The sequence below is a fragment of the Paroedura picta genome, chromosome 1 (assembly GCF_049243985.1).
Source record: "Paroedura picta isolate Pp20150507F chromosome 1, Ppicta_v3.0, whole genome shotgun sequence".
NCBI classification, from domain to species: domain Eukaryota; kingdom Metazoa; phylum Chordata; class Lepidosauria; order Squamata; family Gekkonidae; genus Paroedura; species Paroedura picta.
The window spans coordinates 4,390,974-4,665,272 of NC_135369.1; the positions used below are offsets into that span (position 1 = coordinate 4,390,974).

General features: G+C 48.3%; 8 protein-coding genes and 1 pseudogene across 10 annotated transcripts; 7 read left to right on the forward strand and 2 right to left on the reverse strand.

The window, feature by feature from the left end:
* Positions 1-20,214: 20,214 nt before the first annotated feature.
* Positions 20,215-46,997, reverse strand: LOC143829516 (methanethiol oxidase-like). Its single transcript, XM_077320613.1, has 12 exons — positions 46,799-46,997; positions 44,273-44,335; positions 42,457-42,569; positions 41,731-41,916; positions 41,339-41,459; positions 38,783-38,965; positions 35,211-35,395; positions 32,961-33,039; positions 31,086-31,207; positions 23,375-23,467; positions 21,183-21,301; positions 20,215-21,090 (listed from the first exon to the last, which is right to left on the reverse strand). Exons 1-12 carry the CDS (start codon positions 46,851-46,853, stop codon positions 20,928-20,930), a joined length of 1,482 nt encoding a protein of 493 aa, XP_077176728.1. The 5' UTR covers positions 46,854-46,997; the 3' UTR covers positions 20,215-20,927.
* Positions 46,998-58,702: 11,705 nt separating this feature from the next.
* On the forward strand, positions 58,703-88,285 carry LOC143829396 (methanethiol oxidase-like). 3 transcript variants are annotated; one of them, XM_077320218.1, is made up of 13 exons: positions 58,703-58,857; positions 64,351-64,401; positions 65,544-65,662; positions 67,085-67,270; positions 68,146-68,263; positions 70,570-70,752; positions 71,799-71,977; positions 72,669-72,747; positions 73,825-73,946; positions 75,506-75,592; positions 76,778-76,896; positions 77,280-77,435; positions 88,174-88,285. In XM_077320218.1, the coding sequence occupies exons 1-12, from the start codon at positions 58,845-58,847 to the stop codon at positions 77,431-77,433; spliced, it is 1,410 nt and encodes a 469-aa protein (XP_077176333.1). In that variant the 5' UTR covers positions 58,703-58,844; the 3' UTR covers positions 77,434-77,435; positions 88,174-88,285. The 3 variants fall into 3 exon arrangements, with proteins under 3 accessions (XP_077176333.1, XP_077176323.1, XP_077176314.1); XM_077320208.1 differs by lacking the exon at positions 88,174-88,285 and adding an exon at positions 84,753-85,072; XM_077320199.1 differs by lacking the exon at positions 88,174-88,285 and having other exon boundaries at positions 58,704-58,857; positions 77,280-78,067.
* On the forward strand, positions 77,316-122,322 carry LOC143829388 (methanethiol oxidase-like). The gene is made up of 15 exons (XM_077320187.1): positions 77,316-77,435; positions 88,174-88,359; positions 89,442-89,613; positions 101,689-101,839; positions 102,685-102,741; positions 103,672-103,790; positions 106,299-106,484; positions 107,266-107,386; positions 109,745-109,927; positions 111,834-112,012; positions 115,000-115,078; positions 116,171-116,292; positions 119,672-119,764; positions 121,174-121,292; positions 121,397-122,322. Exons 2-15 carry the CDS (start codon positions 88,208-88,210, stop codon positions 121,557-121,559), a joined length of 1,896 nt encoding a protein of 631 aa, XP_077176302.1. The 5' UTR covers positions 77,316-77,435; positions 88,174-88,207; the 3' UTR covers positions 121,560-122,322.
* On the forward strand, positions 114,199-114,302 carry LOC143827986 (U2 spliceosomal RNA; annotated as a pseudogene).
* A 3,986-nt stretch (positions 122,323-126,308) lies between the features above and the next one.
* Positions 126,309-158,650, forward strand: LOC143829567 (methanethiol oxidase-like). The gene is made up of 13 exons (XM_077320750.1): positions 126,309-126,416; positions 129,486-129,671; positions 133,954-134,074; positions 137,533-137,725; positions 139,939-139,981; positions 140,453-140,578; positions 143,982-144,060; positions 145,189-145,310; positions 145,991-146,087; positions 148,097-148,211; positions 154,092-154,203; positions 156,756-156,812; positions 158,527-158,650. The coding sequence occupies exons 1-11, from the start codon at positions 126,321-126,323 to the stop codon at positions 154,177-154,179; spliced, it is 1,266 nt and encodes a 421-aa protein (XP_077176865.1). The 5' UTR covers positions 126,309-126,320; the 3' UTR covers positions 154,180-154,203; positions 156,756-156,812; positions 158,527-158,650.
* A 4,786-nt stretch (positions 158,651-163,436) lies between these two features.
* On the forward strand, positions 163,437-183,460 carry LOC143829631 (methanethiol oxidase-like). The gene is made up of 9 exons (XM_077320873.1): positions 163,437-163,604; positions 169,665-169,785; positions 171,034-171,216; positions 171,940-172,118; positions 172,653-172,731; positions 177,648-177,769; positions 179,642-179,734; positions 181,411-181,529; positions 183,298-183,460. Exons 1-9 carry the CDS (start codon positions 163,437-163,439, stop codon positions 183,458-183,460), a joined length of 1,227 nt encoding a protein of 408 aa, XP_077176988.1.
* Positions 183,461-193,783: 10,323 nt separating this feature from the next.
* LOC143829690 (methanethiol oxidase-like) lies at positions 193,784-208,341 on the forward strand. Its single transcript, XM_077321007.1, has 11 exons — positions 193,784-193,829; positions 195,899-196,017; positions 196,972-197,157; positions 198,103-198,223; positions 200,127-200,309; positions 201,306-201,484; positions 204,010-204,092; positions 204,957-205,071; positions 205,764-205,856; positions 207,248-207,366; positions 208,179-208,341. Exons 1-11 carry the CDS (start codon positions 193,823-193,825, stop codon positions 208,339-208,341), a joined length of 1,368 nt encoding a protein of 455 aa, XP_077177122.1. The 5' UTR covers positions 193,784-193,822.
* Positions 208,342-222,146: 13,805 nt separating this feature from the next.
* LOC143829741 (methanethiol oxidase-like) lies at positions 222,147-243,872 on the forward strand. The gene is made up of 11 exons (XM_077321137.1): positions 222,147-222,192; positions 224,682-224,806; positions 226,246-226,431; positions 228,005-228,125; positions 233,508-233,690; positions 235,519-235,697; positions 237,201-237,279; positions 238,570-238,691; positions 238,993-239,085; positions 243,030-243,148; positions 243,251-243,872. Exons 1-11 carry the CDS (start codon positions 222,186-222,188, stop codon positions 243,411-243,413), a joined length of 1,377 nt encoding a protein of 458 aa, XP_077177252.1. The 5' UTR covers positions 222,147-222,185; the 3' UTR covers positions 243,414-243,872.
* A 3,676-nt stretch (positions 243,873-247,548) lies between these two features.
* Positions 247,549-264,187, reverse strand: RFX5 (regulatory factor X5). The gene is made up of 10 exons (XM_077320286.1): positions 263,910-264,187; positions 260,343-260,483; positions 260,105-260,138; positions 259,396-259,478; positions 258,808-258,927; positions 258,252-258,368; positions 254,305-254,386; positions 253,237-253,435; positions 251,429-251,523; positions 247,549-249,555 (listed from the first exon to the last, which is right to left on the reverse strand). The coding sequence occupies exons 2-10, from the start codon at positions 260,465-260,467 to the stop codon at positions 248,335-248,337; spliced, it is 2,076 nt and encodes a 691-aa protein (XP_077176401.1). The 5' UTR covers positions 260,468-260,483; positions 263,910-264,187; the 3' UTR covers positions 247,549-248,334.
* Between the last annotated feature and the right edge of the window lie 10,112 nt (positions 264,188-274,299).

The window sequence follows — 274,299 nt, forward strand, 5'->3', positions numbered from 1 at the left end:
CCACAACGATAAGTCTCACATCCGCTCTTGTTCGGTGTATAAATCGTATAATTTCTGGGCAATCAGAATGGGCTCCTAGGTACACTTTTCCCGTTTTCAAATACTTCTTAATTGATTGCCACTGCAGAGTCTGTAATCCATTTAACAGTAATATATCAATTAAGGCATATCTCTTGGCTTTGACCTCTCTGTCTTGAGGCAATTTTCATCCTACGGGCCCACTTGAGCTGGCAGGGGCTCATGGGAATTGTAGTCCATGGCCATCTGGAGGGCCACAGTTTGCCCACCCCTGATCTAAGGGATTGTATTTCCCAATATTTTTGCGAAAGTCATTTTCTGGAATTTCTACCAGGTGTCTCTGCATACCTAACTCTGTTAACACCTAAATCAGAGTCCAGGGGCATCGTTAAGACCAGGGCCCATTCCGCACACACAGGATAATGCACTTTCAATGTGCTTTGGCAGCTGGATTTTCCTGTGCGGAACAGGGAAATCTACTTCAAAAGTGCATTATCTATTGTGTGCAGACTAGGTCCAACAAAGATTTATTCAAGAGGTGAGCTTTCGGGTACCAGCACTCTTTCTCAGATGAAGCTTAGTCTGATGAAGAGTGCTTGCACTCGAAAGCTCACACCTTGAACAAATCGTTGTTGGTCTTAGTGCTACTGGACTCTGATGTTGTTGTGCTACTTCAGACCAACACAGGCGCTGTAGCAGGTAGCCTTCTTAGCAGACTCTGTGGCAAATACATGCAGTGGATCTTCTCCTTCTCCACTGTCTACCTTTTGGCCGTTCTCAAAGACTTTTCCGGTTCTGCCTTGTGCATACAGGATAGAGCAAATGATGCCTGCCACACACCCCTCCCATCCCACCCATGTTTTGTTTTTCCCTTGGCAGGCTGGCAGGCAGGTATTTTATTACTGTAATTGATGATTTCTTACGATATTGTGTTGACTGTTAAAGCACAAGTGAGGAGGGTAGAGAGAAAAAGGGGTAGCTTCCAGAAGTTGTTTCTTTGAGTGGTGGAGTGTAGAGGGTCTCAAGAGGTGGTTGTGAAGGACAGGATGAGTGTCGTCCAACGCACCTCCCCAACACACCACCCTCAAAGTTTTTTGGGGGGGCAAGAAAGGCATTAGGGACTGAGGCATCAGGTTCTCTGGCTTCAGAGGTGGCTGTCTTCTCACCCCCCCCCCTTCACCCATTTATAAACTTTGGGGTAGGCAGGTAGGATGCAGGGTCCATGGGGCAGCCAGCTTTGGGAGACTGTGTCTCTCACACCCACAGACACAATCACACACACACACACACACACACCATACCTGTTTTTAATGTGAGAGTGAAATTACTAAGTACAAAAGAGGGCTATTCGAATGAAAATATCCAAAATGGAAGTCAGTCAGCTATCAAAAAAGAATTCTGATTTATGATTGTACCAATTTGTTGGGAAAAAATGAATACATTCAATTGTCAATATTCCATAGATATTATCTTCATGTCTGAGATGCTACAGTTATAGGCATGAAAACACAAATAAAAACATTGTTGAAAATAAATGACTCAATTCAATGGTTAATATTCAGTACATATTATTTTCATGTCTGTGATGCCACTGTTATGGGCATGAAAATGTAACATGGGACACTGGATTATTTTAAAAATGTGATTTTAGTATTTTTACCGTATACCACCGAGAGTGGCGGTATGTAAATCTATAAATAAATCAACACCAAAGAGGGTTTGGATAAGCAAAATTTCTCAATTGCCTGTTCTCAATGTGTCCTTCCTCAGTGCTTTTATCTGTAAACAAATTATTACAACATATGAGTGAGTATTAGCATGTACGATATTTCCTTAAGTAAAACCAACAAATTTCCAATGTTGAAATGAGTCGTGTCTCAGTATCATCAAGTATTTCAGAGAGAAAATAAACAAATCCGGAATCATTCTATGTAAATACATAGCAAAATACATCAACAAAGACACTCGATCCATATCAGTCAGGCTTCCGTCCTGGCCACGGGGCGGAGACGGTGTAGGTCGCCCTGCTGGATGACCTCTGTCACCAGCTGGATAGAGGCGGGGTCAGCCATGTTGGTCCTTATAGACCTAGGCTAGATATCAGGGAAAAAAATTTCACAGTCAGAGTAGTTCAGCAGTGGAATAGGCTGCCTAAGGAGGTGGTGAGCTCCCCCTCATTGGCAGTCTTCAAGCAAAGGTTGGATACACACTTTTCTTGGATGCTTTAGGATGCTTAGGGCTGATCCTGCGTTGAGCAGGGGGTTGGACTAGATGACCTGTATGGCCCCTTCCAACTCTATGAGTCTAGGATTCTATGACCTGTTGGCATCCTTTGACATCATGGATCATGAGATCCTGGTCCACTGCCTCGCCAGCACGGGGATAGAAGGCACAGCCTTGCACTGGATACGCTCCTTTCTCCAGAACCAGACCCAGAGGGTTGCTGTGGGGGATGAGTTCTTACGTCTGTATGGACTACCTTGTGGGGTCCCTCAGGGTGCGGTTCTGTCCCCCACTTTGTTCAGCATCTTCATGCGCCCTCTGGCCCAGCTGGTGCGGAGCTTTGGGCTAGGCTGCAATCAGTACGCTGATGACACCCAGCTCTATCTCCTAACGGATGGCCACCCGAACTCCCCTCCGGAACCATTCGCCAGATGTTTGGAAGCAGGGACAGAATGGTTCGAGCAGAGTCGCCTGAAACTCAACTCCTCCAAGATGGCTGTCCTGTAGCTGGGAGGCAAGGGGCGTGATCAGGAAGCGCGTCTGCCCACCCTGGCAGGGGCGCAACTCAACATCACATCCCAAGTCAGGAATTTGGGTGTGATCACTGACGCCTCTCTGACTAGGGAGGCACAGGTCAAGAAAGTAGCGGGCCAGGCATTTTTCCATCTTCGCCAGGCCTGGCTACTAGCACCCTACCTTTCCCCTGACCACTTAGCCACAGAGATCCATGCGATGGTCACCTCCGCACTAGATTTCTGTAATTCGCTCTACGCGGGCCTGCCCTTGTCCTTGATCCGGAAACTACAGCTAGTGAAAATGCAGCTGCACTGGTTGCCAATTGCTGCCCGGATCCGGTTCACGGTTTTGGTTCTAACCTTTAAGGCTTTACGCGAGTTGGGACCCACATACTTGAGGGACCGTCTATCACCCTATGTCCCTCGCAGGGCCTTGCGCTCTCTGGAGGGAAATCTACTGGTCATTCCCGGCCCTAGAGAAGTGCCCCTAGCCTCAACCGGAGCCAGGGCCTTTTCTGTCCTGGCCCCTACCTGGTGGAATGAGCTCCCGGAAGAGCCAAGGGCCCTGCGGGAGCTTTCAACATTCCGCAGGGCTTGCAAAATGAAGCTCTTCCGCCAGGTCTATGGTCGAGGCTGGGGTCACAAGGTAGAACATTGCCCCCCCCCCGGGGTGGTCCGAAGCAGACATCACCTCTCCCCTTCTCTATCGCCTGGGTAGGTGGGCTTGGAATGGGATTGTGGCCACCATGTTGGGAATTTTTAATGTCTTTAATGGGGTTTTAACTGGGGATTTAAGACTGCTGTTACCTGCCGCGAGGCTAGTCAGGGAGTGGCGGGAAATAAATCAGATGATGATGATGATGATGATAGATCAAGGTCCTGCCAGTTACATAGCATTTTCCTAACATATAAAAAGTTCCTCAGGATGATTGTTTCATAGAGGTCTTCTAAGCACTGCGTAGTTATGGAAACCCCATGCCTCCCCCCTACATAATGACTTTTAAACCATCTGTTAATTGCCAGGGTTTGTTCTCTACCCAAAGGAATCCCAAAATGGCTTCTGGTCACCGTCCCTTTCCTCTCCCCACAACAGACACCCTGTGAGGGAGGTGAGGCTGAGAGAGCCCTGAGATTACTGAAGAAGAAGAAGAGTTGGTTCTTATATGCTGCTTTTCTCTACCCAAAGGAGGCTCAAAGCGGCTTACAGTCACCTTCCCTTTCCTCTCCCCACAACAGACACCCTGTGAGGGAGGGGAGGCTGAGAGAGCCCTGAGATTACTGAAGAAGAAGAAGAGTTGGTTCTTATATGCCGCTTTTCTCTACCCAAAGGAGTCTCAAAGTGGCTTACATTCACCTTCCCTTCCTCTCCCCACAACAGACACCCTGTGAGGGAGGGGAGGCTGAGAGAGCCCTGAGATTACTGAAGAAGAAGAATTGGTTCTTATATGCTGCTTTTCTCTACCCGAAGGAGTCTCAAAGGGGCTTCCAATCGCCTTCCCTTTCCTCTCCCCACAACAGACACCCTGTGAGGGAGGGGAGGCTGAGAGAGCCCTGAGATTACTGAAGAAGAAGAAGAGTTGGTTCTTATATGCCGCTTTTCTCTACCCGAAGGAGGCTCAAAGCGGCTTACAGTCACCTTCCATTCCTCTCCCCACAACAGACACCCTGTGAGGGATGGGAGGCTGAGAGAGGCCTGATATTATTGAAGAAGAAGAGTTGGTTCTTATATGCCGCTTTTCTCTACCCGAAGGAGTCTCAAGGACGCTTACATTTACCTTCCCTTTCCTTATCAGGGCTGTAGGGGGCCCAAGATCACCCAGCATGTGGAGGAGGATAGGGTATTTCAGGTGGGCATGTCAGGTGGATTCATTAAGTGGGAGAAACTTAATTTCATCATTTTTCTGGCTTTGCTACAGCAGTGGGAAAAACCACCGATACCATCTGGGACCTTAGGTGTCAGCTGAACACCAAAGACGCAACCTTAATAAAAACAAGCCCCTGAGGAAGAAGCAATGAATTGCATGTGAACTTTTGACTGGAGAGCAAGGCCATCTTTTGGAAAACAGAGCAGTTCCCATAAGAAACAATGAAAGAAAGACAGCATGAATGAGAGAGAGAAAGACAGAGAAAGAAAGAGGGGGTGAGGGAAGATAGGAGGGAAGGAAGGCTTCACATTTTCCTGGAGAAAACAGCTGCTTGGGAGGGGCACTGGCCCTCCTACCCCCACCCCCCATACAACAGTATCTACACAGGTCACCACTGTCGCCACCTTTCCATACAACTCCACATCTTCCCAAGGCCAGGCTAAGCAGAATGTAGGGGGGTGAGCTGGCCAGGTGCTTGAGGAAGGCCATAGGGGATAGCTGCCTCCTTCCCACCCACTCCACCTCCCAAGGGGCAGGGCAGGCAGGGAAGGCTTTGTTTGTTTGTGTGTGTGTGGGGGGGGTGGCCTGCCTCCTTCCCACCCCGCCTCAACACCTACCAAAGGCTAGGCTGCTTAGGGAAGGCCATAGGAAATGGACTGCCTCTTTCCCACCAACCCCCACATCTTTCAATGTCTAGGCCAGGCAGGGAAGCTGATGTGGGGGCTGCCTCTTTCTGACCCGCTCTCACATCTCCCAAAGGCCAGACTGAGTGCAGAAGGCTGCTGAATCTCCCCCCCCCCCTCAGACCCTCTGAGGAGTGGGAGAATGGGGGAAAGCAAAGAGAACTCTGATAGCCAAGTGCAGGGCCATGGGGAGGTGTTTTGAACCCAGTTCCTGTTATTGAAGACTCCTCAGAGGAAAATCCTTGCCAGGAGCTCCCATCTTCACCTGAGCCTCAGCTAAGTGAGAGCTTAGCCTAGCCAGATGTTCAATAGGAAGGGAGCTGTGACCATCAGGAGGGAATTGAGCTGCAGACAAACCAGGGCTTAGATACCAATGTTGTTGCAGGAGCTCCTCATTCCTTTGCCCATCCTCCAGCTGCAGCTCCCTGACTTGAGCTCCAGGCTAAAAGGCAGCACACCATGTTAGCAAGACTGCAGAAGACTGGAAGTCATTACAGAATGAGGACTGAGATGCTGCTGGCAGCCTGCATTAACTTGAGGCTGGGTGTTATGCCCCCACTGATGCCTCCTCTGCCCTCTGAGGCATTGCCACAGCAACCAGAGCCAGCTGTTCCACATCCATCATCTGGGCAGCCAGTGTTGGCTGAAGATTCCTTCACACACGATGCAGAGCCAGCAGGGAGTGAAAGGAAGGAGCTGGTCATGTGCCCAGACTCAGCCCCAGCACAGCCAGAGTCAGACAACAGCCCAGAGGAGTTGGTTGGGCTCTTGAGGCAGAAGGGATGAGCAGTGGCCATGGAAAGGCAAAGAAGTGCAAGGCTGCTGGCTCTATGCCAGCATAGACCAGACACAGCTGATGCAGCTTGGGAGGAGAGCGATTGATGGTCCAGCTGGAATCACTCAGCTCATTAGCAGGGATGCTTTTAGGCAGGGCTGCAGCAGCATGTTTTGGCATGGGTGCAATCTGTGCAGAAACTCTTGCATCCAGCTTGGATTCCCTTGGCTCTGCAAACTCCTGTGACTCCCTATCGACTTCCCTGACTTCTGGCATACGGCTCTTGACTACGCTCCTGGTAATTGGACTGGCTTTGACAAATATATGCTTATTTGGATCCTGACCTTGGCTATCCCTCGACTACTCTTCCCCTCGCTCCTGAATCTGTTTGCTTTGGTACGTAATGACCCAGACTGGACATTGACCTTGCTCTAGTCCACATTCAGGCTTGGCTTTGTAGCCCAGGCACCTTCTGACCAGCTGCCTCTGGGTACAGCAAAATAGGGCAGCACACTGGGAGACCTGGGCTGTGGACCTTCTCCTGATGTCCTTGGACTGCCTGAAGGATCCCTTGACTCACTGGACTGAGTTAAGACATTCATTGCATTCTGTCTGTCCATTGGCATTCTGTTTTTGAAATACTGATTCACTCTGCCTCTGTCGTAGTTTGTCTGCTTCCTTCCAGCAGAAAGCTGAATCCTGAGACCAACGCAGAAACAGTTGGCTTCCCTCCCTTGCCTGGAGGAGATGAAAGGTAGGAAGAGGGTGAAGTAACTTACCAGCAGCAGGGCTTGTCAGAGAGGCAAGTCCCTCTTCCACCCAGCAGGAAGAAGACATATAAGCCTCATGATTGGCCCTAATTGTACGAGTGCTTTTTCCCTATTTGCAGCACACCCCCAGAGAGGGCCAATCAGGTAGAGAGTGAGTTGTCTGCATGCAATTTAAATTGATTAGCCCTCATTGGGACAGCGATCTCTCTCTATTGGCAACACCCCCCAGGGAGGACCAATCAGTGCTCTCTCTCTCTATCTGCATGCAATTTGAACTGATTAGACCTTTATTGGGACAGTGCTCTCTGCCAATTGGCAACACATCCCCAGGGAGGGCCAATCAGTGCTCTCTATCTGCATGGAATTTGAAGTCATTGGCACTCATTGAGACATTGTTCTCTCTCTATCTGCATGCAATTTGAACTGATTGGCCCTCATTGGGACAGTGCTCTTTCCCTACTGGCTGCACACCCTCAGGGAGGGGCAATCAGGTAGGAAGTGAGTTATCAACTTGAGCTTTATTATGTTTAGTGATAACAGCAACAGCAACACCGATAATATATTAAAAATAATTAACTTCCACACATTCAAGAAACCTTTCCAGGGTTGTCAAGAAACCCCAGGATTTGCATGAAATCCTGGTTGAGAAAGCCTGGCCTAGTCCCTTATGAACCCACACAACTCTTCTGGTCATCTTTGGAGGGCCTGCTTCAGTTTCCACCACCTTCTAAAATTAGGCAGGTAACAAATCCTGAAGACAGCTTTCTTAGCTGTGGCACCAAATTTCTGAATCTCCCTAAAGAGACTCAACTGTTGCCTATTGCAGTCCTCTGTTAATGCGTGTAGACTTTTATGTTTTCTTTAGCATACCCTCACTGTCAGAGCCAGCTGGGTGTAATCGTTAAGAGCATAGACTAATTAGCATAGCTAATCTGGTTAGCCTGGTGGGTGATCTTGAGCTCTCACCACAATACAGCTAAAGCTGTTCGGATTGAGCAGTAATCTCAGGGCTCTCTCAGCCTCCCCTCCCTCACAGGGTGTCTGCTGTGGGGAGAGGAAAGGGAAGGCGAATTGAAGCCACTTGGAGACTCCTTCAGGTAGAGAAAAGCGGCATATAAGAACCAACTCTTCTTCTTCTTCTCCAGTAATCTCAGGGCTCTCTCAGCCTCCCCTCCCTCACACGGTGTCTGTTGTGGGGAGAGGAAAGGGAAGGCGACTGGAAGCCGCTCTGAGACTCCTTCAGGTAGAGAAAAGCAGCGTATAAGAACCAACTCTTCTTCTTCTTCTTCAGTAATCTCAGGGCTCTCTCAGCCTCACCCCCTCACAGGGTGTCTGTTGTGGGGAGAGGAAAGGGAAGGTGACTGGAAGCCATTTTGAGACCCCGGGAAGAGAAAAGCAGCATATACTTCTTCACTGATCACTCCATCCTGCACAATTAGTTGTTTTGTTTAATACGTATGTCAGCTCTCCTTTTAATTGTTTTAAGGACTTTTACAATACTGAATGATGCTCTTTCAATGCATCTTCTTGATGTTTGTAAGTGGAACAACATAAGGTTGTTATGGGGAAGACAACGCGTTGACTAGCCGGTCCTTTGCATTAAGGCCGATTTCCTTCCTCTTCCGTATTCGGTTCATGCCTAACATTGCGTTCAAGCCCACTGTTATTCGCTGTTTGATTTCACGGCTGCATCCACGACTTTGAGTGATCACAGAGCCAAGAAAGATGAAATCATCAATACATTCGATGTTCTCGTTGTCAATCGTGACTTTGGTGCTCCTGCCAGTAGTTGTCACGATCTTGGTCTTTTTGATATTCAGGTATAGTCCCATCTTTTCACTTTCTTCTTTTAGTCTCTATATCAGGATCTTCAGCTCACCCTCTGATTCTGCAAGGAGTGTTGGATCGTCTGCACAGTGGAGATTTATGTCCGGTTTTGACTCAGATTGTCGATTCTTCCAGATTAAGCTTCCGCATAATTATTCCAGATTAAGCTTCCACATACTAAATGTGCTGCTAAAGGTGGTGTCTTTTCCAGGTTCAAGAAGGATTCTTATAGCCGGAAATGTATGAGCATTACTGGAATGCTTTTGTGGGGTCCAACCCATCATTTCAGTTTTATGAAGAGAGACTTTTGCAGATGGGTTGATGTCAGAATGCTAAAAAAACAAACATGCAGCAGATATACAGGGACCGCTCTGGCTGTTTAATTTACGTTTTCGTCAAAGGAATGAGGAAATGGGCGTAAGGCACATTAACGAACTTCAGGTATGCAGATGAGACCACATTACCAGCCAAAAACAAGTTTACCACTGATTAAGGTAAATCAGAACCAGCCAAAGCAGGATTACTGCTTACCCCATGATGTTCTGATGGATAAGTTGAAGGACTGCAATCTGGATTTTCAGATAGTTAGGTGGATAGGGAATTGGTTAGAGAACCGCACTCAAAGAGTTGTTGTCAATGGTGTTTCATCAGACTGGAGAGAGGTGAGTAGCGGGGTACCTCAGGGCTCGGTGCTCGGCCCGGTACTTTTTAACATATTTATTAATGATCTAGATGAGGGGTGGAGGGACTACTCATCAAGTTTGCAGATGACACCAAATTGGGAGGACTGGCAAATACTCCGGAAGATAGAGACAGAGTTCAACGAGATCTGAACACAATGGAAAAATGGGCAAATGAGAACAAGATGCAATTTAATAAAGATAAGTGTAAAGTTCTGCATCTGGGTCAGAAAAATGAAAAGCATGCCTACTGGATGGGGGATACGTTTCTAGGTAGCACTGTGTGTGAACGAGACCTTGGGGTACTTGTGGATTGTAAACTAAACATGAGCAGGCAGTGTGATGCAGCGGTAAGAAAGGCAAATGCCATTTTGGGCTGTATCAACAGAGGCATCACATCAAAATCACAAGATGTCATAGTCCCATTGTATACGGCACTGGTCAGACCACACCTGGAGTACTGTGTGCAGTTCTGGAGGCCTCACTTCAAGAAGGACGTAGATAAAATTGAAAGGGTACAGAGGAGAGCGACGAAGATGATCTGGGGCCAAGGGACCAAGCCCTATGAAGATAGGTTGAGGGACTTCGGAATGTTCAGCCTGGAGAAAAGGAGGTTGAGAGGGGACATGATAGCCCTCTTTAAGTATTTGAAAGGTTGTCACTTGGAGGAGGGCAGGATGCTGTTTCTGCTGGCTGCAGAGGAGAGGACACGCAGTAATGGGTTTAAACTTCAAGTACAACGATATAGGCTAGATATCAGGAAAAAGTTTTTCACAGTCAGAGTAGTTCAGCAGTGGAATAGACTGCCTAAGGAGGTGGTGAGCTCCCTCTCACTGGAAGTCTTCAAGCAAAGGTTGGATACACACTTTTCTTGGATGCTTTAGGATGCTTAGGGCTAATCCTGCGTTGAGCAGGGGGTTGGACTAGATGGCCTGTATGGCCCCTTCCAACTCTATGATTCTGTGATTCTATACTGCTGAACATCAAGAATACCAAAGTAATGATACACGCTTTGGATACACACTTTTCCTGGATGCTTTATGATGCTTAGGGCTGATCCTGTGTTGAGCAGGGGGTTGGACTAGATGGCCTGTATGGCCCCTTCCAACTCTAGGATTCTGTGATTCTATTATTCTAATGACTATAGGGTAGCGATCCCCAACCTGTGGGCCACGGACCACATGTGGTCCTTCGACTAATTAGAGGTGGGCCCCGAAGGACGCCTTCTCCCCCTCCCCGGCCCTTTACTTCATCCCCCCCAGCCCTTTACAACACACTTCATTGTTGGGGCGTGTCTGTATCTTATTTTGAAGGGATGTTTAAACATTACCATAGCGATCAGAGAGCGTTAGGGCAGTGGTTGAGAGTAGAGGAGTAAACTACCCCCCCCCCACGGGCCTCAGTAAAAGGCGTTGAGTGGTCCCCGGTGAGTGGTCCCCGGCGTTGAGTGGTCCCCGGTGATAAAAAGTTTGGGGACCACTGCTATAGGGGATTTACAACCCTTGAAGGCTGACAGTGAAGAAACTGAAATAGTTGGCAATTCTTTGGCTCCATCATCAACCGAGATGGAGATGTCAGCTCAGAAATCAAGAGATTGTGACTGAGAAGGGGGACCAAGATCAAGTATTCCCCATCCGTAAAAGTTGGAACATGAAGAAAGCTGTGAGGAAGAGCATGGATTCCTTTGAAATGTGTGGTGGTTGGAGGATTTTACAGATATTGTTAACAGACCTCCCAAAAGACAAGTCAGGGTGTTCTCCATCAACGCAAGCCTGAACTCCGTCTAGAAGCTAAATAAGCAAACGATCCAAACCAGTGGATGGCTGAAAGAACTCTTTTGAAATTGCTGGGAAGATCGGATGGAGGATTGACTCCAAATGTCACAGAAGACTTCTTGGGAAGTAACTGGAATTCCAGGAATCGTGACCACAGGATCTTCTGTCATGAGGCAGCAGAGGAGATTCAGCATTTGATCCCAGATCTCTTTGATGTTCGCTCAAACCCCAGGGAGGTGACAACTTAAAGTTGCCAGGGGAGCTGATGCAAGAGAAATAGTTCCAGAACAGGTGCATTGTGGGAAGGAGGGCACTTTCTAGAACAGGGGTCCATAATGTGGTGCCATGACACACACCGATGCCCTTCCTTGTGTATATAAAGCATTTCTAGTGAGTGAGGCCAGGTAAGGCTTTTGCTCAGTGAGATTTCGGACTGGCTGTGCAGATTTTTTTTTTAAGTGGCTTTCACAGCAGCTGCCAACACAGCAAAGAATCTTGACTGTGTGATGAAAGTAAACTTCGGCAGCCATTTTGTGGCTAACTCCACCCCCTTAGGAAGCCATTTTGCAGCTAGGCACACTGTGTCAGATTTCCAAGGATGCCACAGGCTCAAAAAGTGTGAGGCTCCCCTTCTCCAATGAGTGGTTCAAGAATTCGCAGGGCCCGAAGCATCAGAGCCAGTTAAAAGATTTAGGGAGCCCTAGCAAACTACAATTTCAGTGGGAACAGCCAGACTGGGGGCAGAAGTCCCCCCAGTGGAAAGGGGTGTCACTCTGAATGTTCTTAAAGAGAGACAAGGGGGGAAGAGAGAGGCTATGCCCTGATCCATGGGGGGAAGCACTGCGCAGGGCCCATGGAAGTGTGGGGTGTGTGGCACATGGAAAAATCAGCCTTGCCCTTCTCTAGAAATCACCCTTTGGAGGAGGCTGAAGTGAAACTGGTGGTCCTGCAGTTCCCAGGGGGTCTTTCTTTCTGAGGTAGAGTCAAAGGCATTTACCTTTCATGGCATCCAGAGGGGTTGCATACCCAGGCCCGGATCCACATCCACAGTCCCCTGTGCCATTTAAGGAGCGGAAGGAAAGAGAGAGAGAGAATTTCTATTACTTCCAAAAGAATATAAGAATGGCTCCCAGACCACCTGAGCAGCGGCATATAAATGTAATTGTAAATTAAAAAATAAAATATTTCTTTACAACTTGTTACATTTTGCCTAAATCTACATCTAAGTATTTTTTTTTAATGAAAACTCCCTGAAACTTTGAACGTAAAATTATCTGCCTTAAATCTTTGGGAATCTAGCCAAGTGCAAACTGGCTGCCAAAACTGAAAGGGAGTGAACTGCAGATTGAATAACTTATGATATGACTAACTTTGACTTGGATTTTATAGAGCCAAGATAACTGTGGTAAATCTTTGAACTTTAGCCTAGGTCTAATTAGCCGGAGTTGTAATACATGCTTGCAAGCACAGATTAAACTCTTTGAAAATGGCTGAGCAATTTGGATATATATTCTTGTACATTATTTTTGGGAAATAACTAACTTTAAAAATATATCTTTTCGAGTCGGATCACAAACATAAGTTAGGACGCCATTAAAGGACTGATGTAGTCCGGAATTTGTTTGTTCTTCAAACACCGAAACCGATGAATAAGAAATATTTGTTTGTTTGTTTGTTTACATGGATTTATATCCCACCTCTCGCAGCTTTTGTCGCTTTGAGGCACCTCACAATTAAAACCATAAACAAATACCCCATAAAAACCCCATTAAAACATTAAACAATACATCTAGTAACCCACAAGATGGCGGAAACAACCTATCCCAATATCAGCACTAGTTATTATAATATTACAGGGATTCTCATGATATCTATTGTCCCGGAATAAATCAACCCCTGTACAAAAATGATATGAATGTAAATGAGACATACTTTTTAACATACTTTTTAAAGTTATAAAAGCACAATTTGATACCCTTGCAGCTGCATAATCGGGGCAAGCTGCATAATCGGGCTTTGCACTAAGGCTGAACCTGACTGAGTTAAAATGTCAATGAAAGTGCCTTATATTATTGCTACCCCATTTTGAATTTTAAACAATTCTGGAAATATGAATAAGTCATGAGATTGTTAGATTGTTGTTGTTAGGTGCGAAGCCCTCTTTAAGTATCTGAAAGGCTGTCATTTGGAGGAGGGCAGGATGCTGTTTCCGTTGGCTGCAGAGGAGAGGACACGCAGTAATGGGTTTAAACTTCAAGTACAACGATATAGGCTAGATATCGGGAAAATAATTTTCACAGTCAGAGTAGTTCAGCAGTGGAATAGGCTGCCTAAGGAGGTGGTGAGCTCCCCCTCACTGGCAGTCTTCAAGCAAAGGTTGGATACACACTTTTCTTGGATGCTTTAGGATGCTTAGGGCTGATCCTGCGTTGAGCAGGGGGTTGGACTTGATGGCCCCTTCCAACTCTATGATTCTGTGATTCTATGACATCTCTGTGGCCGATCCCTTCTCTGTCCGGGAACCCTTCACTGTCTGCTGATAAACAGACATCTCTGCAGTCGGGGCTTGTACGTTTGGCAGTAGAGCGATGCTTGTGGTCATCTACACATACCCAAAGGGCTCTTAAAAGCATTATGATGTGGGAGGGAGCCAGAGAGAAGGTGTGGTTCCTATTTATAAAAAGCTACTCAGGCTCTGAAGGAAAGAGCTGACAACACAATCCATGGAGGGATGATCTGGTTCTCTACTTTCCATCCACGCCCATCTAGCAGAGGTTGGTGCTCATACTTCTTCCTGAAACAGAAGACCTTGAGAAGACAAAGGGATATAGAATCCTAGAGTTGGAAGGGACCTCCAGGGTCATCTAGTCCAACCCCCTGCACAATGCAGGAACTCAAAACTACCTGCCCACCCACAGTAACCCCAATTTCATGCCCAAGTGATCCTGCCACCAAAAATATCCAGAAACTACCCTGGTATGGAGGAAATTCATCTACCATCCCAAAGCTGCAGATAGCAATTCCTTGGGCATGCAAGGAAGGGCCACAAGAGACAAGCACTGGCACAGTCCCCCCTGCCCACCCACTCACCATCTGCCTAAGTTCACAGAATCAGCTTTTCTGTCAGATAACTATCTAGCCTCTGGTTCAAAAATTCCAAAGAAGGAGGACCCACCACCACCTGAAGAAGCCTGTTCCACTGAGGAACTGCTCTAACTGTCAGGAACATTTACGGATGTTTATTATTATTATTGTTGTTGTTGTTGTTGTTAATATTATTATCATCATTTGATTAATTTTTAGACAAATGTATGTGTTTTTAAGCAAATTTTATGTTTAGCCGAAAATTCATTTGAATTAATTTCATCCTATTGATTCTGGTCTGACCCTCATGGGAAAGAGAGAACAACTCTGCTCCATCCTCTACATGGCAGCCCTTCAAGTAGTTGAAGATGGTTCTCAGATCCCCTCTCAGCCGCCTCCTCTCCAGGCTAAACAGACCAAGCTCCCCCAACCTTTCCTCCTACGTCTTGGTCTCCAAACCCCTCACCATCTTTGTTGCCCTCCTCTGGCCATGCTCCTGTTTCTCTACATCTTCGCATGCAATGCCCAAAACTGAACACAAGACTCCAAGTGAGATCTTACCAGAGCAGAGTGGTACAAAAGTGGTATCATCACCACGCGTGACCTGAACGTTATACTTTTTAAAATACAGCCCAAAATCCCATTTGCCTTCTTAGCCACTGAGTCCCACTGCTGACTCATGTTCAGTGTCTGGCCTACTAAGACCCTCAGATCCTTTTCACACGTACTACTGCCAAGACAGTCTCACCCATCCTATAGTAATGCATTTGATATTTCCTACCTAAATGCAGAACTTTACATTTTTCACTTTTGAAACTCATTTTATTCCTTTTAGCCCAGTTTTTCAGCAGAATCCTGAGCAGGAGTGGCCATTGGCCCTGGGAGAGGGGAGATTGCACCAGCAGGAGTCTTCGGAAACTTCAGCATGTCAGAAGTACGAATCACTCCTTATGTGTATATATCTTGTTTTAATCTTGACTGAAATTGTCATGCATGGTATGTTTTCTCAATGAAATCCTGTTTTGTTTAGCCTTTTATAGAAGGTTATTGATTCTACCTCTAAATGTAATATCAAAATGTAATTTGCGTGTTTTTTTCCCTTTGGAATTTTGTATACATTTGACATATTCTACATGTTATAAATTAAACACAATTATTGTGCGCTGCCCATCCAGGCGGCATCTACTTGGCCGCGTGGTCAAAGCTAAGTCAGGAGGTAACACAGAATCCAGGGTCCAGTCCAGGGGTTCAGGGAGTCAGTTCAGAGAGTGGAGTGGAGTAAAAGCTGAGTCAGGGTCAAGAGCCGGAGAGAAAATCATAAGCCAAACATGAGTCAAGAACCAGGAACAGAGTTGGAAGCCAAAGCAAAGGGTCAGGAGCCGGTCACAAAGTCAGAAGTCAAGCCAATATGAGTCAGGAGTCAGTCAGGCAGAGCTTTGCCATAGCAGACTGGGAGATGGAGCATCCGGGAAGACAGGTGGGGAAACACATGTGTTGCAGCCATGGGGGGCCTTGCCTCAAGGTCCTCTGAAAACACACCAAGGCTGGGTGAAGAAGGCTTCAGGCAGAGGACTACAGCTGAGACTAATCCTTACCAGAAGAAGGGGCTGCAGCTGGACTACATGTAGATTGACAGTGAGCTGACAGCCATTCCAATCTCCTGCCAGCTGTCAGATTCTCACACTATTGCCTTCATTGCCAAGTTCTCTTGGCTCTACGGTGACTTGTTCCAGGGTTTGACACACCCTGGCAAATACGGCTTGGGATCAGCCTGGCACCAGCTTATCATCCAGGGGATCATGCAGCCCCCAGTCCTCAATGGCAAGGTTTCCAGGCAGCGCCAGTGGAGTGCTTGGCCTCGCCAGTGCACCTAGGTAGGCTACAGCTTCTGAAGGGCCCTCTGGCACCTGAGCCAGAGGTGCAGCCAGTGTGGGCACAGTATTGGCTGCTGAAGAAGTCCCTTGAAAAACCAGTTCAACTGGCGTAGTTTTCAGCCGTTGTTTCGAATAAGCATTTATTTATTTATTTATTATATTTATACTAGATTTAAAGCCCATTGTAGAAAGGGAAGATTAGAGAGTGCCCAAGGTGGCAGGGTGTTAGTGGTGTTTGGGCAGAATGGATGGGAGAGTTTAAGAAAGTAAGTTTAAGAAAGCTGTTGTCCTTGTTCTCTCTCTCTTGTATGTCTCCGGCTGTGCCTCTGTGCCTTTATCTCTCCCTCGCTCTCTGTGTGTCCTTGTGTCCTCCCTCCTTCTATCCGTGCACCCATCTATCCAGGCTCCCCTGATCTCCTGTCTGTTTCCCAGCCAGCCCTGTCGCTGGTAACTGTCTGGTTTTCTGTCCTGCCTTCCGCACCTCGTTCCTGTGTATGTCTCTGGTCTTTCTTTTTCTCTCTGACTGGATCGCTCCATCTGTGTTTCTGTCTCTGCCTTTCTGCCCCCCGTGTGTCGATCTCTCCAGCCAGCCTTCCAGATAGGTCTTTATGTTCTGACTGTCTGCCAGCCAGAACGGTGTCCTCGAGCTGTCTCACTCTCGGTATATCGGGGGGGGGGAGGGAGGGGTGGAAGGGGCGAGGCATGGAGTTCTGGGGGCGAGGGCTCGTTTCCTGGAGGCGCGTGGTCTCGGCATTGTTTTTGCACGGCAAGTGGAGGCGGGCATTTTGCGAGCGGCTTGGGAAGGGGGCGGGGAAGGGTCAGAGCTGTCTGCTGGTCAGCGGCTCCTGATTGGGCCATGCGGTCCACTGAGTGAAAGGTAAAGTTATGAGGCGGGGCAAAGCTGCTCCCGACCCCACCACCCTCAGCCGTCGCCTCCGCTGCCGGCAGTCTCAAGGCAAAAGGGCAGAAGCAGAATGGTTAGGCACACAAAGAAATGAGATGTGTTTTTGTTCTCACAATAGTGACGGAGACTGCCTCAAAATGCAGTCAGTGGGCGCCGTGGACTGACACTCGGAGGGGCCAATCGGGAGCTGCTGCACAGCTCCCGATTGGCTCCCCTCGAGTTTTTATCATGGACAGGCCCCGCCCTTTCTCCGCCCACAATGGCCTCAGGGCTTTATTCCTACCGCTCCCGAAGCGGTTACAGATACCGCCCTCCCGAGAGGCCCAGGGCGGTTTACATAAGAACAGTCCATGAAACAGTCCATAACATGTGAATAACCATACAATAATAATAACTAATAGTTGTAGCCATATAACAATATAACAGTATAAACAATATAAGCAATGCAACAGTGCAAACAGGTCCAGAGTATACTGGTGGAGTTCTGGGGGGGGGGGTGAGGGGGGAGCAGGGGCCCTTGGTCGCTGCAGATTACGTCTGGTCTCAGCCAAATGCCTGGCGGAAGAGCTCCTTTTTGCAGGCCCTGCGGAACTGTTTAAGCTCCGTCAGGGCTCTGATCTCCTCCGGGAGCTCGTTCCACCAGGTGGGGGCCAGAACAGAGAATGCTCTGGCCCTGGTCGAGACCAGACGGACTTCTTTAGGGCCAGGGATCCTTAGCTAGTTAGTGGCAGTGGAGCGCAGAGCTCTTTTGGGGGCATAGGCGGGGATTATAATTATTAAATTTACAGCCCGCCTTCCTCTTGGGACACAAAGCGAGTTACAGAAAAGTTAAAATCCTCATAAAACCTCCAACTTAGTTTTGTTATTCCCACAAACACCTGGAGTCACCTCCAGAATAGATTTATGTAACTCTCTCTACACGGTCCTACCCTTGGGCCTGATCCGTAAACTGCAGCTGGTGCAAAATGCAGCTATTAGGGTCCTCACAGGCTCATTTTGGAGAGCCCACATCCAGCCTGTGCTGAGGCATTGGTTGCCAATTGCTGCCCGGATCCGGTTCAAGGTTTTGGTTTTGACCTTTAAGGCCCTTTGCAGTCTTGGTCCAGCATACATGAGGTACCACTTGTTGCCCTATGCCTCCCGTAGGGCCTTTTGCTCTGCAGGTATAAATTTGTTGGTTGTTCCCAGCCCCAAAGAAGGCTGTCTGGCCTAGACCAGGACCAGGGCCTTTTCAGTCCTGGCCCCGACCTGGTGGAATGAGCTCCCTGAGGAGCTGCAGGCCCTACAGGAGCTTTCAACATTCCACAGGGCCTGTAACACCTGCACCCTCCTCTTCCCCACTCCTCCTTAGGATGCTGGGATAACTGAGATTTGAGATATTGTTTTTTTTCCCACCGTGTATCTTTTTGTGGTTGATGAATTCTGTGTGTTTTATTCTGGGATTTTAATTGGGTTTTTAAGGGATTTTTACCCAGTTGTTGCAACCTGCAATGAGCCGTCAGGGAGTGGAGAGGAATAAATCAAATAAATAATAAGTAAAAACTAAGATGGCAAGACCTCTCCTACCTCCCACAGTCATCTGACAAGGGGGTGCACTAGGTGTCATAGTGAAGCCTGAGAGGGGGGCCCATTGCTCAGGTACCCAGCCTCAACCATAGACCTGACAGAAAAGCTCTTGATTTACAGGCCCTGTGGATCTTTGCCAGGGCCCTCCGGGAGCTCCTGGGAGCTCATTCAACCAGGTCGGGGCCAGGACCGAAAAGGCCATGGCCCAGGCCCAGGCATATCCCTCTGTGGCCAGGGACCACCTGCAGAGAAGAACATCCCAGTATGGGGGGCATAAGCAGACAACCGGTCCCTAAGATAGACTGGGCTCAAGCTACGGATGGCTTTAAAGGTGAAAACCAAAACCTTGAATCTGATCCGAGTCATTACTGGAATAGTTCATGGACATCTGGAGAGCTACAGTTTAGCCACTCCTGGGATTTGAAAGTATCCATGATATTTATTGGCCCAGCTGCAACTTGCAATAGGTCTACAACATTCCTTTTTTCTCACTTAAAGCAGCTTTCAGTCAAAAACGGTGTTCTGCACTTGAATCATTCCAATTGTCAGTCTCTTCTCTCCTTCCTGCTTGATCAAGCAGGTTCTTTTTAGCTTGTGAGTGTGTGTGTGTGTGTGGATAAGCAGGGGTTGTTTGGAGTCAGGTGCAGATGGCACTGTTTAACAGAGCCCAATGAGCTTTTAAAATCCCAGTGCAGATAAGCTCCTGATTTCACTTGCATCAGACCTGTGACTCAAACCTTTTTTTTTCTTGTTCCACGGAAGTCATATTTGAAGAGCTTTAACTGTAGCATGTAGAAAGCCAGGAACCCTGGATAGAGCTATAAACTAAGATTTCCCCACTCAGGGGATGCTTTTTGGATGCTTTAGGATGCTTTGGGCTGATCCTGCGTTGAACAGGGGGTTGGACTAGATGGCCTGTATGGCCCCTTCCAACTCGATGATTCTCTGATTCTAGGGTTTCAGCTGTACGGGGCCAGGAAATCTCTGAAGATTACAAGGAATCTCCGCACTAAAAAGTGTGAAAAGTGGGGTATAAAAAAACCAGCACTTCTCTTCTTCAGTTCCCCAAGAGGAAATGGCAGTATTGGTGGATAGACTCTATGGTATACCATTAAGTCTAGGAGGAATAATAATCCTAGAGTGACATCTCATCCCCATTGAGCTTCTTCCTCTCCCCAATCTCCATTCTCCCCAGACTCAACCCCCAAATCTCTAGGAATGTGACAGTCCACTATTAGAAGCCCAAGAAAGCTTCCATGCCACCAAGCAGCACAATGTGGATTTTAGAAAACAAAGTAATGGGTGGAGAAGAAGACCAGTTCTCTTTGTTGTCAATGGTGTTTCATCAGACTGGAGAGAGGTGAGTAGCGGGGTACCTCAGGGCTCGGTGCTCGGTCCGGTACTTTTTAACATATTTATTAATGATCTAGATGAGGGGGTGGAGGGACTACTCATCAAGTTTGCAGATGACACCAAATTGGGAGGACTGGCAAATACTCCGGAAGATAGAGACAGAGTTCAACGAGATCTGAACACAATTTAATAAAGATAAGTGTAAAGTTCTGCATCTGGGTCAGAAAAATGAAAAGCATGCCTACTGGATGGGGGATACGCTTCTAGGTAGCACTGTGTGTGAACGAGACCTTGGGGTACTTGTGGATTGTAAACTAAACATGAGCAGGCAGTGTGATGCAGCGGTAAAAAAGGCAAATGCCATTTTGGGCTGTATCAACAGAGGCATCACATCAAAATCACAAGATGTCATAGTCCCGTTGTATACAGCACTGGTCAGACCACACCTGGAGTACTGTGTGCAGTTCTGGAGGCCTCACTTCAAGAAGGACATCGATAAAATTGAAAGGGTACAGAGGAGAGTGATGAAGATGATCTGGGGCCAAGGGACCAAGCCCTATGAAGATAGGTTGAGGGACTTGGGAATGTTCAGCCTGGAGAAAAGGAGGTTGAGAGGGGACATGAGAGCCCTCTTTAAGTATTTGAAAGGTTGTCACTTGGAGGAGGGCAGGATGCTGTTTCTGTTGGCTGCAGAGGAGAGGACACACAGTAATGGGTTTAAACTACAAGTACAACGATATAGGCTAGATATCAGGGGAAAAAATTTCACAGTCAGAGTAGTTCAGCAGTGGAATAGGCTGCCTAAGGAGGTGGTGAGCTCCCCCTCACTGGCAGTCTTCAAGCAAAGGTTGGATACACACTTTTCTTGGATGCTTTAGGATGCTTAGGGCTGATCCTGCATTGAGCAGGGGGTTGGACTAGATGGCCTGTATGGCCCCTTCCAACTCTATGATTCTATGATTCTCCACAGCCTTCCATCAAAGCTAGCATTGGAACAGGGCTGCATGCTCCCCACCTAGGCCCAGATATCCGAGGTGCAGTCTCCCCCAGGGTAATGCATATCATGAGCCCGGGCAGGCCCATATGGTCCCTTCCCAAAATCAACCAGGAAATCTTTGTTCACGGATAGACCTCCATGTTCGGTGTCCACATCAATCTGCAGCATGACGGAGCCTTCCCTGAAGAAGGAAAGAAACTGAGTTCAGGGGAAGAAGCAATGAAAGAGGCAGGCAGAAGGCCAGTCACAGGATCAGGGGGAAAGGTTACTTACCTGACCAACTCAGGGTAAAACTGCTTGTCCCAAGGAGTGAATAGACCATTGGTGACGTAAAGTCTCTTGCCGTCCAAGCTGAGCTGAATCATGACAGGTCCCCCATGGACTCTCCTTCCCTAAAATGTGGAGGAAACAGGAAGCAGGTTGAAGGGATCCAGAAGGCAAAAGGAGGAAAGACTGTATGGTGCATATTCAGCTCTGAGAACCTGTGAGATTTGCCAGCACCCTGAGATTCAGTTTTGGATCAACAAACTGCCTTTCAAGGAGGAACCCTGACCTGGATAGCCCAAAAATCCAGTTCTTGGAAGCTTAAAAGGGTCAGTTCCAGCAAGTACATGGATGGGAGACCTCCAAGGACAACCAGGGTCATGATGGAGAGGCAGGCAACCCATCTGTGACTTTCTCTTACCTTCAAAACCCTATGAGGGCTCCATAAATAAGCTTTGACTTGGGGACCCCCCCTCAAAAAAAAATCAAGGAAGATGTATGAATGACACCTGAGACAAGAGGTCTAAGATAACTGATAGAGGCCCTCCAGACTATGCCAGGGGCAAAGGAGATTAACTGGTAAAGAGACAAGAGAGGGCCTTTTGAGTGGCAGCCCTATGATTGTTGAACTATTCACCTAGAGAGGTGTACCTGGTTACTTTACTTTTGACCTTTAGGTGGCAGAGGGACACAGTTTGATTGTTCATTTGTTTGTTTATGCTCAATCGGCCGCCCTTTCCTAAGGGCTCAGGGCAGCTCACAACAGAGTATCATTTACAGTAGGTTATTTATATATAAATATTTATTTATTATGAGCCTCTTGTGGCGCAGAGTGTTAAGGCAGCCGTCTGAAAGCTCTGCCCATGAGGCTGGGAGTTCGATCCCAGCAGCCGGCTCAAGGTTGACTCAGCCTTCCATCCTTCCGAGGTTGGTAAAATGAGTACCCAGCTTGCTGGGGGGTAAACGGTAATGACTGGGGAAGGCACTGGCAAACCACCCCGTATTGAGTCTGCCATGAAAACGCTGGAGGGCGTCACCCCAAGGGTCAGACATGACCCGGTGCTTGCACAGGGGATACCTTTACCTTTCTTTCTTTCTTTCTTTCTCTTTCTTTCTTTCTTTCTTTCTTTCTTTCTTTCTTTCTTTCTTTCTTTCTTTCTTTCTTTCTTTCTTTCTTTCTTTCTTTCTTTCTTTCTTTCTTTCTTTCTTTCTTTCTTTCTTTCTTTCTTTCTTTCTTTCTCTCTCTCTTTCTTTCTTTCTCTTTCTTTCTTTCTTTCTTTCTTTCTTTCTTTCTTTCTTTCTTTCTTTCTTTCTTTCTTTCTTTCTTTCTTTGATATTTTTATACCGCCCTTCTCTACGGCTCTGGGCGGTTTACATAAAACATTTTGGAACGTTCACTTAGAAGACTCTCAAAATCAATATAACAGTATAACAATAACAACAACACATCGACTGGAACAATTGGAACGGCACCTCAACAATAACTTGACAATCCCTCAGTAGGTTCGGTCCCTCGGTCTGGGGGGCACCTGTAGATGTTATGGGGTCAGTCGGCCCCACCAAATGCCTGGTGGAAGAGCTCCTTTTTGCGGAATTGTGGAAGCTCCTGCAGGGCCCTGATCTCTCCGGGGAGCTCATTCCACCAGGTGGGGGCCAGGACTGAAAAGGCCCTGGCCCTTGTTGAGGTCCGACGTGCCTCTTTAGGGAGCGTAGAGCTCTTCTGGGGGTAGAGGCAGGGAAGTGGTCTCCCAGATACACTGGGCCCAGACTGCATTCTGACAGTTAAAACTAATAATTTGGAGGGGGGGGGGCATTTTTGTGTTAGCAATTGATTTGTTTCAGTTCAGCAGCCTGTGGGCTGTTTTAGATATTTTTTTGTTTTATTGGAGGAGGGGTTGTAGTGGAAGCCCCCTTGAGTCCCTGTAATGTACAGAATTGGCTTACAAGCATCTTTGCTAAATATGGAGCCTTCAAGGACCCGTGACCCATCCTCTTCTTCATTTGAGGCAGCTCCTTAGGATCGATGATGGCGGGGGGTGGGGAGTGTTGTCCCCCTACTGGGGTGGTGCTTTGGAGGCTGAGGTGCCTCCTCTCCCCAAATCCCCACCCTCCACCCCAAAATCTTCAGAAACTTTTAAATTCGGAGTTAGTAACCTTCCCACCCAGCTCACACTTTCTCCTTCCCTTTGTGATTGACTCACCTGGATGATTAAAGGATCAGGTTGATAGTTCAGCTCTTGATCTTCCAGGACGGTGACCACCCCACCTTTTGGGATGCTGCCCCCCACAAAGACCTGTGGGCACACAAGGATCTCTTCACATAAAGTGCCACATCACCTCATTTCTGATCTTTTCTGTTTTTTGTTTAAACAATTCATATCCATCCAATCCTGCATTCCAGTCTTGGGACTCATTCCACCAAGTCTGTGATGCCTCCTAAATCATATCTCTCTGTCTGCCTGAGAAGCTCAACGTCCTCCTTTTTATGGCCCATGCATTCGGGCATTGGCATATAGGCACCTGTAGCCTCTTACCCTTGGTTCTGTTTGTCCTTCCCCACGTGGGCCGCTGGCATTTCCCACATAAGATTCCCATGTTGGGCATCTCCCTCCCCTTGTGGCTTCAGCTGAAAGCTCCCCTGAAGAATCTCCCCAGGTTCCTGCCAAACACATTCTTCCCCAATTTGGATAAGTGAAGCCCATCCTGGGCTAGGAGGCCTTCTTCTAGGAAACCTGTCCCATGGTCCCAGGATCCAAATCCCACCTGGTGGCACCACCAATTCAGCTAGAGGCTCAACTCCATTATCTCCAGCTCCTGACTCAATCCTCTTCCACTGACAGGCAGGATTGGTGTCGGGAACCCGCTTGCTAACTGAAAAACAGGGTGCCCCTTTGAAGAAAACGTCACGCCAGGCCTGGTGAACGATACAACAGGAACAAGCTTTATTTCAGCAACGTGGAGTCCGCTGGTATGGAGTAAGAGCTTCCACCGAACTCCAGGTGGAAGCTCCCTTTTATACAAAACCCACCTCCTTAGGCTGAATTGCCCCACCCAGTACTTGCGGAGGGAACATGCTGATACAATCATGACTCATGCACATATGCGAGGTTTTCCGGGGTTCCTGATGGCCCATTTTCCTGGAACAAAAGGCCATCTCCGGGCCCTTGTCAAAAGGTGGAGGGGGACATTGAGGTTCTTTAGCGGCCATTGCCACCTCAACGATCGGGTGGGGCGCCCAGCTGCCGGCTTGCCTATGATCACCATGCCCTACCTCCGTGATCGCGGGCGCCTCTGATGGCGGGGTTCGGTCCCGTTCCCAAGCCACCAAGGACCGAACCACGACATTCTGCCCCCCCAAAGGTCCATTCTCCAACCCCCCGGGGCGGCCAGGATACCGCTTGTGGAAACGTTCAGTGAGTCGGGGCGCAAGGACGTCCGCTGCCCAGACCCATTCCCGGTCCCCCAAAGCGAAGTCCTTCCATTCCACGAGGTACTGCAACTTCCCCCTGTGGAGTCTAGAGTCCAGGATATCCGCCACCTCGTGGTGCTCCCCCCCCGGCAGGACCTCGGGCGCTGGCGGGGAAAACACGGGGTGCCAAACGTCACCGTCCGGAGTTTTTTTTAGAAGGCTCACGTGAAAGACGGGATGGATGTGCCGGAGGTTCTTGGGGAGCTTGAGCTTGACCGAAACTTCGTTGATCGGGGCCAAGACCTCGAAAGGCCCCAAAAACCGAGGGCCTAGCTTCTTGCTGGGCAAATTCAACCGTAGGTTCCGGGTGGAAAGGTAAACTCGATCCCCCGGTCGGATCTCCTCAGCTGGTCGTCTCTTCCGGTCGGCGTCCTCTTTCTGCGCTGCCTTGACTTTGTGGAGCTGCTCCTGCAGCGACTTCCAGCAGCTCCCGGCACGCTTCCCCCACTCGCGAAGGTCGGCCGATTCCCGGGCGGGGACCTCTCCAAGCTCCGGGAAGTGTCTCAGGTCTGTCCCGTAGACGACGGCAAAAGGCGACATCTCCGTGCTGCTGTGGTCTGCGTTGTTGTACGCGAACTCGGCCAGGGGGAGCAGGGGCACCCAGGTGTCTTGATGATAGGAACCGAAACACCGCAAGTACTGCTCCAGTACTTGATTAACCCGCTCGGTCTGCCCGTCCGTCTGGGGGTGGTAAGCGGAGCTCAGCCCTTGCTCGATGTCTAACAGGCGCAGGAAAGCTTGCCAAAACCGGGACACGAATTGTGAGCCCCGATCGGAAATCACCTTGTCCGGCAGCCCGTGCAGTCGGAACACGTGATCCAGGAACATCCGAGCCAACTGTGAAGCACTGGGGACACTGGCGCAAGGAATGAAATGGGCCTGTTTGGAAAATAGATCTACCACCACCCAGATCACCGTTTTCCCCTTGCTGGGAGGCAAGTCTGTTATAAAGTCCATGGAGATCACTGACCACGGCCGGGTCGGGACCTCGAGCGGGTGCAGCAGACCTTTCGGCTTGCCAACCCCCGGCTTGCAGGTCAGGCAGACAGGACAACCACTGACGTAAGCTTTTGTGTCCCGCCGCAGACTGGGCCACCAAAACCGCCGCCGGGCCAACTTCCAGGATTTTACGAAACCGAAGTGCCCGGCGGTCTTAGCATCGTGGCAGAGGCTGAGGGCTTCCCGTCGTAGCCCTTCCGGGACGTAGACAGCCTCCCCCCTCCGCCAGAGACCGGAGTCCAAAATCAAAGAGTCCCGGAGCTCAGCCAGCTCCTCGTCTGCCCCATAGGCTGCCACTAGGCGGTCTCGGAGCGGGGCGGTCGCCGGGTCGGGCTCCCATTCCTCCCTGGCCCGCCGCCTAGTGACGACCCCCCGTCCCAGCTGCTCCTCGCCAAACACGGACCTGGTGCAGGGAGCGTACCCCTCCCCATAATGCGGCAGACGGGAGAGGGCGTCCGCGAGGAAATTCTCTTTGCCGGGGATGTGACCAAGCTTGAAATTGTACCGCGAAAAGAACTCCGCCCACCTCATCTGCTTGGCGTTCAGGGATCGCGGTTGCCGGAGCGCCTCCAGATTCTTGTGATCTGTCCAGACCTCGAACGGCTCCTCTGTTTCCTCTAGCCAATGCCGCCATTCGGTGAGGGCGAACTTAATCGCAAACGCCTCCTTCTCCCAGGTAGACCAGTTCCGCTCCGTTTCGGCGAATTTTCGTGAGAGGTAGGCCGCCGGCCTCAGCTGTCCCGCCTTGTCTCGCTGCAGGAGAACCGCCCCGGCTGCTGCGTCGCTGGCGTCGACTTGTACCACCATCGGCTGGGTTGGGTCGACGTGCAGTAGCGTGGGCTCAGACGCGAAAGCTTGCTTGAGGGCCAGGAACGCTGCCTCCGATTTCTCATTCCAGCCGAGCGCTGCGCTGGGCCGCGTGGCGCGAGGACCTCTCCCCTTGGTACCTAGCAAGTCCGTGAGGGGAGCCACTACGGAGGAGTATCTGGGGATGAAGCCTCTAAAAAAGTTAGCAAACCCCAGGAAGCTTTGTAGCTGTTTCCGGGTGCGGGGCCTTTCCCAGGCCAGCACCGCCTGCACCTTCTCGGGGTCCATAGCTATGCCCTGGGCTGAGATGCGGTAGCCCAAATAGTCCAGGGAGGGACGGTGGAATTCGCACTTAGCCAGCTTCACGTATAGGTGGTTTGCCAGCAGGCGCTTTAACACCTCCCTCACCAGGGTCACGTGCTCTTGGGGATCTTGGCTGTAGATCAGGACGTCATCCAAATAAACCACCACCCCCTGAAACAGAAGGTCCTGCAACACCTCATTAATTAGACTCATGAAAACCCCAGGTGCCCCGCTTAAGCCGAACGGCATCACTTTAAATTCGAATTGTCCCAATTGACAGTTAAACGCTGTTTTCCACTCATCCCCCTCCCGGATGCGTACCCGGTAGTACGCCTCCCTTAGGTCCAGTTTAGTGAACAGAGTCCCTTTGCCCAGCCGGGCCAGCAAATCCGGGATCAGCGGGAGGGGGTAAGCGTTCCCCGCTGCAATGGCGTTGAGGCCCCGGTAGTCCTGGCACAGCCGTCGGGACCCATCCTTTTTCCGGACGAACAAGACTGGAGCTCCCATGGGACTGGAAGCGGGCCGGATGAAACCTCGGGCCAGATTTTTATCCAAAAACTCCCGGAGGTCCTTGAGCTCACCCTCACTCATCTTGTAGATGCGCCCTTTGGGTAGTACCGCCCCCTCTGGGATGTTGATAGCGCAGTCCGTGCGGCGGTGTGGGGGTAGCTCGTCCGCTTCCCGCTCGCTGAAAACGGCTGCGAGGTCTCGGTACTCTGGCGGGACCTCGGGCTCTGGTTTCTCCTGCTGCGCCGCCGCCGCTCCCCTGGGACGCGCCGCCGTCCTCTTGTGGCTGGAATTCTCGTGGGGGACCCGATGCCGTGCACCCACCGTCAAGTCGAACTTCAGGGTCCCCGCCCGCCAGTCCACCACGGGGTTGTGTTCCTTCAGCCAATCCAGGCCCAACACCGCCCGATATCCCGCTACGGGGACCTGGATCAGCCACCGCAGCTCTTGGTGGTCCCCTATGTGGATGGCGATAGGACCCACCTCTTCCCCGAAAGGTCCCCCCTGAATCGGGCTGCCGTCCATCTGGACGAAGACCAGGGGAACCTTCCGAATGCGCTTCGGTAGCCCCAAAGCCCGGGCTATCTGGGGGTGGACCATGCTGTGGTCGCATCCAGAGTCCAAAAGAGCCTCCCCCACCCAACTTAGTCCGTTCTCCGGGTTCCGGAGCTCTAAAATTACCACGTTCGGAGGTCGCGCCTCATGCTGCAGGGGTTTTCCCTCGCACCGCGGGACCTGCTGCCCGGCGCCGTCTACAGCAGGTCCTGGCCGTTTTCCCGTCGCCTGGGCGCTTCCCGGTTCGTTGCGGAGGTCCTCCGCCCGGCGTGCCTGCTGGGGGCGTGTCGCACCTCCCCCCTGGGAGAGCCCGCGGTCCTCCCCCCCTTGCCGTTGGCACGCTGCTGCGAAATGTCCTGACCCCCCGCATTTCAGGCACAGACCTTCCCGGCGTCTCCTTTCCCGCTCGGGGTTCGGGGGTCGTTTGGGGCGAGAGTTGTCGGGGCCCGGTCTCGGCGCCTCGGCTGACCCGCCTTTGGCCTCCCGGGGGGGTGCGGCGGCCCAACCCAGGCTGGCTTCCAGCTTGGCGACCACAAAACACCACCCCTCCAGTGTAGACAGATCTTCTTCCGTCCCCTTGATCACGGCCCATTCCCTGAGCTTCGGGTTAAGGCCCTCCCGGAAGTACTCGATTTGGGTCTCCTCGTTCCAGGAGAACACCTTGCCTGCTTCCCTCCGGAAAATGTCTATATAGTCCATAACCCCCCTAGTACCCTGTCGAAGTCCCTTGATCCGACTCTTTGCCTTGTCCTCAGCCTGGGGGTCCTGGAATCGTCGGCGGAGCGCGACCACGAAGTCCTGCAGGTCCCGAGTTGCCGGGTCGCCGCGCTCGGCCAACCCTAGGTACCACTGACCCGCCTTGCCCTGGAGACACGATGCCACCCCCCAGACCAAGTCCTCGGAGTCCTCATACCGGTCTCCATACCTCCGGGCATGCGTCAGCGCGTGGAGGAGGAACTGCGGGAGGTCGTCCGGCGTCCCGTCGAAACGCGCCTTAAGCTCTGGGGGGGAACGTTTTGGAGAGTAGTCCGACCCCCTCCGGATCCGGGATTCTCGGCGTCCGCCGTCTCGTCCTGCTCCGCTCCACCGGCTACCAACTTGCCCAACGACGCCGTGCCGCTCCCTGCCTTGCACGTCGCTCCTGCGTTGGTCCGGCTCTCGCCGCCCCGTCGGCTCACCCGCTCCCCCGAGATCCTCTGCTATCTCGCCTCTCCGCTGGCCGTCTCGCCTACTCGGGACTGAAAACTGCTCCGGGTCGGGGTCCGGGGCCCGCTCACCAGTACCGGGCTCGTCCTCGTCGCTGGAGACGTCCTCACTCGACGCGATCCCCTCCGCCGTTGTATTACCAGTCCCCCCGGGCCCGGCCCGAGCTTGCTCACGGGCTTCAGCTGCCTGCAAGCGCCTGGCCAAGTCCGCCATGGCCCGCCGCAGGTCCTCTAGGGATTCCTCAGGTCCTACCGGGCGAAGCGCCTGCCTCAGCTGGGTGTCCCAGGTTGGGGCCAACCCCCCAGACCTCGGCGCGCTCCCCGCCGTGCTTGGGAAACCCATGGCCCGGCGCCTTCCCTTGGCCGCCGCTGCCGAGGGTCTCGGGGTCCCGGACAGCTGCTCCTGGCCCCCCGATTTTCGGAGGAAATCTCCCGGGGACATTAAACTCATGTTCCCGGGGTTCGTGGGGGTCGAGACCGCCCCGTTGCTTGAAAACGCCATCTCTGGATCCGTCCCGATAAGCGCTCGGATGCGATGCCGACCCTGGAGTTCGGTGGGAAGCTCTTACGATGTCGGGAACCCGCTTGCTAACTGAAAAACAGGGTGCCCCTTTGAAGAAAACGTCACGCCAGGCCTGGTGAACGATACAACAGGAACAAGCTTTATTTCAGCAACGTGGAGTCCGCTGGTATGGAGTAAGAGCTTCCACCGAACTCCAGGTGGAAGCTCCCTTTTATACAAAACCCACCTCCTTAGGCTGAATTGCCCCACCCAGTACTTGCGGAGGGAACATGCTGATACAATCATGACTCATGCACATATGCGAGGTTTTCCGGGGTTCCTGATGGCCCATTTTCCTGGAACAAAAGGCCATCTCCGGGCCCTTGTCAAAAGGTGGAGGGGGACATTGAGGTTCTTTAGCGGCCATTGCCACCTCAACGATCGGGTGGGGCGCCCAGCTGCCGGCTTGCCTATGATCACCATGCCCTACCTCCGTGATCGCGGGCGCCTCTGATGGCGGGGTTCGGTCCCGTTCCCAAGCCACCAAGGACCGAACCACGACATTTGGAGAGAAAACCACCTTGCCCATGCCTCTCACCTGCCTCCCAAGATCTTCATAGGCCAACTTAATGCATGCCGTTGTAGTGATGGCCATGTCATTCATTCCCAGGTGGACCATCACAAATGGATAAGAGTAGTAAAAGGGATCCATAGGTTTTATCACCTTTGGCATCCTGTCTGTGATAGTGGTACTCTTTGCACCTGGAAGGCAACATGGTTCTCGAACTAGAGGGGCAGGCCTAGCCACATGCCATTCCATAGGGACCAAGCCCTATGAAGATAGGTTGAGGGACTTGGGAATGTTCAGCCTGGAGAAAAGGAGGTTGAGAGGGGACATGATAGCCCTCTTTAAGTATTTGAAAGGTTGTCAATTGGAGGAGGGCAGGATGCTGTTTCTGTTGGCTGCAGAGGAGAGGACACGCAGTAATGGGTTTAAACTTCAAGTACAACGATATAGGCTAGATATCAGGAAAAAAAATTTCACAGGCAGAGTAGTTCAGCAGTGGAATAGGCTGCCTAAGGAGGTGATGAGCTCCCCCTCACTGGCAGTCTTCAAGCAAAGGTTGGAGACACACTTTTTTTGGATGCTTTGGGCTGATCCTGCGTTGAGCAGGGGGTTGGACTAGATGGCCTGCATGGCCCCTTCTAACTCTATGATTCTGTGATTCCATGCCTCTCAACAGAGAGTCACCAAAGACCACCATTTTCCTTTCCCTTGGGAGGCCGTTTCCTCCTGTCCCCATGCCCTCTTCACTCCAGCTTTGCATTTGTTTGGGTTCCTCCTCTGTCTTTGATGCTGCGTCCATCTCCTCCCCAAGGGCTGGAAATCTATTCTTGAGCTCCAATGGCATCTTCTACATGATTCTACAGGCCAAGTGGAAGCGTTACAACTGAGTCATGGGATGTCATCTTGTCCCAGAGAATTTTAATTCCGATGTGAAACCTCTGATATTTGCCTGCGTCTCCCACCAGAGAGAGAAGGACCCTTGAATGAAGAAGCTTACCTGGCCAACCATCTTGGGGTTGTTAAGGTCAGTGATGTCGTATTGACGAATATCGCCATGTACGAAGTTGCAGAGGTAAAGGAACCGGTCGTCCAAAGAGATGACAATCATGTTGACCAAGGCTGGGGCAGAAAAAGTGGGAACATTGATATTTCTTTTATTCTAACTGCTAGAAGGTTTTTATTTCAAGATCAGATAAGGAAACCTCACCTCATTATGTGTTTTGTGGTGAATTAGAGGGAAGGGGGGTACTCAGCAGAGCTTCTATTTTAAAATTAAATGCTTGATTTTTTAAATTAAAAAATAAATACGAACTAGCCGAATTGAGTCTATGTTCTGAACACAATGCTGTGTTGAAAAGTTGCCATCTATGGGTTGAGGAAGTCTTGAAGATTTGGGTGTGGGCAAGGCCTGGTTTATGTAAGGGATAATGCAAAAATGAGGTAAGGTAAGACACAAGGGAATGCTGATCTCCACCCTAGCAGCCAGTGCCTCTGCATCTCTGTAGTCTTGACTTCAGTGATAATTGCAAATTTCCAGGCCCTAGTGGTGGGTTGGCAGCCCTAGAATTAAGAGAGATAGCCAGTAGCAATGGTGGATCCTGAGAAGGGTTTCTTACACTTTCTTTGTTGCAACTGTTCCTCCGTCTTGCCACTAGAGCACTGCATTCTTTGTTTAAAACAAAATGGGAGCTACTGTATCGCCTGAGCATTGTAACTCTAGAGCATTGTAACGCTATAGCAATTGGAAAGCCGTTCCAAAGCCCTGTAGTGACACAAGAGGGAGGGAGGATGCCTGCAGGGAGATAGTGCCAACGTGGGTAGGGGGGTTGAAAGGCATCAAGTTCATGCCAGATGAAGCCTATCTAAGCAGGTAAGGAACAACCAGAGCAGATTGGGGGACTGGCTACAAATCGGGCAATGGGAGGGCAATAATAAACCCACTTGAGTTGGGAAGCTGAAGACAAGGGAGAGAAATATGGCAAGCTGCAGATGCAACCATAAGAACAACCATTAGATGGACTCCAGGGTATCTGAGAGACCGCCTCCCTGCCTATACCCCTAGAAGACCGCTATGCTCTGCCACTTCCAACAGGCTGTGGATCCATGACCCTAAAGAGGCACGTCGGACCTCAAAAATGGCCAGGGCCTTTTCAGTCCTGCCCCCACCTGGTGAAACGAGCTCCCCGAAAATATCAGGGCCCTGCCAGAACTTCCACAATTCCGCAGGGCCTGCAAAAAGGAGCTCTTCCACCAGGCATATGGTGAGGCCGACTGACCCATCTACAGCCCCCCCCCCCAGACTGAGGGATTGAACCTACCAAGGGAATGTCAATGTTGTTGTTGTTGTTGTTGTTGTTGTTGTTATTATTATTATTAAATTTATATTCCACCTCCCCCCCGGAGGCTCAAGTTATTGTTGAAATACTGTTCTAGTTGGTATGTTATTGTTATTGCTATATTGCTATATTGATTTTGATAGTCTTCTATGTAACTGTTCCAAAATGTTTTATGTAAACCGCCCAGAGCTGTAGGGAAGGGTGGTATAAAAATCTAAATAAATAAAATAAGAATAAACATCTGCAGGGCCCCTGCTCCCTCCCTCCCAGAAATCCATCAATGTGTCCTTGACCTTTTTGTACTGTTATACTCTTTGTAATGCTGTACTGTTAGTACTGTTACAATGATCAGCTAGTAGCATTAATGGGCACGAAGGTACACAAGAAAGAGTCTCTGCCCCTCCAGTAGGGGTCGCAGTTGCCGGTCTCCTCTACTAACTTAACAAAAGGCTTTGCTAAACCCAGGTGCAATTAGTGAAGAGTATTGGTAGAGGGAAGTACACAGAACAGCCCCAAACTCCCTCCTTGTGACCCACCTGGCATTTCAGATAATAGCCATCCTGACACTTTCTTGGGTGGAATCTGGATCACCTTCTTTGCTGTCCAACTTTCATCCTGCGGAAGAAATATCGATCATTTATTGATTCAATTTATGCTGATCGACCTTTCAGACAGGTATTCAAGTTGGGTTACGCAGAGTGAGCCAGTACAAGTGACCAAATGGGACCATCAGTAACCAAAGCAGTGGGATTTAGGATGCTTTAGGATGCTTAGGGCTAATCCTGCGTTGAGCAGGGGGTTGGACTAGATGGCCTGTATGGCCCCTTCCAACTCTATGATTCTATGATTCTATAGGTCTGGACCCACCAGAAAGCGGGGAAGCATAAATACTCACACTGCACATTAAGATCACTGTCCACTATTACAGATCCCGCTGCAGTGGGAGATAAGGCCAGAAGGATCTAACAAAGTGAGTTCGAAACCTCATGCCCTGCCAAAAGAAGTGGGAACAAAAGCTACTCCCCTTCCCCACATTTGGTAGCTCTTGAAGGTGCTTTAGGGCTCTTGCTATTTCCTCCTGCGTCAGACAGACTAACATGGCTACTCATCTTGACCATACTTACAATATGATCAAAACAGCAGCAGTAGGTTCCTTGACAGCCCTGGAAGGGTTAAGCAAATGGGTGGGAATTGTCCACAGCTATGCTTCTAACTGTGTTCTGCACAATCATGCCATTTCTGGGGTTTCTCAAAGCCAGAAGTCTTCAAGAATGTCTTATAAGAAGCTTATCGATGCTTATGACGTAGCAGTGAAGGTAGTTAAGAAGGACTCCTGTGTGGCCGCCATTGGCTCCGCAAGCACACGCCCAGTGCAGTTGTTCAAAACCATCAGAGTCCCTGCAGGAATTTAGTGGAGGGCTTGTCCAGCTGTTTGCCCAGTTCCATTGACTCCAGATTGAATACCGAAACAGGTTCAAGTGTTAGAGGAGTTAATCTTTAAGCTCCTAAGCGGTCTGGGCCCAGTGTATCTTTGGCACCTTCTTTCCCTTTATATTCCTTTAAGAGCACTATGATCTGTAGAACAACAGTTGAGGCATATAATAGCAACAACCAATGAAGGTTGTTCTGACTGGTGGGAAGACTAAAGATCAACGCCTGACACTCAATCATTCCTCCTAGGCTGGGATATTACTTGGGAGCATTTAGATGTCAGGTTTTAGATGAATCTATGCTATAGATTTTATGAAATGTCATTCTCCACCCTCAGCACACTGGGATGATTATCATTACGGTTATTCAATTTCTGGACTTTGTTATTAAAATACGTGACCTAAATGACATGTGGAAGGCCGGATTTCTGGAGTGCAGACATAGGGGAGCGTAGATTGCATTCCGAAGCACAAGGGGAAAGTTTTCTCCTAAAACTGCCGTTTGTTTCAAAAGGTCTGCCTTGGAAGAGTGAGTCTAGAAGTGAGGAATGTATCTGAGACCAACCAGATTTGGGGAATGAACTTTGGAGAGACAGGGCTCCTTTTTGAAGAGACTCCCAAGAGCTCATGTAATGTGCTGATCCCTAAGATTGCAGGGGCTCCTGTAGCCTCCCTAACCCTGTTAAAACTCTCAGTGGATGCCAGGAAAGGTGCTGGTAGTTACCATGGTGTCCACAAGCAGCACATTGGGAACCCCAGTTCTATTGGATTGATTACTTCTTTTATAGAGCCTCTTGTGGCGCAGAGTGGTAAGAAGAAGAAGAAGAAGAAGAGTTGGTTCTTATATGCCGCTTTTTCCTACCCGAAGGAGGCTCAAAGCGGCTTACAGTCGCCTTCCCATTCCTCTCCCCACAACAGACACCCAGCGGCAGAAATGCTGTGTGAAGCTCTGCACATGAGGCTGGGAGTTTGATCCCAGCAGCCGGCTCAAGGTCAACTCAGCCTTCCATCCTTCCGAGGTCGGTAAAATGAATACCGAGCTTGCTGGGGGGTAAACGGTAATGACTGGGGAAGGCACTGGCAAACCACCCCGTATTGAGTCTGCCATGAAAACGCTAGAGGGCGTCACCCCAAGGGTCAGACATGACCCAGTGCTTGCACAGGGGATACCTTTATCTTTAACTTTACTTCTTCTATGGGCTCAAGGTCATGTCAAGGTCAGCAGAGAAATCCTCTGTGCTGGTGAATTTGGGTGACTGGGACTGCCCCCCTCTCCCCGCCATTGTCCCCACTTCAAGCAGGAAGATTCATGCGGGCCCATTTTATAATCCTGGAAAAACAGTTGGTGACACTCACCTGTGTCTTGTAAAAGTGCCAGATGGAGCTCTGGATTTCACAGGCAACCAGTCCATGCGCAGAGTCAGGGTTGTGCAGGAACCGGATTTCACCGGTAATAGAATCCTCACCTAAATCGATCGACTGGACAATGCGATGGGTGGTCCAGTCCCAGACATGCAGGTAACGTCCGTAGCGCCTTGGAACTGGACAGAGAAGGAAACCAGAGCCAGAGAGCTGGTGAGTGACTGTAAATCTACCAGAGGTCACAGGCTGCTGGTCACTGAGAAATAAGCCAAGCCCCGGTACAGGCACCATAATCCAGGATCCTCCTGGTCCTAAGAGACAGCTGACCCTGAGCAGCCAATCCTTTGCCACGGCTCTATAAGCCATAGCGGACCAGAGAGGCATGCAGAAACCAAATATTAATCGGGATAAAATGGAAGTAAGACAGAGACGGAGAGGGATAAAAAGATCTTGGGGTCATTGTTGACAACGCAATGAAAATGCCAGCCCAGTGCAATGCGGCGGTTGTATGATACTGAAGGGCCAGCAAGCCCCAGGGGTACCCATTTTAGGGTACAAGTTTTCAAAAATCCATGCTGGTTGCAAGGCAATTTATTAATAAAATTCCACATTCCTGTTGTGCAGTTCAGGCCAAATCAGCTCCGAAGCGGATCCGGTTCGGCAAAGCATCAATTTGGAGCAGTCCGAATTGGTCCCCTAGCAGCTTTGACAGCTTTGAAAGCTTTGAAGCGGCCTGCTTCGGATGCTTCGGGCCACTTCGGCACTTCAGAGGTGACAGTCGGAAGCTTGCCTTGTTTCCAGCCTGATCCAGCTCTTTCCTGCCCTTTGCTAGGCCTGTGCAGGGCAAAGGGGAGGGGGGGAGTGTAGACCAATCATTGCAATGCATTTGCTTTACACAGTGGCCTGTGAAAGACAGGTTTAATTTCCCACCAGTGCTCAATGCATGTGGACATCTGGGGGGATTTGTCTGATTCCTGCCAGAGCTTTTCTCCAAGAGCAGATTTGTCAGAGCTCTCTCAGGTTGTCTTGCCTGAGGAGAGGAATTGAAGTTGTCGTTGAACTGGCCTGTGAAAGCCACGCTTGATTCCCAACCAGTGGCCTGAGGAGAGGAAGGAAAAGGGGATTGTAAGCTGCTTTGACACTCCTTCGGGCAGTGAAAAGCAGGTCTTCCTCTTGAATTTCTGTATTTGTCATGGGGGGAGGCTGGATGGGAGAGCCAGTGATGATTAGAGCATGGATGAAGCACCCTGAGCTCCTCCATTTGCTCTTTGAGGCTTTCCCAGGGCTAACGGGATTGTTTGGGTAGGCATGGGCTCCCTCCCTTCTGTTGTGTTGTTTAGGGATGGGTGGTTCGGCTTAGGAAATGGCGGAATCACCCAAATCGCCCTTGTTTCGGACATTTCCGAAGCGGAAACAGTCTGAATTGGGCTCCGTTTAAAGTTTAAATGGCCGAATCGCCATGATTCGGCGATTTGGCAGCCAAATCAATTTGATTCGGCTGAATCAGAGCCATCTGTTAGCTGACCCAGACTCCTGTCTGCCCTTGTTTTTTGGTTTTTTTCCCCTGCTGAAAATGGTGGAGGGAGAGGGGGGAGGGGAGGGGGGAGTGAGTGGCCAATCACAATGCCTGTAGCTTTTCAGCTCAGGCATTTTGGCCACTCATAGAAGCTGTTTCTTTTTAAAAGCCCTGCTTTATTGTAGCCTGGGCATGAAGCTACTTAAAGCTAGGGTCTGTCTCCTGCAGCTCACTTCCGCTGCCTCTACCACTGCAGCCACAGACCCATAGCCAGCCAGGAGCAGAAGTGAGCTGCAGGAGGAAGACCCTGGCTTTAAGTAGCCTCATGGCCAGGCTACAATAAAGCAGGGCTTTACTGGACCCGCTGCTTTTCTGGACCTTGGCTGAGCCTGTCTGCTGCCTGAGGAAGAGGAATCATCGCTGAAGACAGCTAAGGGTTTGATTTAAGGTTCCCCCCCCCTATATTCTATTCTATTTTTTTTTTTTTGCCTCCCTCTTCTCCTTCTCCCTCCCTCCTCTTTTTCGAAGTTTAGTTGGGTGCCTTTGGGTTTCTGTGGGTGGGGGCCTGTTTTCTGTTTTAAATTTACTGTTTTTGGTTTTAAAGTTGTTGATTTTAAAGTTTTTGGCTTGTTAATATGTATTGTTGCTGGTTGTTGGTGTTTTTTTTGGGGGGGCATTTGATTGTTTTGTTTTTTTCTTCCTGCCAGGGCTGCTTTCCCAGAGCAGCTCTGTCAGGGCTCTCTCAGGATGTGGCCTGAGTAGAGCAGTTGAAGTTGTGCTGGTTGAAGGCGGTGGCCTGAAGGGAAAGGTGACTGGAAGCTGCTTTGACACACCTTTGGGTTGTGAAAAGCGAGTCTTCCTCTGGTTCTGTATTTGTTAGAGGGGGGAGGCTGGATGGGAGAGCCAGTGATGAGTCCACAGCATGGATGGAGCATCCAGATTATCCTGACTGCCTCCATTTGCTCTCTGAGGCTCTCCCGGGGTTGGCGCCATGAAGTTTCCCAACTTCTGAGGGGTTTGGGGGGGATCTCCCGGTCTCCCCTAGAGATTGGCATCCCTGAACCACTAGTGTTCTTAATGGTGCAGGGATATTCCCCCACAGACCAGTGCAGGGCCCACCTCTTCTTCCCAGGGGAACCCAGGTGAGCTCTGAGTGGACCTCAGTGGTTCTCCAGTCCTCACCTGGAGGCTGACACCAAGCACTGTTTAAGCTGCCAGCCACAGCTTTTCCCTGCAGCTCTGGCATGCAGTGTCCTTTTCCCCCCAGGGGAGGTGATGGGAATGGGAGCTCTCGCCGCATTTCCCATCATCTCCTGCCTGGAGGGTGGCACCTGCATGCCAGACCTGGGAGAGAGAGTCCCTTCCTGGCCTGCTCTGTTTGGAGCCAATGCAAGTCAATGGCACCATTGACTGGTATCAAAAATCTTCTCCCGCCTTTCCAGGGGGCTGGGGGTGTAAGTTTCACCCCTCAAACCTCTTGGGGACCTCAGGGAGGGTCTTCCTTGAGTCCCCTGCAGGTTTCAGGAAGATTTCACCAGGCTTCACCAGGGGGTCCTGCTGCCAAAGAGGGCGCCACCATTCCCATCCAAACCCGAATCAAACCGAATCGCCCCCACCTTTCACAACCCTAGTGTTGTTGTTTTTTGGCCTCCAGGCCCCCCCTGGAGGCTGGCATCCCTGCCCCACTAGTGGTCCTAGTGGTGCAGGGAGATTTCCCCACGCACATACACCTTTGCAGAGCCCCCTTCTTCTCTCCAGGGGAAGCCAGGTGAGCTCTGAGTGTACCTCAATGGGTCTCTAGTTCTCACCTGGAGGCCGACACCCAAGCCTTGCTTTGGCAGCCACCCACAGCTGCTCCCTGAATCTCTGGCATCCCCTTTACCCCAGGGGAGACGGTGGGAATGGGGACTGTTCTCTGAGTGAAGATGAGCAGCAATTACTGTTTATTCCCATCTTCTCCTGCCTGGAGATTGGCATTAGCATGTTAGACCTGGGACAGAGATTCCATCACCGGTGGAAACGAAGGATTTTCACATAGTGAGGTCCTTACCTTTACCAAGGTCATTTGTATTGAATCCGTTGAGGAAGAATTTTGGCACCCCCGATTCAGTGCTTATCATGACATTTTGCCTTGGATGATACCAGAAATCATACCCCATCAAGGCCTCATCACCAGGTTTCTCCCAGGTCCCCTTCAATTCACAGGTCTCTGCATCCAGAAGGACAAACCCCCCTGGAAGAAAGACAAGATCCCTGCTCAAAAACCTGCACCCCCATCTTGAACTCCTTGCCAAGGGGTGGGGTGAAAAGGCTATCAAAGGAATCCGAAGCAAATTAGTCCTCTGTGTAGGGGCAGATGCCCAGATACCAGGAACGAGAGAGGGTCTATTGAGATTGCCCATAGAATCATAGAATCATAGAATCATAGAGTTGGAAGGGGCCATACAGGCCATCTAGTCCAACCCCCTGCTCAACGCAGGATCAGCCCAGAGCATCCTAAAGCATCCAAGAAAAGTGTGTATCCAACCTTTGCTTGAAGACTGCCAGTGAGGGGGAGCTCACCACCTCCTTAGGCAGCCTATTCCACTGCTGAACTACTCTGACTGTGAACTTATTTTTCCTGATATCTAGCCTATATCGTTGTACTTGAAGTTTAAACCTATTACTGCGTATCCTTTCCTCTGCAGCCAACAGGAACAGCATCCTGCCCTCCTCCAAGTGACAACCTTTCAAATACTTAGAGGGCTATCATGTCCCCTCTCAACCTCCTTTTCCCCAGGCTGAACATTCCCAAGTCCCTCAACCTATCTTCATAGGGCTTGGTCTTCATAGGGCTTCATAGGGCTTTATATATTATCTTAACACAGCCCGCGGTGCCATGGGCGCCGCAGACTAAATAAAGCCGTAAGGGCTTAGGGGGAGGAGTTAGGGCGGGCTCTGTCCGGGATGTGGAAGGGTGCCGAGTCGGAAGGAACCTCAACGGTCCTTCTGCATGTCAATCCAGGTCCTTGCTGGGGAAGGGGAAACCTCTCCCCTGGGCCCCTCCCCTTCAATGCCAGTCAGCTGGCCAGCAAGGGGCTACCCATCAGAGGAGCCCAGCAGACCCCAGCCCCAACCAGCTCCTCTGCTGTTTCATTGTTTGTCGGGCGGTTGGGGGAGGGGTTCGAACTGGCCCTCCTCCCCCAGCCTCATCAATGGCTGGATGATGCCATGTGGCTGAATGTGGTCCCTTCCTCTGGGTGAAGACCTCCTCGGCGTCTTTGGTAAGAGGGAGATTTCTTGCACCAGAGAAAGGCTCAGCACGTAACTGGGCAGAGTGGGAGGATCCAGCCCACAGAATGCTTTTGGCTTCAGAAATATGCCCCCCCACATAGACACACAAGCTAATGGAGACTGAATGGACTAATTCCTGTAGTTCTTAACTCTCCAGATATTGGGCCATGTCAGGTGGGGAGCCTTCTTGATCTGAAGCTACAGAAGGAAGTTTGAATCCAGGGGCTAATGTATGGCTCTCCATGGCAGGTGCCTGGGGTGTACAGCAGATCTGCCCCAGTAACATTTAGCCTGAGAGCTGCTTCAGGGAAGGTGGGATTTTTTAGATCAGTTTACCTGCAGCAATACTGGGGATTAAATTTGTACGGGGATGGGTATTGTATGATATTAGCTTCAAAGCCCATTCCTAAGAACGGACTTCAAAGGGTCCCCTCCCCTGGATCCTGGCCAGGCACCTTAAGGTGGGGCAGGTGGTGGCCGGGCAGCTCGTTAGCAGGCCCGGGACAGAGCTCTATGGCAGTCAGCATCAGCTCCTTAGCAGTCCTTAACAAGCAGTCAGCAGGCCAGGAGGCCCTCATTAGCGGGTCCAGCCTAGCAGGCCGGGAGGCCCTCGTTAGCAAGGCCTCCACCACGACTCTTTGCCCAGGGCTCTCTCCCCTCACCTGCTGCTGGCTCCAGTCACTGAGGCATCTGAGAGCATGAGAGCAGAGAGGCTAGAGTCCAGGGATGGAGAGTGGGAGCTGCAGAGGAATGGCCAATCAAGGCAAAGCTGGCTGCACCCTGATTGGCCCTATTCCAACTTGGACAGCTGGACAAGTCCCACTCCCTAGGCTGTTTAAAAAAATATAGAGAGGAACAACAATGGATAAGCCCCAGGAGGTGGAGCCAGCCACAAAATGGCCACAAGGGAGTCACAGCCCCAGGAGGTGGAGCCAGCCACAAAATGGCCGCAAGGGAGTCACAGCCCCAGGAGGTGGAGCCAGCCACAAAATGGCCGCAAGGGAGTCCCAGCCCCAGGAGGTGGAGCCAGCCACAAAATGGCCGCAAGGGAGTCACAGCCCCAGGAGGTGGAGCCAGCCACAAAATGGCTGCCACAGCTTTGCTTCAGTCCCACAGTGCAGATCCTTGTTCTGAGGCTACAGCTGATGACAGTCCATCAAATCTCCAATAGTCTTTCCAAAGCTTGACTGAACAAGAAACCCACCTGTCCCCTCTTACTTCTGAAAAGCACTTGAACATTTCCAGGAAAGGTGTCAGTGGGTGGCACATTGGGGACCCCTGGTCTAGACCGCCCTCAGCTAAGTTTCCCATGGGAATCCAATTCATGAACTACCTTTTCCATTGCCACGAAGGTCCCCTGTAGAGCAGATCATGACTTCCCCATTGCCCAGGCAGTGAGGGGTGTGCATGAGGGCCACGTTGCATTTCTTGAAAACATCTCTTGACTCAATCACCTGTGGAAGCAAAGGAAGGGAAATGTTCCATTAAGTTACATTTGCCTCATGCCTGGTGTTCTTCCCCTCATAATCTAGGAGTCTGAAATCATGAAGGTAGTTTCAAGAGGATGATTGTGGGGGTCTGCAGAAGAAGGCCGGGATTCAATTGAAGTAGAGCCTACAGAAAGAACCATCTTCTGCCATATCTTTCTGGTGCCCCATAACCCACTCCACAAGCCTCTAGTCCAACTCACCCCAGGGCTAGTTTGCACTCCTCCCAAAAAAGTACCTTGTAAAGGCTGGGTTTTTTTGGGTCAGTCCCGGTGTCCACCACATAGATGCGAGAGGAGCCCAAGCAAGGGAGGATCAGCCTGTTCCGCTTCTTGGAGGTATCCCCGAAACAGCTGCTGCAGGCGTTCCACCCAAAGCGGTGGAGTTCATCATTGATGTACGGCATGGGCAGGTGGTGGATAACCTGTGGAGGAAGGTGGAAAGTGAGGTTCTCTAAGACCTCTCCAAGCCTCAACTACTTCACAGGGTATGTCTTGTGGGGAAATCTGTCACCCCTTTGCCTTAACAGAATCAGCCTCTCCGTCAGATGGCTCTCCAGCCTCTGTTTATAAATATCCAAAGATGGAGAACCCACCACCTCCCGAGGAAGCCTGTTCCACTGAGGAACTGCTCTAACTATCAGGAACTTCTTCCGGAGGTTTGGATGGAATTTCTTAGGTCCTTGCTAAGAATAGACCAGATGCCTGCTCCAGCAAGGGACATTCTTGTGTTTGTTTCTGGTGGGGGAAATGGTGTCCAGGGTGACCTCTCCAGGGGGTTTCCCTTGGAGGTTTCCATCCAAATTTTAGCCAGGGACAGCCGGGAGATAAAGTGAGATCAGACTATCCTGGGCCATCCAGGTCAAAGCATGTTCATTGCTACCCTCTGTTCATCCATCCCAGGAATTTGAGGGGAGGAATCTCAAAGCAAAATATCCCCAAAAGAAAAGAGCTCTGGACAGAACCTGTTTATAAGTTGGGGATTCCGGATCTACATCCACCGTCGCCAGGTAGTCGGGCGCTTGGGTGCCGGAGCCGGTTAAAATGCAAGAAACGTACATGAGTTTCTCTCTGGGACCTGGGAAAGCAAAGAGGACTTTTAGCAAGGAAGCCCTGGGAGCAAAGGAAAAGCAGCAACAGCTTTCTTGATTCAGAGGCCTCTCTCTCCTAAGAGCAGGTTTTTGCTGTCAATCAAAGATGGGGTTCATCTAAAAAATGCAACACCTTGTGGTCTGCATCAGCTCGGCAAGGCTGCCAGTTGCTGACAATAAAATCAGAGTCCAAGAGCACCTTTAAGGCCAACAAAGATTTATTCAAGGCGTGAGCTTCCGGGTGCAAGCAGGAATCTCTGAAAGGTGAGAACCGCAGTCAGCCCTGCGTGTAAATAACAGAGGGCTAAACGGTTATCACTGTGGAAAGCAAGGACACATTCAGCAGGAATGCAAACTGACAAAGCAAAGGCAGGGTGCCACTGTCAAACCCAGAGGGTCCCAAGACCACGAGGGGCCTAAAGGGTCAAAAACAAATCCGTGAACCGCATTTGGGCCACGTCTGACAACCACTGCAGCTGCCTCAGCACAGGCTGGATGTGGGCCCTTCAAGGTGTCCCAGTGAGGAGCCTAGCAGCTGCATTCTGCACCAGCTGCAATGTCTGGGTCAGGGACAAGGGCAGGCCCACGTAGAGCGAGTCAACTAATGGAGCATTAGGATGTTGGATGTCCACTCACATCTTTCCTTGTGCACATCAAGGGCTTTTAGAAAGTGGGTGGTCCCATGTGGGGCTTCTGCCCAGCAAGGCTTCTGATTGGCTGAGCAGATGTTTAAAAACGTGGCTTGGGAGGAGCTGCCGGCACAACAGAAGCATCTTAACAGTGTGATTGAAAGTCAACTGCAGCAGCCGTTTTGTGGCTGGCTCCACCTCCTGTGGCAGCCATCTTGTGGCTACACCCACCATGCTCTATTAGACTTTTGAACAACACCACAGGCTATAGGACTGGTAACACCTTCTCTAAATAGTAACCTTCGACTGAGACTCAAGCAAACGATCGTATATACTCGCATATAAGCCCGTTTTTAAAGCTGAAAAAGTCGCCCTAGGCTTATATGCGGGTATTTTTAAAAAGCTGCCAGACAAGACAGGAAGGTGGGGTGGGAGACAAGTATACTTAACTGAAGAAGCAGAACGCAGGAAGCCTGGGGGTGGGGGGGGAGGTCAGTCTCTGCCTCCCCCCTCCCTGCCTTAACAAGGCTAGCACAAGGCTAGCATGGAAAGCAGAGCTAAGAATAAGGGAATTGGATAAGAAGAAGGATTGGATATAAAAAGGCAAGAGGGGTCAGAGGGAAAGAGGGAGGAGGAGGGTGGGAAGAAAAGGGGGAAAAAGATCCTGCTCGGAAGGGAAGGGAAGGGAAGGGAAGGGAAGGGAAGGGAAGGGAAGGGAAGGGAAGGGAAGGGAAGGGAAGGGAAGGGGGAAGACACTATCGAAACACCAGCCTCGGCTTATATGTGAGTCAATACGGTTTTCCATCATTTTGTGGTGAAATTAGGTACCTCAGCTTTTATGCGGGTCGGCTTATATATCCTTCCAAGGTCGGTAAAATGAGTACCCAGCTTGCTGCTGGGGGGTAAACGGTAATGACTGGGGAAGGCACTGGCAAACCACCCCGTATTGAGTCTGCCATGAAAACGCTGGAGGGCGTCACCCCAAGGATCAGACCTGACTCGGTGCTTGCACAGGGGATACCTTGACCTTTACCTTCCAGTAAGTGGTCAAAAGGGCTTACCTTTCATGGCATCCTGAGGAGTTGCATACCCAGGCCCGGTTCCACATCTGGCTCCACAGACCCCTGTGCCATTTAAAGGGGAGAGGAGAGGGGAAAAAAAATGGAGACTCATTTCCAAAACAGCATAAGAACACAGAAGAGCTTTGCGGGATCCTGCTGTGTGCTTCACAGGTTTAGTGCTTTGCAATGTGGGGGCTCCCCTTAGCCATCATGGCTAGCAGCTATTGATAGGCATATCCTCCATGAATTTATCAAATCTCCTTCTCCAGCTGTTTATTCCTGTGGCCATCAAAACATCCTCTGGCGACAAGTTCTGCATGTTCAATATTCCCAGTGCCAAGGAATAACAAGGGCTCACAGAGCACCTGGCACCAGTTTCTGATCTCTGAAATTACAACCTACCCTCCCGCTGTCAAATGGGGTGCAATGAAATCATGCACACACACACACACACACACACAATTAGTAGCTTTTCAAAGGGATAGTTCCAGCAGAATAAATACAAGGATGTCTTTGAGGAAGGAACACAGCTGCCAACTTTGGGCTGAGAAATTCCTGGAGATTTATGAACCAAGGCTGGAGAGCGGCATATGAGCGCCCACTGAGTCCAAAATAATATTACCAGGATTGTTACCAGGATTGCGTTGTAATGCATAACCACTGCAAATACACACGAGGGGATTAGAAATTGGCTGTTTTATTGTGCCATTTCCCCCTACACACAAGTAGACTGTCCCCAATCTCAGTAAAACCGAGATAGCCAAACGTTTGTGTGTGTGTGTGTGTGTGTGTGTGTGTGTGTGTGTCTGTCTGTTTGCTATTTTGTTACTTTGGAATCGCGTTGTAATGCTTTTTTTTAAGGTTGTGAAGGTAGATGACAGAGTGATGCTCAGGGGGAGGAGAGGAGCAATGCCTTGACTGGGGATGGCCTGAATTTTCTGCAGACACATGACCCAGCCTGACAAATGCCCCATTGAAGCCCGGGGTAAAAAAGGGGGACATGGATTTATCTGCATTCCCTTGCCACGGGGCAGCTGAGAGCCTGAGTCACGTCAGGTATGAGACTGTCTCAGACCAGCCTCAATGTTGCCAGGAAGAAGGAATTTGGGCCACAACAAAATGATTGGTGGGCCAAATTCTATATGTGGAAGCGGCCAGAGGAAGGTGAAGGATCCCTCTTTACCCAACCCCCCTCGGAATGGCACTAGAGACCTTATAAGAGTCAAGCAAAACAAAAGGTTTTACTTGACCACAGGAAAATAAATTGAGTGAAATGAGAAACTGAAAACTCAGGTAAAACTCATGGTTAGTGTGGCGGAACCTGCTGCCTGCTTGACCGATACCAAGCCTGTGGGCATTTCAACGGTTGGCCTTGGGAAGGGGTAGTCAAATTGCGGCCCTCCAGATGTCCATGGACTACAATTCCCATGAGCCCCTGCCAGCATTCGCTGGCAGGGGCTCATGGGAATTGTAGTCCATGGACATCTGAAGGGCCGCAGTTTGACTACCCCTGGCCAAGGGTCTGAGAGATACAGGGTTGAATCCCCAGCCCCATTCCCAGAGAGGCTTGATGCGTGACCTTGGGCCAATCACATCCTCTCCGCCTAGCCTACCTCACAGGGTTGTACAGTGGCTGGAATGGAGAATAGAGTACTATGAAAGATTCTTAGGAATAAAGGAGGGATATGAATGAAATAATTTAACAAGCCAGCTTGGTGTGGAGTGCAGACTTCTAATTGGGTGAGCCGGGTTTGATTCCCCACTTCTCCACCTGCCACCAGCTAGGTGACCTTGGGCTCACCACAGCACTGAGAAAACTTCTCTGAATGAACAGGAAGACTAGGGCTCTCTCAGCCTCACCTCCCGCACAGGGTGTGTGTTGTGGGGAGAGGAAAGGGAAGGTGACTGTAAGCCACTTTGAGACTCCTTCGGGTTGAGAAAAGCGGCATATAAGAATCAACTCTTCTTCTTCTTCAGTAATCTCAGGGCTCTCCCAGCCTCCCCTCCCTCACAGGGTGTCTGTTCTGGGGAGAGGAAAGGGAAGGCGAATGAAAGCCCCTTTGGGACTCCTTCGGGTTGAGAAAAGTGGTCACTGGATCTTGGGCCTCTTTCTAAGGAGAGCAGAAGAGAAGAGGCCAAGGACCTCAGTTGGACGGCCTGTCTGTGCCAACAGCAGCCAGGGCCAGCCTCCAAGAAGCTCTCCAGCCCTGTGGGGTAGTGGGGAAGAGCAGTGGACTCTCATCTGTAAAACCAGGTTTGATTCTCGCCTCCTCCAACACCTGAAACCAGCTGGGAGAGCTGGGACCAGTCTCCGCTCCCTCAGAGCTCTCTCAGCCCCACTTGCCTCAGAAGATGCCTATTGTGGGGGGAGGAAAGGAAGTTTACACAGTTGTGAGATCCCTTAAAGGTAGAGAAAGGCTGGTAGAGAAACCCAACTCTTCTTCTTCTCCTGCAGAGTGTGAAGGTTCAGTCCAGCCTCGGTCACTGGATCTGTTCCACCACCGTGGAAGAGGGACCCTTTCTTACCTTGTCTTGAGATCTGTGGGTCTGATCTTTTCGCTATCTGCTGGTTTCCAGACATGTCTGCCACCTGGGTTTGTACTGCCGGTAGTCAAAAAAAAAATGCTTGTTTTCACTTACGGAAACCCAAAAGGGTCCTATATACAGACTGACGTGGGAGGGAATAAGGGAGAAGGCAGGGTGGAGGGTGGATCTGTTTTGCCATCTTCTGTCTACCCACAAAGAGCAGATGTTGTCCCAAACCCTCCTGAGATAAGTAGCCACTTCCCTTTTTTGGAGAAGACAGAAACAAGGTTCATATTCTGGCCAATGAAGTTTTCCCCTTTTTGATAGACCAAAGAAGGGCGCTATAATTTGATGTTGCAGAGAGGAGAAATGGTGACGGCTGACTTAAAATCATGGAATCATAGAGTTGAAGGGACCTCCAGAATAATCTAGCCCAGCCCCCAGCTGAATGCAGGAAACTCACATCTACCTGCCCACCCAGAGTGACCTCAATCCCATGCTCAAATTATGCCCTTGAATCCCAGGCCAGTATGGCCTGGAGGAAATACTCTGCCTGACCCCCAAATTAGTGTCAGCATAAACTTGGGCATGCAAGAAAAGGCCACAAGAGGCAAACTCAGTATCTATCCCTTCTGTTCCACCCACTCACTGTCTGCCTTTGTTCACAGGCTTGAGAACTGGTCTAAACTGAATAGAAAAACCAGTTACACCAGTATAGGGTGGGGGAGACTTGTCTTGGCAGTAGCATGTGCGAAAAGGATCTCGGAGTCTTAGTAGACCATACATTGAACACGAGTCAGCAGTGTGACTCGGTGGCTAAAAAGGCCAATGGGATTTTGGGCTTTATCAAACGGAGTATCGTGTCCAGATCACGGGAGGTGATGGTACCGCTTTACTCTGCTCTGGTTCGGCTTCACTTGGAGTCCTGTGTTCAGTTTTGGACATCCCAATTGAAGAGGGATGTAGACAAACTGGAACATGTCCAGAGGAGGGCAACAAAGATGGTGAGGGGTTTGGAGACCAAGACGTAGGAGGAAAGGTTGGGGGAGCTTGGTCTGTTTAGCCTGGAGAGGAGACCACTGAGAGGGGATCTGATAACCATCTTCAAGTATTTAAAAGGCTGCCATGGAGAGGACGGAGCAGAGTTGTTCTCTCTTGCCCCAGAGGGACGGACCAGAACCCATGGGATGAAATTAATTCAAAAGAAATTCCGTCTAAACATCCGGAAGAAGTTCCTGACAGTCAGAGTGGTGCCTCAGTGGAACAGGCTTCCTCGGGAGGTGGTGGGTTCTCCATCTTTGGAGATTTTTAAGCAGAGGCTGGAGAGCCATCTGACAGAGAGGCTGATTCAGTGAAGGCTCAAGGGGGTGGCAGGTGACAGTAGATGATCGAGAGGGATGTGAGTGTCCTGCACGGTGCATGGGGTTGGACCATGAGGTCCCCTCCAACTCTATGATTCTATTATTCTATGATACATCTCCAAATCCCATTAGTATTTTTAAACATGTAATTCCAAAAACTGTAATTCACAAGGCACACCATTGCAAGCCCCCACAGTTTTCGGGACGCTAACTTCCAGATGAGGGGAAACCCAGAAGCAAGCCACAGAAGTTGGAGGAATAAACTGTCTGGGCGAGAGGGGCAGGGCCGTAGGGGGAAGCCAGGCACAGCCGCAGGTCAACCCCATGGAGGTCGGGCAGCTGTCTCCCAGGGGGGGGAGCAGAAAGGGGAACGAGAAGCAAGAGGCCGAAGGCGGTGGACGACAACCCCTCCCAAAGAGAGACATGGCGGGGCCAGGCGGTGGACGATGGAATCGCCACCAGCCAGGAGGGAGAGCCTAACAAACAAGCACCCGAGCGGCGAGCCTCACCACCGGAACCCGTGACCCACAGCGAGACCCAGACATGGGAAGGGGAACCAAACGAACCCCCTGTCACCTGGACTTAGAGGAATGCCAGGGGAACTGGAGCGAGGGAATCAGGACTGGCATGGGAAGGGGGCAGGGAAGGATGCTCAGGAAAAGGGGAAGGCTGGAGGAGGGAAAGACCGTGACGAGACGTACCTGCAAAAAGATACTCACAGAATGTCCTTTTTGAATGTATGGAAGAAAGTGGGAAATGCTGGGCAGAAATGGAATATCAGGACTGGGAGACGGTCATTTCTGGAGTAGAACCACGGAACCTAGACCAAGGGAAAACAAGGCCTGTACAAGACAAAGGAAGAGAAAAGAACAGCACCTTGCTAAAATCAGTTCTTCTGAGGGATCATGAGAAAAGGGCACAACAAGTTAGAGTAGGCCTACAGACTAGAGAGAGGAGTCTGCTGTGGTCCACTGCACGGATCATAAACCTGGTGGTAGTGTCACACCTTATGCTTCATAAAGGTAAAGGAAAAGGTATCACCCTTGGGGTGACGCCCTCCAGCATTTTCATGGCAGACTCAATACGGGGTGGTTTGCCAGTGCCTTCCCCAGTCATTACCGTTTACCCCCCAGCAAGCTGGGTACTCATTTTACCGACCTCGGAAGGATGGAAGGCTGAGTCGACCTTGAGCTGGCTGCTGGGATCGAACTCTCCCAGCCTCATGGGCAGAGCTTTCAGACTGCATGTCTGCTGCCTTACCACTCTGCGCCACAAGAGGCTCTTTACGCTTCTTAGGTTTCAACAAATGAAAGGCATGAAAACAGGAACAGTAGGCAGGACAGTGGAGAGCATAAGGCACTGGTTAAAAAGCATGTCTGCATGTCTTGCTTTAGGATGCTTAGGGCTGATCCTGCGTAGAGCAGGGGGTTGGACTAGATGGCCTGTATGGCCCCTTCCAACTCTATGATTCTATGATTCTATGACTTCGGAATGTTCAGCCTGGAAAAAAGGAGGTTGAGAGGGGACATGATAGCCCTCTAAGTATTTGAAAGGTTGTCACTTGGAGGAGGGCAGGATGCTGTTTCTGTTGGCTGCAGAGGAAAGGGAGCAGAGGAAAGAGAGCAAATGTTATTCCGATCTTCAAAAAAGGGAGGAAGGATGACGCGAGAAACTACAGACCAGTGAGTCTGACCTCTGTTGTGGGGAAGATAATGGAGCAGATATTAAAGGGAGCGATCTGCAAACATCTGGAGGACAATTTGGTGATCCAAGGAAGTCAGCATGGATTTGTCTCCAACAGGTCCTGCCAGACCAACCTGGTTTCCTTTTTTGATCAAGTAACAGGTTTGCTGGATCGGGGAAATTCGGTTGATGTCATTTACTTGGATTTTAGCAAAGCTTTTGACAAGGTTCCCCATGATGTTCTGATGGATAAGTTGAAGGACTGCAATCTGGATTTTCAGATAGTTAGGTGGATAGGGAATTGGTTAGAGAACCGCACTCAAAGAGTTGTTGTCAATGGTGTTTCATCAGACTGGAGAGAGGTGAGTAGCGGGGTACCTCAGGGCTCGGTGCTTGGCCCGGTACTTTTTAACATATTTATTAAAGATCTAGATGAGGGGGTGGAGGGACTACTCATCAAGTTTGCAGATGACACCAAATTGGGAGGACTGGCAAATACTCCGGAAGATAGAGACAGAGTTCAACAAGATCTGAACACAATGGAAAAATAGGCAAATGAGAACAAGATGCAATTTAATAAAGATAAGTGTAAAGTTCTGCATCTGGGTCAGAAAAATGAAAAGCATGCCTACTGGATGGGGGATACGCTTCTAGGTAGCACTGTGTGTGAACGAGAACTTGGGGTACTTGTGGACTGTAAACTAAACATGAGCAGGCAGTGTGATGCAGCGGTAAAAAAGGCAAATGCCATTTTGGGCTGTATCAACAGGGGCATCACATCAAAATCACAAGATGTCATAGTCCCATTGTATACGGCACTGGTCAGACCACACCTGGAGTACTGTGTGCAGTTCTGGAGGCCTCACTTCAAGAAGGACGTCGATAAAATTGAAAGGGTACAGAGGAGAGCGACGAAGATGATCTGGGGCCAAGGGACCAAGCCCTATGAAGATAGGTTGAGGGACTTGGGAATGTTCAGCCTGGAGAAAAGGAGGTTGAGAGGGGACATGATAGCCCTCTTTAAGTATTTGAAAGGTTGTCACTTGGAGGAGGGCAGGATGCTGTTTCTGCTGGCTGCAGAGGAGAGGACACGCAGTAATGGGTTTAAACTTCAAGTACAACGATATAGGCTAGATATCAGGAAAAAGTTTTTCACAGTCAGAGTAGTTCAGCAGTGGAATAGGCTGCCTAAGGAGGTGGTGAGCTCCCCCTCACTGGAAGTCTTCAAGCAAAGGTTGGATACACACTTTTCTTGGATGCTTTAGGATGCTTAGGGCTAGTCCTGCGTTGAGCAGGGGGTTGGACTTGATGGCCTGTATGGCCCCTTCCAACTCTATGATTCTGATTCTGAGCAGGGGGTTGGACTAAATGGCCTGTATGGCCCCTTCCAACTCTAGGATTCTATGATTCTGGTTCTGAGCAGGGGGTTGGACTAGATGGCCTGTATGGCCCCTTCCAACTCTAGGATTCTATGATTCTGATTCTGAGCAGGGCGTTGGACTAGATGGCCTGTATGGCCCCTTCCAACTCTAGGATTCTATGATTCTGATTCTGAGCAGGGCGTTGGACTAGATGGCCTGTATGGCCCCTTCCAACTCTAGGATTCTATGATTCTGATTCTGAGCAGGGCGTTGGACTAGATGGCCTGTATGGCCCCTTCCAACTCTAGGATTCTATGATTCTGATTCTGAGCAGGGGTTTGGACTAGATGGCCTGTATGGCCCCTTCCAACTCTAGGATTCTATGATTCTGGTTCTGAGCAGGGGGTTGGACTAGATGGTCTGTATGGCCCCTTCCAACTCTATGATTCTATGATTCTGATTCTGAGCAGGGGGTTGGACTAGATGGCCTGTATGGCCCCTTCCAACTCTAGGATTCTATGATTCTGATTCTGAGCAGGGCGTTGGACTAGAAGGCCTGTATGGCCCTTTCGAACTATAGGATTCTATGATTCTGATTCTGAGCAGGGGGTTGGACTAGACGGCCTGTATGGCCCTTTCCAACTCTAGGATTCTATGATTCTGATTCTGAGCAGGGGGTTGGACTAGATGGCCTGTATGGCCCCTTCCAACTCTAGGATTCTATGATTCTGATTCTGAGCAGGGGGTTGGACTAGATGGGCTGTGTGGCCCCTTCCAACTCTAGGATTCTATGATTCTGATTCTGAGCAGGGGGTTGGACTAGATGGCCTGTATGGCCCCTTCCAACTCTATGATTCTATGATTCTGATTCTGAGCAGGGGGTTGGACTAGATGGCCTGTATGGCCCCTTCCAACTCTATGATTCTATGATTCTGATTCTGAGCAGGGGGTTGGACTAGATGGTCTGTATGGCCCCTTCCAACTCTATGATTCTATGATTCTGATTCTGAGCAGGGGGTTGGACTAGATGGCCTGTATGGCCCCTTCCAACTCTAGGATTCTATGATTCTGATTCTGAGCAGGGCGTTGGACTAGAAGGCCTGTATGGCCCTTTCGAACTATAGGATTCTATGATTCTGATTCTGAGCAGGGGGTTGGACTAGACGGCCTGTATGGCCCTTTCAAACTCTAGGATTCTATGATTCTGATTCTGAGCAGGGGGTTGGACTAGATGGCCTGTATGGCCCCTTCCAACTCTAGGATTCTATGATTCTGATTCTGAGCAGGGGGTTGGACTAGATGGGCTGTGTGGCCCCTTCCAACTCTAGGATTCTATGATTCTGATTCTGAGCAGGGGGTTGGACTAGATGGCCTGTATGGCCCCTTCCAACTCTAGGATTCTTTGATTCTATAACAAAGAACGGAAACCGGTACAAGTTCGGACCAGATGGTGGCTGTGGCTGGAGGGTTGCGAAATGCCGATCACAGTATCTATAAATTACTGCTGGAAAAAAAAAAAGCTTTAACTGTTGCAATGTTGTTTTGTGGTTGGAGCAACTTTGAATCGTGTGATTTATAATTTCCGAGGTTGCTAATGCTGAATTGTGTAATTTGGAAGCTGGTCCTAGTTACTTGAAAGATTTGTACATAAAATATATATTTTGAAAAATCAGCTTTATATATGGTGCTTTGTAGAAGGGAGATAATTTAATAAAAATATTTTAACCTCCAAAATTTTTTACCCTTTTAAATACGAAGATGGCTATCGGATCCCCTCTCAGTCGGCTCCTCTCCAAGCTAAGCCGACCAAACAGACCCCTTTACTGAGCCAGGAGCTTGCATTTTCTACCTAATCTTAGGTGGTAAGCAGGGCTGAGTGACTACACCTGACTCCCAGTTCCTCCTTCCAAGAATGCCTAACACCTGGGTCATGTGCCATTAGCAAAGAGGACAGCAGGTGAATGTAAATCCAACTTGGGACCCTCCTTAATGTTCCACATGAGGGTTTCTCAACCAGGGTTTTGTGAAACCCTGGAGTTTCTTGCTGGCCCTGGAAGAGTTTCATGAACGGGTGGGAGTTGATTGATATTTTTTTAAAAAAAGGTTAAACATGATGATGATGATGATGAAGAAGAAGAAGAAGAAGAAGAAGAAGAAGAAGAAGAAGAAGAAGAAGAAGAGTTGGTTCTTATATGCCACTTTTTCCCATACCTGCCACTTTTCCATACCTGTTCTTCTTCTTGTTGCCATACTGAAGAAGCAGAAGAAGGAGTGTTGGCTAATACATGCCGTTTTTCTCAACCTGAAGGAGTCTCAATGCAGCTTACAGTCGCCTTCCCTTTCCTCTCCCCAAAACAGACACCCTGTAAGGGAGGGGAGGCTAAGAGAGCCCTGAGATTACTGAAGAAGAAGAAGAGTTGGTTCTTATGTGCTGCTTTTCTCTACCCGAAGGAGGCTCAAAGCGGCTTACAGTCGCCTTCCCTTTCCTCTCCCCACAACAGACACCCTGTGAGGTGGGTGAGCCTGAGAGAGCCCTGAGATTACTGAAGAAGAAGAAGAGTTGGTTCTTATATGCCGCTTTTCCCTGCCCGAAGGCGGCTCAAAGGGGCTTCCATTCGCCTTCCCTTTCCTCTCCCCACAACAGACACCCTGTGAGGTGGGTGAGGCTGGGAGAGCCCTGATATTACTGAAGAAGAAGAAGAGTTGGTTCTTAGATGCCGCTTTTCCCTACCCAAAGGAGTCTCAAAGCGGCTTACAGTCGCCTTCCCTTTCCTCTCCCCACAACAGACCCCCTGTGAGGTGGGTGAAGCTGAGAGAGCCCTGATTTCACTGCTTGTTCAGAAGTGGCGAACCCAAGGTCACCCAGCTGGCTGCATGTGGAGGCCAATATGTTGCAGAAACTGAAATGTTTACATTAAAAAAATTTAAAAACCTTTATCAACCCACAACATTCCCTAATCAATTCATTCACCACTAACTGATTGCTCCCTTACCCTTTTTGATCTGACCCCCTAATCAATTCAAATACCTACCCAATTACACCCTCATTAATTTAAATACTTACCTAACAAATTCCAAATGGATTATGCCCCTATCCAACCTGTCCTACTCATAATTTATTAAGGATGATTCCAGAATTCCAGGCTGCGGCTGGAGATTGGCAACCACCTGGTGTCTCCAAGCTGTGCAGGCCTTAGGTGGTTCTGGACCTCCAGGCCAAAACTGGAGGTTGGCCACCCCTGTCAGTGGACCTCCAGGCCAAAACTGGAAGTTGGCAAAAAAAAACCCGTCAGTGGTGTTCCTCTTTGCCAATCTTGAGATCTGGTCACTTTATCACAGCCCCACCCCAGTTACACTTTTTAGATGAAGTTTGGGGGCGCTCCCAGGAGTATCCCATTTGCGAATGGCCCCCACACATCAGGACGTGGTAGTGGTTCCCCAGGGCCTCAAGCTGAGGTCTTTCTTGTCACCTCCCCACTGGTCCTTTCAGCAGGAGACCCCGGGGATTGAACCGGGGACCTTGTGCATGCCAAGCAGTTGCTCTGTCATTGGGCAACAGCCCTTCTCTGTTGTACTACATTGTACTCCCACCTTGAAGCAGGGGGAGCCTTGGCTAAAAGCAGCCCAGTTCTGCAGGATCCATCGCTCTGCCTAAGGCCTAAAAGTCCTCCAAAAAGATACCCAACTGCCAAATCCTTAGCATCTTTTAGAAATTTAGCTGGGTTTGTTGACAGTCGGGGTTAAGTGAGGACTTAGGGATTTATCTACCAACTTCCACTTCGCTTTTGTGGCTGTGGTTTGTGGTCACTTTGTCACATTGTTTTCTCTTTATTTCCAACTTGTGCTTGCAGAAAATCCCACAGCCCCTCATTTCCTCAAATCAATTGAACTTCTTGTTCAAGCTGTGTCACAACCTTAACCGCTGTGGTGCTGAGCATGGCTGAATTTGAGGAGTTTTTTTTTTTTGTACGAATAATGCATTTTCCATTTCCTCTTGCAAAAGGAGCCCAGCTGTTATCCAGCCTTGAAACACTGAGGAAAAAGAAGAAGAAAAAGAGCCAAGAAGTAGGTGATGGGAAAGACCTCTCCCATATCCATCCATCCATATATCCATCCATCCATCCATCCTCCATCTACCCACCCACCCAGGAACCAGGCAGGGAGCCTCTTTCTTTTCTTGGAGGGGTGGGGGGAGAGGATCAAAAAGGGCAGAGGAGGGAGGAAAAATCCAGGACCTACAGAAGTTGAGAGAAATTTAGGGGCTTCTCCTTTAAGGCAAGCGTGTCACATGACCAGGTGTAGCCTATCAGAGGTTCTCTACCATGGAGCTTTCTTTCCCAAATGGATATTGAGGATTAACAGCACTCTGAGATATTCCACAATAAAGGTAGGGTCACACCGGATCAATCCTTCTTGCTGCAGAAGGAAATTTTAAATCGCCCCAAATCCAGACGGAAATCGCATTCTGCGTAGAGGGCAGGGACTGAATCGATCTGGGGTTGGAATAAAAGCTCCGTGCAGTTTACACCCTGATTGTTTGCTTCTGCCTTTTTGGGTACTGGGAGCTGGATTTTGTGGATCTTTAGGCTAGCTTTTGAGAAAAACTGGATAATCTCAGTAACTATTATGTTGGATTACACAGAGAAGGCATTGCAATCCCTAAACACCAACCAAAAGGCAGAAAGTCTACAGATCAGCAAAATCCAGATACCGGCAAAAAAAAAAAAAAGCTGAAGCAAAAAAATTACCATCACTTCGGTCCAGTTACCACGCAGGCAAACCATAGACCAAGGACTCCACCCAGACATACCCATGCAAGTGTGTTTTATTTGATAAAGGAAACCATGCCTGACTAACAATTTCATTTATCAAATAGTAGATGAATCCACAAGCCATACTGGACTTAATACTGACCAACAGGCAAGAGTTGATGGATGGGGTGAAGGAGGTGGGGACCCTAGGGGGAAGTGACCATGTCCTCATAGAATTCCTTTTGAGATGGGGAGCCAAGGAAGCTTGTAGCCAGACGCGGATGTTGGATTTTCGTAGGGCAAACTTTAATAAACTCAGAGACATGATGAGTGTCATACCATGGACGAGAATGCTGGAAGGGAAGGGAACATGTGAAGGGTGGGCGCTACTCAAACAAGAGCTATTGCATGCTCAATCAATGACTATCCCAGAAAGACAAAAACACTGCAGGAGCTCTAAGAAGCCTATTTGGATGAACAGAGAACTTCAAGAGGAACTAAGAAAGAAAAGGAAAATGTTCAGGAAATGGAGGGAAGGACAGAGCTCTAAAGAAGAGTACCTACAGGTTACTAGGCACTGTAGATCAATCATCAGAAAGGCCAAAGCTGAGAGAGCTAAGATTGGCCAGGGAAGCCCATTACAACAAGAAAAGATTTTTTCAGTTATGTGAGGCAAATGAAAATGGGCAAATGAGAACAAGATGCAATGTAATAAAGATAAGTGTAAAGTTCTGCATCTGGGTCAGAAAAATGAAAAGCATGCCTACTGGATGGGGGATACGCTTCTAGGTAACACTGTGTGTGAACGAGACCTTGGGGTACTTGTGGATTGTAAACTAAACATGAGCAGGCAGTGTGATGCAGCGGTAAAAAACGCAAATGCCATATGGAGCTGTATCAACAGGGACATCATATCAAAATCACACAATGTCATAGTCCCATAGTCGGCACTGGTCAGACCACACCTGGAATACTGTGTGCATTTCTGGAGGCCTCACTTCAAGAAGGACGTAGATAAAATTGAAAGGGTACAGAGGAAAGCAACGAGGATGATCTGGGGCCAAGGGACCAAGCCCTATGAAGATAGGTTGAGGGACTTGGGAATGTTCAGCCTGGAGAAAAGGAGGTTGAGAGGGGACATGATAGCTCTCTTTAAGTATTTGAAAGGTTGTCACTTGGAAAAGGGCAGGATGCTGTTCCCATTGGCTGCAGAGGAAAGGACGCACAGTAATGGGTTTAAACTACAAGTACAATGATATAGGCTAGATATCAGGAAAATTGTTTCACAGTCAGAGTAGTTCAGCCGTGGAATAGGCTGCCTAAGGAGGTGGTGAGCTCCCCCTCACTGGCAGTCTTCAAGCAAAGGTTGGATACACACTTTTCTCGGATGTTTTTGGCTGATCCTGCGTTGAGCAGGGCGTTGGACTAGATAGCCTGTAGGGCCCCTTCCAACTCTATGATTCTATGGTTCAGTACTGCAGGGGACCCATGTGGCAAAGGTAAAGGTATTTCATGACATGGATTCCCATGTGGTTGGTCAAGACCAGGGGTTTTCACCATGAGAGCAATGGGGGCCCCTTCCAACCAAAGGGGAGGGGCGCAGGAGTTGGGTTTCCCCATCCTCAACAGTGACCTGATTTGACTCAATCAGGATTAAAGATTGACTAAATCCTCTTAACAGATAAGTCACATTTCCAAATCATAGAATCATAGAGTCCCTCCACCCCCTCATCTAGATCATTAATAAATATGTTAAAAAGTACTGGACATTAACCGAATTTCCACGATCCAGCAAATCTGTTACTTCGTCAAAAAATTAAACCAGGTTGGTCTGACAGGACCTGTTGGAGACAAATCCATGCTGAATTCCCTAGATCACCAAATTGTCCTCCAGATATTTGCAGATCACTCCTTTTTTAAAAAAATAATAATTTTATTATAATTAATAAATAACAATAAACAGAAACGCCCCACCAAAAATATTCACCGCAGCACAACTCTGTAGTTTCATAAACCATTTGAATCCTGTAGACAATGTCCATTTCATGTATTACATTTCAACTGTTCATCATAATTCCAAGTCCCTTGGCTACTGCCATCTCTAGATGTGCCTAAACCCTTTGACCTGTGGGGAAAAAACAGATGTAAAATAGGCGCTGAGCCTTTCTGCTTTCTCTGCATCTTCCGTTAGAGTTTATCCATCTGCACCCAACAGTGGGCCTATTGCCTCCTTTATGTTTGGTCCTCACATAACTGAAAAATCTTTTCTTGTTACAGTGGGCTTCCCTGGCCAATCTTAGCTCACTCTCAGCTTCTTATGAGGACATGGTCACTTCCCCCTAGGGTCCCCACCTCCTTCACCCCATCCACCAACTCTTGCCTATTGGTCAGTATGAAGTCCAGTATGGCTGAATCTCTTGTGGGCTGGCAACCCACGTTGGCAACCCAAGATCTGGGAGGGCTAGCCATGGAGTCTTTTCTGTCCAACAGCTATTGGAAATGCAATTCGATATTGACTATTTCCCCTCTCTTCAACATCTGACTCTAACACCGTTCTTCGGTGTATCAAGAAGGGAAAAACTTGATTGCCCAGAATATAAATCTTGTTTGTATTTTCTCCAGAAAGGGGAAGGAGGTGATTATCTCAGTCTTGCATTGCAGGAGGGTGTGGCAGCACCAACGTCTGCTCCCAGAGGGGTGGACAGAGGGTGGCAAAACAAACCATCCTCCTCCCTCCCTTCTTGCTTCTCCCCTCCTACATCAGTCTGTGTATAATACTCCTGTGGGTTTGCTTGGATGGCCACGAGCACCTTTTTTGCTGACAGGCATACAAAATCCGACTGCAGAAATTTCTCTAGATCGGCCGGCAGTGAAGAGATCGGACCCAAAGATGTCCCATAAAAGTAAGAGAGGGTCCATTTTATGGGGGAGGGGGGGGACAACAGTGAATCACAAGAGGTGGGTTTTATACTCTGCTTTTTTCTGTCCTTTAGGAATATTGTGAGGCAGGTGCAGATAAGAGAGCTCGAGGAGAACTGAGACTGCCCCAATACCCCCTCAGGCTTCTGGAGGAGGAGTGGTGAATTCAATCTATCTTTAGATAGCCAGTTTGGTGTAGTGGTTAGGAGTGCGGACTTATCTGGCATGTCAGGTTCGATTCTGCGCTCCCCCACATGCAACCAGCTGGGTGACCTTAGGCTCGCCACGGCACTGATAAAACTGTTCTGACCAGGCAGGAATATCAGGGCTCTCTCAGCCTCACCCACCCCACAGGGTGTCTGTTGTGGGGAGAGGAATGGGAAGGCGACTGTAAGCTGCTTTGAGCCTCCTTCGGGTAGGGAAAAGCGGCATATAAGAACCAACTCTTCTTCTTCTTCTTCTTCTTTATGGACTGGAGTCCTCTGCTCTTCTCCATTGACCCCACGCAGCTGGAGAAATTCTCAGAGTCTCTGTCAGGCCATGACTGGCACAGATCGGCCCTCAGTCTGAGGTCACCAGGCTCTCCTCATTTGCCATCCCTAGAGAGACAGCCCAGAGGTTGGAGGGTCCGATGGGCCCCTAGCACCAGCACCAGGGAGAGCTCCTCTCCATGCTTTGGCACATCTCATTCCCCAGCCTCCACATCTCAATTGATCTTTCTTTCTTTCTTTCTTTCTTTCTTTCTTTCTTTCTTTCTTTCTTTCTTTCTTTCTTTATTTATTTATTTATTTATTTATTTATTTATTTATTTATTTATTTATTTATTTATTTATTTATTTAATTTCTTCATTTATATCTCACCTTTCTCCCCAGTGGGGAAAGGATATCATTCTTCCTTCTGCTATTTCATCCTCACAACATCCCTGCCAGGTAGCCTAATTCGGGAAGATGTGACTGGCCCAATGCCCCCCTATTGAGCTTCCTTCGGAGAGTGGGGGATTCGAACCTGTGTTCCCCCGATCCTAGTCTGGCACCTGAAATGCTACACCACACTGGCTTTCTATAGCCATGAGTGGCAGTATTCTGGAGTGGGGGTGAGGGTCTGGAATAATCCTGAATGATCCTGTTGACCCTGGGCCAGTCACACACTCCCAGGCTGACCTACCTCGCACGGTTGTTGTAAGGATAAAACGGAGCGGAGCAGAACAATCTAAACCCATTCAGGTCCCCTAAGAAAGACAGGGAGGGAGGGAGAGACAGAGAGAGAAAAAAACTGGCTGACTTTGCTGGAGACAAGCTCGCTGGCAGAACCTCTTCCTCCATCATGCAACTTTCTGACCTGCCTGGCTGACAATTTCATTTATCAAATGGTAGATGAACCCACAAGAGGTTCAGCCATACTGGACTTAATACTGACCAACAGGCAAGAGTTGGTGGATGAGGTGAAGGAGGTGGGGACCCTAGGGGGAAGTGACCATGTCCTCATAGAATTCCTTTTGAGATGGGGAGCCAAGGAAGCTTGTAGCCAGACACAGATGTTGGCACTTTTAACCAGTATTTGAATGTAGAAAACGAGGCTCTGGTTTCTAGAGTTTGTTGACCAAGCTCCGCTAAAAGTGTATGATTTGTGACACATTTTGGTACATCCAACAATTACCTTTAAAAGGTAGATTGACATTTTTCATCTTTTTTGCTGAATGCACCAATCCAGATTGGGCTACCAAAAAGCAGCTGGGGGATTATTTTAGCTGCATAGATTTTCATTGCAGCCGAGAAATTCCTATTACCCTTCTGGTGGAAACATTTTGCCAGTAAAGCCAGTTGCCCCTTAGAGGATTTGACAGTCTTCTCTATAAGGTAGATCCACTTGTTGTTATAGCTAAAATTCTTACCAAGATATTTGAAGTGATATACTTGCTCAAATCGATTGCCTCGCACATTCCACTGTTATTTATGTCTTGCTTTGGCAAAGACTAAGGTCTTAGTTTTCTCAAAATTAATCGTGAGATGGTTTTTGGTACAGTAATCTATAAAAGTTCTAAGATATCTTGTTAGGCATATTGGGGTTCTTGAAAGGATGATTGTATCATCCATGTACAGTAACAGAGGTTTAGGTCTATTACCTACCGCACCAGTGTTGCAAATTGGTTTCAGAACGAAAAAACGCCATTGGTTTCAGAATGAAAAAACACCAATTTAAATAGTGGAATTCGTCGTTATGCATACATGTCTTTGTAGTGGAATCCAGTTGTATTTCGATCATTTCCCACAGGTTTCCGGTCTCGGCAAAAATCGCTATCCAGGAAGCGATATTTGCCGAGCTTTTGTCCTGCCCCTGGCCATCAATCAAACAAGCAGCCAATGGGAGGCCATTAGCATGCTCCCGAAAAGCCCCTTTCACTTTAAGGCAGGTTTAAAAAAACACACACACACACGTTGCAACGAATCTCCATTGATTCGTTGCAACGGAGAGACCCATCTAGCTAGCAGGTGGTGTGTGAGCTGCTGTTTCATCGTTGCCACGCTCCCCCAAGTGAAAAAAAATCCTCCCCCCCCCCCCGTGCATGGGCACAATTTTCAACCGAAAATAAAGGGAAAAATAAAGGGAAAATAAACCAGTAAATGGGGCTGTGTGGTGCTTGGTGACTTAAAACAGAGGGACTGCAGCCGGGGAAGCCTCGCTGGGTGAATGAAGGCTCACTAGTTCATTGCTCTCCGCTCGCTCTGAGAAAAAAAATGGCGATCGCTTCGCCGGAAGATCAGAGGAGAGAGCCAGGGGGAGGGACTTTGCTGAAACCACAACCATGGTAACGCACAGAACTTTTCTGCTAGTGTTGCAGATTGGTTCCAAGAGTGTAGCACTTTCCAGAGTGTGAATACACTTTTTGGGATTTCCCTGGAAGCGCTACAATGAAGTGCTTTTTGCGGATTGGTTTCAGGAGTGTGGCAGATGGTCCACGACATTGTGCATAACTGCATTTTAGTGGTGATTACAATTTGCCACACTCCTGCTACAAAGAAACTGCGGAATGGTCCTGGTTCTCCCAAAAAGAGCATGGAAATTGCTAAGGAAAAGATTAAATAAATGAGGAGCAAGAATGCATCCCTGGTTCACTCCTGTATTAATGGGTATTTTATCAGTTAGATTCCCCTCTTTTGAGTACTTTACTTGGCATCCAAATAGGCTTCTTAGAGCTCCTGCAGTGTTTTCGTCTTTCTGGGATAGTCATTGATTGAGCATGCAATAGCTCCTGTTTGAGTAGTGCCCACCCTTCACATGCTCCCTTCCCTTCCAGCATTCTTGTCCATGGTATGACGCTCATCATGTCTCTGAGTTTATTAAAGTTTGCCCTACGAAAATCCAACATCCGCGTCTGGCTACAAGCTTCCTTGGCTCCCCATCTCAAACGGAATTCTATGAGGACATGGTCACTTCCCCCTAGGGTCCCCACCTCCTTCACCTCATCCACCAACTCTTGCCTGTTGGTCAGTATTAAGTCCAGTATGGCTGAACCTCTTGTGGGTTCATCTACCATTTGATAAATGAAATTGTCAGCCAGGCAGGTCAGAAACTTGCATGACTGAGGACGCTTCGCAGAGTTTGTTTCCCAGCACATATCTGGGAAATTGAAGTCACCCATGATGACAAGGTCCTGCCGCTTGGATATTTTCTCAAGCTGCTCACAAAGTGCAGCATCCACATCCTTTCGTTGGTCAGGCGGTCGGTAGCAGACACCAACCACCACACTGTTTGTTTTCCCCTCGCTCATTTTCACCCAGATGCTTTCCACTGTAGATATGCTCTCCTTCACTAGAATTTCCTGACAGGTAAGCCCTTTCCTCACATACAGTGCCACTCCTCCACCTCTTCGATCTATTCTGTTTTTTCTGAACAGTTCATATCCATCCACCATTACATTCCAGTCATGAGAATCATTCCACCAAGTTTCTGTGATGCCTACTAGATCATACCTTTCCAACAGCATGAGAAGTTCCAGCTCTTCCTTTTTATTGCCCATGCTTTGGGCGTTAGTATAAAGACATCTGAATCCTTTTACTTTTGGTTCCCTATGAGCTGGCCTTGCTGGTTGGGCTGCCTCCGATCGTTTTCCTTCCATACACTCCCTATGTTGATCGTCTCCTTCCCCTAGTGGCTTTAGTTTAAAGCTCTCCTGATGAATCTCCCCAGGTTCCTGCCAAACACATTCTTCCCCAGTTTCGATAAGTGCAGTCCATCAGGTGCTAGTAGGCCTTCCTCAAGAAAGCCTATCCCATGGTCCCAGAAACCAAATCTCTCCTGCTGGCACCAACTACGCAGCCAGTGATTCACCTCCATTATCTTCCTCTCCCGACGCATTCCTCTTCCCTTGACAGGTAAGATTGAAGAGAATACCACTTGTGCCCCCATTTGCTTGAGCTTCCTCCCCAGATCTTGATAGTCTTTTTTAATAGGAGCGATGGTATTCAGGGTCATGTCATTCGTTCCCACATGGACCATCACAAATGGGTAGTGATCCGTAGATTTGAGGAGTTTGGACAGCTTTTCTGAAACATCTTTAATTTTCGCCCCTGGCAAGCAACACACCTCTCGGGTTAGGGGGTCGGGCCCAGCCACATGTTGGCTAGGTATTTTGCATACAGCTTGCTTATAACAGTAGACTAATAGGGCGGTAGTTACCTGGCAGATTGATGTTACCCTTTTTAAATATGGGCAAGATAATAGAGCTTAGCCAAGCTTCAGGGATTTGACCAGTAGGGTTAATTAGAGTGAATAGGTTTGCCAATGGATGTGTCCATCACTCAGAAAAAGGAATAAACATTTCTGGAGGGATTCCATCTGTGCCGGGCTAGCGTGTCCATTGCACCTCTTTTGGCGGACAGGGGGCAAGTTGTAATTTTGGAGATGGAAAACCAGGGCTGTTCTTTACCTTCGGTGATGAAAGTGAGAGGGTTGAAAATGTGCCATTCACTGCCAGAGGATGTGGTGATGGCCACAGGAATAAAGGGCTGGAAACAGGGATTAGATAGATTCTTGGAGGAGAGGTCTAAGTGTGGCTCCTAGCCATGGAGGCTGAAGGGAAACTGAGGCACAACACCTTTGAATCACAGAGCCAGGATTCTTCGAGGTTCTTCCATGTTCTAATGCGCTCTTGGAAGGGATATGTAATAATAATGAGCTTCGGTAGTCACAGACTAGATGTTCTTCAAAAACAGCTCTTTGTTCAAACTAACTCCAACTCTGAATACCATACAGGACACTCATATGAGCTTATATGTCATTCAGGCAGGCTGTCGAGGATTCTGATGGTACCTTAACCCTGATTGGGTCTTAACAGGGCCCTTGGATTGGTCCCTTTGTTAAGTCTTTAAGAGCCAGTGATAGAGTGGCCTTCAAGCCATCATTTGCATATTGGCATGCCATGCAGAATATGGATATACATAACAATATGAGTATCTCTCCCTTTCCCCCGGGACAGGGCTCAGTGATTTGAAGAATGCACCTGCAGCCCCTCTGGATGCCAAAAAAGGTAAGTTCTTTTGAGCTCCGAGTTCGCTCGAGCCTTGGCCGAAGGGTGATTTCTAGTATCTTTGAGAGCCTGTGGGGGGTGGGGGTTCCTGGGAAATTGGACACAGTGTGGTGGATACATCTACAAAATGGCTGCCACAGGAGGATGAGCCAGGCACAAAATGGCTGCCACAGGAAGCGTAGCCAGCCATAAAATGGCTGCGGCAGGAGGTGGAGCCAGCCAAAAATTGGCTGCGGCAGGAGGTGGAGCAAGCCACAAAATGATTACTTTCTCTCTTAAAGAGAAAGCCCTAATTTTCTTTCTGTAGAAACTGCAGAAGCCCTCACTTCTGTGGATAGAGATTTGCCTCGTGGTTTTTTTCCCTCCCTTCTCTGTTGTCTTGAAGCCCCCCCCCCCCCTTCAAGAAAAGAAAGCAAGAAATAGGCTCTGCCTGGGCTTCTCTCCCTCCTCCCCTTCTGAGTTTTCCCAATCAAGTGCAGAACACTTTTTTGTTTCAATGGGGAGGGGGGGGGGAAGAGGAAGACCCGAGTTCAAATCAATCTGAATTCAGCAGGATCCACACTGGAAAAAAAACAAAGTAAGTGCAGAATCAGACCAGGGCCTGGGCAGAAGATAGCACGGAGGCTAGACCTTAGTATTGGGAAACGGAAGCTGGACTTTGATTCTCAGTAGGAAATATCATAAAACAGCCCGTGTTGGCAGTGAAACACCCAAAGAGAGAGACAGAGAGACGGAGACAGAGACAGAGAGAGATGGAGAGACAGAGACAGAGAGAGACAGAGAGAGACAGAGAGACGGAGACAGAGACAGAAAGAGACAGAGAGAGATGGAGAGACAGAGACAGAGAGACAGAGACAGAGAGAGACAGAGAGAGACAGAGACGGAGACAGAGACAGGGAGATATTGCAAAGCCCTTCTGTAGCAGGCAAGCTACTGCTGTGGGCAGGATGGAAAGCGGCTTGCAAAGCTGAAGCAGCCCTCTTCTGCCACAAGGTGTTGCTGGAGTTTTGCTCATTTTTTCAGAGAAGCCGAATGTTTTATTGAAAGCAAAAACATGCTCCGGGGAGAGAGAGGGCCTTGACTCAAGAAAGCTGCAGCTGCTCCCGTTGCTTGACTTCCAAAGGTCCCTTTTGTTTTCCCAGGCCCCAGAGAGGAACTCATATATGTTAACTGTGTCTTAACCGGCACCGGCATCCGTGGCCAAGAGCCCGACTACCTGGCGACGGTGGACGTGAATCCGGAATCTCCAACTTATTGCAAGGTTCTGGCCAGAACTCTTTTCCTTGGGGAATGCTTGACTTTGCCCTTCCTCCCCTTGAGTTCCAGGGATGGAGGAAGAGAGGGTAGCAATGAACATGCCCACACCTGGGTGGCCCAGGCCAGCCTGGTCTCATTTGATCTCAACAATTCAGTGTGGGTGGCCCTGGCTAGTCTTTGGATGGAAGACGACCGAGGGAAACCCCGTGAAGCACCCCAAAGAAGCACGACTGTCCTGAATCAGGGCCAGGAACTTTTCAGTCCTGGCCCAGACCTGGTGGAATGAGCTCCTGGGTGAGCTGAGAGCCCTGTGGGAGCTTTCATCATTCCGCAAGGCCTGCAAAATGGAGCTCTTCCGCCAGGTCTACGGCTGAGGCTGGGCCAGTGGGGGAAGATCGATGGGAGTCCCCCTGGTGTTAATCTGCAACTTTGGTTACTTTGTCTGTCCGGCCTCCTTCCTCTAGAGGTAGGGGTAGGGGTTGGGGGTAGGGGGGGAGTTTCCGCCATGCTTTTGGGTTGTTGGTCTACTGCATTGTTTGTCCATTTTAATAGGGTTTTTTTTTTAATTCAGTTTTTATTATTATTTGTTCTTATAAAAAGCATTTACAGAAAAGCAAAGAACAAAAACAGAAAAGCAAAAGACAAAAAAAAAAGTGACCAGCTGATAGGTGTCATCAATACACGTATATCATACTTGATGTAGTCTGATATTATCTTAAGATTTATCAAGCCATGTAGAAATAGTTGGAGTCTCAGTCGCCTTCCAGTGCTTCGCCCACACCAACCGTGCCGCCGTAGTTGCATGGAAGAAGAAGATTCTAGAAGAAGTAGGTAAAGCACTTGGGTGGAAGCTTAGCAGCATAGATTCAGACTTCTCCGTCTAAAGTCCCTCCACAGAAGTGATTAAAAGTTAAACAAAGCTCCCTACTTTTTTACTTGAGGAGCCTGTAAACGATTAAGCGCCAGCTCCTGGAACGAATATGCGTTGCTACAGGTGTTTTCGGGTTTTTAAAAAAGAGGTCTTCAAGGGAAACACGAACACAACAGTTAACTGGCTGTTAAGGGGTGGGAGGAAGCACGAAAAAATATCGCCTCCCCTATTGGGATTTCTGCAAGACCGGAAACTTGTGCGTTATGAGAACAGAGCTAGTGGGAGAGCCTTTTTTCTCTAGAAACGGCTGTGTGCGTTACTGCGATTTGACGCTTTTGCCTGCAGCGCTTTTCAATAGCGTACAGATTTAGCCACATTGCCCTTTGTGCGGAAAGCCCCCTAGTGGCCATTCGGAAACCTTGCGAGACAAAATCCCTACCGACTTTCTAAAAACACCTGGTGGGCAACAGGAAATTTGTTGGGGGGCGGGGGTTTCATAGTGCCCATGGGGACCCCTGAATTGGAGCGCAGCTAACTAGCCATCTTGCTCCACAGGTGCTCCACCGTCTGCCCATGCCGAACATCAATGATGAACTCTTCTGCTCTGGGTGGAACGCCTGTAGCAGCTGTTTCGGGGATACCGCCAAGAAGCGGAACAGGCTGATCCTTCCCTGTTTTGGCTCCTCTCGCATTTATGTGGTGGACACAGGGACTGACCCGAAAAACCCCAGTCTCTACAAGGTATGTCTTTATTGGAGAAGCACAAACCAGCCCTGTGGTGAGGGGGCTGTGGAGCTTGTGGAGGGGACTATGGGAAAGAGAAGGAAGATCTATCCGAGGCTACCAGAAGCACTGAGGGGTGGCAGGTAGGGATGGTGATCTTGCGCCGGTGTACCCTCTCAGCCTATCCTACCTCACAGGGTCGTTGTGAGACTAAACCAGAGGAAGGGAGAAAGATGCTCGTTGCTTGTAATTTCAAGTATAAATTTATCTCTGGATACAGCTGATGCTCAGATTTTTGTTGTTGTTAGGTGCAAAGTCGTGTCCGACCCATCGCGACCCCATGGACAATGATCCTTCAGACCTTCCTGTCCTCTACCCTTCCCCGGAGTCCATTTAAGTTTGCTCAGATTTAGATCCTCCAATAACAGGTTCTCCTGATATAGATAATAAAAACATAAAACCCAACGTTAAATGAACAATTCAGGATGGCAACTGAAGTTTGCCAAATGCAGCCCTAAATGACACCATTTCAGCAGCCACCTAAAGATTGAAAGAGAGGGGGCCTGGTGCCCCTCCCTGGGGAGGTTGTGCCCTAAGTGTGGGGCTGAGAAGGCCCTGCCTTGTGTACCCACCAGATGAGCTTCCTTAATTTGCAGGGCAGTTGGGAGGAACTCTAATTGAGATCTGCATTTCAGGGGAGGAACATCTGGCAGAAGATGGTTCTTCTCGATGGTGCTACTGCACTTGGATCTAGGCCTTCTTCTGTAGACCACCACGACTACCCTCCTGACTACCCTCTTCATAGTTTCAGACTCCTAGATTATGTGGGGGACAAGACCAGGCAACAGTTAAATGTAACTGAACTGAATTTTTTCCTTCCTTCACTTACACAGGTCATTGAACCTGGAGAGGTTTTCAGATGTAACCTGTCTTTCCTACATACCCCTCGCTGCCTGGAGAACGGGGATATCATGATCAGTGCTGCAGGAGACCAATACGGAAATGGAAAAGGTATTTCAAGAAACAGGGTCTCAGCTGTCAGGGGACTAGGCCAGGGGTCCCCAATGTGCTGTCCACTGACAACCTTTTCTGGAGTACCTTGAGAAAGTGGACCTAGCAGGTTTCACAGAATCATAGAATCATATATCATAGAATCATCAATTTTGTGGCTGGCTCCATCTCCTGGGGCTGCGACTCCCTTGCAGCCATGTTGAGGCTGGCTCCACCTCCTGGGCTGTGACTCCCTTGCAGTCTTTTTGAGGCTGGCTCCACCTCCTGGGGATGTAACTCCCTTGAAGCCATTTTGTGGCTGGCTCTACTTCCCAGGGCTGGGACTTCCTTGCAGCCATTTTGTGGCTGGCTCCACCTCCTGACACTATGACTCCCTGGCAGCCATTTTGAGGTTGGCTCCACTTCCTGAGGCTGGGACTGCCTTGAGGCCATTTTGAGGTTGGCTCCACCTCCTGGGGCTGGGACTCCCTTGCAGCCATTTTGTGGCTGGCTCCACCTCCTGGGTCTGTGGCTCCCTTGCAGCCATTTTGTTGCTGTGCTCAACAGGCTGCCTGAGAATTCCAGGCTCAAAAATCCAGGCATCCCTGGGCTAGACAAATGAGAAAGTACTTGGTCAAAAGCGGATCCATCTATCTGTCGCTCAAGTAAAAAAACTAAAAACTCTAGTTCATAAATTATATATGTGTGAATTTTATTTCTTGCTTTTTAAAAATTGGTGCTAATGGGGGGGGAGAAAGGAGAAGAACAGAAAACATGCACAGGAAAGGTCAGCTATACTGAGCCTATACTGAGGCAATTTCCGCACATTTGTAAAAATTTGTAAAAATAGCGTCACGCCTACTGACTGTCGTAGCGCTAAATCATAATACGCCTCCCAGGCCCTCCTCACCTTTTTTCTGCCTTGCCTTTGTCCGACGCCTTTTCGCACATGTCAACCTCAACATCTGCTGCTGGAAATGGCGGAAGAGAGCAATGTGCCTTATATGGATCACGCTTCCGCCTGTCAATCAATCCAGGCAACCAATCCTCTTTTTCTGTACTTTAAAATCATACTTCTCTGTTGAAATGCCTAGGCATGGAATCATAGATGCATAGTGCTTTTTGAACACACACCCCCTCTTGGGATTGCGAGTTTTTAGATACATTTAAAAATTAATATCATTCCTTATTTAAGGGAGGGGGATTTCAAGAGGCACGCTTTGTGTTACAACTTTGAAAAACAAATTCTCGCATCGCCTGCATGCTTGTCCGCTTATTCGTTGCTCCAGGAAGTTAGCCATTATTTAAAAGAAATTCCTGTCCGTGGAAACAAGGGAGACGGAGCCAGGAGCAAGGGTGGGATGAGGCACGCTGGATGTGGGCAACATCATTAGCATGGGCGAGAATATTCAGCTTGCAATCGACTGGCATGCTGCTACATTTAACGGGTGCGGAAATGCCCTCAGATTTCTACTTTGTGGTCTTCAATTTGCCATTCGATGCAAACTTCCTTCTTTTGCTTCAGACCAAAATGGCTCCCCACCTGAAATTGCCCATTATCTGGAGAGCTAATAACCAGTCTGAGTTTCACTACAGGAATTAGTCTATTCAGTTTCCATTAGCTTGTGTCTCTATGTGGGGGGGACCGTATTTCTGAAGCCAAAAGCATTCTGTGGGCTGAATCCTCCCACTCTGCCCAGTTACTTGCTGAGCCTTTCTCTGGTGCAAGAAATCTCCCTCTTACCGAAGACGCCGAGGAGGTCTTCACCCAGAGGAAGGGACCACATTCAGCCACATGGCATCCTCCAGCCATTGGTGAGGCTGGGGGAGGAGGGCCAGCTCGAACCCCTCCCCCAACTGTCCGACAAACAGCGGAAACAGCAGAGGAGCCGGTTGGGGCTGGGGTCTGCTGGGCTCCTGTGATGGGTAGCCCCTTGCTGGCCAGCTGACGGACACTGAAGGGCAGGGGTCCAGGGGAGGGGTTTCCCAATGTGGAAGGCTGTTGATGACAGAACTCATTGGAAGGGATCAATTCACAGAGTCGTCAGAAGTCGGAGGCAACCTGACAGCAGTGAACACTCAGCCTTAATTCAAAAGGACTCCCCATTTTATTGAGGGCTTTGGTCTTGGCTGCTTGGGAGGCTATTTAGGCCATTTAAAGTTCTGATTAATCCCCTGACTGCCGCAGCCTTCCTATCTAGGCAAATGTCCACGTACAGGCAAATAATTGGTTTTGGAGTCTTTCGATTGCCTTTTCACACCACCCCATGGCCAGGCAATCAGGATTGGGTGCACGCTCTTGAGCACGGATCTTGTCCTTCCGCCAGGTGGCTTCCTCCTTCTGGACGGAGAGACCTTTGAGGTGAAGGGGACCTGGGAGAGACCCTCTCAAGGGGCCTCCTTGGGCTACGACTTCTGTTACCAGCCAAAGCACAATGTCCTGGTGAGCACTGAGTTGGGGGCACCGAATTACTTCGTCAACGGGCTAAACCAAGCGGACCTTGGGAAAGGTAAGGCCTCCCTACATGAAAAGGCAGGTCTTCATTTTTACATTGAGCTGGAAGGGGACTCCTGTCGGCTACTCTGTGACGGGATGGACCATTGGCCTGATCCAAGAGATCTTCTCATAAGTTCCTTCAACTCTCTTCCCTTTCTACGCCTCCAGTGACCCCCAGCTCAATGCCCAATGCCTTCCGTTCTCTGCAGTGCAAATCAGCTTATGTCGTTCTCCTACCCTGTTTTACCCACACGACAACCCTGTGAGGCAGGGGAGACTGAGAATGTGTCACTGGCTCAAGGTCACCCAGCTTCAGAGTGGGGATTTGGACTGGACTATGTTGGATCCTAGTCCAGTGCTTTGACCACTGCCCCATGCTGTCTCCTCCCACTCAAGGAATGTCTTGATCAGCACCACCTCCTCTGACTGGCTGGGGCTCCCCAATGCTTCAGGCAGAGTTCCCTTGCCCAAGGACGGCAGCAGGAACCCAAAGAAATATCTGACTGACTGACCCTTCTTTACTCACAGGAAAGCTGTTCCAACTCCTTTATTGGTTTGGTCACCCTCCCTGCCTTTTGTCCAGATCTAGGATGTCCTTTTTGAGCTACGGTGACCAGAGCTGTGCCCTTTGTTGCAAATGAGGACTCACCACCAATCTAGACAGGAACATTATAATATCTGCCACTTTATTTGCAATTCCTTTCCTAATACTTCCTAAAATAGATTTCCCCCTTTTAACCACTGCAGCCCACTGGGTGGGCTTTTTCATTGTGTCGTCCACTGCACCCCCGAGGACCTCTCCCCTCTCAATCTGCATCTTACAACCATTTTATCCAGATGAACTTCCAGTTTCTTCCAGCCTGTCTTGTCCACTATGCTCGATGGCCATGGGTGATGGAGCAAACCGTGGCAAAGGATTGGCTGTTGAGGGTCAGCTGCTTCCAAGGACCAGGAGGATTGTGGGCTGTGATGGGGCCGGAACTGCATCTCAGTAACCGTAAGCCTCCGACCTCCAGTTGATTCAGCTGCTCACCAGTTTCCTTCTCTGTCCACCTGCAGATCGTTATGGCCGTGCACTGAACGTCTGGGACTGGACGCACCGCACCGTTCTCCAGTCGATCGATTTAGGGGCAGATTCTGCTCCCAGTGAAGTCCGGTTCCTGAATGAGCCCTACTCTGATCACGGAATGGTGGCCTGTGCTCTCCAGGGCTCCGTCCATCACTTCTTCAAGGCAGAGGTGAAGGTTGACAACAGTTCTTGCAGGGCAATAGAATTGGCCAGCTGAGTTCTCCTGCCTGAAGCAGAGAGGGTGCGGGTGGACAGTCCCAGTTCCTCAAGTTCCCCAGCACTGAGGATTTCACTGCTGATCATTAAAGAAACTTCAGCCCATAACAGAGGTTCTACAACCGATACAGCAGAGGTCCCCAATGTGGTCTCCATGGGCACTATTGAATCAGAACTATAGAGTTGGATCTCCAGGGTCATCTAGTCCAGGGGTAGTCAACCTGTGGTCCTCCAGATGTCCATGAACTATAATTCCCATGAGCTCCCACCAGCGTTTGCTGGCTGGGGAGCATGGGAATTGTGTTCCATGGACATCTGGAGGACCACAGGTTGACTACCCCGATCTAGTCCAACCCTGCAGAGAAATTCACAACTCCCTGCCCACCCACATTGACCCCAGTTCCATGTCCCGATGATGTCTCACCCAAACAGAATCTCTGGCCAATCCGGCCCCAAATACATTTGTCTCCCAACACCCTGTGATGATCAACATTTCCCTTGGTGTGTGAGGAGGGTCACAAGAGCCAAACCCCAACTCAGTCCCTCCTTCCCACCCAGCACCATCTCACTCTGCGTCATGCAATATGCATCCCTGTGAGAAATGCCAACCATTTTTTTTTTAAGTTCTCAATTTCCTTCTGCAGGATGGAAGCTGGGCAGTAAAAAAAGTGATCCAAATTCCGACCTTGAGCGTGTCAGGATGGATATTACCCGAAATGCCAGGTCCGTCAGAAGTTCCGAATTTGGGCTTGTTCTTGGAGTCTTCCTTCCACCCCTGCTCTTTGCAAGCTGCAGCTGGTTTTAGCAAAGCCTTTCATCAGCTAAGTGGAGGAGACGAGCCAAAGATCAGAGATTTTCTTGCCTTGGCCTCTTTGCTGTACAAGCCATGAGGGATGGTTTGGTTGTAAACTCAGCTTGCCATATACATCTCCCTTGGCTTCGCCTTCCCAACTCAAGTGGGAGTTTTCAGACCTTCCACATGCTGCTGCCCTCCCATTGCCCTCTTTCCAGCCAGTCCCCCAATCTGCTCTGATCGTTCCCGTACCTGCTTTGACGGGCTCCATCTGGCATGCCTTTCACCCCCCCCCCCGTTCCCACATTGGCCCCAGGTCCCTGCTGTCATCCTTCCCTCCTCTTGTGCCACCACTGGGCCTTGGACTGGCTTTTGGAAAGAATTGATAGCAGTGACATTACTATAGCGTTACAACGCTCGAGCGATATAGTAGCTCTCTTTAAAATGCAGTATTTCAGTGGCAAGGGGGGGGAGGAACACCTGCCACATGACAAAGAAAGAGTGTAAGAAGCCCCCCTTGGGATGCTACTGATTATCTCTCTTCCTTCTAGGGCTGCCAAACTCCAGTTGGGGCCTGGCGATCTGCAATTATAACTGAAGTCCAGACTATGGCGATGTGGAGGGAATGGCTGCTGGGGAAGGGGGGGGATTCTGTGGCTTTATATCTCACTGAGGCCCCTGCCTGACCTAAAAAGGCCCTTCCCCAAACTCACCCCCAAATCTTCCAGAATTTCTCAACCCATAGTTGGAAGCCCTACATGTTTCAGCATGGCATTGTGTTCAGAACACAGAGTCAGCACTACCGGTTCCTGTTTTCAGTTCATTTGTTTAAATATTAGATCTTCAATTTTTAAAAACAAGCCCTGCTGAGGGCTGCCCTCCCCACTCATTTCCTAAAAATCCCACCATGAGGGGGGGGGGGTTCCGTTCCTGACCTTGAAATGAAAAGCTGCTAGCAATTTGAATCAAAGAGGAGGCATCAAGGCTCCAATCTTCTTTTCCTCCAGCCATGATCACCAGCATTGCTGTTTCTTCGGACAACCGGTTCCTGTACCTGAATAACTTTACTCAAGGTGACGTCCGTCAATACGACATCACCGACCTTGACAGCCCCAGGCAGGTTGGCCAGGTAAGCTTCTTCATTCAAACTACCCTGAGCCTCCGGGGAGGGCGGTATATAAATGTAATAAATAAAAGTGAAATAAGTGTACTTATCTCTCTGGTGGGGAAGGCAGGCAGGCATGAGAGGTTTCACGTCAGATTTTAATACCGCTGGAGACAAATGACATCCCACGGCTCAGTTGTAGAGCATCTACTTGGCATGCAGAAGGCTCAGTCCCTGGCATTTCCCAGCAACAGGTGGCATGAAACACCTCTGCTTGTGTCCACGGAGACCTGCTGCTGGGCAGAGGAGACAATAATAAACCTCACGGACCAATGGTTTGACTGTGAGAGACTTTGATTTCTAAATAAGTAAACCTAAGTTTATTTATTAAGAAAATGCAAACAATGAAGGCATAGTCAGGACTATAAAGTATAGAATGAACAATATACAGGCTCTTCCCCTCCCTTGGGAACTGAAACCTGGCCCACTTCAAAGGAGTCAAAATATAGAGATAAGCATTTGGCTATCAAGGGACAGGAAGGTCTGGGAACTACAAGCCACTAAAGAAAGGGAGGGGGTAAAGGAATGTGGAAAGGGGGTAAGGAGGCCTAAAACAGTGGCAAGAAATCAACACTGGGGTGTCAAGCAAAAGCATCTGTGTTACTTCATGGCAAAAAAGCCGGGTTAGATCAACACTCTAACAAACAGCAGAATAAACCGGAATGGAAAAATGGCAGAAATAGCTGGGGATGCTGACACTGACACAGTATTTGACAGGTACTTTGGGAGGATGGGGGCTGTGGGTCAAGGGAAGAGCCTCTGCTTGGTATGCAGAAGGTCCCAGGTTCAATCCCTGGCATCTGCAGTTAAAAAGATCAGTCAGTGGGTGATGCAACTTGAGACCCCAGAAAGCCTTTTCCAGACTCCGCAGACAAGGCTGATAAGGTCTGAGTATAAAACAACTTTATAAGTTCATGTTGTGTGTTTACTTGAATCACACGAACACAGGAAGGTGCTCTCTACCGAATCAGATCCATCCATCATGGACCACTGTCGGTATTGTCGACTCAGACTGGCAGCTGGTCTCCACTTATGAGGGAGAGCCGTTCACATCTCCAGCTAGTTGGTCCTTTCTTAAGTGGAGATGCCGGACAAGGGACCTTCACAGAATTCAGCAATGTAATTTGCTGACTCGAACACCTTTTCCTAAGACTCTTCTGGCATTGGGCAGGGTTTTCGTTCTGGGGGAAAGACCTCTGTGAGTGGAATGGATCTGCTGGATCCAACCCCTTTTCAGCATTCTCATTTTCTTCTCTTGCTCACACCTGTTCCTTTGGCTTTTCTTTTTCTTTTCCGCAAGTGCTTTGCTTCCTCCCGTACTCGATTGGATATTGCATCACTGGACGTACAGGTTACTTCCCAGCAGTTTTAAAATGAAGGGAACCAGGGAGTGAGATTCATAATCATTTGCTCTACTGAATCAGATAATCACGACATTTGACAGGCCTGACACTTTGGCTCTTGCCTCTGACCTATCTCTCTCTTTTGGGGCTGGGTGTGTGTGTATCTTTGTGTGTATGCAGGTCTTTCTAGGAGGCAGCGTTGTAAATGGTGGGCCGGTCACCGTCCACAATAAGGAATACACCCAACCTGATCCTTGCGTCATCCAAGTGAGTAAATCACAAACGGAGGGGGAGAGAGTAGGTTGGGTGGTCGAGTTACCAACTTTTCGTTGGGAAGTTCCTTGAGGTTTAAGGATGGAGGCCGGGATTTAGGGAGGGGAAGAACCTCAGACTGATACAATGCTGTCGAGTCAAACCTCCAAAGCTGCTCTTTTATCCAATAGAACTAATTTCTGAGAATGCTCCAGGCCCTACCAGGAGGTTGGTATCCCTAGTGGGTGGACAATATCCCTGCCCCCCCCCCCCTTGTCGTTCTTAAGGTGCTGAGTCTCGGCTACCAGAAGTGAAGAAGGGGAGGTTAACAAGTCCTGGGAGACTCTTTTCTAAATGCATCTGTTGAGCCACCTTTTGGCATTAAAGGCTCTCAGGATAGATTAACGTGCAGAGAAACAAGAAAAATACAGACAGAAGAACTGAAACCAATCAAATGCCGTCAAGAAAATGTCTTTCAGTGCAAATTATTAGCTTTAAATTTCAGACCTGTTTTATCTGACATTAGTATTATAATTATAAATTATAAACTGTGATGAGGTGTGCTGATCCTTTGGGGAAGGGCAGATTATAATTTGGAGAATAATATAAATAAACTGTCTTCTCCTGCCTGCCAAAGGATGAGAGTGAGGCAACCAAGCACACGTCCATAGGAGGATTGTTGAACAATTGTGGGGCTGCCACCAAAAAGGCCTTCTCTCCTCTATCCACCTGTTGAGTTACTTTGTTGCTGGGTCAGTCAAGAGGGTCTCTTCTGGTGATCTTAGATCTTCAGCACGAACTCTGATCTCAGAAGTCCCCCATCCCTCTCCTTTGATATCCCCCCTCCTGAAGTCAAAGCTCATTTATGGTGGCCCCACAGGAGTCTGAAGGTAAGGGGCATCCAGAGGTGGTTTGCCAGTGTGTGCTTCTGTATCATGATCCTATTATTCAGTGCCATGACCCTGGTATTCCTTGGTGGTCTTCCGTCCTCAATTGCCCCTGTTAGTTTCCAACACTGGGCCAATTTGGGCTATCCCAGTGAAGGTTCCCCCTTGATGGGAAGTTTTTACTCCAAAAGTGATTCTCACGGTCCCGGCAACTCCAGCAGGTTCTCAGAGCTGAACGTACAACCATGCAGTCTTTCCTCTTTTTAGCCCTCTAGATCTCTTCAACCTGCCCCCTGTTTCCTCCCTATTTTAGGGAAGGAGAATCTTCGGGGGACCGGCAACACTTCGGCTCAGTTCGGATGACAAGAGACTTTACGTCACCAACGGTCTGTACACTCCTTGGGACAAACAGATTTACCCTGAATTGGTCAGGTAAGAAACTTTCCACCCCCCCAAGAGAGCCAGCTTGGTGTAGTGGTTAGGAGTGAAGACTTCTAATCTGGCGAGCCGGGATTGATTCCCTGCTCCCCCACATGCAGCCAGCTGGGTGACCTTGGGCTCCCCACGGCACTGATCAAGCTGTTCTGACCGGGCAGTGATATCAGCGCTCTCTCAGCCTCACCCACCCCACAGGGTGTCTGTTGTGGGGAGAGGAATAGGAAGGCATTTGTAAGCCGCTTTGAGCCTCCTTCGGGTAGGGAAAAGCGGCATATAAGAACCAACTCTTCTTCTTCTTCTTCTCATCCCTGTGGCTGGCCTTCTGCCTGCTTTGTTCACTGGCTGTTCACCTTGACTTTGTTTCCTTCCTTCTTCAGGGAAGGCTCCGTCATGATGCAGATCGACGTGGACACGGAAAAGGGAGGTCTGACTGTGAACGGCGACTTCCTGGTGGATTTTGGGAACGAACCCTCTGGGCCAGCCCGGGCTCATGACATGCGTTACCCTTGCCCACTGGATAACTTGGCCTAGAGGTGGAGCATGCAGGCCTGTCCCAGTGCTAGCTTTGGGAGAAGGCTGTGGAGAAGGCATGGGGTTCTCTCTACCCATTTGTGCTTTTTTAAAAAAATGTATGTTGTGCTGCTTGGTGGCATGGGAGATTTTTTAGGTTTTCTTACTGTAGATTCATGGAGTTTGGAGGCCAAACATGGAGGAAATGGAGTTTGGGGGAGGTAGGAAGCTCAGTGGGGATGTGATGTCACTCTAGGACTTTTATTTCCCCTAGACTCAATGGTATACCATAGAGTCCGCACACCAAAGCTGCCATTTCTTCCTGGGGAACTGAAAAAGAGCTGGGTTTTTTATACCGCTCTTATCACTACCCAAAAGAGTCCCCAGGAGACTCATAGCCAGAAAGATTTTTTTTGTTGTTGTTGGAGGGGTTAATTTTGGGGTGAGGGGGCAGATAATTTAGCACAGTGGAGAGCAGCTCATTATGTTTCCGTACATGTTATGTACGCATTATTCTGTGTCTGATTTATGTTGGCATAATGCAAAATACAAGCAAAGAAAAAAAATGTTAGGCCATTGTACAGCTCCTCATACACAATAATGTGTCTAATTTGAACATGAAGGCTTTTAAGAGAGCCAACTTTGCTACCACGAACACCCAGTCAACACAATTACCGGACCTAACAACAATAGCAACCACACAAGACTTTCTCAACTCTTTTACCGCTGAGAAACCCACAAAACATTCTTTAAGCTTAGAGAAACCCCAGAAGTGGCACGTGGAATATGGCAGGAAACCATGCCCACCCAGGGCGCCTCCCCTTCCCACCCCCTCCAGGCCTCTCATTGGCCACTTTGGGGGGCAGGTGGGCTGACGTCTCCATAGAGGGTTATATCACATTCTAAATGTTTAACAAATTTTTAAAATTTAATTAATAATAATCAATGAACCCTCCAATGTGGAAACTCCTTCCTGTAAGAGAAAGTCTGAACTGCAGCATCCCTGGGTTAGAATCACAGAATTGTAGAATCATAGAGTTGGAAGGGGCCATACAGGCCATCTAGTCCAACCCCCTGCTCAATGCAGGATCAGCCCAAAGCATCCTAAAGCATCCAAGAAATGTGTGTATCCAACCTTTGCTTGAAGACTGCCAGTGAGGGGGAGCTCACCATCTTGTGATTTTGATGTGTTGCCCCTGTTGATACAGCCCAAAATGGCGTTTGTCTTTTTTACCACTGCATCACACTGCCTGCTCATGTTTAGTTTACAATCCACAAGTATCCCAAGGTCTCGTTCACACACAGTGTTATCTAGAAGCGTATCCCCCATCCAGTAGGCATGCTTTTCATTTTTCTGACCCAGATGCAGAACTTTACACTTATCTTTATTAAATTGCATCTTGTTCTCATTTGTCTATTTTTCCATTGTGTTCAGATCTTGTTGAACTCTGTCTCTATCTTCCGGAGTATTTGCCAGTCCTCCCAATTAGGTGTCATCTGCGAACTTGATGAGTAGTCCCTCCACCCCCTTATCTAGATCATTAATAAATATTTTAAAAAGTACCGGGCCAAGCACCGAGCCCTGAGGTACCCCGCTACTCACCTCTCTCCAGTCTGATGAAACACCATTGACAACAACTCTTTGAGTGCGGTTCTCTAACCAATTCCCTATCCACCTAACTATCTGAAAATCCAGATTGCAGTCCTTCAACCTATCCATCAGAACATCATGGGGAACCTTATCAAAAGCTTTACTAAAATCCAAGTAAATGACATCAACTGAATTTCCATGATCTTTTCATCTTTTGATTGTGGAATGTTATAATTTGCTGTTCTTCTCCTCAGCTTCCAGGAATGGGCAAAAATGAGCAGGTCCTGATCTCAATCAGTTTCAAATGCTAAGCAAGGTCAGCCCAGGCAAGCATTTAGATAGGAGGACATATATTAAGTCTGAGGTAGCTATGCAGAGGCAGGCAATGGGAAACCACCTCTGAACATCTCTTGACCTGGGTAGTCCAAGCTAGCTCAATCTCATCAGCTACGGGAAGCTAAGCAAGGCTGGCCCTGGTGAGTCCAGGGTTGTCTCTTTCCTGGGAAAACCCTTTCCTGGGAAAACGGGCAAATACTCCGGAAGATAGAGACAGTTCAACGAGATCTGAACACAATGGAAAAATGGGCAAATGAGAACAAGATGCAATTTAATAAAGATAAGTGTAAAGTTCTGCATCTGGGTCAGAAAAATGAAAAGCATGCCTACTGGATGGGGGATACGCTTCTAGGTAGCACTGTGTGTGAACGAGACCTTGGGGTACTTGTGGATTGTAAACTAAACATCAGCAGGCAGTGTGATGCAGCTGTAAAAAATGCAAATGCCATTTTGGGCTGTATCAACAGGGCATCACATCAAAATCACAAGATGTCATAGTCCCATTGTATACGGCACTGGTCAGACCACACTTGGAGTACTGTGTGCAGTTTTGGAGGCCTCACTTCAAGAATGACGTAGATAAAATTGAAAGGGTACAGAGGAGAGCGACGAGGATGATCTGGGGCCAAGGGACCAAGCCCTGTGAAGATAGGTTGAGGGACTTGGGAATGTTCAGCCTGGAGAAAAGGAGGTTGAGAGGGGACATGATAGCCCTCTTTAAGTATTTGAAAGGTTGTCACATGGAGGAGGGCAGGACACTGTTTCTGCTGGCTGCAGAGGAGAGGACACGCAGTAATGGGTTTAAACTTCAAGTACAACGATATAGGCTAGATATCAGGAAAAAATGTTCACAGTCAGAGTAGTTCAGCAGTGGAATAGGCTGCCTAAGGAGGTGGTGAGCTCCCCCTCACTGGCAGTCTTCAAGCAAAGGTTGGATACACACTTTTCTTGGATGCTTTAGGATGCTTAGGGCTGATCCTGCGTTGAGCAGGAGGTTGGACTAGATGGCCTGTATGGCCCCTTCCAACTCTGTTTTTCTATGAAGAGTGACCAGATGTCAGTGGCAACTTGACATCATTTTCCACCACCATCGACAAACATCATGAATCTCCTTGGTGGGTCAGAGGATCTACTCTGTTCTCACAAGGATGTCCCTTTAGACCAGTGGTTCTTAGCCTGGGGATCCAAACCCCTTTGGGGGTTGAACGACCCTTTAACAGAGGTCGCAGCAGGTCTAGCAGCTTGGTCGGGGAGGCACCATCTACACAACAGCCTTGCAGGATAGATTGAGATCGAGAATTCTTCAATCTGGAGCAGTGGAAAAGAGCGAGATTAGCATGGTGAGGCAAGAGGCAGAACTAAACTGAAACCCCCCATTAAAAAAAACCGATTTAAGTACAATCATGAACAATGGATCTTCACACCATTGGTCAGTTTTGGTTTAATTTCTGTGAAAGAACCCTTGCATAATTTCATGGTTGGGGATCACCACAACATGAGGAACTGGATTAAACGGTTGTGGCATTAGGAAGGTTGAGAACCACTGCTTTAGACAAACAAGGTCTAAAGTGGTTGGTGTGGGCTGTTCTCAGTGTTTGGACATCCTTAGTGGGAACATGGAGGTTCTGTTGAACTTCCAGAGCCAATACTCTTTAATTCAACAGATCCCTCTTCAAAACCATGAAAGCCAAGGCCAACGGGGACTCTAGAATCATAAAATCACAGAATCATAGAGTTGGAAGGGGCCATACAGGCCATCTAGTCCAACCCCCTGCTCAACGCAGGATCACCCCAAAGCATCCTCTAGAGATGGTGGTGCTTATGGCACCTTATGGCAAACATGGGGGGATTTCTAGACAAGAAATGTTGAGAGACATTTGGCCATTGCCTGCCTCTGCATAGAAACCCTGGACTTTTGGGTGGCATAAGGAGAGGAAACGGTGAAGAAAATAAGAACAAGAGGCTTATCAGTGGCTACAAGGCATAACTAAAGGGAACCTTCACATTCATGGTCAGACATCCTTGAAATCCCAGTGCCTGGAGGCAAAGTCATAGGAAGACCTTGGCCTTTATCCCTTATCGTCAGTTGTCCAGAGGGACTGGTGGGCTTCTTCTGCATGTACTAGGTGGACCACTGGTCTGATCCAGCGGGGCTCTTCTGATGTTCTTATGAAGGCCTCGGCCTCTCTGCCTGCTGTTGGCTCTCCAGAGGAACTAGATGGCCACTCGGTGAGACAGGATGCTGGATTAGATGGACCACTGGGCTGATCCAACAATGCTCTTCCGATGTTCATGTTCATGAACCTTTTAGACTTTTCCAGATGTGAGGAGATTGGTCTTGATTTTATGTGGCCTTCGATTGTCCAACGGAGAGTAGATCCATGGGATTTTGAGCAGTTCTGACATTCTTTTTATTATTGCTTGCTTGATTAGATGTATTAGCTTCTACTCTCGGGCCAGAGCTCCAAGGCCCTGATTAAGCGCTCTTCCCACCCCCCACCACCACCCCCCCATTGGCTTTGAGCCCACGGAGCATCTCCTGAGGGCAGCCTTTTGATTCTGCTGTTTGAAGACTTTCTTAAGAAACATCTGGCTTTCCCCCAAACCACAACTCCCAGAACAAGTTGGGCAGGACCGTGATACGAGGGCCTCAAGCGATGACTTGGCTGGCAGCAGCTGGTCTAATGAAGTTACATGTGAGGAGCCAGAGGGGGTTGATGAGACAAGATAAAAACATAATGGGAGCTGTAATAGGCAAAACCTCTCTGAGAAAGCAGAATGCCAGCCTCCAAGTTCCATCATTCCGTCTTTATTAGAAGAGGTTGATGTGAACCAATATGATATCACAAGATGTCATAGTCCCATTGTATACGGCACTGGTCAGACCACACTTGGAGTACTGTGTGCAGTTCTGGAGGCCTCACTTCAAGAAGGACGTGGATAAAATTGAAAGGGTACAGAGGAGAGGGACGAGGATGATCTGGGGCCAAGGGACCAAGCCCTATGAAGATAGGTTGAGGGACTTGGGAATGTTCAGCCTGGAGAAAAGGAGGTTGAGAGGGGACATGATAGCCCTCTTTAAGTATTTGAAAGGTTGTCAGTTGGAGGAGGGCAGGATGCTGTTTCTGCTGGCTGCAGAGGAAAGGACATGCAGTAAGGGGTTTTAACTTCAAGTACAACGATATAGGCTAGATATCAGGAAAAAGTTTTTCACAGTCAGAGTAGTTCAGCAGTGGAATAGGCGGCCTAAGGAGGTGGTGAGCTCCCCCTCACTGGCAGTCTTCAAGCAAAGGTTGGATACACACTTTTCTTGGATGCTTTAGGATGCTTAGGGCTGATCCTGCGTTGAGCAGGGGGTTGGACTAGATGGCCTGTATGGCCCCTTCCAACTCTATGATTCTATGATTCTATGATTCTATGAACCAGAATGCTGTCCGGATTGCCTCTTGTTTTCGGATAACTACTTTCCTCGGTAGCTCCCAACACTTATTTCTAAACAATATGATCATTGGTTCAGCCGGTGCTTCGTCATCTGCACTGGTTACCAGTCTGTCTCCGCGTCAAGTTCAATTGGTACTGACCTTTAAGGCCATAAGCCGTCTGGATCCCACTTACCTGCAGGACCGCTTGGTTGCTTATGCCTCCTTCAGGGCTCTTTGCTCTGCAGGTATGAATCTACTGGTTGTCCTGAGCCCCTGGGATGTTCACCTGGCCTCAACCAGGGTCAGGGCCTTTTCGGTCCTGGCTCCAACCTGGTGGAGTGAGCTCCCGGAAGAGCTGAGGGCCCTGCTGGAGTTGTCAGGGCCTACAAGACGGAGCTCTTCTGCCAGGTGTATGGTTGAGGCCAACGTAGAGTCCTAGTATTCCCCCTATCTCCCTCCCCCCCTCCCCCAAGGTCCAGCAGGATATGCCACCTCATTCCTAGTGGAAGAAGACTTGGCCTCTGGCTAAACAAGAAGGGATGAGATCGGGAGTAATTAAAAGGTTCATTTGACCTTTGTTGTAAGGGATGATTTTATAGGGTTTTATTGTATTTTAAAGAGCCTCTTGTGGCGCAGAGTGGTAAGGCAGCAGACATGCAGTCTGAAAGCTCTGCCCATGAGGCTGGGAGTTCAATCCCAGCAGCCGGCTCAAGGTTGACTCAGCCTTCCATCCTTCCGACATCGGTAAAATGAGGTCCCAGCTTGCTTGCTGGGGGGTAAACGGTAATGACTGGGGAAGGCACTGGCAAACCACCCCGTATTGAGTCTGCCAAGAAAACGCTGGAGGGCGTCACCCCGAGGGTCAGACAAGACTCGGTGCTTGCACAGGGGATACCTTTACCTTTACCTATTGTATTTTAATGTTTCATTCCTGTGAGCCGCCACAAGACCATGTAGGATCCCAAGTAGCGACGGCCTTTGTTGCTACTAGCGATCCTCCAGTTACCACTCAAACCGACGGCCATATTGATATGCAAAAGTGTTGCATACTAATGTAGAAAGACATATTATGAGATATAAATTCATTGATTAGAAAGAAGTGTTGGGAGCTATTGAGGAAAGCCATCCACGTCAGCTTTTTTCTTCTCCAGTGTGTCTAGCGGCTGGTGGGTCTTCCGTTTCTGCTTTAGCTTCAAAGTCTTACAAATGATCTCCAGATGAAAGGGATCAGTTTACCAAGGGCATCGAATCTCATTGAAGCCCAAGTCCCTCTCCATAATTTGCCTTCCTGAGGCTCCCCTCCCAAGTTATCCAGGAATTTCCCACCCACAGCTGCCAACCCACAGCTGCCAAAAAGGGTGCCACATGGAGGATGGAGCAGAGTTGTTCTCTCTTGCCCCAGAGGGGCAGATCAGAATGAATGGGATGAAATTAATTCAAAAGAAATTCCATCTAAACCTCCAGAAGAAGTTCCTGACAGTCAGAGTGGTTCCTCAGTGGAACAGGCTTCCTCGGGAGGTGGTGGGTTCTCCATCTTTGGAGATTTTTAAGCAGAGGCTGGAGAGCCATCTGACGGAGAGGCTGATTCTGTGAAGGCTCAAGGGGGTGGCAGGTGACAGTGGATGAGCGAGAGGGTTGTGAGTGTCCTGCATAGTGCAGGGGGTTGGATTAGATGACCCATGAGGTCCCTTCCGATTCTATGATTCTATTATTCTAACCGTATTTAGGGAACTCACAAGGTTATGTGGTTCGTAAAATGGATGTCTTTTAATAAGGACTGGAATGTAGCCAATGCCATGTTAATTGTAGAAAAGAAGGTTGCTCTTTATACTCCACTTTTCACTGTCCAAGGGAGTCTCAAAGCGGCTTACAATTACCTTCCCTTCCCTTGTTCCTGTGATTCCATTCTGGCGCACTGCAGAAAAGTCAGTGTGTAGCATCCAATTAAGAAGACAAAGAGTTGGTCTTTATATGCCGCTTTTCTCTTCCAGTATAGCTTCCATGGAAAAATGGAAAATTGGGCAAATGAGAACAAGATGCAATTTGATAAAGATAAGTCTAAAGTTCTGCATCTGGGTCAGAAAAATGAAAAGCATGCCTACTGGATGGGGGATATGTTTCTAGGTAACACTGTGTGTGAACGAGACTTTGGGGTACTTGTGGATTGTAAACTAAACATGAGCAGGCAGTGTGATGCATCGGTAAAAAAGGCAAATGCCATTTTGGGCTGTATCAACAGGGCATCACATCAAAATCACAAGATGTCATAGTCCCATTGTATACGGCACTGGTCAGACCACACCTGGAGTACTGTGTGCAGTTCTGGAGGCCTCACTTCAAGAAGGACTTGGATAAAATTGAAAGGGTACAGAGGAGAGCGATGAGGATGATCTGGGGCCAAGGGAGCAAGCCCTATGAAGATAGGTTGAGGGACTTGGGAATGTTCAGCCTGGAGAAAAGGAGGTTGAGAGGGGACATGATAGCCCTCTTTAAGTATTTGAAAGGTTGTCACTTGGAGGAGGGCAGGATGCTGTTTCTGTTGGCTGCAGAGGAGAGGACACACAGTAATGGGTTTAAACTTCAAGTACAACGCTATAGGCTAGATATCCGGAAAAAAAATTCACAACCAGAGTAGTTCAGCAGTGGAATCGGCTGCCTAAGGAGGTGGTGAGCTCCCCCTCACTGGAAGTCTTCAAGCAAAGGTTGGATACACACTTTTCTTGGATGCTTTAGGATGCTTAGGGCTAATCCTGCGCTGAGCAGGGGGTTGGACTAGATGGCCTGTGTGGCCCCTTCCAACTCTATGATTCTATGATTCTATGATTCTAGGACCCTGTTCTCTGACTTCCCCCAAGTTTCAAGAAGATGGGACTAGGGGGTCCAATCCTAGGGCTTCCAAGGAGGGCGCCCCATCCAACCTCTATTATATCCTATGATGAGAAAAAAAACAGACTCTCTGTTCTCATCATAAAGTCTCATCATAGAAAGTTGTGGCCCAACTCTCAATTACTCTTGGGGTTTCTGTGGGTGGGGTGGGGGTGCTGGCAGTGCATGCTGAGCAAAGTGACATTTCCTGAACTTGTCAAGAATCACCCAAACATAATGCCAGGTCAGGCGTTTTGATCGTTGTGGTGGCAATAGATTGCATAAAAGATAAAAAGAAAATTAGCCTGACTCTCCCCAGGGCTGTGTACAGGATAAGTAGACCGCAGCTATCTCTGTTTGTAAGCTATTGTCTTATTAGTGTCTTGCTGCTATGCTTATGTGGTGTAGAACCTGCTTTGCATGCAGAAGGCTCTTCATTGAGTACCTGCCATTGACTTGCACGGGTGACCATGGGCCAGTCACCGTCCTGTTAGAGCTGTTCCCACAGAGCAGTTAGAATCCTAGAATCCTAGAGTTGGAAGGGGCCATACAGGCCATCTAGTCCACCCCCCTGCTCAACGCAGGATCAGCCCTAAGCATCCTAAAGCGTCCAAGAAAAGAGTGTATCCAACCTTTGCTTGAAGACTGCCAGTGAGGGGGAGCTCACCACCTCCTTAGGCAGCCTATTCCACTGCTGAACTACTCTGACTGTGAAAAACTTTTTCCTGATATCTAGCCTATATCGTTGTACTTGAAGTTTAAACCCATTACTGCGTGTCCTCTCCTCTGCAGCCAACAGAAAGAGCATCCTGCCCTCCTCCAAATGACAACCTTTCAAATACTTAAAGAGGGCTATCATGTCCCCTCTCAACCTCCTTTTCTCCAGGCTGAACATTCCCAAGTCCCTCAACATATCTTCATAGGGCTTGGTCCCTTGGCCCCAGATCATCTTCGTCGCTCTCCTCTGTACCCTTTCAATTTTATCGATGTCCTTCTTTAAGTGAGGCCACCAGAACTGCACACAGTACTCCAGGTGTGGTCTGACCAGTGCCGTATACAACGGGACTATGACATCTTGTGATGGCTCTCAGTTCTCTCAGAGCTCTCTCAGCCCCACCTACCTCATAGGGTGTCTGTTGTGGGGAGAGGAAGGGAAGTTATCTTGGCTTATCTAGGCTTATCGTGTGTGTCTGTGTGTATACACAAAATAAGCCTATTGGTATGACCTTTTTGCTAAACTTGGATTGGTCTGTGTGTTTGTGGGGGTGGGGGGAGGAATTGTGACAACGAAAGCTTTAATCTTCAAGCCTGTTTTTGTGCTATTTAAAGTTTAAGGATGAAGGCTTAAACCTCTTGCCCCTCTCTGCACACCCAGAGACAAGTTTTCATTTTGTGCACAGAACCAGTTGGGTGAAATTCATCCCGTCCGTTCAGGCCCTCAGTTCACGGACCAAGACCCCCCAAGAGTTCCTAAGAGCTCCCGTGCTGAGCTTCATGGGCCTGACAGATCTGATCAAAGCAGGAGCCCCCCAACCTTTCTGAGCCTGCCTTCACCTTTGGAAACCTCACACAAGTTACCTGCCTCACTGAAGCCCTTTGGACTGTGGTGGCAGCTGCAGTTTCCACAAATCTGCACAGCCTATGCAATCTCCAGTGGCCAATCAGAAACCTCGCTGGGTGTGCTGCCCTAGCCTGGCACACGCAGGGTTAGTGCAAGGGCAAGCACGGTTACAAAGTCAAGCAAGTTCAAAGTGCGTACCAGAGAGTAGTCGAAAGTCCAGTCCGGGTCTTATCAGGAATTGCTAGGGGAGAACCGAAAGAGTTGTCGTTTATCTTTACCAAGGTCAAGCCGGGAATCTGTGGAGCATTCAATCAAAGTGTAGTCTAGTCGGGTGCAGCAGGGTCAAGCCGGGAATCAGTCAAGCAGAGGTTCGCCGAAGCGTCGGGGAGCAGGAAACCAGTCAAGGCAATGGGTGGGCATGTGCACAAGGTTGCAGCCACACTGAGAAGCACTTCGGCTGTGCTTAAGAACAAGCTGAGCTGTCACACCAAGTGGCTGCACCTGGCACTCAGCCTTCCTCCGATGAATGAGCCCCACCTGAGCCCAACCTAGCCTGTTGCTGTAGTCTAAGCGGAGCACTTTGCCTGCGTGTTGCCAACGTTGTCCTCCTGCATCCCCTCCTGCGCTCTGGAGATGAGTCTGGGCTGTTCAGGGGTGTTGCTGCAGGCTGAGGTCATGCTGGTGCAGAGGGCATGGTGCTTGTCCGGCTGGGACCTGGTTGTGGCTCCCTATGGGGACTTGCCTCTCTAAGCAGCACCCTGCTGCTTTGCTCCAGCTCCTCCACTTCTTCCTCCGAGGGAGCTGGCAGAATGAGCTCCGGCCGTGGTGCAGAGGCACCCTCTGGAGACGGGGCCATGACACTGGGCAAAATCCCTACCTGGCCCTGCCCACTTTTTAGAACACTTAGTGAGCACCAGGAAAGGTTTTGGTTGGGGTTGGGGACCCCTGGGTTGGAGAGCAGCTGACTTTCCATCCTTCCTCCACAGGTGATCCACCGTCTGCCCGTGCCGTACATCAACGATGAACTCCACCATTTTGGGTGGGACGCCTGCAGCAGCTGTTTCGGGGACACCACCAAGAAGCGGAACAGACTGGTCCTTCCTCGTTTGGGCTCCTCTCGCATTTATGTGGTGGACACCAGGACCGACCAGAGAGCCCCCAGGCTCCACAAGGTACGTCCTTATTGGCGAAACACAAAGCAGCCATGGAAATGTGGGGAGATGGAGGAGGAGGACATATTTTCAGCTCAGGCTCCACTGAAGTGGGTGGGGAGAGCCTAACTTCAGGCCACATTGTGCCTCTGGGTATGACATTTCACTTCTCGAACTATGACAATAGAATGTCTCGTGGCAGTCCCGGGGTTCACCTCATGATTTTGCTGGATTTCGATCCAGCAGCGCCTTAGAAGCCAAGAAGAATTTCAGAATGTGGAGAATCCACATACGGCACTGGTCAGACCACACCTGGAGTACTGTGTGCAGTTCTGGAGGCCTCACTTCAAGAAGGACGTTGATAAAATTGAAAGGGTACAGAGGAGAGCGACGAAGATGATCTGGGGCCAAGGGACCAAGCCCTATGAAGATAGGTTGAGGGACTTGGGAATGTTCAGCCTGGAGAAAAGGAGGTTGAGAGGGGACATGATAGCCCTCTTTAAGTATTTGAAAGGTTGTCAGTTGGAGGAGGGCAGGATGCTGTTTCTGCTGGCTGCAGAGGAGAGGACACGCAGTAATGGGTTTAAACTTCAAGTACAACGATATAGGCTAGATATCAGGAAAAGGTTTTTCACAGTCAGAGTAGTTCAGCAGTGGAATAGGCTGCCCAAGGAGGTGGTGAGCTCCCCCTCACTGGCAGTCTTCAAGCAAAGGTTGGATACACACTTTTCTTGGATGCTTTAGGATGCTTAGGGCTGATCCTGCGTTGAGCAGGGGTTGGACTAGATGGCCTGTATGTCCCCTTCCAACTCTATGATTCTATGGTTCTATGATTGTTAGGTGCGAGTTTTTTGTACATATGGTGTACCTGTTTCATAGATACCTATAGGGAAAAGAAGTGTTCCCTTTTTATGGTTTTTCAATCATTACCTTGACCTCTGTTTAATAAATTATTTCTTTAACATATTTTTATACTTCGTTGTCCTTCGACCTCTTTGGTCCTCACATTGTTTTTCAATGACCAGAAGAATTTGCCTCCAGTGATTTCATGGTCAGTCACCAGCTGTCTGGCTCTGATTTTCTTCTCTGTCCTCCCCCCCAAGACGCTATGGTCGTGCCCTGAACATCTGGGACTGGACCACCCACTGCCTTCTCCAGTTGATTGATTTAGGAGAGGATTCTACCCCCTACGATATTCAGTTCCTGCATGACCCTGACGCTGCGCATGGAATGGTGTCCTGTGTGCTCCAGAACTATCATTTCTACAAGACACAGGTAAATATTTTCGCATGGTGATTAAAACAGCCAACTAAGTTTTCCTGCCTGAAGCAAAAAGGTTGGTGGTAGAACATCCTGGTCACCCAATTTCACCAGCACTGAGGATTTTACTGCTGAAATTTACATGAACTCAAGAAGAAGAAGAAGAGTTGATTCTTATATGCCGCTTTTCCCTACCCGAAGGATCATAGAATCATAGAGTTGGAAGGGGCCATACAGGCCATCTAGTCCAACCCCCTGCTCAACGCAGGATCAGCCCTAAGCATCCTAAAGCATCCAAGAAAAGTGTGTATCCAACCTTTGCTTGAAGACTGCCAGTGAGGGGGAGCTCACCACCTCCTTAGGCAGCCTATTCCACTGCTGAACTACTCTGACTGTGAACAATTTTTTTCCTGATATCTAGCCTATATCGTTGTACTTGAAGTTTAAACCCATTACTGCACGTCCTCTCCTCTGCAGCCAACAGAAACAGCATCCTGCCCTCCTCCAAGTAACAACCTTTCAAATACTTAAAGAGGGCTATCATGTCCCCTCTCAACCTCCTTTTCTCCAGGCTGAACATTCCCAAGTCCCTCAACCTATCTTCATAGGGCTTGGTCCCTTGGCCCCAGATCATCCTCGTCGCTCTCCTCTGTACCCTTTCAATTTTATCTACGAAGGAGGCTCAAAGCGGCTTACAGTCGCCTTCCTTTTCCTCTCCCCACAACAGGCACCCTGTGGGGTGGGTGAGGCTGAGAGAGTCGATATCACTGCCCGGTCAGAACAGTTTTATCAGTGCCGTGGCGAGCCCAAGGTCACCCAGCTGGCTGCATGTGGGGGAGCGCAGAATCGAACCCGGCATGCCAGATTAGAAGTCCGCACTCCTAACCACAACACCGAACTGGCTCTAGCGTGTAACAGAGGTAATAAACCCTGTAGCTCAGAGATACTTATCGTGGTGATTTATGGCCGCCCTGTTCATGGCACGCCATGAGTGTTCTGAGAAAGTAGGCAGGGTTGGGTGGGCCTTTTGCTTACCAAGGTTTCTGAGCAGTCAATGGAAATTTAATTGGATGTGCAGATTTTTTTAAAAAACCTTGCTTTGGCAGCTGCTGCAACTTCTTCACTGTGAGACTATAAGTAAGCTGCTGGAGCAGTTTTGTGGCTGGCTTTGCCCCCTGCAGGAACGATTTTCCGTCAGCAGTTTTATGACTGCACCCACCACTCTGTTTTGTAATTCCAAGGGTGCCTGTAAAGAAATTCATTTTTTTCTTCAGTCAAAATCGGCTTTCCCATTCATACTTTATCAAATCGTATGCTGGTAGTTGTTCTCTGTACCACGTACACCTCCAACCATCTCAGGCATGGCGATGGAAACAGGAGCTCCACAAAAGGGGAAAGGCGTGCAGTTGGCTAGCAGTTTTTCCTCCAGGGGTTCCCCGGGCAGTAAATTGTACTCACTTGATGATGGCAGTTAAAAGTTCCCCAAGACATAAAGAAACGCTTCTCCAGGTGTTAGGAAAAGGTTAAAGAGGGCAAAGTAGAATAGAGCCTGAATGCTTGGGCAGCCCCATTCCACTATGGTGCCCCTGAAACAAGTTCAGGACCTCTGCACAATTTGGGATTAAGAGCCTCTTGTGGCGCATAGTGGTAAGGCAGCCAACATGCTGTCTGAAGCTCTGACCATGAGGCTGGGAGTTCGATCCCAGCAGCCGGCTCAAGGTCGACTCAGCCTTCCATCCTTCCGAGGTCAGTAAAATGAGCACCCAGCTTGCCGTAATGACTGGGGAAGGCACTTGCAAACCACCCCTTATTGACTCTGCCATGAAAACGCTAGAGGGCATCACCCCAAGGGTCAGACATGACCCGGTGCTTGCCCAGGGGATACCTTCACCTTTTACCTTAAGATTTTGGGGTAAAGATTTTGAGAGTGCCTTCAAAAGTGAGGTTTGGCTCTCAGAAGTTCATTCCCTGACAATCTGATTAGTCCCTACTCTGCTACCGTAGGTCTTGAACCTACCTCTTCTACTGCTCAACAACGCAGCTACTCTTAGAAAAGAGCTACAATGTTATGGAGATTCGTTCACCTGCTTCTTTGAAACCTATGCCCCCTCCCCTGTGTTCACACTCCAGTTATCTTGACTTTCCTTGTGCAGTTTCCAAAATAATCTTAGGGGAGTTAATTTAAACTTCATTATCTGGAAAAGAGCCTTGCTGGATCCCAGCTGACCTTGGCTCTGCTGCCAATTCCATCAACGTAAATGAGAAAAATAAAGGGTTTCTTTGCAGATCCTGAGCTGCTGTTCAAAACCCATCTCCTTGATTACCCACAGCTCCTCTGCAAGATGGTAAAGTCTACTCGGCTGCCTTACAAAGGAAAGGCCAGTTTGGTGTAGTGGTTAGGAGTGCGGACTTCTAATCTGGCAAGCCAGGTTCAATTCCCCGCTCTCCCACATGCAACCAGCTGGGTGGCCTTGGGCTCGCCTCGACACTGATAAAACTGTTCTGACCAATCAGTAATCTCAGGGCTCTCTCAGCCTCACCCACCTCACAGGGTGTCTGTCGTGGGGAGAGGAAAGGGAAGGTGACTATAAGCTGCTCTGAGACTCCTTTGGGTAGAGAAAAGCAGCATATAAGAACCAACTCTTGTTCTTGTTCTTGTTCTTCTTCTTGTTCTTCTTCTTCTTCTTCTTCTGTCATATCAGGGCATTCTCAGCTGTACCACTTAATGTGTCATTTGAATAATTTTGCTATTATTTGTTTCTATTTGGTAGTTCTAGATTTCTCAGATTCCAGTGCAGTGGTTATTTAATACCAGTGTGGTATAGTGCTTAAGAGCAGCAGCTTCTAACCAGGCAAGCTGGGTTTGATTCCTTGCTCCTCCACATGCAGCCAGCTGGGTGACCTTCAGCTTGTCATTACAGTGCTGTTGTGACCAAGCAGTTCAGTCAGAAGCTATTTCAGCCTCACCTGCCTCCCAGGGTGTCTGTTGTGGGGAGAGGAAAGGGAAGGCGACTGGAAGCCGCTTTGAGACTCCTTCGGGTAGAGAAAAGCGGCATCTAAGAACCAGCTCTTCTTCTTCAGTAATATGAGGGCTCTCTCAGCCTCCCCTCCCTCACAGGGTGTCTGTTGTGGGGACAGGAAAGGGAAGGTGACTATAAGCCACTTTGAGCTTCCTTCGGGTAGAGAAAAGCGGCATCTAAGAACCAACTCTTCTTCTTCAGTAATCTCAGGGCTCTCTCAGCCTCCCCTCCCTCATAGGGTGTCTGTTGTGGGGAGAGGAAAGGGAAGGTGAATGGAAGCCCCTTTGAGCCTCCTTTGGGTAAGGAAAAGCGGCATATAAGAACCAACTCTTCTTCTTCTTCAGTAATCTCAGGGCTCTCTCAGCCTCCCCTCCCTCTCAGAGTGTCTGTTGTGGGGAGAGGAAAGGGAAGGCGACTGTAAGCCACTTTGAGCTTCCTTCGGGTAGAGAAAAGCGGCATCTAAGAACCAACTCTTCTTCTTCTTCAGTAATCTCAGGGCTCTCTCAGGCTCCCTTCCCTCACAGGGTGTCTGTTGTGGGGAGAGGAAAGGGAAGGCGACTATAAGCCACTGAGCTTCCTTCGGGTAGAGAAAAGCGGCATATAAGAACCAACTCTTCTTCTTCAGTAATCTCAGGGCTCTCTCAGCCTCCCTTCCCTCACAGGGTGTCTGTTGTGGGGAAAGGAAAGGGAAGGCGACTATAAGCCACTGAGCTTCCTTCGGGTAGAGAAAAGCGGCATATAAGAACCAACTCTTCTTCTTCTTCAGTAATCTCAGGGCTCTCTCAGCCTCCCTTCCATCACAGGGTGTCTGTTGTGGGGAGAGGAAAGGGAAGGCGACTATAAGCCACTGAGCTTCCTTCGGGTAGAGAAAAGCGGCATCTAAGAACCAACTCTTCTTCTTCAGTAATCTCAGGGCTCTCTCAGCCTCCCCTCCCTCATAGGGTGTCTGTTGTGGGGAGAGGAAAGGGAAGGTGAATGGAAGCCCCTTTGAGCCTCCTTTGGGTAAGGAAAAGCGGCATATAAGAACCAACTCTTCTTCTTCTTCAGTAATCTCAGGGCTCTCTCAGCCTCCCCTCCCTCTCAGAGTGTCTGTTGTGGGGAGAGGAAAGGGAAGGCGACTGTAAGCCACTTTGAACTTCCTTCGGGTAGAGAAAAGCGGCATATAAGAACCAACTCTTCTTCTTCTTCACTAATATCAGGGCTCTCTCGGCCTCACCCACCTCACAGGGTGTCTGTTGTGGAGAGAGGAACGGGAAGGCGATTGTCAGCTGTTCTGAGACTCCTTTGGGCAGTGAAAAGCAGAGTATAAAAAACAGCTCATTTCCTTCTCCTTCCCTAGAGTGGATTGTCTCATTTCATCATTAGTATTGACTCAATCAGTGGAACTGATCTTGAGTCCCTGTGAGAAAGGTGGATGAGGTACATTTTTTCCTCAGGATGGAAGTTGGGCAGCAGCGAAAGTGATCCAGATTCCAAACAAGAGCGTGTCAGGATGCTTATTCCCCGAAATGCGAGGTCAGCCAAAAAGGCATTTGGGGACTGTTTTGTCCACCTTCCTCCACCCTTGCTCTTTGCAAATTGCATTTGGTTTTGGTAAATCCTTTTCTAAGCTTAAGGGAAGCATCAGACAATTGTGCCAACCCACCCCACTGAAGGAACAGCTTCTGTTGATCCCCCAATGCCTTCCAATCTGTTCCACTTAATATTTCTGGGAAGGGCTTGGAGGAGGAGCTGGTCTCATGGCTTAAGTGCCATTCAGCGCTTAACACCCACTCAGGGCGGCCGTCTCGCCTCTGAGTGCCTCCTCCTCCAACCGGCTTGCCTGTCTGTCCAAGGGCCAGCCAATCACCTTCCGTCCCCCACATCTGACCACCCCCTCCTCCTTCCACATCCGTCTGAGGCTCGGAGGCTGCAGATCCCTGCCACGTAAGAGCTGCCCCTGCCGGTGAGTTCCCTAAAAGCTGCCGGCAGCCTTTCGAGGGCCTGGGGGGAGGGGAAGGAGATGGGGGAGGCCATCCACAGAGTTCTTCCATTCCACTCCCGCTTCCCAATATATTACCCATTGTATTCCTGAATGCAGTGGTCTTGGCCCCTAGATTCTGTAGAATCTCAGTGGAGTCCTTCATGCATGATAAGAAATAAATGGTTTAAAAAAACATTTGGAAAGGGTTCTAATTTGACTGATACTACAGGATGACCCATTGGGGGAGAGTCAGATTTGGACATTTTTCATAAAACATACAAAATCGGAAAACGTGGATCTTTGTTGGTCAAATCTGCATGTTGATATCTACCTAACCCAGAGCTGTTGTGGATAGAGGGAACATGATTGCTAGGATGTGTAAGGTGGGGGTCAGATAATTGACATTGAACCTCCATTATGTAACCATATTTATTTGGAATTGTAAGTTTTTACCACTAGTCAAGTTATCCAGTATTTGATGTCCTTTGCAGGAAAAGTTAACAAACTTTGGAGACATTTTGCTTACCAAAATAAAGCATAAAAGAACACTAACATTTGGGTTGTTGATATTTGTTATAAAGGTAGATTTGGGACGAAACACTCTATCAAGGCTGGGAGGATGGTTGCCAAAAATCATTCTTAATGTCAACTGTCTGATGAGTCTGTATAGGTCTACTCTAGCTCTAAAGGGGTTTTAGGGGGGGGTTGGTACAAAATTCAACCCTAAATTCAGTACTCTTTCTTCATTGGGAGTTAGAATTCGTGAAGAGAGATTGACTGAGTACTCACCAGTTTGGTATAGTGGTTAGGAGTGCGGACTTCTAATCTGGCATGCTAAGTTCGATTCTGCGCTCCCCCACATGCAGCCAGCTGGGTGACCTTGGGCTCATCACAGTGCTGATAAAGCAGGAATCTCAGGGCTCTCTCAGCCTCACCCACCTCACAGGGTGTCAGCTGTGCAAAGTTCTGGCTGGTGTCCATCTTAATAGTGTCCAATCATTGTGCTGATTGCCAACCTGGATTCCTTGTCTACTGACCAATCTTAGCATAATCACTTTCTCCATTGAATTGGAACACATGATATCATTACAGCAAGTGAGCCAGAGTTTCATGAGTTTGCCTACCATTGATGTATCAGACTTTATGCCTGGTAGCATTTCCTTGTTTTTGACTTTGGCTGCCCTTGGATCCTGCAAAAGCCTTCTCCGACACCTGTGTCCAAATGAATCGATCCTTCTCTCGTCCGATTTTTTGATCGTCCAACTTTCACAGTCATAAGTGGGTACTGGAAATATGATACATCTAACACAGCAGTTCTCACCCTGGGGGTCACGCCCTAGGGGGGGTCTATCGACCCTTCTCCCAAGGGTCGCTGAGGCCACTGCTATTGGCTGCCACCACCACGCCACTGCCACAGCCAGTAGGTGGGAGCTGGGATGGAAGGGGAGACAAGCCCCAGGCTAGGCAACATGGGTGGGGGGCCAACTCCATAGGGAGGCAGGGAGGAGGGCCTGTGAGAGAAGGGGGCTCACAATGCGAGGCCTTGCCACTGGCTAACCACCTGCATGTGGCCCGCCTCCACCTCTAAGCCTCGCTCTCAGGTGGCTGCATGCGCAGGCAGGAAGAGGAACAGCCAGACCTCGTCCGCACCACCTTTAAGCCTCCCACTGGGGTGGCTGCGGGTAGGAGGAATGCCCAGGCCTCTTCCATGCTGCCTTTAGGATTTCCACTCAGGTGGCTGCACCAGGAGGTAGGAGGGGCACCACTGGGCAGAAGGCGGGGGAACAGCCCCAGTGTTGCCTAAGTCGCCTTCGAGTCTACATCGCCTTTCCTTCCTTCCTTCCTTCCTTCCTTCCTTCCTTCCTTCCTTCCTTCCTTCCTTCCTTCCTTCCTTCCTTCCTTCCTTCCTTCCTTCCTTCCTTCCTTCCTTCCTTCCTTCCTTCCTAATGCTGTGCCCCCCTTTGGGCCGCCCTTTTCTCTACCCGAAGGAGGCTCAAAGCGGCTTACAGTCGCCTTCCCTTTCCTCTCCCCACAACAGACACCCTGTGGGGTGGGTGAGGATGAGAGAGCCCTGAGATTCCTGCTCGGTCCGAACAGTTTTATCAGTGCCGTGGCGAGCCGAAGGTCACCCAGCTGGCTGCATGTGGGGAAGTGCAGAATCGAACCTGGCATGTCAGATTAGAAGTCCGCACTCCTAACCACGACACCAAACTGCCCTCCTGTAAGTGACAATCTTTCAAATACTTGAAGGAGCAGACAGGTCCCCTCTCCACCTCCTCTTCTCCAGGCTGAAGATTCCCAAGTCCATCAGTCAGTGGGCTTGATCCCCAGGCCCCAGATCACCCTCTTCCCTGCACCCTTCACATTTTGACCAAGTCCTTCTTGAAGTGAGGCCTCCAGAACTGCACACAAGACTCCAGGTGTGGTCTGACCAGTGCCGTATACAATGGGACTATGACATCTTGTGATTTCGATGGGCTGCCTCTGTTGAGACAGCCCAAGACTGCATTTGCCTTCTTTACCATCACATCACACGGTCTGTTCCTATTTAACTTTCAGTCCACAAGGACACGAAGATCTCATCCATACACACTGCTGCCTATTATATCTGCTTCGCAGTGGTGAGGCCCAGATGTAGTACTCTGCACATCTCCATCACATCTTTTTTCGGAAGAGAGAGATTTGCTGGCAGGATTATAAGGTAAAGGTAAAGGTCTCCCCTGTACAAGCACCGGGTCATGTCTGACCCTTGGGGTGACGCCCTCTAGCGTTTTCATGGCAGACTCAATACGGGGTGGTTTGCCAGTGCCTTCCCCAGTCATTACCGTTTACCCCCCAGCAAGCTGGGTACTCCTTTTACCAACCTTGGAATGATGGAAGGCTGAGTCAACGTTGAGCCGGCTGCTGGGATCGAACTCCCAGCCTCATGGGCAGAGCTTTCAGACTGCATGTCTGCTGCCTTACCACTCTGGGCCACAAGAGGCTCTTGGCGGGATTATATTGACATGCTAAAAAAAACATACAGCAAATACACAGAGACTCCCGCAGCTGTATAATGTCTGTTTTAATCAAATCCCAGGTGAAAGCGGTCTGAAAATTGGAAACATAGCATGCTATGCAGATGACACCACATTAGAGGCAGAAAACAGGGAAGACTTGAAATTGCTCCTTGTGAAGATAAAATCAGAACGTGCCAAAGCAAGATGACAACTGAACATCAAGGAGACAAAAGGAGTCCCTGCAGGGGAACTGCACCTCTTGGAAGCTGACAGTGAAGCAATTAGACTCACGGGGGTAGCAGGGTTGTTCTGGGATAAAAATTAATTGGTCTTTGCAAGGGGCCACTCGACTCAAACTTTGTTCTGATGGGGAAATGTGAAATTGTTTTTCATTCCAAACAAGGCAAATTCAGTCTTGGGCTATATTTATTTATTTATTTATTTATTTATCATACTTCTATACCGCCCTCCCCGGAGGCTCATATCAACTGAGGCATCACATTCAGATCACAAGATGCCGTAGTCCTGTTGCTTGCAAAACCGAAACTGAGAGCCAGTTTGGTGTCATGGTTAGGAGTGCGGACTTCTAATCTGGTGAGCCGGGATTGATTCTGCGCTCCCCCACATGCATCCAGCTGGGTGACCTTGGGCTCCCCACAGCACTGATAAAGCTGTTCTGACCCAGGAGGGATATCAGGGCTCTCTCAGCCTCACCCACCTCACAGGGTGTCTGTTGTGGGGAGAGGAAAGGGAAGGCGAATGGAAGCCCCTTTGAGGTTCCTTCGGGTAGAGAAAAGCGGCATATAAGAACCAACTCTTCTTCTTCTTCAGTAATCTCAGGGCTCTCTCAGCCTCACCCACCTCACAGGGTGTCTGTTGTGGGGAGAGGAAAGGGAAGGTGAATGTAAGCCCCTTTGAGGCTCCTTCGGGTAGAGAAAAGCGGCATATAAGAACCAACTCTTCTCCTTCTTCTTCAGTAATCTCAGGGCTCTCTCAGCCTCACCCACCTCACAGGGTGTCTGTTGTGGGGAGAGGAAAGGGAAGGTGAATGTAAGCCCCTTTGAGGCTCCTTCGGGTAGAGAAAAGCGGCATAGAAGAACCAACTCTTCTTCTTCTTCAGTAATCTCAGGGCTCTCTCAGCCTCCCCTCCCTCACAGGGTGTCTGTTGTGGGGAGAGGAAAGCGAAGGGGACTGTGAGCCCCTTTGAGGCTCCTTCGGGTAGAGAAAAGCGGCATATAAGAACCAACTCTTCTACTTCTTCAGTAATCTCAGGGCTCTCTCAGCCTCACCCACCTCACAGGGTGTCTGTTGTGGGGAGAGGAAAGGGAAGGTGATTGTAAGCCGCTTTGAGCCTCCTTCGGGTAGAGAAAAGCGGCATATAAGAACCCATTCTTCTTCTTCTTCTTCTTCTTCTTCTTCTTCTTCTTCTTCTTCTTCTTCTTCAGAAAGAGAACAAAAACCTAATCTTAACCAAGACAGGAACTCAAAAGTTGAACTATAAAACAACGTAAAATTAAAGTGTATTAAAGTGCTCCAGTATGTTAAAAACAAAGTAAAAACTATATAAATGCAGTCTAACTGCACATGAACAGACCAAACGTTTTTCGACCCTACTGGGTCTTCCTCAGTCAATAATATTAAATAAAACACTCTCATCTAAAACCTATCATGAAGAATAGCTGGGTGGTCAAGGGAAACCTGCTGGGTGTAGCCCCAACAAATACTGGTCAAGTGTTTCTTTTTGGAGCCCCACGTTCTAAGACAGGGGTAGTCAACCTGTGGTCCTCCAGATGTCCATGGACTACAATTCCCATGAGCCCCTGCCAGCGTTTGCTGGCAGGGGCTCATGGGAATTGTAGTCCATGGACATCTGGAGGACCACAGGTTGACTACCCCTGTTCTAAGATATGTAATTTCTAGGAACCCTACTCTCAGCGATCGTTTTACTCTGCATGGAGAGTGCATCTCAGGTGTGTCAGGAAAAAAAGCTTTTGTGGTCCTGTTGTTTACGACATTGGTCAGGCCCCACCTGGAGTCCTGGGTGCAGTTCTGGAGGCCTCACTTCAAAAGGGACATGGACAAAACTGAAAGGGTGCAGAGCAGAGTGATGAGAAGGATCCGGGCCCTGGGGACCAAGCCTTGTGTGGAACAGCAGAAGGGATTGGGAACGTTCAACCTGGAGAAGAGGAGGTTGAGAGGAGGTTATGCCCCCTACCTTTGTTCTGTGGTATGGATTTACTGGTTGTCCCAGGCCCCCGGGACGTTCGCCTGGCCTCGACCTGGGCTAGGGCATCCCGGTCCCCAATATCCAGCGTTATCCTGGGGAGAGGCACCTTGCCCAGTTGAGAGGGTTCTACTGGGGCCTATATATAGGAAGAGACTTGATCTTCCTGGCCCGGCCCCAACCAAATGCCTGGCAGAAGAGCTCCATCTCACAGGCCCGGCAGAACATTGACAGCTCCGTTAGGGCCCTCAGTTCTACCAGGGACTCATCCCACCAGGTCAGGGCCAGGACTGAAAAAGCACTGGCCTTCATCAAGGCCAGGTTTGCCTCCTGGGGGGCAGGGATAACCAACAGATACATAGCTGCAGAACGGAGAGCGGGTCATTAGGAGACAAAGGATCCCTCAGATACGCAGGGCCCAGGCTACAGATGGTCTTCTCTGGTTTCCCATAGTAATGCTTTGAAATGGAGGATGTAGTAAGCAGCCAGAGGGCTAGATGCTGGATGGGGGTGACGTCATATGAAGGGGCTGGAATATTCATCTTGCATTTGGCTGGCATGTTGCTACCTTGAAAGGGTGCGGAAATCCCCTGTTAGTCCTAATTGAAGATGGACTTGCTCCAAAAAGATTCAGCCGTTGCTCTGAGAACTGGTCTCGCTAGAGATGCCAACTCTGGGTTCAGAATACCTAGGTACATGGGTGGAGACTGCATGAGGTGGGCGTAGGGAGAGAAGGGGGTTTGTAGGGTCCAAGGGTCATGCAGTCCACCTCCCAAAGAAGCGACTTTCTCTGGGAAACAGTGAAATAAATGCTTTAAATAAATAATAAATGTGTGATTTATGTAGTCGGAGATCAGTGGTAATTTGGGGAGATCACAAGCCCTCACCTGGAAGTTGGCTCTGCGAGGACTTGCAGATGTGCCACATCCTTTGTAAGGTCAAATAAGTACCAACCATTTCCCCTTTGGGCAGAATCTGAACTATAGCGTCATTTCTTGGTTCATTAAGGTGAAAACTTGATTGTCCAGCGACCAAATCTTGGTTTTGTTGTTGTTGTTGTTAGTTGCGAAGTCGTGTCTGACCGATCGCGACCCCATGGACAATGATTCTCCAGGCCTTCCTGCCCTCTCCCATTCCCCGAAGGCCATTTAAGTTTGCACCGACTGCTTCAGGGACTCCATCCAGCCACCTCTTTCTCTGTCGTCCCCTTCTTCTTTTGCCCTCGATCGCTCCCAGCATTAGGCTCTTCTCCAGGGAGTCCTTCCTTCAAAGTATTTGAGTTTCATCTTCAGGATCTGGCCTTCCAAGGAGCAGGCAGGGCTGATCTCCTCTAGGACTGACCGGTTTGTTCGCCTTGCCAGGTACCCCCAGATGTCTCTCCAAAAGTGGGACAATCGGTCACCTTTGTTGTTGTTAGGTGCGAAGTCGTGTCCGACCCATTGCGACCCCATGGACAATGATCCTCCAGGCCTTCCTGTCCTCTACCATTCCCCGGAGGCCATTTAAGTTTGCACCGACTGCTTCAGGGACTCCATCCAGCCACCTCATTCTCTGTCGTCCCCTTCTTTTGCCCTCGATCGCTCCCAGCATTAGGCTCTTCTCCAAGGAGTCCTTCCTTCTCATGAGGTGGCCAAAGTAGTTGAGTTTCATCTTCTTCAAAAAGAGAGGGCTTATTATCTCAAGTTTTCTATCTCCGGAGGGCGTGTGAGCCCCAACCTCTGCTCACTTGAGGTGGACAGAAATTAAGGGAACAGATCATCATGCTTAATATTTTGACATTAGCACTTTCCTTTCAAGTCTGGGTGTTTTGTTGTTTATTAAATAGAAACCACGCTTTCTCTCTTGCTCCCTCCCACATCATTATGTATATAAAATCCCTTCAAGTATGCGCGTGTGACGAGGAGCATCTTCCAATTGCCGAACCTACAAGCCACGACTGCAGAGATGGCTGCATACCAGCAGACAATGAAGGGATTGCAGGCAGCGAAAGGATCGCAGACTTTGCAGGGATCAGGTCCACAGACGTCAAGCAAAGGTAAAAAAAAAAAATTGGTCCGTCTTACAAGAGGTGGGGGAGGGACCAGTGTCCAAAGCCGACCCAAAGGTTCATACTCCGCTGGAAAAGAAGACGACGTTTTGGTACTCTGCTTTTCTGTCCATTAAGAAGTCTCGAATTGGCTTCCTTTTCTCTCCCCAAAGCAAGCACTGTGTGATGCACGGAGGGCTGAGAGAGCTCTGGGGAAACCTGGACTGGCCCAAGGCCACCCAGTTTCTAAACACATCCAACCAGGGTTCTCTGTACTCCTGTTTGACTTGGTAGGGAATTTTCTCCTCCTTTGGAGGATTGATCCCCTTTCCTTGACCTGAAAGGGAGTCTTCGTCTACTTCCCAAATTCCCTTGACAACTTTTCCCCAGTTCTTTGTCTGTGTTGAACTGCTCTAAAATAAGGCTGAATTCAGAGACTCTTCAGTCAAGACAGAAATCTGACTGACCCTGTGCTCAGCATTCAGCTCTCAAGACATCCTCTGCTCTGCTAAAAGTAACCAATCAGATTGCTAGGAGCAGCCTGCCACCCAAGGCTCCTGTTTCCATGAAAAATGAACCCTTCACAGTCCTTCAGCATTTTGTACAGAACTCCTAAGAATTTTTTAAAAAGCACAGCATACTTGGAAGTTATTCTGGGGGAGGATGTCCTTTGAGAAAAGTAACAAATGAGAATGGGGGTGGTGGTTCTATTGCTCCTCATTTGGCAATCCCAGGTTGGCTGTCGTTTTGGAGATGGAAAGTGAGGATAGGTTGTCTCAGAGAAGTTCCTATGAACTTCTGGAAATAATAGGAGTATCTCTCTCTTTCTTTCCTCCCCCATTTTGATTGCACAGGGGACTGCGGATGTGGAAGTGGACCAGGATATGCAACCCCTCTGGATGCCATGAAAGGTAAGTCCTTTTGACTCTGCTCTCAGAAGCAAAGACTGCTTGAGAGCTGCAGGATCACCAAATTCACAAAAGCTTCAGCTTAGGGATGCTTTTAGAGAAGGGAACTTGTGGCATCCTTTCGAAATCTGACACAGGATGGTGGACCCAGCCACAGGCTGGTGACCACAGCTAAGCTTCAATTACATAGTAAATATTATTGTGTGATGGTGGCAACCACTGCCAAAACCACATCATTCCACATAATAAAGTCTGGTATGCCTATGCCCCATGCACTTGCTACTTGATTGGCCATTGGGGACATCACTCACCTACTGGAGGACCAATGAGGCAGAGGGCACACCGCTCAAGACTGCCTCCACTTCCCTGATTGGCCCTTGGGTTATGTCACTCATCCCCCCTGGAGGCCCAATTAGGCACACCGCCTCTGACCACCTCCAGCTCCCTGACTGGCCCTCAGGAATGTCAATCAACCTTGAGGACCAAGGAGATGCCCCCGACAGCTTCCCACTCCTTCTTCTTCCAGTCGGAAGAATAGCCAGTCACTCTGTTGGCCTACCTCTAGGAGGTAGGCCAGCCAGAGAGCAGGGGCTGAGAGGAAGGGACACTCTGGGACATGGCTCAGTCCCAGCCTTGGTGGCACCTGTCACAAGAGCGTGAAGGCCCTGGCCCTGCAAAGGCCATGCACTGCTCCAACTGGGGTGGCGCCTGTGTATATGTGCAAGGGAGGCCATGCACTGGGGTGGCCTTCAGAGGTTCTGCAAAGCATGTAGCATTTGCAGAGGTTAAGGCTCTTTTAAAAGATGAAGCTAAGATTTGCTTAAAAGTGAAAACCTGCTCTTAGGAGACCAAGGGCCTTGAGTCAAGACAGCTGGAGTTGCTTTTCCAGTGGCCCCATTGCTTGATGGCTGAATGTCCTCTTTGCTTTCCAAGGTCCCAGAGAGAGACTCATCTACGTTAACTGCATCTTAACCGGCACTGGCATCCGCGGCCAAGAGCCTGACTACCTGGCTACGGTGGACGTGGATCCAGATTCTCCAACTTATTGCAAGGTTCTGACCCGAGATCTTTTCCCTTTGCTGTTCCTCCCTTCAGTTTCCAGGGATGGCTGAAGAGAGGCCATAAATGAACATGGATGGTCCACCATGGCTTGTATTTAGATGGGAGACCACCAAGGAAATCCAGGAGTAATAGAGGCAGGAAATGACAAGCCACCTTTGAACATCTCTTGGCTTGTGGTGGCAGGCTCAAACTCACTCAATCTCATTGGGTTTTGGAAGCTAACCAAGTTAATCCTGGCTAGTATTTGGATGGGAGACCACGAAGGAAGTCCAGGGTTGGGGGGGTGGAGGCAGGCAATGGCCAACCGCCTCTGAACGTCTCTTCCCTTGAGATCTCTTGGTGATGACAATGGCCAGCAAAAAAAAAAAAAAAACTCTGCAATTTCTAAATGGTTGGGGTGACCAGGGAGGTTAAGATCAGGCCCCCTCTCCCCTAGGGACAGAGGCCAGTGTTAGACTGGCCCAGATTCCCAGATCGATCCTTCCTATGCCCAGTTATCCATCTGCCTGCTTCTTTGGACCATCCAGTGAGCATATATGGGAAACAGTTATTAGCATTTTAGTGCCATTGTTGTTATTGAGTTATTGTGAGGGTTTTAATGGGGAATTTTAATGTTTTCATGTATTGATTTGTATATGAAATATTGTAGCCGCTGCGAGCCGGTTCTTTGAGAGGTTATACTACTACTACTACTACTACTACTACTACTACTACTACTACTAATAATAATAATAATAATAATAATAATAATATGATCTTCAAGGGCAGCTCTACTCAGGGTGCGTTGCAATAATCTGTTCTGCACACGTTGAAGGCCGATTATAAAGGTAAAGGTATCCCCTGTGCAAGCACCGGGTCATGTCTGACCCTTGGGGTGATGCCCTCCAGCGTTCTCATGGCAGACTCAATACGGGGTGATTTGCCAGTGCCTTCCCCAGTCATTACCGTCTACCCCCCAGCAAGCTGGGTACTCATTTAACCGACCTCGGAAGGATGGAAGGCTGAGTCAACTTCGAGCCGGCTGCTGGGATCGAACTCCCAGCCTCATGGGCAGAGCTTTCAGACTGCATATCTGCTGCCTTACCACTCTGCACCACAAGTGGCTCTAATAGTAATAGTAATAGTAATAGTAATAGTAATAGTAATAGTAATAGTAATAGTAATAGTAATAGTAATAGTAATATGACCTTCAAGGGCAGATCCACTCAGGGTGCATTGCCGTAATCTGTTCTGCACACGTTGAAGGCCAATTCAGCATATACTGCGGCTGATCTCCACTCTCTGTTTAGCAACATTGAGAGGAGACAACGAAAAGTCCTTGCTAAGAAGGAAACAAAGAAGAACCATCCTCACGCTTCTTGGGAAGTGGGATCTGTTACTCAGGTGAAGAAAATTGTCCAGGTGGGACCCTTATGACCTCCCAGTGGCAGCTTGCATGTTGATTTGGTGCAATGCTTAGGAAGATTTCTGGGCAGCGTCCTTTCCAAAAAAAAGATGAATCCCCTCAAGTTACAGATAGCATCTCTGGAACTGCAGTCTGACCAACGTGGCATTCCCAGAAACAATCCTGAACTTGAAAAGAATCATCCAAACTTGTAACGCCAGGCTGGGTGTTTGGATAGGTGCAGCGTCAGTGGGTTAGATGGGAACGAACAAAATATTAGCACGACTCTGCCCAGGGCACTGTAAACCACAGCTATCTTCCTATGTCACCCATTATCTTATTAGCAACTTGCTGCTATGCAAAAGTGACGTAGAACCTGCTCTGCATGCAGAAGGCCCCTGATTCAGTCCCTGAAAGACTCTCCCGGTTAAAAAGCTATGAGGTCTCAGAAAGAACTCGTGGTGTCCGTGAAGTGCTACTTCTGCAGCATTAATTTGCCTCAAGGCCGGGCAGGGAAGTGAGAGAGGGCTAAACCTTTCAAACGCCATTTGATTTGTGCTTTTCAAAACATCTTCCTTGCTTGGTTGGCAATCTGGGTGAGAAAGAGCCATGCCCTTCCAAAACTTGTGCTCCACCTCCCCCCCCCCCCGCTAAAAGGAAGTCCAGTTTTCAATAGGAAAACAGAGCAGATGCTGAACCCTCCCTTCTCTGCAGACTCAGAGGAAAGGTTATGGACACAGCCATTTGGGTGACCCTTTGTCCTGTCTGTTTAAGCCTTTAGATAATGCCCCTGAGAGCTCCATGGCTGAGTTTTCTGAACCTGATTGATTTGAAGAAGGGGAAGAGCTTTTATATCCCATTGTTCACTGCCTGAAGGAATCTCAAAATCTTTACCACCGCTTTCCTCCCCAGGAGCAAGTGTCTTTTAATTTCTTTGCTGCAGTCCCCATCTGCAGTGATCTTGGAGCCCAGGAAAATAAAATCTGTCACTACCTCCATTTCTTCCCCATCTACTTGCCAGGAATTGAGAGGGCCGGACGCCATGATCTTCGTTTTCTTGATGTTGAGTTTCAAGCCAATTGAAGAGCAGCTCACTTCCCACCTTCCTCCACAGGTGCTCCACCGCCTGCCCATGCCTTACATCAACGATGAACTCCACCGCTCCGGGTGGAACGCCTGCAGCAGCTGTTTTGGGGATCCCACCAAGAAGCGGAACAGGCTGATCCTTCCCGGTTTTGGCTCCTCTCGCATTTACGTGGTGGACACAGGGACAGACCAGAGAGCCCCCAGGCTCCTCAAAGTACGTCTTTATTGGAGAAGCGCAAACTAGCCCTGGGATAAGAAGGACATGGAGTTTGGGGAGGGGGTAATGGGGTACCAGAGGCACTGAGAGACGGCATCTAGAGTGGGTACCCAGTAGTGGCCTCGAGTCTCATTCTGACATCTGGGAGACCTGGGTTCGAATCCCACCTCTGCTATGGAAGATGGCCAGACCAGTCACCCTCTGAGCCTATCCTACATCACAGGGTTGTTGTAAGGATAAATTCAAGGAGAGGGAGAACCGTCTATACGGTTTCAGACTTCCTGATTGTTGCTTCTGTAAACCTACTGAGGACCGGACTTGAGGTCTGAAGCAGAATCTTAAGCCCGCAATGTAATTGGCAACCCCTTGTCTGGATCCCGTCTGCCGGATCCAGCCAGATTAAAGTGACCCTGAGCAATAGTGCACACTGGTGAGAAGCTATATTGTATGGCTTTTGTATATGAATCGGGGTTGGTTGTGAGGTTCTTTGGTTCAGTTCTGCTTTGGCTTGTATCGGACTGGGGTCCTAATAAAGAGCAAGACACGTCCGATGAACCCACGGATTTAGCACAGATTACGAAGGGGGAAAAACACTGGCCCATTCCGCACACACCAGATAATGCACTTTCAGTATGCTTTCGCAGCTGGATTTTCCTGTGCAGAACAGGATAATCCGCTTCGAAAGTGCATTGAAAGCACATTATCTAGCATGTGCGGAATGGGCCACTGTCTACTCAATGTAACTTGTTTGCATATGTTCTTTCCTTTGCCCCTGCAGGTGATTGAGCCGAGAGAAGTTTTCCAGAAGATCAAACTGGCTTTCCTACACACCCCTCACTGCCTGGGCAGTGGAGAAGTCATGATCAGTGGTATAGGGGACCCATGTGGTAATGGGAAAGGTATTCCATGACATGCACTCCCCCCGGGAAGTTCGGCTGAGGGCGGTCTAGACCAGGGGTCCCCATCACGGTGCCCAGTGGGGCCCATGGTCAGTGGGGCCGAGTTCATCAAGGCTCCTAAACTACTTTTGGAGATTTGAGTTGCTGTTCAGCTTTTTAAAACCTTGCTTGGGCATCACTTGCTGTTGTGCCCCGTCTACTTATCCAGTTCCCAATGAGGCAAGAGAGGGACAGGTCTTCACAGTTGATTAGCTAGACGAAGAAGAATTGGTTCTTATATGCAGCTTTTCTCCACCCGAAGGAGTCTCTAAGCGGCTTACAGTCGCCTTCCCTTCCTCTCCTTACAACAGAAACCCTGTGAGGGAGGGGAGGCTGAGAGAGCCCTGAGATTACTGAAGAAGAAGAAGAAGAAGAAGAAGAAGAAGAAGTTAGTTCTTAGATGCCGCTTTTCTCTACCCGAAGGAGTCTCAAAGCGGCTTACAGTCGCCTTCCCTTTCCTCTCCCCCCAACAGGCACCCTGTGAGGTAGGTGAGGCTGAGAGAGCCCCCATATTCCAGCTTGGTCAGAGCGGTATTCTCAGTGATGTGACGAGCCCAAGGTCACCTAGTTGGCTGTTAAGTGGAGGAGGAGCGGGGAATCAAACCCAATTTGCCAGATTAGAAGTCCGCACTCCTAACTACTACACCAAGCTAAGAAAGCTGAAAGGGACACGCCCTCTTTGCCAGAGGCTAGAGAGAATGTGCACCAGACAAAGGGAGAGGCTCTCCATACTTATACATTTCAAATGAGTTGCAAACAAAAGCTAGAGCGTGAATATTACCTTTCTCTTCTATTTTACTCCAAGACTCTGTTCCTTCTTGTAGAAGGTGGAGGGGAAATATTGAGGTTTCCACCATTCTTGTTGTTGATCTTGTTATTATGCTGGGATTGTCTATTTTAATGGGTTTTTAATTGGACTTCTGTAAACCGCCACAAGCCTCTTGGGAGTGGTGGTTAATAAATTTAATAATAATAATATCAACAACAACAACAACAACAATTCAATCTCCATCAGCTTGCTTCTGAGGGGTGGAGGGAAGCATACTTCTGAAGCAAAAAGTATTCAGTGGGCTGGATCCACCCAAGCGCCAAGCCTTTCTCTGGTGCAAGAAATCTACTTATAAAGAAGAGGCTGAAGGGATCTTAAGCCAGAGGAAGGAAGCAGATTTAGCTGAAACATGTAGTCCAGGGGGCCCCAATGGAGTGCCCATTGGCAGGATGATGTATATCTTTCCTGGAACCCTCAAAAAGTGGGTGGGGACAGATGTGGCTTTTGTCCAGCAAGGTTCCTGATTGACCACTGGAGATTTGATTGGCTCAGGGTTGCCAGGTACTCTCTGGCGACTGGGGTGGAATGGGGACTTACCAGGAGCACAGAGAAACTGAAGCTGGCATTCTCAGCAAAGTGGAGATATCACTTTTAGCCTGCATCAGAAATCACTGACTGACTGGCCCACACTGGTTGACTTCCTGTAGGAACCTGGCTTCGAACTACTGTGTCACACAAAGTATTGGGTTGGATGGGCCATTAGCCTGATCCAACATGTCTTCTCACCAAGAGCCAGCTTGGCGTAGTGGTTAGGAGTGCGGACTTCTAATCTGGCAAGCTGGGTCTGATTCCCTGCTCCTCCTCTTCTTGCAGCCAACTGGGTGACCTTGGGCTAGTCACAGCACTGATCTCAGGGCTCTCTCAGCCTCCCCTCCCTCACAGGGTGTCTGTTGTGGGAAGAGGGAAGGGAAGGCGCTTGGAAGCCACTTTGAGACTCCTTCGGGTAGAGAATATAAGAACCAAATCTTCTTGTTCTTCAGTAATATCAGGGCTCCCTCAGCCTCCCCTCCCTCACAGGGTGTCTGTTGTGGGGAGAGGAAAGGGAAGGCGAATGGAAGCCGCTTTGAGACTCCTTCAGGTAGAGAAAAGCGGCATCTAAGAACCAACTCTTCTTCTTCTTCAGTAATCTCAGGGCTCCCTCAGCCTCCCCTCCCTCACAGGGTGTCTGTTGTGGGGAGAGGAAAGGGAAGGTGATTGGAAGCTGTTTTGAGACTCTGTCTAGTAGAGAAAAGTGGCCTCTAAGAACCAACTCTCCTCGATCCTCCAGGGAGAGGCAAGTAACAAATCTAATTGTTATTGTTATTGTTATTGTTGTTGTTGTTGTCTATTCTTCTTCTTGTCTATTCTTCTTCTTATCTATTCTTCTTCTTATCTATTCGCCACTAATTTGTTTTCAGTTCCTTCAGTCGAATTTTCACCTCCCACCCCCTTGGCAAGGAATTGACAATAGGATTGACATTTTTTGAGCATGGATCTTGTCCTTCTGCCAGGTGGTTTTGCCCTTCTGGATGCGGAGACCTTTGAACTGAAGGGGACCTGGGAGAGACCCACTCAAGCAACCCCCATGGGGTACGACTTCTGGTACCAGCCCAGGCACAATGTCATGATCAGCACTGAACTGGGAGTGCCGAAATTCTTCGTCAATGGGTTCAACCCAGCAGACCTGGGGAAAGGTAAGGCCTCACTGGACAAGAATAATTTATTCCCTTATAGAAACAGGGCCATGGAGCTCGAAGTTGTGTAGACAAACATGCAAGGGACCAAGCCCTATGAAGATAGGTTGAGGGACTTGGGAATGTTCAGTCTGGAGAAAAGGAGGTTGAGAGGGGACATGATAGCCCTCTTTAAGTATTTGAAAGGTTGTCATTTGGAGGAGGGCAGGATGCTGTTTCCGTTGGCTGCAGAGGAGAGGACACGCAGTAATGGGTTTAAACTTCAGGTACAACGATATAGGCTAGATATCAGGAAAAAAATTTTCACAGTCAGAGTAGTTCAGCAGTGGAATAGGCTGCCTAAAGAGATGGTGAGCTCCCCCTCACTGGCAGTCTTCAAGCAAAGGTTGGATACACACTTTTCTTGGATGCTTTAGGATGCTCTGGGCTGATCCTGCGTTGAGCAGGGGGTTGGACTAGATGGCCTGTATGGCCCCTTCCAACTCTATGGTTCTATGATTCTATTCTATGCAGGAAATCCACATGCCTTTGGGGCACAATTTGACAGCGTGATGGAATAGATGGGCCATTGGCCTGATCTGACAAGGCTTCACAGATATCCTCTGAACTGTCTCCCCTCTCCATGCCCCCAGTGACACCCTGCTCTATTCCTAAATTCCATCTTTCTCCCAAGTGGGATGCAGAACGGCTTACAATGTACTCCTCTCCTCTATTTCAGGAGTAGTCCACCTGTGGTCCTCCAGATGTTCATGGACTACAATTCTCAGGAGCCCCTGCCAGCAAACGCTGGGCTTGTGAGATTCTAGTTCAATGCTTTAACCATTGGCTCATGCTGTCTCCTCCCATGCAAGGCCAGTTGTGTTCATAAAATAATAGAATTACAGAGTTGGATCTCTTGGGTCATCTAGTCCAACCCCCTGCACTATGCAGGACACTCACAACCCTCTCGCTCATCCACTGTAAACTGACACCCCCTTGAACCCTCCCAGAATCAGCCTCTCCTTCAGATGGCTCTCCAGCCTCTGCTTAAAAATCTCCAAAGTTGGAGAACCCACCACCTCCCGAGGAAGCCTGTCCCACTGAGAAACCTCTCTAATTGCCAGGAACTTCTTCCGGATGTTTAGACGGAATTTCTTTTGCATTAATTTCATCCCATTTGTTCTGGTCCATCCCTCTGGGGCAAGAGAGAACAACTGCTCCATCCTCAATATGGCAACCTTTTAAAAACTTGAAGGTGATTTTCAGACCCCTCTCAGTCGCCTCCTCTCTAGGCTAAACAGACCAAGCTCCCCCAACCTTTCCTCCTACGTCTTGGTCTCCAAACCCCTCACCATCTTTGTTGCCCTCCTCTGGACACGTTCCAGTTAGTCTACATCCCTCTTCAACTGAGATGCCCAAAACCGAACACAGGACTCCAAGGGAGGCCAAACCAGAGCAGAGTACAGCAGGACCATCACCTCCCATGATCTGGACACGATACTCCGTCTGATACAGCCCAAAATCCCATTTGCCTTTTTAGCCACAAGTCACACTGCTGACTCATGCTCAATGTATGGTCTACTAAGACTCCGAGATCCTTTTCACACATGCTACTGCCAAGACAATATATTGGTGTATTTGGTTTTTCCTACCTAAATGCAGAACTTTACATTTGTCCCTATTGAACTTCATTTCATTCAGTTTAGCCCACTTCTCGAGCCTATCAAGATCATCCTGTATTCTGTTGCTGTCTTCAGTTGTGTTTGCTCCCCCTCCCAGTTTAGTATCATCTGCAAATTTAATAAGTATCCCTTCTAATCTCTCATCCAAATCATTTATAAATATGTTCAATGTATGGTCTACTAAGACTCCAAGATCCTTTTCACACATATTACTGCCATTGGTTTTCTTCTCTGTCCACCTTCAGGGCGTTATGGTCGTACCTTGAATATCTGGGACTGGACGACCCGCTGCCATCTGCAGGCAATTGATCTAGGGGAGGATTCCGCCCCCTCTGGGCTCCAGTTTCTCCATGACCCCAACTCTGCTCATGGACTGGTAATCTGTACACTGCAGGGTTCTGTCCATCACATCTACAAGACACAGGTGAGTGTTGGCAGCAGGTTTGTGTAGCAATCAAAATGGTTTGCTGAGTTTTCTTGCCGCAAGTAGAGAGGAGGTGAGCAGTTCCAGCCACCCAAATTCACCAGCACTGAGGGTTTCACTGCTGATCTTTACATAATCTTTAGGCCACAACAGAGGTTGTAAATCTTATCTAGCAGGGGTCCTCAGGGTGCCTGACAGAACCTTTTCTGTTTTCCAGTAAGGCCATAACGCGGCTTGGGTCCTACTGACCTGCGGGACCGTTTGGTTGCTTTTGCCCCCCGCAGGGCTCTCCGCTCTGCGGGTATGAATCTACTGACTGTCCCGGGCCCTCGGGACGTTCGCCTGGCCTCGACCAGGGCCAGGGCCTTTTCGGTCCTGGCCCCAACCTGGTGGAATGAGCTCCCGGAGGAGCTAAGGGCCCTGTCAGAATTACCATCCTTCCGCAGGGCCTGTAAGACGGAGCTCTTCCGCCAGGCGCATGGTTGAGGCCAGGGCAGAGCCCGGGTTCCATCCAAGATCCCTCATCCATCGGCCAGTCTTTCTCTCCTCTCTCTCTTACAGGATTAACGTCCAACTTCTCTCTGAACAAGCGGGGAAAGTGGGGAAAGTTATAGAATAATAATGGGGTATTTATGGGATTTTATGTGATTTTACTTTGATTTTATATTTTATTGTGAACCGCCGTGAGACCTTTTGGCGAACGGCGGTATATCAATCCAATTATAAATAAAATAAAATAAAATAAATAAGTATGTTGAGAAACTGGGCAGGATTGAAGTTCGACGCAAAAGAGGAACAGGTGAAAGAACGTATGACAAAATGGAGCCAAAATATGGATAAAAGGGATCAATTTTTAAGTTATTTATTTATGTATTTATTTATTATTTGACTAATATACCGCCACTCTCAACCCAGCCTGCTTGTGTCGGTTTGCATTGAAAATTTATATTAAGTTCTAGCCTTAAGGAAAGACAATTTAGAAAAGACAACTAAGAGGGGATCTGATAACCATCCAAGTATTTCAAAGGCTGCCATGTAAAGGATGGAGCAGAGTTGTTCTCTCTTGCCCCGGAGAGCCTGTTCCACTGAGAAAGCACTCCAAATGCCAGGAACTTCTTCCGGAGGTTTAGACAGAATTTCTTTTGCATTAATTTCATTCCATTGGTCCTGGTCCGTCCCTCCAGAGCAAGAGAGAACAACTCTGCTCCATCCTCTACATGGCACCCTTTGAAATACTTGAAGATAGCTATAAGGTAGCCTCTCAGTCACCTCCTCTCTAGGCTAAACTGACCAAGCTCCCCTAACCTTTCCTCGTGTGTCTTGGTCTTCAAACCCCTCACCATCTTTGTTGCCCTCCTCTGGACAAGCTCCAGTTTATCTACATCCCTCTTCAACTGGAGCGGCCAAAACTGAACACAGGACTCCAAGACCGTTTACGCACTGGAGGTTTCATGCCAGGCTGCAGGCTGGAGTTTTAGTCGTGGCAGGTTGCCCCACCTCTTTCTGCACCCACACGGGGGAGTATTTGGCCTGGTGCACCTAATTCACCCCTGATTTGTACTCGTGCACAGGACAGGGGCAGTGAAGTTCCCAGTGCGTAAATGGTCCAAGTGAGGCCAAACAAGACCAGAGTAAAACAGAGGAGTAGCTATGGAACTTGATAAAATTTGGAGAAATGGCTATACTTACACCATCCATTAGAGACAAGACAACAGCTTCCTTTGAGACCGACTGGAAACCCCATAGATTCAGATTCAGAGTACCTTTCTTGGCATTATATTACAAAGCATAAAACGAAAATTTCAAGCAGTTTCAGATGTAAAATCTATCGTAAAAGATTTTCATTTAAAATTGCCAGTAAAAACTTTGCTACTTTTATCATAGTTGCTGAGTCCCTCACATTTAGTATCATTTTAATCCAGTGTTTCTCATTAACACAGCTGAATTTCAATTTCTTCAGATAATTAGCTAACGGGTGACGAAATACTTCAAACTTAGGACACACCAGAAGTATATGGTACAATGTGTCAGGGACACTACATCCATGTAAACAGTATCTCTCCTGAGGAGGGACCTTCAAAAATCTACCTCGGGTGACATTTGAGGGAAAGATGTTTAAGCGAGCTACTAGAAATGCTCTTCTTAACTGGTGTGTCTCCAAAATTTGGAGATACATGGGCATGGATATCGCTTCTCGGCCATTTGGCTAAGATCAAGTGTAGTATCTGTTCTTACCAGTTTAATATCTGATACGTCCTCTATCTGACTATATATTAAATGGAAACCCCATATAGACTTACTGTAAGAAAGAGAGAGAAAAAAATGATTGGATCGCTTGTAGTTGTAGACCAGGTTTTCTCAACCAGTTTCATGATGCCCTGGGGTTTTTTTAATGGCCCTCTAAGGCAAGGGTAGTCAACCTGTGGTCCTCCAGAGGTTCATGGACTACAATTCCCATGGGCTCATGGGAATTGTAGTCCATGAACCTCTGGAGGACCACAGGTTGACTACCCCTGCTCTAAGGGTTTCCCGAATGGGTGGGAGTTAATTATTTCATTATTTTTTTAAAAAAAAATGGCTAAATATTTATTCTGGGTTCTAAACACATTGCTTCAGTGAAAGTGGTAGGGCTGCCATCGTCTCCCAAAATGGCCAATGATGGGCCTGGAGGGGGATAGGAAGGGGAGGGGCCCCAGGTGGGCGTGTCCACAATTCTGCTTCCCAGACATATTCTGCACTATTCTGCCACTACAGGGCTTTCTCCAAGCCTGAAGAATGTTACTGGGGTTTCTCAATGGTAAAAAAAAGTTGAGAAAGGCTGTGATAGGCACTAAAGAACATTAATGTTGACATAATTTTGACTTTGGCTATTGATTGTTCCAGTTTCTCATTTGTGCTGGCTCTTTGTAACTCGCCTTGACTCTCTGTGAGAAAGGAGGATTACAGATACTGTGTACATAAGGACATCATATGTATTTCTTCCACAGGATGGATGCTGGATAGCAGAGAAAGTGATCCAGATTCCCCACAAGAAAGTGTCTGGATGGCTATTACCCGAAATGCCAGGTCGGTCCAAAGGACGGTGTTAGGGACTATTCTTTGTACTTCCCTCCATCCCTGCTCTTTGCAAACTGCAGCTAGTTTTGGCAAATCCTTCTGTTAGCTTCGTGGAAGAGAAAGACAACAGCGCCCCCTACTGGAAGAGCAGGGACTCTTTCTTGTGTCATTCGTGCCTTGGACTCTTCGCAGCGCTCACCAAAAGAGGGTGTTTGGTGGCATCTGTGGCAACAGCGTTTTGCTGTCCCTTGATTTTGGCTTCCAAATTTAACTGGGGTTTTCTGGTTCATTCACACGCTCCCATGGTCCAGCTGTCTGCTTTCTGGTGGTCCTCCAGTTTGCGCCAATCCTTCCTATACCTGCTTTGATATCTGGCAAGAACACTATGCCATTTGAACCTCCTGCCTATATTGGCACCATTTCCCTGTTGTCATCCCTTTCCCAGCAGTGCCAACAGTTGGCTTCTGCCTGACTTTGGAAGAAACTTGGTGGTGATATTACTGCTATAGCACTATAAGAAAGCATCATAATAATTATAGCATTATAATCATTATATTGCTATAGCACTATAGCAGCTAGCATTTTTTAAAAAAAGAATGCAGTGCTCCAGTGGCAGTGGGGTGGGGAATGGTAGCCCCAAGGGGAAGAAAGGATGTCAGAAATCTTCATCTGGGTGCCCCCATGCCACTTTCAATATCTATTTATTCTAGAGATGCCAGGTGGGGCCTGGAATTACAACACAAGCCAGACTACAATGATCTGGTGGGAATGGCTGCTAGAGAGGGGGGCTGGATTCTATTGCTTTACACTTTTCTGAGATCCCTCCACTACCTAAAACATACCCTCACAAATCTTCAGAAATTTTGCAACCTATGGTTGGCAGCCCTTGCTCTCTCACTGAAGCAATGTGTTTAGAACCCAGGATAAAGGCAGCTGTTTGCTTGTTTATTTAAATGAAATAGACTAGAGCATTTAACTGTTCCCCTTCCCACTAATTCACTACAAAACCCATAATGAGTTGGGATTTCCTTGCATGGCCTTAAAAAGCTGTTAGCAAAAAGAGTAAAGGGACATGAGTATTCCTGTCTTCTTCTCCTTCAGCCTTCCCCACCTTTATGCTCATTTCATTGGACGATCGGTTCCTTTATATTAGCAACTTCATACATGGTGACATCCGTCAGTACGACATCACTGACCCTCATTGCCCCAGGCTGGTTGGCCAGGTGAGTTTCTTCATTCAAGAGTTCTGCTCTCTCTGGTGGGAAAGGCAGCCAGGTTTAAGAGACTGTACATCATAATTAAAATCCTCTGGGATAAGATGTCATGGCCAAGGGCAGACCAATAGCTCAGTCAATGGAAGAGCCTCTGCTTGGCGTGCATAGAATCATAGAATTGGAAGGAACTTCCAGGGTCATCTAGTCCAACTACCTGCACAATGCAGGAATTCACAACTACCTACCTGTCACCCCAATCGGGCAGGGTTTAGAAAAGGTACTATTGAACACTGTCAGAGTCTTTTTCAACTTGCCACTTTAAGCATTAATGGCCCCACCAAAGCCCTTTTTGTAGCTTTTGTGGATTTGGCCACAGCATTTGATACGATCAATAGAGCCCGCCTTTGGGAAAAGCTAGCAAAAACAAACATCGATAAACGCCTGTTATTCCTCCTACAAGCACTACACACGGACATACATGCAAAAGTCAGAGTTGGTATTTCTGGCTCAGTGACTGACTCGATTCCAATTCAGAGTGGAGTTAAACACGGTTGTTTCCTGGCCCCCATGCTGTTTAATCTTTATTTGAATGATATTGTTTTGAGGTTAACTGGACCAGAGTTTACTCCTCTCTCCTTTGGGCAGCAAAAAGTATCAATCTTATTATATGCGGATGATATGGTTTTAATTTCACACACCTGCATTGGTTTAAAGAGGTTGTTGGTCAAACTAGATTACTGTAATGTAAAAGGTAAAGGTAAAGGTATCCCCTGTGCAAGCACCGAGTCATGTCTGACCCTTGGGGTGACGCCCTCTAGCGTTTTCTTGGCAGACTCAATACGGGGTGGTTTGCCAGTGCCTTCCCCAGTCATTACCGTTTACTGTAATGAGGAGGCTCTTAATATAAATTACAACAAGACCAAAGTCATGGTCTTTAGGAAAAGGCCAAAGAGATTTAAATGGAACATCCATAATATTCCCATTGAACAAAGCAGCTCATTTAAATACCTGGGAGTGACCTTCACTGAGACACTGAGTTGAAACAACCATTTAGCCTTGATTAAGGCCTCCACTCTTAAAATAATTGGGGCCATACTAAGATTCTATGCATCTAAGGGAGGATTTCTTATTGATCCAGCAATAAAACTATTCGTAGCCAAGGCCTTACCCCATCACCTTTATGGTATCGAAGTCTGGAGATGGAGGGATCATCTGATTTCTAGTTTGGAAGTGATTCAGAATCATTTCGTTAGACGTATTTTGGCCTTACCACGTACACGTGCAGAGTTAGGGCTTCCATTGATCAGGGCTCGAGTCCACTTAGCTTTGTTAAATTTGGGCAAAACATAGGAAAAACACTACCAATTTAATATTCAAGAAATGTTTTGAACTAACCTTGAATACTGATCCTTTCCGACTTGCCAGTTATGATAAAATACAATCACGGTATTCCATCCCAGATGATTTATTAAGAGCACGTTGATGGGTCTAATCTGAGAGATTGGATCTTTAATACTGATGCCATACTGGATAGACAAACAATAATAAAATCTAACTTTTCTCCTTTGGTTAAACTATTCAAAACTGTCCATCTCAGATCAGACTATTTAGTAACCATTTCTGTACAAAAACTTCGAATGGCGTTTGCTCATTTACGCTTTCAAGTTATACCATCAGCCCTACTCTCAGGCCGTTTTTCCGGTGTACCTTTTGCCCTTTGCCTATATATTTGTGGAGAACCTGCTGTTGAAGACCTTTATCATTATGTTTTGGATTGCCCACTATACTTAGAGCCAAGAACCAAATATATTGAGAGATGTTTGAGTGGCCAGAACTTCCCTGCAAATATGGGCAAAATAGTCTTTTTATTATCGGATACCAACCCCCTAATTAGTTATAATGTTTCACTATTTGCATTAGCAGCAAGGAAAATTCAAGCCAAATTTACGCCACCAGAGAGCTAGAAACCTGAATTCTTATTGTCTTTTATTATCTATGGACCACCGGATGTATTATTCTAATTCTTTTACTGTTTTTATATAAACTGATGATATCATATTGATCGCATTGTAAGGGCCTATGGCTGGAAACAATAAAGTCTTATGTATCTATGTATATGAGCCACAAGGAGCTTTTGATGTAGTTCAACTACCTTCCCACCCACAGTGCCCCCAATTTCAGCCCAAATGATCTCCCCCCCCCATCAAAAATCTCCAGAATCCTGCCTGGCCTGGAGGGAATTCATCTACCATCCCACAATGATGATCAGCTATTCCCTGGGTATGTAAGGAAGGGCCACAAGAGACGAACACTGGCCCATCCCTTCCTGCCCACCCACTCACCATCTGCCTAAGTTCATAAAATCAGCAGAAGGTCCCAGGTTCAATCCTGGGCATCTCTAGTTTAAAAGACCACCAAGTAGGTGAGGTGAAATTCCTCCACCTGAGACCCCAGAAAGCCTTTTCTAGTCTTAGCAGACAAGACTGAAGAAGTCTGATTCAGATTAAGGCAGCTTCTAATGTTCATGTTTGGTGAACATGAGAAGCTGCCTTGATGGCATGAAGGTGCTTTTCACTAGATCGGATCTTTGATCTATCGATCAAGGTCTACTGTCAGTGCCACCTACTCAAACTGGCAGCAGCTTTCTACTTTATGAGCTAGAGACTTTCATATCACCAGGTATTTTGGTCCTTTGTTAATTGGAGATGCTGGAGATGAGACCTTCTGCATGCTAAAGAGATGTTCTACCCCTGAGGCCCAGGCATGGAGTGACTACCTCCACCTTAACTTGCCTGTGAGCATCCCATCTTTTGCTTGCAAACGGAGAAGGGAAGATTCTTGGAAAGTAATTCTGGGCCACGCATCAGCATCACACCAAGAAATGGAAACTGTTAAACTGAATGCTAAGGATTTGATTTGCTAACAGCCACACCTTTCCCACAACCTAAAAGAATCATAGAATTGGAAGGAATTGGACAGGCAATTTGTTCCTGGGGAAACACCACTGTTAAGGGAATAGACCTGCCGTATCCAACACCTTTTCTGTCTTTTCTTTTTCATCACTTGCACGTCCCTGTTGATTTGGGTTGTTCTTTTCTATAAGGGTTTTGCTTCCTCTAGCGCTCAATTCATGCTCGGTTTTTAAGTGCAGGGAAATATGCCAGACATAAACCACTGCAATATGGAATTTACCACTAGAGGGAGCAAAAGACTTAAATAAGAAAAATCCCCTTCGTGCCACTTGAACTATGGTGGTGAGATTTTATTAGCATGCTGTTCTGCATCAGATTATCATGACGTTTGACAGGCAGCCCCTCTGACTCAATGGCTCTTCCATCTGACCAATCTTCTCATCTGGGGCCATGGGGGGAACTTTTTGTGCACACAGGTCTTTGTGGGGGGCAGCATCATAAAAGATGGGGTGGTCAAAGTCCTTGAAGATCCAGAGCTGGACTGCCAACCTGATCCTTTTGTCATCCAAGTAAGTATATCAAAACCATAGAGGGAGAATGTGCGCTGGATGGGGAAGGTTAGCAACTCTGTCTTGGGAAGGTCCTGGAGATGTGGGAGTGGAGACTGGGGAGGGTAAAGTTTGGGGAGCGGGTGAACCTTGGCATACTAGGATGCCATAAAGTCCATCCCCCAAAAGTACACATTTTAAACAAGGGTACTGATCTTTGGGTACACTTCAAGCCCTACCAGAAGATTGGTATCCCTAATGGGTGGGCAATAATTTCCCCATCCTCATCCTTAAGGTGCCGTGTCTCAGCCCTCTCAAGCGAAGAGGATAAGTTACAAGTCCGTGAAGAGTCTTTATTTGGTTATTGAGCACATTTATTAGAATTGTAGAGCTGGAAAGGAACTAGATGACCCTGGAGGTCCTTTCCAACTAGATGATTCTATGACCTCCAGGGTCATATGGACAATCCCCTGCACAATGCCGGAAACTCACAACTACCTGCCCACCCACAGTGCCCTCTATTCCGTGCCCAAATTATGCCCCCTCCCAAAATAACAAAACACAACAACACCCAGAGTTCATAGTCTGAGGAAGAGTGCTTGCACTTGAAAGCTCATGCCCTGAATAAATCTTTGTTGGTCTTAAAGGTGCCACTGGACTCTGATTTTTTTGTTTATTCCATTGTGGTCCTGCTGAATCAAGATCGATTTGAACTCGAGTCTTCCTCTATTCCCTCCCATTGATCTGCACATGATTAGGGAAGCTCAGAAGAGGGGGAGCCAAGTGCAGCTGGAGCCTCTATTCTTGAAGGGGGGGAGAGAGGATTGGAGATAGCAGAGGAGGGGGAATAAATCCAAGAGGAAAATCTCTGCTGAGAGAAGTTAGGGCTTCCCCTTTAAGGGAAGCCTTGCAAGCTGGGAATGAGGAAGCCTTTGAACTGATGCCCTAGCCAATCAAGGCTTTTCTACAGCATTGGAGGCTGAAAGCAGCAAGCTAGTTCAGGACAAAGCAGAGAGCTGCACCTTGACTAATGCTGACTTTTCAAATATCAAGGGCTATATCTACTCCAGGATATCATGGGGGAAAGGTAGGGTCACTCCCGATCAATTCTGCTTTTTGCAGATGACAAATTTAAATTGCCCAAAATCAAAATAGAAATCACATTCAGTGTAGACGGCAGGGTATACCTGGGATTGGAATAAAAGCTCTGTGCAGATTCAGCTCCTCCTTGAGAGGCTGTTTTTAATCCAAAACTGGCTTGGCCCCCAGAATCCTCACTCTGCATTCTTGAGGAGATCCCCCCCCCAATTTTTTTTTCTGGTGATTTACTGAACCGGAAGCTCCAGCAGGTCCTAAGAGCCATGCAGTCTTCCCTTCTCCTTGTCATCTGCAACTCTTCCACCTGCCTACCTGTTTACTTTGTATCATAGGGAAGGAGAGTCTACGGGGGACCCCAAATGCTCCAGCTCAGCTTGGACGGCAAAAGACTTTATGCCACCAACAGTCTGTATACTGCTTTTGACAAGCAGTTCTACCCTGACTTGGTCAGGTAAGAAACCCCTCCCCCATTCCCTAAGAAACCCCTCCCCCATGGCCCTCTGCCCACCATGCTCACTGCTTGTTCACCTGGATTCTGTTTCCTTCCTTCTCCAGGGAAGGTTCCGTCATGCTGCAGATAGACGTGGACACGGAACGTGGAGGCCTGTGCGTGAACCAAGACTTCCTGGTTGATTTCAGGAACGAACCCTTTGGGCCTGCCCGGGCTCACGATATGCGCTACCCTGGAGGGGATTGTACCTCAGATATCTGGGTCTAGGTGGGGAGCATGTGAGCCTATTCCAACACTTTGGGGGAGGGCTGTGGAGAGGGCATGCACACAGGTGGCTTGGGGTCCTTCCCTACTCTCCAGGTTGTATTTTAAAATGTACATTTGTGATGATTGGTGGCATGGAAGCTTTCTAGGGTTACTATCTGTAGGTTGGCTCAGCCTTCCATCCTTCCGAGGTCGGTAAAATGAGTACCCAGCTTGCTTGCTGGGGGGTAAACGGTAATGACTGGGGAAGGCACTGGCAAACCACCCCGTATTGAGTCTGCCATGAAAACGCTAGAGGGCGTCACCCCAAGGGTCAGACATGACCCGGTGCTTGCACAGAGGATACCTTTACCTTTACCTTTACCTTATCTGTAGGTTGAGAAATTCCTGAAGATTCAGGGGCGGAGCTCAGGGAAATTGGAGTTTGGGAAGGAAGCTCACTCTGGGATTCCATTTCTCCTAGACTCTATAGTATACCATAGAGTCCAACCATCAAAACTGCCATTTCCTCTAGGGGGAACTGATCTGTGTAGTGTGGATAAAGCATATAATTCCAGTCATGGGAGTGGCATCCCTAAGCACCGGGTTGCTCAAAAGAGTAAACCCTCTCAGTTGCTGCTGAGATCCTAAGATGGGAAAACACTCAGTTTCTGTCTCTGTCAGGGGCTTAATGCAATTCAAATGTGCTTCTATTGGAATGTGGAAAAATGGTTTCAAGTCAGAACTCTGATGTAAGCAAAACAGGGCAATAAAATGATTTCTTCCGTCCTGCCTAGATCTTTGTGTCTATCTCAAATTTCAAAGCAATTTGGCTTTTCTGAAATTTGTTTTTACTCCGCAGCCAAGTACTTTCTCAGCAGGATTCCTGGGCCACATAAATCAGACTTATACTGAACTAGAAACAAAGCATGAGGGAGGGAAGGAGGGAGAAAGAAAGAAAGAAAGAAAGAAAGAAAGAAAGAAAGAAAGAAAGAAAGAAAGAAAGAAAGAAAGAAAGAAAGAAAGAAAGAAAGAAAGAAAGAAAGAAAGAAAGATCCCATGGAGGTACAGGGAGGCCAGGATCCAGGTGGGAAACGCTGGGTGGTAGTAATTGCTAATAACAATAAACATCAAATACTTTATAAGCATTGCACAGTTTCTTCCTTCAATGAAAACATATAATTGATAGCAAAATTTGAACACTTCAAGCAAAGGTTGGATACACACTTATCTTGGATGCTTTAGGATGCTTTGGGCTGATCCTGTATTGAGCAGGGGGTTGGACTAGATGGCCTGTATGGCCCCTTCCAACTCTATGATTCTGTGATTCTATGACTCTATGATTCTAAGACTGCCAGTGAGGGGGAGTTCACCACCTCCTTAGGCAGCCTATTCCACTGCTGAACTATTCTGACTGTGAAAATTTTTTTCCTGATATCTAGCCTATATCGTTGTACTTGTAGTTTAAACCCATTACTGCATGTCCTCTCCTCTGCAGCCAGCAGAAACAGCATCCTGCCCTCCTCCAAGTGACAACCTTTCAAATACTTAAAGAGGGCTATCATGTCCCCTCTCCACCTCCTTTTCTCCAGGCTGAATATTCCCAAGTCCCTCAACCTATCTTCATAGGGCTTGGTCCCTTGGCCCCAGATCATCTTCGTCGCTCTCCTCTGTACCCTTTCAATTTTATCTACGTCCTTCTTGAAGTGAGGCCTCCAGAACTGCACACAGGACTCCAGGTGTGGTCTGACCAGTGCCGTATACAATGGGACTATGACATCTTGTGATTTTGATGTGATAACCCTGTTGATACAGCCCAAAATGGCATTTGCCTTTTTTACTGCTGCATCACACTGCCTCTCAAGTATTTGAAAGGTTGTCACTTGGAGGAGGGCAGGATGCTATTCCCATTGGCTCCCCCTCATTGGCAGTCTTCAAGCAAAGGTTGGATACACACTTTTCTTGGATGCTTTAGGATGCTTAGAGCTGATCCTGCGTTGAGCAGGGGGTTGGACCAGATGGCCCGTATGGCCCCTTCCAACTCTATGATTCTATGATTCTTCAGTAATCTCAGGGCTCTCTCAGCCTCACCTCCCTCACAGGGTATTTGTTTTGGGGAGAGGAAAGGGGATTGTAAGCCGCTTTGACTCCTCCAGGTAGAGAAAAACGGCATATAAGAACCAACTCTTCTTTCTCTTCCTCCAGAGATACATTTTTAGAACTTTTACTCAGTTCAGACCTCCACCCCAAACTCTTGCTTCCAGCCAAATATCGTTAAAAGTGAATTTTGGGTCCTGTCTCACCACTCTCTGTCCCACAGTCCTGCAGAGCCATGTGGATTCATTAAGGAGAAAAAATTTAATTTAATCCTTTTTTATGGCTTTGTTCCTTTGATGGAGTCACCTGATGCAATGGAGAATCTGGGCTACCACACAACACCAAAGATGCAACAATAATGAAAACAAACCACATAGATGCCAGGAATTACCCGTGATCTTTTGATTGGAGAACAAGGAAGTTTTTGGGTGTCAAAGGCAGACAGACTCACAACAAGGCTTCTGGTTTAATAGAAAGCTGTAATTGGAAGTAGTTCTGATGATTCTAACATCTGAAGTCAAGACTGTTCGATATGGGAAAATCAAGCAGTTATCAATACAATTCTCCCGCCCAAAATTTCCCCAGTTCCCAGGGAGGAATATTCCCCCCACACCAGGGGGGGCTTCCCCCCCCCAGGCTTCCTGCCAGACTGTCCCTGGCTCCAGCGGCCTTGGTCGAATTGGCGCCTCTATTTGTAGATAAGATGTTCACAGGGGCATTTGCAACAAAGTGTCACAGCAGGGGAGACTGTGGTGTGAAAAAGCTCAGGGTCATCAAAGGGGAGCAGAGGTTCAAAGAGTTGCTACAGAGTCATAAAGCAAAAAGGGGGCACACATACCAAGATGGAGTCTCTCTGGTCAACCTGAGCCAACCATGGCAGAGAGCAGGGGGCTGATCCTGACATTGGGGAAGCAGAGCAGACCTTGTGGGAAACATTCTTTTTCTCGGCCTGAAAAATGTTTTGAAGAAAAGCCAACAACGCTGGCGGGTTTTTGTGACTCTTCCTTCAAAACCCTAAGCCCTCCAGTCCTTTCCTCCAGCTACAATGGAGAGTCAAGTCCTCATGGTTGCCGGGAGATCATGCCATCTTTTATTAACCCTCGTCTCTCTGGGACGCCAGTCTCCAGCTAGGACCTTCAAATCTCCTGGAGTTTCAGCTCATCTCCAGATTAAGGAGATCTGTTTCGTGAAGAAAACGGATGCTTTTGAAGGTGGATTCTACAGACCTGGAGCTGGCAAGTGTAACATTCCCCCTGGGCAACAACCTCCCCTGACAGGAGTGGATGGCAGTTAATCTCCGATTTTGGTTGTCAGCTTTTTCATTCAGAGCCTGAATGGCTTCTTTAATTGGAATCACACCTTCTCTCTTGCTCCCTCCCACATCATGATGTATATAAGATCCCTTTGGGTATACTTGGATGACATCTTTCTACTGCCCAACATACAATTCTGAGCTGCGGAGATGTCTGTCTATGAGCATACAGTGAAGGGAACGCAGATCATGAAAGGATTCGAGACTGGGAAGGGGTCTCAAACAATGAAGGGATCGGGTCCACAGATGTCAAGTAAAGGTAAGAAAGGGTCCATCTTACAAAGGGTTGGGGGGGAGATGAGTGACGGAGGCTGAACCGAACTTTCATGCTGGAAAAAAAAGAATAGTTGAGCTTTATACTCTGCTTTTCTCTTCCCTTAAAGGTAAAGGTATCCCCTGTGCAAGCACCGGGTCATGTCTGACGCCCTCTAGCGTTTTCATGGCAGACTCAATACAGGGTGGTTTGCCAGTGCCTTCCCCAGTCATGACCGTTTACCCCCCAGCAAGCTGGGTACTCATTTTACCGACCTCGGAAGGATGGAAGGCTGAGTCAACCTTGAGCCGGCTGCTGGGATTGAACTCCCAGCCCCATGGGCAAAGCTTTCAGACGGCTGCCTTACCACTCTGCACCACAAGAGCCTCATGTCTTCCCTTAAGGGGTCTCAAAGCTGCTTACAATTGCCTTCCCTTCCTCTCCTCACATCAGGCATCTCCTCTGTGAGAAAAGCACTATCAGGACTGGGACTAGCCCAAGATCACCCAGCTGGTTGCATGTGGCAGAGCAGAGATCAGTTCCCTTGGAGAATATAGGTACTTTGGAGAGTGGACTCTCTGGTTTTGTAGCCCACTAAAGTCAATGTCCCTCGCAGGATCTACCCCTGAAATCTCCAGGAGTTCCCCAACCTAGAGGCCAGAGTGTAATCTGCATGGGGCTTTCCCCCCACTCCCAGATTGACTAAATCCCCGCAGTCTAAACTGAATTTGATTTCCATTTTGATTTTGGGTGCTCCGTCACTGCCAACTGGCTGGTGATCCCTGGTCCCAAATAAGCACGTCAGACCTCAACAAGGGCCAGAGCTTTTTCTGTCCTGGCCCCCACCTGTGGAACAAGCTGCCTGCAGAAATCAGGGCCCTCCCCAAACTCCCACAGTTCCGCAGGGCCTGCAAAACGGAGCTCCTCCCCCAGACATTTGCCTGAGACCGACCACAGGTCCCCCCTCAGTCATCCCCTCCATGGCCTGAAGCAGCCTGACCTCTCCAGGGGGTTTAGCTAAGTTTCTGTTCTTGTTATGTTGTTATTGTTGGGATCACTGAAGTTGTGTTGTTCTTGACTTCTTAATGTCCTCTTCGCTTTCCTAGGTCCCAGAGAGAAACTCATGTATATTGTTTGCATCTTAACCGGCTCTGGCACCCAAGCGCCCGACTACCTGGCAACGGTGGACATAGATCCGGAATCCCCAACTTATTGCAAGGTTCTGACCCGAGATCTTTTCATTGAGGAATGTTCCACTTTGCCGTTACTCCCCTCATTTTCCAGGGATGGATGAAAAGAGGGTAACAGTGAACATTTCCTTATCTGGATGGCCCAGACTAGCTTGACCTTGTTCCATCCTGAAAGCTAAGGTGGGTCAGCCTTGGCTAGTATTTGGATGGGAGTCCATTAAAGAAGTCCAGGGGTTCCTACGCAGAGACAGGCAATGGCAAAACACCTCTGAACATCTCTTGCCTTGACCTGGATAGTCCAAACTCATCCGAAATCGGAACCTAAGCAAGGCTAGCCATGGTTAGTAGATGGATGGGAGACCACTGAGGAAGCCTGGGGTTGTCTCTTCCCTGGGAAACCCAATAAGGAGTTGCTGGAAGTAGGTGGCTTCTTGAAAGCAGTTTCCACCACCAGAAATGGACATAAGAGTGTCCCTTACTGGGTCAGAGCATTTACTGTGTTCTCAGCAAGGACCTCCCAATAAGGTCAGTGTAGGCTTCTCTCAGTGTTTGGAAGACCTCAGTGGGAATCATAGAATCATAGAATCATAGAGTTGGAAGGGGCCGTACAGGCCATCTAGTCCAACCCCCTGCTCAACGCAGGATCAGCCCTAAGCATCCTAAAGCAACATGGAGGTTCTTTTGAACTTCCAGAACCAATATCCACTGATGGCCCCAATCCACATTATTGAGTTTCTATACCTCTCTCAAGGGCTCGTAGACACATACAGTAGATAAAACGTTCTCGGATATCTGTAACAGCGGGCTGGCTGTTATAATAATGTGCTAAGAGCTAAGTGGGCAGAGAGTGGCCGTGGCCTGTCTGAGGCAGGCCTAATCGGGATGCACAAAGCATGTCCCAATTGGGCCCTGCCTTGCACAGGCCCTGTCCACTCTCACCCACCCAGCCGGCCAGGGGCTCTCTGCCACCATTGTTGGCAGTTTGCCCCTGCACGCTTCCCAGGACACATGTAAGTGCCCTGGGGGTGGGGGACAGCCAGGGGACGGTGGGCTTTCCCTTCCTGTTGGCCCGCAAAGCCTTCTCGCCACCTCACAGAAGGCTTTGTGGACCAAAGGGAGGCTGGAAAAGCTGCACTGGTGGTGGGGAGGGAGAAATTTCCCTTCCCTTTGGGCCACTAAGCCCTCTCACCACAATGTGTTATGAGCACATTGCTGAAAGCATTAACGAAAGCACGAAGAATGTCTTTAAAGATATCATGACACCAGCTTAAGAGGTAGTAGAGAAGGTCCCTGATTCTGTCTCTGACAGTCACCTCCAGTTAAAAGCCTAAAAGGTAAAGGTAAAGGTATCCCCTGTGCAAGGACCGGGTCTAGCGTTTTCATGGCAGACTCAATACGGGGTGGTTTGCCAGTGCCTTCCCCAGTCATTACCGTTTACCCCCCAGCAAGCAAGCTGGGTACTCATTTTACCGACCTCGGAAGGATGGAAGGTTGAGTCAACCTTGAGCCGGCTGCTGGGATTGAACTCCCAGCCTCATGGGCAGAGCTTTCAGACTGCATGTCTGCTGCCTTACCACTCTGCGCCACAAGAGGCTCTTGTTAAAAGCCTACAAGGTCTCAAAACTTGTTGTGTCCAAGAAATGCAAGCTATGAAGCTTCAATTTGCCTCAGGGCCATGCAGGGAAGGGAGAGAGGGTGGAACCCTTCAAACTCCATTAGGTAGTGTTTTTCAAAAGATCTTCTCTTGCTTTGTTAGCAATCTGGGTGAGAAAAAGCCATGTCCTCTCAAAGATCACATTCCTTCCTTCCACCTGCTAAGAAGAATACAAGACAACCAGTTTTGAATAGCAAATCAGAGCAGAGGTTGAAGGCTTAAACCCCCTTGCTGTTTCCTGTACACCCAGGGACAAGTTTGTATTTTATGGACAGAACCAGTTGGGTGATCTTCTTCTTACCTGTCCAGGCCCTCAAAAAAAAAAAGGTGTTAGGAGATACTTTTTTGGCTCAAGATCCCTGAGAGCTCCAGTGCTGAGTTCGTGGACGTGATTGATCTGTTTAGAGAAGGAGTCTTCAACCTCGTTGAGCCTGTCACATTTAGAATTCTGACACAATATCTTGGCCACAGTTTACCATCAGTCACATAGTGAAGATCCTTGTCTTGGCAGCGGCTGACAATGTATTCACCAATCTGTGCAGCCAATTAAATCTCCAGTGGCCAATCAGAAGCCTTGCTCTGAAAAAATCCCTACATAGAATCATCCACCTCTAAAGGCACTTGGCAAGTACCAGTTTTTCCAGCTGGATCCCAACTTCCACCAGAGTAGCTCCCGCTCTCACTAGAGGAAGATCAGGACCCCACCCTGAACAAGGTGGGAAGTATCAAATAAGGATATCACTGCCATCTTTGTGATACTGTTTTATTATGTACATTGGGTAAATTGGGATTTTATTGCTTTTAGAATTTTATGTTGTGAACCGCTGCGAGATCTGTCAGGGAGCAGCGGTATACAAATCCATAGATAGATAGATAGATAGATAGATAGGTAGGTAGGTAGGTAGGTAGGTAGGTAGGTAGGTAGGTAGATTAGATAGATAGATAGATAGATAGATAGATAGATAGATAGATAGATAGATAGATAGATAGATAGATAGATAGATAGATAGATAGATAGATAGATAGATAGATAGATCTAAGGTAAAGGTATCCCCTGTGCAAGCACCGAGTCATGTCTGACCCTTGGGGTGACGCCCTCCAGCGTTTTCATGGCAGACTCAATACGGGGTGGTTGGCCAATGCCTTCCCCAGTCATTACCGTTTACCCCCCCAGCAAGCTGGGTGCTCATTTTACCGACCTCGGAAGGATGGAAGGCTGAGTCAACCTTGAGCCGACTGCTAGGATCGAACTCCCAGCCTCATGGGCAGAGCTTTCAGACTGCATGTCTGCTGCCTTGCCACTCTGTGCCACAAGAGGCTCTGATATATATAACTCAGAGGTCCCCAATGTGGATTCCATGGATATTATATATATAGTATCCATGGAATCCACATTGGGGACCTCTGAGTTGGAGAGCAGCTAACTTCCCACCTTCCTCCACAGGTGATCCACCGCCTTCCTATGCCGTACGTCAATGATGAACTCCACCATTTCGGGTGGAATGCCTGCAGCAGCTATTTTGGGGATACCTCCAAGAAGCGGGACAGACTGGTCCTTCCTTGTGTGGCTTCCTCTCGCATTTATGTGGTAGACACAGGGACTGACCCGAGAGCCCCCAGGCTCTACAAGGTACAGCTTTATTGGAAAAGCTCAAACCATTCCTGGGAAAGGGGGAAGCTGGAGAAGGGAGACACAGGGCTTTGGGAGGGGTCTAGGGGGCTGCAGAAAGTACTGTGTTAGCAGTTAGCAATGGCATCTAGGGCCAGTTCAATGTATAGGTTAGAGGGCTGGATAAAAATCAGTGAGATTCCAGGTTCAAATCCTCACTCTGCTGTGGAAGCCACGTGGGGACCCTTGGGCCAGTCACCCTCACAGTCTATCCTACCTCACAAGGTTGTTGTGAAGATAAACAGATGCAAGTTGCAACCTGCTGCTTGTAATTTCAAATATAACTATATTTCCCTTGTCCCAAGCCATCTAGGATTAACAGTCAAAAACAGTACCTTTACTGGGCACAGCGATAGATCAGTAACCAGTGAAATTGTTGTGATTTTGATGTCACGTTCTGCCAGGTACTGGCCCCAACCAATTGTCTAGGTGCAGCATTCTGTACCAGCTTCAGTCTCTGAACACTCTTCCAGGGTAGCACCAAGTATAGCCACTTGCAAAAATGCCAAAAAAGCATGTCAAAACTTAGTTAATGAAAAAATGATTAATTTTTTCACAACTGTCCCATGGGGGTAACAACTCCCTCATGTCTTCTCTGATACCACACGTATTTGATAAGAGTACTACCTAAATGTATTCTCTCCTTGCCACCAGTATGATAAACAATCCAATTCTATTGATGTGTTTTCTTTATCTTACCAGCCCGCAATCAAAGTGGAAGAGATCTATGAATTGATAAAATCCCTGAAGCTCCATAAATCACCCAGTCTGGATGGCTTTCCAGCAGAACTTAGCATCCATAATGTTGACTGGTGGGCTCCTATTTTAGTGAAAGTGTTCTCATCAATAGATCTTTTTGGTCAAATTCCAGAATTTTGGTTAAAGAAGAAGAAGAGTTGGTTCTTATATGCGCTTTTCCCTACCCGAAGGAGGCTCAAAGCGGCTTACAGTCGCCTTCCCATTCCTCTCCCCACAACAGACACCCTGTGAGGTGGGTGAGGCTGAGAGAGCCCCAAGATTACTGAAGAAGAAGAAGAGTTGTTTCTTGTATTCCGCTTTTCCCTACCCAAAGGAGGCTCAAAGGGGCTTACAGTCGCCTTCCCATTCCTCTCCCCACAACAGACACCCTATGGGGTGGGTGAGGCTGAGAGAGCCCTGATATCACTGCTTGGTCAGAACAGCTTTATCAGTGCCGTGACGAGCCCAAGGTCACCCAGCTGGTTGCATGTGGGGGAGTGCAGAATCAAACCCTGCATGCCAGATTAGAATTCCACACTCCTAACCACGACACCAAACTGGCTCTCTATTATCATGCTGATATACAAAAACTCTATTAAACTCTATTATCATGCTGATATACAAAAAAGGGGAAGTAGAATGACCTGAGAATTATTCATAGAATCATAGAATCATAGAATCAGAGTTGGAAGGGGCCATCCAGGCCATCTAGTCCAACCCCCTGCTCAACGCAGGATCAGCCCTAAGCATCCTAAAGCATTATTGCTTTGTTAGTTTTGTTTGTTTGTTTGTTTATTTATTATATTTATATATTGCCCTCCCCGGAGGCTCAGTTTTCTATAATTGGAAAAAAATCTATCGGAAACATCTGTCTGTGAAATTATCTAGGAGGGTACTTAGTAATAATACCATAAGGCGCGAGCAAATCAGCTTCAAGAAAGGCTGCTCAGCACTAGATCATTGTGTCGTTTTATCCTTTCTATGTGACAAATACATAAGACCTCCAAAGGGTAAATATTTGTAGTTGTTATAGACTTGAAGGCGGTTTTTGACTCTATTCCTAGATCAATTTCATGGAGTAAGATTGTCAACCTAAATATTGACCTTCATCTCTTATTCCCATTTATGTGTCTGCACGCTAATATTTCCTGTCAAATAAAGTACTCATCTCAAGATAATCTAACTATAAAATCCCTATGGAGATCAGTGTTAATTAAGCAGGGTTGTATCCTAACACCAAAGCAATTTTATTCTTTTTTATCTTGTCTTCCACGAACATGTAATACCTTATTCTACAATATAAAGCTATCCATCTCTATTTTGCCACATTAGAATCTGATTTAGAATCTTATTTAGAAAGCAAATCTTTTATGCTTGCTCAGCTAAACTCCTTCTAATGCATTCTTAGGGAGACTTAGGGAAGTATCTCTAATACAGATATTAAAGGTAAAGGTATCCCCTGTGCAAGCACCGAGTCATGTCTGACCCTTGGGGTGACGCCCTCTAGCGTTTTCATGGCAGACTCAATACGGGGTGGTTTGCCAGTGCCTTCCCCAGTCATTACCTTTTACCCCCCAGCAAGCTGGGCATTCATTTTACCGACCTCGGAAGGATGGAAGGCTGAGTCAACCTTGAGCTGGCTGCTGGGATTGAACTCCCAGCCTCATGGGCAGAGCTTTCAGGCTGCATGTCTGCTGCCTTACCACTGCGCCACAAGAAGCTCTTAATACAGATATTATTATTATTATTATTATTATTATTATTCTATTAGAATATGACAAAATGTTGATATTAAGAAACTACCTTAGTAAAATTATATAAACTATACAAACATTTTAGTATAAAACCCCGTTTTGTCCCCGTGTCACTTATCTTCTTAAATAGTTCAGGTAAAGACCCCATTGTTCTTGGAAGAAGTCATCAGTTTTTCCATTAACTATTAATGTCAATTTGGCCATCTTGGGCAAATCCGAAAGTTTTGTCAGCCAGCCCTCTATTGTAGGTAAATTTTGTATCTTACATTTTCTGGCTATAACCAGTCTTGCTGCTGTCATCACATTAAAGAATAAGGTTCTGGTTTGCATTGGGGGGCACTGTGGTGGTATAATAGGGAAGTATCTCTATAGCAGAGAGGTTGTGCCTTCATGGCTATAAGTCCCAGGATCTTCTTCTTCATATTATTTTGGTCTGTCCTAAATTCTCTTCATATTGTTTTTCAATAAACGATATACTGTACTTTTTTCAATTTAAACTCCACGAAACCACAATTGTCCATAGATTGCTTGATGGTTCTGTTCCCACTCGTGCCTCCTGTACTGTGGAATTTTTAGGTAATGTTTTTAGAATTAATTCCATGTTCTTCATGAAACTGAGAAACACTATTTTATCATAAGTGTTCTTATGATAAATGCCAATGTTGTTATAAATGCCAATAAATACTTCTTCATCTATCTGGAGCCACTTGCAGTTGTCCAGACCAAGAAAAGCTTACCCTCTAGAAAACACTGGCTGGTTTTTAATCTGCTCCTGGACTCAAGTATTGTTCATAGAATAACAGAGTTGTAAGTGACCCCAAGAGTCATCTAGTCCAACCCCCTGCAAAATGCAGGAAATAAGAATGTGTTAGAATCATAGAATCATAGAATCATAGAGTTGGAAGGGGCCATACAGGCCATCTAGTCCAACCCCCTGCTCAACGCAGGATTAGCCCTAAGCATCCTAAAGCATCCAAGAAAAGTGTGTATCCAACCTTTGCTTGAAGACTGCCAATTTCTGTTGCTCAGAAATAAGGAAAAAATAGTGACAGAGGGAGGGATCACATTTCTTTCAGTTGCTTAGAGCAAGGGTAGTCAACCTGTGGTCCTCTAGATGTTCATGGACTACAATTTCCATGAGCCCCTGCCAGCAAATGCTGGGAGGGGTTCATGGAAATTGTAGTCCATGGACATCTGGAGGACCACAGGTTGACTACCTCTGGCGTAGAGGTTTCTGGCCATGGTTCTGTCCCCATGTGAACCAAGACAATCTTACCGGTGGTAAGATGCAAGACAGAAAAATGTGACAATCCACATTTTCAACTCAGGCTCCACAGAAGGAGATGGGGATACCTAACCACAGGTGTGCCTCTGGATGGGACATTTCACTTCTCCAGCTTTTTCTATCAGAATATCTCATGGCAGTCCATTTATGTTTCCACTGGATTTCAAATCTGACAGTACTTTAACAAGAGTTTCAGGGTGTGAGCTTTTGAAAGTCAAACCACAGTCCTTAGTGGGTGCCAATAGAATTAAGGGCAGCATTGACACTTGAAAGGTCATCACCTGAAAATCTTGTTGGTCTCTGAGGCATTATTGAACTTGAATGTAAACCTTCTTCTGCAGATCGACATGTCGACACTCCTGAAACTATCATCATGGTTTTGGATTTCTACGTTATGAAGAAGAAAACCTCCAGGCCTCAACTCAATGTGACTTCATTGCAAATATTCTTTCCTTTGCTTCCACAGGTGATTGAGCCTAGAGAAATTTTCCAGAAATGTGACCTGGCAATGCTAAGCAGCCTTCACTGCCTGAGCATCAAGGAAGTCATGATCAGTGGTTTAGGAGACCCACGCGGCAATGGAAAAGGTAATTTACATGCTTCTGATGTGATTTCAATGGATGGCTGACACTTCTTGCTTCAGCAGAAAACCAACTTGGACTAGAATAATGGCCGGGGGTTGGCGGGGTTCCCAGTTGAATTTCTCCACTCAGATTAAAGGAGTAACAAAGAGATAGCCCACACATTTCATAGAATCATAGAGTTGGAAGGGGTCATACAGGCCATCTAGTCCAACCCCCTGCTCAAGGCAGGATTAGCCCTAAGCATCCTAAAGCATCCAAGAAAAGTGTGCATCCAATCTTTGCTTGAAGACTGCCGTTGAGGGGGAGCTCACCACCTCCTTAGGCAGCCGATTCCACTGCTGAACTACTCTGGTTGTGAATTTTTTTCCCGGATATCTAGCCTATATCGTTGTACTTGAAGTTTAAACCCATTACTGCGTGTCCTCTCCTCCGCAGCCAGCAGAAACAGCATCCTGCCCTCCTCCAAGTGACAACCTTTCAAATACTTAAAGAGGGCTATCATGTCCCCTCTCAACCTCCTTTTCTCCAGGCTGAACATTCCCAAGTCCCTCAACCTATTTTCATAGGGCTTGGTCCCTTGGCCCCAGATCATCTTCGTCGCTCTCCTCTGTACCCTTTCAATTTTATCAACGTCCTTCTTGAAGTGAGGCCTCCAGAACTGCACACAGTACTCCAGGTGTGGTCTGACCAGTGCCGTATACAATGGGACTATGACATCTTGGTCAATGGGACTATGACATCTATGACATATACAATGGGACTATGACATTTCCCTAATTCTTTCTGTCTAGGTGGTGCGGGGGGGCAGAATTTTATCCTTGCTCTAGTTCATATTGACATTCCAACTGGATCAAGTGCATTTCACAAATGAAATAAATGAAACCTTTCACAGGTCAGGAAAGTAGCCTGCCAGGCATTTCTCCACATATACCAGGCAAGGCTACTAGCACCCTCTCCTCTGAGCACCTGGCCACGGTGATCCATGGAATGGTCTCCTCCAGAATAGACTTCTGTAACTCACTTTACATGGGCCTGCCCTTGTCCCTGACCCAGAAATTGCAGCTAGTGGAGAATGTGGCTGCTAGGGTCCTCACAGGAACATCCTGGAGGGGTCATATCCAGCCTGTGCTGAGGCAGCTGCACTGGTTGCCTGTTGCAGCCCGGATCCAGTTCAAGGTTTTGGTTTTGACCTTTAAGACCCTTTGCGGTCTTAGACCGACATATCTGAGGGACTGTCTGTTGCTGTATGTCCCCCTCAGGGTCTTGCACTCTGTGGGTACCAACTTATTGGTCATTCCTGGCCCTAGGGAAGTTTACTTGGCCTCAACCAGGTGGAATGAGGGGCAGTGATTCTCTCTGTTCTTGGTGCTTTGGGGGCAACTGTGGGAGAGCTTCTGGAGTTCTGGCCCCACTGATGGACCTTCTGATGGTATCTGGGTCTTGACCACTGTATGACAGAGTGTAGGACTGGATGGGTCACCGGCCTGATTCCACATAGCTTCTCTTATGTTCTTATGAAGATAATCTGCAGGAGCCAATCTGTGATTGGTTCCACCTCCTCAGGCAGCCATTTTTTACCTGTATCCATTGCCTTGAGTCAGAATTCCAAAATTGCCCACGGAATCAGGTATGTTGAGGATCTGTGGCATAGTCAGTTCAAACCTTTGGTTTCAAAAGGATGCATGAATGTATTGAGAATCAAGGGTGCTTTTCTTACAGTAAATCCTTTACTGCTTAATATTTATTTTTTTGTTTGATTGTTTGATTTCTATACCGTCCTTTCATATGGCTCAGGGCGGTTTACATATAACATGGGGGGATACATGGAACGAATTAATATGTAACATAAACCAATACAACAACAACAATAATCTAAATCAGTGGTCTCCACTGGGGACCAGTCAATGCTTGACAATTTTACTGAGGCCGAGGGGGGGGGTAGTCTTTTGCCAAGGAAAGTTGCTGCCACCTGAGCCCCTGCTCCACTTGCTTTCCCACTGGTGCCCCTGACTTCCCGCTGCCCGCTGGGGGACGCTGCCAGCAGCAGGAGGACGAGGAGGATGAGGAGGAGCCGTGACCTGGTACCAACTGATCTACGGACCGATATCAGTCCCTGGACCGGGGGTTGGAAACCATTGATGTAAATAACACAATTCCAGTGATCTTAAACAACAATATAACAGGAATATGCCTGTTACTTAGTAATATGCCTGCTACTTAGTTGATCCTTGCTCTTTAATTTGAGATGGATTCTTGAGATCTGAACACAATGGAAAAATGGGCAAATGAGAACAAGATGCAATTCAATAAAGATAAGTGTAAAGTTCTGCATCTGGGTCAGAAAAATGAAAAGCATGCCTACTGGATGGGGGATACACTTCTAGGTAGCACTGTGTGTGAACGAGACCTTGGGGTACTTGTGGATTGTAAACTAAACATGAGCAGGCAGTGTGATGCAGCGGTAAAAAAGGCAAATGCCATTTTGGGCGGTATCAACAGAGGCATCACATCAAAATCACAAGATGTCATAGTCCCATTGTATACAGCACTGGTCAGACCACACCTGGAGTACTGTGTGCAGTTCTGGAGGCCTCACTTCAAGAAGGACGTAGATAAAATTGAAAGGGTACAGAGGAGAGCGACGAAGATGATCTGGGGCCAAGGGACCAAGCCCTATGAAGATAGGTTGAGGGACTTGGGAATGTTCAGCCTGGAGAAAAGGAGGTTGAGAGGGGACATGATAGCCCTCTTTAAGTATTTGAAAGGTTGTCACTTGGAGGAGGGCAGGATGCTGTTTCTGCTGGCTGCAGAGGAGAGGACACGCAGTAATGGGTTTAAACTTCAAGTACAACGATATAGGCTAGATATCAGGAAAAAGTTTTTCACAGTCAGAGTAGTTCAGCAGTGGAATAGGCTGCCTAAGGAGGTGGTGAGCTCCCCCTCACTGGAAGTCTTCAAGCAAAGGTTGGATACACACTTTTCTTGGATGCTTTAGGATGCTTAGGGCTAATCCTGCGTTGAGCAGGGGGTTGGACTAGATGGCCTGTATGGCCCCTTCCAACTCTATGATTCTATGATTCTATGAGATAGATTGACTCAATCAGGGGAAACACAGAACTCAGTTTGCAAGACCTGAACAAAGCTGTCAAAGAGAGCATGCTTTGGAAGGCGCCAATTCGTAGGGTCATCATAAGCCAGAAGGAATTTGCAAGCACTGAACACACACATTTAAAATTGAAAGTGCGGACAATTTTAATCATAGTGTTGCTCTTGGTTGATTGGGATCATCTTTTAAAGGAATTCAATGGATAGATTGTTAGAATCATAGAATCATAGAATCATAGAGTTGGAAGGGGCCATACAGGCCATCTAGTCCAACCCCCTGCTCAACGCCCCGCCTCTTGACAAACAGTTCAGAATGGGGTGCATGTTTCTGAGCACGGATCTTGTCCTTCTGCCAGGTGGTTTTGCCCTTCTGGATGCAGAGACCTTTGAAGTGAAGGGGAACTGGGAAAGACCCACTCAAGCTGCCCCGATGGGTTCCGATTTCTGGTACCAGCCGAGACACAATGTCATGATAAGCACTGAAATGGGGGTGCCAAAATTCACCATGAATGCATTCAACCCAGCTGACCTGGGGAAAGGTAAGGAATTGTATTTAGTTATTTATTTACATGGAAATTCATTTGTTTGGTTTATTGAACTAGAAACATAGAGCTGGAAGGGTACTCAAGTGTCCTCTTATCCAGTGGTCCCCAACCTTTTTATCACCGGGGACCGGTCAACGCTTGACAATTTTACTGAGGCCCGGGGGGGGGTAGTCTTTTGCTGAGGGACGCCGCCGCCACAGCCTGAGCCCATGCTGGCTCAAGATCATCCAGAAGGCTTCCTGACATGAGGGGGGATTCAAACCTGAGATTCTACATCTTAGTCCAATGTTTTAACCAATGGCAGATCTCCAGTGGTTGAGACAAGGCTCCCTTGCCCAAGAATGGCAGCCAGAACACAAAGCAAAATCCAAACTGAAGTTCTAACTGCCTCTGAACATGGAGGCTCCCTTTAATCAACACAGCTAGTAGCCACTGATAGAACATTCCTCCATGGATTGGTCTAATCCTTTATAAAGGATTTCCAGATAACACTACATCTTTTTTTCAATAACAAGGTATTCCCATTGGTGAGTCCTAAAACTACTATCCTTCAGCTTCATTGGATGCTGTTGCCTTATTTTTGAAAAGGGCAAAAAAGTTTTGTGATTACCCTTCCAACCCCATCAAAGATTTCATGATCCTCACCCATATTCCCCCTGAGCCATCTCTTTTCTAAACTGAATAGTCCCTGACTTTTCAAACTGTCCTCAAGGGCAAGGTGCTCCAATCCCATAGTCCTGTTGGTTGCCTTCCTCCATGTTTTTTTCCAGCTCTGCAATAACCTTTTTGTGACACAGTGAGCAGAACTGTACACAGTATTCCAAATGGGGTTATACCATCGAGCTAAATGTGGCCTGGGTACAGTGTATCTAAGAGATCACCTATCTGAGTACATTCCCCAAAGGGCTTTATGATCAACCAACACTAACAGGCTGGTGACCCTGGCCCCAGAGAAGTGTGTCTGGTCTCAACCAGGACCAGGGCCTTTTTGGCCCTTGGCCCAGCTTGGTGGAATGTGCTTCCGAGTGAGATGAAGAAGAAGAAGAAGAAGAAGAAGAAGAAGAAGAAGAAGAAGAAGAAGAGTTGGTTCTTATATGCCGCTTTTCCCTACCCGAAGGAGGCTCAAAGCGGCTTACAGTCCCCTTCCCTTTCCTCTCCCCACAACAGACACCCTGTGGGGTGGGTGAGGCTGAGAGAGCCCTGATATCACTGCCCGGTCAGAACAGTTTTATCAGTGCCGTAGTGAGCCCAAGGTCACCCACCTGGTTGCATGTGGGAGAGTACAGAATCGAACCTGGCATGCCAGATTAGAAGTCCACATTCCTAACCACTACACCAAACTGGATCAGGGCCCTGCCAAAATTCCAGCAGTTCCTATTCCACCAAGCTATTGTTTGAGGCCAGTATAAACTGCTGCAAGTTATAATACTACAGATATTATTGCAGACTAGGGACTAAGCCCATTGTAGACTGAATACAATGGGCGCTAGCAGGGTCTCGTGCTTGTCGGGGGGTGCTGGCAGGGGCCCGTGGAAGCGGACGTGCAGCCATAAATTACTAAACTAATTATCTAGTAGCAGGCATAACTGAATCATTCAAAGGGGTAATTAGCAATCAGACATAATGAGTACTGCTCCCATTTCTTGTCATCCTGTATTTAGCTCCAGTGCAGCCTAGAGGATCTGAATTTTTTCCTCTCTTTCTCTGAAGGCATTACTGCTATATTGAGTGCATCAGCCCATATTATTACTCCCAATAGTTTAATTCTTCAGTGGACTGCACACTTCTGATTTCTCCTGTCAAAGTGTCTCCAGGTCCCTTGGATCCTTTTAAACAGATATCTTCTTTTTTATACCCCTCCCTCCAAAAACAAAAACCCTTTATTCAGTGTAAATACAAACTTCATGATAGAACAGTGTAGCATTGCAGTTAAGCTCACCATACTATTGAGTACATAGATATGCCATACAATTAATATTCTGTAGGATTATAAGAAACAATCCCCCCCCCCAAACAAAGCAGTAAAAATATTTACACGGAGTACTGTGATATTGCATCAATTATTTGCAAGGCAGATCCCACCCCCCTAAAGTGTAAAGTCTACTGTCGAACCTACAGTTAAATTACTCACCTCAAATTGTTCCATCATGATACAGTTGGCAAGCAAATGTTATTAAGTGCTTGCAGTTTGTCAGAAGTCTTCTGATTGTTTGGTAGTGGAGCAGCACTCAGGGTCTACTACCTGGCAAATAACTTCCTTGTTTGAACTTGTGCTCTGTCCCGCTCCTCTCAAGGCTTGATGTGGGTAAGACAGCGTTAGTTATTCAATCCAGGTAATCCTTGTCCTGTCTTCCAACTTAAAAAAAAAGAACAGCATCTCGTTTTTATCTTGAAGGCTTCTGAATCAAGAATGCAGCTTGTTGTGCGGCGTGCTGCCCAATTAGGCAGAAAGAGGCGAGGGAGCTTACCGGCCAGAGGGGCCATTTTTGAGGACGGGGTGCGGCTCCGCGGCGCCATTCTGCTTGCATTGGCAAGCAGGGCGTGGGCTCCCGTGGTGGCTGGTCATTGGGGCTCAGTGTTTTGGCGACGAAGTTGGGCCGACTGGTCAACGGGGCGTACTGAGATCGGGCGGCGGCTCTTCGGCGCGTTCGCCGCTCCGGCAGCCAGGAGAAGGCCGGCCGCCCCCCCCCCCACCCGAGGCTCTCTGGAGCCTTCCCCTGGCCTGACGCAGCTTCAGGCCAGCGGCAAAGGAGCAACTGCACCCACAGAAATCCAGTTCCTCCATAATCCCAATGCTGCACATGCAATGGTGATCTGCATGCTCCAGGGCTCCATCCATCATGTCTATAAGACACAGGTGAATAAAAATGGCCAGCTGAGTTTGTGCGACTGAAAGTAAACTGTAGGAGCCATTTTGTGGCTGGCTTTGCCTCCTGCAGCAGCCATTTTCTGTCAGCCATTTTGTGGCCACACCCACCACATTGTGTTAGAATTCCAAAGGTGTCCCCTAAAACAAATTGGGACCCAGATGACCTTAGAGGTCAACATGATTTGGGGAGTATGAATTATAGAGAGTCCCTTCAAAGGGAACTCTGAAAAAAGTTCATCCCCCAAAACTTTGAGGTCTCCATGGTACTTCTGGTTGCAAATCGACCTCTTTTACTGCAGACCAACATCGCTTCCCTTTGAAACCATCGCCAGTGTTATGGAATTTCCTAGCCCTTATGTATAAGCTGAGAGTCACTGAGACCGATTCTGCACCAGTGGTGCTATGCTGGGCTGCGGCTGAGTGTTTGTGATGGGGCAGTTTGCCCTGCCACTTCCCAGGTCCTCAAAGGGCAAGATATTCTCTGCTGGACCTGGTACACCACAGATATGTGCCTCCAAACGAGGTAGCCAGGATGGGAAGTTTCCACCACATGGGGTGGGGGAGTGCCTTTTTTCTGTTTAGGAATGCGGTAGCAATACCATGTTCCTAAACAAAAAGAATACCCCAAGTGGCCGCGGAGCCACCTTGGGCAGATTGTGTCCCTTCCAGGACACCTTGATCACCCCAGGGTGGGGAGGAGCTCGGCCTGGAAAGCTCAACTCTTCCCTGCCAGATGTTGGGCAATGTCCTGGCCAGGTCCGGAGATGGCCATTGGTGGGCTTAGACAAAGGGGACAATGGGTGTAAGAAAAGGGAGCCATTCTTTCTCAATAGGTCTAGCTGTTGGGTTTGGGGAAGAGATTTCCCCTGGCAGAGGGGCCAAGCATGAGTCATGTGCAAGACAAAGAGGTTTGCCTGGGCAAAGAGGTTTTAGATGGTTCACTAAATCAGCAATACAATGGGGTGGAGGAGGGGTTAGGAGGAGATCAGTATTTGCACCAGGGGATACCTCTGCCTGACACCTGTGGCTGAGAGCAAGCTCTTTAAGACGGAGTCTGACCTGAGCCAATTTGGTGTAGTGGTTAGGAGTGTGGACTTCTAATGTGGCATGCCAGGTTTGATTCCCCGCTCCTCCACAAGCAGCCAGCTGGGTGACCTTGGGCTCCCCACGGCACTGATAAAACTGATCTGACCGAGCAGTGATATCAGCGCTCTCTCAGCCTCACCCACCCCACAGGGTGTCTGTTGTGGGGAGAGGAAAGGGAAGGCGAATGTAAGTCGCTTTGAGCCTCCTTCGGGTAGAGAAAAGCGTCATATAAGAACCAACTGTTCTTCTTCCTCAGTAATATCAGGGCTCTCTCAACCTCACCCACCTCACAGGGTTTCTCTTGTGGGGAGAGGATTGGGAAGGCGACTGTAAGCTGCTTTGAGCTTCCTTCGGGTAGGTAAAAGCGGCATATAAGAACCAACTCTTCTTCTTCTTCTTGGCAGATTTCTGCCATACTTAACAGTAGATCCTGGAATTCTGCTACCAGTCTGATCCAGATAGGCAAAGGTCTGATTCTGTATCAGGAAGGACCTCATATCAAAACCAACATCTGCCTGTACATGGGCTTTCTCTGTTGGGGCCCCCACCTTGTGGAATGGCCTGCCTGAGGTGGCAAGGAAGCCTCCTGCTCTCCTCGCTTTCTGTAAGCACGGAAAAAGAACATTTCTGTGCAGATAAAAGGGTTGCTCTGTACAAAATGGTTTTACAAACTGCTTAGATTAAAGATTAAGAAGAAGAAGAAGAGTTGGTTCTTAAGGACAGTGGACTCTACTGCTGTGATGAATTTACTGCAAGTAGGACCAAGATGGATAGCCATGTGAGGTCATTTGTAGCAGCAGACAAGAGCCAGAGGCCAATCACACCCGAAAGACTCACAAAATTTGTGGCAGAGGAGGAGCTTTTGTGATCCAGTGCTCACTTCTGCAGATACAGCTAGAATGCGAGTCCATTTCTCCTAATATCACATTCTAGCTGTATCTGGGGAAGTGAGCACGGACTCATGAAAGCTCATACTTTGCCACAAATTTTGTTAGTCTTTCAGGTGCTACTGGAATGGCTTTTGTAACTTTCTCAGGTTGTGAGGCCATGTTCTGGTTATTCTTGCTCCTAATCTTTAACCTGCATCTGTGGCAGGCGTCTTCAGAGGTCTGTCAAAGCAACCTGAGAAGGCTACAAGCTGTGTGAGCCTTCGATAATACATTGCTACCACACTCCTGCTCTTTTCCAGTGTAAGTATCAGGGGATCTGATAAGAAGAAGAAGAAGAAGAGTTGGTTCTTATATGCCGCTTTTCCCTACCCGAAGGAGGCTCAAAGCGGCTTACAGTCGCCTTCCCATTCCTCTCCCCACAACAGACACCCTGTGAGGTGGGTGAGGCTGAGAGAGCCCTGAGATTACTGAAGAAGAAGAGTTGGTTCTTATATGCCGCTTTTCCCTACCCGAAGGAGGCTCAAAGCGGCTTACAGTCGCCTTCCCATTCCTCTCCCCACAACAGACACCCTGTGAGGTGGGTGAGGCTGAGAGAGCCCTGATATCACTGCTCGGTCAGAACAATTTTATCAGTGCCGTGGCGAGCCCAAGGTCACCCAGCTGGATGCATGTGGGGGAGCGCAGAATCGAACCCGGCTCGCCAGATTAGAAGTCCGCACTCCTAACCACTACACCAAACTGGCTCTTCAAGTATTTAAAAGGCTGCCATGTAGAGCAGGGGTAGTCAACCTGTGGTCCTCCAGATGTTCATGGGAATTGTAGTCCATGAACATCTGGAGTACCACAGGTTGACTATCCCTGATGTAGAGGATGGAGAAGAGTTGTTCTCTCTTGCCCCAGAGGGACGGACCAAAATGAATGGGAAGAAATTAATTCAAAAGAAATTCCATCTAAACATCCGGAAGAAGTTCTGGCCAGTTAGAGTAGTTCCTCAGTGGAACAGGCTTCCTCAGGTGGGTTCTCCATCTTTGGAGATTTTTACACAGAGTCTAGATATCCATCTGACAGAGAGGCTGATTCTGTGAAGGATCATGGTAACAGTGTATGAGCGTTGGAGTTGTAAGAGTCCTGCATAGCTCAGGGGGTTGGACTAGATGACCCAGGAGATCCCTTCCAACTCTTTTAATCTATTATTCTAAGTAGGAGACAACTTATGTAATTTTTGTACCATTTAGTGTGCCATGTGAATACTAATGCTGTGCTACATTTGGGTGGTTACCTGAGCTCCCAGTGCTTTGGTTATTGATTGTCCCATTTTGTCATTTGTACTGACTCATTCTCTGTAACCTGCTTCAGTCCCTACAAGGATGATGGAGTAGTAATAAGATAAATAAATAAATATATTTCTTCCACAGGATGGAAGTTGGGCAGCAGTGAAAGTGATCCAGATTCCGAACAAGAAAGTGTCGGGATGGTTACTCCCTGAAATGCCCGGTTGGTCAGAAGGATGGCGTTTGGGACTCTTCTGTATATTTTCCTCCACCTCTTCTCTTGGAAAACTGCAGTTGATTGTAGCAAATCCTTTTACTAGCTTAGTGGTGTTGGCAGGCAACTGCGCCCCCTGATGGAGGAGATGAGGCTCTGGCGTGTGTCATTCATGCCTCGGTTTCTTCCCAGGGCACACCATGAGGCAGTGTTTGGTTCCATCCACAGCAGAGCCGTTTTGCTCTCCCTTAATTATATCTTGCCAGCTAAAGTGGTGATTTTTGTAACCTCCACATGCTGTTGTCCTCCAGTTGCCCATTTTCCGGGTGGCCACCAATTTCCTCCATTCTCCTGTCCTTGGGTGTGCTCCCTCTGGCATACTGCCTTTTGAACCTCCTGCTTGTATGAGCACCATTTTCCTCCCTGTGCCATTAGTGGACTATTGGAGGCTTTTGAAGATAATGGATAGTTGTACTATTGCTGTAGCATCATAATATTTTTTAAAAAATAATATAGTGCTCTAGCTCTACTAGAGGAGAAGATACAGTCTAGAGGCATGCCACAAGGAGACAAAATCATAGTAGAAACCTTCATCTGGAAGGCCCATTGCCAATGTCAATATCCTTTCATTCAAGGTTGCCAACCTCCTGGTGGGGCCTGGAGATCTACAATGGCAGCTGAACTCCAGACTACCGAGATGTAAAGGGAATGGCTGCTGGGGAGCTGGGGGTGGGGGGTGGGCATGGATTCTATGGCTTCATACCTCACTGAGGTTCTTAAACCATGCCCTCCCCAAGCTCCAAACAAAAAATCTCCAGGAATTTCCCACCCTGTGGTTGGCAGCTCTAGTAGATTTTCCACTGAGGAAATGTGTTCAGATCACAGAATCAAGACAGCTGTTTTTTTTTTTTTTTGGCTTTGTAAATAAAATAATTTATTTTAAGTAAAAACAAAAGCTCAGGCGTTTAAATATCCGACCGTTAATTTCAGAAAAGAAATACAGCTGAGTGTTCTCCTTCCCATGTATTCACCACACAATCCATAATGTGGTGGGTTTTCCATTACCTGCCTTTGCAAAGCTGCTAGCAAATAGAATAAAGGAAGAGACCTGAGTATTCCCACCTTCTCCTCCTCCAGCTTTGACCTCCAGCCTTCTCATTTCCTTGGACGATCGGTTTCTGTACGTGAGCAACTACTTACATGGTGACGTCCGTCAGTACGACATCACTGACCCTCACTGCCCCAAGCTGGTTGGCCAGGTAAGGGTCTTCGTTCAAGGGTTCTTCTCTCTTTGGTGGGAGAGGTGGCCAGGTGTATGAGGTTTCACCTCAGAATTAAAATAATCTAATAGAGCATCGACATGGCATCTCGAAGGTTCAGTCCCTGGCATTTCCAGTTAAAAGGAGATGTGAAAGACCTCCACCTGAGGCCCCAGAAGACCTATTCAATACTCAGTAGACAAGACTGAAAAGATCTGATTTGGTGGGTTCATATTCTGTGTTTACCTTGACAATATGAACACAGGAAGATGCTTCCTACTCAATCAGACCTTTGATCCATCAATCACGGTCTATTGTCAGTATTGTCTACGCAGCCTGGAAGCTGCTCTCCAGGTTCTGAGGCTGAAGCCTTTTCATATCACCAACTATTTGGTCCTTTCTTAATGCCTGAGATGGAACCTTCTGCATGCCAGCTTAGCAGATACTCTGTCCCTGAGGCCCAGGCAAGAAAATGAGAAAGTGGAAGAGCCCTGGGCTTGATTTCTAACCTTTTAACCATTTGTTCATCTTGAACCAAGGTGCTGAGATACTATTAGTATATTATTCTGCAATGCATCTGACAATAAGGACTATTTTCAGACAGTGCCTCTGACCTGTTGGCTCTTGCATTGGACTGATCCTCTCTCATTTGGGGTCGGGGGATCTCTCTGTGCACACAGGTTTTTGTGGGGGGCAGCATCCCAAAAGGCGGGGATGTCACCGTCCTCGAAGATCCAGAGCTGGACTGCCAACCTGATCCTTTTGTCATCCAAGTGAGTAAATCACAAACTGAAGGGGAGAGTGTGGCTTGGTGAGATTGCCAATTCTGCCTTGGGTGGAGTCTGGGGAGGTCCTCCCTGGGAATGGAAGGAGCTTCAGTGTGATATGATGTCATAGAGTCCACCCCCCAAAGCAGCCATTTTCTCCAAGGGAACAGATCTCTGGGAACACTCCGTCTGGTAATTGGCAACCCAAGTGCATTGACAATACTCTCTGTCTCTGTCTCTGTCTCTCTCTCTCTCTCTCTGTCTCTCTCTCTCTGTCTCTCACCCTGCCCTCATAGTTCTTATGGTGCTGAGTCAGCTCCTTAAGTGAAGAAGAGGATTGGCTATGAGTCCTTGGAGAATTTTTGTTTATAGCAGTGGTCCCCAACCTTTTTATCACCGGGGACCACTCAACGCTTGACAATTTTACTGAGGCCCAGTGGGCGGGGGGAGGGGTAGTTTACTCCTCTACTCTCAACCACTGCCCTAACGCTCTCTGATCGCTATGGTAATGTTTAAACATCCCTTCAAAATAAGATACAGACATGCCACAACAATGAACATAAGGAACATTTTATTTTCATGGAAATGTTAATGCATGACAATGACAAATCAATGGGAACCCTGAGCTTGTTTCTCTGCAACGAGATAGTCCCATCTGGGAGTGATGGGAGACAAGGACACCCGAAGTGTGTTGTAAAGGGCCGGGGGGGGGGGGATGAAGTAAAGGGCCAGGGGGGAGAGAAGGCATCCTTCGCGGCCCACCTCCAATTAGTCGACGGACCACATGTGGTCCGCAGCCCACAGGTTGAGGATCACTAGTTTATAGAATACACTTCTTATCCACCTTTCTGCATTACTGGATCTCAAGGAAACCCAATGAAAGAATAAAATGCATAAAACCTACAAAACCAACAGTTTAGAATCCAGGACTGAAATAAATAAAACAGGCCATCGTGAAAAAAAACAAACTTGTCTTCACCAGCCTCCGAAGGGCCAAGAGTGAGGGGGCTGAGCACACTTCCCTAGGAGAATTGTTCCATAATCATGGGGCCACCACCAAAAAAGCCCTCTCTTGTCTGCCAACCAGACAAACTATTTGGCTGCTTAGATAGTCAAGAGGGCCTCTCATATGATCTTAAAACCCAGGGGAAAGCTCGTGATTCATTCCACCGCCTTGATTTTTTTGTTGCCCTTAAATAATAGCTGATTTATGGAGATACGAGAGCGTTTTGAAGGCAAGAGATGTTCAGAGGTAGAAGAAGAAGAAGAAGAAGAGTTGGTTCTTGTATGCCGCTTTTCCCTACCCGAAGGAGGCTCAAAGCGCTTTACAGTCGCCTTCCCTTTCCTCTCCCCACAACAGACCCCCTGTGAGGTGGGTGAGGCTGAGGGAGCCCAGATATCACTGCCCGGTCAGAGCAGTTTTATCAGTGCCGTGGCGAGCCCAAGGTCACCCAGCTGGTTGCATGTGGGGGAGTGCAGAATCGAACCCGGCATGCCAGATTAGAAGTCTGCACTCCTAACCACTACACCAAACTGGCACCAAAGGTACTTTGCCATTTTCTGCCTCTTTGACATAGTCCCGGAATTCCTTGGAGACCTCCCACCCAAGAACCAGCCAGAGCTGATACTTCTTAGCTCCCGAGATCTGATCACCCTTGGCTAGCTTGATAGGCTGTTTTTAATCCAAAATTGCCTTAGGCCCCAGAACCTCCATTCTGCTTTCCTGAGGAGCACTGGTGACGGCATCCCTGAGCTCCAAATTATTGGAAAATATGGCCCATCCTAACAGCCGAACTATGCCATGCGGTCTTTCCTCCTTTGGGCCATCTGCATATGCATTTTTTTATTATTAAATGTATTAAATCCCCATTTCTATGGATGGGATGGAGGTTAGTAGGGCAGTGAGCATATCGACCAGGCTCACGGCTGTGAGAACCCCACAGCCAGGGTCCTTTTGGAATTTGATCTCTCCCTGCCCTTCTTCGACCTGCCTCCTGTTTCCTCCATCTTTTAGGGAAGACGAGTCTATGACGAGACCTGGGATGCTTCAGCTCAGCTTGGATGGCAAGAGACTTTATGTCACCGACAGTCTGTTTACTTCTTGGGATAAGCAGTTTTTCCCTGAATTGATCAGGTAAGAGATCTTTCCCCCATCCCTGCGGCCAGCTCTCCTCTCCTCTCCTCTCCTCTCCTCTCCTCTCCTCTCCTCTCCTCTCCTCTCCTCTCCTCTCCTCTCCTCTCCTCTCCGCTTAGCGTGCTATCTCAGACTCTAGTAAAGTGGGGTCTGGTTTCATCAGGAGATGCTAGCTAGAGTAATCAGAACTGGCCAGGAGGGAATCAGAGTCCTTGGATCCAGCTTATAGTATGAAATTTCAAAGAAAGCGGAGAAATCCAGGAGTCGAAGAGCAAGCAGGCAAGGGTAATTGAAGAGTCAAGGTCAAACTGATCCAGGCCAAGGTCAGAGTCAAGAGTTGAGCAAGGTAGGTGTCAGCGAGGAAGTAATCAGTGCATCCATGACTGCAAGCAAAGCAGCCTCAAATAATTCATCTTGCAGATGCTAGGGCCCATTCCGCACACATTACTTAATGCACTTTCAAAGCACTTTAGAAGCAGATTTTCCTGTTCTGCACAGGAAAATCCAGCTGCAAAAGTACACTGAAAGTGCATTATCCTACACATGCAGAATGGGCCCAGCTCTCATCCTGAGAAGACTCATCAACCTCCAGCAAGACTCATCAACCTCTGGAGTACTGTGTGCAGTTCTGGAGGCCTCACTTCAAGAAGGACATAGATACAATTGAAAGGGTACAGAGGAGAGCGACGAAGATGATCTGGGGCCAAGATCATCTTGGGTTTAAACTTCAAGGTAATGGGTTTAAACTTCAAGTACAACGATATAGGCTAGATATCAGGAAAAAATTTTTTTCACAGTCAGAGTAGTTCAGCAGTAGAATAGGCTGCCTAAGGAGGTGGTGAGCTCCCCCTCACTGGCAGTCTTCAAGCAAAGGTTGGATACACACTTTTCTTGGATGCTTCAGGATGCTTAGGGCTGATCCTGCGTTGAGCAGGGGGTTGGACTAGATGGCCTGCATGGCCCCTTCCAACTCTATGATTCTATGAATAGGCTGCCTAAGGAGGTGGTGAGCTCCCCCTCACTGGCAGTCTTCAAGCAAAGGTTGGATACACACTTTTCTTGGATGCTTTCGGATGCTTAGGGCTGATCCTGCACTGAGCAGGGGGTTGGACTAGATGGCCTGCATGGCCCCTTCCAACTCTATGGTTCTATGATTCTATGATTCTATCAAGTAACAATTCACAACACAACATGAATAACAACAACATTGGGAGGTCAGTTATTGCAGTCATGGCCTCAAGCGAATGCCTGGTGGAGGAGCTCCCTTTTGCAGGCCCTGCGGAATTATGGGCGTTTGGGCAGCCGATTTCCACTCTCTGCTTAGCAACATTCAGAGGTCACAATGGAAAGTCATTGCTCAGAAGGAAACAAACAGGAACCATCTTTATGCTTCTAGGGAATTGGAATCAGCTGCTCGGGTTAAGAACATTCCCCAGGTGGGAGCCTTGTAACCAGCAGCAACTTGTATGTTAATTTTGTGCAATGCTTAGAAAGATTCTGGGTAGTGTCCCTTCCAAAAAATGATGAACCCCCTAAACCTACAGATAGCATCACTGGCACTGCTTTTTGACCAACGTGGCATTCCCAGAAACAATCCTGAACTTGTCCAGTATCATCCAAACTTGTAATGCCAGGCTGAGTATTTGGATAGGTGCTACGTCAGTGGATTAGATAAGAGAGATAAAGAAAATTTGCCGGATAGCGCCCACGGCGCTGTACGGTATAAGTAAACCATAAGTAAACCATCTTTCGAATCCAAGGCAAACCATTCAACATCACAGTAATCCAGGTCTATGCCCCAACCACAGCTGCTGAAGAGGATGAAGTTGACCAGTTTTATGAAGCCCTACAACACCTTCTAGAAGCAACGCCAAAAAATGATCTGCTTATCATCATGGGGGATTGGAATGCTAAAGTAGGAAGCCAAAAGATAACCGGGATAACAGGCAAGTTTGGCTTTGGAGTACAAAATGAAGCAGGGCACAGGCTGGTAGAATTTTGTCAAGAGAATACAATGGTCATAGAAAACACTCTTTTCCAACAACCCAAGAGATGACTCTACACATGGACATCACCAGACGGTCAACACAGAAATCAGATTGACTATGTGCTCTGCAGCCAAAGATTGAGAAGGTCTATACAGTCAGTAAAAACAAGACCAGGAGCTGATTGTGGTTCAGATCATCAGCTTCTTGTTGCAAAATTTAGGCTTAAATTGAAGAAAGTAGGGAAAAGCACTAGGCTAAGGTATGAACTAAATCATATCCCTGACGAATATACAGTAGAGGTGACAAATAGATTTAAGGAATTAGGTCTGATAGACAGAGTGCCTGAAGAACTATGGACGGAGGTTGGCAACATTGTACAAGAGGTAGCAACTAAAACCATCCCAAAGAAAAAGAAATGCAAGAAAGCAAAATGGCTGTCTGAGGAAGCTTTACAAATAGCTAAGGAGAGAAGGGAAGTGAAAGGCAAGGGAGAAAGAGAAAGATACACCCAATTGAATGCTGAATTCCAGAGAATAGCTAGAATAGCTGGAAGAGATAAGAATGCCTTCTTAAATGAACAGTGCAAACAAATAGAAGAAAACAATAGCATATTGAGGACCAGGGATCTCTTCAAAATAATTACAGATCTGAAGAGAACATTTCATGTAAAGATGGGTATGATAAAGGACCAAAATGGTACATGCCTAACAGAAGCAGAGGAGATTTTTAAAAGGTAGCAAAATTATACAGAATAACTATACAAGAGCGAGCTTAACATCTCTGATAACCACGTGGGGGTAGTCACTGACCTGGAGCCAGAAATCCTGCAGCATCCTATCTGTCTACTGAAAAACCTACATGCAGGTCAAGAAGCAACAGTGAGCACTGAACATGAAATCACTGATTGGTTCAAAATTGAGAAAGGAGTTCGGCAAGGCTATATACTGTCGCCTTGCCTATTTAACTTGTATGCGGAGCACATCATGAGAAACGCGGGGTTAGATGAGTAAAACATTGGGATCGAGATTGCAGGGAGAAATATCAACAACCTCAGATATGCAGATGATACTACTCTAATGGCAGAAAGCAAAGAGGAACTGAAGAGCCTTTTGATGCGGGTGAAGGAGGAGAGTGCAAAAGTTGTCTTGAAACTCAACATCAAGAAAACAAAGATCATGGCATCCGGCCCTCTCAATTCCTGGCAAATCACTGGGGAAGAAATGGAGGTAGTGATAGATTTTACTTACAAGATCACTGCAGATGGGGACTGCAGCAAAGGGGAGGAAAGCTATGGCAAATCTAGACAGCATCCTAAAAACCAGAGAAATCACCCTGCCAACAAAAGTACATCTAGTCAAGGCTATGGTCTTCCCAGTTGCAATGTGTGGCTGTGAAAGTTGGACCATAAGTAAGGCCGAGCGTCAAAGAATTGAGGCTTTTGAACTCTGGTGCTGGAGAAGACTCTTGCGAGTCCCTTGGACTGCAAGGCGAACAAACCAGTCAGTCCTAGAGGAGATCAGCCCTGCCTGCTCCTTAGAAGGCCAGATCCTGAAGATGAAACTCAAATACTTTGGCCACCTCATGAGAAGGAAGGACTCCCTGGAGAAGAGCCTAATACTGGGAGCGATCGAGGGCAAAAGAAGAAGGAGGCGGCAGAGAATGAGGTGGCTGGATGGAGTCACTGAAGCAGTAGGTGCAACCTTAAATGGACTCCGGGGAATGGTAGAGGACAGGAAGGCCTGGGGGATCATTGTCCATGGGGTCGCGATGGGTCGGACACGACTTCGCACCCAACAACAACCATCTTTTGTATCCTTGCTATGACTAAGTTGGTGCAGAACCTGCTCTGCATGCAGATGGTCCCTGATTCAATCCCTGCCAATAACCTCCAGTTAAAAGGCTATGATGTCGCAGCCAGACCTTGTGGTGTCGAAGAAGTACAAACTGTTCTGCCTCAGTTCACCTCAGGGCCATGCTGGGAAGGAAGAGAGGACTTAATCCTCCAAAATCCATTTTGCTGTGCTTTTCAAAAGATCCGTAGGACTTCACTAGTAATCTGATACGAAAACTTGCATTCCTCCTTCCCCACTGCTAAGAAGTTTTGAATAGCGAAACAGAAATTGAAGGGTTAAATTCCCCTGCCCTGTCCCCTTCTCTGCACACGTGGATGCAAGTTTTAATGGAAAGAACCAATTGGGTAGCCTGTTCAGGCCTTCAGATAAACAGGTGTTAGGAAATACTTTTTTTTCTGCTCAAGACCCCCCAAAAGCCCCTGAGAGCTCCAGGGCTGAGCTTTGTGGACCTGACTGATCTAATTGGAGGAGGAATCCCCAACCTTTCTGACCCTGCTGGCACCTCTGAAGAAGAAGAAGAATAAATGTTTTCACAAATCTGCACAGCCAAGGAAATCTCCAGTGGCCAATAAACGCTCGGGCTAGCCAACTGGCTAGCAATCCCGGGCCCCAAAGAAGTATGGTGGGCCTCAACAAGGGACAGAGCCTTCTCGGTCCTGGCCCCCACCTGGTGGAACGAGCTCCCTGATGAGATCGGGGCCCTGGTTGAACTCCCAGAATTCCACGGGGCCTGCAAAAGGGAGCTCCTCCACCAGGCCTTCGACTAAGGTTAAGTTCATAGAATCATAGAGTTGGAAGGGTCCATAGAGGCTATCTAGTCCAACCCCCTGCTCAACGCAGGATCAGCCCAAAGCATCCTAAAGCAATGTGACCTAAAAACATCTGGCGTTCCCCACCCCCCAAGTCATACCCTCCATAATCTGATCAATTCTGACCTCCCTAGGGCTTCTATCAAAAGCTGTCCTATTGAAATTGTTCCATGAGTTAATTCTGGTAACCTGTTAAACTTATATTTATTGTTAGAATTGTAACTTAGAATCATAGAATCATAGAGTTGGAAGGGGCCATACTGGCCATCTAGTCCAACCCCCTGCTCAACGCAGGATCAGCCCTAAGCATCCTAAAGCATCCAAGAAAAGGGTGTATCCAACCTTTGTTTGAAGACTGCCAGTGAGGGGGAGCTCACCACCTCCTTAGGCAGCCTATTCCACTGCTGAACTACTCTGACTGTGAAAATTTTTTTCCTGATATCTAGCCTATATCATTGTACTTGAAGTTTAAACCCATTACTGCGTGTCCTCTCCTCTGCAGCCAATGGGAACAGCATCCTGCCCTCCTCCAAGTGGCAACCTTTCAAATACTTAAAGAGTGCTATCATGTCCCCTCTCAACCTCCTTTTCTCCAGGCTGAACATTCCCAAGTCCCTCAACCTATCTTCATAGGGCTTGGTCCCTTGGCCCCAGATCATCCTCGTCGCTCTCCTCTGTACCCTTTCAATTTTATCTACGTCCTTCTTGAAGTGAGGCCTCCAGAACTGCACACAGTACTCCAGGTGTGGTCTGACCAGTGCCGTATACAATGGGACTGTGACATCTTGTGATTTTGAAGTGATGCCCCTGTTGATACAGACCAAAATGCCATTCGCCTTTTAAATTGAAGAAAGTAGGGAAACTTTATTAGTACTAGAGTTCCAAACAAACCTAAATCTCATAATCTACCAATCTACCATGTTTAAACATCCAGTGTAAAATCTACAAACTATGGAGATAATTTCCCCTGGAGAAAATGGATGTTTTTGAAGGTAGATTCTACAGCGTTGAAGCTGGCAACCATAACAGTCCCCTGAGGCAGCGACCTCTGGTGATAGGGATGGATGATGGATGGTTTTTTGGTGTCAGCTTTTTCCTTCGGAACCTGAATGGTTTATAGAATCTAAACCACACCTTCTTTCATGCTCCATCCTGCAACACTGTATGTATATAAGTTTCCATTCTGTATGCTTGCCTGATTTCTTTCTACTTCCAAATATACAATCCCAGACTGCAGACATGTCTGTCCGTGAGCACACAGCGAAGGAACCAAAGACTGAGAAAGGAATTGAGACGGGGAAGGGACCTCAAACCATGACGGGATCACAGAAGTCAAGTAAAGGTAAGAAAGGGGCCATCTTGCACGCGGTTAGGGGGGACCAGTGACTGAGGCTGACCCGAACATTTATGTTCTGCTGGAAAAAAGAAGAGTTGGGTTTTATGCCCTGCTTTTCTCTGCCCTGAAGAGATCCCAAAGCAGTTTACAATTGCCTACGCTTCCTCTCCCCACGTAGGATCATAGAATTAGAGAAACATGAGGCACCTTGTGAGGCGGGTGGAGCTGACAGAGCTCTGGAAGAACTGAGAAAGGTCAAAGAATCATAGAATAATAGAGTTGAACGGGACCTCCTGGGTCATCTAATCCAGCCCCTGCACTACGCAGGACACTCACAACCCTCTCGCTCATCCACTGTCACCTGCCACCCCCTTGAGCCTTCACAGAATCAGCCTCTCCCTCAGATGGCTACCCAGCCTATACTTAAAAATCTCCGAAGATGGAGAACCCACCACCTCCCGAAGAAGCCAGTTCCACTGAGGAACCGCTCTGACTGTCAAGAACTTCTTCTGGGTGTTGAGACAGAATTTAGAATCATAGAGTTGGAAGGGACCTCCTGGGTCATCTAGTCCAACCCCCTGCACTATGCAGGACACTCACATCCCTCTCGCTCATCCACTGTCACCTGCCACCCCCTTGAACCTTCACAGAATCAGCCTCTCCATCAGATGGCTACCCAGCCTATACTTAAAAATCTCCGAAGATGGAGAACCCACCACCTCCCGAAGAAGCCAGTTCCACTGAGGAACCGCTCTGACTGTCAAAAACTTCTTCTGGATGTTGAGACAGAATTTAGAATCATAGAGTTGGAAGGGACCTCCTGGGTCATCTAGTCCAACCCCCTGCACTATGCAGGACACTCACAACCCTCTCGCTCATCCACTGTCACCTGCCACCCCCTTGAACCTTCTTAGCAGAGCAAGAGTGTTTTTTTGTCCAGGAGGGTGATCTGGGTGGGAAGTCAAATTTTAGGTTATGAATTGACGATTGTGTTATTCGCGTTTAAGTTGTTTTTTGTTCAGTGGTGATGTTATTATTTGTAGATGAATAGGCATAATAAAATGTTAAAAACAGAACAAAAAACCAAAAACAAACCATGAGCTATCAGCTACGATAAAAATTAGAGTATGCAAAAATCATTGGGCAGGTTTAAGTAACTTAGCAATAACAAACAGATTGAAGCCAATTAAAATATAAACTGAGCACTGGGGGAAAAAGAACCTTTGCTAAACATGCAAAATTGACACAAGCCTATATAGAAAGGGTCAGTAGAGACCATCTAATACAAGACACCTGCTCAGCATCTGTCCAGCTGCTGCTTAAAGAGTGCAAGTGAGGGGGAGCTCCCCACCTCCTCAGGTAGCCCATCCCACTGCTGAACTGGACTCCTAGAATCCTAGAGTGGGAAGGGGCCATGCAGGCCATCTAGTCCACCCCTTGCTCAGTGCAGGATCAGCCTCAGGCATCCAGGAGAAGGATCTGTTCAGCCACTGCTTGAAGACGGCCAGTGAGGGGGAGCTCCCCACCTCCTTAGGCAGCCCAATCCACTGCTGAACTAGACCCATAGGATCCTAGAGTGGGAAGGGGCCACAAAGGCCATCTAGTCCCACCCCCTGCTCAGTGCAGGATCAGCCTCCAGCATCCATGAGAAGGATCTGTCCAGCCACTGCTTGAAGACGGCCAGTGAGGGGGAGCTCCCCACCTCCTTAGGCAGCCCACCCCACTGCTGAATTACTCAGACTGTTATCTGCTGGTTCAGTCTGGCTTATGGTCCATCTAAGTAGCTCTGACATATTAGTCAGACCTTAGGCCCCCAAACCATTTTTTTCCCAGGACAGGCAGATAGATAGATGACTGACCGATGGACAGATAGACAAACCGATGGACAGACAGATGTATGGAGGATGGATGGATGGATGGATGGATGGATGGATGGATGGATGGATGGATGGATGGATGGATGGATGGATGGATGGATGGACAGAGAGATAGACAGTTGGGTGGAGGGGTGACTGGATTACAGGAATGACCTCGAGTGAAATATAAATTGTTTTACTTAAAGCAGGCTCCTGATCCTTCCCTCAGGTTACTGGACTGAGCCAAAAGCCAAAATATCGTTCTGTGCCAGGGTGGGACAGACAGAGTTCTTCAGCAGAAAATACTTCACTAGGGCTGCTCAGTCACAAAATAGAAATAAAAAGTGAGGGTGAATCTTGGTTCTGAGGGAGGGGAGGGGACTGGATCTCAAGCCTCCCTCAGCCTATAACTCAAGGCTCCCTGTTTTTTGTGGAGAATGAACCCTTCACAGCCCTTCAACCTCTTTGTACAGCTCTTCTAAGCAGTCCATCACAGCCAACTTGCAATCTGTTCTGGGGAGAAGATGTCCTTGGAGAAAGCTCGTAATTGGGGGGGTGGTGGTGGAGGGGATGACTCCGTTGCACCCCATTTGATAGCCCAAGGGTTGGCTGTCATGTGGAAGATGGGAGGTGGAGATTCTTTTGGAAATAATATTGAGTCTATCTCACTCTTTCTCTTTCGGCCTCCTTTTGATTTCACAGGGGACCGTGGTGGTGGATCCGGGCCTGGGTATGCAACCCCTCTGGATGCCATGAGAGGTAAGCCCTTTCAACGCTATCCTCAGGAGCAGAGACTCTTCCTTGGAAGCTGCAGGACCACCAAGTCTGCTTGAGTCTTGGCCAAAGGGTGCTTTCTAGAGAAGGGGGACCCCAATCTTTTTGACCCTGTGGGGTGTTTTGGAAGTCTGACACACTGTGGGGAGGGGGCAGCCACAAAATGGCTGCCACAGAGGGTGGAGCCAGCCACAAAATGGCTGCTGAAGCTCACTTAAAATCATACGGTTTTTGCTGTGGTGGCAGCAGCTGACAGAGCCACATTTTAAAACATCTGTACAGCCAATCAGAAGCCTTGCTGGGGCAAAAGCCCCACCTGGCCCTGTCCACTTTCTAAAAACACTTGAACGTAAAGGTGTGAGTGAATGTGAGCACCAAATTGGAGACCCTGGAGTCTCTAGAGCAGGGGAAGTCAACCTGTGGTCCTCCAGATGTTCATGGACTCCAATCCATGAGCCCCTGCCAGCAAGCGTTTGCTGGCAGGGGCTCATGGGAATTGTAGTCGATGCACATCTGGAGGACCACAGGTTGACTTCCCCTGCTCTAGAGTGTGCCCTCCTTCCCATGATGCAGCTGTCCTGGAAAGATTTCTGTGACATCAGCTCCCTTGAGAAGAAGGATGCTAGTCAAATAATAATAAGAGCTGTTTTTTTTTCTATCCTGCTTCTTACCACTCAGAGTATTCTCAAAGCACTGTCAATCACCTTCTCTTCCTCACAACGTAACAGACACCATGTGAAGTAGGTGGGTCTGAGAGAGCCCTAACAGGCCTGCCTTGTGAGAACAGTACTATCAGGGCTGTGACTAGCCCAAGTCACTCAGCTGCCTGCATGTTGCAGAGTGCGGAATCAAACAGAGATCAATTCCCTTGGGGAAAATAGGCCCTTTGGAGGGTGGCTTTGTATCCCAATGAGGTTGGTGTCCTCCCCACCCTCAGTTCTCCAGAGATTTCCTAACCTCAGTCTGACAACCCTACCGGCCATCTCCAACCAGAGGAGACCTGGCATACCTAGGTTCTAAGATCGGGTTTTCTAAATAGGCCAAACTAGTGTTGATGCACCAAATCAGTGATCCGGCTGATTCACATTTCACCGAATCAAAAAAACTCGAATCTGAAAAGGACCGAATCTGTTCTTTGTGCACATCCCTAGTTCTAAGCAAAGAAAAGGTAAAAGCAATGAACTTTCGCTCCTCAGAAGATTGCCCCCTTATGCTCTTATTTCTATGCAAGGAGAACTGTGTCAAAGATACTTTTTCAGAAACTTTAACCACATTGGCAGAATTTCTGACTTCACAAAATGAGTGAATGAAAAATGTCAAGGGCTTCTAAGCAAGGAAGACATTCAGCTTCCTCTTCTCATGTGCATGTTTTATGCCATTAAAGGCAATCTTTAACCTAAGTATGTGCATGCACATGAAAGCTCATATCAGGAAGAAAGCTTTACCCTTTTAAAGGTGCTGGTGGACTCAAACTTTGTTCAGGTAAGTAGCAAAGAGTCAGAAACGCAAATCTCCAACCACAAATCTTGATACTTTAGGAGCTACTGGACTCTCTCTCTCTCCTTTTTAGATGAAACTAAGCTTTGATTCAAAGCAAAAACTGGCTCCTAGGAGAGAGAGGGCCTTGAATCAAGACAGTTGTTCCTGCTTTCTGAACAAAACCATTTCTTGATAGTGAATGTCCTCTTTGTTTTCCCAGGTCCCAGAGAAAAATTGATGTACGTTGTTTGCATCTTAACCGGCTCCGGCATCGGCCCCCAAGAGCCTGACTACCTGGCGACGGTGGACGTAGATCCGGAATCCCCAACTTATTGCAAGGTTCTGACCTGAGATCTTTTCATTGGGGAATGTTCCACTTTGCCATTACTCCCCTCATTTTCCAGAGATGGGTGAGGAGAGGGTAACAGTGAACATTTCCTTATCTGGATGGCCCAGGCGAGCTTGATCTCATTCAACTGATAGGTTTGGTGCCTCAACCTCAACCCCCGCCCCAGCCCAGAACTCAGGAAAGCCACTTTCTCAAATAGCCGAATCACGCCAAATTGCGATTCGGTGATTCAAGCAAGGTAGATTAGACTTATTGGGAAACCATACAAACAAAAGCCAACCTCACACTTTTGGGGCAGCGGAATCATTTACTCTGATTTTGAGAACTGCCGAGGTTGGCTGCATGTGCATACATAAAACCTTCCATTTGCCAGTTTTCGTGTTCGTTGGATGAAATGCTTAGTAAGGTTTTGGCCAGAGTTCCTTCCCAAAAATTATGAACTCCCTAAAGATACAGATAGTATTCCTGGCACTGCATTTTGAGCAACACAATGTACTCATAAACGATTCTGAACTTGTCAAGAATCATCTAATCTCATAATTCCAGGTTGGGCGTTTAGATACGTGCTGTGTCAGTGGATAAGTTGAGAGAGAGAACAAAAAAATTAGCCTGACTCTGCCTGGGGCTGCTAAGTAAACCAACTATCGTCTTTGTTTGCAACCCAATGTCTTATGCGTGTCTTGTGGTGATACTTAAGTGATGTAGAACCTGCTTTGCAATGCAGAAGATCTGTTTCTAACAATCGCCTCCAGCTAGAAGTCTACAGAGGTCTCAGGCAGATTCTGTTGTGTCCATGATGTTCAAACTGATGTTGAGGGACTTGGGAATGTTCAGCCTGGAGAAAAGGAGGTTGAGAGGGGACATGATAGCCCTCTTTAAGTATTTGAAAGGTTGTCACTTGGAGGATGGCAGGATGCTGTTCCCATTGGCTACAGAGGAGAGGACACGCAGTAATGGGTTTAAACTACAAGTACAACGATATAGGCTAGATATCAAGGGAAAAAATTTCACAGTCAGAGTAGTTCAGCAGTGGAATAGGCTGCCTAAGGAGGTGGTGAGCTCCCCCTCACCGGCAGTCTTCAAGCAAAGGTTGGATACACACTTTTCTTGGATGCTTTAGGATGCTTTGGGCTGATCCTGCGTTGAGCAGAGGGTTGGACTAGATGGCCTGTGTGGCCCCTTCCAAATCTATGGTTCTATGATTCTATGATTCTAACTTTAAAGCTTCAGTTTGCCTCAGGGCCCTGCGGGGATGGGAGAGAGGGTGGAACCCTTCAAACTCCACTATGTTCTGTTTTCAAAACATATTCCCTGCTTTGCTAGCAATCTGGTTGGGGAAAAAAACAAACATGTCCTTTCAAAATTCCACATTCCTTATTCCCACCTCCTAAGAAGAAAGCAGGAAGTCCCGTTTTGAGAAGAAAAAAAACAGAGCAGAGGCTGAAGGGTTAAACCCGCTCTCCCACCCCTGCACATGCAAAGGTAAGTTTGCATTTTATGGACAGAACCAGTTGGGTGACCTTCATCTTATCTGTTCAGGCCCTCAGCTCACAGATGTTAGGAAAGGACCCCGTGAGGGCTTCACTGTTGAGCTTTCTGGACTGGACTGATCTGATCATGACAGGGGTCCTGGACATCTTTGGACCTGTATGCACCTTGGGAATTCTGACACATTATCATAGAATCATAGAATCATAGAGTTGGAAGGGACCTCCTGGGTCATCTAGTCCAACCCTCTGCACTATGCAGGACACTCACAACCCTCTCGCTCATCCCCTGTCACCTGCCACCCCCTTGAACCTTCCCAGAATCAGACTCTCCGTCAGATGGCTCTCCAGTCTCTGTTTCAAAATTTCCAAAGATGGAGAACCCACCACCTCCCGAGGAAATCTGTTCCGCTGAGGAACCGCTCTGACTGTCAGGAACTTCTTCCGGAGGTTTAGATGGAATTTCTTTTGAATTAATTTCATCCCATTGGTTCTGATCTGTCCCTCTGGGGCAAGAGAGAACAATTCTGCTCCATCCTCTACATGGCAGCCTTTTAAATACTTGAAGATGGTGATCAGATCCCCTCTCAGTCATCACCTCTCCAGGCTAAAAAGACCAAGTTCCCCCAACCTTTCCTCCTCTGAACACGCTCCAGTTTGTCTGCATCCCTCTTCAACTGGGGTGCCCAAAATTGAAGACAGGACTCCAAGTGAGGGCTCCATTATGAGTACTCATAATACATTATGAGTACTCCATTATGTCTGCTTTGTTATTGTTGTTAGATGCCAAGTTGTGTCCCACCCATCGCGACCCATGGACAATGATCCTCCAGGATGAACTTGACCTCAGTTGAATGCCTGGTGAAGGAGCTCCCTTTTGCAGGCCCTGTGGAATTCTGGGAGTTCAACCAGGGCCCCGATCTCATCAGGGAGCTCATTCCACCAGGTGGGGGCCAGGACCGAGAAGGCTCTGTCCCTTGTTGAGGCCCACCATACTTCTTTGGGGCCCGGGATTGCTAGCCAGTTGGCTAGCCCGAGCGTTTATTGGCCACTGGAGATTTCCTTGGCTGTGCAGATTTGTGAAAACATTGATTCTTCTTCTTCACAGGTGCCAGCAGGGTCAGAAAGGTTGAGGATTCCTCCTCCAATCAGATCAGTCAGGTCCACAAAGCTCAGCCCTGGAGCTCTCAGGGGCTTTTGGGGGGGGGTCTTGAGCAGAAAAAGAGTATTTCCTAACACCTGTTATCTGAAGGCCTGAACAGGAAGGATGAAGGCTACCCAATTGGCTCTGTCCATTAAAACTTGCATCCACATGTGCAGAGAAGGGGACAGGGCAGGGGAATTTAACCCTTTAAGCTCTCTGTTTCACTATTCAAAACTTCTTAGCAGTGGGGAAGGAGGAATGCAAGTGTTCTTATCAAATTACTAGTGAAGTCCTACGGATCTTTTGAAAAGCACAGCAAAATGGATTTTGGAGGATTAAGCCCTCTCTCCCTTCCCGGCATGGCCCTGAGGTGAATTGAGGCAGAACAGTTTGTACTTCTTTGACACCACAAGATCTGGCTGCGACATCATAGCCTTTTAACTGGAGGTTATTGGCAGGGATTGAATCAGGGACCTTCTGCATGCAGAGCAGGTTCTGCACCAACTTAGTCATAGCAAGGATACAAAAGATGGTTGTTGTTGGGTGCGAAGTCGTGTCCGACCCATCGCGACCCCATGGACCATGATCCTCCAGGCCTTCCTGTCCTCTACCATTCCTCGGAGTCCATTTAAGTTTGCACCGACTGCTTCAGTGACTCCATCCAGCCACCTCATTCTCTGTCGTCCCCTTCTTCTTTTGCCCTCGGTCGCTCCCAGCATTAGGCTCTTCTCCAGGGAGTCCTTCCTTCTCATGAGGTGGCCATAGTATTTGAGTTTCATCTTCAGGATCTGGCCTTCTAAGGAGCAGTCAGGGCTGATCTCCTCTAGGACTGACCGGTTTGTTCGCCTTGCAGTCCAAGGGACTCGCAAGAGTCTTCTCCAGCACCAGAGTTCAAAAGCCTCAATTCTTTGACGCTCAGCCTTCCTTATGGTCCAACTTTCACAGCCATACATTGCAACTGGGAAGACCATAGCCTTGACTAAACGCACTTTTGTTGGCAGGGTGATGTCTCTGCTTTTTAGGATGCTGTCTAGATTTGCCATAGCTTTCCTCCCCAGGAGCAAGCGACTTTTAATTTCTTTGCTGCAGTCCTCATCTGCAGTGATCTTGGAGCCCAGGAAAATAAAATCTGTCACTGTCTCAATTTCTTCCCCATCTATTTGCCAGGAATTGAGAGGGCCGGATGCCATGATCTTTGTTTTCTTGATGTTGAGTTTCAAGCCAACTTTTGCACTCTCCTTCTTCACCTGCATCAACAGGCTCTTTAGTTCCTCTTCACTTTCTGCCATTAGAGTGGTATCACCTGCATATCTGAGGTTGTTGATATTTCTCCCTGCAATCTTGATCCCAATTTGTGACTCCTCTAATCCCGCCTTTCTCATGATGTGCTCCGCATACAAGTTAAATAGGCAAGGCGACAGTATACAGCCTTGCCGAACTCCTTTCTCAATTTTGAACCAGTGATTCCATGCCTGATTCTCAATGTTGCTTCTTGACCTGCATATAGGTTTCTCAAGAGATAAATAAGATGCTCTGGTATTCCCATCTCTTCAAGAACTGGCCACAATTTGTTGTGCTCCACACAATCAAAGGCTTTAGCATAGTCAATGAAGCAGAAGTAGAAGTTCTTCTGGAACTCCCTAGCTTTCTCCATGATCCAGCATATGCTGGCAATTTGATCTCTAGTTCCTCTGCCTCTTCAAAATCCTGCCTGAACTTCTGGAAGTTCTCAGTCCACATATTGCTGGAGCCTAGCTTGTAGGATTATGAGCATAACTTTGCTCGCATGAGAAATGAGTATAATGGTGTGGTAGTTTCATAGAATCATAGAGTTGGAAGGGGCCATACAGGCCATCTAGTCCAACCCCCAAGTTTGAACATATGTCTGCTACAGTTCCCCTTTTGTCACCCACTGAAGATCCTTGTGCTGTGTTGGAAGCTGCTGAAAATGTTTTCAGAAATCCGTGCGGCCACTTAAATCTCCAGGGGCTTTGCTATACAAAGTCCCAACGTAGAATCGTCCACCTCTAAGAGCACTTGGCAGGTAGCAAGAATGGTGTCATAGTTTCCATGGAAACTCCGTTGGGGAACCCTGTATTGGAGACCGGCTAACTCCCCACCTTCCTCCACAGGTGCTCCACCGTCTGCCCATGCCGTACGTCAACGATGAACTCCACCATTTTGGTTGGAACGCCTGCAGCAGCTGTTTTGGGGATCCCACCAAGAAGCGGAACAGACTGATCCTTCCTGGTTTCAGCTCCTCTCGCATTTATGTTGTGGACACAGAGACTGACGAGAGAGCTCCCAGGCTCCACAAGGTACATTTTGACTGAGAAGATCAAACCATCCCTGGGAAAGGGGGAAGCTGGATGAGGAAGACATGGGACATGAGGAGACATGGGACTTGGGGAAGGGGCTGCAGAGACTGCAGGAAGCCTTGTGTTGGGAGATCAGAAGCAGTTGGTGATGGCATCTAGAGCCAGTGAAATGTAGACATTAGAGGGCTCGACAAGTTAGAGCGTTTTCTCAGTGGAACAGGCTTCCTCGGGAGGTGGTGGGTTCTCCCTCTTTGGAGATTTTTAAGAAGAGGCTGGAGAGCCCTCTGATGAATAGGCTGATTCTGTGAGGTTCAAGAGGGTGGCAGGTGATAGTGGGTGAGCAATAGGGTTGTGAGTGTCCTGCATAATGGACTAGATGACCCAGGAGGTCCTTTCCAACTCTATGATTCTATTATTCTAAATTCCGTCTAAACATCCGGAAGAAGTTCCTGACAGTTAGAGCGGTTCTCCCTCTTTGGAGATTTTTAAGCAGAGGCTGGAGAGCCATCTGACGGAGAGGCTGATTCTGTGCTCAAGGGGGTGGCAGGTGACAGTGGATGAGCGAGAGGGTTGTGAGTGCCCTGCCTAGTGCAGGGGGTTGGACTAGATGACCCAGGAGGTCCCTTCCAACTATATGATTCTATGACTCTAAGGATCTGTGAGATCCCAGGTTCAAATCTTCACTCTGCTATGGAGGTTTGCTGAGTGACCTTGGACCAGCCTATCCTACCTCACAGGGCCACTGAAAAGGCCACAAGATGAGCTTATATGATTGGCAAAATGTTTAGGAGGGCCTCTCGTGATCTACATTTCTGGGGAGGGACATATGGATGGAAATGGTCTTTCAGATTTCCCTGGTTCTAAGCCATTGAGGGCCTCCACCATCAAAACCAACACCTTGACTTGGCTTGGGGATGAATCAGTAGCCGGTGTAATTGTTGTAATTTTGGGGTTCACATTCTGCCAGGTACTGGCCCCAACCAATCGTCTAGGGGCAGCATTCTGTACTAGATCCAGCATTTGAACATTCTTCCAGGGTAGCACCAAGCAGAGCCACCTGCGGTAGTCCAGACCAATGAAAGCTTATACTCTAGAAAAATGTGGTTGGTCTTTAAGCCGCAAACTCTACGGATCGCTACCCATTTGTGATGGTCCATGTGGGGACGAATGACATGTCCCTGAATACCATCGCTCCTATTAAAAAAGACTATCAAGATCTGGGGAGGAAGCTCAAGCAAATGGGGGCACAAGTGGTATTCTCTTCAATCTTGCCTGTCAAGGGAAGAGGAATGCGTCGGGAGAGGAAGATAATGGAGGTGAATCACTGGCTGCGTAGTTGGTGCCGGCAGGAGAGATTTGGTTTCTGGGACCATGGGATAGGCTTTCTTGAGGAAGGCCTACTAGCACCTGATGGACTGCACTTATCAAAACTGGGGAAGAATGTGTTTGGCAGGAACCTGGGGAGATTCATCAGGAGAGCTTTAAACTAAAGCCACTAGGGGAAGGAGACGATCAACATAGGGAGTGTATGGAAGGAAAACTATCGGAGGCAGCCCAACCGGCAAGGCCAGCTCATAGGGAACCAAAAGTAAAAGGATTCAGATGTCTTTATACTAACGCCCGAAGCATGGGCAATAAAAAGGAAGAGCTGGAACTTCTCATGCTGATGGAAAGGTATGATCTAGTAGGCATCACAGAAACTTGGTGGAATGATTCTCATGACTGGAATGTAATGGTGGATGGATATGAACTGTTCAGAAAAAACAGAATAGATCGAAGAGGTGGAGGAGTGGCACTGTATGTGAGGAAAGGGCTTACCTGTCAGGAAATTCTAGTGAAGGAGAGCATATCTACAGTGGAAAGCATCTGGGTGAAAATAAGCGAGGGGAAAACAAACAGTGTGGTGGTTGGTGTCTGCTACCGACCGCCTGACCAACGAGAGGATGTGGATGCTGCACTTTGTGAGCAGCTTAAGAAAATATCCAAGCGGCAGGACCTTGTCATCATGGGTGACTTCAATTTCCCAGATGTGTGCTGGGAAACAAACTCTGCGAAGCGTCCTCAGTCATGCAAGTTTCTGACCTGCCTGGCTGACAATTTCATTTATCAAATGGTAGATGAACCCACAAGAGGTTCAGCCATACTGGACTTAATACTGACCAACAGGCAAGAGTTGGTGGATGAGGTGAAGGAGGTGGGGACCCTAGGGGGAAGTGACCATGTCCTCATAGAATTCCTTTTGAGATGGGGAGCCAAGGAAGCTTGTAGCCAGACGCGGATGTTGGATTTTCGTAGGGCAAACTTTAATAAACTCAGAGACATGATGAGTGTCATACCATGGACGAGAATGCTGGAAGGGAAGGGAGCATGTGAAGGGTGGGCGCTACTCAAACAAGAGCTATTGCATGCTCAATCAATGACTATTCCAGAAATACGAAAACACTGCAGGAGCTCTAAGAAGCCTCTTTGGATGAACAGAGAACTTCAAGAGGAACTAAGAAAGAAAAGGAAAATGTTCAGGAAATGGAGGGAAGGACAGAGCTCTAAAGAAGAGTACCTACAGGTTACTAGGCACTGTAGATCAATCATCAGAAAGGCCAAAGCTGAGAGTGAGCTAAGATTGGCCAGGGAAGCCCATTGTAACAAGAAAAGATTTTTCAGTTACGTGAGGAGCAAACGTAAAGTAAAGGAGGCAATAGGCCCGCTGTTGGGTGCGGATGGACAAACTCTAACGAAAGATGCAGAGAAAGCAGAAAGGCTTAGTGCCTATTTTACATCTGTTTTTTCCCACAGGTCTAAGTGTTTAGGCACATCTAGAGATGGCTGTAGCCAAAGGATAGTGTCTGGGTGGCAGGTTAACATGGATAGAGAGGTGGTCGAGAGGCATTTAGCTGCACTGGATGAGTTCAAATCCCCTGGTCCAGATGAAATGCACCCGAGAGTACTCAAAGAACTTTCCAGAGAACTTGCACAGCCCTTGTCCATCATCTTCGGAACCTCTTTAAGGACTGGAGATGTCCCGGAGGACTGGAAAAGAGCAAACGTTATTCCAATCTTCAAAAAAGGGAGGAAGGATGACCCGGGAAACTACAGACCAGTGAGTCTGACCTCTGTTGTGGGGAAGATAATGGAGCAGATATTAAAGGGAGCGATCTGCAAACATCTGGAGGACAATTTGGTGATCCAAGGAAGTCAGCATGGATTTGTCTCCAACAGGTCCTGCCAGACCAACCTAGTTTCCTTTTTTGACCAAGTAACAGGTTTGCTGGATCGGGGAAATTTGGTTGATGTCATTTACTTGGATTTTAGTAAAGCTTTTGACAAGGTTCCCCATGATGTTCTGATGGATAAGTTGAAGGACTGCAATCTGGATTTTCAGATCGTTAGGTGGATAGGGAATTGGTTAGAGAACCGCACTCAAAGAGTTGTTGTCAATGGTGTTTCATCAGACTGGAGAGAGGTGAGTAGCGGGGTACCTCAGGGTTCGGTGCTCGGCCCGGTACTTTTTAACATATTTATTAATGATCTAGATGAGGGGGTGGAGGGACTACTCATCAAGTTTGCAGATGACACCAAATTGGGAGGACTGGCAAATACTCCGGAAGATAGAGACAGAGTTCAACGAGATCTGAACACAATGGAAAAATGGGCAAATGAGAACAAGATGCAATTTAATAAAGATAAGTGTAAAGTTCTGCATCTGGGTCAGAAAAATGAAAAGCATGCCTACTGGATGGGGGATACGCTTCTAGGTAGCACTGTGTGTGAACGAGACCTTGGGGTACTTGTGGATTGTAAACTAAACATGAGCAGGCAGTGTGATGCAGCGGTAAAAAAGGCAAATGCCATTTTGGGCTGTATCAACAGAGGCATCACATCAAAATCACAAGATGTCATAGTCCCATTGTATACGGCACTGGTCAGACCACACCTGGAGTACTGTGTGCAGTTCTGGAGGCCTCACTTCAAGAAGGACATCGATAAAATTGAAAGGGTACAGAGGAGAGCGACAAAGATGATCTGGGGCCAAGGGACCAAGCCCTATGAAGATAGGTTGAGGGACTTGGGAATGTTCAGCCTGGAGAAAAGGAGGTTGAGAGGGGACATGATAGCCCTCTTTAAGTATTTGAAAGGTTGTCACTTGGAGGAGGGCAGGATGCTGTTTCTGCTGGCTGCAGAGGAGAGGACACGCAGTAATGGGTTTAAACTTCAAGTACAACGATATAGGCTAGATATCAGGAAAAAGTTTTTCTCAGTCAGAGTCGTTCAGCAGTGGAATAGGCTGCCTAAGGAGGTGGTGAGTGCCCCCTCACTGGAAGTCTTCAAGCAAAGGTTGGATACACACTTTTCTTGGATGCTTTAGGATGCTTTGGGCTGATCCTGCGTTGAGCAGGGGGTTGGACTAGATGGCCTGTATGGCCCCTTCCAACTCTATGATTCTATGATTCTATGATTCTTAACTAGACTGAAATGTTGTTCCTCTGAAAGAAGAGAAGCAGTGACAGAGGGAGGGATCATGTCTCTTTCATTTACTCACAAGCCTTCTACCATGGTTCTTCTGTCCCTTCATGAACCAAGACAAGGTGATCAGAGGCAAGACAGGAAGATGTAAGAATCCACATTTTTCGCTCAGGCTCCATAAAAGTGGGTGGGGAGCACCCAAACACAGGTCTGCCTCTGAACATGACATTTCACTTACCCAGCTGGAGAAGCAGAATGTCTCACCACACTCTCAAAGATCCTTTTAGGATTCCAGAAGCTCCATGGATGCCAACCAGAGATTCAGGATGTGAGCTCTGGAGAGTCAGACCACAGTCCCTGATGGATGCTGATAGATTTTATTTATTTATCTATCCATAAATCTATCCATAAATCTCTCTATCCATCCATCCATCCATCCATCTATCCATCTATCCATCTATCCATCCATCTATCCATCCATCCATCCATCCATCTATCCATCTATCCATCTATCCACCTATCCATCTATCCATCTATCATCCATCCATACATCCATACATCCATCTATCCATCCATCCATGTATCCATCCATGTATCCATCCATGTATCCATCCATCCATCCATCCAGCCAGCCAGCCAGCCAGCCATCTAGCCATCTAGCCACCTAGCCATCCATCCATCCATCCATCCATCCATCCATCCATCCATCCATCCATCCATCCCATCTATTCCATCTAGCCATCTAGCCATCTAGCCATCTAGCCATCTAGCCATCTAGCCATCTAGCCATCTAGCCATCCATCCATCCATCCATCCATCCATCCATCCATCCATCCATCCATCCACAAGATCTTTATACGGCCCTCCCATACAGCTCAGGGCAGTTTACATACAACGTTGTGGGGTAATACAAGGATCAACCTAAGCAGAAAACAGTCAAAAATAACATCAACAATAATCCTGCAGTGGTTTAAATTAACATAATATTGATGCATATGAACAACAATAATATAACAGGAACAATATCTTTGATAAACCCCCAGAGAGTTCGGACTGTTGTAGGCCATGGAGGAGATGTCTGAAGGGGGACCAGTAGACGTTATTGGGTTGGTCAATCTCAGGGGAATGCCTGGTGGAGGGAGCTCCCTTTTGCAGGCCCTGTGGAATTGTGGGAGTTCGGACAGGGCCCTGATCTCTTCAGGGAGCTCGTTCCACCAGGTGGGAAAAAGCGCTGGCCCTTGTTGAGGTTCGATGAGCTTCTTTGGTGCCAGGGATCACCAGCTGGTAGGCTGTGGCAGAGGGTAGAGCTCTTTTGGGGGCATAGGCAAAGAGACGGTCTCTCAAGCACCATGGGTCCAGACTGCATGTGGTACTGGTGATCTGAGGGAAGCTTTGATTTCAAAAGGTCATCACCTAAAAATCTTGTTGGTCTCCGAGATGCTTCTGGACTCAAATTTAAGCCTTCTTCTCCAGACCAACAAGGCTATGCTACTGAAACTATCTTCAATGTTTTGGACCTCTGAATTATGAGGGGGGTGAAACACCATGCCTCAGCTCAGTATAACTTCATTGCAAATATTCTTTCCTTTGCCCCCGCAGGTGATTGAGCCCAGAGAAGTTTTCCAGAAGTGTAACCTGGCATTCCTAAGCACCTCTCACTGCCTGGGCTGTAAGGAAGTCATGATCAGTGCTTCAGGGGACCCACTTGGCAACGGGAAAGGTATTTTATAGGTGCCTGTCAGGATCTCAATGGCTGGCGGCCTCAGCAGAAGAGCAACATGGACTAAGTTAATGGCCGAGGTAGTTTTCCCAGTTGAATTTCTTACCTTAGATCAGGGATAGTCAAACTGCAGCCCTCCAGATGTCCATGGATTAGAAATCCCATGAGCCCCTGCCAGCAAACACAGTTTGACTACCCCTGTCTTAGATTAAAGGAGGAGGAAAAACATAACTCACACTTTCCCCTAATTGCTGCTCTTTCTGTCTACACCACGTTAGCCGCCATGTTAGTAGATTGATGTTTTAATGGGAATTTTAATGGGATTAGTTGTTGTGACCCGCCTCGAGCCTATCGGGAGAGGCGGGAAATAAATCTAATAATAATAATAATAATAAAATAATAATACACAGTGAAAAGGGGTTTTGCTGCCATAATCAGAGGTCAGGTGGGGGGGGGAACAGGGGGAGAATCTCCTCTATGTTCCAGTTCCTGTTTGCATATAAAGCCTGTCAGTTCCCAAATGACATTTCCCAAATGACTGCTGAGCAATTAACTTACCGTATATACTTACCGGCTTCTGCTCTTCAGGCAAGCATACTTGTCTCCCACCTTCCTGTCTTGTCTGCAAGCTGTTATTTTATTTTATTTTTTTAATACCCACATAGAAGCCGAGGGGGACTTTTTCAGCTTTAAAATAGGGCTGAAAACTCAGCTGATATGTGAGTATATACGGTAATTGATGGACGGAGGTTTTCGAGTGACACTTCATTGGAAAGTATCTGGGTGAGGATAAGAGAAGGAAAAACAAAGAGTTTAGTGGTTGATGTTTGATTCAGTGGCGCTCTGCACCAGCTCAACGTGGCAGGGAAGGCGGGGCGGGGGGAGGCATCTGTGCCAGCATGGTGCATCAGTGGCGCACTGCGTTGTCATGGCATGGCATGGCAGGCAGGACAGGGGGAGGCATCTGTGCCTCTGTGTGGTGTGTCAACGGGGTAGGCCGAGAAGGGGGAGGCATCTACGCTGATGTGAAACGTTAGCGTCAAACAGCAACAAGCAAGTCCCCTGCTCCGAAGCAACTTCCTCGGTGACAAGGCGTTCGAAGCAGGCCGCTCCAGTTATTCTGGCAGGGATGTGGTTCGGTCTGCCCCAAACCAGTCTGTTGCTGGAGTGGGCCTGATCCGGTGCCAAGGCAGCTGCTTAGGGTCAGACCTCCCAGGATTCTGAGATCAGGACTTATTCTTCTGCCAGCTGGTTTTGTCCTTTTGGATGCGGAGACCTTCGAAGTGAAGGGGAACTGGGAGAGACCCTCTCAAGCGGCCCCCATGGGGTATGACTTCTGGTACCAGCCAAGGCACAACGTCATGATGAGCACTGAAGTCGGGGTGCCAAAATTCTTCGTCACTGGATTCAACCCAGCTGACCTGGGGAAAGGTAAGGTCTCACTACGAGGGGTGGCATTCATTCATTCATTCATTCATTCATTCATTCATTCATTCATTCTCAAGCCTCTGTTTAAAAATATCCAAAGATGGAGAACCCACCACCTCTCGAGGAAGCCTGTTCCACTGAGGAACCACCCTCACTGTCAGGAACTTCTTCCGGATGTTTAGATGGAATTTCTTTTAAATTAATTTCATCCCTCCGGGGCAAGAGAGAACAACTCTGCTCCATCCTCAGTATGGCAGCCTTTTAAATACTTGAAGGTGGTTATCAGATTCCCTCTCAGCCGTCTCCTCTCCAGGCTAAATAGACCAAGCTCCCCCAAAACTTCCTCATACGTCTTGGTCTCCAAACCCCTCACCATCTTTGTTTCCCTCCTCTGGACACGCTCCACTTTGTCAACATTCCTCTTCAACTGGGGTGCCAAAAACTGAACACAGGACTCCAAGGGAGGCCGAACCAGAGCAGAGTAAAGTGGTACGATCACCTCCTGCGATCTGGACACGATACTCAGTTTGATACAGCTCAAAATCCCATTTGCTTTTTTAGCCACCGAGTCACACTGCTGACTCATGTTCAATGTCTGGTCTACTAAGACTCCTAGATCCTTTTCGCACATGCTACTGCCAAGACAAGTCTCCCCCCATCCTATATTGGTGTATTTGGTCATTCACCAACTGTCTGTATTTGGCTTTCTTCTCTGCCCACCTCCAGGGCGCTTTGGCCGTCGCGTGAACGTCTGGGACTGGACCACCCACTGCTTTCTCCAGTCGCTCGATTTAGGGGTGGATGCAATTTCTGCAGAAATCCGGTTCCTACACAATCCTAATGCTGCGCATGCAATGGTGACCTGTGCGTTCCAGGGCTCCGTCCAACATATCTATAAATCACAGGTAAATGCCCACAATAAAAACGGGCCCTGCTTCTTTCCTGCCCCCCCCAAGCCACAGCCTCCATTGGGGGGGGGAAAGACTTGGGGGGGAGTGACCTTCCCCGCTGCCCGGCCAGCACGGCTGCCGGCTCAAAGAGCCACCGGCCGCACTGCCTGGCCAGCAGGGAAATGCTGCGGCTGGGGGGGGAACCCTCCCAGCTCTCTACACCCAACCCGTGGACCCTTCCCCCCTCCTTCTACCCCTCCTTCCCCTCTGCCCCATCCCCATTCATGGCACCTTCCTTCCTTCCTTCCTTCCTTCCTTCCTTCCTGCCTGCCTGCCTGCCTGCCTGCCTGCCTGCCTGCCTGCCTCTCCCTCTCTCTCTTTCTCTCCCTTTCTCTATGCCTGCCTGCCTGCCTAACTTCCCTCCTTCCCTTCCTCCCTCCTTCCCTCCAAGTGGGGGGGCCCTCCCACACCCACCCACTGCCTGCTAGCGCCTGCTATATTTTTCTTACAGCAGGCTTAACTTCTAGTATATATATATTTCTTCTGTAGGATGGAAGTTGGAAAGCAGAGAAGGTCGTCGAGATACCGAACAAGAAAGTGTTAGGATGGTTCTTACCTTTAATGCCAGGTTGGTCAATAGGGCAACATTTGGGACTCTTCTGCATATTCTCCTCTATCCCTGCTCTTTGCAAACTGCATCTGGCTTTTCCAAACCTTTCTCTAAGCTTAATGGGGGACACAGGCAACTTCGCCCCCTACTGGAAGAGCAGAGACGCTTTCTCATGCCATTCATACCTTGGCCTCATTGCAGTGCTCACAATGCGGGGATGTTTGGTTGCATCCTCAGCAACACCAGTTTTCACAACACAAAGAAATCCCAGGCATTGTGATAAAATTCAGGTCAGTCCTTATTGAAGGCAAGCAGGCAGCAGATATAGGAGGATCATAGTCTTCAACAATGGCAGAGATGGAAACCAGACTAGTTATACCCACTGACCCAATCCCCCCTAATAACCAGATTTGGGGTATGAAAGTCCTTTCCCATGTTCTGTTTGTTTGGTCTGTTACAGCATGAAAACAGCATGGTAGCTGTCCAGGTACCATGCAGGTGTTGAGAAACCAGCGGAATTGTTATGCATATATTTCGAGGATGCTTGATAAGGATTTACACAGGAAAAGGATTCTGAAATGCAAAGCTGGATGCAGCACAAAGGGAGGGGCACCTCCCAGGAGTGCAACTCCAGCACATGAGAAAACAACCATAGAATCATAGAATCCTAGAGTTGGAAGGGGCCATACAGGCCATCTAGTCCAACCCCCTGTTCAACGCAGGATTAGCCCTAAGCATCCAAGAAAAGTGTGTATCCAACCTTTGCTTGAAGACTGCCAGTGAGGGGGAGCTCACCACCTCCTTAGGCAGCCTATTCCACTGCTGAACTACTCTGACTGTGAAAAACTTTTTCCTGATATCTAGCCTATATCGTTGTACTTGTAGTTTAAACCCATTACTGCGTGTCCTCTCCCCTGGGTCAAGTGCTAAAACAACTCACAACAGAGCTTCTATAGAAAGAAAGCTTTAATGTGAGTTAACTCGAGTCACTATAACTCAGGAAGTCAAATCTGCCCAACAATAGAATTGCAAGCCCTTTTCAATACAATTCTCCCCCCCCCCCGAAAACCTGAATGTTCCCAGGGGAGGGGTATCCTCTCCTCCAGGTGCCATCCCAGGCTTCCTGCCAGAGGTGCTACAATTCGCGCATCCTTGGGCTGGCCGGCGCCTGTGACAAGATAAAGCTCACAGGCACCCCAGGGTTTCGGTTACTCTGTTGCTGTTACAATATGCAGAGCGAGCAGGCAGAGATCAAAGCATAAACAATCCAGAGCGGACACTACAAAGCATGATAGCATGGGAACAGAGAGCAGATTTGGGTTACATGAAGTACAGGGAGAACAACACTAAATACAGGCAAGATGGAGTCACCCCTGTTCACAGATAAAACATGGCAGAGAGCAGGCACTGATCCTGACATTCCTCCAACCCAAGAACAACTTCCCCTCACCCGTTGTCCCTGAGTCTGGGGGCTTTGATGTCTGAAGACCCAACCCACTCCCTATCACCCATTGGGAAGTCTTTCCATTCAATCAGGTACTGCAGTTTGCCCTTATGCCAGTGAGAGTCCAGAATCTTGTCGACCTCGTAGTGGCTATCCTTATCGATGAACACAGGAACAGGCATTGTCAAGGAAGGATGCCAGGCGTCCGGAGGAGGGGCACATTTCAGCAAGCTGGAATGAAAAACGGGGTGTACATTTCGATAAGTCTTTGGCAGGGCAAGTTCCACAGTCACAGCATTTATCAGCCGGGTCACCCGGAAATGCCCTACAAACTTGGCCCACAACTTGCGAGAGGGTTGTTGACATCGCAGGTTTTTTGTAGACAAGTAGGCAAGGTCCCCCACAGCCCAGGCCGGGTTTGCCACCCGTTTCTTATCAGCTTGAGTCTTATAGGCTTGCTTGGCTTCCTCCAAGCACTCCATAATTTCTGGCCAAGCCCGGGAGATCCCACTGGCCCACTTCTGAACATCGGGAGCATCAGGGGAGGAGAGTTCCCAGGTGGGCACTGCCAGTAGATCCGCCCCATAAACAGCTTTGAACAGGGACACCCCGGTCGAAGCATGAACCCCGTTGTTGTAGGCAAATTCAGCCAACGGGAGCAAGGACACCCAGTCGTTCTGCTGGTGGTTGATAAAGCAGCGGAGGTACTGTTCCAAAATTTGGTTGACTCTCTCAGTTTGCCCATTTGTCTCAGGGTGGTAGCCAGAAGTCAGAGCCTGCTCTACACCCAGCAGCTTCAAAAGCTCCCGCCAGAACTTGGCAACGAACTGCGGGCCCCAATCCGTGAGCAGTCTACTGGGGATCCCATGCAGGCGGGATATATGGCGGTGACAAACAGGGAGGCTAGCTTCACAGCCGAAGGCATCCCCACACATGGGACAAAATGGGCTTGCTTGGAAAAAGCATCTACTACCACCCAAATTATGCTTTTGCCCTGGCTTTGGGGCAAGTCCGTGATAAAGTCCATGGTGACTTCCGACCAGGGTCTCGAGGGGGTGGGCAGTGGCTGTAGCAAGCCCTTCTTTTTACCCCCCATGGGCTTGCTAGTGAGATAAACAGGGCACCCCTGCATGTAGGTCTCCACATCCTTGCGCAGGGATGGCCACCAATAATGCCGCCGGGCTAGGTGAAGCCAGTTTCAAAACCTCTTTCCTGATGCTCAGGCGGTTGTCTTTAAGAAACATGCCCCTTTTTCTCAAGCGTCTGAAATTCTGCATCACTTTGAACGTCATTCTGGACCCAACCCCCGGGGAATGGTCCGCCCCCCTTCATCTTACTGCGTGTCATTACCATCAGCCCCAGTTGGGAGGGAGTAAAGACCGTGTCCACCAGTGGGTCCCATTTACTGTCATACTGGGGGAGGCGTAAGAGCTCATCGGCCAAAAAATTCATTTTCCCCGGGAGGTGCTTGAGAGTAAAGTTAAACCAGGAGAAAAACTCCGCCCACCGCATCTGTTTGGCGGAAAGTGAGCGGGGTTGCTTCAGCGCCTGCAAGTTCTTATGATCTGTCCATACAACGAAAGGGAGGGCTGCCCCTTCTAACCAGTGTCTCCAGGTTGCCAACACTAGTTTCATAGCGGCAGCCTCCTTTTCCCAAATCACCCAGTTCTTTTCCGGACCAGAAAACTTTTTAGACAAATAGGCGATTGGGTGCAACTTGCCATCCCCCCCTTCCTGTAGGATCACCACCCCCATAGCTACATCCGAGGAATCTACTTGGACTGTGAATTGTTTCAGTGGGTCCGCATGGGCGAGCACTGGTTCGGAGGTGAACAGAGCCTTCAAATTGTCGAATGCCGCTTGGCATGCCGGCGTCCACCATAGGGGTGCGCCTGGCCGTGCTGCAGCCTTGCCGCCTTCCCTAGTCTTTAACTGGTCGGTTAGGGGCAAAGCAACTTTAGCAAAGTTGGGGATGAATGACCGGTAGAAATTGGCGAACCCTAAGAAGCTTTGGAGCTGTTTGCGTGTCTTCAGGGGTTCCCATGCCAACAAGTCCCGGACCTTGCCAGGGTCCATTTCAATCCCTTTGCCCGACACCCTGAACCCCAGGAACTCCACAGCTTCCCGGTGGTTGGTTTGGTACAAGTGGTGCTTTCGGAGCCTTTGCAGCACCTCTCGTACTAATGGCACGTGTTCAGCAAGGTTGTCAAAATACACCAAAATATCATCAAGATAAACCAGGGCCCCTCTATACAATAAATCATGCATAATTTCGTTAATCGTATTCATGAACACACCCGGAGCGCCGGTGAGGCCGAACAGCATAATGGTATATTCAAACTGTCCCAGGGGCATATTAAAAGCAGTCAAATACTCATGTCCCTTCTTAATGCGCACCCTGTAGTAGGCTTCCCGCAAATCCAGTTTGGTAAAGACACATGCTTTCCCTAAGTGCCCCAACAAGTCCTTTATCAAGGGCAATGGGTAGGCATTACAGGTGGAGACTGCGTTTAGCCCATGATAGTCTGTGCAAAGGCGCAACATTCCGTACTTCTTTTTCACAAAGAGAACGGGCGCTGCCAAAGGGGAGGTGGCTGGACGGATAAATCCACGGGCCAAGTTCTTGTCCAGGAAAACCCTCAGCTCCTGCATTTCCCTGGGGCTCATAGAATACAGTTTAGCCTTTGGGAGCAGCTCCCCGGGTTTAAGCTCAATGGCACAGTCCGTTTTGCGGTGGGGGGACAGTTGGTCACATTCAGTCTCTGCGAACACATCCCGAAATTCCCAATATTCTCAGGGCAAACCCTCGTCCCCCACCTCTGCCACCGCTGCTGTAATGGGGGAGGTGCCACCAGCTGCCCCGGGAGGCTCGGCCCGCCGGTGCGTCCCACATCCCGGGTTTAGAAATTGGACCGTGCTCTTCTTCCATTTCACGGTGGGGTCATGCTTGCGTAGCCAATCGAGCCCCAAGACACACGGAAATGCGGAGTTGGGGGCCACCACCGGTTGAATTCACTCCCAGTGCTCCTTTACGTCCATCTCTAATGGGAGCGTCTTGCTTGTCGCCTCCCCCCCCCCCCCGGTGCACATTTCCCATCTAACTGCGCGATGCGGAGTGGTTTCGCTAAGGGCACTTCCCCTACTCCCAAAGTCTCGGCTAGTGGGGGGTTAATCAAAGTCTTAGTGCACCCGGAGTCCACAATGCACTGCACCCCCAGCTGTTTCCCTGATTTGGGCTCCGTAAAAGTCACGTGGAGGAATATTAAGGGGGGAGCACTCACCGAACGTTTGCCCCTGTCCGGGACCTGCTGGTGGGGCGCTCTCACTCCTTTGGGTCTGTCTTTGAGAGACTAATCCAGGATTGGACCCCAGGGTCATGACACCCACTGGTTCACTACAAAACAGGTAGGTTTTCCAATACCTGTCCTTGAAAAGCTAGCAAATGGAATAAGGGAAGAAACATAAATATTCCAACCTTCTCCTCCTCCAGCCTTGAGCATCAGCCTTGTCATTTCCATGGATGATCGGTTTATGTACATGAGCAACTACTTACATGGCGACATCCGTCAGTATGACATCACTAACCCTCACTGCCCCAAGTTGGTCGGCCAGGTAAGCGTCTTCATTCGAGTGTTCGGTGCTATCTCAGAGAGGCAGCCAGGCTGTAAATTCCCATGGCTAACTTGTGGAGCATCTATTTGGCATCTAGTAGGTTCATTCCCCAGTATTTCCATTAAAAGGGGGATGTGAGAGACCCTCACCTCAAGCTCCAGAAAGCCTTTTCAATTCTCTGTAGACAAGACTGAAAATTTCAGATTCAGTACAATGCAGCTTTGTTGATATCCTGTGCTTATCTTGATAATATGAAAACAGGAAGCTTGTCTCCACAAAAATCAAACCTTCGATCCATCAACCATGGTCTACTGTCAATATTGTCTCCTCAGACTGGTAGTTGCTCTGCAGGATCTGAGGCTGAAGCCTTTCACATCACCAGCTATTTGGTCCTTTGTTAATGGGAGAGGCAAGAGATGAGACCATCTGAATGCAAGGAGATCATAGAATCACAGAATCACAGAATCATAGAGTTGGAAGGGGCCATACAGGCCATCTAGTCCAACCCCCTGCTTAAAGAGGGCTATCATGTCCACTCTCAACCTCCTTTTCTCCAGATGATTTACCCCCGAGGGACTGGCATGGGGTAACTACCTCTGCCTTAACCTGCCTGCATAGGTTACAAAGGGAGAGGAGAAGAGTCCTGGAAAGTAATTCTGAGCCACCCGTCAGCATCATGCCAAGAAGTGGAAGCTGTTGGGTTGAATGCAGAGGATGTGGTTTGCTAACAGCCATGCCTTTTCCTGCAGCATACAACATCTCAATATTGGAGGGCATCTTCTGATGGATTAGTGGGAGAGCTGCACTGGCCTCAACCTGGCGGAAGAGCTCCGTCTTGCAGGACCTGTGGAAAGCTGGTAGATCCCGCAGGGCCCTTAGCTCTTCTGGGAGCTCATTCTACCAGGTTGGGGCCAGGACTGAAAAGGCCCTGGCCTGGGTTGAGGCCAGGTGAACGTCCCGTGGGCCCGGGACAACCAGTAAATTCATACCCGCAGAGGGGAGTGCTCTGCGGGGGGCATAAACAACCAAGCGGTCCCGCAGGTAGATGTCTGGCCTGTTTCCCTGAAATTTTAAAGTGCAGAGAAATACGCTGGATAGACAGCAATGCAATGTTGAATCAACCACTTGAGGGAGAGAAACCCACATGGAAAAGGAAAAAGGACCCTTAAGCTAGTGGTTCTCAACCTTCCTAATGCCGTGATCCTTTAATACAGTTCCTCATGTTGTGGTGACGCCCAGCCATAAAACTATGCAATTGTTCTTTCACAGAAGTTAAACCGGAACTGACCAATGGCATGAAGATCCATTATTCAAAATTGTATATAAATTGTTTGTTTTTCCTCCTAGCGTTTCTCAGTTCAGTTCTGCCTCTTGTCCCACCATGCCGATCTCGCTCTTTTCCACTGCTCCAGACAGACGAACGCTCTATTTTGATCTACCCTGCAAGGCTGTTGTGTGGATGCCCCCCCCGGCCAAGCTGCTTGCCCTGCTGTGACCCCTGTGAAAGGGTTGTTCGACCCCCAAATGGGTCCCAACCCTCAGGCTGAGAACCACTGCCTTAAGCAATAGGGACACACGAAGAAGGGTTGAAATTGAGAATGAAGCCCATAGTCCTGAAATCTAACTTTTTTATCCAGTTTTTCCCACTTGAATCAAGGTGGTGAGATACTATTAATATGTTATTCTTCATCAGATGATCATGACTTAGCCCCTCTCACCTAGGGTTGGGTGCCGTGTTGTCCGAATCGGCCTTTCCTGGAACGGCCGAATCGGACAACGCCACACACAACCCTATGAGTCTCACCCATTGGCTCTTGCATCTCACTGATCCTCTCTTTTTTGGGGTGGGGTGGGATCTTTGTGTCCACACAGGTCTTTGTGGGAGGCAGCATTGTAAAAGGCGGGGTGGTCAAAGTCCTGGAAGATAAAGAGCTGGACTCCCAACCTGATCCTTTCGTCATCAAAGTAAGTAAATCGGAAACAGAAGGGGAGATTTTGAGTTGGGAGGGAACTGAGGCTGAGGAGAATGGCATGTGGGAATGAGAGGAACCTCAGTGTGGTATGATGCCGTAGAGTCCACCCTCCAAAGAAACCATTTCGACCCAGTCCTTTGCCAGTCCTTTGCCAGATCAAAGAATCATAGAGTTGGAAGGGACTTCCAGGGACACCTAGTCCAACCCCCTGCACAATGCAGGAACTCAAAACTACCTGCCCACCCACAGTGACGCAAATTTCATGCCGAAGTGATCCCTCCACCAAAAATCTCCAGATTCCAGACTGGCCTGGAGGGAATTCACCTCCCATCCCTGTTTATGCAAGGAAGGGCAACCCACTGGAACATCCCTTCCTGCCCACCCACTCACAATCTGCCTAAGTTGATAAAATCAGCATTTCGGTCAGATGACTCTCTAGCCTTTGCTGAAAAACTTGCAAAGAAGAGAACCCACCACCTCGCAAGGAAGCCTGTTCCACTGACAAACCGCTCTAATGGTCAGGAACTTCTTCCGGATGTTTAGCCAAAAATTCTTTTGAATTAATTTCAATCCATTGGTTCTGGTCCAACTCTTTGGGGCAACAGAAAACAACTCGGCTCCATCTTCTATCTGGCAGCTCTTTAAGTACTTGAAGATGGCTGTCCAATCACCTCTTACTCGTCTTCTCTCCAGGCTAAACAGGCCAAGCTTCCCCAACCTTTCTTCATACAGAGAGCCAGTTTGGTGTAGTGGTTAGGAGTGTGGACTTCTAATCTGGCATGCCAGGTTCGATTCTGCACTCCCCCACATGCAACCAGCTGGGTGACCTTGGGCTCCCCACGGCACTAATAAAATTGTTCTGACCGAGCAGTGATATCAGGGCTCTCTCAGCCTCACCCACCCCACAGGGTGTCTGTTGTGGGGAGAGGAATAGGAAGGCAACTGTAAGCCAATTTGAGCCTCCTTCAGGTAGGGAAAAGCTGCATATAAGAAACAACTCTTCTTCTTCTTCTTCTTCTTCTTCTTCTTCTTCTTCTTCTTCTTCTTCTTCTATATCTTGGTCTCCAAACCCTCAAAGCAAAAGGGAAGGCGAATGTAAGCCGCTTTGAGATTCCTTCGGGTAGAGAAAAGCGGCATCTAAGAACCAACTCTTCTTCTTCTTCTTCTTCTTCTTCTTCTTCTTCTTCTTCTTCTTCTTCTTCTTCTTCTTCAGTAATCTCAGGGCTCTCTCAGCCTTCCCTCCCTCACAGGGTGTCTGTTGTGGGGAGAGGAAAGGGAAGGCAAATGGAAGCTCCTTTGAGACTCCTTCAGGTAGAGCAAAGTGGCACAGAAGAACCAACTCTTCTTCTTCTTCTTCTTCTTCTTCTTCTTCTTCTTCTTCTTCTTCTTCTTCTTCTTCTTCTTCTTCTTCTTCTTCTTCTTCTTCTTCTTCTTCTTCTTCTTCTTCTTCTTCTAGCTTGATAGGCTTTTTTTAATCCAAAATTGCCTTAGGCCCCATAACCCCCCCCCCCCCCGCCTACTGAGGAGCAGACGTGCTAGTGTATCACTGAGCTTCATATAACCAGCAACTCCAGCCCGTCCTAACAGCCGAACATCTGCCATGCAGTCTTTCCTCCTTTTGGCCCTCTGGATCCCTTCAACCTGCCTCATGTTCCCTCCATCTTATAGGGAAGGAGAGTCTATGGGGGACCTGTAATGGTTCAGCTCAGCTTGGACGGCAAGAGACTTTATGCCACCAATGGTCTGTACACTCCTTGGGACAAGCAGTTTTACCCTGAACTGTTCAGGTAAGTAACCCAAAAGTCCCTCTGTCGTCTACCCACTGCTGCTTGAATAGTGTGACTTTGATCTTAAAACTGGGGGGGGGGGTGTTTGACTCATGACTCCCTTCCTGTGGCTGGCCCGCTCCTGATCTAGTGTGCTAGATCAGACTCTAGTCTGGTGGGGTCCAGCTTCAGCAGGAGTTGCTCGCTAGAGAAATCAGAACTGGCCAGGAGGGAATCAGAGTCTTTAGATCCAAATAAAGGGGGAAAGTTTCAAAGAAAGGAGAGTCATAGAATCACAGAATCATAGAGTTGGAAGGGTCCATAGAAGCCATCTAGTCCAACCCCCTGCTCAACACAGGATCAGCCCAGAGCATCCTAAAGCATCCAAGAAAAGCGTGTATCCAACCTTTGCTTGAAGACTGCCAGTGAGGGCGAGCTCACCACCTCCTTAGGCAGCCTATTCCACTGCTGAACTACTCTGACTGTGAAAAACTTTTTCCTGATATCTAGCCTATATCTTTGTAGTTGAAGTTTAAACCCATTACTGCGTGTCCTTTCCTCTGCAGCCAACGGGAACAGCATCCTGCCCTCCTCCAAGTGACAACCTTTCAAATACTTAAAGAGGGCTATCATGTCCCCTCTCAACCTCCTTTTCTCAGGCTGAACATTCCCAAGTCCCTCAACCTATCTTCATAGGGCTTGGTCCCTTGGCCCCAGATCATCTTCGTCGCTCTCCTCTGTACCCTTTCAATTTTATCTACGTCCTTCTTGAAGTGAGGCCTCCAGAACTGCACACAGTACTCCAGGTGTGGTCTGACCAGTGCCGTATACAATGGGACTATGACATCTTGTGATTTTGATGTTGATGTTGATGCCCCTGTTGATACAGCCCAAAATGGCATTCGCCTTTTTTACCGCTGCATCACACTGCCTGCTCATGTTTAGTCAAAGCCATGAGTCCAAGAGCAGGCAGGCAAGTCAGTCCAAGAGTCCGCATGGGTAGAATAACGCACACTCAGTGTGTTTTGCAGCTGGATTTTCCTGTGCAGAACAGGAAAATCTACTTCTAAAGTGCATTGGAAGTCCATTAAGCCATTTGTGTGGAATGGACCATGATCTTCTCCAAGAGACTCTTATATGCAACATTAACCCTGGGGATCTGACAGACTAAGGGGAAGGGGGGAGCATTGGGTAGGGGAGGGGAGCTTTAAGGATTCAGGTTTATATGGACATTTGTCTGTTTACTGTATGATTTATGTGTTATGACCTGCCTCAAGTGGACAGGTCCGGGATCGGCTGCATAAGCAGAATTAATAAATAAAACAAATTCATAATAAAAATAATGTCCAATTTCTATGTCCCAAGGTCAGCGTCAAGGAGTTGAGTAAGGTAGATGTCAGCAAGGCAGCAATCACTGTGCACGATTGCATCCATGTCTGCCTGCGATCATCTTGTTGCAGATGCTAGCTCTCATCCTGAAAAGACTCATCAACCTCCAGCAAGTGGGGCCGAGCCAGTAAACAGGCACTTTGCTTCTTCAATGCTACCTGCATTGTTCTGCAGGTGACTCAGCTTTTCCCTGGCTAGAATTCCAGGGTTGTCTGCATGGCTAAGGCGCTTTGTCAGATATTTTAACCCAAGATTTTTGAACAGCTTGTCCTTCTGTTTCCCTCGGTTGGAATTCCGCCAGGGCGCAGTTCTGACAGCTAAGCTCTTCTACTGATTCTCCGGTGTCCTGCAGCAGACACAGAAAACTTGGTCACCAGACTCTGTTTCCTTCCTTCTTCAGGGAAGGCACCGTGATGCTCCAGATTGACGTGGACACGGAATGTGGAGGCCTGAGTGTGAACGAAGACTTCCTGGTGGATTTCGGGAATGAACCTTGGGGGCCAGCCCGGGCTCATGAGATGCATTACGCAGGGGGAGACTGTACATCAGACATCTGGGTCTAGCAGGAGAGCATGGGGGCCTCTCCCTATATTAGCTTTGGGGGTGGGCATGCACACAGTGACTTATGCTTCTTCTTTACAAGGGATTCCCTACCAGGGTCCAAGGGAGCTCTGGAGAAGGGTACACAGCCTTTCCCCTCCTGCATTAATTAAATAGCCACAAGCTAGGTAACCACCCACTTCTCATGGGCCATGTGACTTTCTCCAGCTTTCTCCTGCTTAGAAGCTGAGGATTCTCCTCCTCCTCCTCCCTTCTGTGTTATGTTAAAGTTATCAGGGTGGCCTTGATGGGAGTTGTAAAACATGACAGCTCCCTGGGAAAGGGAACCGGGGATGATCTAGGAGCGAGGGGTAGACCGTTCCAGAATTCACACCTTTCTTCATCAAGCAGTCCTTTCTGTGAAAACCAGCTTTCCGCTGTCCTGTTTGGGGGAGTAAGCCCCGTGCCTTTTCACATACCTTGTCTTTGCCAATAACCCTGCTCTGTGTGTTTCCTGATGAATCTTGCTCCAGTGTAAATCCTCAATAAAGACAGACTTTTGCTAAGGTCTGCTTGTCATGGACTCAGCTATGTTAGTTCGGGAGGTCGGTAGCTAAGCTGCATTCCTGGATCCTGACACCACTTCCCCGCCCAAGAATGAGGGAGTTCTCTTGTCGTTTCTGTGGGCATTTCTGCACATCGAAAAAATGGCGTTACGCCAGCATAATGGGGTAGCGCTAAATATTATCGTGCCTCCAGCCGTTCCTCATCTTCTTGCCATCTCTCTGTAGCCTGCCGCCTTTCCACACTTCTTACACTCCACAAGTGCTGCTGGAAATGGAGGAGGAGAGCAACATGGTTTATACATGACTCTCTTCTGCCTTTCAATCAAGTCAGGCAGCCAATCCCCTTTCTCCTTTTTTTTAAAGGTCCTGTGATGCCCGCCTGTTTTTTAAAAAAATTAATAGTTCTCCACTGAAATGGAGATGCATTTCTAATCAAAGACGCATAGTGCTTTTTATAACACCACACCTTATGGAATCACTTGAATCGTTTAAAAATTAATCTTGCTTCTGATTTTTTTGGGGGGGGGGATTGTAGAGAGGTGTGCTTTGTGTGATAATTTGGGGGGGGATTATTTTTGGCTTTGCCTGTATGCTTATTTGTTGCTCCAGGCTGTTTGCTTTAAAAAATCCCATCCCCAGGAAAAGGCAGTGGGAGGTGGGTGCAAGGACGGGACATTGGAGGTGGAGATAGCGCTTTTTTGCTTCCATACATTTCTTTAGTGTGTAGTGTGCTGGTTGTCTGCTAGGGGAAAGCGCCCATCAGGCCCAGTTCCAGAGAGGTGAACACCATGTCCTCCTGCTTGCAGTTGTGTTGGAGCAGGCAAGAGAGGTAAAGGTAAAGGTATCCCCCGTGCAAGCACCGAGTCATGTCTGACCCTTGGGGTGACGCCCTCCAGCGTTTTCATGGCAGACTCAATACGGGGTGGTTTGCCAGTGCCTTCCCCAGTCATTACCGTTTACCCCCCAGCAAGCAAGCTGGGTACTCATTTTACCGACCTCGGAAGGATGGAAGGCTGAGTCGACCTTGAGCCGGCTGCTGGGGTTGAACTCCCAGCCTCATGGGCAGAGCTTCAGACTGCATGTCTGCTGCCTTACCACTCTGCGCCACAAGAGGCTCTTAGGCAAGAGAGGGCATCAGCCAAAAAGTTTGATCAGCCAGGGATATGGCTCAAACTAAAATTGAAACAAGAGAAAATCTCTGCTTAGCATTTGCTTACCATTGAGCTTACACGTTCAGTCTATTCTGTTTGTGCAAAACCCCGACATTCTTTTGCTCAATCTAGATTTGGAAGGGTTCTGTGGACCCCTCTGGGAAATGTCACCGGGCACTGAGAGTGGTCTTCACTGCAGCCACCGTCTTTCCCCATAGCACCCAGTCCCACTCGGCTGCAAGTCCTCCCCCAGCTGAAGCAACACTCCACCCCTACTTAGATTGCTGGCATCAACTTGCATGATGAAGGGGAAACTTGAGTTTGGCCAAAGAGATGCCAAAAGGTGGATGATAGCTGGCACATTATATGCTGCAGCATCTTGTAGTCTCCTCAGATATGGACGTCCCCCTTGGGCTTCACGGGGGTAATGACTGTGGTCTCCACTCCAATGCAAATTAGGCACTGGCTCGAGGACCCCCAATTCCACAAGCTTATCCAGCTCCATGTTGATGTGGGGCTTAAGTGCAAAGGAAACCCTCCTGTCCTTTTGATGGATGGGTGCCACCTGGGGGTCAAGAGCCAGGGAAACTGCTGGATCAGTGTAACAGCTGAGAGAACAAATATCCTTAAGGATATGGTCTGGAGCCGATGGATGCCACTTTATGATGATCTCAAGCAGCTCTACCCAGTCAAGGCCGAGGAGATTGGCCTGCTCTCCCTCTACAACAGCCAGAGGCAGATGGCCAGGAAAACCTTTAAAACAAACCAAGAAGATACCCAGACACCCTACTGGAACGAGGCCATCCTGAAAGTCATTAACAAGAAACACCAGAAGTTGCCAGGGTTCAACCTCCATTAGGACAAAGGTGTTTGAGAGTCATACTTGAAATGTTTGTATGTGATGACCAGTGTCCAGTTCCATAATGCAAGGAGCCCGCTCTATGCTCACTGACCAAGAGACCTTTTGGGGGGGGGGGTTGTTCTTCATGGCACTGATGAAGACCATAGAATCATAGAATCATAGAATCATAGAGTTGGAAGGGGCCATGCAGGCCATCTAGTCCAACCCCCTGCTCAACGCAGGATCAGCCCTAAGCATCCTAAAGCATCCAAGAAAAGTGTGAATCCAACCTTTGCTTGAAGACTGCCAGTGAGGGGGAGCTCACCACCTCCTTAGGCAGCCTATTCCACTGCTGAACTACTCTGACTGTGAAAATTTTTTTCCTGATATCTAGCCTATATCGTTGTACTTGAAGTTTAAACCCATTACTGCGTGTCCTCTCCTCTGCAGCCAATGGGAACAGCATCCCGCCCTCCTCCAAGTGACAACCTTTCAAATACGTAAAGAGGGCTATCATGTCCCCTCTCAACCTCCTTTTCTCCAGGCTGAACATTCCCAAGTCCCTCAACCTATCTTCATAGGGCTTGGTCCCTTGTGGGTTCTGATCTTCACATTAGGCTGGTGGCAGGCTCACACAGTAGTTGAAGGGTTGTTGTTGTTGTTGTTGTTTTTTAAGGGGACTGGTTCCCAACAAGCTGATACAGGGAAGGTGTGGTGGCATGCTAGGAGTGACATACTTAAGCTACACGGCCTGCCTTATTGCAGGTTCTGCTGATGGCATCACAGAACTTACACGAGCTGCATTAATTGTGTTTTTGGAACGGCCTTTGGCTACATACAACAAATGTGATCTTATCGTATCGTGCAAGAGCTGCATGTATGCTGAGCTCCATAAAAGGCACAGGCTCCACAGGCAGGTGCTGGAAAGCAGCATGGATGATAGTGGCATAGTCCACTTCGGTCTCATCTTCCCCAATGGCCTCGATGACCTCATGGTGGACCATTGATGAGTTAAGTGCCGGAGTTTGCAGTGGCAGGACATTGTCTCAGATTGTTCACATGCTGCTGGCCCTTCCTTACCCCCCTCTAGGGCACAAATAAATTTGCATTGGGAATTTAATGGTTTTAGTATGTCTCTCGGACAAATTTGGAATTTAAGGGCTTGCCACAACTTGTCGCTTTTATTGTTGTGTTTTTGTCTGTGGTTTTAATGGGTATTTTATTGGGGGTTTTGAACAGAATTCTGTGACCCGCCACGAGCTGTATGGGAGTGGCAGGTAAGAAATTGAATAAATAAATAAATAAATAAACAAACAAACAAATAAAATAAAATAGCATCCTTCTACGCAACTTCGAAGGTGAGCCCTCTCTTGGCAAAGAGACAGTGCTGGGGCAGCTTGCCCCAGAAGATGCAGATGAGACTGTCTTGAAGGACCTCTTCCAGGTTCGTGAAGAGACAGTCACCTGCCAGGTTGAGAAGAATGCAGTGGAGTTGGCCTCTTGTTGAATGCATTGGCAAAAAGTGTAGCGGCAGGTGATTTCTCCTGGCTGGGGGTTGCAGGGTTCCCAAAGGCACCAGAGAATCTCATCCAAGGCCAGAAGCACCAGCATCATCTGTCATGAAGAGATTGTGTGTGAGGCCGTAGGCTGCTGGTCTACAGAGGCTCAGGAACACAGACCTTTTTCAGTCTGTGAGGGTTCAAGAGGTTCAAGGGGGTGGCAGGACTAGACTCCTTCAGGTAGAGAAAAGCAGCATATAAGAACCAACTCTTCTAGATCAGTGGTCCCCAACCTTTTTATCACCAGGGACCGGTCAATGCTTGAGGATTTTACTGAGGCCGGGGGGGGGGGAGACTTTTGCCAAGGGACATCACCGCTGCCTGAGCCCCTGCTCCACTTGTTTTCCCACCGGTGCTCCTGACTTCCCGACACCCACTGGGAGGCGCTGCCAGCAGCAGCTGCGCAGTGCCACACTGAGGGGGAGCCCCAGCCATGGCAGCCACTGGAGAGCACCAAAGGTAAGCCAGCGACAGAATGGCAGGGCAGCATAGGATGGGGAGGAGGCTGTAGAGGAAGCGCGGCCCAGTACCGGCTGATCTACGGACCGGTCCTGGTCCCTGGACCAGGGGTTGGGGACCACTGTTCTAGATGACTCAGGAGGTCCCTTCCAACTCTATTATGCTATGATTCTATGGTTGCCATTGGTGGTGGCCTTGGCCACAAGGTAGTGACGGGGGCTCCTTTTGTATGACAACCATCTGGACAGGTTGCTAATATCGAAAGGCTCGATCTGGCCCAAGGTAGCCATAGCATTTGTTTGCTGAGTCTCCCCTCCAGGCAGCATGTTCAGTAGTCGGATGGTCCTTTCCTGGAGGTTGGGCACCAATGAACGATGGTGTCTATTGATGGATTTCTTCCTCCTTGGTGGCAAGGTCCCCCACCAGAGATTCAGCACCTGACACCACCAGACTAGTCTGAGCTAGTGCACTAAATGTAGAAGAGAGCATCTTTCCAAAATCGGAGGTGGTACCCTGGAAGCTCCATTGATGGCACATTTTGTGGGGAAACAACATACACCTGAAGAACTCAAATTTTGTGCGTTAGAACATTTGGATGATTTAGACCAATAGGATGTAAAGGTTGTTAAGATGGGAGTCATACTTGATTTTTACTTAGGGAACACTGACACCTGGTGGCTTAAACCAATCTCCGGATTGTTCTTGCTTATTGTAACATGGATTTTGCAACATGCGTTAGGATGCTTTGGGCTGATCCTGCGTTGAGCAGGGGGTTGGACTAGATGGCCTGCATGGCCCCTTCCCACTCTAGGATTCTGTGGGTCTAGTTCAGCAGTGGGATGGGCTGCCTAAGGAGGTGGGGAGCTCCCCCTCACTGGCCGTCTTCAAGCAGCGGCTGGACAGATCCTTCTCCTGGATGCTGGAGGCTGATCCTGCACTGAGCAGGGGGTTGGACTAGATGGCCTGTATGGCCCCTTTCAACTCTATGATTCTATAACAATTAATGCAGCATTAATTGGTTGATCCATCAGTTCTTATTTAATTGATTGTGTAACAACCTTTAGGACTAATATTGTAGGCATTTGACCACAGGATATGCATTTCATGTAAAAGTGAAGGACCTTTCAGGGTCCAATGGTTATTGCAAGGTAAGAAAGAAACAATAAACAATAATATTGTGTTATTTGGTACCCATTACATACTTGTTTTGGAACATACACCCAGTTTGATGTTAATGTTTTCATGCAGGTTGTATGAATTGAACTGTTTCTGAGCTGATTTGTAAAAAAGCGTTATGATATTCTCCATTGTATTAAGGTATGTGGCTTTGTCATTTTATATTTGGATATGAATAGTCTGTTTATTTAATTTGTGTTGATACTTGGTTATATTACTAACATGTAGAGTCACTGAGGAAGACACTTAGTTGAAAACAAGTATGTATTTTCCCCATGGTCTCCTTTTGGCTTTATGGACACATTATAATAAATAGACAGTTGGAGCTATCATCAGCTTCTACTTCTTATCTTCTTCCTGGGATCAGCTGATGGTCTTTCACATTCCTGGGATAGCCAGCCTCCAGGTCAAACCTCAAAATCTCCCCGAGTTACAGCTCATCTCCAGAATATGGAGATCTCCCATGGAGAAAATGAATGTTTTGGAAGATAGACTTGGAGTTGGCAATCATAACGTTCCCCTGGAGAAACCACCTTTGCTCATATGGGGAGGGGGGGATAAATGGTAGTGAAACAGATCCTCCATCTATGATTTTGGGTGTCAGCTCATTCCTGAAGAGCCTGAATGGTTTCTTTAATCCAAACCACACCTTCTCTCTTGCTCCCTCCCACATAATTATGTATATAAGATCCCTTTGGGTATCCTTGGATGACATCTTTCTACTGCCAAACGTACTATCCCAGCCTGCAGACATGTCTGTCTATGAGCATACAGCGAAGGGATCGAAGACTGCGAAGGTATTGGAAGCAGGGAAGGGTTCACAGACAATGAAGGCATCAGGTCCACAGATATCAAGTAAAGGTAAGAAAGGGTATATCCTACAAGGGGCAGAGGCAAGGGGACCAGTGAATGAGGCTGACCTTCATGCTCTGCTGGCAAAGAGGAAGAGCTGGGTTTTACATCCAGCTTTTCTCTACCCTTACGGAGTCTAAAAGTCATTTACCAGCGTCTATCCTGCTTCTCCCACAACAAGCATCTGGTGAGGCAGGTGGGGCTAAAAGACCCCTGGGAGAACTGAGACAGGCAGATGGTCACCTGGTCAGCTTCAGGTGGAGGAGGAGTGGGGACTCAAACTCAAGTCTCCAGATTAGAATCCGTGGGGCTTAACCACTATGCCACACTGCTGGAGAGCTTCTCAGAGGCTCTTTCTGGCCATTGTGGGCACAGATGGACTCTCAGTCTGATGTTCCTGGGCTCTTCTCTTTTGCCATCTTTAGAGAGATGCCCAAGGCATTGGAGGGCCAAATGGAATCTGGTATCAGCGACATAGAAAACTCCTGTTCTTGTTTTGCCCCACTTACCTTCCCCGGCCTCCACGTCTCGATTGATTTTTAATTGGTTTACTTAATTACCTTGGTTTCATCACTTCATTTCTACCTCACCTTTCTCCTCAATGGGAACCCAGAGTGGATTACATAGTTCTCTCTTCCATCCTCACTACCCTATAAGGTAGGCGAGGATGAGAGGCTGTGTGTCACCCAGTGAGCTTCCATCGCAGAGAGGGGGATTCGAATCACAGAATCACAGAATCACAGAATCACAGAATCACAGAATCACAGAATCACAGAATCATAGAGTTGGAAGGGCCCATACAGGCCATCTAGTCCAACCCCCTGCTCAACGCAGGATTAGCCCTAAGTATCCTAAAGCATCCAAGAAAAGTGTGTATCCAGCCTTTGCTTGAAGACTGCCAGTGAGGGGGAGATCACCACCTCCTTAGGCAGCCTATTCCACTGCTGAACTACTCTGCCTGTGAAAAAATTTTTTCTGATATCTAGCCTATATCGTTGTACTTGAAGTTTAAACCCATTACTGCGTGTCTTCTCCTCTGCAGCCAACAGAAACAGCATCCTGCCCTCCTCCAAGTGACAACCTTTCAAATACTTAAAGAGGGCTATCATGTAGAATCTGGGTTTCCTAGAGCAGTGTGTAGGAGTGGTTTATGACTTTTATAAACTGCCCTCCCCTGCAGCTCAGGAGCGTTCACAGGGAAATTCATTATATAATACAAATGATGTCCTCAATAGAACGCATAATAATTGAGAACATGTAATATTTCTGATACTAAGCTCATAACAAGAGAATGTTTAACAATTAACCTTTAATTATAACTTTCTGGTTCTGTAGCTCGCTGTTTTGTGCTTTTCAACACTGTGGTTTCACGCCCTATCTGAGAGACATACTAGGTGGTAGGAGGGGTCTCTGGCACTGATTGGGGGTATTGCTTCATTGGCCCCAACAAAAGCCTGGTGGGAGAGCTCCAGTTTACAGGCCCTGTAGAATTGTTGTAGCCCCAGCAGGGCCCTGATGTCATCTGGGAGCTCCTTCCACCAGCTGGGGGCCAGGATAGAGAAAGCCCTGGCTCTGGTCGAGGCCAGACGAACCTCCCTGGGACCAGGGATGACCAATTTGTTGGTGCCTGTAGAGCATAAGGCTCTTTGGGGGGGCATAGGTGGAGATGTGTGATTGGCAGGAAAAAAAAACATCCGTTGCAACGAATCTGCGTTGATTCGTTGCAACGGAGAGACCCATCCAGCTGGCAGGTGTGTTTGAGCTGCCATTTCATCGTTGCCACGTTTCCCCCGAGTGAACCCCCCCCCCCCACGGGCGCGATTATCGGCCGAAAACAGTGTGAAAAATAAAGGGAAAATACATCAGCAAACGGGCTTCTCTGTTGTTTTTGCTTAGTGACTAAACAGCTCTGGGGAGGGACTGCAGCCGGGGAAGCCTCTAAACGGAGGCTCGCCGGTGCATTGATCTCCGCTCGCTCGGAGAAAAAAAAATGGCGATCGCTTCGCCGGAAGATCAGAGGAGAGAGCCAGGGGGAGGGACTTTGTAGAAACCACAACAATGGTAACGCACAGAACTTTCCCGCTAGTGTTGCAGATTGGTTGCAGGAGTGTAGCACTTTCCAGAGGGTGAATCCACTTTTGGGGATTTCCCTGAAAGCGCTACAACGAAGCGCTTTTTGCGGATCGGTTTCAGGTGTGTGGCAGATTGTCAACGACGTTGTGCATAATGGCAAATCAGTAGCGTTTTCAATTGGCAACCATTGTGTGATTTTGAAGGAGTGCGGAAAGCCCCAAAATCCTGATCCGGTATTCAACTGATAACCAGTGCAGCTGTTGGAGTACGGGCCAGATGTGGGCCCTCCAAGGTATTCTTGTAAGGACCCTGTCTGCTGCATTCTGGACCAGTTGTAGTTTCTGGGTCAGGGGTAAAAGTAGGCCCACATAGAGCAAGTTACAGAAATCCAGCCTAGAGTTGACCATTGCTTGGATCACTGTGGCTAGATGTATTGGGTCCAGGTAGGGCGCTAGTAACTTAGCTTTGTGCAGGTGCAAAAATGCCAGCTTTGCTACCCTGGGGACCAGCTCCTCCATGGAGAGGGAGGTGTCAAGTATCATGTGGAGAGTGCCTCTGATATGTGTACCCCATCCAGGTAGGGTGAGCATGCTTCCTTGCCTGGGCCTTTTCTGCCAAACCACAGGACCTCATTCTTTGAAGGATTAAGCTTCAGACGACTCTGCTTGAGCCTGTCCATCACAGCCTCCAGATATCTGTCCAGATAGCTTCTGAGGGTGAGTCAGGGTGGCCATCCATCATGAGGAAAAAACGGGTGCCATCTTCATATTGGCGACATCCCAGACCAAACCTTCTTATCAGCTGGGCAAAAGGCCGCGTGAAGATACTGAATAGGATTTGAGAGAGAATCACTTCTTGTGGCACCTCGCATTGGAGTTTGCCAGTGATGAGATTGGCGATTGCTACCCTCTTCAAGGGTGCCGAGTGACCAGACTCCCCTAAATAATTGTGTTGGGTGCAAGTAGGAGGATGTGATGGGAGCCGAGGAGAAGTTGCATTTTACTGACTTCACCGCCATCGCATAGGTTGTCATAAATGCCCTGTAGGATGTTCTCAACACTTCCTCCAAACTCGCTGTGGCCATCCCAGCTCCTGCTTCAACTCATGGAGCTCCTCTGTGTACCAGGGAGCCCATTTTGGGCAGGGACAGAGAGGGTATCGGAGGGCGATCTCTGCGATGGCCATGAGCATTCTATCAGGCCAGTCACGGACTAGCTAATTTCGAGAACCTCTGGGAGGCATTGGGTCCCACAAAGCATTCAGTAGTCCATTGAGATCCATAAGTCTCTTGGGGAGAGCCCAAATTTGCTTGGCACCCAACAGAGAAGGGAAACGTATCCTTAGCGAGGCCTTCAGGGCATAGTGATCTGACCATGGAACAGTGTTTGCTACTCAGTTCCACTTCTAGTCCTGCAGCAAAGATTAGGTCCATCACAGCAGACTTGCAATTTATTCTAGGGGGAAGATGTCCTTGGAGACAGCTCGTAATTTGGGGGGGAGGGGATGACTCCATTGCACCCCATTTGGCAGCCTGAGGGTTAGCTGTCATTTGGAAAATGGAAGGTGGGGACAGGTGGCCTGAGAGCCATTCTTATGCTCTTTTGGAAATAATGAGCATCAATCTCTTTTCCTCTCTTCCAACTCCTTTAATGGCACAGGGGACTGTGGATGTGGATCCGGGCCTGGGTATGCAACCCCTCTGGATGCCATGAGAGGTAAGCCCTTTCAACTCTGCCCTCAGAAGCAAAAGCTCCACCCCCAAATCTCCAGAAATTTCCCAACCTCAGTCTGACAACCCTACCTGCCATCCTCTACCAAAGGTGACCTGACATACCTAGGTTCTAAGTTCGAGTTTTCCGAATAAGCCAAACTGGAATTGACTAACTGAATCAGTGATTCGGCTGATTCACGTTTCACCAAATCAAGAAAACCCGAATCTGAAAAGGACCAAATCTGTTCCCAGTGCACATCCGTAGTTCTAGGCAAGGACAATGTAAAGGCATTCAACTTCTTCTCCTCAGAAGATTACCCCCTTATGCTCTTATATCCAGCCAAGGCAAACTGTGTCAAAGATACTTTTTCAGAAACATGAAGAAGAAGAAGAAGAAGAAGAAGAAGAAGAAGAGTTGGTTCTTAAATGCTGCTTTTCTCTACCGGAAGGAGTCTCTAAGCGGCTTACAGTCGCCTTCCCTTCCTCTCCCCTCAACAGACACCCTGTGGGGTGGGTGAGGCTGAGAGAGCCCTGATATCACTGCTCAGTCAGAACAGTTTTATCAGTGCTGTGACTAGCCCAAGGTCACCCAGCTGGTTGCCTATGGGGGAGCGCAGAATCGAACCCGGCATGCCAGATTAGAAGTCCACACTCCGAACCACTACACCAAACTGGCTCTTAACCTAGCCCCAACCTAGTGGAACAAGTTCCCGGAAGAGCTACAGATCCTTCAGGAGCTTTCGGCATTCCACAGGGCCTGCAAGACAGAGCTCTCCTGCCAAGTACCAGGGCATAGATCTGGTACCCCCCCCCCAAGGAAGAAAGCCGCCTCCAATTTCTTGACATCTATGGTGGCGACCAGTTATTGTACTACTGTCCCCCCCTAGGTGGATACACGGTTTAGGTTGGGGTTGTTTTTACTGCCATGTTACTAATTATTGTATCTTTTAATTTGGTTTTTAATCTGTTTTTATTTATATTGGAACCCAATTGTAACCTTCCACAAGCGGGCAATAAGTCGAACTAATAAATAAACAAACAAAAAAATATAATAAAATACATAGAATCGCAGAATCCTAGAGTTGGAAGGGGCCATAGAGGCCATCTAGTCCAACCCCCTGCTCAATGCAGCATCAGCTCAAAGCATCCTAAAGCATCCAAGAAAAGTGTGTCTCCAACCTTTGCTTGAAGACTGCCTGTGAGGGGGAGCTCACCACCTCCTTAGGCAGCCTATTCCACTGCTGAACTACTCTGACTGTGAAAATTTCTTTCCTGATATCTAGCCTATATTGTTGTACTTGTAGCTTAAACCCACTTGTAGTTTAAACAACAACATTTGCAAGATTTCTGGCTCTGGTCACAAAATGAGTGAATGAAAAATGTCAAGGAGTTCTAAGCAAGGAAGAGGGAAAGACACTCAACTTCCTTTCCTCATAAGTATGTGCCTGTTTTATACCATTAAAGGCAAGCTGTAACCTAAGTACGTGCATGCACATGAAAGCTCATATCAGGAAGAAAACTCTGCCGTTTTAAAGGTGCTGGTGGACTCAAACGTTGTTCAGGTAAGTAGCAAAGAGTCACAAAAGCAAATCGCCAGCCACAAATGTTGATACTGGAGGAGCTACTGAAATCTCACGCTCTTTTAGATGAAACTAACCTTTGATGAAACTAACCTCTTGTGGCGCAGAGTGGTAAGGCAGCAGACATGCAGTCTGAAGCTCTGCCCATGAGGCTGGGAGTTCAATCCCAGCAGCCGGCTCAAGGTTGACTCAGCCTTCCATCCTTCCGAGGTCGGTAAAATGAGTACCCAGCTTGCTGGGGAATAAACGGTAATGACTGGGGAAGGCACTGGCAAACCACCCTGTATTGAGTCTGCCAGGAAAACGCTGGAGGGCATCACCCCAAGGGTCAGACATGACCCGGTGCTTGCACAGGGGATACCTTTACCTTTAACCTTTGATTAAAAGCAAATACCGGCTCCCAGGAGAGAGAGGGCCTTGAATCAAGAAAGTTGTAGCTCCTTTTCCAACAGTCCCATTGCTTGACTTCTGAAAGTCCTCTTTGCTTTCCCAGGTCCCAGGGAGAAACTCATGTACGTTATTTGCATCTTAACCAGCTCCAGCATTGGCCCCCGAGCGCCCGACTACCTGGCGACGGTGGACGTGGATCCAGAATCTCCAACTTATTGCAAGGTTTTGATCAGAGATCTTTTCATTGGGGAACGTTCCTCTCTGCCATTCCTCCCCTCAGTTTCCGGGGATGGGTGAAGAGAGGGTAACAGTGAGGCCTATTCTGCACACAATAGATAATGCACTTTCAGTGCACTTTAGAAGTAGATTTTCCTGTTCTGCACAGGAAAATCCAGCTTCCAAAGCACATTGAAAGTGCATTATCGTCTGTGTGCGGAATGGGCCTGAGCATTTCCTTACTGGCCCAGGCGAGCTTGATCTTGTTCCATCCTGAAAGCTAAGGTGGGAATTTGGGGGCAAAGTGTGGGTAAAGTCAAGTTTGGTGAATGGAGGGTCCTCGGCAAGGACGTAATGTCAAAGAGTCCACCCATCAGAGCTGCCATTTTCATCAGGGGAAATGAACAAACAATCCCATGTTTGGAAGGAGTTTTTATTTGAATTGCATACTGCCATATTTATGCTAGGGTTTTGGGGTGTCTTATGGAAGATCTATTTTTAAATTTGTGAACCGCTGCGAGCCAGCTTGCCAGGAGCGGCAGCCTATAAATCTAATAAATAAATATGAGGCAAAAATAATGTATTTCTTAATGTACTAGCAGAAAGCTTCTTGACTTAATAGCTGGACCTATTTCTTGAGTATTTTTTTTTAATTTGGGATCTGTAGGTGGTGGTGGACGGGGTGATCAGGTCACAGCCAATTTGTGGCAAACCTGGGGGGGTTCAAGACAAGAGGCATTCAAAGGTGCCTACTTCTGCACAGTAACCCTGGACTTCCTTGTGGTCTCCCAACCAAGCACTAACTAGGGGCCGACCCTGTTTAGCCTCCAGCATCTGGGTAGCCTGGACATGGGCTCTAGCATGGAATTTGGGAGCAAATTTTTGCACTAGGCCAAGTTTGGTGAAAGGAGGATGCTCAGTAAGGTTGGAGAGCAGCTCACTTCCTGCCTTCCTCCACAGGTGATCCATCGCCTGCCCATGCCGTACATCGACGATGAACTCCACCATTTTGGGTGGAACGCCTGCAGCAGCTGTTTCGGGGACACCACCAAGAAGCGGAACAGGCTGATCCTTCCTTGTTTTGGCTCCTCTCGCATTTATGTGGTGGACACAGGGACTGACCCGATGGCTCCCAGACTCCACAAGGTAGGTTTTCGCTGGAGAAGTGCAAACTAGCCCTCGGCATGGGGGAAATTGGACGAGGAGGATATGGGGATTGTGGATGGCATTAGGATGGGCTGCAGAAAATTCTGCAATGAGCTATGAGAAGCAGTTAGCGATACCATCTAGTGCAGTATATGGACAAGGATATGCAAGATCCCAGGTTCAAGACCCCACTCTGGGTGAACTTGAGCCAGTTACCCTCTGGGCCTATCCTACCTCAAAGGGTCGCTGTGAGACTAAATCAGAAGAGGGGAGAAAGATGTAAGTTGCTGCCAACTAGATATAACATGCCAACTAGAACAGCATTCCCAATAACATTGACAATCCCTAGGGAGGTTCGACCTCTCAGTCTGACAGGGGGGAGAGGAAGGGCTGTAGATGTTATGGGTCAGTTGGCCTCAAGGAAATGCCTGGTGGAGGAGCTCCCTCTCGCAGGCCCTGTGGAATTGTGGAAGTTCGGGCAGGGCCCTGATCTCTCCTGGGAGCTCGTTCCACCAGGTGGGGGCCAGGACTGAGAAGGCCCTGGTCCTTGTTGAGGCCCAACGTGCCTCTTTAGGGCCAGGGATCCTCAGCCAGTTGAAGGTGGTGGAGCGTAAGGCTCTTCTGGGGGGGTATAGGCAGGGAGGCGGTCTCTCAGATACACTGGGCCCAGACCGCGTATGGCCTTAAAGGTGATTACCAGAACCTTAAGCTTAATCCGGAATTCAGCAGCCGAGTTCTTGGAGTCCCAGTCAGATGTGGGATCTCCATGATGTCTTAGTGAGAATCCTGGCCGTGGCGTTCTGCACCAGTTGTCGTTTCCAGATCAAGGATAAGGGTAGGCCTGCGTAGAGCGAGTTGCAGAAGTCGAAAGGTCACACCCTGAAACTCTTGTTGGTCTCTGAGTTGTTGTTGAACTCAAAGCTGGACCATCTTCTGCCTCCACAGGTGATTGAACCGAGAGAAGTTTTCAAGAAATGTGATCTGGCATACCTAAGCACCTCTCACTGCCTGGGCTGTGGGGAAGTCATGATCAGTGCTTCAGGGGACCTACATGGCAATGGAAAAGGTATTTTACAGGTTGGGATCTCAATGGCTGGCTGACACTTCTTGCTTCAGCAGAAGAACACCTTGGACTAGATAAATGTTTATAGGGGGAGCTTTCTCAGTCAAATTTCTCCCCTTAGATTAAAGGGGGAGCAAAGAGAGAACCCACTCATTTCCCAAATCCCTGCTCTTGAAAGCAGGTGAAAAATGGAGGCCTGTGTTTGCCTTGACTTGGTGTTTGCATTCAAAGCTGGCCAAGGCGCATTTCCCAAGTGACTGTTGAACAATAACCTTAATTGATGGACAGAGATTTTGTTGGGAAAACAAGATTCCTTTAGCAAGAATTGTTGTTGGGTTTTTTTCCCCCTTTGATTTAAGCACTTTACTGCTTGGAAAGAATATAGAAAGTCCAAGAAGTAAAGACTATTGGGGGTCACGTGTTAATGGTTCAAGGTTTTTAACTTAGTAACACGGAAATGTATTTAGATTCAGGACTTATTAGTTCAAACATTCAGCACTTTAAGGGTGACATGGGCTTTAAAGTATAAGCTTAGTGCACTTGTAATAAATACAGAAATTTTGGTTTAATTTGTTTCTTTAAGAATGGGTTCATTCATTCATTCATTCATTCATTCATTCATTCATTCATTTATTTATTGTTTCAACGTATTGCCCATCACTCTCATAACTGGCTCGTGGCAGGTTACAATAGTCCGCGTTAAAAAGACCATTAAAAGACCATTAAAACACTTCTGGACAGTCATCCAAAACAGAAAAGACTCCTAAAACGTTTAAAAACCATGGCGGTCAACAATCCACTAACCCCACAAAAATCTAATACAGGAGTGAGAGGCGGGACCATGGACTGCATGGCGGGTGTTTACGCTCTGCAAAAGGGAGCTGCTACACCCGGCATTTGCCTGAGATTAATTCGACCTATAAACATCCGTCAGTCCCGCTTCAAGTCCATGATCTGAATGTTTCTGACCTCTCTAGGGGTTCTGTTAAAAGTTCTTCTATTGAAATCGTTCAACGAGTTAATTATGGTAACCCGTTACACTTATATTTACTGCTGGAATTATTATTAACTTGCTGTTGTGACTGTTGTTAGTGTACGACGTTCTATGTATCCCGCAATGTTCTCATGTAAACTGCCCTGAGACGTATGGGAGGGCGGAATAAAAATCTAAGGAAGGCAGGAAGGCAGGAAAGAAAGAAGGAAAGAAGGAAAGAAAGAAAGAAAGAAAGAAAGAAAGAAAGAAAGAAAGAAAGAAAGAAAGAAAGAAAGAAAGAAAGAAAGAAAGAAAGAAAGAAAGAAAGAAAGAAAGAAAGAAAGAAAGAAAGAAAAAGAAGATACATAAGGAACTGGTAATCAAGGGTACCCTTCTTCCAGGAAATCCCCAGCTGCTTAATGTGCTTGCTCCTTAACACATGCTTGGTCCTTAATTTGAGATGGATTCTTGAGGGGGACTGACTCGATCAGGGGAGACTCAGACCTCAGTTAGCAAGACCTGAACAAAGCTGTCAAAGAGAGCATGCTTTGAAGGGCGCCAATTCGTAGGGTCATCATAAGCCAGAAGGAATTTGACAGCACTGAACACACGGATTAAAAATTGAAAGTACGAACAATTTTAATCAGGGTGTTGATTTGCATTGTTTGGGATCACCGTTTAAGGTGATTCCATGAACAGACCATAATTAAGATCTATGCATCTACCCATGTGCAGAAAAATAATTAGTTTTGTATTCATAGAATCATAGAACCATAGAGTTGGAAGGGGCCATACAGGCCATCTAGTCCAACCCCTTGCTCAACGCAGGATCAGCCCAAAAAATTCTTCCATTTGCTATTTCAACCCCAACTCTTGACAAAGAGTTCTGGATGGATTGCAGGATTTAGAGATCGGATCTTATTCTTCTGCCAGGTGGTTTTATTCTTCTGGATGCTGAGACCTTCGAAATAAAGGGGACCTGGGAGAGACCCACTCAAGCGGCCCCAATGGGGTATGACTTCTGGTACCAGCCAAGGCACAACGTCATGATAAGCACCGAAGTGGGGGTGCCAAAATATATTTTTACTGGGTTCAACCTAGCTGACCTGGGGAAAGGTAAGGCTTCACTACAAGAAAATGTATTTCTGTCTGTCTGCCTGTCTGTCCCTCCACCCATCCACCCATCTATCCATCCATCCATAATGCAGGAACACACAACTACCTGCCTACCCAGTGACCCTAATTTCATGCTGAATCCCCACCAAAAATCTCCAGAATCCAGCTTGGTCTGGAGGGAATTCACCTAGCATCCCACAGTAAAAGGTAAAGGTAAAGGTATCCCCTGTGCAAGCACCGAGTCATGTCTGACCCTTGGGGTGATGCCCTCCAGCGTTTTCATGGCAGACTCAATACGGGGTGGTTTGCCAGTGCCTTCCCCAGTCATTACCGTTTACCCCCCAGCAAGCTGGGTACTCATTTTACCGACCTCGGAAGGATGGAAGGCTGAGTCAACCTTGAGCCGGCTGCTGGGATCGAACTCCCAGCCTCATAGGCAAAGCTTTCAGACTGCTGCCTTACCACTCTGCACCACAAGAGGCCCCAACATCCCACAGTGACGATCAGCAAATCCCTGGATGTGCAGGGAAGGCCACAAGAGACAAACAGTGGCCCATCCCTTTCTGCCCAACCACTCACCATTGGCCTAAGCTCATAAAATCAGCATTTCTGTCAGATGATTATCTAGCATCAGGGCTGGAATTGTTTCTCAGTGACCAGAAACCTCTTTCTTCTGCTGGATTCACAGTCATTCACCAGCTGTCATGAACCTCGGTTCCTGACCCAAGTTTCACCTGAGTTCTCCCAGAGACTCCCGGGCTGTTGACATAAAGCCATAATCGCTTGTTGGTTCCTGTCCTCCCTTTGCATACCAAAGCATCTAACCGCCAGAACACCTTCATCAAACTTTGCCTGCAGATGTCTTTTGAATAAAGCTTCCTTTTGGATTTCACAAGCACTGTGGTCTCAGGGATTGGCTTTTGCAAGGACTTGACTCAGGTGTCTTCTGCCTGGTTCCTGACACCAGCTTTGGCTTTTCTCTTTGACTACCTCCAGGGCGCTTAGGTCGTCGCCTGAACGTCTGGGACTGGACCACCCACTGCCTTCTCCAATCAATCGATGTAGGGGCGGATTCTTCCCCCGCAGAAATCCGGTTCCTGCATAACCCCAATGCTGCACATGGGATGGCGTCCTGCACGCTCCAGGGTTCCGTCTCTCATGTCTTTAAGACACAGGTGAATGACAGCAATAAAGATGTCCAGCTCAGTTTATGTGATCTAAAGTCAGCTGCAGGACCAATTTCATGGCTGGCTTCACCTCCTCCAGTGGCCATTGTGTGACTGGTAGTCAGCTGCAGGAGCTATCTGGTGGCTGGCTCCACCTCCTTGAACAGCCATTTTCTGTCAGCCATTTTGTGGCTGCACCCACCGTGTTGTGTTAGAATGCCAAAGGTGCCCCCTGAATCGGGAACCCATGTGAGTTTAGAGGCCAACAAGATTTGGGGGGGAGGGGTATGAGTTTTAGAGAGTCCCTTCAAAGGGAACTTTGACAAAACTTCACCCCCCCAAAAAAAAATCTTGCTGGTCTCTGTGGTACTACCAGTCTCAAATCTATTTTCAGACCTTTTCGGCCCTGGCCCCAACCTGGTGGAATGAGCTCCTGGAAGAACTAAGGGCCTTGTCAGAGTTGTCAGCTTTCCACAGGGCCTGCAAGACGGAGCTCTTCCGCCAGGCATATGGTTGAGGCCAGGGTGGAGTCCCTGGGTGATGGCCACGGGAAGCCAGAAGCGCTAAAAAGGGACCTCCTTTGTGGCGAGAAGACCGAGACCAGAAACCTGTGGGTTACGAAAATACCGCAAAGTGAAAGTGACAAATTCTGCAAAAAACGCAGCTGTGCGTAACTGACAATTTTCGCTACTTTAAGTAGCGATTTCAGAAACGGCAACCAAGTAGCCACTTTTAAGTTTGTGCGGAATGGGCCCCAGTATTCCATCTGAGGATGAGGAAGGAAGGGACTGGGGGTAATTAGAAGGCTTAACATGTTGGTTTTGAAGGTACCATTGGAACATAAATGTGCTGCTTCAGACCAACCTGGCTACACACCTGAATTTATCTGTAACATTTTTGGATTCTTTCCCTGGGTGCTTTGAAATGTAAGGTAGTATGAGGTTGTGAATTTCCTGCATTCTGCAAGGGGTTGAACTAGATAATCCTGGAGGCACCTCCTAAAACTATTATTCTATGTCCATTATCTGAGAGGGAGCCTTGATGGATCCCAGCTGACTTTGGCTCTGCTGCAAATTCCATCAAACAAAATGAGAAAAATAAAGAGCTTCTTTGCAGAACCTGAGCTGCTAATTCAAAACTCATCTCCTTGTATTTCCTCTTCAAGGAGGTGAACTTTTGGGGGGCAGTCTTACAAGCAAAAGAGGCAAGGCAGGTATAAGACATAAGGGGCAAGCAGCAGAGAGAAATCTACTTTTCAACAGCTATGGCCTTCACAATTCCATTGTAAGGATAACGGAAGTTCTTGTGGCTTGCAAGCAGAGCATATTCAGGCTCATGTGTAGTCCTCTCCAGCATTTCTGAGCCTGGAAGTAAGGAACAGAGTCTAGAATTCTGCTGGGCTCGATGGGGAGGAGAGTCTGATTCTGCATCAGACAGCAAAATCAACCTTTGCCTCTACGTGTGCTTTCTCCCTTTTGGCCCTCACCCTGTGGAATGGCCAGCCCTAGGAGGTCAGGAAGCCTCCTGCTTTCCTGGCTTTCTGCAAGCAATGCAAAACTGAACTACTCATAAAGAAGTTTTCTGTGCAGAGGGTTGCTCTGTACAAAATGGTTTTACAAACTGCTTAGATTAAAGATTAAGGACTGTGGCCTCTACAGCTGTGATAAACTTACTGCAAGTAGGATCAAAAGCCATGTTAGTTCATCTGTACAGTAGCAGTGGAAAAGAGCCAGAGTCCAGTCACGCCTGAAAGGCTAAGAAAAATTGTGGCAAAGTATAAGCTTTGGTGAGTCCATGCTCACTTCTTCAGACACAGCTAGAATGCGAGTCCATTTCTCCGAATCATAGAATCATAGAGTTGGAAGGGGCCATAAAGGCCATCTAGTCCAACCCCCTGCTCAACGCAGGATCAGCCCTAAGCAGCATCCTAAAGCATCCAAGAAAAGTGTGTATCCAACCTTTGCTGGAAGACTGCCAGTGAGGGGGAGCTCACCACCTCCTTAGGCAGCCTATTCCACTGCTGAACTACTCTGACTGTGAATTTTTTTTCCTGATATCTAGCCTATATCGTTGAACTTGTAGTACAATTTTTGTTAGTCTTTCAGGTGCTACTGGAATGGCTTTTGTAGTCTTCTCGGGTTGTGGGGCCATGTGCTGGTTATTCTCATTCCTAACCTTTCACCTGCATCTGTGGCTCGTATCTTCAGAGGTCTCTCAAAGCAACCTGAGAAGACAACAAAAGCCATTTGGTCCTGGCTGTGTCATCCTTTGACAACACTTTGCTACTGGACTCCTGCTCTTAGGAGACCACTTCTGTAATTTTGGCCCCATTTAATATGCTGCGTGAATACTAATGTTATGCTGCATTCTTTTTTGGGTAGTTCCAGATTTCTAAATTCCCAGTGCTTTGGTTGTTGACTGTCCCACTTTGTCATCTGTACCGACTCACTCTGTGCAACCCGCTTCAGCCCCTACAAGGAAAATGGAGTAGTAATAAGATAAATAAATATATGATACATATATTTCTTCCACAGGATGGAAATTGGGCAGCAGAGAAAGTGATCCAGATTCCAGGCAAGAAAGTGTCGGGATGGTTGTTACCCGAAATGCCAGGTCGGTCGAAAGGACAGAGTTTGTATTTTCCTCCATCCCTGCTCTTTGCAAACTGCGGCTGGTTTTTCCCAATCTCTTTTTTGAAACTAGCAGAGGAGACAGGCAACTGTGCCCCATACTGGAAGAGAAGAGACTCTTTCTTGTGCATCGATCTCTTTGCACACCATGAGGGAGCATTTGGTACCATGAGAGCAGAACTTGGCATGTCATCTTTGAGAGAACGCATCCATCTTGCAGTGCTGAAGTCATGGGAAAGTAATAACATAGCAAGTTCAAGTTCATTCGCCCAACCGTCATTTAACATGATGGCAGCAAAGGACCGCTTGTGTTGCAGCCACATTTAACAACCTTGTAACACATTATACTGCTTTAGGATGCTTAGGGCTGATCCTGCGTTGAGCAGGGGGTTGGACTAGATGGCCTGTATGGCCCCTTCCAACTCTATGATTCTATGATTCTATGATCCTATGATTCTATGATCTCTTTTTTGATGTGTTAGATTTTTATTGGGAATGTATTTTATGTTTGCATGTTTTGGAGTTGCAAAGACCTATCGTCATATGCTATAAAGCAGGGGTAGTCAACCTGTGGTCCTCCAGATGTTCGTGGACGCGTGGGAATTGTAGTCCATGAACATCTGGAGGACCACAGGTTGACTACCCCTGCTATAAAGTTTACGCGTACTTGTACTCTCTGGCATGCTGCATTTAAATATCAGAACATTAACTTCCAGAGAGAAACTCTCCTTCCCACTGATTCCCTTCAAAATCTATGAGGTAGGTTTTCCAATACATGTCCTTGAAAAGCTCCTAGCAAAGAGAATAAAGAAAGAAACATAAATATGCCCATCTTTTCCTCCAGCCTTCAGCATCAGCCTTGTCATTTCCTTGGACGATCGGTTCCTGTACATGAGCAACTATCTGCATGGTGACATCCGTCAGTACGACATCACTGACCCTCACTGCCCCAGGATGGTCGGCCAGGTAAGCGTCTTCATTCAAGGGTTCGGCGCTCTCCGGGACCTTTTCCAAACAGGCCATCTAAAAGGTTCAGTCCTTGACATTTCCAGTTAAAGGGAGATGTGAAAGACTATCTGAGGCCCCAGAAAGCCCTTTCAATTCTCAGTAGACAAAACTCATAGAATCATAGAATTCTAGAGTTGGAAGGGACCTCCTGGGTCATCTAGTCCAACCACCTGGTCTATGCAGGACACTCCCAACCCTCTCGCTCATCCACTGTCACCTGCCACCCCCTTGAGCCTTCACAGAATCAGCCTCTCCGTCAGATGGCTCTCCAGCCTCTGTTTAAAAATCTCCAAAGATGGAGAACCCACCACCTCCCCAGGAAGCCTGTTCCACTGAGAAACCACTCTGACTGTCAGGAACTTCTTCCGGAGGTTTAGACGGAATTTCTTTTGCATTAATTCCATCCCATTGGTTCTGGTCCGTCCCTCTGGGGCAAGAGAGAACAACTCTGCTCCATCCTCTATATGGCACCCTATATGGCACCCTCCATTGACTTTTTTCATCTTGAACCAAGTTGCTGAGATACTATTAATATATCATTCTGCATCACATGATAATGAATTTTTTCAGGCAATCCCTCTGACCCATTGGCTCTTGCATTGGACTGATCCTCCCTCTCGGGGTTGTGGTGGATCTTTGTGTGCCCACAGGTGTTCGTGGGGGGCAGCATCCCAAAAGGCGGGGTGGTCACCGTCCTCGAAGATCCAGAGCTGGACTGCCAACCTGATCCTGTGGTCATCCAAGTGAGTAAATCACAAACTGAGGGGAAGAACGTGATCTGGGAGGGAAGGTTACTGAGAGTGGGACATTCCTGGAGATTTGGTAAAGGGGAGGCTGAGGGAACTGGGATTTGGGGAGAGGAGGGGAGGAGCCCCAGCATGATATAATGGCATGGGGTTTACCCTCCAAAGCGGTCATTTTCTCCAAGGGAACAGTTCTCTGGGAACATTCCAGACCCCGTCTGGATATTGGCAACCCAAGTATATAGACAATACTCTCTCACGTGCCCCCCTCCACCTCATTGTTCTTATAAATAGGCTGCCTAAGGAGGTGGTGAGCTCCCCCTCACTGGCAGTCTTCAAGCAAAGGTTGGATACACACTTTTCTTGGATGCTTTAGGATGCTCTGGGCTGATCCTGCGTTGAGCAGGGGGTTGGACTAGATGGCCTGTATGGCCCCTTCCCACTCTATGATTCTATGATGAGTCTCAGCTACTTCAGATAAAAAAGAGGATGGGCTATGAATCCTTGAATTCTTTTTACTTGTATATAGAATACATTGATTATCCACCTATCTGAGAGCCAGTTTGGTGTAGTGGTTAGGAGTGCGGACTTCTAATCTGGCATGCCGGGTTCGATTCTGCGCTCCCCCACATGCAGCCAGCTGGGTGACCTTGGGCTAGTCAAAGCACTGATAAAACTGTTCTGACCGGGCAGTGATATCAGGGCTCTCTCAGCCTCACCCACCCCACTGGGTGTCTGTTGTGGGGAGAGGAAAGGGAAGGCGACTGTAAGCCACTTTGAGACACCTTCAAGCAAAGAAAAGCGGCCTATAAGAACCAACTCTTCTTCTTCATAATCATGGGGCTGCCCCCCATAAGGCCCTCTCTCATCTACCTACCAGATGAGTTACCTTGCTGCTTAGATAGTCAAGAGTGCCTCTCACTTTAACCGTAAAATCCGGGGTGCATGACTCTGTCACTTGTCCCTCCTTGATTTTTTTTTCCCTTAAATAATAGCTGATTTATGAAGATGCCGGAGGGTTTAGAAAGCAAGAGATGTTCAGAGGTACTTTGCCATTGACTTCCTCTGGGACATAGTCCTGGTGTCCCTTGTGGGTCTCCCCTCCAAGAACCAGCCAGAACTGATCCTTCTTAGCTCCCTACATCTGACGAGATTGGATCACCCTTGTCTAGCCAGCTCAGGGCTCCTGCTCGATAGGCTGTTTTGAATCCAAAATTGTGTTAGGCCCCAGAACCGCCACTCTGCCTTACTGAGGAGCAAAGGTGCTTGTGACAGCTGCATCCCTGAGTTGCATATTACCAGCAAGTCCAGCCCTTCATAAGAGCCGAACTTCTGCCGTGCCGTCTTTCCTCCTTTTTGCCATCTGGATCCCTTCAACCTCCATCTTTTAGGGAAGAAGAGTCTACGGGGGACCCACCATGCTCCAGCTCAGCTTGGACGGCAGGAGACTTTATGTCACCAATGGCCTCTTCACTCCTTGGGACAAGCAGTTTTACCCTGAAATGGTCAGGTAAGAAACTCTTCTCTCTGCAGTCGGCTCTCCTCTTCACTTAGTGTGGTAGCTCAGACTCTGATCTGGTTGGGTCCGGTTTTATCAGGAGTTGCTAGCTAGAGAAACTGGATCTGGTCAGGAGGGAATCGGAGTCTTTGCATCCAAGGCCCATTCCGCACACAGAGGATAATGCACTTCCAATGTGCTTTGGCAGCTGGATTTTCCTGTGCGGAACAGGAAAATCTACTTTTAAAGTGCATTGAAAGTGCATTATCTGTTGTGTGCAGACTAGGCCCAACTCACAGGAAAAAGGTTCAATGAGAGCAGAGTCAAAGCCAGGAATCCAAGAGCAGGCAGGCAGGAAGGCGGTCCAAGGTCAGAGTCAAGGAGTTGAGCAAGGTAAGTGCCAACCAGGCAGCATTCAATGTGCGTCCATGTCTGTCTACAATCAAAGCAGCCTTTAAATAATTCTTCTTGCCGATGCTAGCTCTCATCCTGAGAAGACTCATCAACCTCCAGCAAGTGGGGCCGAGCCAGTAACCAGGCACTTTGCTCCTTAAATGCTGCCTGCCTTGTTCTGCAGGTGACACTGGTGAGCTAACAGCTCAACTGGTGCCTGGCTATAATGCCAGGGCAAGCTGCATGGCCAAGGTGCTTTATCAGGCACTTCCACCCAAGAGTCTTGAACACCTTCCCCTTCCATTGGGCCTGGTTGGAATTCTGCCAGGGCAAAGCTTTCACAGCTCAGTTCTTCTTCTTCTGATTCCCCATTGGCGTGGGGTTGACATTTAACACTTTGTCACCCAGACTCTGTTTCCTTCCTTCTTCAGGGAAGGCTCCGTCATGCTGCAGATTGATGTGGACACAGAATGCGGAGGTTTTTGTGTGAACGAAGACTTCCTGGTTGATTTCGGGAAGGAACCCTTTGGGCCTGCCCGGGCTCATGAGATGCATTACCCTGGGGGAGACTGCACCTCGGATATCTGGGTCTAGCAGGGGAGCATGTGGGCCTCTTCTAACACTAGCTTGGGGGGAGAGCTGCAGAGAATGCATGCAGATAGTAACTTGGAGTTTTTCTATACTATGTATTGCTTTATTTAAATATATATGTTTGTTCTGCTTGGTAACACGGAAGCTTTCTAGAGTTGCTGAATGTGGGCTGGGAAATTTCCGGATATTTATGGGGATGAAGATGAAGATGAAACTCAAATACTTTGGCCACCTCATGAGAAGGAAGGACTCCCTGGAGAAGAGCCTAATGCTGGGAGCGATCGAGGGCAAAAGAAGAAGGGGACGACAGAGAATGAGGTGGCTGGATGGAGTCACTGAAGCAGTCGGTGTGAGCTTAAATGGACTCCGGGGAATGGTAGAGGACAGGAAGGCCTGGAGGATCATTGTCCAGGGGGTCGCGATGGGTCGGACACGACTTCGCACATAACAACAACAACAACAACAACAACAACAACAACAACAATGGGGAGAGTGGAGTTTTGGAAGAAGAGGAAGCTCAGCAAGGATGTGATGTCACTCTAGGGCAGGGGTAGTCAAACTGCGGCCCTCCAGATGTCCATGGACTACAATTCCCAGGAGCCCCCTGCTGAGGGCTCCTGGGAATTGTAGTCCATGGACATCTGGAGGGCCGCAGTTTGACTACCCCTGCTCTAGGGCTTCCATTTCTCCATCCTCCACACCCCCCCCCCCAAAAAACCTGTCATCTCCTTGCTTTAGGATGCTTAGGGCTGATTCTGCGTTGAGCAGGGGGTTGGACTAGATGGCCTGTGTGGCCCCTTCCAACTCTATGATTCTATGATTCTATGATTCAAGAATGGGTCTTGCTGAGGCCTGTAGATTATATTCCATCATACCTATTCCAAAGGGCTCCCAACTCCCAAAAAGGCTTTTCTCTCTCCCTCCCTCTTGGGTATCTCACCACAATCACTGACCTTTATTTGGGTATGCCCACTGAGAGGGTCAGACTTCCCAGCTTCCCTTTTGCAATGTGTCCTGCTGCCCACTGCTTGGTCACTATAGGGACAGCTTACTACTGGGAGCACCTTCAATTACCAACCACTCTCCCTTCCCTGTGACTCCTTTTTTTCAACAGCATTTCTGAGGTGTGGGGTATATGTGGTACACAGAACCACTACCAGCATACAAAGTTGTACGATATACATTAAAAAGAAATGTTTACAAGCATAATTTCAGCACAGAACCAGATTGAGCAAGAGACCAAAAGAAGCAGGTAAAATCACAAATCGTCTCTCCCTCTTGCCATATTAGATGTTAAACTAATGTTAGATGTTAGCTGTTAAACAGGCTCCTTGCAGTTAAGAAGCAACCAATCTTTGCAGAGCTTGCTACAGATCTCCAGGTTTCTACAATGCCAATAGATGCCTGCTTCAGATTTCAGTTAAGAGATCTGTCCCCGGGTGAATCCAGAATACAAGAGACCTCCTCCTTCCTGCCAGGGGGTTTTATTATGTTTCTTCTCCTACTTCCCAAGTCAAGCTAGGTAAGACAAATATGTACTAGAGTGTACAGGAATTACTTCCTGTTCCCATTGGCTGTTCCCATTGGCTGCAGAGGAAAGGACACGCAGTAATGGGTTTAAACTACAAGTACAACGATATAGGCTAGATATCAGGAAAAAAGTTTTTCACAGTCAGAGTAGTTCAGCAGTGGAATAGGCTGCCTAAGGAGGTGGTGAGCTCCCCCTCACTGGCAGTCTTCAAGCAAAGGTTGGATACACACTTTTCTTGGATGCTTTAGGATGCTCTGGGCTGATCCTGCGTTGAGCAGGGGGTTGGACTGGATGGCCTCTATGGCCCCTTCCAACTCTAAGATTCTATGATTCTGTGATTCCTGAAGATTATATCTGAAGGTTGTCTAGTCAAAAGTCTTTTAAGTCTCTGAGCCCTGTTTGGGGGGAAGGAGAAAAGCTTCACTCCGCTATGGACTCTATCCAAATTAAGTAGCGTCTGCATGGAAGGTGAGCAATTGTCTTCCTCCTTCCCTGCCTGGAACTATCACAGAGGGTCATACCACATGCAGCAAAAATGCAATTATTCACATAGAAATCGTATGCAATTCTGGGAGATCACCAGACTGCATCTGAAGGGTAGCATCCCAAGGCACTGGGTTTCTCAAAGGAATCAACCAACTCTGTCGCTGCTGAAATTCTCAGTGGGCAAATCATTCAGTTTATGTCTCTGTCAAGGGCTCTTGGTTTTGTGACGGCCAAAACAAGAATGATCAATAAAAAGATAGCAAAACCACAGTGCTTCTTGTGTGCAATCTTGTTTCTTTAATGTTCTCAACAGAGTTCTTTCACGAACGCAATCCCGCACAGATGCATTTTCAAATCATTCCTCGCATAGCAAGAACATTAAACATACAAAATGATAATTTTGTTATTAACATATTATGCACTTTGTTAACCCACACATCTCAGCCCAAGAGTCAATCTCACCGCAAGAACCTCAGAAGTTGCCCATCTAATCCAGCTTCCTGTCTCACAAGGTGGTTAACCAATTCCTTTGGGCAGCCAAAGGAAGGGCAGTGAGGCTGAGACCTTCTCCTGATGTTGACCTCCTGGCATTGGGATCCAGACATTGACTCACCCATGGTGGTGCTGTTCGGCTCCTTAAAAAAGGAAACAACTTTTAAAAGAATCATAACCCTAGGAAGAAAAGGCAAACAATGCTGCCCCTCAGATAAAAGAAGAAACACTAGGAGAAAGAAACAGTAAATCCCAAAGCACACCCAAAACCCACCCCACCCACAGAAACCAAAAGAATAATTTGGAAGAAGTGAAGGCAAAAGGAAAGGCACCGGTCAGACCACACCTGGAGTACTGTGTGCAGTTCTGGAGGCCTCACTTCAAGAAGGATGTAGATAAAATTGAAAAGATACAGAGGAGAGCGAAGAGGATGATCTGGGGCCAAGGGACCAAGCCCTATGAAGATAGGTTGAGGGACTTGGGAATGTTCAGCCTGGAGAAAAGGAGGCTGAGAGGGGACATGATAGCCCTCTTTAAGTATTTGAAAGGTTGTCACTTGGAGGAGGGCAGGATGCTGTTTCTGTTGGTTGCAGAGGAGAGGACACACAGTAATGGGTTTAAACTTCAAGTACAACTATATAGGCTAGATATCAGGAAAAAATGTTCACAGTCAGAGTAGTTCAGCAGTGGAATAGGCTGCCTAAGGAGGTGGTGAGCTCCCCCTCACTGGCAGTCTTCAAGCAAAGGTTGGATACACACTTTTCTTTGATGCTTTAGGATGCTTAGGGCTGATCCTACGTTGAGCAGGGGGTTGGACTAGATGGCCTCTATGGCCCCTTCCAACTCTATGATTCTATGATTCTATGAAAAAAAGATCAGAGTTCCTCATTTAAACCGTTGATGTCCCACAAGCTGCCAGAGCAACAATTGGCAGGCTGGAGCAGGCTTTTATTTCAATTACCGTATATACCCGTGTGTAAGTCGAGGAGGGCATTTTCAGTGTGAAAAATTGTGCTGAAAAACTAGGCTTATACATGAGTATATAGGGTATATAGGAAACCCACTGATGGAAATTCTTTTATAACAGGACAGCTTCCACCCCTATAATTTTCAAAAGAAATTTACCCTATTCACAAATAGACAAAGACTGTGTCCCACACATGGATTTTGTTGAATCCCTCTAGTCTTTAGCGCTTCCACATCACTTTTTCCTGCTTGAGGCGGACGGGTGAGGAGACTGGGAATCCTATTGTCAGGACCTGGACCGATTAGCATTTCTTGAGAGGTCGCTGAGGGGGAGCTGGAAAGCTGCTGGATTGTCTTCTCCCTCCCTTGTTTAAAACTTCTGACGAAGGATTCTGAGGTGTCAGACCTGAACTCCCAAATGCATTCCTTCACAGAGACGAAATGAGATTTTTGGGATGCAAGATAAGTTGAGTACGTGCCAGTAATTCTGAAACTCGCCTCCAGCCAAATGCGGTGAGAAGTGGCTTTTGGGCCTGTGCTTCTTTGCAGCCCCAGTTTTTTAACAAGTCAGCTCACATGCTGGCATCTGTAGAGTCATGTAGATTCATTAAGGATTCCACGGAATTGTTTTTTTGGCTTTGCTTCAGCGTTGGGGAGAGTCACCTGACATCGCTGTGAACTTGGACTACCACATGAAGAAGAAGAAGAAGAAGAAGAAGAAGAAGAAGAAGAAGAAGAAGAAGAAGAAGAAGAATTGGTTGTATGTTGCTTTTCTCTATCCGAAGGAGTCTCAAAGCGGTTTACAGTCGCCTTCCCTTTCCTCTCCTCACAACAGGCACCCTGTGAGGGAGGTGAGGCAGACAGAGTCCTGATATTACTGCTTGGTCAGAGCAGTTTTCTCAGTGCTGTGGTGAGCCCAAGGTCACCCAGCTGGTTGCATGTGGGGGAGTTCAGACTCAAACCCAGCTCGCCAGATTAGAAGACCACACTCCTAACCTCTACATCAAGCCTGGATTACACAGTTAATCCTTATCCATTGTTGTTTCTCTATATATTTATGAAAGAGCCGAGGGGGTGGGATGTGTCCGGCTGTCCAAGTTGGAATAGGGCCAATCAGGGTGCAGCCAGCTTTGCCCTGATTGGCTCTGCCCCTGCAGCTCCCGCCCTCCGTCCATGGACTCTAGACTCTTTGCTCTCATGCTCTCAGATGCCTCAGTATCTGGAGCCAGCAGCAGGTAAGGGGAGAGGGCCCTGGTGGAGGGCTTGCTAATGAGGGCCTCTTGGCCTGCTAAGCAAGGCCTGCTGATGAGGGCCTCCTGTCCTGCTGACTGCCTGCTAAGGAGCTGTGTCCTGGCCCTGCTAATGAACTGCCCAGACCCCGGCTGCCCCACTTTATCTGGCTGTGAGCTGTGGCCCAAAGCCCCCTTAAGCTGCCTAGCAAGGGGCCAGGGGAGGGGACCCTTTCAAGGCCCGTTCTTAGAAACGGGCTTTGAAGCTAGTATTACAATAATGATGACTTAGAACTAGGATTCCTATCCTCTAGGAGAGCCTTGAGATCTCCAGGACTTCAGCTGATCTTCAGTTGATCAGTTCCCCTGGAGGAACAGTGATTTAGGAGGGGGATTCCATGGTGTTATGCTGAGGTCCTTCCCTTCCCCCGAGCCCTGACCTCACCAGGTTCCAACTTCAAATCTCCAGGGATTTCCCTGTGTCATGAACGCCGATTCATGACTTTTTATTTATTATTTATTTTATTTATCATACTTCTATACCGCCCTCCCCGGAGGCCCTGGCAAGCCCAGCCGTCATAACTCTATAAATCTGCTCTCTGGCTCCAAGACTCCCCTTGCATTCCCAGTGCCAGCTAAGTTTCGCTTTCTCACAAGCCTTTTGGTCTCTCACCAGCCGGCCCAAGCCAAGGCCATAAAACAGTAAATCTGTCCGCTGGTTTCTAGCCTCCCTTTCATTTCCCAGCAGGAGAGACTCCGTTGCAGATGTATCAATCTTACTGTAAGTGTCCTTGTGGAGACAACCCAAGTCTCAATAAAGTGCCAGCAGTTTTGATAAGATTCCGGGCCATCTGGTCGCCTGGGAATTTGGTCTCCAAACCCCTCACCATTGTACGTAACCAGGCAGTTCCATACATACTGAATAATGCACTTTCAATCCACTTTCAAAGCATTCCTGTGATTGTTTGACAATGACCCAATTTAATCCACTTGGAAAGTGCATTGGAAATCGAACAAGAGTGCACTTTTCAGTGAAAGCACTTTAAATGATTTTCATGTTAGTTTTAATGTTTAAGTGGTTTAACTGGGCATGTTTCAGATTCTTAGCCCTCTTTGTGGCCCTTTTGAGGGAAGAAAGGCTGGGTAAAAACGTTAGAAAAATAAGTCAAGAAATCCAGTTGCATTCTGTAGCTTGTGCTGCTATAGGTGGTGTCTTTTCCAGACTCAGCAAGTCTTCTTATGTGTTACCCACCCATCGCTTCTGTTTTATGAAGAGACATTTACAGGGTAGATTATGATGAAATGCTAAAAGAGCGAATTTACAGAGACTCCCATGAGCCTACAATTTAAATTTTAATCAAGTCTGACGTGAAGGAGGTGTGGAAGTCAACGAGAGGCACATTAACTAATTTGAAATTTGCAGATGACAACATGTTACGGCAGAAACAGTGAAGAGTTGAAACAAAGGAGAAAGCAGAAAGTGTCAAAGCCGGATTGCGACTGAACATCAAAAAGGCAAAAGGAATTACTACAGGGTAGTTACACCACTTGAAAGCTGACGCTGAAGAGATATTTAAATGCAAAGAAGATCAAGATGATTCATTCCATGCTACTTTTCATTTGTATAGATGGGTGTGAAAGTTGCACAACGAAGAAAGCTGACATGGAGAAATGGGATTCCTTTGAATGTTGGTGTTGGAGGACGGTTTTACAATGAATAGGCCTCCAAAAAGCCAAATCAGTGGGTTTGAGACCAAATCGAGCCTGAACTCTCCTTAGATGCTCAAATGACTAATCTGAAGCTGCTGTACTTTGGTCACATTCTGTCTAATGCAAAACCAAAAAAAGGGAACCGAAGCCCAACCTGAACAAAAGTCAGGAGCCGAAAAGTTGAGCTGCAAAAGCAATATTAAAAAATCTTACAAATATTTATTAAACAAAAGTGCACTGATATACATTTAAAATACAATAAAAACAACCCATATCTAACTGCACATGTCCGAATAGGCCGAATGTGTTTTGACCCCGATAGGGTCTTCCTCAGTGGTCAAAGGAATGTGTGGTAGTATTTTAAAAATGTCTTATTTGGAGCCCCCCCCCTTGTTCTAGCATACATAAATAAATAAAATAAATAAATGAAGTAGAGCTAGGCCTAAGCTAAGAGTAGCGGCCTCAGATAATGCGTATTTTAGAAGGGGGGCTCCAAATCAGATACTTTAAAAACACTAATTGGACCAGATATTTCTTCGCCACCCAGCAAGACTTTAGATTTTGATATTGTACAAAAGAGCAGGGGGAACTCTAGAGCATTATATCCACCTGTGGTCCCTCCCTCCCGAATACGCACTCTGCAGACTCCATCCCTAAATCTCCGGGAATTTTCCAATCTGGAGTTGGCTTCCTTGTGAAAGATAACTTGAGTACAATCTTGCTGAGTGTCAGGATCAGTCCCTCTGATCTCTGCCATGATTTGTGATTGACCTGAGAGACTATTGATTGATGCTTGCTTTCTGTGTATCGATCAGAATCAACTACAGACATCGAAGTGTTCAGAACTGCTAGCAATAAATCTTTCTATTAAACCAGAAGTCAAGTTGTTAGTCTGTCTGCCTTTGACAGTTAGTCGCACTAGTTGCACGTGTTCAGTGGGATTTTCTGAATATAAAAGAATGTCATCTAGGAAGACCAGGGATCCCTTGTACAACAGATCATGCATGACTTCATTTATCATGTTCATGAACACACCAGGAGCGCCAGCCAAGCCGAACGGCATAAACAGGTACTCAAATTGCCCTAAAGGCATGTTGAAAGCTGTCAAATATTCATGTCCCTTCTTTATTCGCACTCTGTAAGAGGCCTCCCTCAAGTCCAACTTGGTAAAAATCCATGCCTTCCCCAAATGGCCCAGCAAGTCTTTAATCAAGGGCAGGGGACAAGCGTTGGAAGTGGACATCGTGTTCAACCCCTGATAGTCTGCAAAGTCTTAAAGTGCCATCCTTTTTCTTTACAAACAGCACCTGTGGGGAGGTTGTAGGGCAAATGAAACCCCCTAGCCAGGTTTTTATCTAAGAAGGCTCACAACTCGGCCATCTCTCTGGGACTCATGGAATACAATTTTGCCTTAGGGAGCAGCTCCCCTGGCTTTAGTTCAATGGTACAGTCTGTTTTCTTGTAGGACGGCAGCTGATTGCACTCCTTCTCAGCGAACACATATTGCAAATCCCAATAGTCCCTAGTCAACTTGGGCGGGCTGTGTGTTCACGCCGCCCTTCCAATGTACTGTCCTGCACCTCCCGTCAGCAGTGTTGCCAGCAACCTGGGTTGTTAAACCTAAGCACTCGGGATCTCGGGGCTACCACCGGCTGGATCCATTCCCCATGGTCTGAGACTTCTAAGTCCAGTGGAAGGGTGTGGACATTCTGCCCCATAGTTCCTTAAACAAAAGCAGGTGACCTTTAATTGTATTGGAGCTGAAATTTCAGAGGGCCTTAATTCCTCAGGGAGGACCAGGCATCTAGAGTAGGGTTGCCAGCTCTAGGCTGTGAAATTCCTGAAGATTTGGGATTGGAACCTGGGGACATAATCCCAAGCAGACCCACATGATTCTCCAAACTATGAGACAGAAGACGGTAAAATCCATTCAATTGAACATGGACTTGCTCCCAAAGGATTCAGCCATGGCTCTGAGATTTCTCCTGAATAGGGATGCCAACTCCAGGTTCAGGGATACATGGATATTTGAGGGAAGGGGCCTCAGTAGGGTACAATGTTATGCAGCCTACCATCCAAAGCAGCTATGTTCTTCAGGAGATGTGAAATAAATGATTTAAATAAATATTAAATATGTTATTTCTGTCATCTGCAGGTCTGTTGTAATTCTGGGAGATCTCCAGGCCTCACCTGGATATTGTGGAGAAGGGGAAAACTCAACCAGACAGAATCCAAAACTTGCTTTTGAATTCTCAAGGAGAAGAAGAGTTGGTTGTTATATGTCACTTTTCTCTACCCAAAGGAGTCTCAAAGTGGCTTACAATCACCTTCCCTTTCCTCTCCCCACAACAGACGCCCTGTGAGGGAGGGGAGGCTGAGAGAGCCCTGCTCCCCACATGCAGCCAGCTGGGTGACCTTGGGCCGGTCATAGCATGGATAAAGCTGTTCTGACCGAGCAGGAATATCAGGGCTCTCTCAGCCTCATCCACCCCACAGGGTGTCTGTTGTGGGGAGAGGAAAGGGAAGGCAATTGGAAGCCACTTTGAGCCTCCTTCGGGTAGAGAAAAGTGGCATATAAGAACCAACTCTTCTTCTTCTTCAGTAATCTCAGGGCTCTCTCAGCCTCCCCTCCCTCACAGGGTGGCTGTTGTGGGGAGAAGAAAGGGAAGGAGATTAGAAGAGTTGGTTCTTATATGCTGCTTTTCTCTACCCGAAGGAGTCTCAAAGGGGCTTCCAATTGCCTTTCCTTTCCTCTCCCCACAACAGACACCCTGTGAGGTGGGTGAGGCTGAGGGAACCCTGATATTACTGAAGAAGAAGAAGAGTTGGTTCTTATATGCCGCTTTTCTCTACCCGAAGGAGTCTCAAAGCGGCTCACAGTCGCCTTCCCTTTCCTCTCCCCACAACAGACACCCTATGTGGGAGGTAAGGGTGAGAGAGCCCTGATATCACTGCTTGGTCAGAACAGCTTTAACAGTGCTGTGACTAGCCCAAGGTCACCCAGGTAGCTGCATGTGGGGGAGTGCAGAATTGAACCCGGCTCACTAGATTAGAAGTCCGCACTCCTAACCACTACACCAAACTGTCTTATTATCTCAAAGCTATCTATGTTAGGAGAACATGTGAGCACCAACGAATGCTGAGTGGGGTGGAGGGAGGGGAGGAAAAGAGATAACCTCTCCACATTTTTGGGCATCAGCACCTTCTTTCTGAGCCTGAGCTTTGTAAACGTAGGAACTACACTTTCTCTCTTGAATGAACGATTTAATTGTTTATAGCCAAAGGCCATTACAATATATTTACAGTTTAAAACGGCATCTGTTAAAACAATAAAATCGTGTATACAAATGTATGGAAATATACATCAGATCCTTGACAATATCAAGCACTAAAAGGTTAAAAATATTAACATAAGTTTGGCTTAAATTTTCCTTGCAGCCAGCACAAACATCAACACTAATTAAAGGTTTAATACCTGATAGTATCTTTCTCTCTCACTCCCTCCCACACCATTATATATATAAGATCCCTTTGGGGATGCATGGGTGACAACAAGTGTCTTTCTGCTGTCAAAAGTACAAGATCAGATTGCAGAGATGTCTGTCGATCAGCCGACAATGAAGGGATCACAGGCAATGAAAGGGCTGGGTCCAAAGATGCCAAGTAAAGGTAAGAAAGGGTCCATCTTACAAGTAGGAGGGAATCAGTGACTGAGGTCGATCCAAATCTTCATACTCTGCTAGAAAAGACGATAAAGGCTGATTCTGCACTTACTTTGTTTATTCCATTGTGGATCCTGCTGAATTCAGATCAATGTGAACTCAGGTCTTCCTCTATCCCGCCCCCCCCCCCCCATTGAAACAGAATCTGCAATCAATTGGGGAAGCTCAGAGTGGGAAAGGGAGCCAAGCGCAGGAGGATCTTTCTTTTCTTAAACTGGAGGGGGGGCAGGGAGAGGATTGGAGATAGCAGAGGAGAGGGAATAAATCCAAGAGTTCTGCTGAGAGAAGTTAAGGCTTCTGAAGCTTCTGCTGAGAGAAGTTAGAAATTCCCCTCTATGGGAAGACTTGCAACTGGGGAACAAGGAAGCCTTTGAACTGATTCCCTGGCCAATCAGGGCTTTTCTACAATGTTGGAGGCTCAGAGCAAGTTTGTTCGGGAAAAGCAGAGAGCTGCATCTTTACTCATGCGGATTTTTCGAATATCGAGGGTTATATCCATTCCGGGATATCGTGGGGGAAAGGTATGGTCACTCCGGATCAATCCTGCTCCTTGCAGAGAGAAAATTTAAATCACCCTAAATCAAAATAGAAATCACATTCATTGTAGACGGCAGGGACTCAATTGACCAGGGATTGGAGTAAAAGCTCCGTGCAGATTCAGCCAAGGTTTGTATACCCCGTGTTTATCTTCCTTAAAGAGTCCCAAAGTGGTTGACAGTCACCTTCCCTTCCTCTCGTCAAAGCTTGTTTTTTTATTCTAGCAGGATATTATTTTATCTTCATTCTGCTGCATATTTGTTGGACACCTTCAAGGGGCTGTTTACTCATTTACTGCTAATTTACTCTCTCCTTGTATCTGTCCTCTGGTGATTCCTGTCGTTTCCTGAAGAAGTGTGCCTGCCCATGAAAGCTCACACCTTGAATAACATTTCGTTGGTCTTAAAGGTGCCATTGGACTCAAATTCCGTTCTCCTTGTGTGACAGGTGGGGTTGAGAGAGCTCTGAGAGAACTGTGAATGCTCCAAGGTCACCTAGCAAGCCTCAGGTGGAGGAGGAGTGGGGAATTGAACCCAGTTCTCCAGATTAGATCCACCATTCTTAACCACTACGCCATGCTGCTAGAGACTTGGACTGGCTGCTGTTGACACAGATAGACCCTCGGTCAGAGGTCCCTGGGCTCTTCTCTTTCTCCATCCTTAGAGAGATGCCCAAGTTTTTGGAAGGCCAGGCAGACATCTGGCACCAGCAACAGGGAGAGCTCCTCTCCTTGCTTTCTGTCATTCATCTTCCCCCGGCCTCCACAGGTAGATTGATCTTTTTTCGATTGACTTGGTTTGATTCCATCGTTTACATCTAGCCTTTCTCCACAATGGGAGAAAGTCCAGCAGGCGCTGACATTTTGGAGGAGGCCATGGCTCAGTGGTAGAGCGTCTTCCAGTTATGCAGGAGGTCCCAGGTTCAATCCCCGGGCTCTCCAGTTAAAAAGGAGCAGTTGTTGGGAAAGACCTATGAATGACACCTGGGAGAACTTCTGCCAGTCTGAGTAGACAGCACTGACCTGGATGGCCCCAGGGTCTGATTCAGTCTGAAGCACCTTCATGTTTGCGTGAGGGGTGTGGCTCAGTGGAAGAGGTGATGTGAGACAGAAGGAAATGGTGGGCAATTAAGAGCCAGTCGAAGATATTCACACATGTGCACATACACAGTATTGAGTACCAGTGTGGCAATCCCCACTAGTTGTTGTTGTTGTTGTTGTCATCAACATGAACATATTTATCTGCATGTGCGTTCAGGGCGGTTTACAACATAATCAGACTTTAAATCAGATTTTATATGTTGTATTATGTAATTTGTAATTTGGAGTTTTATGGGAGTTTTATTGTTTTTTTTTAACTGTTTTATGCTGTAAACCGCCCTGAGACCTAATTGGAGAATAATAATAATAATAACAACAACAACAACAAGCAATACATTAATTAACAACTACAAAAGCTTAATAGAGGAGAGTCAGCAGGTAAAAGGACATTACTTCACCCAAGAATAGGCAAATTCCAATGTATGGAAGTATTGGAGATGCTCCAACCTAGTTTGGTGTAGTGGTTAAGAGCAGCGGTTTTTAATCTGATGAGCCAGGTTTGATTCCACACTCCTCCAAATGCAGCAACCTGGGTGACCTTGGACTAGACATAGCACTGTTAGAACTGTTCTCACAGAGCAGTTCTTTCAGAGCTCTCTCAGCCCCACCCATTTCTATCTTTGTAGGAAGCGTAAGGGAAGGCAGTTGTAAGCCACTTTGAGACTCCTTTGGGCAGTGGAAAGTGAGGTATAAAAACCAACTCTTCTTCCTTTTCTAAATTATTAGTTATCAGTTATTCATGTTTTACAGACTGTTTTATGTATTGTTCTCTGTTATAATGTAAAATGCCCTGAGCCTCCGGGGAGGGCGGTATAGAAGTATGATAAAGAAAGAAAGAAAGGAAGGAAGGAAGGAAGGAAGGAAGGAAGGAAGGAAGGAAGGAAGGAAGGAAGGAAGAAAGAAAGAAAGAAAGAAAGAAAGAAAGAAAGAAAGAAAGAAAGAAAGAAAGAAAGAAAGAAAGAAAGAAAGAAAGAAAGAAAGAAAGAAAGAAAGAAAGAAAGAAAGAAAGAAAGAACAATTCCCCCCACTCAAACAGGGTGTTAGCTCTGAAGAGTGCAGAAATCTGGTGTGGTTAGAAAGTACATAAAGAGTTAAAAACTAAAGAGAGAAGTGGTGTCAAGAGAAGGGGTTTGGGTCCTGGGAAAAGAGTACCAGCTTTCTGGAAGAAGTGATTATTGAAAGAAAGTAAACTGAAATGTTTGGGGAAAAAACATTGAAACAAAGATCTCTCCACATAAAGATGTAAACCACTGTGAAAAGCTTAAGAACAAAAGTCTGTCCCTGTATTGATTTTACCCCAGAACCTCCAATCCCTGATTCCTCCTGGCCTATCTCCTCTCAGTTAAATAAAATATTTTGTTATTTTTGAATTTCAAAATGCCTCAAATGCCATTCAGTGAAACAGGATCCTGGGCTGAGCCAGCAGCAAAAATATCATACTGTGCCAGGGTTTTTCAGCAGAGAATAAAGCACTTTACTAGAGCTCTCAAGTCTCTCACTTGGAGCCGTTTGTCACACATGGCTCTGTGGATAATGAACCCTTCCCAGTCCTTTATTTTGGGGAAAAGATGTACTTTGAAAACTCCAGCAAAGGAGGAAAGGCGGGGGCGTGATTCCATTGCACCCCGTTTGGCAGGCTGGTGGTCTTAGAGAAGTTCTTATCTCCTTTTGGAAATAATTGGAGAATATCTCTCTTTTTTAGAGCTTTTTTAGAGCCTCTTGTGGCGCAGAGTGGTAAAACAGCCATCTGAAAGCTTTGCCTATGAGGCTGGGAGTTCGATCCCAGCAGCCGGCTCAAGGTCGACTCAGCCTTCCATCCTTCCGAGGTCGGTAAAATGAGTACCCAGCTTGCTGGGGGGTAAAACGGTTATGACTGGGGAAGGCACTGGCAAACCACCCCGTATTGAGTCTGCCATGAAAACGCTGGAGGGCGTCACCCCACGGGTCAGACATGACTCGGTGCTTGCACAGGGGATACCTTTACCTTTATCTCTCTTTTCCTCCTCCCTTCTTTAGATGGATCTGGGGATTGTGGGTGTGGAACTGGACCTGGATATGCGACCCCTCTGGATGCCATGAAAGGTAAGCACCTAATAAGCATAAGACCATTGTTCCAGTTGGGGAAGTTATTTGGAAAGAGAAGGATTTCTTTTTTTTCAATTCCTTCTCAAACTTCTCTTTTGTAGCTGTGTTGATTCTGTGTTTGCACCTCAGGAAATATTTCCAGTTTGCTGTGTGCATGTGTGGAAGGGTAGGGTTGCCAGCTGCGAGTTGGGGAAAATCTGGAGACTTTGGGGGTGGGGCCTGGGGTGGTTGGGATTCCTGGAGGCGAGAGTCACCGCTATAGAACAGTGGTCTCCAACCCCTGGTCCGGGGACCGATACCGGTCCGTAGATCAGTCAGTACCGGGCCGCAGCTCCTCCTCCTCCTCCTCCCCAGCTGCTGCTTTGGGGGCTGCCCTGCCACTCTGCCACCGGCTCACCTTTGGTGCTCTCCAACGGCCGCCATGGCTGGGACTCCCCCTTGGCATGGCACTGCACAGCTGCTGCTGGCAGTGACCCCCAGTGAATGGCGGAAAGTTAGAGGTGCCAGCGGGAAAGCAAGTGGAGCTGGGGCTCAGGCGGCGGCGACGTCCATCGGCAAAAGACTACTCCCCTCCCCGGGCCTCAGTAAAATTGTCAAGTGTCGACTGGGCCCTGGTGATAAAAAGGTTGGGGACCACTGCTATAGAAGATAGATTCAAGTGGGTAGCCGTGTTGAACCTGCCCACTTGAATCTCTCTTTATGGAAGGCACCACATTTAGCCGCTTGGAATGGAACTCCATCAACCTTACAAAAAAATTTGCACAGGTACAGGCTGATAATTCCTTTCTTACTGAATGCAAACACCTGGACATCATACCTAATGGACTGAGGACTAAGGAACCGCTGCAATTCACTATTTGTTGTGCTGCTGTAGAAGAATTAGGCATAGTGACGTTAATACTAGTAGACCCCTACAAATTTGAATTTATGCGACCAGTTCGGGATTAAATTGTATACCCAAGACATTATAAGAATTACAATATTGTGAATTCACGGATGAGGAATGCAAAAACAGACTATGTTTTGACCATGGTGATATTTTGAACATTAAATCACTTTAATGTTCAGACAGACCAGAACGAATGGGATGAAAGTAATTCAAAAGAAATTCCATCTAAACATCCGGAAGAAGTTCCTGACAGTCAGAGAGGTTCCTCAGTGGAACAGGCTTCCTCGGGAAATGGTGGGTCTTTGGAGATTTTGAAGCAGAGGCTGGAGAGCCATCTGACGGAGAGGCTGATTCTGTGAAGGCTCAAGGGGGTGGCAGGTGACAATGGGTGAGTGATAGGGCAGTGAGTCTCCTGCATAGTGCAGGGGGTTGGACTAGATCAGTGATCCCCAACCTTTTTATCACCAGGGACCACTCAACGCCGAGGACCACTCACCGGGGACCACTCAATGCCTTTTACTGAGGCCCGGTGGGGGGGGGGTAGTTTACTCCTCTACTCTCAACCACTGCCCTGACGCTCTCTGATCGCTATGGTAATGTTTAAACATCCCTTCAAAATAAGATACAGACATACCACAACAATGGAGTCTGTTGTAAAGGGCTGGGGGGGATGAAGTAAAGGGCCGGGGGGGGGGGGAAGGCGTCCTTCGGGGCCCACCTCCAATTAGTCGAAGGACCACATGTGGTCGCGGCCCACAGGTTGGAGATCGCTAGACTAGATGATCCACAAGGTCCCTTCCAACTCTATTTTTCTATGATTCTACTTTGCCATTGCCAGCTTGAGACCCTTGTCTTCTACTTTATCACGGCTGACGGGTCTTCACCTTCTTCAGCTAAGCAGCATTCTGGGGGATAGCAGAGTTCATCTGAAGCAGTAGGTCAAAGTTGGAGGCCAGGGGTACCTTTAAGATGTACACAATTTTATTCAAGGTATATGCTTTCATTCGCATGCACACTGATCTGAAGAAGTATGTATGCACCTGGAAACGTGGCCTTAAAGGTGCCACTCAAGGACACAAACTTTCTTCAGATAACAGCAGCGATTCACAAAAGCTCATATCCTGCTACACATTTTGTCATCCTTCAAGACGCTATTGAACGTTTTGCTCTTTTTTAGATGAAACTAATTTTTCATTATGAGCCTCTTGTGGCGCAGAGTGGTAAGGCAGCCGTCTGAAAGCTTTGCCCATGAGGCTGGGAGTTCAATCCCAGCAGCCGGCTCAAGGTTGACTCAGCCTTCCATCCTTCCGAGGTCGGTAAAATGAGGACCCAGCTTGCTGGGGGGTAAACGGTAATGACTGGGGAAGGCACTGGCAAACCACCCCGTATTGAGTCTGCCATGAAAACGCTGGAGGGCGTCACCCCAAGGGTCAGACATGACTCGGTGTTTGCACAGGGGATACCTTTACCTTTACCTAATTTTTCATGGAAAGAAAAATAAACTTCTCCTAGGCGAGGGCCTTGAATCAAGAAAGATGAAGTTGCTTTTCCAACAGTCCCCTCACTGGATCACTAAATCTCTTCTTTGCTTTCCCAGGTCCCCGAGAGAAAATCATCTACGTTACTTGCCTCTTAACTGGCACCGGTACCGGCACCGACTCCGAAGCGCCCGACTACCTGTCTACGGTGGACGTAGATCCAGAATCCCCAACTTATTGCAAGGTTCCGACGAGATATTTTTTCAGTAGGGAATGGTTTTGTCGTTCCTCAGACCACGGCCTCTTCTGCATGATGGATAAGCTGATGAAAACTCATGAAATACATCGCTGTTTTTCTGATCTCTGCACAGAAGAGTTAATTTACTCTGCAAAACTGATTTTGCTCTGCATGGTGAACTGCCTCTTCGGTGCTTTAAGCGTCTTTTAAGTGTTGTTTCTGAAAGAGGCTTTTCAGCAATTCATTTCTCTCCTGCCTGCCTGCCTGCGATGGGCTATTAGCCATGCAGAGAAGTTCTTTAGTTATGCGGATTAGTGACTGCATTAGAGAACAAAGCGGAGTTGGCAAAACTACAGGGGGCAGGGCTATGAATTGTTTCATGCACAGAGCATTGCAACGTAGCTTTTCCACAGACTATATCCAATGCAGAACAATGATTGTAATATAATAAACCGGTCTAAACTGGTTGTTTTTTAAACTGTTTTATTTGGCCCCATGCAGAATGCCTCCAGGTTCCAGGGATGGATTAAGAGTGGGTAGAAATGAACACATCCAGATCTGGATGGGCCAGGATAGGCTGGTCTTTATTAATTTTTATTTATTTATTTATTTATTTATTTATTTGATTTGTATGACCGCCGCTCTCGGAAACCGGCTCGCGGCGGTTCACAATATTTTAATACAAATACAATATATTAACCATTAAAAATTCCCCATTAAAACCCCATTAAAACCCCATTATTAATTCTATTTTTATACCACCACTCCCAGCACAGCTGGCTCGTGTCAGTCTGCACTCAATAAAAACAAGCAACAAAAAAGCATCAATAAAACATCATAGCATGATACTAATAACCGAAAACTACAAAGTTGCAAAATCGTAGAGAAATCAATGGTGGTAAACATATAGGTCCTTCCCAAAATCTCAGTGCTCTGGCACCAGTATGTCACATAGGCTATAACCTTGATGATATGACCAGGGGGAGATAGATCGCCCCATGGTTCCAAATATAGTCTAGTACCCAGTTTGGGAACCTTGGGGAGGGGGAAGACCGCTTTGCTACAGCCTAGTGGCAGCAAGTTAATTCGCAAACACCAGAGAGCTGCACTCTTCCTGATGCTGGTTTTTCAAATATCAAGCCTTATAGCCACTCCAGGATATTGGAGGGGAAAGGTAGGGTCACCACAAATCAATCCTGCTTGTTGCAGAGGGGAAATTTAAAGTGGCCCAAATAAAAATGCAAATCGAATTCAGTGTAGAAGGGAGGGATTCATTCGAACTGGGACTGGGTAAAAAGCCCCGTGCAGACTATACCCCGGTTGGCAAAATTCCTAAGTAGCACTACCCACTTTCTACAAAAACTGCCACCAGGTAGGGTGTTGATGGGGGCCATGTTGGGAACACCTGAATTGGAGACCAGCTAACTTCCTGCCCTCCTCCACAGGTGATCCACCGCCTGTGCATGCCGTACATCAATGATGAACTCCACCATTTTGGGTGGAATGCCTGCAGCAGCTGTTTCGGGGATACCACCAAGAAGCGGAACAAACTGATCTTCCCTTGTCTGGGCTCCACTCGCATTTATGTGGTAGACACAGGGACCGACCAGAGAGCCCCGAGGCTCCACAAGGTACGTCTTCATTGGAGAAGCATAAACTACCCCAGGCTTGAGGAGAACTTGGGGCTTGGGGGTATGAGTGGCTTAAGGGTTTGAGAGGCCCATAGCGCCAGAATCAAAGGATTCATGAGGCCCCAGTAGAGTACAATTGTTCTGGAAGCAGCCAGGCCAGTCGTGGAGGGGGCCCCCACAACAGAAAGGGGTGTCACTCCAAGGGAAAAGGGGCCCCTGGAAACGCGGGGCCCATAGCACGTGCTACAAGGATAAACCAGCCCTGCTTCGGGAGAGGGCTCTGAGGTGCTGCAGAAAATTCTGCATTGGGCTATTGGAGGCAGTAGGGGGGCATCTAGAGCTGGTGCAATGTAATGGTTAGAAGCCTGCTAAATCCCAGGTTCAAATTCCCACTCTTCTATGGAAGCTCTCTGAGGCCGATTCCGCACTGGGGGAAAGGCTGGGTCAGCATCAGTGTGGACTCGGGGATAATCCCTGGGTCAATATGATGCTGCCACCAGGTGACTACCCTGCTGGGCCTGGCACAGATCAGGCTCCAAAAGCCCCTGCTAAGGGAATATGGATTCTTCCACGCTTCTTTTTGGCTCTGTGGCAGCCAATGGGCCCTGTCCTGCGGCAGGCCTATCTGGATGGCCCTATGGAGGCCTGCAGGGGGCAAAAAATGCTGCCAGGTAGTAGCCCTGACCAACAGTCTAGCTGTACTAGCTCCATGCTCTGGACAATCTTCCAGGGTAGCCCCAGAGTAGGATCACTTGCAGTAGTCCAGATCAACAAATGCTTATACTCTGGAGAAAATTGGTTGGTCTTTAAGCTGCTACTGGACTCAAGTGTTGTTCCTTGCCGGTCAGAAGGGAATTGCAAGAGAAGCAGTGACAGTGGGAGGAAATACATCTCTTTCCATTGTCCAAAGTTCTTTGGCCATCGTTCTGTCCCGTCGTGAACCAAGGCAAGAGGGTCAGAGGCAAGACAGAAAGATGTGAGGATCCATATTTTCAGCTGAGGCTCCACAGGAGCAAGCAGGGAGTGTCTTGGTGCGATATTTTACTTCTCCCACTGTGGAATATCTCATGAGAGTCGGTTCATGATTTTGCTGGATTTCAAGTCCAGGAGAACCCTAGAGGCCAATCAGAGTTTCAGTGCATGAGCTTTGGAGATTGAGAACTCAGTCTCTTGTGGATGCCGATAAAAGTGAGGGGTGCTTAGACCCTCAAAAGGACGTACCGTGAAAATTTGTTGGTCTCCGAGGTGCTTCTGCACTCAAAACTAGGCCACCTTCTGCAGGCCAAGATGGCTACCCTCCTGAAATCGTCTTCATGGTTTCGGACTCCTGGATTATTTATTTATTTATTTATTTATTTTATTTATCATACTTCTATACCGCCCTCCCCGGAGGCTCAGGGCGGTTTACATTATAACAAAGAACCTTACATAAAACAGTCTGTAAAACATATACATCAATAACCAACAATTGCAACCAAACACAACACAGTATAACATTATGAGTAAAAAAACATTATGTGTCAGTCAGCTCAAAGTATCTTCACTGAAAATGTCCTTTCCTTCACCTCCACAGGTGATTGAACCGAAAGAAGTGCTCCAGAAATGCGACCTGGCTTTCCTGCACACCCCTCACTGCCTCGGCTGCGGGGAAGTCATGATCAGTGGTCTAGGGGACTCACGTGGCAACGGAAAAGGTATTCCATGAAATGGATCCCCGGAGGAAGTTCCAGCTGAGGGGAGTCATCAGGGGTCCCCTGCTGGCCAGCTGATTGGTCCACAGGCAGAGGGATCCTGGGGACAGGGGCCAATATAATAAGTGCATATTTTTTAAAATGTTCCTTTAACAGCAGCTGCCACCCCAGCACAGGTATCTTTACTCTCTGCCTTGCCTGGTGGCATGTGGGTTTCGGCCTCTGTTTGACATGAGGAGGGTTGGATTGGATGGGCCACTGGCCTGATCCAATATGGCTTCTCTTGTGTTCTTATGTCTGGGACAGTGAAGCTCTGTATTCCTGATGCTGAGGGGGGGGGGAGGGACAACAGTGGGAGGGCTTCTAGAATTCTGGCCCAGTTGGTGGACAGCCTGATGGCCCCTGGGTTTTGGCCACTGTCTGACACACAGTGGAGTGTGTCATTGGATGGGCCATTGGCCTGATGCAACTGAAGGGCAAAGTTCCATGACTGGCTATTATGATGATTTTGATTTTGATTTTGATTTTGATTTTGATTTTGATTTTGATTTTGATTTTGATTTTGATTTTGATTTTGTTTTTGATTTTTTGATTTTGATTTTGATTTTGATTTTGATTTTGATTAGCTAGCCACAAAGTATAGATATAAAATTATGTCTGGGGCAGTGATCCTCTATATTCTTGGTGCTTGGGGCTCCTCATTTCTGGAGATCTGTCCTACTGGTAAAACTCTAGCTACCACCTGGATTTCAGCCACAGTATGATATAAAAAATGTGGGAATTGATGGACCATCTGCCTGATCCAAGATGGCTTCTCTTTATCTACTTATGAAGATAGGCTGTAAGAGGTGAGGCAGACAGAGCCCTCATATTACTGAAGAAGAGTTGGTTCTTATATGCTGCTTTTCTCTACCCGAAGGAGGCTCAAAGCGGCTTACAGTCGCCTTCCCATTCCTCTCCCCACAACAGACACCCTGTGAGGGAGGTGAGGCTGAGAGAGCTCTGATGTTACTGCTTGGTTAGAACAGCTTTCTCAGTGCTGTGGCGAGCCCAAGGTCACCCAGCTGGCTGCATGTGGGGGAGCACGGAATCAAACCTGGCTCACCAGATTAGAAGCCCGCACGCCTAACCACTATAAAAACTGGAGGACCTCAGTTCATAAGGTTATAGAATCATAGAATCATAGAGTTGGAAGGGGCCATACAGGCCATCTATTCCAACCCCCTGCTCAACGCAGGATTAGCCCTAAGCATCCTAAAGCATACAAGAAAAGTGTGTATCCAACCTTTGCTTGAAGACTTCCAGTGAGGGGGCGCTCACCACCTCCTTAGGCAGCCTATTCCACTGCTGAACTACTCTGACTGTGAAAAACTTTTTCCTGATATCTAGCCTATATCGTTGTACTTGAAGTTTAAACCCATTACTGCATGTCCTCTCCTCTGCAGCCAGCAGAAACAGCATCCTGCCCTCCTCCAAGTGACAACCTTTCAAATACTTAAAGAGGGCTATCATGTCCCCTCTCAACCTCCTTTTCTCCAGGCTGAACATTAAAAAGTACCGGTCCGAGCACCGAACCCTGAGGTACCCCGCTACTCACCTCTCTCCAGTCTGATGAAACACCATTGACAACAACTCTTTGAGTGTGGTTCTCTAACCAATTCCCTATCCACCTAACGATCCAGCAAACCTGTTACTTGGTCAAAAAAGGAAACTAGGTTGGTCTGGCAGGACCTGTTGGAGACAAATCCATGCTGACTTCCTTGGATCACCAAATTGTCCTCCAGATGTTTGCAGATCGCTCCCTTTAATATCTGCTCCATTATCTTCCCCACAACAGAGGTCAGACTCACTGGTCTGTAGTTTCCCGGGTCATCCTTCCTCCCTTTTTTGAAGATCAGAATAACGTTTGCTCTTTTCCAGTCCTCCGGGACATCTCCAGTCCTTAAAGAGGTTCCGAAGATGATGGACAAGGGCTGTGCAAGTTCTCTGGAAAGTTCTTTGAGTACTCTCGGGTGCATTTCATCTGGACCAGGGGATTTGAACTCATCCAGTGCAGCTAAATGCCTCTCGACAACCTCTCTATCCATGTTAACCTGCCACCCAGACACTATCCTTTGGCTACGGCCATCTCTAGATGTGCCTAAACACTTTGACCTGTGGGAAAAAACAGATGTAAAATAGGCACTAAGCCTTTCTGCTTTCTCTGCATCTTTTGTTAGAGTTTGTCCATCCGCACCCAACAGCGGGCCTATTGCCTCCTTTACTTTACGTTTGCTCCTCATGTAACTGAAAAATCTTTTCTTGTTACAGTGGGCTTCCCTGGCCAATCTTAGCTCACTCTCAGCTTTGGCCTTTCTGATGATTGATCTACAGTGCCTAGTAACCTGTAGGTACTCTTCTTTAGAGCTCTGTCCTTCCCTCCATTTCCTGAACATTTTCCTTTTCTTTCTTAGTTCCTCTTGAAGTTCTCTGTTCATCCAAATAGGCTTCTTAGAGTTCCTGCAGTGTTTTCGTATTTCTGGAATAGTCATTGAGCATGCAATAGCTCTTGTTTGAGTAGCGCCCACCCTTCACATGCTCCCTTCACTTCCAGCATTCTTGTCCATGGTATGACACTCATCATGTCTCTGAGTTTATTAAAGTTTGCCCTACGAAAATCCAACATCCGCATCTGGCTACAAGCTTCCTTGGCTCCCCATCTCAAAAGGAATTCTATGAGGACATGGTCACTTCCCCCTAGGGTCCCCACCTCATCCACCAACTCTTGCCTGTTGGTCAGTATTAAGTCCAGTATGGCTGAACCTCTTGTGGGTTCATCTACCATTTGATAAATGAAATTGTCAGCCAGGCAGGTCAGAAACTTGCATGACTGAGGACGCTTCGCAGAGTTTATTTCCCAGCACACATCTGGGAAATTGAAGTCACCCATGATGACAAGGTCCTGCCGTTTGGATATTTTCTCAAGCTGCTCACAAAGTGCAGCATCCACATCCTCTCGTTGGTCAGGAGGTCGGTAGCAGACACCAACCACCACACTGTTTGTTTTCCCCTCGCTTATTTTCACCCAGATGCTTTCCACTGTAGATATGCTCTCCTTCACTAGAATTTCCTGACAGGTAAGCCCTTTCTTCACATACAGTGCCACTCCTCCACCTCTTCGATCTATTCTGTTTTTTCTGAACAGTTCATATCCATCCACCATTACATTCCAGTCATGAGAATCATTCCACCAAGTTTCTGTGATGCCTACTAGATCATACCTTTCCATCAGCATGAGAAGTTCCAGCTCTTCCTTTTTATTGCCCATGCTTCGGGCGTTAGTATAAAGACATCTGAATCCTTTTACTTTTGGTTCCCTATGAGCTGGCCTTGCCGGTTGGGCTGCCTCCAATAGTTTTCCTTCCATACACTCCCTATGTTGATCGTCTCCTTCCCTTAGTGGCTTTAGTTTAAAGCTCTCCTGATGAATCTCCCCAGGTTCCTGCCAAACACATTCTTCCCCAGTTTCGATAAGTGCAGTCCATCAGGTGCTAGTAGGCCTTCCTCAAGAAAGCCTATCCCATGGTCCCAGAAACCAAATCTCTCCTGCCGGCACCAACTACGCAGCCAGTGATTCACCTCCATTATCTTCCTCTCCCGACGCATTCCTCTTCCCTTGACAGGCAAGATTGAAGAGAATACCAATTGTGCCCCCATTTGCTTGAGCTTCCTCCCCAGATCTTGATAGTCTTTTTTAATAGGAGCGATGGTATTCAGGGACATGTCATTCGTTCCCACATGGACCATCACAAATGGGTAGCGATCCGTAGATTTGAGGAGTTTGGGCAGCCTTTCTGAAACATCTTTAATTTTCGCCCCTGGCAAGCAACACACCTCTCGGGTTAGGGGGTCGGGCCCAGCCACATGGCGATCCATTCCTCTTAGCAGGGAGTCTCCAATTACCAGTACTCTCCTTTTATTTTTCTTCTCAACTCCATTTCCTTCTGTCCCCGTGGCCTCTTCCCTTTGTCTTAGAGTTTGTTTTGGGACCTCTTCCCTTGTTGACCCTTGCACCTCCTTGCAAGGGCCTGAAATCTATTCTGGAGCTCCAAAGGCCCCGAGAACTGTCTCGCCCTTCGCCGTTCAGTCTTTTTCCAAACTGCCTGCAGAGGCTCCCTATTGTGGTCAATCTCCTTGTCTTCTTCAGGACTGGTTGTATTCTCTTTATTCCATGTTGCAGAGCTCTGGACTATGAACTCCTCCTCTTTCTTACTTTGGGTCAGAGTAATAATTCTGTTTTCTAGTGCCCTAATCCTTTCCTCCAAAAGTCTTACCAGCTTACACTTGGGGCAGCTGTAGTCCATCTTGTCTTCTGGGAGGAAGGCAATCATGTCACACTCACTGCAGATGATGGGATGAGTGTCCTGGAGGTCCATTGTAATGTCTAGGCAGTGGAAGTACTAGGGAAATATAATCTACTGATATAATCTACTGATTCTAATTGCTCAGCCAAGAACCCCAGGCTAAAAGCCACAGGCCAAGAGCCCTTTGTCTCTCGCGCCTCTGGTGAGGAGTAGCCCTTTTTAATCCTCCCAACAATTACCCAGCAATCACCTCACCCAGGCAGAACAATAGCCTCACCTGGTCAGCAGCAACTCTCCCCAGTAGCTCTCTCCACGTGCTCTCAGTTGTCTGAGCTCTGCCTCTGGTGAGGAGCAGCCCTTTTTAATCCTCCCAACAATTACCCAGCAATCACCTCACCCAGGCAGAACAATAGCCTCACCTGGTCAGCAGCAACTCTCTCCAGTAGCTCTCTCCACGTGCTCTCAGTTGTCTGAGCTCTGCCTCTGGTGAGGAGTAGCCCTTTTTAAGCCTCCCAACAATTACCCAGCAATCACCTCACCCAGGCAGAACAATAGCCTCACCTGGTCAGCAGCAACTCTCCCCAGTAGCTCTCTCCACGTGCTCTCAGTTGTCTGAGCTCTGCCTCTGGTGAGGAGCAGCCCTTTTTAATCCTCCCAACAATTACCCAGCAATCACCTCACCCAGGCAGAACAATAGCCTCACCTGGTCAGCAGCAACTCTCCCCAGTAGCTCTCTCCACGTGCTCTCAGTTGTCTGAGCTCTGCCTCTGGTGAGGATGATTTGATGGCGATGAACTCACCCACTTAATTTGAAATTACTCACAGTTTCAATTAGGCCTTGATCTTAGTTGCTCAGTATTACCTTTTAAGGGGATTCATTAAACAGATTTATTGCCTAAACATGGCAGCCTGATACCTATGCATATGCCCCTACAGAGATTACTAATTTGGATTCCTTTGATTGCCTTTTTGTCCCACCCCTTTTGAAAAGAGTTCAGAATGGGGTGCGTGTTTCTGAGCACAGATCTTGTTTTTCTGCCAGGCGGTTTTGTCCTTCTGGATGCGGAGACCTTTGAAGTGAAGGGGAACTGGGAGAGGCCCACGCAAGCAGCCCCCATGGGGTACGACTTCTGGTATCAACCGAGGCACAACGTCATGATAAGCACTGGATTGGGGGTGCCGAAATACTTCACCACTGGGTTCAACCCAGAAGATCTGAGGAAAGGTAAGGCCTTGCTACAGAGGGAAGGAAGGAAGGAAGGAAGGAAGGAAGGAAGGAAGGAAGGAAGGAAGGAAGGAAGGAAGGAAGGAAGGAAGGAAGGAAGGAAGGAAGGAAGGAAGGAAGGAAGGAAGGAAGGAAGGAAGGAAGTCCTTTCTTAATCTTTTTACCACTGAGAACCCCCTGAAACATTCTTCTGGCTTCAAGAAACTGGTGCAATTGTGCAGAATGTGGTGAGGGAGCATAGCTGTGTACACGCACCCCTGGGGCCCCTCCCTTCCCCACCCCATCCAGGCCCATTTTAGGGAGGGGTGTGGCTTAACAGAACCATAAATGGTCATGTTGTTGTTATGTTGTGTCCGACCCATCGTGTCCCCATGGACAATGATCCTCCAGGTCATATCACCCAATAAGTGTTAATTAACTCCCACCCATTTGGGAAACCCCTCCAAGGATGTCAAGAAACCCCAGGGTTTCACAAAACCATGGTTAGAAACCCTTAGATAAAAACATAAAGCTGGAAGGGAACTGAACGTTCATCTCCTCAACCCCTTGATTAATGTAGGGAATTCACCTAAATTTTGGTCACTGCATGAACCCAATGGTTTGACTGGATGGGCCAATGGCCTGATCCAGCATGTCTTCTCTTGAGTTTTCATGTCTGGGGCAGTCATTGTTTTTTTTTTTTGGTGCTTGGGGGGCAACAGTGGGAGGGTTTCTGGAGTGCTGACCCGGCTGGTGGACCTCTTCATGACCCCTAGGTTTGGGCCACCGTGTGACCCAGAGTGTTGGACAGGATTGGCCATTGGCCTAATCCAACACTGCTTCTCATATATTCTGTCAACTACCTTCCCTCTCTGTGGTATATGTAACCCCTGCTCTGTGCCTATATTCTGATTTTGTCCTCAATGGGATGCAGCACCGTTTGACTCATTCTCCTGTTCCATGTTTTTTCTACACAACCACCCTGTGAGGTAGGTTAGATTGAAAATGTGTGACTGGCCCAAGCAAGCTTCAATGGCATGAGTAGGTGATCAAAATGGTACATCAGCCGTTCTTGACTTTTTTTTACCATTGAGAAGCCTCTGAAACATCCTTCAGGCTTCGAGAAACCCCAGAATGGGAGCAATTGTGCAGAATATGGTTGTGCAGAATATTTCCTTCCCACCGCCTCCCGACCACCCAGGGCCCCTTCTCTTCCCACCCTGCCCAGACTCATCACTGGCCATTTTGGGAAGGGGCTGGGTGGGTCGACATTACCAAATATGGTCATATCACCCGATAAATGATTAGCATATTCCATCCATTCAGGAAATCCATCTAGGGCTGTCAAGAAACCCTAATGTTTCACAAAACCCTGGTTGAGAAAACCGGCTATACAGAGTATTACAAATGCAGCCATATCATCGACATATAAAAGAGAATTATAACATCAGGCATCTTATTTTCAGTCACTTTGCTAATAATCCCTAAAATACAAATTTCCTTTTTCACTACTGTAGCACATTTGGTAGATATTTTCATTGACATGTCCACCAGGGCCCCAAGATCTCCCCCCTCCCCCAAGTATCCATTTTACCTTAATTTCATCCAGATTAAGCTTCAGTTTCCTCAAGCCTCTCTGGTCCTCTATAGCCATAGGTTCTACTGCAACCCATGGCAAAGGATTGACTGCTCAGGGTCAGCTACTTCTGAGGACCAAGAGGATTCTGAGCCATGATGTCTGTACCATATGTTGACTTGTTTCTCAGTAACCAGAAGCCTGTGACCTCCAGTGGGATCACATTCTTTCACCAGCTGTCTGACTTGGGTTGTCTTCCCCGTCCATTGCCAGGGCGCTATGGCCGTAGTCTGAACGTCTGGGACTGGACCACCCACTGCCTTCTCCAGTCGATCGATTTAGGAGAGGACTCTGGGCCCCTCGAAATCCGGTTCTTGCACAACCCCGACGCTGCACATGGAATGGTGATCTGCATGCTCCAGTGCTTCGTCCATCACTTCTACAAGACGCAGGTGGACATCAGCAATTGTTTATGCCTAGCAATACAATCGGCCAGCTGAATTATCTTGCCTAAAATGGAGGGGGGGGGGTTGGACTGTCCCAGTTAACAAGGTCACCAGCACTGAGGACTTTGTTTCTGGTTATTACAAGATCTTTAGGCAGTAACAGAGCAGGCATCCATAATGTGTTGCTCAGTGGCCTGCCACAACCTTTCCTGGCCCCTGTGGTTTTAAGACACTGGTCGGGGACAGGTGGAGCATTGCCTAGTGAGGCTTCAGATTGGCTGCCAACACAGCACAAGCATCTTCACTGTGTGACTGAAAAGAAGCTGCAGGAGCCATTTTGTGTCTGGGATCCACCTCCAAGGCTATGTTGTGCGGTAATATCCACTTGCATGTTTAATATTAGCACACATTCAAGAATCAAACACAACCGGGTTCCAGGTCAAGTTACCCGCTTTCTGCCTGCCTTCGTCAGTGCCTATCTATCAATCTCTCTATCAATCCATCATCATCTCTCTCTCACGCTCTCTCTCTCTCTCTTTCTCTCTCTCTTCCCTCCCTCCCCCCTCTCTCCTTCCTTCCCTTTCTATCTCTCTCTTTCTCTCTTTCTCTCTTTCTCTCTCTCTCTCTCTCTCCCTCCATCTATCTACCTACCTACCTATCTCCCCATCCATCTCTCTATCACCTCTCTCTCTATTTATCTATCCATCTCTCTAGGATTTCTCTCTCTACCTACCTACCTCTCTACCTACCTACCTACCTATCCATCCATCCATCCATCTATCCAGTTATCATCCATCCATCATCTATCATCTATCTATCCATCTATCTATGGCAGACTGAATGGGTGATCCATGCAAGTCAACTCCAGACTGGATTACTGTAACTTGGCCCTGACTTGTAAATTACAAGGAGGACATAATGCTACAGCCCGGGTCCTCACAAGGTCCACATGGAGCTATCATAGTTGACTTGCCTTCCAACAGCTGGATTGGGTGCTGGTAGAATTCCGAATTGGGTTCCAAGGTGTTGGTAGTAACCTTTAAGACCTATGCAGTCTGGGCCCTGCACACCTGAGGAGCTGCCTCTCTGAATATGTTATTCGAAGAGCACTATGCTCTGTGAAAACCAACTTGTTGGTAATCCTTGATCCCGAAAATGGTCTTACCCCAACCTCAGCCAGGGCCTTTTCCTCTGTGGGTCCAGCCTGGTGGAATGTTGCCATTTCTTCAGGCCCTGTAAAACTAGACTCTTCCACCAGGCCTATGGTTGAGGCCACGGCAGCTTAGAATCCTATGGGCCTCCTTCCTTTCCTCTTCCACAGTCTTACTCCCCCCCCCCTTTCCCTTTGTGTAATACCTTGTTAGCTGTCTGGACTGCGACAGCAAAAGGGGGAGCATTATTGGAACTTTATTGTGTTTTTCCTGTGCTTTTATTGTTTTGTTTTGTTTTGTTTTGTTTTGTTGGAATGACAGTATATAAATTTACATGTGATCTATATTTCTTCCTCAGGATGGAAGTTGGACAGCAGAGAAAGTGATCCAGATTCCAAACAAGAAAGTGTCAGGGTGGTTACTCCCTGAAATGCCAGGTCAGTCAAAAGAACAGTTTTCGGTATAGTTTCCTCCATACCTGCTCTTTGCAAGCTGCAGTTGATTTCACCAGATCCCTCTGTTAGCTTAGTGGGGGAGACAGGAAACTGTGCCCCTTACAGGAAATATTTGGTTGCATTCACACAAGTGCCAATTCGCTATCCCTTGGTTTTGGTTTTCCAAGCTTTGATGCTTTTTCAGAATATACACAAGCTGTCAGCTTCCAGTTGTCTGCTTTTCAGACGGTCCCCCACTTTGCTCCGATCTTTCTGATACCTGCTGGTGTATGCTCTCTCTGGCAAAAGCATAATGTGTTTCTAATCTCTAAGTCCACAATGGCACCCTTTCCATGTTGTCATCCCTTTTGAGAGACCATTTTCCATTCTGTTCCACCAGGGGGCTTTTGAAATTAATGGATAGTCGTGATTTTGCTATAGCATTATAATGCTATAGAGATATAACACTAGTAATTTTTTTTCTTTAAAAGTATGTAGTGCTTTATTAAAGGGAGAGGAATGGTAACCAGAAGAAGAAAAGTATGCATGAAATCTTCATCCATTTCCACTCTTCATTCCATGAATTCCAGACTTCAGAGATCTGGAGGGAATGAGTACTGAGGGGTGGGGTTGGACTGTATTACATTATTTCTTTCTGAGGCACCTCCCCTACCTAACACATGGACTCCCCATAATTCTCCAAGAATTTACCAAACCGTAGTTCTGAGCTCTATGTCTTTCACTGTGACTGTGTGTTCAGGATACCAGACCATTAATGTTCCATAAGAATCTCAGTTGAGTGCCATCCTTCCGGCTAATTCACTAGAAGAAGAAGAGTTGGTTCTTATATGACACTTTTCTCTACCCGGAGTCTCAAAGGGGCTTCCATTCGGCTTCCCTTTCCTCTCCCCACAACAGACACCCTGTGAGGGAGGGGAGGCTGAGAGAGCCCTGAGATTACTGAAGAAGAAGAAGAGTTGGTTCTTATATGCTGCTTTTTTCTACCCGAAGGAGTCTCAAAGTGGCTTCCATTCGCCTTCCCTTTCCTCTCCCCACAACAGACACCCTGTGAGGGAGGGGAGGCTGAGAGAGCCCTGAGATTACTGCTCAACAGTTTTATCAGCGCCGTGGCAAGCCCAAGGTCACCCAGCTGGCTGCATGTGGGGGAGTGCGGAATCGAACCCGGCATGCCAGATTAGAAGTCCGCACTCCTAACCACTAAACCAAACTGGCTCTACAAAACAACAAGTGAGAATAAAGAGACATAAATATTTCTGCCTTCTCCTCCTCCAGCCCTCACCACCTACATACTCATTTCCTTGGACGATCGGTTCCTTTATATTAGTAACTTCCTACATGGTGACATCCGTCAGTACGACATCACTAACCCTCACTGCCCCAGGCTGGTCGGCCAGGTAAGTGTCTTCATTCAAGGGTCCTTCTTCTCTCTCATTTGGGAGAGGCAACCAGGCATCGTGCAACAAAATTAAAATCCTCTGGGATAACATGGCATCCATCACAGAAAGGCCCCCGGTCTTCATTTCAATCCTTTTAACCCTTTCTTTCCACTCAAATCATGGTGACGAGAGACAATTAATATGTACTTCTGTATCAGATCATCATGATATTTCACAGGCAGCCCCTCTGACCCATTGGCCTTTGCTTCTGACTGATCCTCTCTTGTTTTGGGTGGGGGGGATCTCTGTGTATACGCAGGTCTTTGTGGGGGGCAGCATCGTAAAAGGCGGGGATGTCAAAGTCCTTGAAGATCAAGAGCTGGACTGCCAACCTGATCCTTTTGTCATCCAGGTGAGAAAATCACAGATTTGGGGGGGGGGATGTGGGCTGTATGAGAAAGTTGCCAACCCTGTCTCAGGAAGTTCCTGGAGATGTGGTAATGGAGACAAATCATTGGCCTGAACCAGGGCCTTTTTGGTCCTAGTCCCTACCTGGTGGAATGAGCTCCCGGAAGAGCTGAGGACCCTGCAGGATCTCTCAGGGTTCCGCAGGGCTTGCAAGATGGAGCTCTTCCGCCAGGTCTATGGTTGAGGCCAGCGCACCAGGAAGATCTGGACTCCCCTCTCGGACTATTCTACGGGCAGTTGAAATAGTTTTCCATGCCCCCCCCCCCCCGGAGTTGGTTTTTAGGGGGGTATTTTAGTTGGTTTCTGTCAAGATATTGTTGTATTTTTAGGGGTATTTTATTGGGATTTTTATTGAATGCAACCCGTCATGAGCCTTCCAGGAGTGGTGGGCTAATAAGAATAAGAATAAGAATAAGAATAAGAATAAGAATAAGAATAAGAATAAGAATAAGAATAAGAATAAGAATAAGAATAAGAATAAGAATAAGAATAAGAATAAGAATAAGAATAAGAAGTCAAGACAGTGGGATTCAGAGAGGGGAAGAACCTCTGCAAGATATAATGCCAGAGTCCTCCCTTTAAGGTCATACGCAGTCTGGGCCCAGCATATCTGAGGGACCGCCTGTTGCCCTATGCCCCCTGCAGGGCTCTTCGCTCTGTGGGCACTAATCTATGGGTCATTCCTGGCCCCAGGGAAGCTCGCCTGGCCCCGACCTGGTGGAATGAGCTCCTGGAGGAGCTGCAGGCCCTGTGGGATCTTTCAGCGTTCTGCAGGGCCTGCCAAATGGAGCTCTTCCTCCAGGTCTACGGTTGAGGCCACACAGCAAGGAAGATCTGGGCCCTCCCTACAGGAGTGGTGGTAGTGAGGTACATCTGCGCCCTCAGTTCACCCTCTCCTCATTAGTGTGTGTTTTAGGGGGATTGTTAGGTTGCGCTTGTATCTTCTGCCGCAGCATCTTTTCTGGTTTTTCTTTTGCAGGCTTTTATATTGAATTTAAGGGATTTTTAATGCTGGCTTTAAAGGGCTTTATGGGGATTTTAGTCTAGCATTGTAACCCGCCTCGAGCCCTTGGGGAGAGACGGGCAATACATTTAAATATAAAATGAATAAATAAAGCAGCCATTTTCTCCAAGGGAGCTGACCTCTGGGAACGTTCCAGGCCCCTCCAGGAGGTTGGCATCCCTAGTGGGTGGGCAGTACTGCCCCATGATCATTCTTAAGGTGCTGAATCTCAGCTACCCCAAAAGAAGAAGAGGATGGGTTACGAGTCCTTGAAGACTCTTTGTTTATTGAATGCAGTTCTTAGCTACCTTTCTACATTACAAAAACTCAAAGGTGGCTTCCAGTGCAGGAAAAACTCCAATAAACGAATAGGATATCTATCAGCCACAAATTAAAGTCAACAGTTTAAAATTCCTGGTAAAAAGAACTGATCAAATGCCATCATGGAACGAATAAGCCTTTTTACCTTGCCTCCGAGAGGCCAAGAGAAAGGGGAACAGGCAGATTTCCTTAATTTCCAGAAATTGTGGGGCTGCCACCAAAAAGGTCATCACTCGTGGACACATCATACAAGGACCTTTTTCATTGGGACAGTCAGGAGGGGCCTCTCCCTGTGATCTTAGCTCCTGGGCCCTAAGATCCTCTTCCTGCAGAAGTCGCTCAGACCACCTGGTTGATTTTTTTGTATGTGTGGCCCTAAAGTCAAAGCTGATTTAGGGTGAGCCCATCCGGCAGGCTTTCTCAATAGGGGTTTTATGAAACCCTGAGGTCCCTTGAGGTTCCTTGATTGCCCCAGAAACATTTTATTGGGAGTTATTTTTTAAAATATATTTTTCTTTAAAAAATATCAGGTAATATATAGAATCATAGAATCATAGAATCAAAGAGTTGGAAGGGGCCATGCAGGCCATCTAGTCCAACCCCCTGCTCAACGCAGGATCAGCCCTAAGCATCCTAAAGCATCCAAGAAAAGTGTGTATCCAACCTTTGCTTGAAGACTGCCAGTGAGGGGGAGCTCACCACCTCCTTAGGCAGCCTATTCCACTGCTGAACTACTCTGACTGTGAAAACTTTTTTTCCTGGTATCTAGCCTATATCGTTGTACTTGAAGTTTAAACCCATTACTGCGTGTCCTCTCCTCTGCAGCCAATGGGAACAGCACCCTGCCCTCCTCCAAATTACAACCTTTCAAATACTTAAAGAGAGCTATCATGTCCCCTCTCAACCTCCTTTTCTCCAGGCTGAACATTCCCAAGTCCCCCAACCTATCTTCATAGGGCTTGGTCCCTTGGTCCCAAATCATCTTCATCACTCTCCTCTGTACCCTTTCAATTTTATCTACATCCTTCTTGAAGTGAGGCCTCCAGAACTGCACACAGTACTCCAGGTGTGGTCTGACCAGTGCCGTATACAATGGAACTATGACATCTTGTGATTTTGATGTGATGCCTCTGTTGATACAGCCCAAAATGGCATTTGCCTTTTTTACCACTGCATCACACTGCCTGCTCATGTTTAGTTTACAATCCACAAGTACCCCAAGGTCTCGTTCACACACAGTGTTACCTAGAAGCGTATCCCCCATCCAGTAGGCATGCTTTTCATTTTTCTGACCCAGATGCAGAACTTTACACTTATCTTTATTAAATTGCATCTTGTTCTCATTTGCCCATTTTTCCATTGTGTTCAGATCTCGTTGAACTCTGTCTCTATCTTCCGGAGTGTTTGCCCGTCCTCCCAATTTGGTGTCATCTGCAAACTTGATGAGTAGTCCCTCCACCCCCTCATCTAGATCATTAATAAATATGTTAAAAAGTACCGGGCCGAGTACCGAGCCCTGAGGTACCCCACTACTCACCTCCCTCCAGTCTGATGTTTACATTGACCCATATGTTTACATTGACCCACCCATCCCTCCCAAAATGGGGTGGGGTGGAAATGGGAGGGGGCCTAGTCATAAACATGACTTCCAGAAGTATAGTAGGGAGGGGTGGCCTGCTGGGTTCTTGAAGCCCTTCTAAATGCTAACCAGATTTGACCTACCTTCCTTCCTTCCTTCCTCCCTCCCCCTCCCTCTCTCCCTTCCATAACCCTGTCTTATCCTTCCTTCCTTCCTTCCTTCCTTCCTTCCTTCCTTCCTTCCTTCCTTCCTTCCTTCCTTCCTTCCTTCCTTCCTTCCTTCCTTCTTAGATTTATAAGACTGCCCCTCTTGGCCCAGCTGTCTTGGGATGGTGTACAACAGCTTTAAAATAACCATTAAAACCCAAATAAATCCATCTTTTTCCTTCATTCACCCACATTGCTCTCCCATATTATAAGCCAGGTCCACATATTACGTGGGAGAGAGTTCCGAGGAGGCAGCAGGCGTAGGGTTCTTGATGTTCCGGTGGTCCAGCCTCAACCTAATGCCTGGTGGAAGAGCTCCATTTTACAGGCCCTGTGAAAGTGGGCAAGTTCCAACAGGGCCCATGTCTCTCCTGGGAGCTTATTCCAACAGGTAAGGGATATGACCCAAATGGCTCTGGCCCTGGTCAAGGCTAAGTGAACCATTCTTGGGCCAGAGACCACCAGTCTGTTGGAACCGGCAGAACGTAACAGTCTTTGGGGGGACATATTCTTTAACATGTGAAACCTGATGAGACCGAGCCAGCCTAGGCTATCCAGGTCCCCCTTGATAGGTTGTTTTTAATCCAAAACTGGCTTAGGCTCCAGGATTCCCACTCTGCTTTCCTGAGGAGTCAGTTGCCAGTGATGGAAGCATGACTAAATCTCATAATTCCAGCAACTCCAGCAAGTCCTAAGAGCCAAACATGGGCCATTCAGTCTTTCCTACTTCATGCAATCTGTGTCTCGTCAACCTGTCTCCTTTCTCCTCTGTCCTTTAGGGGAAAAGAGTCTACGGGGGACCCGCAATGCTTCAACTCAGCTTGGACGGCAAGAGACTTTACGTCACCAACTTTGTGTACACTTCTTGGGACAAACAGTTCTGCCCTCAGCTGATCAGGTAAGACATCTCCCCCTCATTTCTGCAGCCAACCTTCCGCCAACCTTCTGTAGCCAACATTCACCACTTGTTCACCGGGGCTCTATTTGCTTCCTTCTTCAGGGAAGGTTCCGTCATGCTGCAGATTGACGTGGACACGGAACATGGAGGTCTGTGTGTAAATGAAGATTTCCTGGTTGATTTTGGGAATGAACCCTTTGGGCCTGCCCGAGCTCACGAGATGCATTACCCTGGGGGAGACTGCACCTCAGACATCTGGATCTAGGTGGGGAGCACATGGGGCTTGTTCCGACACTGGAGGTGACATGAACACAGTGGCTTGGGGTTCTTCTCTACACATTAGTTTGTTTTTGACAATGTATGTGGTTGTTTCATGGCATGGAAGCTTTCTAGGGTTGCCAACTGTGTGCTGGGAAATTCCTGGAGATTTGGGGGCGGACTCTGGGGAGGAAGCTAAACAGGGAGAAGACATCATTCCAGAACTTCCATTACTCCTACACTCACTGGTAAACCATAGCCCATCAGAGCTACCATTTCTTCCAGGGAACGGATCTCAGTAGTGTGGAGATAGCTTGTAATTCTGGGAGAGCACCAGTCATGTCCTGGAAGGTGGCAACACTAAGCACCAAGTTTCTCAAAGCAGTCAACTGACTCACTTGCTGCTGAAATCCTGAGAGGAGAAAACAGGTTATGCCCAGGTCAAGGGCTCTTGGTTTTACACATACTGCACTTAATGAAATTCAAATGTGGTTTCCTTGGAATTAGGGGGAAATGGGTTTGGGTCACACCTCTGATGCAAGCAAAACCTAGGCAATAAAATGTTTTCTTCCATATTCTGCCTGACTTTTGTGTGTCTTTCAAAATTTTGAAATTTATTTTGGAAGGAAGAGAGACCGGAGGATCTAGGACACTGAACATGAGTTAGTAGTGTGATTCAGTAGCTAAAAAGGCAAATGGAATTTTGAGCTGTATTAAAAGTAGAGTGTCCAGATCACACAAAGTGATTTGCTCTGCTCTTGGACTCCTGTGTTCAGTTTTGGGCACCACAACTGAAGAGCGGGGGGGGGGGGGGGTGAGGTGGCAATTTTCATCCAATAATCTTTTCACTTCCAGATCCCAGGAATTGAGTCTGCAGGTCTCATGGGGGTCACAGTGAAGAATTTGGCCATCTGCTTGGTGTGCTGACCGCCTAGCACATCAGCAGTTGCTCTACAGAGTTTCCTGGAGTTTGTGGCTGGGTGGGCTACACAATCCCTGAGACGATGCATTCTGGAGCACATCAATGTCCCCCGGAGAAAACTGACTCCATGCAGAACCTGGACCAAGGTGTCAACAGCACTAGGCCTCACCCAAGTTGTTGCTGGCCCTACACATCAAGCAGGCCACACCCTGGATCTGATCTTCAGAATAGGGATAAATGTTAGCCTGGTCCATTCATCTAGGAGGCCATGGTCAGACCATTACGCCTGGAAGACTTCGATTGACCTGCCACCCCTTCCTAACGTAGGTCAACAGTGGATCTATGCTTGCACTTAAGGATCCAGTTGGTTTCCTGGATTTGAAACCCTGACAACTCAGTTGATTAGCTGGTGGAGGATCGGCATGCCCGACTCTGAAGCCATTGATGAGATTGCTCCCCTCCCCGTGACACCCTCTAATCTCCCATCCAAAGACAGCTCTTTGGTATACACCAGAGCCAGAACAGAAAATAAGAGCTGAGATGGCTTGAGCAAGTCTAGCAGAAGTGCTTGCATTCGAAAGCTCACACCTTGAATAAATCTCTGTTGGTCTTAAAGGTGCTACTGGACTCTGATTTTACAGGTCTGATACAGAATGTGAACTAGAAGCCCCTCAACCATCTCAGAGTCCAACTTGAGACCTTGGCCAAAGTAGACAAGGCAACAGTCTGACCAATCACATACTCTGAACCTGTGCCCCTCATGGCTGGTATAAAGCAGATGGTGAATCATAGAATCATGGAGTTGGAAGGGACCCTACAGGCCATCTAGTCCAACCCCCTGCTCAACACAGGATCAGCCATAAGTGAGATCCGGGGTCCTCTCTAGGATATTAACAACTCGTCCCTAACCTCTGGGACATTAATGGAGAGGTTGAAAGAGGCAATGGCCTGGCCTTTATTGGAAAAACAAGAGCTGGATCCCACCAACCCAGCAAATTACCGTCAGGCGTTGCACACGGCATTTCTGAGTAAGGTCCTTTAATATGTAGTGACAGGACAACTCCAGTTTCTTTGAAGAAACTGCATCACTCAATCCCATAGGGTGAAAAGGGCTCTGGTTGCCCTGACAGATGATCATCAGAGGAAGCTGGATCTAGGCACAGCCTTGAAATGGCTGAAGTTCTTTTGATCGCCATCTTTTTTGAATGAAACCAGTTAATGCTTGCAGCTGCCTGGGGGCTCATTGGACATCTGGATCCCTCTCTCTCTCCATGGAACAACACAGCCGCCAACTATTTTGGTCCGAAGCTTTCTAATTGGCTGTAGGGGAAAGTGAGGTCTACAGATTCTGACATGCTTTGCTATAGTACGGCATGCGGCGACACCTGGGGGTCAGAAGAGGTAACACGTCCTGGACCAATCCCACATCTACCAACATAAATCGGCGATTTTAAAATCCTAGGCAACACGGAATCGTAGTTGAATGTAACCAGAGATCATCTAGTCCAGCCCTCTGCTCAGTACAGGATCTGCCTAAAGCAGTGGTTCTCAGCCTTCCTAATGCCACCACCTTTTAATACAGATCCTCATGTTGTGGTGACCCCCCAACCATAAAATTAGCCAAGGGTTCTTTCACAGAGATTACACAAAAACTGACCAATAGCATGAAGATCCATTGTTCAGGATTGTATATCAATCAGTTTTTTCCTGGGGTTACTCAGTTCAGTTCTGCCTCTTGTCCCACCATGCCGATCTCGCTCTTTTCCGCTGCTCCAGGCAGACGCTATCTCGATCTACCCCGCAAGGCTGTTGTGTAGATGGCACCACCACCACCACCACCCCCCGGCCAAGCTCCTTGCTCTACCATGACCCCAAAGGGGTCCCGACCCCCGGATTGAGAACCGCTGGCCTAAAGCATCCCTGAAAAGCCACTACCTGAAGACTGCTGGTGAGGAGGGAACCTCTCAAGGCCACTGAATCTCATCAACCAAGCCTGACGACCAAATATAGATGAGTTAGATCTAGCGTATTTCCAATAGTCATTTATGGCTGTGGACGTTGGACGATCACAAAATCGGACAGGAATACATTCCTTTGAACTCTTGTGCTGGAGGGGGCTTCTGCGGTCCCACGGATGGCAAAAATCACAAACAAGGAAATTACAGCACATAAAAAATGATGTTTCATTGGTCGGCAGAATCGTGAAACTCCGGCTCCCTTATTTTGGCCGTATCATGTGATCCAGCTCACTGGAAAAAGCCATTTTGCTGGATTCGTCAGTGGAAAGGGGATACCAGGCCGGCATAGGGCTTAGTGGCTGGACGTGATCAGGACGGACACTGGCCAGACAATTGCACTCAGAGGGAACCAGTGTGGGACTGGGGATTGTGGCCACTGGGCCAAGGGATCGGCAAGAGTTGGACATGACTGAACGGCTGACAACATTTTCAAATCCTTTTGGGGCTTCAATCAGTGTAATGCACCCACTACCTTTCCACAGTTATTGTGCATTGTGTCTCTAACTAGTTCTTCCCCAACCTCCTCTCTTCTTCTATAGAATGCTTGAGGAAATTGTTTCACTGTCTCTAAAAAATTCTGCTTGCACACGAACTTATACCTTGAATAAAATGTTATTGTTCTTTCATCCCATTGGACGGACCAGAACCAATGGGATGAAATTAATGCAAAAGAAATTACATCTCAACTTCCGGAAAAAGTTCCTGACAGTTAGATGTGTTCCTCAGTGGAACAGACTTCCTCGGGAGGTGGTGGGTTCTCCATCGTTGGAGATTTTTAAGCAGAGGCTGGAGAGCCACCTGACAGAGAGGCTGATTCTGTGAAGGCTCAAGGGGGTGGCAGGTGACAGTGGATGAGCGATAGGGTTGTGAGTGTCCTGCACAGTGCAGGGGGTTAGACTAGATGACCCAGGAGGTCCCTTCCAACTCTAAGATTCTATGACTCTATGATTCTGGTATTCGAAGGGGGCAGACCATCTTGGCCTCCTGGAAAAGAGTTCTATCCCACAAAGGTAGAAGAATGAAGATTTTTTGCCTGTGCCTCAAACTTTTCGGCTGTCACAGAGTCCTGGGAATCAGCAGTGAGCCTTCTGGGAAATTCTTTATGGAGTTCTCTAGGATTTTAAGGGTTAATCTTAAAGGTACCACCAGACATGAGCTTTGTTCTGCTGCTTCAGACCCACATGCAAAACCCGCCTCCCCTCTTTGAAAAGACAAATATAACTACTATTTATTTTTTTAAAAGAAATTTGTGCAATGGGTTTTACAGAGCATTCATAATCAAAACAAGGGGATTGGAAAGGAAAGCATGAAAAACAGGAGAGGAACTGCCGACATTTTCCAACTTAAATAATGCAGAACCACGTGGGCCTGATTCTCCACGAAACTTCGTACACTCTAGCAGAAGCTCAAGGACATGAGGACGAAAATATCATTCTTTGGGATGCTGCCTGTGACATGATTGTCTAGATGCTCAAGAGATTAAGGGGTATGGGGGTCCCGTGAAGTTAAACATTTGCTTTCAGGATTTCGCGTGAACATTTGCAGTCAAAGAAACAAACACTCTTGCCTCGTCTCAAACAGCTGCACTCGCTCTAGAGAGGAAAAGTCACAAGTTTAGATCGGAACAGCCGTGGTGCCGAACTCGAGTTCAGGTCTAACTTCCCTACATCCAGCGAGTGACCTTGGCGGGCCATTTAGAGGTCAGCACCCATCAGGACCAGAATCTGCCAGTTCCAGAATACCGGGGAGCCAACCCCACTCCCCAGCGGAGAGATAAAAGATAGCAATCAAATGCTGGTCATAAATCGACATCTGCTCACGGACAATTATTCTGGCGCGAAAACATTGGCTGAAAAGCTGTTCGGCAGCCAATACTGGCTGGCGTTCCCTTTCGACATGCAAGCATTAGCAAAGCTGAGAAGAACAGGGGCAACGAAGGCTCAGGGACGCCAATGTACTACTGGGACACGAGGCCCGGGCTAGGAAGGCTACCGACTCGGAGCGTGCACAGAAGCCCCCGAGGGGCTCGCCAGGCTCCCCTTGTCCCAGTCCGCACGATTCCGAGGCAGCTGCGTGGCCGATCCCCGCAAGCTGGTGACGTCCGCATGATCCTTGGACGAGAGCAAGTTGGATTTACTGAGGGACAGGTCTTGGGGCTCAGCAGATTCGGATGCCGATACGCTGGATGCCTCTGACCGGCCATCTTCCAGAAGGGAACGAGAGGTGGAATCCCTAGCTAGGGGAGCTTTGGGCTCGAACCCAAGCCCTGGCAAGCCTTGGCCCAACTTCTGCAAGTTGCTTCCCGGCTGCGTCAGCAGGCTCTGCGTGCCAGATTTGTGTCCCTGGATGACGCTCACCTGAGAATTCAAGGCGGCTCTTGTAAGAGGGGCAACAACGTGGCCGCTAGCCGTAGATGGGCCTGATCCACCGGTGTCCCTGGGGGGCGATTCCTTGGCGTCTCCTGCAGGAGGCGATTCCACTCCTGAACCCTCTTTCTTGGCACCCGGATGGGTGGAGGGGGACAAAGGGTGATCTCCGTAGCCCACCGTGACCACAATGATTTCAGAGTCTTCCTTGGTGTCGGAGGCCTCCTCCGCAGCGACGGCTTTTTCCGGCAGGCAGGGGTCCAGCTCGTCCGGCTTCTTCCGGGGCCGCCCGCGTTTCCTCTTCATCATCACGGTGTCCGTGGACAACTCCGCCGGCCGCTTGGTAGGAGCTTTGGATTTCAGGGGGTCCGGAAGAGTCCATTTCGGCTCGCTATTGGTCGAACCTCCGCTACTGGGCGCATTTTTGGGCTTGGCTGGGATTTCGGGCGCCGGGGGTACCGTCACGCCGGGGAGAATCATGTTGATGACCGGCACGGCGCTCTGTTGACTGACCACTGTCCCGGGGCCGTTCACGGCCGGCGCCAAGTTCAGGGGCAGTGAGGATGAAGTGGGGCCCACGGACAGGGCCATCTTGACCGTGCCGGCCACGGGGGCCGCCACGAGCTTGGGTGCCAAGACTGGGGAGGAGGAGTGGATGGCTGCCACCCCAGGGGACACCACTAGCCGCTCGACGGGCTGAATTCGGGGCAAGAGCAGGGGGAGGCGAGCCATCAGGGCGCTCACTTGGGGGGCGCTGGCCGGCTTGGCTAGGGCTTCCGTGGGTTTCTTGGCCTCGCTCCGCGACGGGGCCGTCGGCGGCTTGGAGGGATTCTCTTTCTTGGCCTGAAACGCATAGAAGACAGGAAAGGGAAGGAGAAAGGCAGACACAACAGCCCCAGGGCTGACCGTCAGGGCTAGACACACTTGTAGCTGCAGGAAACAGACAGAGCCAGGAAGTCTCAATCTAAAATCAAGATGGCACCCCTATGGCCATTCTCATCATCCTGACCTCTATGACAGCGGTCCCCTTCTTCTGGTTGGGAACCGCCTCCAGGGATGGGGGAGAGCCAGCGGCCCGGCTGCCGCAGTTGCTCATTAACGCGCATGCTCAATTGCTGTGCATGCGCGTTTTGGCCACCAGGTGGCGATAACACACATGCGCAGAGTTGTCGCGCATGCGCGTTTTGGCCACCAGGGGCACAAACGCGCATGCGCGGCAGTTCCGCACGTGCGCGTTTGCGTCGCTCGCCGGCTGCCGTACCGGCCTCTTTCCCCTGCTCTCGCTGCAGGGGGGGGGGAGGCAGGCGCGGCCACTGGCGGCCCGGTATGATGGCCTTTGCGGCCCGCTACCGGGCCGCAGACCGGGGGTTGGGGACCCCTGCTCTATGAGTCTTTCATAACTGAAGAAAGAATCCACGCCGTTCTGATCCTTGCCCACCTGCCCTCGCTCGCCTGCATGGAGGGGTCCCCAACCTGTCCGGGCCTGCGGGCACCTTGGGAAGCCAACTACCCAGTGGCTGCCGTGGAAGGAGAGCCAATCAGCAAGTCTCAGGGCGTGACGTCCTGCTGAAGGTAAGTTTTCTTTGGCCAGGCAGGAGTCGTGCACAGGAGGTCTTTGACAATTAACATGTCGCTTCAAAATGCCTGCACCCCAAAAGAGCACTACGCTGCACCAACCGGCTGGTGATCCCTGGCCCCAAAGAAGCACATGGGTCCTCAAGAAGGGACAGAGCCTTCTCTGTCCCAGCCCCCACCTGGTGGAACGAGCTCCCGGAAGAGATCAGGGCCCTGCCTGAACTTCCACAAATCTGCAGGGCCTGCAAAAGGGAGCTCTTCCGCCAGGCGTTTGCTTGAGGCCGACCAACTCAAGACATCTCCTGGTCCACCCCCCTCAGACACCCCCTCCATGACCAGAAGCAGCCTGACCTCTCTGGGGGCTTGTCTTCAGGTTTATTTGAGGCCACTGTTAGATTGCTGATACGTTATGACTGTATTATTTGCTAGACAGGTCTCTGTGTTCCCCCTGCAATGTTTTCTGTGAGCCGTACGGGAGGCCGGTATAAGAATCTAACCATAAATAAATCAACGCCTGAAGCTATTATAACTGTGATAATAATTCTACTCTTTGTTAAGAGATTATTTTCTACATATTGATTGACGTTCCTATTGACATAACAACAAATTGAATGTCCCTTCTGGTGAAACGCATTGGGACTTTTCGGACATTAAAGGACAGTCTACTGAATCTGGAGAAATCTACTGATTATATATTGTTATAATTTGGCCTTACTGGTATCTCAGTGCCCTATTACTTGCCTACTTTCGGCTACGATGGCAGCGGCTGACAAAATAATTAAAAAAAGAAAAACTTGCACAGCCAATCCTGCAGCCAACCAAAAAACCCAAAGGCCCTGCCCACTTTGTAAAAACACTTAGTGCCCCCCCAAAAAAGTGCTGGGGGATGTCAGGATTATCACTGGTGCCATGCTACGTATATTCCAGCATTACGTATATTCCAACATTAACGCAACTCCCAGAATCCTTCTCCGGCCTGTCTCCCCAGACCTTGTCATCTGACATTTAGGGGCCAGGCAAAAAAGACATCGCTTCTCACAAATTTGCACACGACAGCTGCATTGTATGAAGCAGCCTGGGGCCCTGACCCTTTTCCCCACCCCAAACGGCTGATCCTTCCGCTTTTCGGCTCTTCTCTCACCTGAGGCTGCGGTTTGGTGACGTTCTCCAGAGGTTCCGGCTCGTTTTTCTTTGTGCTTGGTGGCAGCCGTTTTTCCCTCGGGCTTTCTGCAGATTCTGCAACCGTAAAAGCAGGATCAGGAGAGCTTTCTCAGACCCGCGGAGGAGAGAGAAGCGAAAGACACAAGAGGAAAGGAGCTTGGAAGGGACGTGGACGGCTGCATCTAACGCTCAAGCCTACCCAGAGTCCAAAAAGTACCTGAATCAATGTTGATTCGGACACTTTATGGAAAAATCCGGCCCAAATTGTCCTTTCCCTGAAGTTAAACAGCCTGAGTCAGCTCTAGCTGAATCGCCAAACTGTGATTGGGGCGCAATTTGGCCATGTGGAGATCAGGCGGTTCCGAGGGACCAAATTTCTCCTTTTCCAGCTCTTCCGGGGTCTGGGGGGGGGCAGTGGCCTGAGCGACAGGCACCAAATTTGCAGCCTAGCTGTGCGACCCTCGTTTCAAAAGAACCTCCCAGTTTTACAATGACTGGACCAGACAGGTGGCTGGTCTGATCCAAAATGGCCAGACTTCTCTTCTTAATTTAGATCTGAGTCTAGTGCGGCCTTAGAGACCAACACAATTTTCGGGGCACAAGTTTTCAAAAATTTGAACCCCCAAAATCTTGAATCTCGCTGTTCGACTGCAGGTCGAAAGTAGTCTGAATTTAGTTCTTGTCCACAACCCAATTTCAGATTCAAGACAAGGTCTTTGCAGTCCCCAATGCAACCTTTCCCAATTTTTCTTACCAGTGAGAAACATTCCTCAGGTTTTGAGAACGCCCAGTGGTGCAATCGTGCAGTCAGGAAACTTAGCTGTGAACATACGTCCCTGCGGCCCCTCCCCTTCCCACTGCCTCTAGGCCAGGGGTAGTCAACCTGGGGTCCTCCAGATGTCCATGGACTACAATTCCCATGAGCCCCTGCCAGCAGTCCATGGACATCTGGAGGACCGCAGGTTAACTACCCCTGCTCTAGGCCCATCATTGGCCATAGGGGGGGGCAGAAGGGTTGACAGTGCCGTGGGGGGGGGGGGGCAGCGCCGGTGCCTGTGCATCAGTCGGCACACACACACAGGCGCAGAGCCACTGGCATCTCCCCTCCATCTCCCCGCACCACTGGCTGCTTCGGGCTGGAAAGTGCCCAACCCTAGTTGATATGACTATATAGGGTCATATAATCCCATACATGTTTATCAAATATTAAAGGTAAAGGTATCCCCTGTGCAAGCACTGAGTCATGTCTGACCCTTGGGGTGACGCCCTCCAGCGTTTTCTTGGCAGACTCAATACGGGGTGGTTTGCCAGTGCCTTCCCCAGTCGTTACCGTTTACCCCCCAGCAAGCAAGCTGGGTAATCATTTTACCAACCTCGGAAGGATGGAAGGCTGAGTCAACCTTGAGCCGGCTGCTGGGATCGAACTCCCAGCCTCATGGGCAGAGCTTTCAGACTGCATGTCTGCTGCCTTACCACTCTGCGCCACAAGAGGCTCTAATATCAAATAGTAGAAGTATATAAAAAATTAACTCCTACCCATTTGGGAAACCTTTCCAGGGCCGTCAACGAGTCATGAAACCCTGGTTGGGTAAGCCTGCCCTGATGCTTTGCTGAATTACATGGTCTGTTTTTAAAAAAAACGTCTCTCGAATTCCTTCAATAAAGCTTGTTTTCCCCCCAGTACTGCTTGGTTAGGTTGGGCTGGGTGTGACCCAACAGGGCTTCTCTTTCAAGGCTCCACTAGGCGCCCGGAGGCCTGAGTGGGGGGGGGGGGTAGGCTTTGCCCACCTGAGACCACCATCGCCATGACCAGATCGGCGTGGGCCGAGCGGGGGTTGATGATGTGCTGCTGGATGAGGAACTGGGCCACCTCCACGATGTTGCTGAATGTCCGCTTGAGGATCTTCTCGGCCCAGTCGCAGGTGAGAGCACAGGCCGCCTCCGTCACTTCATTGTTGTACGTCTGCACAAGGTCTGTCCGGTCCGTCTGTGTGACACAGAGAGCCAGGAGGGCCGTCCTGACGGTCAACATGTTGGACTAGAGCAAGGGTCCCCAAACTTTTAGCACCTGAGGGCAGCTTTGGAATTCTGACAGAAGGCGGTGGGCGCAAAAGCAAAATGGCCGACACAGGAAGCAGAGCCCACCACAAAATGGCGGTCGCAAGAGGCGGGGCCACATACACATGTGCAGGGGGAAAATGTTTTTAGAAAAATTTTCTAAAAATAGAGAAGTGGAAAGAGAAGTGGAGGAGTAGAGCATCGCAGACGCGATGCCTCCAGAAGCCAGGAACAAATGCGGGCAGAGTAGCAAACCAGGCAGCCACGGAAGGTGGTAGCTGTAGGGATTGGCCCAATCAGGGTGTGGCTGTTGTGACCAGACACTCGTCATGGGCTGGACACTCTCCACCCTCTGGCCAGTTTCCTAAATATTAAGAGGAACCCATGAATACGATGTAAACTGCTCTGAGCTGATAGGCCATGAGCAGCAGCCAAGAAACCTAATAATAAAGAAAGAATAAAAAATAAATAAATATTTTGCAGCTTTGTTGCTCCTGTTTTCTGTTTTCCTTTCCTACTCCTTTCTCCCCCATCTCTAGCCTACTGAACCTGAACAAATTCAGAGCTTCCAAAAAAATATCTCTGACCTGAATACTTCTCCAAAATTGGAATCCAGGCCTTTTCGGAAATCCCGAGATTTTTTGGGATGCAAGAGATCCAAACTGGATAAAAGGGGGGGGGGAGGGGGGAAGAGTTTCATACCCCTAGGCCTAGAGAATACAGATTTCGAGGGACCAGAATTCTTAATTCAGCGTAAAGCAGTTATGGTTCCTTTTTAGGTGCATCGATGCGGCTTACCGACTCCGTTTCTTTAAGGTCTAGGCTGGGCAGAGGAGGCATGTGGACCACAGTCTTTCGCCGAATCCCGCTGTAGCAGTACGTGGAAGGAGTTAAGGATATCATCCGGACCCAAATATTCCTTAATCTGATTACGGGCTCCGAAAACCAAGCTCAGGCAACGACGAGAGAGATTTTCACATCTTCATTCCCTTCTCAGACTCAGAGAACCTTTATTGGCATACATGTTCCCTTCTCAGGGACATGCCAAGCCCCCCTCCCCCCTCCCCCGCCCCAATTCACTATTCAAAAACTTGCTCTCCAGTATTTTTGAACATACAGGCAGCTTTGGAGTTCTGACGCCATGTGCTGGGAACAGCCACAAAAGGGCTGCCAGTGAAGGAGAAGAGTGCAGGTGGTTTGGCCATTGCAACCCTGAGTTTATAGAATCCTAGAGTGGGAAGGAACCCTAAAGGCCATCTAGTCCCACCCCCTGCTCAGTGCAGGATCAGCCTCCAGCATTCAGGAGAAGGATCTGTCCAGCCACTGCTTGAAGACGGCCAGTGAGGGGGAGCTCCCCACCTCCTTAGGCAGCCCCTTCCACTGCTGAACTAGACTCCTAGAATCCTAGAGTGGGAAGGGGCCACGCAGGACATCTAGTCTCACCCCCTGCTTAGTGCAGGATCAGCCTCCAGCATCCAGGAGAAGGATCTGTCCAGCCACTGCTTGAAGACAGCCAGTGAGGGGGAGCTCCCCACCTCCTTAGGCAGCCCCTTCCACTGCTGAACTAGACTCCTAGAATCCTAGAGTGGGAAGGGGCCACGCAGGACATCTAGTCTCACCCCCTGCTTAGTGCAGGATCAGCCTCCAGCATCCAGGAGAAGGATCTGTCCAGCCGCTGCTTGAAGACGGCCAGTGAGGGGGAGCTCCCCACCTCCTTGGGCAGCCCCTTCCACTGCTGAACTAGACTCCTAGAATCCTAGAGTGGGAAGGGGCAATGCAGGCCATCTAGTCCCACCCCCTGCTCAGTGCAGGGTCAGCCTCCAGCATCCAGGAGAAGGATCTGTCCAGCCGCTGCTTGAAGACCGCCAGTGAGGAGGAGCTCGCCACCTCCTTAGGCAGCCCCTTCCACGGCTGAACTAGACTCCTAGAATCCTAGAGTGGGAAGGGGCCACGCAGGACATCTAGTCTCACCCCCTGCTTAGTGCAGGATCAGCCTCCAGCATCCAGGAGAAGGATCTGTCCAGCCACTGCTTGAAGACGGCCAGTGAGGGGGAGCTCCCCAACTCCTTAGGCAGCCCCTTCCACTGCTGAACTAGACTCCTAGAATCCTAGAGTGGGAAGGGGCCACGCAGGACATCTAGTCTCACCCCCTGCTTAGTGCAGGATCAGCCTCCAGCATCCAGGAGAAGGATCTGTCCAGCCACTGCTTGAAGACGGCCAGTGAGGGGGAGCTCCCCACCTCCTTAGGCAGCCCCTTCCACTGCTGAACTAGACTCCTAGAATCCTAGAGTGGGAAGGGGCCACGCAGGACATCTAGTCTCACCCCCTGCTTAGTGCAGGATCAGCCTCCAGCATCCAGGAGAAGGATCTGTCCAGCCACTGCTTGAAGACGGCCAGTGAGGGGGAGCTCCCCAACTCCTTAGGCAGCCCCTTCCACTGCTGAACTAGACTCCTAGAATCCTAGAGGGGGTGGGGCCACGCAGGACATCTAGTCTCACCCCCTGCTTAGTGCAGGATCAGCCTCCAGCATCCAGGAGAAGGATCTGTCCAGCCACTGCTTGAAGACGGCCAGTGAGGGGGAGCTCCCCACCTCCTTAGGCAGCCCCTTCCACTGCTGAACTAGACTCCTAGAATCCTAGAGTGGGAAGGGGCCACGCAGGACATCTAGTCTCACCCCCTGCTTAGTGCAGGATCAGCCTCCAGCATCCAGGAGAAGGATCTGTCCAGCCACTGCTTGAAGACAGCCAGTGAGGGGGAGCTCCCCACCTCCTTAGGCAGCCCCTTCCACTGCTGAACTAGACTCCTAGAATCCTAGAGTGGGAAGGGGCCACGCAGGACATCTAGTCTCACCCCCTGCTTAGTGCAGGATCAGCCTCCAGCATCCAGGAGAAGGATCTGTCCAGCCGCTGCTTGAAGACGGCCAGTGAGGGGGAGCTCCCCACCTCCTTAGGCAGCCCATTCCACGGCTGAACTAGACTCCTAGAATCCTAGAGTGGGAAGGGGCCATGAAGGCCATCTAGTCCCACCCCCTGCTCAGTGCAGGATCAGCCTCAAGCATCCAGGAGAAGGATCTGTCCAGCCGCTGCTTGAGGACGGCCAGTGAGGGGGAACTCCCCACCTCCTTAGGCAGCCCCTTCCACTGCTGAACTAGACTCCTAGAATCCTAGAGTGGGAAGGGGCCACGCAGGACATCTAGTCTCACCCCCTGCTCAGTGCAGGATCAGCCTCAAGCATCCAGGAGAAGGATCTGTCCAGCCGCTGCTTGAAGACGGCCAGTGAGGGGGAGCTCCCCACCTCCTTAGGCAGCCCATTCCACGGCTGAACTAGACTCCTAGAATCCTAGAGTGGGAAGGGGCCATGAAGGCCATCTAGTCCCATCCCCTGCTCAGTGCAGGATCAGCCTCAAGCATCCAGGAGAAGGATCTGTCCAGCCGCTGCTTGAGGACGGCCAGTGAGGGGGAGCTCCCCACCTCCTTAGGCAGCCCCTTCCACTGCTGAACTAGACTCCTAGAATCCTAGAGTGGGAAGGGGCCACGCAGGACATCTAGTCTCACCCCCTGCTCAGTGCAGGATCAGCCTCAAGCATCCAGGAGAAGGATCTGTCCAGCCGCTGCTTGAAGACGGCCAGTGAGGGGGAGCTCCCCACCTCCTTAGGCAGCCCATTCCACGGCTGAACTAGACTCCTAGAATCCTAGAGTGGGAAGGGGCCATGAAGGCCATCTAGTCCCATCCCCTGCTCAGTGCAGGATCAGCCTCCAGCATCCAGGAGAAGGATCTGTCCAGCCACTGCTTGAAGACAGCCAGTGAGGGGGAGCTCCCCACCTCCTTAGGCAGCCCCTTCCACTGCTGAACTAGACTCCTAGAATCCTAGAGTGGGAAGGGGCCACGTAGGACATCTAGTCTCACCCCCTGCTTAGTGCAGGATCAGCCTCCAGCATCCAGGAGAAGGATCTGTCCAGCCGCTGCTTGAAGACGGCCAGTGAGGGGGAGCTCCCCACCTCCTTAGGCAGCCCCTTCCACTGCTGAACTAGACTCCTAGAATCCTAAAGTGGGAAGGGGCCATAAAGGCCATCTAGTCCAACTCCTGCTCAGTGCAGGATCAGCCTCCAGCATCCAGGAGAAGGATCTGTCCAGCCGCTGCTTGAAGACGGCCAGTGAGGGGGAGCTCCCCACCTCCTTAGGCAGCCCCTTCCACTGCTGAACTAGACTCCTAGAATCCCAGAGTGGGAAGGGGCCACAGAGGCCATCTAATGCCACCCCCTGCTCAGTGCAGGATCAGCCTCCAGCATCCAGGAGAAGGATCTGTCCAGCCGCTCCTCGAAGACGGCCAGTGAGGGGGAGCTCCCCACCACCCTGATTCCACTGCTGAACTACTCTGCCTGTGAAAACTTTTTTCCCCAATATCTTTTCCGTGGTCATCTCCTGTCCCTTAGATTCTAAGACATGATGAGATCAAGCTAGCCTGAGCTATCCTGAGTAGACACATTTGCCAGTACTGGAGGTGTGTGTGTGTGAGTGTGTGTGTCAACAGCCGTGTGACTTTTGGCTTGAATCGTACTTACAATTTTCCAGGTGTTCCTAACTAAGGAGAGGGAGGCTGACCCAAAAGCTTCCCCCATCCAGAAAGAGGATCAGACAAGAGTCCCAATCTAGTAAGCATCCCATTTCAGCTGTCCCGACCCTCCACGTTTCATCCCGACTCTTCCGCTCCCCTGCTGACTTGATTTCAAGCACGGAAAGGATATTTCGATTGCCCACGGCCGCCCAGCCTTCTCGCTTTGATGTTCGGGAAGATCTCCCGGATGATCTTGCCGAAATTCGCTGCGCTCAGAGAGCGACTGCAAAGGTTATCGCAGTACCTCCTGAAGTGGGGGGGAGGGGCAAAAAATAGCCTGTGGGCACATCTGGAATTCTGACACAGCACAGTGGGCGCAGCCCCAAAATGGCTGCCACTGGAGGCGGAGCCAGACACATAATGGCTGCCACAGCTCACGTTCAGTTAGATTATTGTTTCCTGTGGCAAGGTGGCAGCTGCTGCCATAGCAACGGCTTTCAAAACCTACGCAGCTGATTAAATTTGCAATGGCCAGTCAGACATCCCGCAGGGCAACAGCCCTACCTGGCCCCGCCCCCTTCCTGAAAACATTTGATGACAGCCACCATGTTGGCCATGACGGGGACCTCTGCCATACCCGAAGAGCACAGAGAGAATGGGACTGAATTCCCCTCTCCCCCAATGAACCCGTGAGCGGAACGGAAAAGACCCCGGTGAATGCCCACCCTCTCCCCCAACATGCTCACTTGTAGGCATCGTACACATCCTGTTTTGGCAAGCAGGTGTCCGGGTACTCCTCCAAGTGATTCCGGATCCACGTGCAGGCGTGCATGTGTTCCACCGAGCTCAGGGACGCGAGATCCAGGCTGTAAGCAAGAGGAGGGGGTTACTGGGTTGGGGCTGTGGAGCCATGCGTCTAATTACATTCATGCCCACCACGGCAGATGGCATCTCTGCACACGGTGCCACAACATTTACAAACCGCACTCCTGCGTCAAACATTCGAGGCTGTCTTTAAAACTAATGGCGTATCTCTGGGTCAACCAGCATGAGCCCTCTGCACCCTTGCGACAACTAGTCACCTCTAGACTAGACGTCTGTAACTTGCTCTACGCAGGCCTGCCCTTAACCTTGATCTGGAAACTGCAACTGGTCCAGAACGCCGTGGCCGGGGTCCTCATAGCGACACCATGGCGGTCCCACATTCGGTGACAGTAGATGAGTGATAGGGATGTGAGTGTCCTGCATAGTGCAGGGGGTTGGACTAGATGACCCATGAGGTCCCTTTATTCTATGATTCTATGCAAACTTTCCAGCTGGAGTCCATTACTTACTTTTTCTCTCCGGAACTCAGACCAGAAGGCAGCTGCAAGTAGAGGTAAAGCTTGGCATAATCCGAAAACTTCTGGACGTCTTGCTGCGATGGGGAAAGGAAGAAAAAATCACAGGATATTTTCTCCTTTTTGCTTTGCACTTAAGAGCAGAGGGCCTTGTGCGCCTCTTGGCCCCAAAATCTAGAATTCAGGGGTAGCCAAACTGTGGCTCTCCAGATGTCCATGAACTACAATTCCCACGAGCCCCTGCCAGCACACGCAATGCCATACATGTGCTGGCAAGGGCTTGTGTGAATTGTAGTCCATGGACATCTGAAGAGCCACAGCTTGGCCACCCCACTCTGCCTGGGGTAGTGATGCTCTGTCTCGTGGGGGGCAAGAGTCGTGGGAGGGCTTCTGGAGTCGTGGCCCCACTGGGGGACCTCCTGGTGGCCCCTGGATTTTGGCCCCTGTGTGACACAGAGTGTTGGACTGGATGGGCCCCTGTCCTGACCCAACACGGCTTCTCTGATGTTCTTATGTCTGGGGCAGCGATGCTTGGTCTTCTTGGTGCTTGGGGGGCAGGAGTGGGAGGGCTTCTGGAGGTCTCGCCCCGCTGGTGGACCTCCTGACATCGCCTGCATTTGGGGCACTATTATTACAATATTATTATTATTATTATTTATTGTCTGACATGCGCATAGTACGGAGCTCCACGGAACCAACTCACCAGTATGCAGTCAACTTTGCTCTGGACGGCTTTCCTGTTTAGGACAAGAGAAGAAAAGGGCTTCGTTACTCTCTTGGGTATTTTGACTCTTCCGTCTTTACACTGAGCTTCCGTTTGGACCCTCTTTGCTTCCCCCCAGGGGATGCTCTGGTCTCCCTCCCACCGTCCCTCTCCAGCTGCCCGCCAATGTTTCAAAGGAAGGCAAGGTGCAGACCCCGGACCTGAACCCGGGCCTTACGAGATGGCGCCTTTCAGCTTGTGCAGCAATGTGCTGGGCTCCACGGCGGCGCCCTGAGAATCCACCTCCAGGGTTTCGCTTCCGTTCTCTGCGATCTCGACCAAGAGCTCGTTGTCGTCTGCCATGGCATCGGGCGTCCTGCTGCAGGAAGAGAAACAAGAACAGCCTGGTCAGGCCACAGAACATCCATGGGAGGCAGGTAGAGGCCCAGAGCTTAGACCAGGGGTAGTCAAACTGCGGCCCTCCAGATGTCCATGGACTACAATTCCCATGAGCCCCTGCCAGCGTTCGCTGGCAGGGGCTCATGGGAATTGTGGTCCATGGACATCTGGAGGGCCGCAGTTTGACTACCCCTGGCTTAGACCCTTAGCTCCAAATGTTTGCGAAAACAATCCACGCTGAGTTCCGAAAGATACGGCGGGATATATATCCCAGAATCCATAAATAAACTTCCGACACGAAATTAATTTTCACGCCTGTTTCATTAGCTGCCCCGTGGGCTGCTTCCGTCAAAAGACAGGGGCCTAAATATTTTAATAAACGCTTAAGAAGTAAATGCTTGATTGATTAAAATAAATATTGATTCAAATAAATATTTTAATAAATGTTTAATAAATAAAATGACAGCTGCAGGAAGCAGGGACCTTTCTGCTGCAGGCCCCCGTAGCCCTGGAACAACCTTGCCTAAGCAAATTAACACCTGCTGAAAAAATAGGATACGATTTCCAAAGCCTGCTGAAGAAATTGGGCAGGATCCCACAGACGCATCCCATGAATGGCAACATTTTCTACCTGCTCAAGGAGCGCTCCCCTTACACATGAGGAATAAGCCAGGGGAATGCACCACACATACCCAGATTAGTTTTTTGGCTTCTGCAATGAATCTCAGTTTGCATTCTGGGTCTCAACCTGTTGATCCTGTTTTGATTTGCGGAGAATTTTTAGACACTGTTTGATAATTTAACTGACTGCCCTTGGCAATGAAAATAAATACGTAAGTATCTAAAAGGCAAAACCTCCTCCCTGTGACTCCTGTTGTAGATTGGCACTCTGTACATGCTCAGAAGCCATCGGTTGGTCACAGATCTTCCAGATGCTGGAGATTTGAACAATGAACTCCTTGGGTTGGGAATGCTCCCCCCTTCTCCCCCCCCCCCAATTATTCTGGAAAACATCACGGTACATTGAGAAAATCGGAATCACATAACAACCAATAATAATGCTGCTAAAACTTATTTTAAAGCTTCTGCGGATCCCTGAATAATAAGCCCCAAATTCTCCTTAGGTTGCCAACTTCCTTTATCTAGCCAAGCTCCTGTGCCTTTTAAGAGCCCTTTGGCTCCTGAACTTCTGCAGAATGTCATGCGATCTCTTATTTATCACATGGCATTATTATAAACTTAAAAAAAAATCCTGCCAGGCTGCCTACAAACTGGACAGAGGCCAGAAAGCCTTTCTCCCTCATCCTCTGACCAGGGCAGGGGTAGTCAACCTGTGGTCCTCCAGATGTCCATGGACTACAATTCCCATGAGCCCCTGCCAGCAAACACAGGCAGGGGCTCATGGGAATTGTAGTCCATGAACATCTGGAGGACCACAGGTTGACTACCCCTGGACCAGGGGATGGGAGGAATTCCGCACTGATGTATCACAGTAGCTCACTGAGACAACCTCACATGCTCAGCCTGTCCTACCCTGCAGGGCTGTTTGGTGAGGATAAGAAAAAGAGACACTTAGGCTCCGCACTGGAGGAGGAAGGGGAGTCTAAATGAAGAGATGAAATCCTTTTTCTCTGCCCTGCATTGCAGTCCCCTCCTCTATCCTTGCAACCTTAAATAAATAAATAGTCATTGGGCTCTTTGTTTACGGCTCAATGGAAAAAACACTCACTTTCCAAGCGGCTTCCTTAAACCAGAGGGAAGAATACCAAAAAAGTATGTAAATTATACACATACAGAGGTGGCCAAACTGTGGCTCGCCAGAGGTCCATGGACTACAATAACCATGAGCCCCTGCAGGGTGCTCATGGTTATTGTAGTCCATGGACCTCTGGAGAGCCACAGTTTGCCCCCCCCCCCAATATCTCTGTATGTGTGTGTGTGTCTCTCCCCCTGTGCTGGCCAGTTCCTCTTTGAAAGCTGCTCAGGTTGCCTAGCTCTGTTCTTGCAGCTTCTGCTGGCAGGGGCTCATGGTTATTGTAGTCCATGGACCTCTGGAGAACCACAATTTGCCCCCTCCAATATCTCTGTATGTGTGTGTCTCTCTCTCCCCCTGTGCTGGCCAGTTCCTCTTTGAAAGCTGCTCAGGTTCTCTAGCTCTGTTCTTGCAGCTTCTGCTGGCAGGGGCTCATGGTTATTGTAGTCCATGGACCTCTGGAGAGCCACGGTTTGGCCACCGCTGCACTATAACCTCTCTGTGTGCGTCTCTCTCTCTCTCTCCCTGAGTTGGCCAGTTCCTCTTTGCAAGCTGCTCAGGTTCCCTACCTCTGTTCTTGCAGCTTTTGCTGGCAGGGGCTCATGGTTATTGTAGTCCATGGACCTCTGGAGATCCACGGTTTGGCCACCGCTGCATCAAAACCTCTCTGTGTGCGTCTCTCTCTCTCCCTGAGTTGGCCAGTTCCTCTTTGCAAGCTGCTCAGGTTCCCTAGCTCTGTCCTTGCAGCTTCTGCTGGCAGGGGCTCATGGTTATTGTAGTCCATGGACCTCTGGAGAGCCACGGTTTGGCCACCGCTGCATTATAACCTCTGTGTGTGTGTCTCTCTCTCTCCCTGAGTTGGCCAGTTCCTCTTTGCAAGCTGCTCAGGTTCCCTAGCTCTGTTCTTGCAGCTTTTGCTGGCAGGGGCTCATGGTTATTGTAGTCCACGGACCTCTGGAGAGCCACGGTTTGGCCGCCGCTGCATCAAAACCTGTGTGTGTGTGTGTGTGTGTGTGTGTGTGTGTGTGTGTGTGTCTCTCCCTGAGTTGGCCAGTTCCTCTTTGCAAGCTGGTCAGGTTCCCTAGCTCTGTTCTTGCAGCTTCTGCCTAGTGGAGGGAGGTGGGGGCTAGTTCTTCAAATGCACCCCCCCACACACACACACAAAATCACACGCTCCTGCGTGGGACGTGGGTGCAAAAATTTAAAAAAATGCAAGCAACACCCTCGGGGCAGCACCCAAGCCCTGCCTGGTACAGGGAGGGAAATTCAAATCTCCGCCACCATCCCTGCAATGTCTGAACTGCAGTCTAAGGAAGGGGAGGGGGGGGGGAGGTATTTGTTTCCACGCATCCAACCCAATCAACAAGCAGGGGGTTTTGCAAAGCCTTTTCCCGCGCAGGATTAGAACCCAGGACTGTCTCCAAAAAATATATCTTTTTTCAAAGAACACGTTTGTCAAAGGTCTTTGCACCCGCCCGGGCTCAAATGCACTTCAGAGTGAGAGAGACAGAGAGAGAACTTCATTTCCTCCTTCTCCCCACTTTCCTTTTTTCTTAAGCAAAATTATAACAGATCCCCCAGCACCCCTCCTCCTCCTCCCCCCAAAAGACCCCAAATTATTGCTTTAGGTTGATTGCACAAGTAAAAGCTTACCTTAGCAAGAGTTTGGCTGCTCCTGTTTCTCAAATAGGGAGGGGAAAGGGGGGAAAAAATCTCCAAACCTCCAAGAGTTAACAGATCCCCGAAGGTAATCTTGCAATTCCTGGATCCAGCTGAGTGTTGATCGTTTGGGGTGATTTAGGGGGGGGATCCCGGTGCACGGGCGATATTGCCCTCCAAATTACAAAATAAAACAGAAAAAGAAAGTAATCTCACCAAAGGGGGGGCTTGTTTTCTAGTAGTTTTTTCCCCCTCTCCTCTGATTGGTCACTTTGCATTGGATCTGCCCGGATACTGTGCCGTTCTTTAATGCAAATGGCTGCAGAGTCTTTTTCCACCCGGATACAACCCCAGCTGGCCTTCTCATTGGCCGCGAGCATGGCGAAGTCTGCCTAGCAACACGTCCCTGATTGGTGACCAGTCTGCCAGTTTCGAAGCCGACCAGGAAGGGCGGGGGAGCGGGAAAGAGGGCAGCCGAGGCGAAGGGTCCTACCTTGCAGGGCTGCGAGGAACAGGGCTGGGGCTTTTCTAAAATCCTGGTCAAAAGGCCTGGGTATTAGGTCGCCGTTGTAAGATGAGGAAGGAAGGAAACTGGACTTTAATGCACAAGAATGGCAGAAAAAGCCCCTCAGAAGCCAACTGATTGCCAATCTCCAGGGAGCCCCTGGAGATCTCCAGGAATCACCAATAATTTCCAGACAATGAGAGAAATTCCTCTGGAGAAAATGGCAGTTTGGGAGGCTAGACTCTGCAGCACTATACTGTGCTGAGGTCTCTCCTGACCCACCCCCACCATTTCCAGAATCTGCCACCCCCAAAATGTCCAGGTATCTCCTAACCCTAAGCTGGCAAGTCAAAGGGTCAGGTCTTAGTTGCTGTAGGCCAGCATGCTGTTCCACCAACAGGCAACCAGAAGATAGGGTTGCTACCCTCCAGCATGTACATGCTTTAAAGGGGGGGGGGGGGAGTACAAATTACAATGTACAATGTACAACATGCAAGATACTGTTTACCGGGTCAAAAAGGGCAATGGACAGCTTCAAGCGGTGATTGGATCAAGAGCAAAAGCCCACGAGTGGTCCATAGCGCCCCAGAATAGAGGTATATATCTGTAATGGTAAAGGTATCCCCTGTGCAAGCACCGAGTCATGTCTGACCCTTGGGGTGACGCCCTCCAGCGTTTTCATGGCAGACTCAATACGGGGTGGTTTGCCAGTGCCTTCCCCAGTCATTACCGTTTATCCCCAAGCAGCAAGCTGGGTACTCATTTTACCGACCTCAAAAGGATGGAAGGCTGAGTCAACCTTGAGCCGGCTGCTGGGATTGAACTCCCAGCCTCATGGGCAAAGCTTTCAGACGGCTGCCTCACCACTCTGCGCCACAAGACGCTCTTATATATCTGTACCCAAGTATATATCTGCGGCAGTGATGCGCTCTCTTCTTGGTGCTTGGGGGGCTAGGGTGGGAGGGCTTCTGGAGTTCTGGCCCTGCTGGTGGACCTCCTGATGGCCCCTGGGTTTTGACCACTGTGTGACACAGAGTGTTGGCCTGGAGGGGCCACTGGCCTGATCCAACATGGCTTCTCTTATCTTCTTACGTCTTGGGCAGTGATGTTGTGTCTTCTTCGTACCTGGGAGGCAAAAGTGGGAGGGCTTCTAGAGTTGTCCCCACTGGTGGACCTCCATTTGGAATTTGACCATAAGATGACACCGACCTTTGAGATTCGATGGGCTATTGACCTGATCTCACAAGGCTTGAATTATATACTTTGGTCAGGGGTAGTGATGTTGTCTTCATGGTGCTCGAGGGCCACAGTGGGAGGGCTTCTGGAGTTCTGTCCCTGCTGGTGGACCTCTTGACGGCTTGTGGGCTTTGGCTCCTGTGTGACACAGAGTCTTGGACGGGATGGGCCGTTGGTGTGATCCAACATGGCTTCTCTTATATCCTCATGTCTGGAGTAGTGATGCTCTGTCTTCTGAGAGCCAGGTCCCACAGGTAAACAGGACCCAGACCACGTATAGCCTTAAAGGCCAATACCAGAACCTTGAGCCTGACCCGGAAACAGACTGGTAACCAGTGCAGATGTCGAAACACCGGCTGAATATGGACCCTCCATGGTGTCGTAGTGAGGACCCTGGCAGCCTCATTCTGTACCAGCTGTAACTTCCAGATCAAAGACAAGGGCCGGCCCGCATAGAGCGGGTTTATATTGTTTATACTGTTCTATTGTTATATGGTTACAACTATTAGTTATTATTATTGTACGGTTATTCACATGTTATGGACTGTTTCATGTACTGTTATGTTCTTATGTAAACTGCCCTGAGCCTCCAGGAAGGGCGGTATATAAATATAAGAAATAAATAAAAATAAATAAATGATTGGAGATTGAAGATTAGATGATTGGAGGCAGGCTACTGTTGTCCCCATCCTCAAGAGAGGCTCGAAAAGTGGGCTAAACTGAATAAAATGAAGTTCAGTGTGACTCAGTAGCTAAAAAGGCAAATGGGATTTTGAGCTGTATCAAACAGAGTATCGTGTCCAGATCACGGCAGGTGATGGTACCGCTTTACTCTGCTCTGGTTCGGCCTCACTTGGAGTCCTGTGTTCAGTTTTGGGCACCCCAGTTGAAGAGGGATGTTGACAAGCTGGAGCGTGTCCAGAGGAGGGCAACAAAGATGGGGAGGGGTTTGGAGACCAAGACGTAGGAGGAAAGGTTGGGGGAGCCTAGAGAGGGGATTTGATAACCATCTTCAAGAATTTAAAAGGGTGCCATATAGGGGATGGAACAGAATTGTTCTCTCTTGCCCCGGAGGGACGGACCAGAACCAATGGGATGAAATTAGTTCAAAAGAAATTCCATCTAAACATCTGGAAGAAGTTATTTACAGAGTGGTTTCTCAGTGGAACAGGCTTCCTCGGGAGGTGGTAGGTTCTCCATCTTTGGAAATTTGTAAACAGAGGCTAGATAGCCATGGGACGGAGTGGCTGATTCAGTGAAGGCTCAAGGGGGTGGCAGGTGACAGCGGATGAGCGATAGGGATGTGAGTGACCTGCATAGTGCACGGGGTTGGACTAGATGACCCAGGATGGCCCTTCCAACTCTATGATTCTATGATTCTAAATTCTGTCTAAACCTCCAGAAGAAGTAATCCTACAAGCTAGGCTCCAGCAATATGTGGACCGCGAACTTCCAGAAATACAGGCAGGATTTCGAAGAGGCAGAGGAACTAGAGATCAAATTGCCAACATACGCTGGATCATGGAGAAAGCTAGGAAGTTCCAGAAGAACATCTACTTCTGCTTCATTAACTATGCTAAAGCCTTTGATTGTGTGGAGCACAACAAATTGTGGCAAATTCTTAAAGAGATGGGAATACCAGAGCATCTTATTTGGCTTTTGAGAAACTTATGTGCAGGTCAAGAAGTAACAGTGAGAACTGAACATGGAATCACTGATTGGTTCAGAATTGAGAAAGGAGTTCGGCAAGGCTGTATACTGTCGCCTTGCCTATTTAACTTGTATGCGGAGCACATCCTGAGAAAGGCAGGATTAGAGGGGTCACAAATTGGGATCAAGATTGCAGAGAGAAATATCAACAACCTCAGATATGCAGATGATACCACTCTAATGGCAGAAAGTGAAGAGGAACTAAAGAGCCTGTTGATGCGGGTGAAGGAGGAGAGTGCAAAAGTTGGCTTGAAACTCAACATAAAGAAAACGAAGATCATGGCATCCGGCCCTCTCAATTCCTGGCAAATAGATGGGGAAGAAATGGAGATAGTGACAGATTTTATTTTCCTGGGCTCCAAGATCACTGCAGATGGGGACTGCAGCAAAGAAATTAAAAGACGCTTGCTCCTGGAGAGGAAAGCTATGGCAAATCTAGACGGCATCTTAAAAAGCAGAGACATCACCCTGCCAACAAAAGTGCATTTAGTCAAGGCTATGGTCTTCCCAGTTGCAATGTATGGCTGCGAAGGTTGGACCATAAGGAAGGTCGAGCGTCAAAGAATTGAGGCTTTTGAACTCTGGTCCTGGAGAAGACTCTTGCGAGTCCCTTGGACTGCAAGGCGAACAAACCGGTCAGTCCTAGAGGAGATCAGCCCTGACTGCTCCTTAGAAGGCCAGATCCTGAAGATGAAACTCAAATACTTTGGCCACCTCATGAGAAGGAAGGACTCCCTGGAGAAGAGCCTAACGCGGGGAGCGATCGAGGGCAAAAGAAGAAGGGGACGACAGAGAATGAGGTGGCTGGATGGAGTCACTGAAGCAGTCGGTGCAAACTTAAATGGACTCCGGGGAATGGTAGAGGACAGGAAGGCCTGGAGGATCATTGTCCATGGGGTCGGGATGGGTCGGACACGACTTCGCACCTAACCACAACAACATCCGGAAGAAGTTCTTGACAGAGCGGTTTCTCAGTGGAACAGGCTTCCTCGGGAGGTGGTGGGTTCTCCATCTTTGGAGATTTTTAATCAGAGGCTGGAGAGCCATCTGGCGGAGAGGCTGATTCTATGAAGGTTCAAGGGGGTCGCAGGTGACAGTGGATGAGCGAGAGGGTTGGGAGTGTCCTGCATAGTGCAGGGGGTGGGACTAGATGACCCAGGAGGTCCCTTCCAACTTTTTGATTCTATGATTCAATGCCATCTGCCCTACTTTCTGGATGATATTTCTGTACTCCAATCTCTTTATCTTTATTTATGGCAATCCAGAGATTGAATAATTTACACATTATTATTTTAGTCTTCCCCCTTTATGGTGAACCTAGAAATAAGATGAGAATAATTCCCAGTGTTCCTGCTATGTCAGAATATGGTAAATTGATTTTCCTGCTTTCTGACGTTGATCCTTGTGCACTTGCTGCTAGGAAGCAAAATCTGACAAGAAAAAGTCCTAAATCCATGTGTTTGAATTTGGAAAATATGGATAGAATTCTATTTGTTTTAACATGTATGCTGGAAGCTGAATACTTCTTTGTCTGGACTTGGGAAACAATGGTAGAAACATAGATGCTTGTTGTTTGTGGTATTTTATGGGGTTTTTTCTTTTTATGGTTGTTTTTGGGCCTTTGGACAATCACATTAAATTTCACTATTATTACTACTTTTACAATTTTTTTTCCCTGCAGTAGGAGGTCTATTTTACTTTTTGCAGACGACATGGCCCTAATTTCCCTCACAAAAATTGGGATGCAAAGACTACTACAACAATTATCTGCCTACTACTTTTATTATAACTTACTATTACAGGTTTAAAATGGGTGTGATCGCGTTATAGCACTTTTCCTGAGTTTTAAGAGAAGCCATCTTACAGTCTTACACAGCAGTATTATGATGTTGTAATGTTATAGCTCTATTGATTAAAAAAATAAAATTCAGTACACTTTGGGGTGCAATCAACGGGGCAGAATGGTAGGTTTATGGGGAGCAACAAAAATATTTTTTAAAGTCTGACTTTCAGAATGGAGGGAGTGGGAGGAGGGGGGAGAAGGGAGGGATGATGCCGATAAGAAAAGGCTTGTTCCCAAACAACTCAAAATGGCGGGCGCAAGGAAAAACACAATTGCGTGCATTTCCACATTTGACAGCCCTAGATTAGACCCTATTAAAAGGTAAAGGTAAAGGTATCCCCTGTGCAAGCACCTGGTCATGTCTGACCCTTGGGGTGACGCCCTCTGGCGTTTTCATGGCAGACTCAATACGGGGTGGTTTGCCAGTGCCTTCCCCAGTCATTACCTTTTACCCCCCAGCAAGCTGGGTACTCATTTTACCCACCTCGGGAAGGATGGAAGGCTGAGTCAACCTTGAGCCGGCTGCTGGGATTGAACTCCCAGCCTCATGGGCAGACAGCTTCAGACAGCATGTCGCTGCCTTACCACTCTGCACCACAAGAGGCTCCTGTTAGTAGCCTAGGGATAGGTTTTTCTCTCTCTCTGATTGTCGATACTACAAACCATCCCATTTGTCTGTATTTGCTTGTATGAGTCTCAGGCAGAGGTCTTTCACATAACCTCCTGTCTGCTCCATCTACCAGGAAATGCACCTTCTACATGCCCAGCAGATGCTCTATGACTGAGCCATGAGATGTCATCTCATGGCAGTGGATTATAATTCTGATGCACAGCCTCATCTGCCTGGCTGCCTCATCTATCAGAAACAGAAGGACCCTTGAATGCTGAAGCTTACCTGACCTACAAGCCTGGGGCAGTGAGGGTCAGTGATGTCATACTGACGGATGTCGCCATGTGTGAAGTTGTTCACATACAGGAACCGATCATCCAAGGAAATGACAAGGCTGAAAGGAAAGGCTGGAGGAGGAGAAGGCGGGAATACTTATTGAGTGATTTTTTAATTTATATCCCACCCCTTCTCCGAAGACTCATGGCGGCTGACAATGAAACACATTCAAAGCTATAAAACCCCAATAACCCCTGCCCAAAATAAAATCCACAATTAACTCTGCAAGAATAGCAGCCCAAAAATATTCCCTATCTCCTGAGCAGACCACCCAGTGATGGGATGCAAAGGGGCCACATTGTGGAGGGGCCACATTGATCTTAACTCTGGCCTCAACACAGGACCTGGCAGAAAAGTTCCATTTTACAGGCCCTATGGAACTGTGATAGCTCCATTAAGGCCCTGAACGCTCCTGGGAACTCATTCCACCAGGTCAGGGTCAGGACCGGACAAGCCCTGGCCCTCATCAAGGCCAGGAGAACTTCCTTCAGGCCTGGAACCACCAACAGATTAGTGCTCTGAGGGGAACATAAGGAGACAAGCGGTCCCTCAGTTAGGTTTATTTATTAGAGGCCGCAGATGGCCTTAAAGACTACTTTGAGACTCCCTTGGGTAGACAAAAGCGGCATATAAGATCCTCCTCCTCCTCCTCCTTCTAAAGCCTTCGTGGCGAGGCAGGATATAATAATAATAATAATAATAATAATAATAATAATAATAATAATAATAATAATAATAATAATAATAACGAGATAATAATAACGAGATCTGAACACAATGGAAAAATGGGCAAATGAGAACAAGATGCAATTTAATAAAGATAAGTGTAAAGTTCTGCATCTGGGTCAGAAAAATGAAAAGCATGCCTACTGGATGGGGGATACGCTTCTAGGTAGCACTGTGTGTGAACGAGACCTTGGGGTACTTGTGGATTGTAAACTAAACATGAGCAGGCAGTGTGATGCAGCGGTAAAAAAGGCGAATGCCATTTTGGGCTGTATCAACAGAGGCATCACATCAAAATCACAAGATGTCATAGTCCCATTGTATACGGCACTGGTCAGACCACACCTGGAGTACTGTGTGCAGTTCTGGAGGCTTCACTTCAAGAAGGACATAGATAAAATTGAAAGGGTACAGAGGAGAGCGACGAAGATGATCTGGGGCCAAGGGACCAAGCCCTATGAAGATAGGTTGAGGGACTTGGGAATGTTCAGCCTGGAGAAAAGGAGGTTGAGAGGGGACATGATAGCCCTCTTTAAGTATTTGAAAGGTTGTCACTTGGAGGAGGGCAGGATGCTGTTTCCGTTGGCTGGAGAGGAGAGGACACGCAGTAATGGGTTTAAAATTCAAGTACAACAATATAGGCTAGATATCAGGAAAAAGTTTTTCTCAGTCAGAGTCGTTCAGCAGTGGAATAGGCTGCCTAAGGAGGTGGTGAGCTCCCCCTCACTGGAAGTCTTCAAGCAAAGGTTGGATACACACTTTTCTTGGATGCTTTAGGATGCTTAGGGCTAATCCTGCGTTGAGCAGGGGGTTGGACTAGGTGGCCTGTATGGCCCCTTCCAACTCTATGATTCTATGATTCTATGATTCTATGATTCTATGATTCTATGATTCTATGAATAATAATAATAATATTAATAATAATAAATATTCTTCCTGTCCTACCACCTTCTTTCCCAGCAACATAACCTGCTACTGCTTCCAAACATCTGGCAAACGTTTCTGGGGGGGAGTTCAGGTGGTCATCCATGAGGGAAGAGAGCTTGTTGTCATCCACATATTGGTGACAACCCAGCTCATAGCTCCAGACCAGCTGTGCCAGAGGGCATATAATGATGTTAAACATCGTGCGGGAGAGGACCGCCCCCTTTGGGACCCCATAAGGGAGTTGATAGGGAAGTGACAATTTCTCCCCCACTGCTACCCTATGTGTCCAGTCCTGGAGGAATGAACACAGCCATTGAAGGGCTGTCCCTCTAATTGGTGAGGTGGTGGAACACCAACTCATGATCGACCCTGACAAACGCGGTTGATTTGTCAAGCATCACGAGGATGGCCAAACCACTCCAATCCAGCTGGCGCCGGAGATCATCTACCAAGGTGACCAACACCATCCCCACCCCATGGCCAGGGCGGAAGCCAGACTGGTATGGGTAGAGCACTAAAGTTTTTCCCAAGAATGCCAGGAGCTGGTCTGCCACTGCCCTTTCAACTATCTTATTCAGGAACGCAAGATGCAAAACCTGGTGATAGCTGACCGGGTCCTGCAGATCCAGTGATGGCTTTTTCAGCAAAGGGTGAACAACTGCCTCCTTCACCACCTCTGAGAACTCCCCAGTAGATAGGGGGTTCAATCTCCCCTAGAGTGCCTTCTATCCGCCGGTCACTTTGAGCAACCATGATGGACAGGGATCAAGGGCAAAGGCGGTCACCCTCACTGATTCCAGCAACTTGTCCACTTTGGTTTCAGGGAGCCACCTGAAGCCATCAAACGTATCCCCCTCATTGGCCAATGGTCCTCTAGTTCCCTTTCTGTATCAAAGGTGTCAGGAAGGTCACAGGAGAGCGACAAGACCTTATCTGAAAAAAAAGCTCACTCATGCCTCATAACCAAGTAAATTGACTACTTATTTTGCACCCCTCGAGGATGGTCAGAGATTGAACTACCCTAAATAATTGGGCCGGGCAAGAGCTCGCAGATGCAATGAAGGCAGCATAAAACTCTCATTTTGCTGTCCTAATCGCCATCTCGTATGCCCTCATAAACGTGCAATAAGATGTTCTTGCAGCTTTGTCGTGAGACTTCCTCCATACTCTCTCTGGCTTTCTCACCTCCCTCTTTTTCTCTCAATTGGAGGAGAGGGTACCTGGGAGCGATCTCATCAATAGCAGCAGACAAACGGGACTGCCAGTCCTCCACCAGCGCAGCCAACAAGTCAACGGGAGGCATTGGGTCCTGCAGAGCATTCAGGAATCCAGTTAGATCCATAAGTCTCCATGGGTGGGAGCACTCAGCTGAGTTTCTTTTAGGAAATCAAAAGTCTGCTATTTAAATAATCGAATCTTTGTGACTTTAATTTAAGAAACTGCGGCATTTATTCTTTGTCCTGAACACATTGCCACAGTGAAAGCTGTAACTACGTGCTGGGAAATTCCTAGAGATTGGGGGGGGGGGGCGCTTGCAAAGGGCATGGATAAGGAAGGAAAGGGACAGAAGCGCAGAGTGCTGAAATAGAATCCAGACCCCTTGCTAGGAGCCATTCCCACCACATTTCTGTATCCTCAACTTTGGTTGTAATTCCAGATCTCCAGGACCCTCCTGGAGGTTGGCAATCCTGGAACAAATAGAGATTTATAGAGGCATCCTGAGGAAGGCTTCTTACATAATCTGCTCCCATCCCTCCTCCTTGTCACTGGACCACTGCATACTTTCTAAAATTTGCTAGCTAATATAGCGTTATAGCATTATAATGATCAAGCAATATCACAATTTTGAATTGAGGGGTTTGGAGACCAAGACATATGAGGAAAGGTTGGGGGAGCTTGGTCTGTTTAGCCTGGAGAGGAGGTGACTGAGAGGGGGGGTCTGATAGCCATCAAGCCATTAAAAGGCTGCCATGTAGAGGATGGAGCAGAGTTGTTCTCTCTTGCCCTGGAGGGATGGGCCAGAACCCCAGAGAGTGTTCCCAAGCAGGGAAAGATGGAGCAGATTAGGGGTCCACCTAGAAATCGGGCAACTGGTGGGCATCAGCATATGACGGGTCCAAGAAACAACACATGAGTTGGGAAGCTGAAATCAAGAGAAAGAAAAACTGTACTACTGCAGTGGGTACAACCAAACACTCTCTCCTGGTGTGCATTGAGTCTCTGCTGTTCCAGTAGGGGGCGCAGTTTCCTGTCTCCTCCCCCAAGTTAACAAAAGGATTTGCCAAAACCAACTGCAGCTTGCAAAGAGCAGGGATGGAGGGAAGTTTACAGAACAAGCCCAAATTTTGTCCTTTTGGCCAACCTTGCATTTCGGGTAATAACCATCCTGACACTTTCTTGCTCGGTATCTGGATCACTTTCTCTGCTGTCCAACTTCCATCCTGCAGAAGAAATATAGATCAGTTATTTATGTTATTTATAGTCCTCCTTG

Bases quoted from the DNA above. Each gene is read 5' to 3' on its own strand.
- LOC143829631 (XM_077320873.1), top strand. From the start codon at position 163,437: ATGCCGTACGTCAACGATGAACTCCACCATTTTGGTTGGAACGCCTGC. The intron at 169,786-171,033 runs GTATTTTATAGG...TTCTTCTGCCAG, and splicing joins CCCACTTGGCAACGGGAAAG to CTGGTTTTGTCCTTTTGGAT. The intron at 181,530-183,297 runs GTAAGTAACCCA...TTCCTTCTTCAG, and splicing joins TTTTACCCTGAACTGTTCAG to GGAAGGCACCGTGATGCTCC.
- LOC143829516 (XM_077320613.1), bottom strand. From the start codon at position 46,853: ATGTCTGGAAACCAGCAGATAGCGAAAAGATCAGACCCACAGATCTCA. The intron at 41,460-41,730 runs GTACTTTTTTGG...TTGCTTCCACAG, and splicing joins AAAAACCCAGCCTTTACAAG to GTGATTGAGTCAAGAGATGT. The intron at 21,091-21,182 runs GTAAGTAACCTT...TTCCTTCTTCAG, and splicing joins TTTTACCCTGAGTTGGTCAG to GGAAGGCTCCGTCATGCTGC.
- LOC143829690 (XM_077321007.1), top strand. The intron at 198,224-200,126 runs GTATTTTACAGG...TTCTTCTGCCAG, and splicing joins CCTACATGGCAATGGAAAAG to GTGGTTTTATTCTTCTGGAT. The intron at 200,310-201,305 runs GTAAGGCTTCAC...GACTACCTCCAG, and splicing joins CCTAGCTGACCTGGGGAAAG to GGCGCTTAGGTCGTCGCCTG.
- RFX5 (XM_077320286.1), bottom strand. From the start codon at position 260,467: ATGGCAGACGACAACGAGCTCTTGGTCGAGATCGCAGAGAACGGAAGC. The intron at 259,479-260,104 runs GTGAGTTGGTTC...TCCCCATCGCAG, and splicing joins GCAAAGTTGACTGCATACTG to CAAGACGTCCAGAAGTTTTC. The intron at 258,369-258,807 runs GTGAGCATGTTG...CCCCCACTTCAG, and splicing joins GATGTGTACGATGCCTACAA to GAGGTACTGCGATAACCTTT.
- LOC143829567 (XM_077320750.1), top strand. From the start codon at position 126,321: ATGTATATTGTTTGCATCTTAACCGGCTCTGGCACCCAAGCGCCCGAC. The intron at 129,672-133,953 runs GTACAGCTTTAT...TTGCTTCCACAG, and splicing joins GAGCCCCCAGGCTCTACAAG to GTGATTGAGCCTAGAGAAAT. The intron at 145,311-145,990 runs GTAAGGGTCTTC...CTGTGCACACAG, and splicing joins GCCCCAAGCTGGTTGGCCAG to GTTTTTGTGGGGGGCAGCAT.
- LOC143829741 (XM_077321137.1), top strand. The intron at 226,432-228,004 runs GTACGTCTTCAT...TCACCTCCACAG, and splicing joins GAGCCCCGAGGCTCCACAAG to GTGATTGAACCGAAAGAAGT. The intron at 235,698-237,200 runs GTGGACATCAGC...TTTCTTCCTCAG, and splicing joins ATCACTTCTACAAGACGCAG to GATGGAAGTTGGACAGCAGA.
- LOC143829388 (XM_077320187.1), top strand. From the start codon at position 88,208: ATGAACTCCACCATTTTGGGTGGGACGCCTGCAGCAGCTGTTTCGGGG. The intron at 88,360-89,441 runs GTACGTCCTTAT...CTCCCCCCCAAG, and splicing joins GAGCCCCCAGGCTCCACAAG to ACGCTATGGTCGTGCCCTGA. The intron at 107,387-109,744 runs GTATTCCATGAC...TCCTTCTGCCAG, and splicing joins CCCATGTGGTAATGGGAAAG to GTGGTTTTGCCCTTCTGGAT.
- LOC143829396 (XM_077320218.1), top strand. The intron at 73,947-75,505 runs GTAAGCTTCTTC...GTGTGTATGCAG, and splicing joins GCCCCAGGCAGGTTGGCCAG to GTCTTTCTAGGAGGCAGCGT. The intron at 76,897-77,279 runs GTAAGAAACTTT...TTCCTTCTTCAG, and splicing joins ATTTACCCTGAATTGGTCAG to GGAAGGCTCCGTCATGATGC.